Source organism: Netta rufina (assembly GCF_964035555.1).
Source record: "Netta rufina genome assembly, chromosome: 4".
Classification (NCBI taxonomy): domain Eukaryota; kingdom Metazoa; phylum Chordata; class Aves; order Anseriformes; family Anatidae; genus Netta; species Netta rufina.
In genome coordinates, this window is record NC_140127.1 from 29,701,148 (window position 1) to 29,936,141 (window position 234,994).

The 234,994-nt window shown below is 38.6% G+C and overlaps 1 protein-coding gene across 6 annotated transcripts; it reads right to left on the reverse strand.

Annotated features, from left to right (window-relative positions):
* Positions 1 to 43,308: 43,308 nt before the first annotated feature.
* On the reverse strand, positions 43,309 to 224,150 carry RAPGEF2 (Rap guanine nucleotide exchange factor 2). 6 transcript variants are annotated; one of them, XM_084286449.1, is made up of 29 exons: positions 223,748 to 224,150; positions 168,399 to 168,469; positions 163,493 to 163,549; positions 149,316 to 149,399; positions 130,160 to 130,235; positions 127,513 to 127,680; positions 89,173 to 89,304; positions 80,780 to 80,957; positions 78,862 to 78,998; positions 78,331 to 78,489; positions 76,895 to 77,047; positions 76,402 to 76,566; positions 73,286 to 73,393; positions 72,989 to 73,192; positions 72,792 to 72,900; positions 69,701 to 69,947; positions 66,175 to 66,332; positions 61,478 to 61,718; positions 60,828 to 61,211; positions 58,984 to 59,195; positions 58,770 to 58,893; positions 57,975 to 57,998; positions 56,735 to 56,958; positions 55,657 to 55,842; positions 54,153 to 54,305; positions 51,533 to 51,758; positions 49,506 to 50,065; positions 46,639 to 46,944; positions 43,309 to 44,049 (listed from the first exon to the last, which is right to left on the reverse strand). In XM_084286449.1, exons 1-29 carry the CDS (start codon positions 223,814 to 223,816, stop codon positions 44,003 to 44,005), a joined length of 4,962 nt encoding a protein of 1,653 aa, XP_084142575.1. In that variant the 5' UTR covers positions 223,817 to 224,150; the 3' UTR covers positions 43,309 to 44,002. The 6 variants fall into 6 exon arrangements, with proteins under 6 accessions (XP_084142575.1, XP_084142576.1, XP_084142578.1 ...); XM_084286450.1 differs by having other exon boundaries at positions 43,309 to 45,393; XM_084286452.1 differs by lacking the exon at positions 163,493 to 163,549.
* Positions 224,151 to 234,994: the final 10,844 nt, after the last annotated feature.

Here is a 234,994-nt window from a genome sequence, read left to right on the forward strand (position 1 = left end):
AGGCAGCCGACCAGAAGACACCTAGTTCTCTACGGACACACATGCAGTGTTTCTCTCTACCTGCTGCCTCTCCTCCTTCTTCACTGCATTCCCTTCACTCCCCAAGCCTCCTGCCTCTGCCACAGGCTCCAGGTGCCAAGGGCAGTTCGGAGCATCTCCTGCACTGAATGACCAGCACATGTACCCGGCTGGCTGGCTCCTGCATCTCTCAGCTGATTGTCATTGCTGCCACCATGGAATTGACACTGATTTGGATCTCACTCATCTATCCAGCCACCAATTTAGAGAAGCTTGAAGACATTTCGTACCTCTACTGTCCGTCAATGTGGCAATGAGTTCAAAAAGGTTTAGTGAGAAACTGACAGTAGCACAGCACGTAAGCCTCATTTCTTAAGAAACTGGGCTGATGCTTGTGCATTCAGTTATTCATCAGTGAAACTCCAGGAAATAATACAAAACTCTGAAGCTTCATACAGCAAAGAAAACAGAAGTAGTTACAGAGGTTCCTGAATTTCTAAAGTTTAACTAAAATGAAGATGGGAATTCAAATTATCAAAAACATTGAATCTCTACAGGAGGAGAAGTGCTGTGAACCTAGGTAAGATATGATGCTTTAGTTGCACAAAGCTAATAGATGGAATTAAAGTGAAAAATGGAAGTTAATGCGAACTAGTAGAGTAGCAACTGTAGCCCCATAATAAAATGAAAGTACCTAGAATTAAGGTATTATCTCCTATGTAATTGTACATCTGCGCTGCGTGATCACGCATCCTAACAAATGTGATTATCAGCCACCTGAGTGATAGGTATTTTGTCAATTCTGCACCAGTCCAGTAAGCACTAGTGCTAGGAGCAGCAAAATTAGGAAGATGCAATAAAATGAAATGGACTTAACAGAACAAATGGTTACCAGAATTACTGAACCTATTATTCACCTTACTAAATACTAGAGCAGAGTACCATGCATTGCATTATCTTTCTGTAACTACAGTTCTCTTTCCACATTAAAAAATATATTCTGACCTAGGACATAATATATGATTGTACGCTAGAATTTATGTTTCTAATCACAGTGACCACCTGTGATTAAGATGTCCAAATTAGGTATTTATGGGACGAAACAAAAGGCAATCTTTCCACCTTGAAATGAGTATGATGATGTACAAAACAGAAAAGAAGAAAGAAAAAAAAAAAAAAAAGATATTTGAGTGCCCTTGAAATTATCAAGAATGCTGAGTATTTTTACACTCTTTTGATGCAGTGCTGAGAGGAATATTTCAATGGGGAATTCTACAGCTGCATCTGCCAGTATTTCAGAAAGTAAATGAGTCAGGCAGTAACAGCTAATTCTTTAAGTCTGCCTTTCATATCCGTACACGAATGGTTTATAGACTATTAAGGGCTTCATGGAGATTTTTTTTCTCCCCATCATCATGGCTTCAAACATTAACATTTTTCATTTAAGCCCAAAGAAGGAAACACGTGCATCAGTATTAAGATCAAAACTGCAGACTCTTCCAGAAGCAGTGTTCTAGTCTAGGCCTATCATTTTCTCATCAGTTGTCTTAATTTTAAACCTATTTCTGATAGAGCCTTTGAGAACAACACTGCTTCTTCACTGCTGACACGATTACTCTTCAGATTGCTGCTAACATATTCACCAAGAGAAAACTGTGTTAGGTTTGAAACAACCCCTCATTTACAGCTCTGTATTAACCTTTAAATTGCTATTACAGTACTGCAAAATGCCCTCTGTGCTAAATAGACGCAGTAGTGCTCTAGTTAAACTCATTTTTTCAAGTTCTCTGCCTGCAAGCATTTGTTTTATTTAGAAGCTTCTGCATTCCCTGCTGTTTAACAAGCAGCCACAGCTGAGCAGCTCTCTCACCTTCTCCTTTATTCCTGCTGTGTAAACTAAGCAAAATACTGAGGGTTATTTTATCTAAAGTATGACCTGGATTCGTTAAGTCAAGCAGAGCAAGAATCAGCTGATCTAACACATATAGCAAGAGTTTCATTTATTTCCCCATAAAACCCAGTGAAATTGGTGGTAAGGTCTAGAAGAGAAATAGGGGAGGACCAGGTAAGTTATTTCCTGTACTCAACTATATTAATGCTAGTATGGCGAAGAATTTAAAACCCACCTTAACACTCAAAAGTCAGGAAATGCAAAGTTACGGTCCCCACAAGCACTGTAACTCAAGTTCTTGTCTACATGCATTATTTTGTATTGCATCCTGTTAAATTTATAGGAACCATGTGGATTGTTATAGTTGTTCTGTAAAGTATTGCTTCAAAATTCTTGACTGGAGAATATGAGGTCAAACAAGAAAAAGCCCTCAGTGAATTACACAGCCACAAGCCTGAACCTACCTAGTCTCTGCAAACAAGCAGAAATTGTATGTAAAACCTGGAATTCCTTTGTTGGAGCTTGACTATACCATAAATGATACCACATCTAACTAGCATAATGCCTTCTAAGTGTCAGCACTCCACAGAAAAAAATATTCTATATATTTATATATATGTATAGTATGAAGTGCATCAGCTGGACAGGAGTTACCCAGAAGACAAGGTATGAAAAGACAAGTTCTTAAACTTCTCTGTGTTGATATGTCATAAAAGCTAAAAAATTGCAGATTTCCACAGCAAGGGAAGGTGAGCACTGAAAAACTAGATCTCCAGTCTTTGACGGGATTGGAAAGGATACCAAAAAAGGAACTCATCTGAAAAACTATAGCCATCATTACACCTATAGTTCCATATAGGTGATCTCTTTTGAAGTGCATTTAGCTCTCAAGTATGCTAAATTCATGAAGTTGTGTGTGACTTTTTAAGTAAAGAAAAATGGTTTACTGAATTTTACAATGTATAGTCTGTTCACTTATTTGAAATTTAATTTAAGTGACTTGTCAGTAAGCTCAGGATACAACTTAGATTTCTAGTCATGGCCAAATAATATATCAAAGTTGTGCCACACCAATTTTTATTTTCGCCATCTTGGTTGGCAACCATTGGTTTCCAGACATGATTGACTTATGTTAACATGCTTCACAAACCACGGAATTGTGAAGTTTCTTTATAAATGCATTTGTTACCTGCCAAATATCAGATCTTTCTATGCTTAAAGTCATTTGCAGGAGAGAGAGATTAACATGAGTGGTTTATATTGTTTTAAAATGCTTTTTAAGTGCATTCTGACATAACTAGAATATCTAACAAGACTACAAGACAAACACTAATTTCATGTTAAAGCTTTTATAGCCGCAAGCATTTAAAATCATTGTTCTCATGCTGACATAAAAAAAAAAAAAAAAAAAAAAAAAAGAGAGAGAGAGATTGCAAATTACAGAACTTTTTGCTAGATTAAACACCACTCTTCTAATCCTGCTCCTCTTAGCTCAGCTGTTGCTTCAAGGAATGTCTCCGGAAGCAGGAGACGTTTGTTCCTACCATTCTGCCACAGCATTTGGTAATGCCCCAAATTTAAGCCATGTGGCACAGATTGTCCATTTTACACAGCTTGACAGGAGACTACTGTAACATGGGAAGGATACCTTCGGTCCAGAATGTCGGCACCATAATAGAAAAAGATTTGCTTCAAAAGGTTCTCTCCACGTGCAAGATGGAGAGAATCTTTCTCATTCCTGCTGAAAGGGATCAGCTACTGAAGAACCTCTGGCTCTTCTTCATGGTTTTCAGCAGTGCATTTCTAGTCCTTGTTACAGCACAGAGAAGCCTGGAAACCAGAACTGTTCAAGTTTCCCTAACAGAATGCACATTTAACAAACCTAATATGTGCATTTCACAACCTGGGTGTTTGATTTGTGAGGCTGGAGCTCCTGAGTTGGCAATAGTTCACAATGTTATGAAATGCTAATATTTTACCATGTGCATGTCAGCACTCAGAAAAGAGAATGACTTGTTTAAAATAGCACCAATTGCCTGTCAGCTCTGAAAAGAGAAAGGACAGAGCTGCCTCTGGCACTCAAAACCAGGACAGAGAATTCAGAAAGCCTCCAGCAGGCAATGCAGGTATAATCCTGCTACCAGCAAACAGCTTACTCTCTAGCTCACCCCTGAGAAATAACTTCAGTCCCAAAACAGCCTCTCTTCTAGATCAGAAACAACCCCTAAAGTCATTTTTGGATATTTGTCCTCAGCTCTGTATGTCTGGAATGACTGGAATATTTTGAGCAACCTCTGCTTCTGTGCTGTGGTCTCCAGCTTCCCTTACTGGACTGGTACATGAAGCAGCCAGGCTGTCCTGAGGCTCAGTGACCTTCAGATGACTTGACCAAACCCCAGACTCCTGACTTTGGCCTGACAGCAGCAGAAGAGTTCTTTCCTCTGATAAACACAGAAGAGGGGAGAGGAGCGCTTCAGTCTGAACCATCTAAAACATCATTTTTCTCTGCTGTCAATATAAGGAAGACATACCATTAATAACATCCCAAGTGACCTGAGGCAAAGTCATGAACTCTGGGATGGAAGAAAGGAAAAAAAAAAAGAAAAAAAAAAGAAAAAAAAAAAGCATCTATCAGAGGAAGGAGGGAGACAGTTTAAGTGACATAGATATGGTGAAAGAAGCCCAATTTATGTATAACCTTAGCAGTCTACACACATAGCTTGTTATCAGAGGAAACAACCTGATTTTCTGGAGGCGGTGCCTGCCTAGAATTATTTAAAGCATGAGAAAACTGTGTGTACTCAGCAACTCTGAAAATCAGTCTGGTAATCTACCCATAGTCATCTAAAGAAAGTAAATTTTAGAGACCAAGTTCAAAAACTTCTGTGAAGTACGACAGTGCATCACAGAAGCCACAGAACAAGCAAGCAGCAGAGTCAGAAACATTTCTGGCATCACCATTCTGTAAGTCTCCCCATAAGCACTAGACATTGCTGCTTGTTCAGTACCACAGGAACACAAGGCTGTTTAAAGTGAGAGAAGTATGAACCTCTAGGCTAATAGATGTCTCTTACAATTGATACCCATGCTTGTAAAGTAATCTAACTAGATTAAAAAAAATAAAATTAAAAAAAAAAAAAAGTGTTACAGGCTAAGAACTAGCAAACAAAAGGACGAAAAAATAAATTGTTTAGTATATTTCTATTCAATATGAAAATAAAAAATAAATACATTCATGTACTGGTTATTGGTTATGAAAGAACTTTGGGAATGAAGCAAAAAAATTACCTTCCAAGTAAAATTGAATGGAAAACTGAGGATTTCTCAGTAAGTCAACGTCTTGAAGAGATTTGACTCAAATCCTGAATGCACAAAAAATGGCCTGAATTTGCAAGAGGAAGGATTTGATTACAGATGGATAATGCCCTGAAACTTCAGAAAAAGTTTAAAACTGGTAAACAGCTGTGCTTAAGATTTTTCTGTTGCATTTGACTCTATACTTTGGTTTAGACTAACAAAGAATGCAAGATCATACTTTTGATGTGAAAGTGTGTTGCAGGAGATGGGGATTCGTTTTGTAACTCAGATATACATCTTCTGCCACTCAGCCTCGAGCATAAGCCTTACCCAATCACTCCCATTCACTTTTAGAAGACATTTCATCCATCTTTATCTTAGTCTCTCCCTGTGAATTTGGAATAATACTGGCTTGACTGGGACAGTGACAGTGCAAAGTACACCACCTTCTTCTGAAAAGGTCTGTTCTGAGACATCCTTTTGGACCACATTTTGACTGACATGTATTCAAACAGTCAAACATGTAGTCCTCTGTCTCCCTCCTCAAGCCATGTCCTTAACAACTTACCCATTCCCATTGCCACCTGAGAAAAGTAGGAGATAGTGGCATATGTGAATGGTTCTCACAGACTTTAAAGTCTATTTTTAAGCAAGTCAGTCACCTCATTTGTGTTTTGTCAGCCTTGTCTGTGAACTTACAAGCATTCTCTACTTGTCTGTCTGCATGTGGTGCATGCCCTGCCTCACTGTACTTGGGCTCCACTGAGAGCAAAGCCTCTAGGCACTACTACAGTGCATCCGACAACAAACTCAGCAGGATCCTAATAGGCTGTCTTCATTAACCTTTGTTGAGCGAACTGCGTTCCATCATATTTGCACTTTGCACATTGGTGATGTCTCAGAGATTCATAAGGAGAATTTTAATGGCAACAGAGCCTATACACTAAATTGCCTGTCCACTGAAAAGGAAGAACCTTTGTAGGTGACTGACTTTTTTATTTTTCCTCTCATCAAAGCAGTGGCAGCAGTTGAGAGGGCAAACAGAACAGAGGACTGGATCAATAGAGGAACTTCACAAAGGATAACTAATACAGGGAAATGGCTACAGAAACTGCATCCACTATGTATTCAAAATAAGGAGAGAAGTTCTGAGAGAAACGGCCATCAGATGGCATCAGCACTAGCTGGTGAGGCAGGGGCAGTCCAGTGCAACACATTTCTTCCCCAAAACATTCCCATTACAAATCCAAAGACACCATGGAAACCAGAGTCAGAAAGCTGAGTTGCAGAATTACTCTGACAGAGCTAACTTTTGAGGGTAAACAGCCTTTGCTGCCTTTGAATTACTTACGTAAACTCCATAAAATATTTAAAACTGACTTTTCAACTTACTGCTCTCAAAGATCGAAAAACTGAAATTCAAAGTAATGTTTAAGCTGTGCAGAGGATGATGACTGAGCAACTTAAAATTTTATACATCTTTTATGTACAAAACCTAAAATATCTCTTCCTGACTTCTTGAAGCAAATCTCCTACACATGTTAATCTTTAGTTTCTCACCTTCTCAGTGTGGTAATGAAACATCTGCAGGTTAGATGTAACTTAAATTAATTACTTGCATTTTATTAGTTTGGTCCAAAGGTAAGAAAAACAAGAGTTATGAATAACTAACAGTTCAAAGACATAGAAAACAGTAAGGAGTTACAGCTGAATGAGCATAAAAGCAAATTAGAGATAGCCATGTGAATAGAAATGAGAAAGATTTCCAGAGCCATCAAAAATATGTCCTGTAGGTCTCATAACATTATGATTTATTAGTGTTAGCTTATATTAAAAAAAAAAAAAAAAGGACAACAGAATGAATGTTGATGTTGCTGCTTTATAGTATTCAATGGGTACCTTTCTAGCTGACATTTCAAGGGAACTCAATAACTTCTCTTAGCTGGAAGAAGTGCCCTTGCCTCAGACCACGAGGAAAATTAAACCGTAATTCTCTGTCTTTCAGTTTAATCAAAGTCTGCAGAAGAAGCCCAACTGTACTGTCCAAGTAGAGGAGGAAAGGTGAAAACACATAAACTCGGCAACATCCAGCTTTTGTGTTTCCTATTTATATGTTGCTGAAACAAAGATTCAAAGCATTAACGATTCATGTCATGTTCCTGCACTGATTGCCACACCTTGTTAAATTGCAACTTATCTTCATGAGTACTCTTCAAAGCAAGAGAAAAAGCTTCATAGCTCATCAATAAACATGAAAGAGGAGTCTTACAGAAATTTAGCCACGACACATTCAATTATTTCAGTGGAACCAAGCAGGTCTTCACATTACCCTTTAAGAATGAAGTTAAATAAGGGGGAAACCTCTGTGAAGGGTCAAATGTTTGAAAAGCCTTACTCTACAGCATGGTGAGGAAACTTAAAAGATCAAGAAAAACGTACAATCTTTAGGTGGGTGTTTCTACAGTTTTTGTACATTAAATTAATAGTTAGGAAGAATTAATTTCATAGAACTGTACAATTGAGGAAAAAGGATGATACCTGCTGTTAATTACAGTTCTCCATAGATGAAAAAGATTATGATCATTTGTAACTAGCGATCTGGAATGTTGCTTCTCTTTCTTTTCAAAGACTCAGACAAGAATATTTAAGATCCAAATTACCACTTGGATGATACTTGGTATTTATTAGCTCTCCCCCCCTCCCCCTATGCTGCTAAAATGGATTCATTAATATTTAATCTAAAAACAATTAATGCAGGATGTGAAAGGTTAGGTTTGAAATAAGGTGTGATACAAAGGGGATGGCAGGCACCCTGATGAGCAGCAGATTGGCTCTGATCTTTCGCAAGCCAAGCGAGATGTTGTTGTTCTGCTATGGATGAAAGGGCTCATTATACCAAAGATAATTACCCAGATGCCACACCAGTGAGGTCACACGAAACACGGCTGTGGCTGCTGAACCAGTATTGCAGCTAATTAACAGTAAAGGCTGCAGGCAGCCATTTTGCCCAGACCTCTCCATAGATGCATAGCTTTCTCATCCCATTAAAGTTAACCATTTGCCCACCCTGCTTTTGCTGCTGAATGAAAACATCGTCTCACCTGTCAGAAGAGCAAACGCTTCAGTATTGTTTTCACAGCATTAAAATCCATCCTTTTGATCACCTTATTTATTTCAAAGGAGCATCAGGCATTTACGTCCCAATGTCACACAAAGATTTGTCACCTCTTCTTGTTTAATGCATAAAAAGGATGCATCAGAAATTAAGAGTACAACTGAAGTTCTCAAAAGAGCTAACTAATAGGAAGCACAACACAGCATTTTGACTTTCCATGATGACTATTTTTTCTGCTGTCTCTCATTCTGGATTATATGCCTTACTTAAGATGAAAGCATGAACTGAGAACTGCTGCTTCTGGTGCTTTCAGAGACCAATCTATTTTTTAGCCATACCTACTTAGAGGAGCAGTTTAGTCAATAATGCTGCAGCAAATTCTATACTTGAAAACTTCTGAGCCTCTACAGACTCCCTCTTGATTTTAATGGGCATTTCACATGAGTGCACACAGCCATCCAAGCGGAGTTTACTGAAGTATCTGAGGACTTGCCATGACAGCAGTAGGCACGCCAAAAAAGTAGTTTTTCAACAGTCTTTTTCAGATCCTATAATTTCTTCCAGTTTCTTTGACTGGCATCTGGTATGTTGTTATTGTTTTGAAAAGCAACAATCAAAACTTGATAGTTACACATTTGTGCAACAAAACTGACTGGAGATTCAACTCTATACCCTTGTGAATTCAGATCAAGTCTAGTATATATTTATAGCTAAGAAGCATTTTAATATCTTAAAAAGTCTGTGTTTTAAGGCTGCAAAAATGTCAGTTTCCCCTTTCAAATTTGATCACATTCTCCTAGAAAATTATTCTGACTCTTCTGATTGAAAGTAAATCATTCTCTTTTGAGTTAAATAAATTGTTTTGAATCTAATTTTTTTTTTTTTTTTGCCAAGAGGAAAAATTTGTGTTTGAGTTATTTTTGAAACGGTACCCCCCCACACACAGATTTTTATTTTATTATTATTATTTGAATAGAAAAAAAAATCTCAATCCCACAACTGTTAGTTTATTCTCTGGACCATTTAACAATTACAGGAGATCTTCCCCAAGATTTATGTAGAAAATGATGCCATTCCTACACAAGGCAAATGCAAAAGCCTCAATAGCCTCCAATGTTGAGAAGCCTGCTTTCATCTGACAACCAGCTTTGCCTGGCGTTACTCTTGCCTGCCACCTGCAGTGTTTTGCCACTGCATCTTCTAAGTACTCGTTTCAGAGGGCTGATGCTCCGCATAGCCTCATGCAAGATTTATTTTTGTTGTAGTCATCAAGGCTAAGCTTAAATAAGGTCATGGGTTTTTTGTTTATTTGTTTCCCAGCAGCTTCTTTCCAAAAACCTTTTTGTCAGGTTTGTTTGATTTATCATAAATGTATTATCAATGAGGCCATGTTTGCCTAGCTTTAAAATTTGGGCATGCACTTAAATATATTATACATACATATCTATGCACATATATTTGAGGGAGAGCCTTTGGATACTCTTTACAGCATTCTGCCAGGTTTTTCTGACCATATGAAGACACAACCTTTTTCAAGGTTTGGAAAAAAAAAGTCAACAGCAGGCAGTATAAATAGTCAGTGATAGAGCAAAATAAAAAGAAATCCAAGAATGAATCTCTGGGGAACTATAACAGCTGTCACAGAATGGCTGCAAATAGGTAAAACTTACACTGGAAAAAAGATATAGGGATTACTTTTTCAAGGTATGCAAGAGGATTCCATACAATGTAAATCTGCTTTGAGAGAACTTGCAAATAATAACTTTTTTTCAATATATATGATAGGTAATAGGGGCTTTTTCTGGCATATAAAACCATAAAAAATATAGCTTTCAAACAAACCTTAAATGTAAAATTATCGTCTTCTTTCACATACATGTATGTTTATGCCTATGCTTTTCCCAACTCAAAGAATGATTAATTAGCAGAGCACACCCTGTGAGAAAGAAAAGAAACTGTTAGGCAAATACAAGATTCATTCAGGCTCAGCCCTAGTCACAGTCTTGAGATCCACTACAACATTAAAATTATTCTCTACATCTGAGATTTAGTGAGTTTAGAGATTTTAACTTGGAACAGAGAAGAGATAGAGGAAGAAAACAGACAACTTAACACAGAAAACACTATGCTGATTTAAATTAGACTTTTAAAATGCTGCCAGATTCTGTGCTTTCCAGTCTAACCTATTAAATAATTTCTACTAAGAATCAAATTTGTATAAAGTCTGCTCTAAAAAAAAAAAAAAAAAAAAAATCATTTGTATTTTCTTAGGGAAGCATTCGTAATGTTTTAACCATTGAAGCAGGCATCTGAAAAGAAATCCAGTTTGGGTTTAGAGATATTGGTTCAGTTAAGTTCCAGGTTTTGTGTGTTTTCATGGCATTATGCATGACACTACACAACCATAATATTCTGTTATGGTGTCAAAACAGAAAAAAATCAGAGCAACCTGGTAACAGATCAGCAGGAACATAGGAAATGAAGACTTCGCAGCATACATACATAAGTAACATATATTGGAAATTGAAAATGGAGTCCTAGAATTTGCTTGAAAACAGGAATAAGCATTACATAAATGTCTCAGTCCAATGTATAGGTATAGAACTTCCAAAGAAAGCAAGCAAGGAAAACAAGACATTTTCAGTTTCGTATTAATGGGTCTTTAGTAGCAGACAGTTAAACTGGACAGAGCAGCAAGATGGAGCTAAAGGAAATATTTTTAATAGGAAATTTGAAGTGATTCATTCTTTGAGCAATAACAGAAATGAAAGTCACAGTGACCTGATGCTTGGAGACTAAATGCTGCTATCCAAGTTTATCAAGCACAGCATGTGCACATTTTTGAACACTGAAGAACAATAAAGATCTGAAACAAGCAATATTTAAAAAAAAAAAAGAGCAGAGCACCAAGCACATGCTTGACATTCTCATCTTCTAGTCACAGTTTTGCCTGCAATACAGATACTTATGTTTTTGACAAGTCACCTTTTAGCACCGTGATGGCTGAAATTTAGGGCTTCTGCAGATGGTGAGATAGACATTGCCTTTGAAATAACTTACTTTAACTAAATTTCTTAAACTACATCGACCAACACAACATACACAACTATTACCTGTCCCTTCTGAAGGCGAATGAGGCTATATAAACTAGAAAGACTAGAAAGACATCTTTTAAGTTTTGCACACTACCTTAGGACACCTGTTTTGAATACTTATGTGTAAGTTTCATAAAGTTGGCTTACTAATAAGTAAATAAAGAGGCATTCTGTTCCCTCCCAACAGTATAAATACCAATTTGACATTTCTGTCCATTATATTTTGGATTATTTATTCTCTCTTTCTCTAGGCTGTAAAATCTGATGTGGTTACCGGGTTGAAGTACATAAATAACACCCTGAGCAAATGCTGCACACAGTACCGAAACACAGTCTTGGATGTTTGAGGTATAAAAGTCTGTCCTGCTGCAATGTCTGAATTTAAGTTTTAGATTAGAATTAGTAAAGATAGTATCATTTGAGCACATTTTGCTTCACAAAAAGAGCAGCCAGAATCTGAAAATATAAGAAATTATACTGACTTTTAGACTGAAACAAATTTCAAGGGACTATCTAACTAGAATAGTACAATCATGGGAATGAAAGTCACTTTGTTGTCCTGATTGGCTGGTCTGTGAGGCAAACTGAACACCTGTATGTATGTATTTATTTTTATAGACACACATTGGGTGAAATCAGTGCCAAATGGAAGCTCACAGAAATTTGTAAGTAACAATGTGTTACTAATTTTACTGTGTACTTCTTTCAATATTGTTTTCTGTTTACTAGGGTTGCATAAAGTCACAAGATGTTACAAAACTATTTGAACTTAGTACATCAGGCTGCTCAGGAAAGATAATAGCTAGATCAAAAAAAAAAGTGAAAGTTTAAAATCAAGAACAACTTCTGGTATAATGGTGAGCATAATGGCAAGCCACCAGAGCACTCTGGGTCCAGGTGCTAAGGAAGCAACCAGTGCTTACTACACATTCTCTATAAATTGAATAGTAGGATAATAAGAGGCTCTGTGATTGCAATTGTGCATTATTTGGGCTATGATACAGATTTTTTTCCTTTTTTTTTTTTTTTTTTTTTTTTTTGTAGAGCATAACAAATATTCTTTCAAATATTTCTGAAATTCAGTCCCTCTCTGTCCTCTCAAAGTCATACAGCAAACCTTTTACCACCCTTCTCTTCCACCTTTGCCATACCTGTGGTGACCTGCCTCTCCCACCTTGCTTACAGAGCCATCCAGATCGGCAGAACATCTTACTTGATAGCAGTGAGACTCAGTGTACACCATCCATTCTTAAAATAATAAGAAAAATTAATTAGCTTTGGCTCAAGACAGCAATGTCTCTGAAGGTATCAGAACGTCACAGAACTGGAGTATTCTGAAATACTTTAGAGGAGCAATAAACCAATCTGGAAATACTATAGAGGAGCAATAAACCACACTGAGCAATTTTCTGAGTTTCCTCAGACACTGTTAATATTGTGGGGGAAGATGGAAATTGCATCTCTGTTTCTAAGCTGCTTCCATGGTGTCCTGAGACTGCTGTGACTGTTTGGTTCCAGGATACACATTTCTCAGTAAGAAATTGATGTATTTCTCTCTCAACCCATTTGACAGGTATGTACACTTATATAGAATAAAGGCCCTGGAGAGATTAAAAAGTCAGGAAACATGGAGTACTAAGGAAATCAATTACATTTCCATCCTCTGTGTTAACTAGATCCCTACCACTTTAAATAAATAAACAAACAAAATCCAGGCCCCTTGCTTAGGTCACCAGTGATAATGCAAACCATGAGACAAAAAGTGGGAGTCTTGTGGTGGTATTGCCTGCCTCTGACTGCCCTACTTTGGATTTCCAGAAACTCCTCTTTCTGCCATGCTCAGTTCAGAACAGCACAGTGTGTTGCTGTTCTCACTAGCCAGAAGAGAGGGAGGTCTAGGAAGGCTGCATGTGGCACCATGCAAACATTGACTGTTATATTCACAGCCTAATTAGAAAGAGGAAGAGAGCATCACCAAGTAAAATTACAGTATTTCCACTTGTGCAAGTGCCTACTGCCCAGGGTATGCTCCACTGCATGAATCACATTTTGCCCGTCCTTTTTTTGCTGCTAACAACTCTGATTAAAATCCCTTTCCAATTCTTCTTCACTCTTCCTCCAAATCAAAGTCACCACATAATAACCTACGCAAATGATACCACCACAATGTCGCTATTTTTTCTTCAAAGCTATTTGCCCATTTCATTCCAAGTAGTTTCACAGTAATGGAAACGCCATTCAGAGATGAATAACTTAATCCTTTCTCTTAATGGCCTTCCCTATCTCTTCTGCTTGATTTGGTGTCTTTGCTGGCTCAGAATCTGTTTAACTGGTATTTCTGGAAGCTTATTTTCTAAAATATTTGTACAGTGGCTAGGAAAACTTATGAATATGCTCTTATAACTGCTTTCATTTTAACAGAAGAACTGAAAAGAAGATGCTGGTTTAAGTCATTACAGCCTGTCAACAAAGATCAGTTAGCTTTGAATCTTCAGGTAATTACCCAACTTGAATAACTATAATGTAAAATATATAGAGAAGTAAATGGAATTAACAGCACAATGCAGTTACTGATTTTCTCTAGGTCTATACCAATAAGTATACATAACAGTGAGATTAGTTTATTTGAAAGACGACTGTCCAATTGCATTGTTTAAAATATAGTAAGTATATTGCAAGTTATTGGACAGCCTCATCTAAATCACATTAAGCCTTTATACAAAATCATTATTATGTTGGAATTTCGTCTTCCCTAAAGAGGGCTAACTGGCATAATATATCTATTAGTTGCATACGCATCTGTGTTATGCACACAGTAGATTTTAGAAATCCAAGGCAAGCAGAGATCAGCTGCATTTGGTGTCAGACTTCTAACACATCAACATTATGCAACGCAAGTAGTCACACAACAGTCAGCAGCTAATTCCAGAAACTTTTAAGGGGACAGTTCATCATGTCTTAACTTTCCATGCAAATATAGTGATTAACCACCAGCTAATATGCAATTCAACACCACAAATATGTATACATATATATATATATATATATATATATATATACACACACACACACATAAACTTAATAGCGATGTTTAAGGTATCTGTGTGAATCCTTTCATTTTCTTGTGACCTCTTCATCACATGGGCATCATAGTTATCAGGTGATAATTTACCCTACAAACTGCTCTGCATATTGCCTAGCACTTGGCTTCAGCACTCTTTTTTTTTTTCCTAAACTTTAGCCACAGATCTCTGTTCAACCAGGCTGGTCTTCTTCCACACCAGCTTGTCTTTGGGCACATGGGGACAGACCACTCCTGAGCCTTTAATATTTCCTTGTTGAAGAGTGCCAAGCCTTCCTGGACAACTCTGCCCTTCAGAACTGCCTCCCAAGGGACTCTGCCAAGCAGTGTCCTGAACAGCTCAAAGTCTGCCCTCCAGAAGTCCAAGATAGCAGTTTTACTGATCTCCCTCCTGTCTTCACCAAGAATAGAGAACTCTACCATTTTGTGGTCACTCTGCCCAGGACAGCTCCTGACCACCACATCTCTCACCGGTCCTTCTCTGTTTGTGAACAGAAGGTCAAGCAGGGCACCTCCCCTGGTAGGCTCACTAACCAGCTGCATCAGGAAGCTATCTTCCATGCTCTCCAGAAACCTCATATACTACTTCCTCTGAGCTGTATTGTATTTCCAGGATATGTCTGGGAAGTTGAAATCCCCCAAGAGAACAAGTGCTGGGAATTGCACAACTTCTGCCAGCTGCTTGTAGAATGCCTCCTCCATCTCCTCATCCTGGTTTGGTGGTCAGTAACAGACCCCCACCAGGATGCTTGCCTTGTTGGCCTTCCCGTCGATCCTAACCCATAGGGACTCAATCTTATAATTTCCAGCCTCAGCCTCGAGTTCCACAACATCAAAACACTCTCTAATACAGAGAGCCACACCACCACCCCTTCTGTGCTGCCTGTCCCTTCTGAAGAGCCTATAGCCAGTCATTGCAGCACTCCAGTCGTAGGAGTGGTCCCACCACATTTCAGTGATGTCAACCAAGTCATAGCTTGCCTGCTGCATGATGGCTTCCAGCTCCTCCTGTTTGTTGCCCGTGATGCATGTATTAGTGTAGATGCACTTCAACAGGGCCATTGCCTTCTCCCCTGGCCCTGACATTGTTCCCCCGGCACACCTCTAACAAGCCTTATTTCATCCCTGTCCCCCTTCTTACCTAGTTTAAAGCCCTCTCAATGAGCTCTGCCATCTCCTGGGCTAGTATCAGTTTTCCCCTTAGAGATAGGTGGACCCATCTGCAGCTATCAGGCCAGGTGCCGAGTAAAGCACCCAGTGGTCAAAAAATAAATAAAAATCTGTGTTGGCACCAAACGCTGAGCCACGTGTTTATCAGGTGGGCTTTCCGGTTCCTCTCTGTACCCCTCCCTGCCACTGTAGGGATGGAGGAAAACACCACCTGTACTCCCAATACATCTACTAATCATCCCAGTTCCCTAAAGTCCCATTTGATAACCTTCAGGCTTCTCTCAGCAATTTCATCACTGCCAGCCTGGACTATCAATAGAGGATAGTAATCAGAGGGGCACACCATGTTGGGAAGGTTTCTGGCAATGTCCCAGACCCAGGGAGGCAGCAGACTTCCCTATGGGTAGGGTCAGGCCAACATACAGAGCCCTCTGTTCCCCTGAGAAGGGAGTCACCTACAACAATTACCCAACTTTTTTTCTTAGTGGAGGCAGAATTGAGGCTTGGAGTCGACTTCCTTGCCCTAGGCAACCTCCTGGGTGGACTTTCCACCTCATCCTCACCCTCTCAAGCTCCACAGCCTCAAACCTGTTGTGTAAGGGCACCTGGGAAGGTGAGGCTAGTAGGGAGGGCAGCTCTCTGTGATGCCAAGCAGGGACCTGTTTCTATTCCTGTTCATCTCCTAGGTCCCCTTTATCTGCCTGACAGCAACATGGAAAAGGGTCCACCACTGTTTGGGGTGTCTCACCCCAGTGCCTTTCCTTCAAGCCTGGCAGGGAGTTGCTCCACCAATCTCCTCCTCACACTCCCTGATAGCCCTTAACCTCTCCACCTCCTCCTTGAGCTCAGCCGCCAGGCTGACCAGGTCATCCACCTGCTCACACACCTCACACACATGGTGTCTCTGCCGCCCTCAGAGGGCAGCAACAGGCTCAGGCACTCTGTGCATCCAGAGACCTCAAGGGTCATATTTTTGAGTGGGCACTCAGCCTGGGTCGCCACAGACTTTCTAGAAAGAGCTCTCCTCATAGTGCAGACCATGGTGGTTTAGCTATAGGTAGACAGCCGGTAGATGAACTGTTCTCCTGAGCAGGGAGGGATGCTCTGCCCTCTCTGAGCGCGCAGTGCCCATGCAAACTGCCACACCATGTCCTCTTTGCCCATCCTGGTCACCCCTTCCCCCTGGGGACTGCCTTTGAAGGGCAAGGAAAGAGGTGCTGCTGGCTCCACCTGCGCCTTGTCAGCCTCCCTCACGAGGGCTGCCTCGAGTGGCCTTGATACCAGAAGAAAAGGCTTGTTCCTCTCCACAGAAATCTTTAGTAAAAGGCGAAAGATTTGTACGATCTGAAGAGAAACCGGAGTCATTCCATATGAACTCCTAGATTACATATGCTACACCAGCGCTTCACTGGAACCCCACAGCCACCTGACTGGTGCATGCTCGGATATTACTGCAGCTATTTCCCATGAAGGGCCCTATTTTATGGAAATAACCTGCCAAGCTTTAAAAGCTTCCTCAAGCTGAACTGAAGTTCATTTAGCTGAAGAAAGCATATAGCATCTACGATCCTTCCCTTATATTTTTCAGTCTCAAGGGTCCTTCCAGCATCTCTTTTCACCTACTATTACCAGATTTAGCAGTTATGAATACATTTTCACATCAATGCATTTTTTGCTTTTTCCTTGCTTCTTTTAAACATTTCTGTCACGTGTTTCTTTTTATCATAGGGAAGCAGCTTCCACTAGCACATTTGTATAGCTATTACTGCCAGAGTACATCAAGTGCTCCAAAACTAGTCACATGTAAGACTATTGACAGACTTACTTTTTGTTGGATTATAGTGCTTGCAGACATGATAGAAAACAGAACACTGCTTAAACTTTGTCCTGATTGTTTTCCAGAGCTTCTACTCCGATTGGGGCTCTTCTTGCCATCAGTTTCCTTCTCAGATTATTTTCTTTGTTTTATCCCTTTACTGTATACGGGTGAATAACCAGTCAGAGGCTGGCAGAGGGGTTCTAGTTCATTCAGTGTTTGTTTTTTAACCTCTCAGCTTTCAACACTAGGGACTCTGTGCTTCAGAAGCCTGTCCAACTTGATGTCTTTATGATACAGCTCTCAGCCACCTCAGCCTGGTCTGCTAGCACCTGTCCCCTGCTATAGCAGGTCTATATGCACTGTTGTACCCAGTAGAAACAGAGTATTAGTACTACTTCTGGCGACTTTTGGATCAGTTTAATCAGACTAACCATCTGGGTCATTTCAGCTCTCTTTCCAAACCTGTAATAATTACAGCTTTTGAGTAGATCATTGACAACCAGCTGCACTGAACTAGAGTTCTCTGAGTGGCTCATAATTAATTCTCTTTAAAATAATTGTCATTTCTGAGTAAATAACAACCAGGATCAGATGGATGAAAAGAATTCTCCCTTCCACCCCCAACTGCCAGTATTAAAAAAAACATTGGATGTATCCTTGGCACATCTTGCTCAGAACAAATAAAGCTGGAACATATTACACCATCTATAATAAATGGCATTTGTTTATACAGATCAAAGCTTTCAGAATATGGGACTGTCTTGCTCTCCAGCAAAAGCTATCTCCAGCAAATAAATCAACACTGGGTAATTTAATCTATGTTTAGTCAAGTAACATGAGGTCTTCTTACAGAGAGGAGGAGAGCCAGAAGCAAAGGTACTCTGAAGGTAATGGCCTCTTGAGCCGGCAGATTTCAAGACATCTCTGTCTTACATCTTGCAACACATTGCTAGCTGGAAATAAATAAATTAATTAATAAATACGTAAAATAATAATAATAAAACAATAATACCCATCAGCCTTTAAGTTAGTCTATAAGCCTCCTAGCTGTTAGCTCCCAGCCACCCCCTGGAGCAGAACAGCTAGGCTGGGATGGGGCGGCAGCAGGGTGGCCCTGCAGCACCCCGGCCCTGAGGCACCCGTTGTTCCCTGGTTCTGGCCTGCACCTGGCATTGATATCCCTCTCTCACACCCTGTGTGTTAAATTAGTTTAAGGCAAAACACGGATTAGTTCCTTCCCCCGGCATAACACAAATCAATAATAAAAGGTTGTGAGTGTATATACATGAGCCAGATGCCCCCCTGCCCCAAAAACAGTGTGTGTGGGGGGGAAGTCTGCAGCTTCTCCCCCACGTCCTGCTACCTCACAGGCATCTGAGGCACCACAGCAAAGCCCCCTTCCCCGACCCTCCTTTCCTGAAGACACATTGCCACCTAGCAACGGCAAAACGTAATCTGCAGCTCACAGGCTGCCAGCTAAGGCTTGAGAAGATGCTTTACACAAAACAAACACACTGACACAAAAGCTGTCCAGTTCCTTTCTTGATTTCCTCCCTGTGCTGCTCACTGTGTGATGCCCTCCAGTCACTCCCTGAAGCAAGGTGGTGCCAGGGGTGGCTTCAGGGTGACATCCACCTTGCGCTAAAGGGAGAGCACTGGGGTGTTTGCACCCTGTCTGTCTGCAGTACATACAGCCAGGATGGTGCAAAGCCACAGACTTGTCTGGGAAATGGGATGAAAGAAGCAGCAGGAACACAGCAGGTTAAAAGAGACAAGAGTGATTCAGTATCTTAAAAGATGTCTTTGACATGGGAGTAGGAATACTTATGTTATTTGTACACTTCCAGAGCAAAAAGTTTTAAAGTGTCCTATCCAGTGTTTTTGTTTGTTTGTTTGTTTTGTTTTGTTTTTTATCTTCTGTCCCGTGAGTTTTTTTCCACCCCACATTTCACACTTATTTTTTAATAAGAAATGAGACTGGGGTAGACAGTACCAAATATGATACTGCCCAGAGTAACTTGGGTTTAAATGCTAAAAGTGCTACAAGTTTTTAGCATCAAAAAATGGATGTCATCAGTAATGGTGGCCTATCTTACTACAACAAAACATGAGATAAGGCAATGAAGTGTAACTCATTGAATCAATTGTATTTCTTCATAAAGCCCACTGAAATTGTTTGGATGTTTTCCATGGGGACACCAACCCAGTAAGTTACTCTACAGTACTTAAAAAGAAAGAAAAGAAACAAACAAATAAAAATGCAGTTATTTTAATCAATAGCACCCTCTGTTAGCAAGGCACCTGCATGTCCAAGAACAAAGGAATGTGAATGCATTCGTGAGGAGGCTAAAACATCTCACAGCCAACTTCTGAGACTGAAGTTAATGAATTCATCTGTGAACCTGAGCAAACCTGAAGTCAAAAGCACCTCTCATTGATTTAGTGCACAATACTGTACATTGACACTAGATATTGTTTGCTCTATAAACTGCCTTACAATAATATGCACTCTTACGGAAACCTTATACAACTGAAAATTCCAGCTTGCAAATATTTATTTCAATGTCTCATAAATGAATTGGAAAAAATGGTTCTATTTGGAATTGCATTGCACCTTCATTGTCCTCTCTAATATATTTCTAGAAAGTATGACACTGAGCTAAAAATACAATACCTTCAAATTGCAGCTGTGTTTTTGCCCCAAACCTGAAGATAAAGTCATCTCTTACAAACATAGAGACAGCTATTTCATACTCCACACAAATCCATTACAGGTAGTACTTCGGGCTTTTCTTTTTGTAATATCATCTCACATTTCAGTACCATTTCATAGTTCATTAAATGGCCCAGAAAGCCAGAGTAAAATGTATTAATAGGTTTGAGATTATTGCATGTCCATATGCAGATGGAAATGTGCAGCTATTCCAAAGAGAGCAATATATGATAAATAACTGTGAGGTTAAACACATCTATCAGTTTAAAAGGTAGCAGTGCTGATAGACAAACCTCAGTGGTACAAACCTACATCATAGCCATATCATTGCTTGAGATTAAATTAATTCTTGCTGAATGTGACCCTTCATTTAGCAGTCCTTCCACAGCAGTTTTCAAATTATCTGAGAGAGCCAAGTGCTATTAACATACCACACAGAAACCCAAACATACAGCAGGCTTGGCTGTCACAGCAGGGGCAGCTCCCCCACACCTTGGCTGCAGCATTCCCTGGCTCACTAACTGAACTGGCTTTAATCCATCCCTGTCAACACTGACCTGACAAAGGTGATGCTCTTTCAGGCAAATGCCCAAGTCTGACCTACTGATTTCTAGTCAATCTCAAGTTCAATAAATGCTGCTTATTTCTCCAAAATATATAGCTATTTGGGATGCCAAAGTTATAAGACTTTGAAGGTTATTTCTTTTGACAGCACTGGCATTTCTTTCCCAGCAGTTATACACAAGGCACATCAACGCTGCACAAAACAAAGCAGTGCCTGCATCCCTGAACCAGCCCCAGCATCAGAAGCGATACAGCAACATCTACCAAGCTCCCAGACCAATAGCTGCAGTGATAGCGAAGTAGCACAGAGACAGCCACCGAAACACAGGTATGTGTTTCAGAAACACATATCCAGAAATCCAGAAATCAAAGAGGAATTTTGTGTATTCAGATAGACACCAGTTTACTCAGATCTACTTTTAACCCTCTCCAAATCCAGTCTGGCTGCAGATAAGATGGGGGTGTAGACGTAGCTGCTAAGATAACTGCTCCTTTCTCAGGCAAAACTGAAGACTTATAACCTTTATTCTTACACCTCTCTGTGAGTAAGAGTAAAAACACTGTTTATTTCTCCATGGTAGATAGCTAAACTGGAGATGCAAGCTTTCATGATTATAGGAGGTTACCTACATGTATATACAACTGACCTGACAATTGTACAGTGCTTCAATGCACAATGGAGATAAATTCACACAATCATTTTCATGAAATGTGAAGAACTCTCTGCACCCTAAATTCTGTTAGCTTTAGAGGGTGTTTTTTTTCCTTATCCAGGTTTTCATACACCTGCAAATGCCAACTAGACTTTCAAACAAAATAGACGTTCTTCTAAGTAGCGACCAAATTATTAGCAATTAACAACTTATGCTTCATTAACATCACTCTGCAGTTTAACAATGTTAAATGTGATTCACGGTGATTCTGTTGTCTTTTCTAGCATGTGCTTAATTGATATCACTTCCCAATACACTGTTACATTAGGGATAATTGGCTCTAGCCATGTCAGGTCTAAACCTCCCCTCTTCTACAAACTTACTATGTTCAAATTCAGCATGCTCTGTCCCATTGTCATAGATTGCTACAGCTGAAAAATATGTAATACATGGCAATATATATATATATTTACCAAACATGATCACTTATTTAGTTGTAACACTCTCTAGTGAGTTTACCTCAAGGAAATTAGAACACTATCACAAGAAAGCATGTAAGTTATTTGTGGTCTTTTTTTCTGCCATGAAGGTAAAAAAAAAAAAAAAAAAAAAAAAAAAAAAAAGTCTACCATCTTGCTGGCAACATTTTTTCCTGAAGCATAAAATATGCTATAGAATATCACTACATTTTGTTTGCTTTTAGTACTTCATTTAGTCTCAAAGCCTTAAGAATTTTTGTACTGTCAGTACTAGCTGGAGCTTAATATAAGAAAATTCCCACCTTTCAATTAGAGTTCCCAGTCCCAAAATAACCTTTCCGTGGCAGTCACCACAGAGAATGGAAATACACCGTCTTTGGCAGGGGCAGGCAGTCTGTACAGATGCACAGCCACCCCCTGCCAATCATGCAAGAAGGAACATCTACTTTCAGCATTGCTTGATATGAAAATACTCACACTTATAAATATACACGTTCTTATGCTTCCTTAATCACTTTGTGTAATTTCTCTGCTATTGAGTTAACAGGCTGCATTGTGCCTAAAGACATATGGTTTTTATTTGCCAGATTATTGGGTACATAATCTAACTCTGAACCTTGTTCCAGTGACCTTTCATTAATTCCTTTCAACTATCTGTTTTCTCTAAGGCTCGAGTTCCCCCTTACAAATCACGTTCCTGCCCCAGAAAAAGAAAAACTTCTCTACCTTGGAGGAGGTAAATTTTACTCACACCTTAAACCTTTTTTATTTCTTTCATTTTAAGTAACAAACAGGACTTTGTAGCCTCTGTTATTTATTCACAGCTTCTTCTGATGAAGTTTGATTGTTATCTAATGGAAAGGCCTAAAATCAACCATTGTAAAAATTAAGCTTTTTTTTTCTTTTTTTTTCTTTTCTTCTTCTTTTTTTTTTTTTTTTGTAGCCACAACTGCTTACAATTAGAATCAAGTGCTTTCTAACTCTTCCTCCCCTTGTCCACCAAGTTCTAGAGCATCTCAGTGACAGCAGATGTTTTAGCTGCCCCATTTTCCCATCCTGGGGCTTTCCTAGTTTTCCTTCGTGTTCCAGCATCACTGAGATCCTGGTTAGTGGAGACCACCTTCCTTTAGTAATTTCAGAGGAATGATCTCTCTGTGCAGGGGAGGGAAATAAAGAGAAAAGTCTGTAAAAATCTTTTTACACATCTGTAAAAGTACAGCCTACTCCACACCACCAGCCTCATTGGTGGCACATACAGGGAACAGTTACTACCATGACTGTATTTTCACATTACGTGAGAGAACCAAAATGCATACACCCACTCTCTACTGATTTTCCAAGCACTGAAAGGTTGATAAAGACTCCAGGTGTGTTTCAGGTAGGCCCAGGGACCAGACACTAGCAGCAGCATTTAGGTACAGTGATTAATCATTGACTTGCCTACCCACATGCCAACATAGTATTGCTGCTCCCTGTCACATACTTTGAGGTCTGACAGCCAAATTTCACAGCAAATACAGACGCATTTGATCTCGTTGTCACCATTTTAACAGAATTTGACAGCAGTCACTACTGTACACACTTTCATCCTTATTTTTCTAGAATTGTAGCATGTTGGACATTTATTTTAGGCATCTGTGGAAATAAGTGTTATGTGCTTTGTAGAAACACTGCAGAAAACTTTATCATACTGCATGGGCATATATCCTTAATGTTGTTATTTTATGTGAACAACATCTACTAGCCAAGAAGAAACAAAAAAAGAATAGTCACACGCCTTTTTAAAATTGTCTTGTGAGCAGAAAATTTACACAACAGGGCTGTGAGGTCTCTTGTGATATTATTGCTATTTTTGATACTAGATTAAACTTTAATAAGAAGTGCAACACATCTCTCAGACATTCATTTTTAATATAACTAAACCCATAACAGACATATGTCTTTAGTCATACCTACAATTTCCAATTACAATAATGACATTCTTGCAAGTGAAACAGAAGACACAATTAATATATTGTAATTGTGTCACAAAATATCATTCATGCACAAATCAATTTGCTTGAATCCAGTAAAAATATATTTACAGTTAGACTCTCACTAATTTGATGTTAAATATATATATATATATAAGGTCTCTCAAAAAGGCCAATGTCTAATTTTCTTGTGGAAACAGCAGAGGCTATTAACTGCAGACACTTGTTTCCTGAAAGTACGTTTCTCTAGCTCAGAAGGAAGATTTCTTTTTTTTTCTTGAAGGCACTCCTTAATTTATTTATAAGCTCACGTTAGCAGTCATAAGCTCCCAAGGAAAAGGGTCTGTCCATCTTTGTGTATACACTGCTTTGAACCCATGACACTGCATTCACTTGGAAATGGGAGGTACTGCTAAATTAGAAAAGAGTTTTTGAAAAGGTTCCCCTCTCACTCACACTACATATACACCTCCCTAACTTCGGCTCCCACTTCAAGCTTCAGGCTACTTACCAGAAAGAAATTTCATGTCTTTCCAAGCACTGCAGCCGTTCCCTTATCAGCCATTAAAATATTTTATGGGGTGGCACACTACCTATGGAGCATGGCAGCATGTGGCAGCATGGCGTTGTAGACCACCAGGAGGTAATGTGGACAGATAGGAGCACATTTATAAGGAAAACTTCTTGGTCCTGAGGACCTGCCCTTCACCCTAGACATGGCTAAGGTCCATCTGCTTATTTGCTTTGGACTAGCTCTCATCTTTCCCCATGAACTGAACACCCATCTGTGGCTGGTGAACATCAGGTGGCTCCTGGAGCATTTTTCGGAGTGAGAATCCAGTTCTTTCACTCTGAGGCTGCTCCAGGACAAAAACTGAAGTAGGGTATGGGGGAACAGTCAGCAGGTCAACTTTAAAAGCTCACCCCCATACACTCTAATACACTAATGTCAGCTTAGCACTTGAACACTGAACTCTTCCCTACTCAAATGCATTTATGCTTCTGCTGAACTTTTGTTTAAATCAAGAACTTAGCATTAGACCCCCCCCTTTCAGGTAGGCATTGCCATTTTATATATATGTGTTTTTAGTAACAACACCAGCTGCAAAGTAATCCATTCTGAATCAGATCTTTTGGCTGCTGTCACACAATAAATACTAGATAATAATCATTTGACAGTTCCATGCCAGAGATCCTTTTTCAAAAGAAAAATGTAAGTTAAATTATTGACATTCAATGCTGATTCATGACAGCATAAGGGTACATATACCATTTTACATTGTAAATGCATTTCTCAGTGGAATGTTATGCTTGGATAACTCAGAAGAACGTGTCACTATATTAGGCCTGCATATGCAATCAACCCAGTCTCTGTCTACAGCAATGCCAGATGCCTGCAGTCAGTCATTTCTTCCAACACAGCAAGTCCTGAGCTCTTCAGATCAGCTTGCTCAGTTATCAGAGGCTTCTAGGTCACCTTGGGCAGTAAAGCCTGTGGAAACAAGGAACTGGAAATGCTGCAATATTACAACAACAAAGCTCAGCTGTTCTGTATCAATGCCTATTTTATTGTTTGGAGGGACATTTTCATTCTCTTGTATCCACACATGCACAAGCGCCAGGATGTGTCCCCTAGTGTTCTGACCCTGACAGCTTACAGTGACACAAAGGACAGGGCACACCAGGTACACAGTCTTCCTCATGTTTCCTGGGTATTAGCTTGGTAACAGCATGCAGGTCTTGGGTGTGCGCATTAGGAGCTGCAGGGATTTTGACCTTTTGCATCTCCATTCTATGTCCTGCTTTTTAGAGTCAATAATAGACAGAGCTGTTCAACCACTAATTTTCATCTCTCTCTTTGGGATTTGTATGGCTCCTTGCAATCAATAGCTTCAGGCAACCCCTCGTATTAGCCTAAGTATAGTCCATTTCAGACAATTTTTTGTTTTTAAACCCTACAGTCTGGTTGTCCTGAGAAATTGTGTTCAACATAAGCTGTGACACTGATAAGCTGCTGACTGAATGCCATCAAGGTCTGCCACTCTCTTTTCTCCTTCAATCATTCCTCCTGAAACTCCCACACTCACCTGTTCCTCTTTTTAGAGATTTTACTCTTATCAGTCTTCACATTTCTCTTTCAGACTTCTAAGGTACTAAAAGCATCATACATACACACAAAGAAAAAAAAAAATCCCCTATATCCCAGATATTTTGAATGTTCTATTTTAAAGAATAAAATGACCTTTGAAACTTTAGCCTTTTTTTAAAAAAAAAAAAAATTACTAAACTTAAAATATGTAACTGATATGTGATATTTCAAAAGTAGCTGAAGATGTATTTGAACAGAAAATTAGAATTCAGTAGCTTAAATCAAAATTTGATTTAGAGTATTAGAACAAATATAACAAATTCAGTCAGAAAAGTTTTCTCAACTGCTAGGAAGAATTTCAGGCAAGACTGGAAAAAGGCAGAAAGATGATTATGTCACAAAACAGCCAGTAAACAAGATATTTATTTTGGATGGAATATGCTTAGGAGCCAGCTAGTTGCCCCTAACTTTTGTCCAAGGATGGTCCACACATGTTCACAAAGAGCCAGGTACCAGTAACAGATCTGTGCCCTTTCGGAATCCCATTAGGAGACCAGATGGGGTGATACCCTATGGCACCTCCAGTAAATGCCCTTGTAAGGACAGCAGAACTGGGCTTCAAGAGTGAGATTGCTTCCAGACAAAGAGATCCTAAATGTAGGTATCTGAAAGTTACTTGTCTTAGCTTACATCACAGAAAGCAGTGGCTTGAACCAGCTGTCTGAATAGGAAACAGCTCCATGCAGTTATTCACTAAACAATAATGTTAGTATTGAATAACTTAATCTCACCAGGAAAGTGTTCTGAGTTCAGCTCTATCATTATTTCATAGTAAAACAGCGTAACACATAGAGCTCACCTCCGTGTAGGATTTGGACCTATAATACTATCACCTCGTTAGAGAATATAGATCACAGATAATCCAAAAGTACGAGATTAGTTTTGACCAAAATGCAGAAGTAGCTAGAGATGGTAGTAGCTGTCATAACATATGTTCCATGTTATCTAAAGTAATTTACAGGTGTAAGCTTTTTAAATACGTGACTTCTCCGTGACTAATTTTGCACTTGAAGTCTTACAGAAAAGGTAAAGTTTAGACTGCAAAAGTGGTAATCGATAAAACAGCGTGTTCCTGACCATGCATTCTTAAATATATCTGGATCATAGTTTACTTTACATTTCAATTTCTCATGTGTACCAGAGGAAGTGCTTATGCACGTAGCTAGTCTGCAGTTACCGCGAGTCACCACTCTGGGGAGACTGTTAACCACCAATAAGCTAAAGCCAAAGCAGCTGTTACCAGCAGATCAATTAGAGGGAAAATACATATACATGTATATGTAAAATATAAAGTCTAAAAGAAACAAAAACAAACAAGTTCTCAAAATTTTCATCACATCCCTATGACACACCATTATGTTTCAAATACTGAAAGTAAAAGCAATCACCAGAACCTTGGGATTATCAAATGCAACAGAAAAAAATGAGCCAGAACTGTTACCAAATAAAATTTACCCTCCAAAATTCAGACTTGAATTCTAGCTCTGTGTTTACACTACCAGTATTACTAAGCTCCATGTTCTAAGAATGGTTAACACTGTATTAACTAGTCTCAACAGTTAGCTTGTGTGCTGTGGCTCATTTGTGACGCAGTAAAATAAAGTCTCATTCTGCCTGAAAATATAGATATGTAAAGATAAAAGACAAACATCTTAGGGCTGAAGAGAATTATCTGTAATGTTATGGAAAGTGTGTTAAGATCAAATTTGGCACTCATAGGTATACATGGTGCTACATGTGCCTGTAGAGACATAAAGACGCAACTGTTTCTTCATCTTTTAAAAACTCCATGCCTTGTGAAGAATAAATTTCAGCTGTACACAAACCCAGTCCAAAAGTGTTAAATTCTATTTCACCCTTCCAAGTTCAGGCAACCACTATGTCACGTGTAGCCTGTTCTCACAGCAGCACTTCTGTGAGGTGCTAAAACCAGTCATCTGCCTCCTGCTAGCACAGCTAGCTGTAACAACATCCTCCAGCACAGCCTCTTCTGGTCCAAAACACAGATCCTCCACTGTGACTTCAAGGCACGTAGCTGGCTGTTGCTGCCACAGCTTTCTGCACAGGGTTAGACAGGCACTAAGAATTGCTGCATTTATATTCAGCCTCTTTGCAGAAGTGTTTTAATGCCTTCTGTAACACACAGGAACCACTGCCTCAGGGAGTATGAAGTTGCCTTTGCAACTAGCCTAATAAACACTCACTTCCAGACAGGCATTGTAAAGACCCCATCACCAGGTACCTACAGAGCAGTACCTGCTGAGTCTGCCCTAATACACTTCTTCTAAACTAGGGGCAAAAAGCAGGTGGTATGGCTGTTGTACCCTACCGGGCATTGCAGGCCCTAGGCAGACCCTCTCTGCAAACAGTTCAGTAAAGATAAGTAGTACTCATTTGTACTGGTATATTTGTTTAATGTGCCCATTTTGGTGAAAATTGTCATTTCAGGAGGCTGCAATGTCAAGAAGATTAGAAAGTCTGATGATGATAGAGAGCAAGGAACAAGCTTGAACACGAGCGTTCTCACATACACTTGAAGCATTCACTAAAGGTAACCTGCACATTCTTTGCAAACACCCATTTCCTTAGATTGTGCCTCAATTCTTTGCTTTACCTCAAAATATTTTGAGGAATAAAACTTGGGGGGTTGACATGATATGAGATGTGCTTGCCTACATTCTTTACCTCCTTGAAACCCAGAGCGTAGTTCCTAGAAGTTGAGAGCTTAAGTGAAATTAACCATTATGAAACTAGCTACCCAAAACTAAGAGTTGAGCTATGCTGTAAATGGCTCAGAGTTGAAAAGAGTCCTTACACTTATGATCAGCACACCTCAGTGTCTGTAAATGAAGGAAGAAACAGAAGTATTTTACAATGCATTTCCTGTGCTTAAAAATAAGACTGATCATTTTAATACACAGATCATGTAATTTAAACAAAACCTTATTTAGGCAAAGACTTTTTGTGTTTGATAGACTCAGGAATCACTGTGGTTTGGCTTTGGGTTTTTGTTTGTGTTGGGAGGGGGTGTAATGAAATTTGGCCTCTGTGTACGAGGAATATGAGGAAAAATAGTATAAGAAGTGAAGATGAAGCTAAAGTGAGAGATGAAAAAAATGGAAGTGTGTGTTCATCCCTGTCTGCATTGGTGCTGAATCATATTTTAGTGAGCTGAGAGTCACTTATTAGCCATTTGCTAACCCCCTTCAGATACTTACGTAAGTGGCATCAGGAATTCCTCTCTGCTGAAAGGAAGCTGAGCCACTTGTCCTTGTATCAACAATGCTGTTCCAGTTTACTCCTAGAACAAACACCATCATTGGAAGCACAGATGAGCGGAGCACAAATTTTGCTAAGCACATAGACAGAGCACAAATATCTTCTGCCACATGTGCACACAGGGCCAACTAAAATACAATGAAAAAGCACAAATAAAATATAAGGAAAAGAGGTTGACTGTTAGTATATCTCACCAAATTTTCATTTAATGTCTAAATGGAGAAAGTCAACATCACATTTAATCTACTGAAGTCTCCAGCACCAGATTTTCCTCTCTGTCTTCTTTGAAGACCTTTGAAGATCCACTTGCAGTGTCACATCATCTATAAAAAATACTACTGTAGTAAGTGGCTTAGCTGCAGTGTGAGCATTGCATCATGTAAAGCAGCGTTTTACAGGACTTAGGAGCAAACAGATTCTGTAGTACAGACAGAAATCCTGTGTTCTCCTGTACACTTAACCATTAGCTGCACTGACTGCCTAGGGGCAAGGCAGAAAACCACACAGAGTGGCAGGACCAGTGAAGTCCTGCACATTCCCATGCAACCAAGGAATCAGCCAGCATCACACAAAGCTAACAACGGTTGCGATGATAAGGAATTACAGAGCAAGTGAAGACCAGTGCCTCAGTTGCCAAAATGGGGTCACTGCTCTGCTCCATTCCCCTTCCTGGCCACATGTTGCCTTCTCTTCTTCTGCAACACCGCTCGTTATAGGAAAGTGATTCAGATTATTTTTTTTTTCCTTGAAGTTGCTTTCAGCTGTATCAGTTTCTGTATCTGGCATATCACGTGTCTGTGTTAACACAGAGTGGGAACATCTTGCCAGAGATGGGTCTGCCCATTTCCAAGGCAGCTGATGCTTGGATTGGCCTAAGTACCACTGAGAAGCTGCACATTGCAGGTGGGAGGGAAGGAGGGGGAAGAAGCAGAGAAAAACAGAATCAGAGAAAGATGATACTTCTAATGAAAGAAAAATTCAAAAATGTTTTCCATTTAAAACATCTAATAGCTCCGTGCAGAAAGAGCATGCTGCTATAAGTACTGTTTTGGATGTGTGAAACTTGCCACCCCAAAAAAAAAAAAAAAAAAAAAAAAAAAAAAAAAAAAGAAAGAGAGAAAAAGCTTTCTTAAAATAGAGCTGGTTCTTTTTTATTTAACACCTCATATTTGAGGGTTGAAAATGTATTATTACGTTATCCAGCATTAACATGATGATAATATGAGAAATATTGCTTGAAGGCAGAAATTTTCTCAGGCTTGCAAATGAACCTGCTGATGCATGCCAGTTTGAAACAGAAGTGCAACTTTTTTTAAACCTATCCATAGATTTCCAGCTGCACACATTCAGCTTCCACACATACGTCACAAGCTGTGCACATGGAGACATACAACACGCACTGAAGGCGCTTGAACTTGGCTGATGTTATTCCATAAATCTATTCCTTGGATTAATTATTAGTTCACAACACAAAGAAATTATATAACAATAATATTCTTGAATAAATCTGAGGAATATCAATGAAGAGAAAAACACAGATAAACCTCATTTGCTCAGAGCATTTTTTACTCTTTTCTTTTAGTGGCTAGCTATTCCACTAAATAGGCTGTTTTTCTACTCTTAAAGTAGGTTATAGTCAACTGATACAAGTACATGAAGTTTCCTATTATACACTGAATCTGTCGAGATAATAAGTACCAGCTGGATCTATCCCCAACAGCAATAACAGCATGTAGAGCATGATTATAATGTAACAGATTGTGAAACAGAAGAGATGGGTTCACTTGTAATAAGGCCCTTATGCTAATACATGAACAGAAGAGAGCTTTGCTTGTACACAGCGCTTGTGGCAAGGCCCTTATGTTAATACAGTAAATTATTTCAAAGGTAAAACCTCTGAAAATATTGCCTGTGAACATTTTTAGGAGTTTAATTACATATGCAAATATGGGGAAACATGGGCCCTGAACGGCTGAATAAAGTGGTGGCCCTGGGGATACAGGATAGGGAAGGCTGATGTACTGAATAGCTGCTTTGCCTCAGTGTTTACCAGAAAGAACAGTCTGCAGGAGCCCCAGGTCCCAAAAAACAGGTGAAAGATCTGGAACAAGGAGACATATTCTTGGTAGAAATGGATCAGGTTAGGGAATACTTGGGCAAACTGGACACTTGTAAGTCTATGTGCCCTGATAGACTTGGACATCAGTGCCAAGGAAGCTGGCAGATGTCATTCCAAGACCACCTTTGATGATCCTTGACCAATCATGCCATTTGGGAGAAGTGCCTGAAGACTGGAGGAAAGCACATGTTAGTCCTATTTTCAATAACAGGAAGAATGATCCAGAGGCCACAGGCCAGTCAGCCTCACCTCCATCCTTGGGAAGAAAGGTGATGGAGCAGTTAATCCTGGAAACCATTTCCAGGCACACGAAGGACACAAAAGTCATCAGATGTAGTCAGCATGGCTTCACCAAGGGGAAGTCAAGCTTGATCAACTTGACAAACTTCTATGACGAACTTCTTGATGAACTTCTAGATGGGGGGAGAGCAGTGGATGTTGTCCGCCTGGACATCAGTAAGGCCTTTGACACTGTCTCCCTTAAGATCCTCACAGAGAAAATGTTGGAGCATGAGCTGGATGTGAATGCACTGAAAACTGGCTGAGCAGCCAGGACCAAGGGGCAGAAATTAGTGGTTAAAAGTCCAGCTGAAGACCAGTAATTAATGGTATACCCTAGGGGTCAACACTGGCTCAAATCCTGTTTAACATCTTCATTAATGTTCTACAAGATGGGCAGAGGGCACCCTCAGCAGGTTTGCTGATGACACAAAACTGGAAGGAGTGGCTGAAATGACAGAGAGTCATGGTGCCATCCAGAGGGACATCAACAGGCTGCAAAACTGGCTGACAGGAATCTCATGAAGTGGAACCATCCCATGCACCAGTCTATGCTGTACCCAGCTGGAAAGCAGCTTGGCAGAAAAAGATATGGGAGTCCTGGTGGACATCAATTTCAGCATGATCCAGCAACGTGCCTTTGCCGCAAAAAAAAAGCTAATGGTGTCCTGTGCTACACAAGGAGGAGTGCTGCCAGCAAGTCAAGGGAAGATATGCTTCCCCTCTGCTCAGCACTTGTGAGGCCATACCTGGAATGCTATGTCCAGTTCCAAGCTCACAAGCACAAGAGAGATGACCCACAAAGACGATGTTGGGACTGGAGCATCTCCTATCAGGAAAGGCCAAGACTGACCTGGGACCGTTCAGCCTGGAGAAAAGAAGGCTCAAGGGGGATTTCATCCATGCATACAAATACTTGAAAAGTTGGTATAAAGAGGACAGAGACAGACCCTTTTCAGTGGTGCCCAGCACCAGAACAAGAGGCACTGGGCACAAACGGGAACAGAAGAGGTTCCCTCTGAACAAAAGGCAGCACTTTTGTACTGTGCGAGTGAGGGAGCACAGGCTGCCCAGAGAGCTGGTGGAGTCTCCTCCTTGCAGATCCTCAAAAGCCACCTGGACGCGGTGCTGGACACTCTGCTCTGGGTGGCCCTGCTTGATCTGGGGTTGGACCAGATAACCTCCAGAGGTCCCTTCCAGCCTCAGCCATTCTGTGACTCTGTGCAAACTTAGACAAACTATGCTTTGCAAGTACTGCATACTTCTAGGAGACAAACACATGCTCACAGACAAGGCGAAACATCCTTCACAAGGAATTGGCAAGCATAGCTATGAAACAACACTCCAAATGTCAAGAAGAAACTTGGAGGCAGATCTATGTTCAACTGAGTGTAAATGCAAGAAGTTCTAATTATCTGATGAGGCAATTTTCTCTTTAAATCCTTCATTAGCTGAATACTTTGGGTATTGAAAAGCCATTCTGCTGAGCAGCATTTACACTTGAGATCTTTACAGATCCTTTTTTTTTTTTCTTTTTTTTTTTTTGTCAGATTTTGAAGTTTCCTGTTTAACCATAACTGCTGGTCCTGTCCAGAACAACATTTTTTGCCTTGCTATTGGCAACACTTACCAGGTCGCTGTTACTATGCGTCTTCCACCATTGGAAAGTGTTTGCAAATTAAGTTTTTTCTTCTAAAGGCAGTGACTGAGTACTCAAGTGCAACACCAGCTTGGGAGAAAAGCTAGTGGGAACATTGGCCTGTTTGCCAAAAGTCTGCATACTAGCTCTCATCCAAGATGGCCTGCTGACCGCCAAGAAACATTCAGCGCCACACTTGTTGCTGACGGATCACGTTGAGAACAGCCACCTGCTGCCAGCTTTCATCATTTTGTTTTTCTAAACAAGGCTCACAGCATTTGGTGTGTGTTTTTTCCAAAAAGCTCCAGTGCCCAGATTTTTGCTTTCCAGTTCTGATATGATAATAAAGCAGCTTGAAAAACACTTCTCAATAGCATGCTTTGCAGAAGGCAGCCCATTATTACTGAAACAAATCCATAAGTTTCTATAACCCTCGTAAAGCATTTGAGACAGGCCCTTCATTCCTGAATAACCAGAGTTTGCTACACAATATTGCACTCTCATACAGCTCACACCTCTCTGAAATCTGAGAGCATCCTCACGATGCATAACTAGTGCTCCTATGGCACACAGAAATTGTAGGAGATAATGGCCTTCAAATCTCAGAGAAGTCCATGCAGGAAACAAAGATGAAAAGTCAAGTATTTTGTTTCTTACACTTCTTTTCAGTTGCTGACCCGTTTTTACATTGTCTTTCTTGATAGTGGTGCTGCAACAACACCCAACAGATCCTTAGCATGACCAAAATTTAAAACTGCATGTGACCTGCATGCATTATACATTAATGAATTTATAACAGAAAGTCAATATAACTGAAATAGGTTTGCAGACAGCAAAATTTCTTTCCAGAAAAAATACATGAGTTTCAGAGATTACTTTTTAGCTAGTGGCTATATTTTCCTGTGATAGTAGCTCGTTTTTGATGTAATAAGGTTTGAACATCCCATCCACCCTCACCCAAGTTTTCCATAAACCATTGGAGAAAGGAATTTCACTGATCTCAGGTCACAAGCTTCGTCTTCAGAGAAACAATCTCCAAGCACAGACAGGATACATGTGCTCCCAGAGCTTCTGTGGGCTTGAAAGCAGGCTGCTCAAAATGGAATAATAAAGATGTTGAAAAGTTGGACTCTATTTGTAACAGATTAAGTAAGGTTATAGTTTAGAGTATCATGCTCTTAACTCTTCCATTCTCCATGGATGTGATAACCATTGCCAACAACTCAGGGCTGGCCTAAGATCACCACATTTTTTAGTTTTTATTTAAAAAAAAAATCCACACACAAGGAAGAAAACAATTTAAACATCTCATTGCAAATGGTTCCTCTTCAGTGTACAGGAGGTTTTTGTCATCCACGTGTGGATAACACACTTTTCTAGAATGCCACCTCTTTTAGCTGTCTGTAGCCTGGTGAAGGATGAAATTCAGTTTTCTTTTGGAAAATATTGCTATAAAAATGAAAGGATTTTCCAGCAGCATCATTAGGAGGAAAAGAAGGATCTTTGGGGGGTAAATGAGAGACATGCAACACTTCCACAAACAGAAATCACAAAATGTGCTTTTTAGGTACCCCCAGAAGACGTGCAATACTGCGGAATCAGCACACGATGTCTCTAGTAGACACGGAGACTCAGCCCTCAGCCTTCCTTCCTAGATCACTGGAAACAGCATTACCCTCTTGGCTTTGACTTCTCCAGCTCCCCCTGAAACAGCTGGGTGACAGAAACAAGATGCCAAGCCCTAGCCCTTCAGCTTCAAATGTTGTAGAAATGAAATTAAGAGGTGGGGGTTTTTTGTTTGTTTTTGTTGCCCCTGCACTCTGCCCATCTGTAAATGCCATAAACATAGATGGCCTATAATCACTACCTCTTAGGTAGTAATATTATCTCAGCAAGACCTTAAAAGGGCTCAAAGTAATGATCAGCAGGCAAAATCACCCTGTCGACCTACAAACAAACATGATCTTTACAAACACAGGAATTCTGATTTTAAAGCACAAAGTTCCACAACTGTTCTCGTGGTGTTACTTCTCATGACACATTTTAAGGAGTAATTTTCTCATCATTTTTATACCCTGTTCCCTGAATTGTACTTTGTTCTGTATATTAGTTTGGGATTATTTTTATCACTAATTTATGGCAAGAAAAGACACCTAATCTTACCTGATTGACACTTATAACACTACTAGTGAAAGAATTACTGCCACACCTTCTTGTGAAAACTAAGTGCATTCGACATTTTTTTGTGTGTACTCTCTGTGGTCTGCGTGCTTGTGGTTTGGCCAGAACACAAACATACCCAGGTTACTGAGAGAAGGTGAGGTCTGTGTGATATCCACCTGATGCCTTGGGCTAATTACCTTCCTCATACACCTGTCTCCTTGAGATGAAACATGCCATTTGGTAATGAGAAGCTGGAAGTGCTAAAGTCATTGCTTGTAACAGGTAAAAGGTGAAGACTGAAATGAATATTATATCTGTACACGTTCTCCAGACCACTGTAACAACACAAGTTGCAGTCATTCCATCACTATTTTTCTTCCCTAAGTATAAGGTGAGGTAAGAGGTCAAAAAATTTAGCTGAACATTCATCTTCAAAAGCACAATTTGTTGTAACAGGAATAACTGCTATGTCATCAGCATGCAGCATCCTATTAAGTACATATTTTTAGCAGATTTGTGAAAGGTATTGATTGCGTACATCTGGCCAATTCCATGTTTCTAAAATCCCAGCACATTTCATTTACAAAATAATATTTCAGGTGAAAGAAGGTGACCTTCACTGAGCAAGCAGTGTTTTTTGTTTTGTTTTGGGTTTAACTGTTTAAGTGTGTATCTTTAATATAATAATTTATTTTTTAAACCTTTGCAATGCAGACCATGCTTCCAGAAAGAAAAAAAGTCATCTTTGTTAGGGAAATAAATAAAAGTTATCCACACGCATATTGCCTTTCTCAGAGGGCTTTCAGTCTAAATTAAGCACCCAGGTTAGATGTGGTAAGTGAAAGTGAATTGGGGAGGGGACTGAAGGGCACCTTGTGCTGACACTATGTACCAATATTTAATATGAGCTGTTGCTGCAGGCTAAATTCAAAAAGATCCTAAGAACTACAGCTAAAGGGAGAAGGAAAGCGGTAAAATAACATATAGAACATTAACATACGAGCCCCAAACAGTAGCAACAGCAATTTATATGATGAACCTAGACGAATAATCAAAAGATCGCCACTGATCACTGGGCTAAGTGAGCTCCGTGCCCTTGTCCTCAGCAAGGACACAGAGCTGGCAGGGATTCACGACGTGCTGGAAATGGGACAGCCCAGGAGAGATCCTGCAACCCCTCGTGCCACAGGAACCTGAACCACTGTCAAGCAGTTCATTCGGCATGCAGGGGGACACGACCGCTTTCAGCAGGCCTGCAATTTGTCTTCTTCCCCCGCCTTTTATTTATGTGCACTTTCAGGGCATCAGAAATCCTTAAAAGCTCACACTTTCAAGCACGATGCTGTTTGCTGGTGACCCACGTCAAGAGGCAACTTTTATAAATGCCCACAGGGGCTGAGGGCAGGACCCTCTCACTTACAGAGTGCCGATTGCTGCGGGGTGAGTTCAACTGGAGCTTTCTGCTCAGGGAAAAGTAGGTAGCGACTCACATAGTCCTCGGGAATGCTCACTAGAATGAAATACAACTCAGGTCTGCATCTTAATGAAACAGTCTGATACTTGGAACACTGGGTGATATAGCCGCAACGTCAGGGAGGGGGCGAAATAAAGGTAGATCACCAAACTGAATGGGCTATCTATAACCATTTCTTACAGAAATCTTGCTAAAAAAAACACAGCATGATCATTTTTCTATTGATTACAAAGGAGCGCATTTCTCCTTTCCATGATGTGAAGCCCAGAGAATGACAGCAACACATGCAGTTATGCATCCTCCATGTTGCAAAGACTGCAAATAGGGACTAAAGAAAGCGTGGGACCAGCTGCCATGAACAACAGTAAGTTATTCAGGCACCTATGAACTGTGTGAAGAATATTATAACCATACAAGCCAGGACTTCTCAAGATACAGGGGGGAAAAACAAAATCAGCATTTTATTTCATATCCATTTGCCTACATGCTGAGAAGCATCTTCAAGGGAAAATATCCTGCGTGTTGGCCAAAAGACACTGACTATTGCAAATGAGGGCATGCCCAAGATAAGCCCATTTAAGTGTTGAGTGTGTGGTGTGCTTATTGCATTAGTTTGCTTCAAAACGGGGGAAAAATGTTTGTGACACTTGGACTAGCACCAGATGCAGAGGAACAGAATACCAACACAACAGCTGGCAGCAAATGCATTCAGCTGTGCTGATTTCTTCAACAGCAGGCAAAAGAAAATGAAATTTCAACCACAGGTATTAAAATTACATGGACACACTCATGAGGACAACTTTAAAACCAAGGACAAATTCACAACCAAGAAGAGAAAAAAGGCTGACACTACAGGTATTACTACAACACATACTCCTGATTTCAGTTAAACCATGCAAATTCAGAAACATCAATGACCCTAAACCTGACAAATTATTAATATAATAGATGAGAAAAAAAATCAAAAACATATCAAGACCAAACATCGTATTGTGACACCCCAGCAGCTCAGAGGTTTGAAAAGATTGTAAAAGATGCAGAGAGCACAACACCTGCCTCAGGAAGAACTCACTGCACTCAAAGACAAACACCAGTCCTGGGAAACAAAGGCAAAATTGCTGCAATCAGGCACTTAACCCCAGGCCAGCAGTTGTAAAGACACCAAGGCAGTGTTTACATCCCATCCAGGCAATTTGCGCTAAAACTAAGCCAACCCATCCCAGTTAGCCATAATTACAGGTGATATCAACATGAATAAAGAGAGTAACTACACTCTACACGTGGAGAGAAATTTTGAAAACATTTGTCCTCAAGGTGCCAACCAGATGTAAAAGCAAGTCTTTAATAGAGCCTTGCCCACCAATGAGGACATTTTCATGTGCCTAATGCAAAGGTAATGTGAAAGGAACTACAGACATAACTTCAAATGCCTGCCAGAGATACCTGGGGAAATAAAATTGGCTGCAATATTGCTTTACAGGACACTTGCTGATGTTTGCAAGTCTTAGCCCAACCCCCTAAAGGAAGAACACCATACTAAATACCTAAAGGCATTCAGCTATTCAGCAGCTATTAGGATTTGCAAGCTGCTCCAAGCTGACTGCAATTGCTACATCACATCCCACTCAAGAAGAGAAGGAGGATGTATCCCGTTGGCTCCTTAACCCCATCAGGTTCACAGGCTTAAACATCCAGGAACAAGAAACAACCTCCAAGGAACTGCAGGAGACATGGGAAGAGTTCAGAAGCATTAAATAGGCCTGTCACATGTCAGGTCTGGCAAAGAGAGGGCAAAATACACAAGCAGAAAGCTTCAGCCCAACTGAGCACCACTGCCTGTCCCTCTGGAGGGACTACCACTTGTGGTACCAGTGTGAGAGCAGAGACCCCCCTTGCCTGATCCCCCCCAGCCCAGCAAATGCTGCAGTACCTGCAATGAGGGAACTGCAGTCCTGTACAAGTCTGGAACAGCACGAGTTCTCCAACACTAATTTGGAAGGAAACATGCTTTTCTAGAGATTATGGATATTGGTCAAACATAATTAAAAGCAGCAGAAATAAATATATCTATACTTTTTTTTTTATTTTTTAAGAGTCAGACTAGATCGTTTTAATTACACACCAGAGCTTTCTACATTTTAAGATCCCTGCTTGGGCTGGAGAAGCCGGGCCAGAACCATACCACCCCCAGGCCTCCCCTCCCTAGCTCCCTCCATGGGTCCCAAGCTTGTTGTTTCTGGTAGTCTTCAGTGAGTCGAAGCAGTTCTACATTCATCAGGTCGTAACTACTGCAAGTACAAAGCAAGTACAATGCTTTGGTTATCTATAGGGTGCTGAACAAACCAGCTTTGGGGAAACAATTGGGAAAAGGGCTATGTACACACAGACAAAGAAACAAAGCCTGAACTTGCCCTGCCTGGGTGCGCTCCTTTCAAGCTTTCTGAGCACCAAAGTGCTGCCTCCGTCCATTGTTTCTGAGGCCTGCACACAGGCCCCATTTGGGAAGGAAGGAAATGGGTGGTACAGTGTTCTGCAAGGAAGCACAGAGAAACTGGGAGCAGGCAGCTAATAAAGCAACAGGAAGAGGTCAACAAGGCAGGAGAACTGCATCTGAAGAACAACAAAAGAGGCAGGCGGAGAAGGAAAAGCACATTTGTGCTGGGAAGAGGAGAAGCAGCCAAAGATACCCAGCCTTAGTCAACAAAGCACTTAAAAAGAGCAGTTTGGGACATGTACAGTAAAAAAACTAAAAATGCACCAGATTCAGAAAGGCTTTTCCACTCCCCTAACTGTCCTACTGATGCTTAGCTAATTCTGATGAGAAAGCAAGAACAGAGGACAAGAGGTACTCTGGTTGAAGAACACTTGAGGCATTTGTAGAGGTGCACTTATGCTCTTGACCTTTTGACTAGGAGGCTGCAGAAGAGCCTTCCCCCTTCAGAAAAGCAACACCAGAGGCGTGCTCATCCCAACATCAAACATGTCTTGGGGGATTACACAAGGGTTCCCTTCATTATTGAATCAAAACACCCCTTCCTAGTTGTACATTGATTTTGAAAAGCAGGCCGAAGGATTGAAAATTTGCTTTATATCAATGCAATTCCCTACATTTCACTTGGGTACAGACCACAGACAAGAAGGAAGCAACGCCAAACTGGTGTCACACAAACTACCTCCTCTTAGACAAAGCCACAGCTCAGAAGATCTTGTTTACTATACAAAACTCAATAGAAACCAGTAAAAACAAAACAAAACAAAAAACCCTCATATTCCTCCAGTGATGAGATACGCCTCAAAAAAGATTGAGCACGACACCTAAGGCAATTTATCTGTGCCACAGCTACTGACCCTGGGGCAAGTAATGATATTTATTTATTTATTTATTTCCCCCCCCCCCTCAAACTGTATCAGTTTAGATTATGCAGTTTGAGGTTGCCAATAGTTGAATGCCGTCAAGGTTTATAGCTTCCTGGCTTGTTCCTGTAATATAATAGTGTCAGTTTAGAAATTTAAATACTAGCTGATATTCTCGTACCTAGGGCATACCTACTTATTCCGGGATAGTTGCTGTATATGAACACACAAAGCTTTAAAGATTTTCATATCCTAGTAAAAGCTAGAAGCTTTCATTTATCACATTTTCAATGGAAAACAAAGTAATTGACTTCCATTTCACATCAGTAATAAACCTACTTTCACTCTCAGCCTTCTCTCAAAGGATGCCTTTTTCACATGCAAGACTGTAAGAACTTACTCAAAGGATGACCTAAGGATAGGTGGCCAAAATACACTGATCATCTCAGATGGCTGCTTTCTCCTGAGTGGCTCAATTTTAAGAGTATTTTTAACAATATTCATATTTTCCACAGTAGATCTGTGTCATTTAATGGATGCTAAAGTGGCTGGTGGTACTACACAAGCTTTGTCCGCAGAAGTCTTCTTGAGGTTTCATCATGGATCAGGTAATACAGAAGTATCAAATACTTGTAATTACTTGGATTTCCCAGAGCTGATTTTATCTCGAGTATTGTACAGTCCATGAGACAGGAAGTCTTGAACTTGCTTCATTTCCCACCTCTTTTGAAGCAAACAAAGCGTTATCATTTTTTAAAATGCATTATTATTAAATAGAAAGCGCTCTGTACTTTAGGTGTACCCAGTACTTTAGGCCCAGATTTATAAAAATAAAGCGATCATACTTCAGGTGCCTACGGTTAGTCCAGTGAAGAAGTACATGTAATACCTCAGCTTTCATGACATTTACAGCTGACTCCAGTGTTTAATGTACAGCATAAAGATGTAGCCTTTACCTCAACAAGTTTCAGTTAAAAGTTATAAAAAGGTACAGATACTGAATGACACTTCTGCAGACAGAACATTTTTCTCAGATTTGGGTCTTTTGCAATTTCTTAATATAATACCAAGTCCTAGCCATCAGTGGTACACTTTTCCACATCTTCCTGCATCCACACAGTCAAGTACAAAATTCAGAGTGAATGCTCTTGAACAACTATAAAATCTATCTCATAAATCATACCTTCGCCTCTACTGAATTGGTTTCTGTGGTAAGCACTCTTCATCTCCCAGTCCACAGTGAATTAAGCCACGTGATTGGACGAGTGTTGAGGCTGCCTATACATAACGTGTTCTAAACACAGGATGAATTACAGTATTATGAAACAGTATGCATTACAGAAGGCAGGCATAAGCAGGAGGAGAGGGAATGCTGCCTAATTCAAAGTTACACAAAGTGCCCAGAAAAAAGTTGACACACGCAAACAGTTCACATACCTCAAAACTGATAAGAATTATTTCCCTAACAATGCACCTTTAGTATTACCAAAGGCAAAACTTGCAGATAAAACACGTGAAAGTGTACTTTCTTTCTATTAATGTCATAACCAACAACATTTCTCTAGATCATTGAAATTTACCCAATAAGCATTAACCACAGAGTAGCTGAGATTACTTCCACCCATGCACACCACACAAAGCTAATACTCTGTAACTTCCCCTTACAGCATGAGAGATTCCAGTGATGAAAAGAGAATATTTGCACGAGTCCTATATCTCTCAATCCTTTTTAACTAGCTTATCATTGCTTTAAGTGTGGAACATTTCTAGAGTAATGTTATAAGCAATTAAAATCTATACAGAGGATATTTTTTACTATCTAAAAATGTATTTATTGTATATAAATCTTTTTTCCCTCCAATAAATTATTTTAAAACTTGGAAACAATGCCTGTCAAACATTTTAAAGTTAAGTGAGATATAGCTGATAAAGGCTTTAGCAGTGACATTTTAAACCAGTCTCCTATACTACTGAAAATAATAAAACAATCTAACATCTGAGAAAACAACAACAACAAAAACTACAGATTTAACCTTGAATTGAGTTTAACATGAACTTTTATTACTGGGGAGACTACTGGGTGACCTTTATTACTTGAAATACCTTTTTTTCATCGTCCCCCTGTACTCAGCTCTGGTGAGGCCGCACCTCGAGTACTGTGTTCAGTTTTGGGCCCCTCGCTACAAGAAGGACATCAAGGTGCTTGAGCGAGTGCAGAGAAGGGCGACGAAGTTGGTGAGGGGCCAGGAGAACAAGTCCTACGAGGAGCGGCTGAGGGAGCTGGGCTTGTTCAGCCTGGAGAACAGGAGGCTCAGGGGCGACCTTATTGCTCTCTACAGGTACCTCAAGGGAGGCTGTAGCGAGGTGGGGGTTGGCCTGTTCTCCCACGTGCCTGGTGACAGGACGAGGGGGAATGGGCTTAAGTTGAGCCAGGGGAGTTTTAGGTTAGATGTTAGGAAGAACTTCTTCACTGAAAGGGTTGTGAGGCATTGGAACAGGCTGCCCAGGGAAGTGGTGGAGTCACCATCCCTGGAAGTCTTTAAAAGATGTTTAGATGTAGAGCTTAGGGATATGGTTGAGTGGGGACTGCTAGCGTTAGGTCAGAGGTTGGACTCGATGATCTTGAGGTCTCTTCCAACCTAGAAATTCTGTGATTCTGTGATTCTGTGATTCAGTAAAAACTGAAAGGGATCATTTTCCATACTTCTCCCTACCCACATTTTACAACATGCGTTCTTTACTTTCACACCATACAGAATGCCAAATCAACACGATCCTGCCTTTAAAACTGTTTACATGCTATGTGTACATAGGGCCATTGCTCTAGGAACTCCTCCTTTCAGCTTCTCAAATGTTTCTGGTGGGGACACACAACGTATCACTCACTCTCATTCAGCAGTACACATACCAACAGCAGCGTAACTACATGAAGAAAAACTCCACACCAATAGTTTGCCCACATCACTTGGCAATGTCCCTTTAATATTAATACACAGAGAAGTAAAATTTTTTCATAAATTTGTTCAAGTATGTGGAACATGTAAAATGCATAAGAATCAATATGGACTTCATTAATGTTATATTTATTTATTTTCCAGCTTCATACAAACTGGATGTAGAAGCATAAACATAGTACATTTCTACCATTTTCAACAAAAATATAACCAATATGTACAATTATTGTATTAAAAATACAAAAGGGATACAGACTCCACCAATGTCTTTCTAAAAGACATACAGGTACAAGTAGTATCAAAAGTATGAGGAAATCACCAGTAAATTGTACATTCTGCACTTGACATCACAGAGCGAACTGAGATTAGCAGTCCTATGGTCTACAATTACTTAATGCTTATATAACATTTGTGCAACTTGTGATAGAGCTAGGATTCTGTATTTCTATATGCACATGAGGTCCATAGCCTTGACAATAAAACTGGCAAATAATGCATATTACATGTAAAATTACAAATGCATAATTGACAATGTGATATATAAGCAAATAGACAAAAGCTATGATTACAGGAGAGAGAATTAAATAAAGCACTGACATTTGCTTGATACAGTGAAAAAACACTGCAATTTGATCTTTAAAAGTTGAAGCTATTTACGTTTATCTACTGATCAATATGATCAGCTGAGTTCAATGGAAAAAAAAATCCAAGACCAGCAGTTCCTCACATTTGAGTACTACTCGGATTGGCAGCCTTCACTTCTCCGGAGTCTGTGCAAAAACAACACAAAAATAGAGGGGAGGGTCATTTCAGTCATTATAGGGTTAATAGCAGCTGTGAGCAGGTGGTTGCTACACATTGGCCTTCTCTACACATGCAGTGTTCCACGAAGCCATTAACAGTTGTGACTACTTCTGCATTGCAAAGGCTGACATATCTAAACAGGTTATTTTTCTTTACTTAAAGGCTTGTTTATCCCCTAATGCCAAAGTCAAGGTGGAGGTTATTAAATCAGTATTAACAGCTGACAGGAGCTGTGACATCCCAGCTTGCCTTCACTGCAATGTTATCCAGTTAATTTCTCTTTCAATATAACTACTATATAGTAAAAAAAAAAAAATAAAATAAAAATAATATATAACTTAAAGGTGGGGTTGCCATCTGTCTCGTTAAAATGGGACGCTGTTTAGATCATGCCGTCCTGTATTCCACAAGGCACAGGTATGGGAGACACAGCGTCCTCTGGTCCTTCACTGGGTAGGTAGGTGCACGCACGTGGTGCTGCACTGACACTAGACCCGGCTGCTGGTGCCGTTCCTGCTAACAGACACACATTTTGGAGGTCCCAGGGTGGGGCACGCTATGGGTGAAGCGAGATGGTTGGGAAAGGCCATGTCCTGCAACCTCTGCCTTCCCTTCTGCCCTGCTCAGCCACGTGATAGCAATATCCTGTCCGGGAGCTCAGGCTGGCAACCCTACTTACAAGTACGAAATAATACTGTAGTTACTATGCAGACGCAGTATTTGATCTCAGAACACAAACATACAAAATTGTAACAAAGGCATTGTAAACAAGCAAATAAGCACTGCCTCCTTGAAGGATTTCAATGCATTTTCTCTTTGTAGGTTAAAGGCCAAATGTAAATCGACAACTAGCTCATCCCGTTATCCCAACGAGACTAAGTGCTAGGGTTGTGATTAAAATTGAAAAGGAAGATTTAAAAACCCTTCCAGGCATTGGGAAGTGCAGCCAGAGTTATCATCCTGATGTGATGATCTTGGAATTTGGAATGATACTGTGTGATGTGGCAGACAGCGACAGTGGTAGCTTGGAGATTGCTGCACTGTGCATTTCAAGCAACACAGTTTGAAAAGTGCCAGGGCGATTTCTTCACAGTATTTCACATGCAAGGGGAGGGGGGACAGAGGGGAGGGGCGGAGGAAGAAGCCCCATGCTGCTTTAAGGCAGGGAAGGAGGCAAACAGGTCCACCATCCTTTAACTATAGTTCCAAGGCTCCTATTCTAGGGACGTCTTCTTGTGCTCTCCTTTAAGGTGGCTCTCTCTGGATCCAGAAAAGCCCCAAGTCTTACACAGCAGAGACTTGCTCATCTTCTGCAAACACAATAGGATAGGGGAAAATATCATTTAGTTCACGCAGAACAAGACTGCTACTGAATGAAACAACCTGTACTATGTTCACGTGCTTTCCATTCCTTTCATTTAGGTATATATGTAAAAACAAATCTAAATAACTTTACATTTCAGGTCTCATGAAAAGTACCTCTTTGAAATTCTGTTCTCAAAAAAAATAAGACAATCGCTCTGAGCTAGGTGCAGTTCCTCAGCCTGAGAACACAACAGCTACCCCTAGATATCTAACAGCTTCATAAAGCTGTTCTTACTTTTTTCCCTGGAAATATCTGCCAGAGGTTACTATTTTCTACTGATTTATTTAAATTAAGATTGCATAAAAATTGAGCACAGCTTTAGTTGTTACTGATAAAAAAGATTAAAATTCCCAAACTACCATGGGAATTCTTAAAGTTTGAGGTAGTTCTGTTAAAGCAGCCTCATCTTTTTCATCATGCTCAATTGCAGAGTTCATCCTGCACATAAAGATTTAGTATCTAAGCAGTTAGGGAGGGAAGGGGAAGGTTAGCCTTTCTACCATTAAGCAAAACGAAGCATCAAAGATTCGGACACGTCATTTGGGCACTACCCTGCCTAAATTGTGAGCATCTAGCTCTGAAGATGTAATCCAGCTACACTTGCACTCCACAGAAAAACAGAAAGATTATGTCTGCAGAGCCTTTGTACCGCCATAGCCAAGCTAAAGCATAAAGATACAAACACACTTTGGCAAGCGAGATAGCAAAATCATAGTGGGCTGGTTATGTGTAGCAATTGGTGTGGAATACCCAGTGTCCACAACTGTAAGAGTTTCAGCTAGTGTGCTGAGTGACCATCCATCTAAACCTGACCAAGGACAGTCTCTGGGGCAAGTATTTCTGTAGACCAGAATAAGTCTTTTGACTATTAAATGCACGGCTAGCGCCAAGCATTATGTATTTTTATGGCAACCAGGATTTTACCTGGAACATAGGCGCCTCCAGAGAAGTTGTCTAAGTCAACTGCTAGGCTGTCCAAGAAGATTCAGGTGGACCTACATTCCAAATTTTAAACGTTTTAGATGAACTCATTTTCACCCCTTCCAAAAGTAAACAAACAGCAAGGTTTGAAAGATGGAAGAGCTCGAATTATGGCAAGAATTTCTACTGTGTAATCTGCATTGTGTCTGTGAAAAGACTGAACATTTCTGCATGCAGCATATTCAAAATCTAACAATTAAAAATTTACCATCTTCCTCTGCAGAAAACCCTTGAGACTGATAGTGAGCAAGACGTGGATCTGACTCATTTGGTTTGTGCCACTGAGGTTTGTTCACAGGCCTGCTAGTTGAATGGCCATGCGACTGCTGCTGTTGAGCTGATGTCCCATGGGTCTCACATGTCCGTGCCACCATTCTAGACCTCTGAAGTGCTATGTTGTAATCTGGAGGCTTTCTGGTTGGATGGGAAACACCTTCTGCAAACTCAGCAATAGGTATTCCTACATAACCAGGAGGAGTTGGAGGTGGTTCCCGATACCGACCCTCTTTTCGTGCTGCAGAAAAAAAAAAAGAAAAAAGAGCAAACATTAAGCAGTTTTCTTATTATCTCTTAAAATAAAGAAAAATAAACAGTGAGAATTAAACAGCAGCAAACTCAAGTTCCCAGAAAAAAAAATCTGTAAGAAGGATAAAGGTCAAATACTCTACAATAGATAAAGAGATCTTGAGAAGTAAACCACACAAGAAAGCATAGAATATACAACATACACAGGATATAGATATCCTTCCAGTAGTGAAGTATTAGTTCAATAAAATTCACCAAATTACAAGAGGAGTTTGTTTAAACTTGGTAGCTGAAGCTGTCCCACCAATTACATCAACTGATCACAGAGACCAGTGATGTAAACAACTCCAGGAGTCCACACAAGTGGCAGCCATCAGGAACACAGGCAGCTCCCCAAATGCACTACTATATTGATCCTGAAGATTGGCTTTGTCCCTAAATGTCTTGCTTTTAGCATCTTGCAGGGAAGGAAAAAAAAAAAAAAAAAAAAAAAAAAGGGACAAGGACCTGACATTATTTTATCATAAAAATCTTCCTAAATGAGACATAAGCTATATTTTCAAGAGATAACAGAAATGGATGTCCTTCTCATGCTTTCACTGTCCATATGGTTGTAATCTCTGCAAAATTAAACCATCAGAGCATTCCCATAAGAACAATGATTGTATTACATTTTGCACAGGAGAAGAGGAGACCATCAATTAGCGTGCGGATCTCACTGGGGCTTAAGTTTACCTGAATAAGACTTAACTCTGGACATGCTTAGAAGTTCACTCTTGCAAAGAATTTCAAGGGAAGAAAGAGAGGTTAAGAATTTTAAACACCTTTAGGAACAGAGCAGATAGACATTGCTTTTTATGACTCTGTATTTTGGAATTACATATTTAAACTAATTAATTTGGACTTTAATTCTTAACACTTTTAGAGGGTCTAGCTCTTTAACTTAACTTAACTTCCATTACAAAGGCAAACACTGCAGAAAAAAACCTCTAGCACAGCAAATTCACTTTCCCTGGCTTGTCACATCCTATATTCTTGCACAACTGATGAGGACAATATCACCCTGCATTATGCAGTATGAAATTGACTGAACAGGCACTACAAACTTAAAACTGACTGGTGCTATCAGGCTGGTGGGATTTTACAGATAAATGCCTTGCAATTAGCAAAAACAAATGGACATCCAAATGGAATCCAAATATATTTCTTGGACAAATTCTTTTAACCAAGCAGAGTAACATGAAAAAATTCTGAGAAATTTTATTCAAAGGGATTTCTGAAAAATAATTTTGATACAGCAGAAATTCTGTAGGAAAAAAAAATATCTGTTGAAGTATAGCAAGAGATCAGTGATACCCAGAGCAACATTTGCAAGATAGTGAATAGTACTGAAGTGCATGGAAGCATGCAGCTGCCATTTTCAGATTACTTTCACATTCTCTGAAGTCTAAAAATGTACTGCTAAGCACTGCCTCAAGAGGCAAATTTGGAAGCATGCTTGTTCCACATTCTGGTGGAAACCAAGTGCATCAAAGAGTAAAATTAGAGACTGGCACAAATCAGAACCTCAAGTACTGAACTGAAGAGCTTCCTTCTCTTCATAGTTCAGGGATTCAGATCTGCACCCAAGCTTTGAGGCAATGGGCCATTGCTAAGCAATATACTTTGGCTGAAAATGGAAAAGCAGTTTATCACAATGGTCTCAGCGTGACCTTAATCTGGCAGACTTTTTCATCTGTGTCGTGGTAAAATGGCTTTTAGATCGTTCTTCGTATTAAGGTGAGGAAAGGCACCCACAGCAAAGAGGAAGGAAAGGAATGAAAAAGCAAAAAAAAAAAAAAAAAACCAAAAAAACAAACAAACCCTGCAGAGGTCTCAGATGGCCCAAGGATATCTGAGATGTGTAGAAGGAACAATATGAGAAAAATGTGAAACTTTGCCAAAGCCCCCTTTATATTAATTTATACCTTATCTGATCTTTACTTTGTTGAATGACTATAAATGCATTTCAGCTCTAATTTCTTCGGAACCTCTTAAGTTTCATCAGCCTAAAGAAACATCTCAGCTGGTATTTAAGCACAAAGTGACCCCGTTTTCAGAAGTAAGGAACATTCAGAAGTCAGGAATCATCAGACAAGTCATACAAATGTATAAAGGAAAACACTTCTAAAAATATAAATCAGGCCACATTTATAGATACCTAAATATAGAATACAGAGCCTTACTGCAAAGCATAATTCTCATTTCAGAACAGACACCTAAATATATCAACTTTCTCAAAACACTGTCCAGCAGTTGAGCTAGTTTTTTTGATGTATGGCAGGCTCTTTTGAAACACAAAAGAGCTGCAAAAACTGAGAATTAACAATAAGTGATATTTTCTCCAGCAATAAAAGCACAGTTAAAGGGCAAAATTTGAGAGAAACTACAAAATGTTTAGTTTTGCTTTACAATCACACCAGACAATAGAAAAATAGTTTTAGAACAATAGAAACAAGTACTGTAGGCAAATGAATTAAAGTAATTCATGGCAAACAAAAATGAACTTACCAATAAGCCCCTTTGTACTGCTTGATGATGCCGGTATGTGTGTGGGCATGGGAGTTGGTTTTGACTCCTCTGCTGGTACAGACGTTATGCTACTGGTTTCAGCTTCAATGGAAACATCCTTCCCACCCCTCCGCTTTATGGTACCTGTGTCACCTTCTGAGTCCTCTCCCCAGTAGCCTGTCGAGGATGCCCAGCTTGCTCTGGACTGTGCTTGATCAAGGCCCTCCCTACCTTGACTTTGCCTGCCATACTTTGTGCCATGATCGGGGAACATCAGTTGGTCCATATGACTGCCTGAGGCCCAGAGTCCTGCCCCATCGCCTGAATTATCAAAATGAGCATGTCCAAAAGGCAGCGTCTCCCAGCTTCTCTGGTGCTGTATTGTTTGTATGTTGTCATGAGAACCACTCGAGCAAGAAGTCCAGCTACCACGGCCACTGTCAGCTGCATCGAGCGAAGCTCTGTCCCCCTGATCCTGTGACAGTTCTTCTGTACTAGGAGAAGACAGCACAGTTGCTCCAGCATACAGGCCTCTGTTCTCTGGCAGTGGTGCAAAAGAGCTAGGTGTACATTGAAGAGAAAAAAAAAAAATCCAGTGTTGAAAGTGAAGCTCACTTGCAAAACACAAAGAATCTGACAATCAACAAAAAAGCAAGCATATTGGAGGTTTTGATGCAATTTACATTCTATTTGCTTTAAAGACTAATTCAAAGCATAGAAAACTTTCCCTTCAAGCTCATCCTTAATAAAACCAAAAAGAAGAATTACTGGACAGATATCCTGATGAAACTTCAGTGCTTCAGTGAAGCCATTTCAAAAGGTAAAATCTTAACTTTGCAGCAGCCCTTTAAAGGCAAGCAAACAGCACTGATAGATAGGTTCCTAGTGCTTTTCCAGACAAGCAAAGCAAAGGATCATAAGTCAGAAACTGAGCCTTAGCAGTAGGTGGCTGCAGTTCAGGTTTAGGCTTCTGCTTTTCACATCCTTTACTGCTTAGGAAACTCTGAATGCCAACTTTACAGTATTTCTTGCAAAGGGAATTTATTTTAGCATTAGTTTTGGAAACATGTTACTTCCTAGAACAAGTATGCTCTCCGTAGCCTTTCAGTGATGGAGTAAGCCTGACACTACTAACTTGCACAGCAGCTGCAAAACTGACGAAGTGTCAGCTTTGTTTAGCAGCAATCAGGGCTTCTGGGATTTGTGGTTCCAGGGCAGCTTGCAACACAGACTGGGATCCTGGTCTTCCAAATATTTAAGACCTCTTATTAAAGAGCTTGCATAGCCTGGGATTCCCAGAGCTGAAGTATGCCCGTTTTGGAACAGGCCTGCCTTCCACAGACCCCACAGGACTAAAAGCCCCGAAACCATTCAGAGAACTGAAGCTTCCAAATAACAGCTCAGAAAAACAACTGGTGACTAAACCAGAGCCAGAGCTCCAATTATTTTCAGACCAAGACTTACACACAGAGATTCAGAGAACTCCTCACAGCACTAGCTTACCCACCATTACAGAAGTTAATTACCTAGAAAACCAGCAGCCTAGTGTGAATTTTAGCTTCCAATTATTGTTGACTAGTAGAGAGATTTAGGGTAAAATGTTTGAGTTAGAAAATCTGCACTTTTCTATAAAACAGACTTGCTATTACTAACTATTTCTCTTCTCAGCTTGGGCCCTGAATAATTGTATCAATAATTTGTCATCTAATTCAGGTAATTCTTCACCTAAAAAAAAAAAAACAGATTAGAATACCAGTCTGCCACAAAGAGAAGACAGTCTGCAGCAATACTAAATGCTCAGATAAGGTCTACTGCAAGTTAGGTCTTACTGCTGTAGACCTCATAATAGGCTCAGGAGGGCAAAACATTTTCTTGTCAGAAAATATAGCATTATCAAAAGATTCAGCATTTAAATAGCAGGATTTAAGAGCAGGTTAGAAAAGAATATTTGAGAGAGACATATAGACAAAAACATGCCATGCACACACTATATGCAAGTATAATGAAAGTAAGAATAAAGTTCGTACCCTAAGCTGTATTGATCTGGTTCAATCATGATCCTTCTATCAATCCTTCCCACACCAAGATTTGTCTCCACAATGCTGACAGAATGCCTTTGTCTCCTCTCATCATGCAGGGAGACTGGCATGGAGTCAAAAGAGGAATTGCTGACAATACTGGATCTAGAAGAAATTTCGCTGTGACCAGAATCTGAAAAGTTATCCACTGTGCCACTGGGAGCCAAAGTATAGCCTGCAAAGGGAACATGACGTTAATCAGACTCTTAGAAGCCTGCTCAGCTATCCCCAGGCAGCTGGCAATATTTACTACAGTAGCAGTAGTAAATCAGATGTATGATAACATTTTATTTACAGAAGCAGCACTGCAAGAGACAAAAAAACAAGCAGCCTAACTTTATAACATTGTATGCTCTATTTCTTAACAAGAGGTTTAAGACTGTGGAAATAGGAATTACTCATTTAGAAACCAGCTGCTCACCTTCTACTCTCTACTTTTCTCCCCAAAAATATTTTCAAATGCATTACATTTGTGCTCCTACATCATGAAATCTTACTTCTGATGAAAAAACAGCCTGTATTTAAACACTGCCACCAAGACTGGACCAGAAGAAGTTCACTGGACAATATTAACGCTTAAATGTAATCCAGAAGACTACATACATGTTCTCCAACGCTACAATTCAGAGATGAACAACAGATATAACATGAAGCATAGATGCCTGGGCTGACTGCTTATTACGTACCGTGGCTGAAGTGTTGTTTCAATTAAATTTAAGAAAGTAATAATAATTCAGGGTTTTCAAGTTTTCTTTGCAGTATTTGGCTAACGAATAATATTCCAAAAGACAATAATCATGTATTAACAGAATTACACCATAATTTGGAGGTAGCATTAACACAACCAAACTGCAATAAAATCTGCAAACTATGGAATGTCACACGGGCAAATTCAGCTGTTGTTTTAGTGTTGGAAAAAATTGTGCTGAATGCTCTTAAAAGTTAAACATCATTAAGCAACACACATCTACAAGCAACTGCAGTTCTCAATTTTTGCTTTTAGTCTATACTGACTGTCAAGATGACTTCAAGTAATCTATCCCAATTCACACTCACTGAGAATACAGAATTACTGCTGCCAGATTTTCTGAAAGAACATTCCATTTTGTTCATGTCACCACCTAGCTAAGGATTTTTTTTTATTTAAATTTAAATTCACCATTATGATTTTCTTTTTTTGAACAATAAAATATCTTCTCTCACTATGAGCCACAGACACAATCCCAATTCCTTTTTCAAGAAATGCACAAGGACTGACCAAAGTTATCTAAATTCATTCTTTGCTGATAAATCATTTGAGAGAAATCATGCTGAGACAAGGACTGAAGATGATAACCTAACTCTCCTCTACATAACATCCTCCTCCATCTGACCTTAGTAAAGATAACTTCAATAGAGACTTGGGATAGGTATTTATTTGTATTTTCTTCCCATATTAATCTCTCCCCTTTTTAGATCTCAGGTCTTATCCAATTGGACCTATCCCAGAGGTCTATGGTGACTTGTTAGTTGTTACTGCTCTCAATTCCAAGAAGAGAGAAGGAACTGGTTAAGTTCATTAGTCTGGAACCAGAGGGTCTCAGCTGACAAGTGCTACCACAAACTAGGTTAAGTAAAGGGTTTAACTATCCACTTGATAAGAAAGTGGTATACAAGGTTCCAATCCCTATCAACCCTGTGCAGTTTGTGAAAAGTTATTGCTACAGGAAAGTCTCCAAAACACTCATCTCTTTAGCAGTCTGAACTTCTATTATGTAGACTGAATCCCAATATATGTATTTTAACATAAAGTATTATATAACTTAAACGCAACGTTAATGATTTTCTGAAAAGAAAATAAACTAGAAGTTGTCTGCAATACAGCTAGGCTATGATACTTCCCAACTGACTTTTGCTTAAACAAAAAAAAATCTGTTTCTTCGATTTACTATCAGAACAAGCAAAATGAAATAGCAAACAGGCTAAAACAAAAAAACAAACAAAAAAAAAAAACCTTTTTGAACATCCTTAATTCATTTTTTAAATAATTTTGTGAAATCATTAAAACTGAACTCAGTCAAGAAAGTTCCAATGTGCAATACCATTCCTCAGGTACAAATACACATTGTTTGAATAATTAGTTATGCTGCTTGTAAAATGTTATTTATTAGTCATTCATATCCCAAATATCTGAAGCCTGCTTGTAATCCATAGGTTACACCCCATCTAGATGCATGACACAATAAATAATTCGTTTAATAGGTTAATGAACTCAATTAATGTTAGTATCTTGATACAGCGACTTGCATTTTACTGGCAGAAGACACTGATGATTGGAATATTTTTGTCAGAAGCAGCTGTAAAGTGACCTAATGCATCACCACCCTGTATCAGTTCAGGCTTTCTTTCCTGCTAACGAGTAGGTCTTCCAGTTATTACACTGGTGTACTACCTCCTCCTCTCTTGCTAACCACATGTAACATAAGTAGGAGCACTAGTAATTCATCCTGACCATAAAAATCCTCTCCCAGGAATTTCCAAAGTCTATAACCTTCAGGAAACAGAATGAGAAATGTTGCATGCCTAGTACCTTTCCTTGGAGAACTCTGGGGTGAGGTGGGAGGAGAAGACAGCTGTGAAGATGCACTTGATATTGTGTCTTCAGATTGTTTCTTGTGACGGTCCAGACTTCCTTCTTCAGATAATGAAAGAATTTTCTTTAAAGCTTGGGGGGAGTTAATGCCTTTAAGAATGAATGTAGGCAGATGTTAAGTCCAATATAAATACATCTTCCCATTTCACAATGCATTTATAGAGGGAACACCATATAGGAAAAAAACATTCTTTCCCCTCTCCTCCTCCCCCTTTGATTATTTGTGAGTTTTTGACACCAGTTTAAATGAAACAAATTTTAAGCCTACTCCTGCTCAAATATAGTGCTTTATTTTTGCATTTTAGTGAAGTCCGTGTTTCATTTTAGCCAACTAAAATAAATATTTTATGGCAGAAAACATAATCCAGAGTTGGTATTTCACAATGCAATGCCTATACGATCTACAAATCAGGAATACATATTGTAGTGGTTACTGGCAAACTTGAACTAAAATGGTGAGAACGCACAAGACCCTCAAATCTCACTGGTTAGTCAAGGTTTACATAGTACAATTTTTTTCCATTCACAAAGCAGTCTAGAAGGGCAAAGAAAGCCAGAAAGATTAATAAGATTAGGCTTACAAAACAAGGCCATCCTGCAGTTGTCTTTCTCCCTTTAGAGAACTATTTCTGCACCAGCTTATTTTGGCAAACTAAAGAGTAACAACATCCTGAAGATGATGTATGATGTAAAGATCTAGGACATAAAGAATTGCTTTTTTGAGGCAACAACTATCTTTCTCTTCCCCTCCCTGGCATAGTCTTAAAACTGAAGATGGAGCTTCTCTGACAGTTTTGCAAATTTTTGTGGTAGAGGTTATTTTAAAGCATTCCACAGATTTTGTCTTTGATCTGTTGGATCACAATATCAATAATTTACAGATCCTTCATCAGCATAACCCAGTCAGTTTTCAGAAACTTTGCCACCATGAGCAAAAATGCTTCAAAGTCCTTTTAACATTAAAATTTAACAGTAAAATCAAGAAGAACTAGATGAAGATTGAATTGTTTCTTGCCCATTTTGCTGCTTCTAATCTCTTCTCCAACAGTCTAAGCAGTGCACAAGTAAAATTAATACCAGGTATAAATCAGACTTCATTTATTGTTAAATTACCATCATGTAAGGGAAATGGAAGGGCTGATTATACTATTTATATTTATTAAAAGCTTTTAAAAGTCATTTAAGTGATATGTAGGAAGTTCTTAATGATTTACATGTTACATGCGTTAGAACACAGATTTGGAAGTTAAATCAGAAGGATGCTTTCCTAGCAGATTTCTTTCTTCCCATTTCCAGAGAAGAAATTTTTATATATACAACTGCATGAAACTGGCATAACTTGCAGGCACTACTACTAGAAATAAATGTCTGTATCTGATTTGATTAGAAGTACTTCCCTGACATGAACAAATCAAACCAAACACTTCTTTGTTTGACTTACCAAATGGTGGGAGGTCTTTAACGGGCACTTTCTTGCGAGAGGGATAAAGAGATACAGCAGGGACCTGCAATGCTTGGTTTACTTTATGTTGCTGCTGCTGCTGCACTTTCTGCTGGATTCCTGCCCGGGGAGCCACCGGTGATGTTTCGGATTTTCCAGATCGCTTGTCCCCTGTATTCTTTGGCACTTCGCAAGAAATAGGAGAAAGCAAAGAATGACTATGAGCTACAAATATAGTGTGAGTTTCAACCCGAGAAGTGTAAAGCCCTCCAATTAATAATTAAAATGTGCTCATATACTGAATCAATGAATGTAGTAGGATATATCTTGAGAGAACCAAAGAGGAGGAAAAGAGGGGGAGATTTAACTCAATTTAAAATACGTACTTTATCAAAGATTGTACATATGTTAAAATATGTAACTTTCTCAAAATAAAACACTTATACAATGACTATTGATGTAGTTATCAAAAACGTGACCAGAAGTTAAGCTGAGCTATCATAGGGATGACAATTTGTTTAAGATAAGCATAATTTCTATTATAAAGTTAGGGTATATAATCACATTATAATTAGCTTTTTTTTTTTTTTTTTTTGCTAACCTGAAGCAAGGACATAAGATACAGTATTCCCTCAATTTAAGTACAACTGATTTCCAGCTGCCACCAGGTACAGTCCTCCATGATGTCTCTGAAATATCTAGACATGAAGCCATGCCCTTTCCCTTCTCAAATTCAAGTCATCTGGGATGACCAGCCCTATTCACACCAATAGCCCAAGTACATCAGAATGGTAGAGGAACACTTGGCTTCTCCACATCCTTCACATACACAAATCAAAAGAACTGTTGTGCACTGCAGCATCACATTATTCCAAAAATCTTGTCTCCTACATAAATGCTATTTTAATATATTGTTAATCCATAAGATAATTTCCTTAAGATTTAGTACTTGCCAATAATTAGACATCATTTTCAATGGTAATATTGTCTAGTTACCATTCCCAATGATTTCCTTGCAGAAGAAACAGAAGTATATTTAACAGCATCCTTACAACCCATACCAAATGTCAATGCTCACATGTGTTGGTGGCTGGCTCACACTGCAGAGAGAGAGTCTGGAGGCTCTCTTCATCCATTTCCAGATCCAAGTTTGAGAGATACTGCTTTACTTTCCGTGCCATCTGAGCATCTTCATACAGTTTTTTAGCATTAAGGAAAGAGCTGCGACGGACACGCTTTTTATGACCCCCCGTTTGTGCAACATCCAGCACAGCTGCATTTGTACTGCCCTGGCTGAGAGACCTGGAGTAAAGGAATGGGGGAGAAAGAAAGGAAAAGCATGACTTAGTCCAAACACAGTATCACTTAACAAACATGAAACATGCAATAGATTGCATGAATGTCAGTCTATGGTCAAAGCTCACATGCCTCATTCCAGTAAGTCAAACAGATAGAAGGATGAGGGTCAGGAAATCTTTTTACTTGGTGACAGGCACTATTTAAATTACATAAATATTTTAACCTGTTCTGCTCCAACTAGGCAGTATCACTTCACACACTGAGAAAAGCATTCAGGCTAGTTATCTCACGTAAGCCAGTTACTCAGAAGATTGGAGCATTAGGAAAAGCTCATGCAGCAAGGCAATGCTGACAGAAGACTGTAGCTGAGATTCATATTTAAATACATATAACAGAAGGAGTTTTGAAAGCTCCCTAAATACTTCTAAAATCAGACCACATACAAAACATGTAGCCGAGCTTTATGGAATAAAACTTCCTTGAAACTTCATACATTGAAATAGCTTTTGGGTAAATAAAACAATCAGCTGGTTCATGATGAAATAAAAGTCATGCACATTTTCGTGTATGTATGTATATATGAAAGCTATGCATTGTTCCTGAATTGTTAAGTGTAAAAATGATGGCTACATTGTAGTGTGAAAAAAAGTTAGTTTAGCAGATTTGTGAGTTTTAACATTTGTACTTGTGCTAAGTGCTTATTAGGCATAATAAAGTCAACAGCAATTTTTCAGCTGTTGCAAACTTGCAATTCTATAATTTTCCTTTCAGTGAAAGTCATTTTCTTTGGCAATTGAAATTATAAATGTGGGGGGAGAACACCGTTTTTGTGTTTTAACCTCAAAAGCAAAAGCAATCCTGGCCTAAAACATATCATCAGTTAAAAAAAAAAAAAAAAAAGTGGGTTAATGAAAGAAAAAATGTCAAAGCACCAGAAAATTAAAGATAGCAAGTAGGAAACAATGCAAATGATAAAGGAAGAAAATGATAAGGGCTGTGTGTTGTCTCCAACCACTTACCCCAAACTCCTCCACTTCTTCTTCCTGCAAGTGAGAGCCAGGAAGAGTAAAGCATGGGTTTAAGAGACAGAGAAAGATCATAAGCTCAGAAAGAAAAAGACCAGACCCAAGGACAAGCAGTTCTGGAAGCCCACAAACATTAAAAAGAGCCTTGACTTGGGCAGTCAGATATTATAAACTCTTCTAGTTCAAATTAAGAAAAAGAATATGCAATAAGCTGGTCTAACATCAAGCCAAAGATCATTCACTCCACATTTTCTAACAACACTAGCTTAAACTATTTCAGATATAGTCCCATTTCTATTTAATCAAAGCAATAAGGCTTTCACACATGGACATTTCAAACAGACTAATAGATGTGTTCAGGAGTGTCTTCCTCTCCCTCGCAGTGTCGGAAGCTATTATTATTATTATTATTTATATATATATAAAATAACTAGCAGCTAAGAAATAATATAAAACATTTATTTATATGTATGTATTCATAAACTCAGAATTCCATGATTTCTCCAATTTTAGAACTGGCTTTGATATATACAATACACAATCTTGGTAATTTGTTAACAAGAAAAAAAATCCTCATAGTAATCCAATTCAACATGAAAGAGGTAGAGGCCAACCACGAAAGTGAAAAACTTTCTGTGCATACGGAGCTCACTGAACAACTACCGAGGGCCTGCTGATAGGAAAATAATATATTTTTCTTCCAAGTACACAGAGGGGCATTTGAAAAGCACCTTTTTCACCTAGCTTTCCCTCAGTTAAGAAAAGCTCTGCCTTAGACAACAAACTTACCTAGTTCTAAACATTAAAGCAGGATCCATGTTAACAGATGCCATACGACCAACATGGCGTATTTCCTTCGCAATCATCCTCAGCTTCTCAAAGTTGACCAAACCCTCCACTTTTGAATCATTTCCTAGAATCAACAACAATTAAGAACATTGCTTATTACATAGCAAAGTTGGTTCTCCTTAGCCAGTAAAAGATGATGTATTTCTGCTTTTACCTTCATGAAGGAATGTAAGGTCTTTTTTGATAACAGGAAACAAGGGAATAATAGGGGGCTGCAGGTTTTGGCTGTTAAGGACATTACGATATTTTGCCATATTCCTAGATGGATCAAACAAGTCCTGTAGATCTTGAAACAGTTTTTCATACTTGCTTGGAAGCTTTTCCCAAGTAGTTCGGAGCCTTGCAACTGGTGCCAAATTCAGGCCACTTGAAACAACAAAAAAAAAAGTGCAAGAAGTTCAAGAGGAATGGAAAGAAAAAAAAATAAATCCTAGAAAAGGCCATGTTAAATTTTGTATGGGAAAAATACCATCTATCCAGAATAGTACAGCACAGCAATATCAATAAAATAACAGAATTGAAAACTTCCTTTTGCCAGCATGTATTACAGAGCAATTAATTTCATTTTTATAAAAGCTGGAAAAACTGAAGGTATCTGCATGATGTAATCAAAAGCAGATAAAAGTTACACTTGTACAAATTCTCCACAAGATTTAATTGCCTGCACTTATTCTAACTGCTTTGGAATAGCATCTGAATTGGATAACAATATCAAAATACAGAAGTACCTCAGATTGGCAGGAAAAAAAATCTACCTACATACTATTTAGATAGTGATAGCACAGCAACCCAGCTTCTTGCTGCAATAATCCATCTGACTTTGTTGTATCTAGATCAAATTGTTATAACAGACTCTGTATATGAAGCTATTCTAAAGCTGTAGCTGCTACAAAAACGTTTTCCCCTCCCTTAATGACATCAGTAAAGGATGTATATTACACAGCGGCTAGCCTGTCTTGCTATTCATTTCTAACTATCAAGAAGCTTGCTATGTAGAACCTCTCCCTCATTCAAGTTCTTGCTAGTAGACAGGCTGCTTATTTGTTACTGACACCTGCTGAAATAACTGAGCTAAATCTTTAGATTTTTATGTCTGGCAAATGCTGACTGATTATTAACACGCATCCTTGACTTCGGAGTTTGCCATGTTTAATTGGATAGCATTCAAGCCCAATGATCTCCAGAACAAGTGTCACAGTCAGTCTGTTGATTCAGTGTGGCATGGGCTTTTGCCAGACACTCATAAAATCATCACTGATAATGCAGCTTGCCCAAGCTTTTTCGCAGAAGGCAGTATTTACTTTTTTAGGTTTCTTTTTCCTGCATAACTTGGGAGACTCCAAAGGAAATAAGAATGTTTTACAAATGCGTAAAACCACAAACATTAGAATTTCCTGCTTTTTTTTTATTTTACTACAGTACTACTAAGAAAAATTTCTGTTTCAGATTTTAGTACCTTTTTGGTTCTTATTAAAAGACCTTTATTTGCAGCTTATCATATAGCAATGTAATCTGTTATTGACTATTATCAGAGTTTCATCCAAGAAACTGCTGACACAAAGAAAACCACAGTTAACATATCATGTCTCAATGAATTCAAGGTACTGGGAACTATAAAATGAGCTTCCTTTTGGAAAATAACCCATTCATTTATGATAACATTATCATTCTTTTTCATATACCTGATTTTTTGGTCTTTGTTTTTAGGTAAGTTTAGCAGTTTCTCTACTGTCATGTTGACAGTGCCTCTAGCCTCGCCGTCTTGAGCAATAAGTACACAAACAGTAGCATTACTAATAATATTTTAGCAAGCATTTCCACATCAAGTTCAGATTTCTGGAGAATACTTTCCTTATTGCATTGTCAAGTGCTGAGGTTGGCAGTATGAATTAGTTTACTCTGTTTAATACGTTTTTAAAAACATTTCTAATTACATTTTTTTATTTATAAATAAAGCTTTGTTTTTTATTCAGAATTACAATTATTAAGGTGCAATACCTAATGATAGCAAACATCGAGTTGAAGTTCTTGCATTCTCTGCAGTGTAGTGCTATCTTAATGAAATGCTTGATGATTTTCATCCTTTTCAGCTGGTTGGTTTCTCTTAGAATCTCAGAAGCTACCCAGAATGTTTCTTGATTTATCACTTCTTCAAACTTCTTTAGATTAGTGCAACCTGTTTTTGATTTCAGTTTAAACAAGTCATCTATGTATTCTGTGGGTTCAATGTTACGGAATAGCTCAAAGTTTCTCATGGAGAGCTGAGTAGCCACCTCAACAGTACTGAGCTGTAGTAGAGAAATTTGACTTTCTCTTAGTAACTCTTGAGCATCCTCATCTGAACAAAGAGTTTCTGTTTCCATGTTGTTCTTCAGGTAATACCTATAAAAACAAAATTCCAAACCAGACTTTATCGAATATACTCAAATACTAGTGAAAATTAATGACCAGTTGGCATCATAGAATAAATTGAATTTCAAGACACATAGATCTTAATTAGAAGCATAGGAGGTGATTTCTTGTAAAGAAACAGAATTTCAGTAATGAAATAATAAGAGCATTATTATTTATTAAAAATATTAATAGGAGCATTAACATAATTTAATAAACTGGCATAGTCAACTTTAGCTCACAGTGTCTAATCTCACCTGCCACTTAGCTGTATCCTGTCAGCAAGCTTGGATAACTGATCAGGAAGCCTCCGTTGTTTGATTACACCCTCAGGCGTGACAGAGACTTCACATAGTGAATATGCATCAGGGGTTGCAGTGAGAGCAAATTCCCTGATGGCCTGGATGACCACTTCTTTCGCTGTTGTGTCCTTACTGATCATGATGTAGCGACTTTGCTGATCTGCCTTGAAAACCCTCAGAACTTGATCTGGTAAGTCTGAAAAAACAATTACATACAAGGTATGCAATTCAGTAATGCAGAAAAAAATTAACGGTATAAGAACAAACAAAAATATTGGTCACATTGAATCAAATTATAAATTATTACTCTTTATTTCAGTATCACTGTTTCACCTCTCCCATTCTAATGGAATACTTTGTTGTTGTTGTTGTCTGCGTGTTGTTTTGTTGTTGTAGTTGTTTTTTGTTGTTTTGAAATGAAGGACTGGTTCTATAAGCTACCAGGATAAGAAGAAGAAATTAGGCTATCAATGGACTATGAAAATATGTAAACATTTGCCAAGTATGGACAGATAAGCTAATATGCAGCCCAATTTTCACAGGTATTCAGTGCTGTTAAGTTTCATTCAAGCCTGAGAAAAATCAAGGACAATCACAACACTACCCTGTGCACTGACATATGATCAAATTAAGTGACAGGAGTGTCAGTCTTCCTAAGGATGCTTTTAAGACACTCAGCTACAAGTCTGACACTCAACTACAGTGCCATACACAAAGGGAAGACATACCCATACAAATAGCTGGAAGACACGGGTGTAACAGCCAGCTGTATACATAAATAAGCTGCAGTAGCATTAATGCATCCAAGTACCTAACTAGCAAAATGGACAATCCTTGATATGTTTAACGCATAATATTAAATGTAATGGATTCTTTACGTTCTTAATTACTAAAATATTGGCACAGAGAGCAAGTTTTTGGAGATAGAAAAATTTTCTAAATATTTGAGTTCCAAATACTGTTTCAAATGTTTGATGACAAACCCTAGAGTGAACACCTACAATGCAGCTGTTTTTAGGAAACCTAGAAAATTATCAGCCTAACAGCAAATGTTGTATTTGCTATCTCCATAATCTTGTTAATGGTTTGAAATCTAGATACATTATCAATTCAAGTTTTTTGATTATCATGGTATTATAAAGAGAAAACAAAGAGATAAAATTGTGCTAAAATTGTGCTGCTGTCCTCCACTGGACTTCAGTTTATTTTTAAAACTTTTAACTGACAAGATAAAGTATTTCTATTTATTTTAATTTCTTCCCTTTATTATGAATAACCTTTTCTTGGTTTTGGCATAATATCTGGTCATCTCTCCTTTCTCTGATTAAAATTTATTTTTAAAGATCATAAAGGTCATATGAACAAAAAAATAAAAAAAAAAAATAGAAAGCCTCCTGAATCTACAGACAGAAGTGATAATTATTTTTAAAGATACTGAAAAAATAACAGCTGCTAGATGAAAACATTCACGTTGATACAACCATAATCTTATTTGACAGCTTATGAGACCTGAATGTGCATAACATGTGCGGTAACATATTTAAGTTACTACAAAAAGATCTATTCAGGAACAGAAATCTTGTGACAAAAGAAGCAAAAATGTCATCCCTCTACTGCTCCATGTCTTCAACATCATCATTTGGAAAGCAGTAAGACAAATCTCTCTCACGTGACTTGGCTTACATGCCACAAGGGCCACTTAGGCTTAAACATTTCAGTTTACGAATTACATTATGCCTATAATTTTTCAGCTCACATGAGTATGTTTGCAACTTGAGAAGCACTAACATTCAAGCACATTAAAACTGTGTGGAGTGATTATATTATAATTTACACACAACATGCATCAGTGTAGACCAATGTTTAACCATTTCCAAGTACTTGAGTCAAATCTGTAAATCCTTTTTTTTTTTTTTTTTTTTTTAACCAATTTTGATTAACTGAAGAAGAATACAGAGTAGAGCCTGAAATCATTTCTACAGTTTTTGACATTGTGGGAATGGCAGATGCCAAAGATGCAGCCATTCGAGGAAGCTAATAAAAAGAGCATGCTCTCTAGATCCTGTTGAGTCTCGCTGTTACGGAAATACTTGCCACTCAAAGGAATGATGTAAAGATGGGAAACTTCTGTACACAATACTAAGGTGGGAACTCACTTAGTACTCAAAAGCAGCAAGTATTTTGTGCAAAGAGAAAACTTCAGTGATCCAGCAGAACAGGTTAATAAGAAGAAATGTAGAGGAAAACAGAGTACCATCATCCTTCTACTGTATTTTACCATCAAATTTCTCAGGGTGCAAACCTATCAGAGCTGGTAGCAAAAGCACTACACAGAATACAGAGAAGTTTACAAGCAACAGAAATTACTACAGACATAGTAATGTCAGCAAGTTATTCAGTACTTTTTTTTTTTTTTTTTTTAAATAAACCAGCACTTGAAGAGAATTGTAATCATCCCCTTCACTCCTTTTCAAAAAAGGAAACTGGAATAAAGAAAGCAATGTTTTATGATAGGAATCTAGTCACTTACATAGCTTGTATGGGGTAAAAAAAGTAACAATGACTGACAGCTCATCATTACTAAATTATTTTGACTTTCAATCAAACAGAAATCAAAGTGCTATTGACTATTTGAACATTAAAAAATAAACCTCTACAAGCATATTTGCAAAAGCCTGTGCAAATCAGAAGAGAAACTAAAATCACTCCTTGCAGATTTCAAGCTAAAAAAGTGTTCTTTCTTCCTCCTCAAAGACTATCCTTCTAGTTGTTTTATTCTCTGTCCTGAGGGATATCCCCCAAAGCCTCAAAGGATGGCCACTCTACTACTATTCTCTTTCTTCTCCAGTGCATTCAATTTAGCAGAAGCTGCCTCCATCTGCAGCTTTAATTTATGCTAACATAATAAAAGAAATTAAAATTGTAGGCTTTAATTTTTTTTCTCTGTCTTTAAGCAGTGATATAATTCAACTCTTGCAACCATCCCTAAAGCCATTATGTTTTTGATTGCATACTCCTCTTCCCCCCTGGCTTCCAAGCCAGGAAAAAAATAATTACACTTACAAAGTCCTTTAAAAATATTCAGTGCATGGCCGTGTGTGTGTTTTAAGAAAAAAAAAATCAGCAATTACTTACATTTTCTATAAAGACAATACAAAAGCTGCTATAATATTGAAGCAGGGGCATTACATCATTTTCTATCATTGCTTCCCCAAAGCAAAAGCCAAACAGTAGAACAATGTTTATTTATTAAAATTCTCTGAACACCATGTGCAACTGAAGGATATTCAGAACTGCAATGTTTTTTCTTCTTGATAAATGGGATTTGCTTGAATTCTGAGAAAACACTCCCCACAGCTCTGGTATTGAGACATTTGCTGTATTCAGTACATTATAAGAAGGTCCAGTCTAGGTAAGTGGCAAGCTGGAGAATTGACTTTCTACCCATTTATAGATAAAGTGCTGACTAAATAGTCACGCACTTACTGAAATATCTTCAGTGTTGGAAACTAGTTGTGAGATTAAAAATATGTAACAATCTTCCCACTCACAGAAGCAACCTTAGACACTCAAACAAATATGAAACAAAAACCACACACTACTTTCTTGTAGTCTTCTTCTCTAGTGCTCCCCTCAAATGAGGGGAAGTGATGCTCAGTACTGCAGTTTCAAGAGTGAAAACTGTACTGACTCGGATAGTATGTAAACTGATATTTAAGCACTGTCCTTTTAGGTAAGGTTTGAAATCTCTCAGACTTTGGAAGGCACTGAATTGTTGGTTCTGTTTTTGAGAAATACTCTTAAGTATTAAACTAAAACTTCGAAGTGTCTGCACAGCTATTGTTACTAAATCCTTCTCCAGCAGCTACCTTTTAACAACAAAAATTTGGATACCTGACACAGAGAAGGTTTCAAGTTAAGAACCTTCCTGCAGGCAGATTAAGAGCCCAAATCCCTCCCCATCCAGGATATCCAGCTAAACGCTTCTGATATGATAAGGCTCTCATTCTCCCCTTTTTCCACTCTCACTCCTCCCCCCACCAATACTTTGTTCCTCTCTGCTAAATACGGTGGTTGATTTTTTGTTTGTTTTGTTGTTGTTTTTTAGTATTTCACAATGGATTTTAAATCATTTTCTATATAAAGCATTCAGCATATAGCTCTAGACTCTTCTAGTGCAGGGGAATGCCAACTAAAAGGCAACTTGAAAACGCTGTCCTTTACAGATGTAGTACAAGATTATATAAGAAGTTAAGAAGCCTGTTCAGAAAAAGACTGAAAACACAATGTCCTTTCAATTTAATTTAAGCTTATGATCTCCCATGCTGTTTGAAAATACTGCAGTCTTTGTAAAAACTGTTCTACCAGGGCAGACTATAAAATACAAAGCAAAATAAAAAAGTCACTGGCCAAGAGTAAGACAGTAAGAGGCACTCTGTATACAGCATACTTCAAGAGCATTCATCTATACACATCTGGGTAAAGCATATTGGAGCAAGGTAACAAATCCTAATTCATATACGGCTACTCTGTGGGTGACAGCGTACAGTTAATAACAACTTTATAGATACTTCAAGATCTGGAAACGCAAGCAAAATAAATTGATTAAAAAAAAAAAAAAGGAAATTCTATGGTGTAGAACAGATCCTCACCTGGAGTTGTATTGAAGTCCAAGATGCGGTGATGGGACTGCAGTAGATCAGGATTACTGGATGACAGGGTTCCACTGACCGGTAAAGCAGGAGGAATGTGCTTTGTTTGCCTCAGTCCTACAATGCTGTCATCCTGAGACTGGCCAATTCCAATGTCACTGCATCCAGAAAGAAATAAAATCAGCACTTACAAACATTCAGATCTTGGACTATAGCAGTGGCACGTGGGGGTTTCTATAACACATTTTCCACACTTTGAGGAATTGCTGTTTAGAAGTTAATATTCTGCAGACAGCAGTGCTTTCTGTCTAGATTTGTCAACAGCACCCAAATGTCCACTCACCTTGATCAGACCTGCCTGTTCACAGTGACAGCAGATGCTCATGCTCACCACTAAGCTCTGAGCTGCTACACTTGTCATCTTTTCATTATTTTTATCTCAAGGGCCAAGATCTTTATTCAAAAGATACATCATCATTCCTGCATCACCCCAACTTTGACTAGTACTGCCATTCTCTCAAAATCGCTGACAACTAAATCTCACAGATCTTCCACCCCATCACAGATAGGATTTGCAATTGTATTTCGGGAGTTGCTGTAACCGTAGAGCAGCCTAAGATCTCTCAACAGCCACATAACGGAGGATTGTTGAGCTCACCCATTTCAGCCTTCCTACTCTGTATCACCCTTCTCAGAGTTCCTCTTCACTAAATGTAATTGAAATGACGCCAGCTGACTTGGAAGGCCACAGTACATATCCACAGTTGGGTGCTACTGGCATTCCCTCCAAAGTGCCTAACAGGTGCAAATAAAGCATTCTGTGATAAAGGTGAATGATTTCGTCTATTAAATTGTGAAAGGCTGCATCTCAAAGGTCAGTAGTGCTAGATAGATCAGATACAGAGCTATCATCCTACTATAGCAGGAATTAATCTGCTTATTGCTTGGAAGCTCATAATCAGCAAGTGAAGCAGAGTGACTGCTATAGGACATCGAGGAAGTAGGTGTTGAACTTTTCTACAAATTCAAACATCATGTTTTAAATTTTAAAAAAGTAATGTTTCTGAAGTTCTTAGCTTCCCCCCAAGTGTCCATATACTTAACTGGAATGTAGTTACTCGGTTTACTCTATTTTTAAAATTTAGAACTCTGACTCTGATTTCAGGTTACGCAAACCAGAAATTAACCCCAAAAATTCAGCACTAGAAGACTCCACACCCCATGAAGATACTTTGCCTAGTGATGAGGACAGTAATTTATTTTGTGGGTCAAAGGAAATTGCTTTTTTTTTAAAAAAAAAAATAATTTAAAAATTGCTTTTTTTAAAAAAAAAAAAAAAAAAAAAAAAAAAAAGGTGTTTCTGTTACTTTCTGTATACACTTGCCATACAGGGAGATAACATGAAGAAATTACTTTCCTGCTGAATAACAATGTGATAGAAGGGATAGCGGAATAGCAAGCGTCCAATTGCTTTAATATAAAGCATGCTCTGCATCCCACTGAAGGGCTGCAAATACAGAGGAGAGAGGATCATCTGGGATGCTCCACTCTGGGCCAGAAAGAGCTGGAGGTGAGAGCCATGTTTAATCCTTATTTGAAGCAAAAACCTTCTGAATCTGAAGGGGCAACAAGTACAGAAGCCAAGGAGCTTACGCAGTGGCTGCAGCCAGAGGCACACTTCTAGAGATGCCTCAGAGCTGGCAGAGAGAAGGAGATTTCACAGTAGCTCCAGAGGAAATTATGCTATTTGCTCAACTTGGAAAGTTACTTGACGTTATCAGACTAAAAAGCAAGACTGAAGGAAGGCATTATCTCCTGCTCATAATTTGTCTTTGTCACTACTTTAACATCTCATGAAGCTGACAAACTCTAAGAGTTAGCATATATTCTAGAGACACTGAGACACCTGCAGCATTCACCTTCAAGAAAAGGTGGACAGTTTCACCTCATAAGCTGGCCAGCTGACTCATGAAGTCTTTAAATACCTACTTTAATAAGTAAATCAGCTTTTCTATCCCACTTGATTTTTTTTTATTTTATTCTTTTGAAGATGTGAGAATAGGTAAAGTCCTTTAATAATGAATGGTATTGCATGTATTAGGAAGAACAAGACAGACGTGTCTACAGAACAGGAAGAAAAGCACAAATAGGTAAATCTACAGCTACACATCTATATGCAGAAACTGTGCAGACAAACAACTGAATGTCAACAAGCTTTGCAGACAAACTGCTATATATAAAATGCACGAAGTAAAGCTAGCAAAAGGAAAATAAAATAGGTCAAGTGTACTGTTTTTTCAACTCTTACCCAAAGAGGTCCCTGAACAGAAAAAGTGCACAAAAATGAAAGGCATCAAAGAAAAAAGTGAAACCAACATGAGATTTTATGCAAAAGCTATGAATAATGGTGAACAATGCAAAAATCACATCCAAGATGATGCACAGCTCATCACAGGAGCAAACATACAAGATCCATGAAATAAAAAGAAAGTTGTAAAGACAAACAGCATAAAATAAGGATTTACAGATTCTCCTCTACTGAAATACATCTGCATCAATTTGAGAAAGATTCATTACTTGTATATAATCATTTACACTCCTCTATCTTGACGTCAGTAACATCCTATTTATTCTGTTGCTAATAAGTTTTAGAAGAGTATTCATTTTTTGAGTGGGAATACCTAATAAACTTATTTTGTTTTAACGATAGCAGGAAAAAATCCTAGATTTTCATTTTAGGTGTTTTTTACGTGAGTTTACATAATATAGATATTCCTCAATGGTATGCAGAAAATGAAAATACAATAGAAAATATTTATTACACATCAGCAATTATGACACACTCTACAATTCATTGGCATTTTCATGTTCCTCCCATTGATGCCATCTGTCTTGGACAAGAACCAGATTCCCATAAAACCACATAAAGCTCATTGTTTCTGAGTTCCTCAGCAGAACTCCATTTCTAAAAGGTGTTCATAGAATAAAAGGTATCAGAAACCAGATTTAGCTTTATTCTATCAGAGAACCAAAGTTCGAATTTTAACCTCGGTCTCCTTTACAGCATCATGCATACATTCTTATAGACCACTGGACTGTGTATAAATTGAATTTACTACTTCTACCAGCAATTTGCAAGCAAAACTGCTTATGGAGTTAGTATGAAATTAACTGCCCAGGATGCTTCCAGTTAACAGTTATCTTAAAACAAACAAACAAACAAACAAACAAACAAAAGCCATCAAAAAGTATTTATGCCATTGCTGTATAAGAATATATTCCTATTGATGTCACAAATTGTATTATTATCAGTCCATGGTCATTCAAATATTTAGACTAGCATTTTCTTCTAGCATTTTAGAAGATACAAAAGTGTTTTGTAATAATTAAAGATTTAACAATTCTTTAACAAAATAAATTTTTGTTCTCTAACGAAAATAATTAAAGGATCACAACAAATTTTAAGTATCATTACAAGTTTTTAAAAACATAACACGATGCAAGTATTTAAGAAAAGAACACTCACTTGTATGGTTTCTGAGGCAGAATGCTGATTCGAGTCTTGTCAAGTATCTTCTTTAATTTATTTCTTCCACCAACTGTGTTGGCTTTACTTTTCTTATTTACTTTTTCTAGTCCTATTACCTGCTCCACATCAACAGCAAGGTCTGGGATGGAATAACGGCTTGCCTTTTTAATATCACCAATTTTAGGCAGGTGGGGAGCACCATTTCTTTTTTCCTCAGACAACCGTGTTAAAAGTTCTTTAAAAACTGCACAAGAGAAAAGAGTGGAAAGAAGAACAAAAATGTAAAAAAGACTGTGCACCTGACCAGTGTAATATTAATCGTTAGAAAAAAAATGTTTAGCACATTCTGTTAATTCACATATTACCGGAATTTATTTATTTATTTATTTATTTTTAAAAAGGACACTAATTTTCTGTAATAATCAGGAAATTGGCCCAGCTTGAAAAAGAAATACACTAGATGACCACATGGTTGCTTGGATGGTGTCAGCGGAAGGAATTTGACTTTTCAGTCTAAGGACATAGACTTTTGCAGACTAGTACCATGCATTAAAGAGTACACTAGACAAAAATGACGTAAGAAAATTAACCACCATAAAGGAAATTTTTAAACTGATGGCCAGCAAGGAAAGCTCACGGACAGGTAACAGCAACAGGATCAAAAGTCAGAAATCAGAATGGAAACTAACAAAGTCATAAAACAAACAAACAAAAAATGAGAAACTATGAGAATACTTAAGAGACATCTTGGATGTTCGATATGGCTGTTGTGTCCACCTGCCATGTGTACAAGAAAACTTGAAGTCTTAGAAGGCCAACAGACTTGGTATGGCAAAATTCTAACCTTGAAAGGCTGAACTTATTACTGCTCCCAGTTGTCTCCCACAGGTCTCTAACAAAGAGTCATCTAAGAAGCAGACACAACTGATGAATTTGTTAATCAGTTCTTCTACTACAACTTTGCACTTCACAAAAGTGACTATGTATTTATATACAAACAAAACCGATTTGGTGATCAAGTCAGACATTTGGAGCAAGAGAAAAGGTATTCATAGATAAATGTGGAAAATTATCTGATTTGTAATGAAATTGAAAATTATCTGGTTTGTAGTGATGAATGCACTTCTCAAAGATAATAAACCTGTGCTAGGACAGACTACAAGACTAATACTGGAGGCCACACAAAAAGTATGCACAAATGCCTCCTGAATTTCAGGAAGCAATAAGAAAGTGGTTTTTTTTGTTTTTTTTTTTGAATGTTTCTAAATGAAACAAGGCCACTGCTATGGGTCTAGTAGAGAACATACCAAGAAGTAGTGATACATATACCATCTTGTGTGTAGGATGTTGAGGTAAGGAAGAACTTAATTATTTACGTATTTTTGTAAAGAATAACTTGTTTGTACTGAAATAGTACAATGTGTTTTTGAAAAAATGAGAGTGATTTTCATTTTAGGAAGAAGAGAAGCCCTCTGTATTGTCAACAGCTCCCTCATTATAAGTGGAAAACCACCATAAAACAGGGATGCATATTAAGACGGGGGAGGAGTAAGAAAAAAAAGAATAATCAACTCAGGGATAGGGTTGGGGATACTAGGGGTTTTGAGAAGATAAGCTAAGAAATAAAATGTATGCCAGCCAGCTGGCACTTACTGAATAAGTCTATGCTAAATGTACAAAGCAATTTGCTTTGAAAACAAAACAAAACAAAATCATTGTTTCTTTGGTATTTTCTATGAAATTGATGATTAAAAATACAGAATTGTAGAAAAAGTGAGAACAATGGCAAGGAGCTTAGAATGAGTATTCAGGGCAAGGCTTTTACTCATGTGTATTCTTTTTGTCCTTAACATTCATCCATTCCTCCAGAAGTACACAACAAATTACTAAGAGTCCTTAAAAGCCTCAAATAACGGAGAGTTAAAGAAGAGCAAAGGAGAAACAATAACCATACTGTACAGAAAAGAAGTTTGGGGGCTAGAGAGAAGTTAAGTATAGGTGGGAAGATGCTGTTAAGAAATAGGAAACTGGTTTGGGGATTTGTTGATAAGGAATATTTCATGCAATGCACAGGAAGTAACAGTTCTGTTCCATTACTCTACTGTGATTTTGGTATTTGGAGCAGAGCAACAAGATTAAAAGCTGAGAAAGCACAATTTATGAAGAAATCATATTTAGTCTTAAGACTAAAGCAACACATGATACTAAAAAAAAACAAACAAGCGAGTTACAAAGAACACGTGCTTGTTTCTCTATGTATAACTGCTAAACAAGCAGATACAGATGAAACATTAGAATCTTTACTGCAAAGGAAAAAAAAAATCCCCAGGAAATAGATTTGACAAGTGTCTTTTGGAGATAACCTAAGCATATTTAACCATCAATTAGTTCAGTGACATCCTGTGGAAATATGCTGTCCTACTTATTTGCAATGAAGAACCTCATCATGAAAGAGGTATTTCGGGAACATATCATGGAATTATGTTAATAATCCAAGTGTCCGGTGGTAAAAATTAAATAAAACCCACAAATTGTTTATTTCTTATGATGGTAACTGAGGTTCTGAGCTGCTTAAAGACTCTTTCATGACTTTGTAAGTACTTGTAAGAGACAAACAAAAGATTCAGAGGGTTATTCAGAGATTATCATCGCCTAGCTGGTAAGAAAGTTTTTATTAACCTTGTTGCACTCACAAGGAACAGACTGAGAAAGTATGAGCATATGCTGTTGACAGATGAAAATCTCCAAACAACTGAACTTCCAAAAAAGGCTTCTTTCTTGAGGAAGGACTGTTATACATATGGACATGTTTTATAACTTCAAGCTAAACGGTCACTGCAGTTCCTCTTAATCCAAAAATATGCACTTGTGAGAGTCAAGTGACTTCATATAAGATTTTATTTGAAATTTTTTCTTTACAATTTTCAACTCTGACTCTTTAGAAGCTGCAAACCTCCTTCTCCTATTCTTCCCACCTCAGAAGTATTTCAAACAATCATTTAAAGTCATTTCCAAATGTTTTATGTATAAAACTAAAAATCCTATCTAAATTAGAACACAAGTTAGAACGAAGTGCACATAAACTTACCAAATAAATTGGTTTTCACAGTGATAGACAGATGAGTGTTATTTCTAAGGATTTCCATGGCTTTTGACAGCTGAATGTTTTCAAAGTTTTGACCATTCACTTCCAGTATCTAAAAATAAAAAGAGGTAGTTATTTTTATTTAGTGAAGAGAATGGGGGAAAAAGAGGAGAAAAATAAAACATTTTAAAATGACATACCTGGTCTCCACGTTTCAAGCCTGCTTCTGTAGCTTTGCTACCAAAATCAACACTGTCAACAAAGATGCCAAATCCCTTTTCTGACCCTCCCAGCAAGATAAAAGGCAAAGGGGCTTCTCGAGATGGCTTTGTTAAGGTTATCAATCTTCGTTTCGCTTTAGCAGCACAAGCGATATTTAACAGCCTCAAATGTCCACCCATTTTCTATAAAAAAAAAAGAGAAGCATAATGAGTTATGTGTAATAATAGACTGACTGCTCCCTGCTATCTAAAATTGTCAGAAAAAAACATTCTTACCTCCCTTTCCAAATTGTTCTCAAATTCTTCCAGAAATCGAGTCATAGCAGGATCTCCTTCAAAATCATTGAAGTGATTGTTCACCCACAACAATACTACCCGTGTAACCTGAAAATTAATCAATAATTTATTTCCCAAGAAAGCCCAGATCAGCACTATTGCTAAGTCCTTTAAAAATACTGCTGCTTAAAGCTGCTCTAAGCTTCCATCAGGATTCTAAATACTACATACCCAAACTTCACTGTTCAAGAGGAAAGAATGAAGTATTAAAATTGTTTAAGGGTTGTATTTCATACAGATTACTAAAAGTTAGAAAAGTAACACTGGCTGTACCAAAGTTGTTTGAGCAGGGAATAGAGCACACACAGGTATGAGGCACTGAATTAGATCCATTTCTCATTTGTAACAACAATTTCCTGTCCACATACATTTCCAAATCTGCTTAATTCTTCAAGCACATGATTACAAAGCTGCTTTTTTTTTTTTTTATTGGCTCTTGAAACTTACAAAAGTTGAGATAAGCCACCATTAACTTCACCAGGCATTTGCCTGTGTAAAAGAGTTATTGTATGTTTACAGAGGCAGGAAAAAGGAGCTATTGTGAGAAGCAGGAAAGAGGTCTTAACAGCAAATACATGTAATTCTCTTCCTTACATTCAATCTTTTGGTTTACACCTCCTCCCTTCTCTTCATCCCCGAGGTCTCCTATTGAACTATGATTATCAAGTTCAGAAGAATGTTAGCTGGTATTTTACAGTTTGTTAGGGAGGGGAAAAAATGATATTATCAATTAATATTCCTGTACAGTAAAGCCACATAACAAGAGCTTTTTTTTTTTTTTTTTTTTTTTTTTTTTTTTTAAATATATACTCCCACTAAAATTTGATCTTTAGATGTGATTTGACCTGGAACATCAGCAGCACTTGTCCTGACAAAATACAATATTTTTGACCTTTAGGGTTAAGATTGATTCACGCAATTTTCAAAAAGCTCCTTAATCAAAAATGGTTGTTCCACTCAATGTTCTCAGAAATACAGGTATATTTCTTTTGCTGAGGAAGCAAATCAATAGGGAGAAAAACTGAACGTTTCAAGAACTGGAGCTTAGAACAGAATCTCATACAAATTTTAATCACAAAGCTAGCCACTGTCAGTTCTTGGCCTCTGCACAAAACCTAAACCTCTTATTCTAAAGATCTGTGACAAAGCATCCAAAAGCAAACTCTGCTACCCTCATGGGAGCTGTATGGTTTATTGTGTTCATGCAGTTTCCAAGCGGGTTCCCTTTTGTGCTGAAAAACAAATGAATTCAGAAGAATTGCTGAAATTCACGACCAATCTAATCAACTACAATAGAAGTCCTAGAGAGATTAGATTTCTAAAAGGAGAAAACAGCATAGTTTCTGCACTACAGCTCTCAGCCACAGGAAATTAGGCTAGAGGTAGCATTTCTGGCGTATTTGAGACATTTTCATTTTTAAAACTGAAGATGAACTTCCTTTCTGTTAAACATCTGTGTTGAAAATCACACTGGAAGACCCAGATAATGTCTAGTGAAATTTGGGACAACTACAAATTTTTAAGCAAAACGGGAAGTTGCAAGCCATACCACATCATATATTTTAAAATACTTCAGTATCAATACTGCTTTCAAACTAGGGGCTTCTTGCTGCACCCAGCAGACACTGCACTGAAAAGAGTTGAACAGTGACTTCTAGAAGAATGCCACTACTTCTATTTCAACCAGGAGAGCAGCTCTAAAAAACAGTTTAAGATGTTATGTCAAGTACCCTGGTTGCACGGAAAATCATAAGCAAGATCAGATCTCAAATGTCCCAGTCTATCACTGGCTACTGATGGTGCTCCATAACTTTTTCTCACCCCTTTCCCTCTCCTTTGCCAGCCCCTAAACCAGACAGACAAAATCTTCCAGGTCCTGTGTTCCTCACTTACTTAACTTTGCTCCTCCCAAGCTATTCTGATTTTTGCCTTTCCTGCACGCGAACCAAGCAGCGCTTCTGTCAGGGCTGATCGATGACAGAAAGGGTTGGCTCTTAAGATGGCAGAACAAGAGCTGCTCTGTTTCCAGACCTGATACCAGCAGCTGTGGTTGCTCATGCTTTTAAAGGCTATGGAGATTATCCATGGGAGGACAAGCAAAGTAAGTCTAAAGATGGTATTATAGATCTGAAGCTCTAGCAGGTCTGTGCTAAACAGTATTAGCTGCAGCTTTCCAGTGTACATAGAAGTCAGATTTTCACAGGAACAGCGAGCACTTCCCTGAAGCAAAGCCTTGCCTCTCTGCCAAATATAAGATACTTTCTCCAATGTGCAGACAAACTAGCATTTCTAGTAGAAAAATACCCAAATGTAAATAAAAGTTGAAAACCAAAATTTTAATATTATTCCCCTAGCTTCAAATTTGAAAACAAACAAACAAAAAAAAACCACCTTTTTGTTAACTAGTGTTTTACATTTGACAAATACATACATTCAAAGTAAAGCATTACAGTGGGAAGCTCAGTATAGTCTCAATAGACAGCGTGCTGCTATCACTGTGCCAAAGCTGAATACACAGGGCCTCATTCTTATCTCTTGGTAGTTTTGACTGGGGAAGGGGCTGTTTGATTGTTGTCTTGTGTTTCTTTCTTTTTTCCCCTAACACTGCTCAATAGATTAGATTCTTAACAGTGGCTCTATTTTACAGTATCTTTATATAAGGATAAATTACCACCAAATGTTCGCCAAACTGTGTTAATTACTATTATATGTAGACAACAGGACTCAGTTACATGCTCAAATTTCAAGGCACAATAGAACTATGTTAAATGAGTTAAATAAAAATGTTCATTACTGAAAATAGCTTTCCCTATACTTACAAGCAACTCAGTTAAGTAGTAATAACACAGCAAGGTAAATTATGGCGAATTTACCTTGCATGAATAAGTTTGTACTTAAAGTACAGTAAGAAGGAATATTTCTATAGTTTTATCCATGCATTCTGTCACTAAAATTGTGTCTTATTCAGTTTAGTCGCTAAAAAAAAATAATTTTATTCTTAGTAGCTTATGTTTTTAATGCATATAATAAGTGTATAAATTTTAGGGGATTTTAACCTTATCCCTGAGGCTGGGGTCATTGAACCACTCCAACAACTTCTTCCCCACTTCCATTGGGCTGGAAAGAAAGGTCCGATACGTCAACAGGAAGTCTTCTATAAACGTTGGGTCTACCACAGAGTGCTCTTCCACCAAATGCATTGTTAACCTTTCAGCTGTTCCCTATATATATAAAAAAGAAAGAAAAAACACTTAAAAAATAAAATACATTTTCAATAAACAAAAATTTGTTTTCTTGTATCATATTGAAGAATTACACTATAAAGAACAATACTGGTATGACTGATGAGATAAGCAAAGCTTCTGTAATTAAGTTTTACAAAAATCACTTCGTTACTCACATGCATAATTTTTTAAAGTAGAAAAACTAGAAATTTTTACTTTCAAATAGATGTTATCATATATTTCATCTAATCCCAGGCCTTATTTGCCAAGTTCAAAAGTTTATAGAATACAGACCTTTGCAAGAATCTTTCCCTTTTGCTTTTACCTTGATGACAATGTGACCTTTTCTTGTTCCAGTGCGATCAAGCTCCCTGTGCTCCTTAACCATCACAATCTCCCCTTCCTCTTCTACCTTCTGCATGTTCTTTTCCACTTGATTGAGGATACGGCAATAATCTTGCTGGGCTATACAAACAAACTGGAAAGAATCATCACACACCAGTATTAAAAGGTAAAGTCTTCAGAAAACTGTTTAGACTTATGATGCAAGCACTCTATTAATAGAAAAGGTAAAGAAGGTCTTCAACCTGCGGATGACCAAATCTGTTATTCCAGCCATTCAGCTGGAGTAAGCAGAAGAATACACGGTATTTCCAATACAATCTTGTAATCAGAGGAGCCCAAGATTCATCAGAACAAAATGACGTGGCATTACCAGCCATTTTTGCTTATCTGCTTTCAGAATATGCCTAGTACCTACACTATCCAAATATAATTAAGACCACCCACTACAACTCGGAAAGAAATACACATACACTATGATTTGCAAATACTTGAGATTAAACTGTCTCCTTAAATTAATTTGGGCCATTAATTGAACAGAAAATAGTGGGTTTTTTTGATTGACAAGCTGCAAAATCATCATGCACATACTTAGGACAAAGGCACAAAATTCCCAGAGATAGAATTTTCTTCTGCATTCTTCATAATTTATTTACAGAATTTTTCTATTTCCAGCAGCTATTAGTAGCTGAAACAGATCTCCTACTGTTTGGATTTGTTGCAGAACATTATTCTAACAAGATACAATTTATGCACTTATTGGAAGTTAGACTCCATTAACACATTTTCACCCATTTCAAAGAGCATCTGATAGAAGCTAATTAGCCATCAGGACCAAGAAAAACACTTAAGTCACCCAGAGCTTGGCTATTGTCTTCTGGATAGGAAGAAGTAAGCAGCCATCCCATATCCAGATTAGGCTAGCTGTTTTATGCTATGAGAAGTGCTCCCTTACAACTGTTTGTGTTAAAGCAAAGGTCAAGACTGGCTGAAACTAAAACATCTTCTACTCTTCATCATGGGACAGATGTATTAGTCTAAGATTCAGTAGCTGAGCCTGCTAATGAAGAACGGCTCTTACCCACAGTAAGAGAGACTATAATAGCTAACAGATCTTGAGATCTTACTAAAGGAAACTTTGAAGCAATGGATATATGCAGCAGGCTGCTAGGCCTTAAGTTCCGCAGAAAGCACACAGACAAACCTCTTCATCCAAAACAATCCCTATCCGGATGTAGAGAATTCAATTTCCCAGCCCGTAAGTACAAACAGCAGGAACCGTATCTTCCAAGTACTGCACAGGGTTATGCACTACAGATTTTATACATACACCAAGTTTGAAATACAACTGTCTGGCTATTCAGTTGAATTATTTCTATATGTACCTAATTTTGCATGTGTTACAGTTGGACACTCTACCTGGCAGTCATCCACTTTGGTTCTCATCACCCCTTTCATGTACTCTTTGTCCATGGTAGGGGAAACACCAAAACTGTTTCCCATGCACAGTATCTCTGTTCTTCCATCAGGATAAGTCACTTCCACAGAGCCATTCAAAATGACTGACCAGGAATCCAGCTACAAATTAAATGTTGCAGGATACATGAAGACAAAATCATTTAACATCGTAATATCATGCTATACAGATAAAATCCCCACTTCTTCCCCCTCCCCTCCAACAGACAGGAAGTATGTATGTTATGCAGATTATTTTCTTATGCTTTTACTGAATAAGAAATGTTGTGAAAGGGCTTAAACAAAAGCTTTCAAAGGAAGAATGAGATGACACTTAATTTTGACGCTTAATTTACCTGCTCAAAGTTACTTTTTTTTTTTTTAAAGAAAAAAAAAAAAAAAAAAAAACAAACAGCACACAGGACCATAACACTGTGGACTCTGGGATGTCTGGTATAACAGGAGAGTCAGAAGTAACTTCTACTTTCTACTGACCTCTTCTCCATCGTTCAGTACAATAGTTCCTGCTCTCTCCACAACTGCAAACACCATTACAGCACAGAGCTCTCTCCTCACTGACATTGTCATGTTGGCAAAAGCAGGCAATTGATGCATGAATTCCAGTAGTTGTTCTGAAGGAGAAAAAGCCCACTGAGTCGTGCATGTCAAAACAACAAAGCACAGCAAAGACAGTTCTTCAGAAAGATGCCTAAGGCTACTTAAGCTAAAACGCTGCACAATCATTTCTGTATACTAATAAATCTCTTACAGTGGCCTGTTGTAATTACTGGGTATTTTGTAGGCACAGACTGGCTGGTCATACCATCAATAGAAACCCTGCAAAGTAAAAGTCAGCATAATAGACAAATTGTAACTTAATCGAGAGCTCTGAGCACAGCCAATGAAACTGTAATTCTCCATCCAGCCAGAGCAATAACTCCATTACGACTTAAATAAAACACAGTAAGACATTAGGCAGGGAAAATTGTCAAAACTGAGCATCTTCTTTGGTAAACCCATCCATTCCATGTCCAGTCTAGGCATGTTAACAACAAGAGTTGTCATCTGACACATTTACAAAGATCCCCTTGGATGGGCCAGGCAAAATAGGATTACTGTCTTACAGGTGACTACTGCTTTTCTGGCTTCTGTATGTATTGGAGTTGCACTTATACTCAACTATGTGCTTCTCCCATGTTTTGATGTTTTATATAGTCATAGCTATACAGAGCACATTTGTTCTTAATAGTCCTGCTGAGGACTTATATGCCCTAGACGTTAGATGTTTTTGCGTTTGTTTTCATCAAAACCTACCAGAAATAGTCAATACAATTCCATCTTTTTCCTAAAATGTTATTTATACAGAATCACAGAATGGTTGAGACTGGAAGGGACCGCTGGAGGTCATCATGTCCAATCCTGCTCAAGCACGGACACCCTAAGCAGGTTGCCCAGGATCATGTTCAGGCAGCTTTCGAAGATCTGCAAGGAGGAGACTCAACAGCCTCTCTGGCCTCTCAGTGTTTGCCAGTGCTTCATCACCTGAAGCACAGTTCAGAAGTGTTTCTTGACATTCAGAGGCAACCTCATCTGTTCCAACATGCACAATGCCTTTTGTCCTGTCGTTTGGTACCACTGAGAAGCGCCTGGCTCCATTGTCTTTACACCCTCCCTTCAAGTATTTGCACACATGGATGAGATTCCCCCTGAGCCTTTTTTTCTCTAGGCTTAACTGTCCCAACTCCCAGTTTTTACTCATAGAAGAGATACTCCAGTCCCTTTATCATGTCATAATCAACAAATCATCATTTAGGTATACTTTGATGAATGGAAAAAAAAAAAAAAACAAAAACAAAAACCACACAAACAAACAAAACAATCACACAAAAAAACACCTGAGACAGTGAAACAGATTAAATTAGAATTCTAGCTTTGCTTTCAATGTATAAGTCTGTACATCAACATAGCAAATTAGTTTTAGTAGATTTCCATTTATGTAAAGGTCTTATAGCTCCACTATTTATAACAAATGTTGTAAAAAAAAAATCACAACTTAAAACAAAAAAAAAACTTGATAAGAATCCAGTGATGACATGAACATAAACTTTGTCAAATTCCTAACAATTTCCAGTAAGCAACAATGCTTACTTCATAAATCAGTCTTCATTTAAATTAGAAGTTGAATGTTGAAACCTAAAAGGTCAGCACTGATAGCTTTCCCCCATATCTCGTGCATTTTCCGGTTCTTTGGCTGTACTCATTCATTGGCCTTTAGAGATCAGCTTACAGAATAAACACTAAACTTACCAACTATAAAAGCCAACAACTAAAATAAAACCCCAAGCTCAAAAATTACATTTTTCTGATGAAGAAGAACAAGTTTGATGGCATTTTGCTACTTTGTAATACTTACCAATATCATCATCTGTCCTGTCTATTGGGTCTTTCTCTAAGCAATCTCTAACAATATCTCTACTCATTAAAGGATCGGATGCTCTTTCAATGTCTTCTTCATCATCATCATCCTCAGAATCCACTGCTGTCTCTGGCAACCCACTGAGATCCATATCACCAGCTTCACTTTCTGTAGCCTAAATTAATGCATATAAACGATTAAAAAAAATGAAAGCATTCACATGCGTTCTTCACTGCTCTAGTTTCCTATTTAATATACATAAAAATGCTACCTAATCTGTCAAATGAATTTTTGTATTGCTTTTTTCTTCACATTTCTTTTTAAAACAACAAACCATTTATCAATGCCAAAACAATGTTAAACAAGGCATTTAACATGTTTCAATCAGCCATACATAAACAGGATTCAACATAAATTATTTAATTAGCAGGTCTTGGGGGAATTGTAGGCAGTTTATTCCAATAAATTGTTCCTTGAAATAGATCACTTATTTATTTTAATCAAAGTTAATTTAAAACATATTCTGTTCCCATCCCAACATTACATTTTCAGACACTTATGAATGCAATATTATCTTATGTTGGCAGTCTGGTGAAGTAAGCACTGCATCAAAGTGCTTCAAAAATTGTGTTCTCTCGGTAGCCTAAAACTGCCTGTTTTTTTTTGTTATAAAAAAATGAAACCATAATCCACATATAGCCTGAGGTTATTAGGACAACACCTAAAGGTACATTTTAATGATACTGTTTTAAGACTGAACATTTAGTAAATCCTACAAACACTTGTCTGTCATGGCTGATGAAGTTGCTCTTTCTTAGAACCTGATTTAATGCCACAGCAGCTGCCAAGGCTTAGCTATCATAAACTTTACGGAAATGCAAGATTCTAATGAAAGTTTTACAACATGGCTTGACAAATCAAGCTTCTCAGATGTTATATGAACACAAACAATGCATTCATGTCTACTTTAAATATCCTGAATAGGATAAACACAGCAACCAAAGCGTGTTCGATCGATCTGACTCACATAAATTGGTTTGAAAAAAAAAATAGGTCACCTTCCAAACACAGAGAAGGTAAGACAAATTATGTTTGTATTTCTATAGAATGATCTTCCCTACTTCTGCCTGACTAGATGTGGCTGACATCTGTTACTTTAATGCCATTATACATAGCCACCTTATGAATGACAGCATACAGCTGAAGATGGATCAGGTCAGCTAGTAGCATTCCTAAACACTTCTGCCCTACAGCACAACACAAGCTTTGTAATGGGGTCCTGTTAACATGAAAAGCATCCTACCAGCACCTACACAATATTCAAATTACTTTCACTTTGTTTTTAAAAAGAAAAAAGTGCCAAGCATTTCCTAAGCAGTGGAGAGAAGGCTGTTACTGTCACACAAACAATTCACAAAACATGAATACTGCTAGCAGTATTTTCATTAGTGGTCTTGCTGTGTTTAACATGCAAATTCCCTATGATATATGTGAAACAATTGCTCTAACTACTTGTACAAAATAGCTTTCATCAAATGAGACTGGTGGAAAAATTAGTGATGATGAGTCAGTAGACACATGGCTTATGACACTGTTCTGTCAGAATCATAAGTCTCCAACTGTGACAATTCCAGTGACTGTGTGACTAATTCATCAGTCCCTTCTGCAAACCTTCCTGTTATTAACGAACGCCCCTCCTACCTGCCCTGCAGAAGCCTTCTCAAAAGCCTGTTGGTAAGCTAAATGCACTTAGTCACACAGTGCCAACATAGAAGAAATATTTTGGAACCCAAGAAAATTCCACACACTGTGAAAAAACAAAACAAAACAAAACAAAAAAAACTGTTTTGTTTAAAAAAATTATTTGACTGTCTACTTTTAGTTTATTGCTTTAAGACAGAAACCCTCTCAAAAAAAATGACAACATTTTAAAAATAATTCCTATATAAACTAAATGCAATTTTGTGTTGTGTTTAGCAAACACCTTAAATATTGCAGCTAAAACCTACCAGTATTTCCTGAGAGACAATCACTGTTTACAGAGCTAGTTAGATCTTTTTGGCAACCATTGTCATTGATAGGAACAGTAATAGCTGCTTACTAGTTACAAAAAAAAAAAAAACAAAAACAAAAACAAACAAAAAAAAAAAAACCTGCAACACAAACTCAGAATTGAATGCAGTAATCCACAGAGCAGTAGTTACATTTATTAACTTTGGTCACCTTATCTTGTAAGAAAAAAAAAAATGTATTTCAAGCAACATGCAGTTATTACGTGAAAGTTAGCAAAAGAAGACTATGAAACCTTTCCATGTAGGCAATACACATTTTTAGTAAGAAAGAATAAAGCAGCTCATCTCACAAGGACATCTTCTCAGCTTATGCATGCAAAAAGTTTTGCACAAGTTTTGCTACATTCTGAAAAATAATTGGATGTGCCTTCACATTAGAAATGCACGCTAATTTATCTACAGAAACACTGGAAATGGCTTAGTTCTTTAGGCTTAATAGCATTAAATATGACATGAAGTGTTCAGGGTCCTAGTGCTGACTTCATTCCAAGCTAGGTCCACCTCTGTACTCTGCCATGGGTTAGAAAAATCAAGCACATCTGCACAGGAACCCTTATGGGAGCAATAGCCATGCATTTGTTTAAGACTACGGAAAAATCCTGATTAGCTCCTTTGAAGATAGGGGAATCTTTGTAAGCCTCAGCAGTAGAAAACCCAAAACATAGGATGAAAACCCTACAGGATTTGTCCATGGTCAATTACAAGGCTTAAAAATTTCCGAAGAATGTTTATCAAGGATACACCTCAGAAATTAGTGCTTTCATAAGTACATGCTGTGTTTGTTTCTTGGGTAATACTAGGTTTAGTTACATGTAATCTTTTTGGATTTATATGTGAAAAAGGCTAGTTGCAGCTTAAACTACAAGACACTGTCTCCCCAAAATCTGAATACCAGTTGTGAGGAAAATTTTCCTTCACAGTTGAAAAGATGCCATGAGAAATTTGCTGAAGCTTCAAATGAATCGCGTGACAGTGATAGCCTAGGATTTTATTTGTCACATCACCAACAAGAAAGTCAGGAAACTGACGTTTTCATTGAAGTGAAGAGTTAGTTGACATTCACAACCTAAGGAGACCTCCCCATTTTTAAGTAGTGTCTATAAGACTAATACTGAAGCAATATAAAAATGGTTGCTCCAATTGCTAATCGCCTCCAAGACCAAAATTACTTCCCAATTTGAGGGGTAGGAGCTAATTAAATAAATACAATGAAACAAGTACAAAAAGATGGAAAATAAAGGAGCACTGAGTACGTTTTCCTCAGTTAGCCATTAGCTCTGACTGATCCTTGAGGGGGAAAAAATCATAGTAAAAAAAGCAACTATTATTTTCATTAGACCACATCCTATCATTAGTAACCAGGGAGCAAAGACCAGAGTTGCAGAGCACAGGGAGGCCACGTCTCAGCCACCTCCTCTCCAGATGAGAGGACCCAAGTGCCCCACAGGACATGCCCTTTCATCTGCTTTGCCGCCTGGACACTTCCAAGGACCTTAACACTCTTTTCATATAGTGGAGCCCAGAATGACACACAGAATTCAAGGTGAGTCTGTACCCATGCTAAATACAGTGGGAGAATTGCCTCTTCTGACCACCTGGCTATGCTGTTTAACACACTCCCAAAGTGGGAAGATCTGGTCATTAGTATTTTCTTTTCTACACTGGTTTGGGGTGAAAGCTCCCAAATGATCCTGACAACACAGAAGAGAGGGAAGAAATAGGGGGAAAAAAGAGAGAAAAGAGAGAGAGAGAATTAATCACATTAAAATACTAGGAAATCAGTAGTTAAACAGAATTTTTAAAATACTTTTCCAACACCTTAGGAAACATTTTGAGGAAGAAATACATCCATTCTGAAGACTAAATGTCCCTCTGTGACTAAAACCACCACCTACAAAACAAAGAATCTACAAGCATGCAAGAGAAAATTACTGGAAAAAAAATTAAAGACAATTCTTGTGCAGATCAGAAATAGGTTCATCTGTGTTTGATGCAACTCTTCAAACTAGTTGATAAAACTGCCAAGCCCATCTCAAAAAAATCCACCTTTTTAAGGTTATCATCACTGTGGTTGAAGGCCAAAAAATAAACTGAAAAGGGGAAGTTAAGAATATTTATCAGCAAAAATCTTCTGTTTTTATTTCTTAAGCTGATATTGATAGAAAACACCAAGAACGCTGACACTGCGCCTTCAGTGAAGTCATTCGCAGAAATCCCACTAGTTTAAAAGTTTTTTTCCTGTCACTATATAGGCACAGTGGACCCAGCTTTTCCACAGCGAGAAATCACAGCTCAGGTTTTGTTTTACAGTATCTTTCAACTCACTGGGTAAAAGGTTACAATATCAATAAATTGCTACCAAATTGAAGCCATATAACTACTTATAATATGTATCTGTTTCTCATGTATTTATGATAATATATATTACATTCAATTACAACTATTGCAGACACAAATCTCACACAAATTTAAGTTTGTCAGATTTTTTTTTAACTGTACTGCAAATAGCGTGAATGCCCATGAAATCTCTAGAAGATGGACCTTTCTTTGAAGAGTTCTGCTATCAGACCCGTGAGAAAACAAAAGCTGACATCTTGAAAATTTCCCAGTGCTACCCGCATCCTGGGAGGGTCACTGAAAGGATGTTACCCACTTCCTTTACTGCTGGAAGCGTCTGGGGCAGACACGGGCGGGCATGTACGGCTGCCAGGAAGCCACCAGTCTAAGGACAGGATAAGGCAAAGAAAGGCTGGCAAAGGAAGGAGCTCAGGCAACACAATGCTTTCCCAAGAGAGGGAGGAGGAATAACACGCATTCAGAGACTTAAATCTCCCCACTCTCAAACCGGGCTCATCAGCTGGCAATAAACATGTCAGGGATAGGAAGCATTCAGGAGTGTATAGGAAGAGGTATATAACGAAACATGAGAAGCAGCAGTAAACGACTTGCTTTGCCAAGTCAACACAAGGCAGGAGCAAAGTATTGTTCTTGGCAGATACCAGCCCGCACGCAAGCAAACACTCAGCATCCCCTTCCTCTCCAGCCCCGTTACACAGTTAGCCAACGGTGAACTTATTCCCTAAAATAAAAGTTCTAACATTAACAACCTTACTGATGGGCACCTGACATTTATTTTTAGACTCGGGTGGATAACGACAAAGGATTATTTATTTTATCGCGGTAAATAATTCTTAGCCTAAAAGAAGTTCTTTCATGTGCAACATTTGACAAATTTAGTTACAGCATTAATATTTAAAAGGAAATATTCTCAGCTCAATGCTGAAAGCATCTGAAAATTCAGCTTCATGATTTATTCAAAAAATCTGAAAAGGCCATGAACATATTTTTCCTGCAAACAGCTGCTCTTACGGCTACAGGACTAAAACTTACTAGGATGCATAACATGACATATAATTTACTCTGACATTGACAGCAAAGATCCAGTTAATAGTATAATTTAAGAAATTTTTTTTTTTTTTTTTTTAATCTATCAAAAGGTAAGTTGGCAATTTTTCTGAATCATTCCTTTCCACTTAGACGTAATGAAGAGAAGTCCATTCTACTGAGTGGAAAGATGCCTTTAAATATGGAACAGAATTAGAACAACGATGATACTGAGCTTTGCCTAAGATCTATTAAAATTTAAGCAAAAAAAACAACGTAGGTGACTTTGTTATGGTTTATCATTTTTGAATAAACACTTGGGGGAGAATTAAAAGGTAAATAATTGTGAAAAGACTGATCCAAACTTTTTCAAAAAGTATTTCTGACTACTTAATCCCAGACTTGATCCTAGAACACTCAGATTACCGCTGTTTTATCTTGTCACTTTTTTCTTCTTGCAGTACAGCCTAACTTAACATTCCTACATTATATTGCTTTACAACTGAAACCGAAGTAAGAAATTAATGGTTTGTGACAATATGAGAAATTATAAAAAATGACAGCACTTGGTACTACAAAATTAATTTAGAATTAGAGAGTTTATGATTCCCAACTTTATAAATTCCTACAACTGAATTCATCAATTCAGGTGTGCTTTTGTTTTTTAAATAAAAACTTCAAGTATGGTCTAAAACAAAGCATTCTTCATTAAATGCTTGCAATACTTGATGTCTCTAGGGATACGGGTTATTTTAGTAATTACACTGACACTGTGCAATTACACAGATCTTAATACACCTGTGCCAAGAATTCTTTAAATGAGCAATTAACTGCAGATTAATTGAAGAAAGCAAAGTATTTTTTAAGCATGTGACATAGTATCCTAAATTTTTTTAATTAGACAAAAATTAAATTTTAAATATGAAAGTAAATATATTAAAGTAAATATTCCCCATGTAAATACTTCACAAAAATCACTAACTCTCTCTAAACACCAACCATACTGTTGATTTCATTACTGAAAAAAAAAAGAAAAAAAACACCTTACTACAGGAGATATACTCCAGATTGGTGACTCTAGAAGTATTTCTCTGAAGCTTCCCTATAGTATTTTTAATTTCCCAGGAACTCAGTGATCCTTCTTACAGTTATAAGGGTTTTCTACCAAAACTTTTTGTAAAAGTTTCAGCAACTTATCTAGAGATGAACTGTATGACTATAACCATCTAAATGCCACCTACAAGTGTCTCTCTAGAGGTACTTGGTATTTTTATGCTTAAGCATAAAATCTTTAGAATAAAAGGTATGAAAATCTATAGAAGACAAAGAACAAAGCTGATTTTACTTCTTCACCCTCACAGCATAAACATAAATCCTATCTCAAAGTAATCTTCTCTTCAGAAGAAATTTTGACAAATATACTTGACTGACATATGTTCTGCCTAAAGTGTTCAGTTACTTTGACATATTTTTTGCAAAAATAAGACTTTGCATTATTGCAATTATTATTTAAACTGAACGGAGACTTTTATTTCAAGCCTACCTCAGACTACAGGAAAGTCTCCAAGCTTATTCCTCTAAAACAGACTACATGTTACAAATATGCTCACAACTTAATTTGTATTTGTACAGATAATGCTTTTCCCATTATTTAAATGGATATATCTGTATTTTTTAAAGCATCTAAACCAAAATTTTTTCCTTTTCTAGTAAATAATACTTCAAGTAGAATTGTTCCTGTTAATTTTTTTTTTCAAAATCCTTTTGAGAAAAGAATGTTATTCTGAAAAAGTGAATCAAATCTAATTTAAATAAATTGCTATGGTTTCCTACCAGAGGACATTGCAAGAACTGAAAATACCAAGAGGAAGATCTAGACTTCCTCATATCATTATTTTTTATATATTCTTAAAATGTATTTAAAACAAGTACAACACCTCAAACGTTTTAGGCACCCCTGGGATATGTTTCACAGCAAGCTCTGCTCCAAATGAAGAGCACAGAACTTTGCAACAAGAAGCCCCCCAGCCGTGTGATAGCTTCCGAAATCTCACCAGTTCAAACTCCCCCATGTTTCCCAGGTAGCCAGGAGAAAAAGCACTACCAAGAGGCTAGTACCAGCTGTCTACAGGGTGAAGAAATCAGAATATACCCCTGAAGTCAGGCCAGCACAAGCTGCTCACTGAGTATTTTTTCTCCCAGACAGATGTGTGCCAGATTTGGAAGCCAATACATCTCAGAACTACAAAATACAGAACCAAGACAAACAAAAACAAAACAAAACAAAACAAAACAAAAAAAAAACACTCATTTGACAAAGTACTAAACCTATACTTTATACTTTTGAAAACCTGATCTCACTTTTTATCAGAATGCCCAGCTCAGGTCACTTATTGTCAACAGATCTCAAAGTCCTCTCAAAATAGCAGTAAACATCACAGCTGTTTCTCTGCAAATGAATGGCAAAGCACTCAGAAAGGTGAGGTGAGATGCTGGAGTCAGGGAACAAAGTCCCTTTGCCTCCTAAGTTCAGCCAGAAAGCTCTACTGAAGAGTCACACTGGCTTTCCATGCTTAAATTCAGGGCATTTTCTCTCCAAAAAGCCACAAAATACAAACAAAATACATGAAGTAGAAACCTGAAACGTTGCAAAAACACTACACCTCTGCACTGCTGACTTGTATGTGACAGACTAAGGAAACATATGTCATGTTACTGCACTGCAGATTACCTGCTGAGTTTTCAAACATCAGATCTAGTAAGAAGCAGATGCAACCCTGAAATTATCCTGATTCAAGCGAAAATTAGTTTTTTAAAATCTATCGATCACTTCTTCAGACAAGAAGTGACAATACACGGCAACACGGGCGTTGAGCTATTAACATCAGAACTGTTTGAAACGGCACCTCCCATCAGCATCCCTTGCAGTCTTACCTGGTAGATATCAGAAAGGCTGCTGCTTCCTGAATCACTAGTGATGCTACATCCTGAGTGACTAGATGAAACGTGGGTCACCTGTGGGTGGAGACTGTCAGTAAGGTGCAGCTTTGTGAAATCTGCAGGAAGCTATAGGTGGAGCAGAAAAAGCATCATTACAATTTGAGGTAGATACACAGCAAAATGAACTTAAATCATGTATGTCACTCTTTACTCTCTGCCAGCACCAACTACATCAAGAAAACCATTGGGGTTTGAGAATGCAGCATCAAAGTTTGAGTTTTCCAATTTTTTAGATTGGTGCAGAAGTCAGCAATATATCACTAAGTGTTGCAAATATAAGAAGAGATTAAAAAAAAAAACAACTGAGAACAAACACCAATGAAGCGATAACCCTTATGACAAATTCTTTAGTATCTTACTACACCGTTTGGGTAGAATTGAACTTCATATGAATATTGTGCTGCCTTCAATATCAATGGTTTCCTGTGGAGTAGGATTAACAGTGAGTAAAGTCACATAGTTACAGCAAATGCTGCTCTGGGTTTAGCTAACTCTTTTGCTTCTGAACTCAACAGGGTACTTTACAGACAAGTAAAACCCAAGGCACTGAACTATCCTTTATACTTTGAGCCAAATAACATGACGGCAAATAGGAAATGTGGGAAAACCGACACAACTGCAATGAACTGCAATCCTGAAATGAGTTTGCTCACGTGCTTCGCTGAGGAATGAAACAAGACACGACATTTGATCTTTTAACAATCATCCACCAAACATTTGTGACGTATTTTACTATTGCTTTATGCACTCAGGTCCCATCAAAATCTGTAAGAACTGTCAACGTTGCCAGGCTGTAGAAAGTGAACTTTGATAAAGGAAAATATTTGCTGTCTGAAACAATATTTAATTGCTATTTCAGGAGCAAAATACTCCTCTCCCCAAAAAGCTTGCATCCCACCACTATCTATCCTATATAAAAGGATGTTAAAGTATTGATTTTGGTGTGCAATAAATACTTCAATATTTGAAAAATTTTCTCCACTAATTTCTTTTTGCTTCAACTCAGACAAGGCAGATACAAACACACCTCAATTGAGAGTAAGAAGAATGCCATGTACAGGGTGTCCACCCACGTCAGTTTTTAATGCTACCTTGGTGCTACTACAATTTGCCCCGATGGAAATGAAAATAACTTTTTCAGCATTAAGACAGAATAGGTCAATCAGGATAAATGGTTAGACAAAAAGCCTGCTGAAGTCACAAATGCAACTGTGCTTGAGAAAACAACCAGCTCTACAGAGATGTACTGAATGATTTTGCTGCTGCTCGCCTGGCTTAAAGCTGCATATGGTACATGCCCTGGAAGAACCCTGACTTCAGCATTTGTGGTGAAAGTACAGCCAACTGGAAACCTCAGTCATATTTAGGCTGACTGGCATTTCCTATTCCAATACACCTAGAAAGGGTTTCTTCCTTACTGCAGTATGACTACAGAATTGACAGCAAATATGGCTACGCTTTGAAAAATTCTTACTTTTTTACCTGCAAGAGGAACTAAAACCAAGAACCAGACATTAAAAACCCTAAAAAGCTTCAGCTAGCCCAGAGCTAGATTTGATCTTCATATACCAATCAACAATGAAAGGGCAATTAACAAAAGCAATACTCTAATACTCTAAAATACTCTAATACTCTATATAAAGCCATTGATGCTGCCTCCAGAAAAAAATCTAATTATGTTCACCAGTGTTGTTGACCTATCAAAAGGAGAAAGCATAGGATGAAAAAAATGCATTAGTTATAATATCTGTTGACCTTGCTAGTTCCCTTTGCAATCTTTGAGTTTCAATCAGCACAAAACAGCAGAGTATTTAGTGATATCAGTATTTTTTTTTATTAGGATTCAAACCATTCTACAAATAAGTAGATTTCTAGTAGATTTTCTGCCTATAGGCAGAATGCATAGGAAGTAAATCATCACAGCTTTAGTAACGTGTTGATAAAAACTCCATTTACTTCTGAAAGTACAGTCTCCTAGAATTAAAGTAGTCTAGGGTTATTTCCGAGTAGAAATCTTATATATTATTTTAACATGCAGACAACAAGTCACCTATGATTTGCACGCCTAATGATAACTCACAGAGCAGATGCTGCCTAATATCCTGAAAGCTGTGTATTTTATCAAGTGGTAGCTGTTTCAGTCACAAATAAACATCACCTCCAAAGGGAGGTAACATGTCTACAGTCTTGAGCCCAGCCAAACACATTCATTTTTCACAGTGCCTTTCAAGTATCTCCAAGCCACTAACAATTGCATTTATTGTTAATCAATGCAATAACAATCCTTTAGAGCCTCACATCAAAGCAAACCCAGTTAGTATATTTAAAAAAAAAAAAAAGAAAAAAGAAAAAAGAAATCAAGCTATGTTTAATATAATGGTGGCACTTAGTGTTTTAAATGAACAGCAAGGATTTATATTTTGCTCCTACACAGGCGATTGGAAGAGGAGTTTCCACCACAAGTGATAATACACAAGGCAAATAAAAGCAAGCCTTCTGATTTTTATTTTTTTTTGGCTGTAGACAATCAGCTGAATGTCTGGTGACTACCAGTTTCAGAATAGCTCCTAAAGTCAAAGCCATGCTGCATGTGATGGGCTTGCCAAGTGGTGACAGCAGCAGATCAGAAGCAGGCATTTTACTTAGGGCAACCCAGCCAGTCACTTTGATCTTAATCAAATAGGACTATTCACAAGCAGGAAGCACATGCTCACATCTTTGCAGAATACTACATCTCTGTGCTATATGCCTGAAAGCGACATCCAACTCAACTGCCCTATCCTCAAATAAGTGAAGGTGAGAAGCTGTGAGACAAGAAATAAAACACAGTCAAAAGTTGAAACATCTAAATGGTGAGCTCGAGGAGCGCGTGAGAAATGCATGCATTTCTGTCTTGGCCGCATCCTGCTATTCAAAATATTTAATGCACATCATGGGAAAGAAGCAAAACACTGATGATAATGACAAATGCAGGCATCTAAATTTTCAACACAAGAGGCCACCCGTTTCCCTTGTGGAGGGCAATAATGTCAGGTAAACAGCTTCCAACAAGTTGTTCAAGAATAAAATGCAGCTTTCAACAGCCTGAGTAGTACCAGCAACCTGCACAAGGCTGTCTGGCTCAGACCAGGGTATTTGCACCTCATTTCTTACGTGCAGTGCGAAAAAGCACTGTTAGAAAATAACATCATGAAGCTCAGCTGTACATCCAGTGAAGAACTGGCTAGGAACATCAATCTGTGCTTTTGAAGACACAACATTTAACTGCACTACTATAGATCTATTTTCTGTGCTACCAAACATCACTTTATTGTGAAATTTGAGCACTCAGTGCTTGCATTCAACTCTCATTCCATTCAACAGCTTAAGACTGCCTTCAGCATTTAGTATCCCAGAAGAATAAAGGTTTTCTTGTAATGTTTTCAAGCACATAAAGGCTAGATAAAACATGTGCCTTATCCTCTGGATCACACGGTAATATTAGAAAATTTAAGGGCATACCGCTTCCCTCGGAGCATCAGCTGGGACAGACTGCAGACACCACTGATGGCACCAGAACCAAAGAGACAACTTTTTCTTCTGCATTTTTATGACCTGACAGCTAGGTTTACAGAGTCCTTCAGAGTAATAAAAGAAAATGCAACTTGTATGTTTTACGTAAAGAGCACCGTGATACCACAAAAGACTGAACTACAGCTTTGCCAAAGTCAGCAATATAGAGCATTTCTTAACTTTATTATTGAATACTCATAGTCACAGCATCAGAATGACCCAGCAGATGGAGTAAAAACATGGCAGGGTAATTTAGAAAAATAAACGCATGATTCATTCTTCAGTAAATGTAACTACAAAGCCTATTACATGGACACTATATTAAATAATTGAGAGTCATTAAAAGGACCAGATAACTGCCCTGATAACCTATTTCAAGGACAAACTGGGTAAATGAAAAACATTAAGGCTATATATGCCAAGACCTAAAAAGGTATAAGATAACAGGGGAAATAAATTCTTAGAACAGAGCATGAATCAATAAAATAGTTAACACCAAAGATCTAATCTTAATTTGGCAGAGGTCAAAACAGTATTTCGTGTGTGTACTTGTAGCTCTTGATAAGTGTGCACGTATACATGTACATGTTTAAACAGTTTATACACATGTAGAGGAATCTGGAGGAAAAACTGTGCATCTGGGAATTCCAAGCATTTACTTCTTGAAAGTCATAAAATAAATATAAACTTGAACCACTACATGAAACTTTCTTAAGCGCACAGAAGTACCTCCACTTTGAAAATACCTTATACCATATCATATATTCCTATATTAAAAGCAGCATTTTATTACTTCCACCCTCAAAGTGAGTCACCATTTTATGCATGCAAAGCTAACAATTATTTTGCTCTGAATATGTTCCTCCTATTTTAAGTACATCATGATTTTCTCCTACTCTCCAGCATGCCTTTCTGTATGACAGGAGGCAGTGACTACGTGCCACCGTGGGGACTGTGCTGGGCTCGTCCTCTTCCTCAGAGGATCACTTGAACTCCTTTGCATTCTGTCCAGCCTCTACTCAGGACGTCATTAGGTTTGCTCTACTAAACCAGTACATTAGAAAATGAGTATATCTTCAGAATATTTACTAGGGAGTATATCAAAGTCTTTAAGGTGTATATTAAGGGATATTTCTTTAATTTTTTTTTTTATATATATATATTTTTTTAGTGTGGTTACATGTGGAAAAAGTATACATGCAACAATGGGAAAGAAACATGAACGTATATATTTGAAGTACAAGAGGAACTCTGGTTAGAGAGTTCTACTACACCGCTCATTTTAGAGCAAACCCGTCAGTAAGCATTTTATAAGCAAGGTCTTCCACTGAATGCCATTCAGCACTTTATGAAAGATTTACAAAGCCTGCACAGTGGCTGGCTGAAGAACATCCACAGAAATATGAAATTTGAGAACAATGGCGTAACATTGTTTTAAGCAATTCCCAATGAACAGATCTATAGGCAATAATGTGCCACTGCATGGTAGACATAGGACTACACAAAATGCCACGTTTATGACATGCTTCCAATTTCTGAAATTGAAGAAACATAAACACTGATTCTTCAGCCTCTAAATATATGCCTCTCAGCACTTACTTGTAGAACCTGCTTTCTAATAATGTAATAAAAAATACTGTAATACTATGAAAGATGTTCTGTTTCTTGTAACCTCGTACTATTACTAGAAACATCTTGTACTTGCTTATTAATGAAAGAATGTAATAAATGTCATATTATGAAAATACAAGAAATACTATGCCTTAAATCTTCCCCATTTTTCCTTATTCAAGATTAAAATTTTGAAGTTATCTTGTACTAGAATAGCCTAGATTTCAAACCCTGCATACTTCAGTATCCCATCAAGTCATTAACATCTCATTTCACTACTTTATGTAACTGTTTATTTTTCTATTAAACATCTGTAAATTTGTTTATGGTTTTTAATGATATACTCAGATTTACAATATTTAATGACTAAAGGAAGAAATATTACTACTAATGGCGGGCATTCATCAGTGCGCTATTTATGTGCTATTTCAACATAATTCACTTCCTAACCAAGAGAGACATCAAGGAAAAGATTTTTATGGTTCAGTGATTTAAAACACAGCAGTCAATTTAAGTAATTACAGAATAATAAAGTAACTTCTATTGATTCTGCCTAAAGACATGATGCAGGCTGACATGGCCAGCACAGAGTTAAATTTAAAAGAAAAGTTTAAGCTATTCACAGCTGAAATTAGGATGCGATTCCCATGGAAGCAGGATTCCCTTTATGTAGAGGTGGGATGGCAAACATTTATTATTATATATATCAATATAGTATTGATGTTTTCTTTGTAAACTTCAGCAAGAGAAGAGTTAAGTGCTAAAAACAGATGAAAAAACCTTCCACCTTAAATTATGCATTCTGTACGTAATTACTTTATGCAAAAGTATCTCACATATTTTAAATCTACTTATTTTCCTCAATCAAATAGACACCTTCGTGTGAAACACTGACTCAAAGCTCACAAAGACCTACTCTTAAAAACATTTTTCATCTTGATTACAACACAAGACAAACCCCGTTCTGGAAATACTGCATTCGTGCAATCTGTTTAGCAGATTGTTTATATACAAAGCCCACAGTAGAATTTCTCTAACAACAACAAAAAGCAAAGCAGCGTAATGAGGATTTTTCAGGCAAGCTCCTCATACTTCTCCTGCACTCATAATTCATTACAGGTACTCCCCCATAAAACTATTTGGAGGCTTAAACCAATGCAATGTGACACACTGGTCTTGGGCAGAGAGAGCAAGCGAGACATAGCGTGTGGGTGAACTTCATTTTGTTCCCCTTACAAAACACACAATGCCTGCCACTTCATGTACATCTCATAGCTCTCGGCAGCTAATCCTATGAGCATTTAATGCATTGAACATAATTATCCTTTGCTTGAAGGACTATTGACTTCTGCACAGGGACAGAGGTGGTGAAATGTAAATGGGTATTTGGGGAACAGAGAAAAGCTGTCAGGGAAAACACTTTTCAAAGGAAAAGTATGAAATGCATCACTGACACACACCCATTCTTCTGTAACTTAACCTCATCTGTTGTAGAACTAACTCTGTTGCTCTGTTAGTATTTGCCTTTTTTTTTGTTTTGGACAGCATTTGTGCAACAGATCCAATATAGTGTTTTATATTCAAGCTTCTTTTTCAGGAAACTTGGCATAAGCATTGTTCCTTCAGCAAACACAAATGTATTGGCAACAACTCAATATTTTAAAAAAAAAAAAAAAAAAAAAAAAAAGTATCATCGATGTATTTAAAGTGAGAGTGAACCAAGAATACAAAAGAAAAATACAGAACGGATTTGAACTAAAATATAGTAAGCTTGAGGACATCATTTTCAAAAGCTTTTCTCAGGTTCTTGAGATTTGGAGCACAAAGCATCATTATGTATTTATAAGAAGCAGCAGCAGTTCTGCAAGATCAAATTATTTTTTTTTTATTTAGATCTTTATTCAGGAGTTTATTCACAAGTCTATCTCATTCAGAAAATACTTGGTAAAAGCGTAACTTCTTCAACAAAGGCTAATTGTGTACTTTTAAAATACCGACTCTGATGGTTGGAGTGGTCCTGCTGTGCAAGGATTCGATATCAAACGACTGTTTCCCAGCTGTTTTGACTGTGGATATACATTTAAGTACAGACAACTCTTTGAGCATGGAGAAACGTGTTCTGCAAAATGTTTCAGTTATGCTGCCTCACCTAGAGTTAAGAGCAAAGCTGATTTTGCCAAGAACACCACTGCTCAAGCACTGTGTGCGATTTTTAAATCCCCTTCATCGGGAAGATTTGCTGTTCTGTCTGCATCTTCAGCTTAATTCCTGCAAGATTTTTGCTCTACTGAAGTTGTCACCCAAACAGTGCAGCTGAAGGGAAGCCTTGCAGAACGGAGCAGGTAGGATTTTACAAGGCTTCCTCCCGCATTTTTCATTAACAGCACTGGGTATTTTATATTGGCCAGTTTGTGCTGTTTCATAAAGCTTCTAAGATTTACATCAGGTCCTATTTTTTTTTGTCACCTTGAACAAGTGCTCAAATAGTAAAATGCAGAAATTCTACTCTAGTCTTATGCCTGCAGACTTGCAGAGACATAGCACACATCTCATGGTGAGAGAACCCAACCCGCTGTCTCACCAAGCACTACTATTCCCAGAGTCTGTGCTGTGCAAAAATACTGAATAAAACTAGGAAGGGAATTCCTACCATGGAAATATTGAAAACTGACAGCCAAGAGGCCCTTGAGCTGCAATTACAGACCACTCTGAGGCACCTCAGTTTTCTTCTGAATTATCTCAGAGTGGCAGAGATGAAAACAACCCCAAAAAGTCACAAAACAGTGTTCTATTTCTCTCCTTTGGCACAGTGAAGAAATATGATGTTCTGACAGAAACCGTACTGCTCTGCAGGTAAAACTGAGGGGGAACCATACATTAGGCAAAATGCTCCAAATATTTCTCAGAACCCAAGCAGCCTAGCTAGGGGTTTAGCAGGAACATGTACACAGGTTGTACAGCAGTACATATACTATTCTCTGGAACTCATACAAATGTTTCTACTTCGCTGTGAACTCAGCTCAGCTACTGAATTGCAGCAAAAACTCCCTGTTAAATAGCAATAGATGTAGAGGACAAAATTAATAAACCCTAGCTTTGCAGAGATTTCCCTCCTGGGAATAATTGATTTCCATACTAATGTAATGCATGTTCCAGTTGATGATACTTCTAAATACTTGCTCTTGTGGCTGTTTTGATTTTTAATATATTAACTTCTGCTGCTAAAGTGGAAACAACATGGCCCACTTTCAGGAGTTTTGGAAATCTGTAATGGCAAATTCTGAACTCTTTGGCCTGTTACAAGTAATTATGGGAGAGGAAGGAATAGCAAACATGGTTACAAACTTTGCTTCCACAGGAAATCAGAAAAAGATTTATGTCTAAGGATGGAAAAGCATAAAAAGTTCAAGGACATTTTACGTGTACACATACGTTTACAGGAAACGTTAATTCAAACATTTTCAAAGAATATGTTTTAAATCCTGCAGAACATTTTAAATAAATGATAGTATGCTCAAGTACACCTTGTGTACAGACTCATTTCAGGTTTCCTATGCAGCATTCTAAAAAGCATGACGCGGATACAAAATTACACCAGCAGAGGTAAATAATGATGGCACCTGCTGCTGGATTTTATTTCCAGATTTAAAGCACCACTCAGGATTGTAAAACACTACAGACAAGCAAAGAGTCTAGCCCAAAGCTGAAAACATCTATCCTGGGTGCTTTTAAAATGGTTAAAGCAAAGACCTAGGATATGCGTGCAATGTCAAATGCTGAAGACTCCATCAGCAGGACTTTCTTACACCACATGTTGCTTTTCTGTTTTATACCCAATCACAGAGAAAACTTACAGATTAAGACCAAACAGTAAATCTTTCCAAGTAGGGGAAAAAAGGACAGGTCCCTGAGAGCAAGATGATGCCTACCTGGTGCATGAGAGTACTAGCAGAAGAAGATGTTAGACTTTGAGAACAAAACAATCTGTATTTGTCAGAAATTACTGTTAAAATAGTTCCAGTAGGTAGCTGCCCAGAGGGTGACTGAGCTGCCAAGGCGATGCAGCAGAAAAAGAACCTGATGAGATGAGTGCATGCAGCACCCAGAAATACAGGAGTTTGGGGCTCTTACCCATGCCCCCCCAGGAGACCTTAGCTGGAATACTGCACACATTCCCAGCTACATGTTTCCAACTTGAAGTCATATACTTGAAGAGATTCAGAGAACTATCAGGAAGAGGAAAAAGTAGTATTTGAGAAAGCGTAAGAGGAGCTTTTAGCATGCAGTTATTTAGCCTGAGCTGAGAAAGGAAATGATCACTATCTAGAAAGAGGAAGGACTCAAATGAAACATTTAAAGCAAGAGGCAATACAGGTGCAAAAACTAATGAGCAGAAAGTTGAAAGGTGCTGCCTATTGAACCTCAGACTCTCAAAACCATGCTCAACAGGAGCTGTGGCAGAGAAGGTTTTGAACTGAAGCTAGGCAAAGTTATGAATGCGCTGTGCAACAGCAGTGTGCAATGGCAGTGACCCAGAAAATCCCTTCCAGATCCATGTCACTCCTCCAAGCAGAAAAATCAGAGGCCAGCTTGATTTGTCACACTTTCATTCAGAAACTGCCTAACCAAAGGAAGAAGAAAACCACAGAAGTCAACACGATTAACATTATAACATTTTAGTTTTTTATTACTTGCAGCTTCTTAGTAAAGACAGCTGTATTCTGTATACTTGTAAGGAAAATATTTTTTATGTAAACATGCAAAAACTGGAGATTTCCATTTGTGCACAGCTTTATCTCTGTAAAATAATGAATTGAAATACATTTGACAAAGTTGACCTGAGAATTCAGAATTATTATCATTGTTTTTTAAAACTTAATGTCTGCAGACATATCAATGCCACACTGTGAGATTTAACTACATGCTTACGTTTGCCTTATAATATGGCTCACAAGAATATTTTTTTCCCAATATAATTTTGCTTTTCACTAACCTGTGCAATAGGAAAGAAACGTATAATTCGTCCACTAATGTCCATCTACAAATTAAAAACCATGTACCGAGACTACTTGTTTTGCATGTGCTTGCTCTACAATAAAATTTCCTGTTTTCCTCATCTGACAAAGATTCACAGTTTTGCTTCATCCCAAATTAACTGACAGATTGCAATACTGCAAGATATATATTCTCAATGCACAAGTGGTCAAGGTACACATTAAGCCTTTTGAAAATAAGAATATTATATTTAACTCTTTAATATAAAAGCAGAAATGTGTATTTTTAATATTCGCATCTTTAAAATTCCTAATCACACAACTGTGAACATTCTGAAATAATGATTGGAAAGAAAATTTTAAAATAGTCTGAAAAAATGAGACAATTTTGCTTATGGAGACATAATTTTTGCTCTTTTTATTTATACTTGCTTTTTTTTTATTTAATAATATATTAGTAATATTACAAGTTTATTTGCATATTTTTAAAATAAGATGATTTTTAAAAGAAAGGTTGCTTAAGAACATCTTAGAGACAATACCTCAGAGATTAATGTACAGAGTAAGGTTTCATATTTGTATTATGAAGGTAACACTTGTTACCCTCATAATGTGTCACTGTTTTTCTGATAATGTAAAAATAGCACAGAAGCAAGATAACTCAGATTATTTTTAAGTGGCAAGTTTTTCCCTTTATACATGGCCAATGCTGCAAAATCCTAATAATGTTTTTATTCTACCAATGCTTTTTTTTAATGCTGTGCTCACTAACTAGGCAAATAACTTTATTACTTATTTTATGAATCTTGAAATTGTAACAGTATTAATGCCATGGCAATACAATCGCAAAGAACGCTGCTCTAATACTCCCAGCCTTGCTTACATTTTCTCTCCTATGGTAGCCAAAGAAAATAATGCATTTTTTTCACCCTGACACAAACTTTTAAGACTGTATGTGGTATCATGCAATCCTAACAACCCTAGAGTTTCTGTTCTGTTGCACAGAACAAGATTCCAGCTCCTCTGAATGACAGTGAACATTTAGGAATTCGGACAAAAGAACTCCTCGTGGGTGATGATTGTAGGTAAAGGGAACCAAAAATAAAGGACTATTTTTCTTCTTTTCTGGAGAGTCTTTGGTGAGTGCAAATGTGTTCCCAAAGGTGTTCCACTCCATTCAGGAGCCCCGTGCAGCAGCAGCGCAGAGCCACTTGCATTTACTTACACAACTCGATAGAGACCCATCTTTCACATTAAGAGTACTTTCCACTGAATTTTGAAACAACTGGCTGAGCTTTTATTTATAGTCAAAGTGTTATTCAAAACAGTAATATCAAATGGTAAATTCAATTAGCCCAGCCTTGTTTTCACCCAATGCTTCCAATGTCCAAAACAACCCACTCACGAGATAATGGTTTCCCTACTGGCTTATACAAGTAAAACAAGAGGAGCTTTATGGTGCCTGCTAAAACCAAGCCTGCTTTACAGCAAGGAGACAGTCAATTTAAGCATCATGTTATTCCACTCAAAATGCTGACATTCAGATGTGGCTTCCAGGAATACATTTATTTGTGTCTGTACGGGCATGCATAGAAAGTTTAAATCAGCCCTTGTATTCCTTCCTTAGGTAAACAGTACACTAAAAAAAAACAATCCATGTAGAAACTTATTTCATGGAATCAGTTGAATATATATTTCATTGCTGCCTATTTAGGAAGAAACATTTTAAATCGGATTGCCAAGCTGCAGAAAAATAAGAGAACACACAAATCATCTGGAAATACTAGGACTGAAGGCCATTCTGCAAATACAGTTAGTAACTTTAATCTTTTTTCTCCCATTTATCAGAAGATAAGCTATAAAGATCCTGGATGTGTGCATGTACATCACCTGTTTCATTAGGTCACCTTGTAATAACCAGAGAATGGGGGAGTCAAATCCTAACCACTGATTTCTGATGGTGCCAGCATGGTCTTGGTTACAACACCTCGCATTACCAGAGATGAAGGAGGTTACTCTTTCATAACCATGGTAGATGTTTTAGTCATTTACTATATTTACCATGTTATCTTTGCATGCTTAACTGAATAAAACCCCAGCTGCAACACCAAACCACCACTTAAGAAAAAAAAAAAAACTATTACTCTAACTCAGGAATTCCTAAATTTAGTTTTCCCTGGGCACCATCATCACAGAAGGATTAGAAATGTGCAATACTAATGGAAGTGGCAGGTGTAGGACTGACATTTATCTGTCTAAACAACCTCTTCCTTCAACAGGAAGAGGCAGATAACTAGATTTTCTGTATACTACTGCTGACATGAGCTCCACAGTTCATGAAGCTATGTTTTAGTATCCATTTACTTAGGAATATCAGCTGTATTCAGGAACCTTGGAAACTCTGCTAAACTGAATTAGCTGAAATCTTTGCTCTGAAGTGCAAGTAATCTCTCAACTCCCCATAAAACTAGAAACGTAATAGAGTGAACATTAGTAACTAAAGGGACCTATTCTTTTGGAATTGAGCAAGACTGAACAGGGCAGAAACCCCCCAAGTCAGACAACAAAAATTGTTTATACAAGTTATACACCAGCAGGCAAGGAGATGTACGCATACCGTATGGATTTTTACGCTTATTAACAGAAACTAACACTGTTTTCATTTTAGCTTGTGTTTTATTCTGCTCCTACTGTTGTCAAAGCTTTACTTTTTAGCAAAAATTAAAAAAAAATAAATTCAGTGGACCATCATTTCGAAACAGAGTTAATTATTCAAATTACACTTCACGAACATTCCTAAATCCATACATTCATTTTCTTCTTCCTCATGGTTCCTTAAAAGTGAAGAAAACTTTATACATTATTCAACAATCTTGCAATGAAAGATCCTCTATATTCAACTTCTTATTCAAAGGCCAAAAAATCTGATGATAGTCCACTGGTGATGTGAGTCAAAACTGAAAATACAAGCACACCAGGAAGGCATCTGGCTCTCTCCTGAGCAACCTGCAATGGCAGGCATTAACTCTCTGCTAAGTATTTGGAAGGGTTTTTTTATTTCCTAGATCAGTATGAGGAGTAAATTAAGATTTAGAGATCAAGCTGCACCCTGATCAGGGAAAAAACAGTGGCAGACACAGTACGATGAAAGTTTTAAGGTACTTTTAGCTGCTTAAATGCAATTTTAAAATCATAGTAACAATCAAGAGCACACAAAACCTAGTTGGGTTGAAATGAGAAGAGGGCTGATGAGTCCACAAACCTACGATACAGTTAAGTAAGAAATAATTCCTAGAGCTTGGTTTACATTTCCCAAAATCTAGAATTATTATTACTTTCAACCACAACCAAATGCATCCAGCTTCCACATACGATGTTCTCCACCACCCCAATTTCAAACCATTAATTTCACTCCCAGGATTAAATTGACATTCCAGTGCCCCTGCCACGTTCTCCCCTTCTGCTCTGCCCTTGCAGAACATCCCACAGCAGCCCTTCCCGACACTCATGCAACTCCTACAGCATTCAGGAGGTTGTCAGGTACGCAGCAGTGGTAGGAATTTAGGAAACAATGCTGTGGATGGAGCCCTAAGAACACAATCCAGCTCCCGTTTTCTTGGCTCGGCAGGAGTAACAGCAGCACAGAACAGTAAAAGCCTATTTTTAACTATAAAGCAAGCCAACATGACTAAATACACAAAGGGAGCAGACCTGCAGAATAGCACGACGTCATTTTTTATGAAATCATTCTTCACAGAAGGGGGAAAAAAAAAAAAAAAAAAAAAGCTTTAATCCATTTTTCTTACTTGCAAAGTCACAGTTTGGAGTCAAGCTGTAAACTAATAAATCCTACCCAGTCAGTGTCCAAATGACCCAGTGCACAGCGCCTGTGCTTGTAAGAGAGCAAGCTGACAGACTCCTCAGATGAAACGAGGCAATATTTATAGAACAAGTGAAAGAAATCGCAGATTGAGAAGTGTGAGCACAAGCACTGCTTATGGTCTGGGCTTCCAACATGCTTCCCCTCCGGCTGTCTATACACTTGTGTAGATCAGGTGGCTGCAGTCACCGAGAAGATGCATTACTGCTACCAGACCTTGGCAATGGTTTCACCCGGACACCAGCACCAGAAGAGCTGCAATAAGATACCTACAGGTCACAAGTTAAAAGCACTACGTGCAGCTACATTTCATGACTGCAATAGCGCATTAACTTATTAGCGGATACTAAATGCAGCTATAATGGGATGCAAACAAGTGCAAAACATTGCAGCTTGTGAGCCTGTTTTTCCTCTGTAAGGAAAAGAAACTGGCTCCTGAATCATGTCAAAAAGCCTGGGCTGATGAGAAGGGTAGCATTAAACCCTTCTTCAGGTTCCCAGTCCAAATGAGAAGTGTCATCTCCATTATAAGCTGCAAATGCCATTCATGTATTTGAGCAGAGAGACATCTTCACATCATAGGGCAAATCTTTGCCTTTTGTCACATAGATCAGAGCTTTCCTTTGTCATTTACAGTGACTCGATAAACCGGCACTCCGAAGACATTCCCGACTCAAGGAGGGGCAACCACCCTCCCACCTGCCACCCGCCACAAGGACCAGAAAGCACAGCACCTGTTGAGCTCTGAAAGAGACCGAATTATTTGATACCTTTTTAAGGCACTCCAGACTGGCTTTGGGAGGAACAGCATATTACAGGAGAGATCAACTTGACTGCCTGTAACACAGGGGTCAGGAACAGCTGGAGAACTAGCCAGTCCAGCTGGTAGATTTAGCAGGCTGCTCTCTACTCAGGAAAATCCTCCTTCACTTTTCGTGAGAAGGGAGCTAAACGTGCCGGTGTTTTGTGCTTTAGTGTCTGCAGTGGAGACCCCAGATCACAAAAGACTCACGCCCTTACTTTTTTTTTTTTCCGGCTTAAAGTTTAGACCAAGCAGAGAGTCCCAGGTCAGCTGGTCACATTGTGCCCAGCACCATCCAGAAATATAGAAGCCACCTTTTGGCCAGAGGCTGAACCCCTGTTCTTGCACATCACTATACTGAACTAGTCTAGGAGCTGCGTCCAGCATCACAAGTGCAAGTCACAAACTACACCTACTCTAGATTTCATCCCATCTATGCAGTTATTTCACCAAATACCACTGTCATCATACTCGTCTTCTCCAAGCAAGAAATCAGACGAAAGCTCTTGTATCCAGTAAAACGTCTCAGCTATATTAGGAGCTATGCAGCAGCAGTATTTGGGTCAGGTGATATGTTAATATAAGGCTATTTACCTTCAACATCACCCACATAAAAGCTCTGCAATCTGTTGTCCTTCATCTACCCTCCTAATATCTCTCTATAAACACAGATTTAGGAAGGAATGACAAATGCTCCTATAAATTCCAGCTACTGGGCATAGGATCAGCTCTCCACAAACAACCCACTGAGCAGTGCTCAGATCAGATACCCCTTCGGTACAGTTTATTCTTCCTGCGGTTTTCTGCTGAATCATCACTGTCTCAAAATGAACAGCAGGGGAAAAAAAAGAAAGAAAAAAAAAAAAGACTGCTGGCAAGGTAACAGAATTGGAAGAACAACCAAGCATCCACTACTGGGGAAGTGTACAAGTGTCACTTACATTTCAGGGACAGATTGGCAGGTTAAGCACACCAAGGTTAGAATCCTAAAAAGCCTGCAGAGCTGCACAGGTCACCCCATGCTTTTCTTGCACTACAGCTAGCAGACATTTCTAAATACAACACTGAAAACGAGATGTGTCAGGTACAAGCAGCTTTGGTCAAGGGTAAATCTTGAGACATCTCATTTTTCTCAAACCCTTAACATTGCCTACACTTGTCGTGTAGGGCCTTCATAGCCAGCAGCACTGGCAATAAAGAATACCGAAAACATTGCTTCAGTATTACCCTCAATACTAGTTTACTCTTCAAATACCCTACCATGATTTTTTTTCCCTAATAGTATTAATTCTATTCATTTCTAAATTCAGGTAAAGCTAACAAGAATGTATCAGGTATAGTAACAGAAAAGTAAATGTTTAACAAATGTTAAGTAAATATTTAATAAATGTTAATGTTAAAATGTATCAACTGTTGCATCTAGGATAGCAAAAAATTAAAATCAGACTTTAAAATGATCCTGAAAATCCTGCATTTATTTCATATAAAAATCACACAAATGTGTATTCCTGAGAGGGCTAATAAAATTAGTTCAGCTTTTCAGACATCAAGGATGATGTTAAGGAGTAATTTGTAGCAATTTAAAGCCTAGAACACAACAAGGAATAAAAACTATCTAAAATAGGAATGTTGAAGAAAACCCAACTTCAAATAAACTGGAATTTTTATTTATTTATATATTACAAGTTTCCAGCATCAGCCTTATTTATTTTCCGAGAGTGCTGATGGTCAAAGCAGAGTTTCAATGTTTACCCAATTCCAGTTTACAAATTTGAGCATTAGGGAACTGTGCTTTCTAATTGCTAAATCATGTGCAGTGATCTTTTTGACACAGATAATTACTTCCCTGATCCTGCAGACAACCTGTAAAACCATCATGTACAGAAGGATTGTGCAGAAAAGCTTCAGGTCACCTTAGCAGCAGAGCACAGAACACAAGACACTTCCCCTCACTTGTGCATAATGGTACTACTGGCAATCACAACGCACAAACAAGTCACACTACCAATAGCAGTTTCCAATAACCCTTCAAGCCACATAGTTCTTTGTATATCACAATTTGAGATTTCCTGTCTTAGATAAAGAAAGATGAAGTTTCCAAAAATATAACTTACTCCATCTGGCTGGAATATTTTTACAGGTTAATTTGCTAAACTGTACAGACTACATCAACTGGAAATAGCTCAAATCCAAGCACAAGTATCGCTGAAAACTCTCCATCAAGCAAGGGAGCACCAATATTTTGGAGGTGGAAGATGCTTGAGATACTGAGGCACAGGATTTTCATAGCTGAATATGCTTATTTCTTGTTGCAATGGACTTGGTGCCACTCTATTAGCACATTGCCTAACTCCCTGATATTTTTAACCTACAATTCTTAACACAGCATTCCATTACCTCCTGCACTTCAGAGCTTCTATTATTCTGCTGAATTTATTAACTTGTAAAATCAGAAGCAAATCAATGGTACCTTCAGGGCTTTAAGGTCTTTCTGTTTTGTGTCTTTAGAGGTTTGGATTTTGTAATTATTTTTTAATTGCTGGGTATCATCAGCTCCCAATATTAGCTGGATTTTTAACATGCTCGAAGATACGGCAGGAGTGCCTACAACTCAGTAATAACATATAGAATTAGTCAGTTGGTCTAAAATAACATTTCAGAAGGAGCTGACTTTCCTTTCCAGGTTCACATCTGTATTCTAGCTATAAATGACACCTTTCAGTGTGCACCATCATAAATGCCACCTTATAAGCACTTTAACACAATCACTAGTTTTGGTCACTTTGGAATGTAAAATGAAGCTGGTAATATCGATAGTGCTAGTTTCCCCATGCTCTTTTTGAACTTTTACTACCTTAGAGATGCCCAGAGAAGTGGTGGATGCCCCATGCCTGGAAGTGTTCACGGGATGGTGCTTTGGGTGACCTGGGTGAGAGGTGTCCCTGCACATGGCAGAGGATTGGAACTGGATGGGCTTTAAGGTCACTTCCAACCTAAACCATTCCAAATTCTTTAAATTCTTTTCAAATTACAGATTTTCAATGCCAACCATCTATGATGAAATGAATAATTTCAGCTACTAGTTAAGAAGGCAAAGACAGATTTTTTATATATATATAAAAAGAAGTGGCTGGAGTTTTATATATGTCTACATACACACACACATATATATACACACATACTTTAAAAATAAAACGCATGTTGTACTGTCTCCAAGGCCTTGAAACAGCCACAGAAAGATGGCACAACATTTCATATGTGCCAAAGATGTTTTCATTGGCATCTCCATGGGTCACTAATGCATTCACTGTCATTCATACGAAATGACCCAAATTGTGCCAATTATAAGCTTTTGAGAAAATTTGCAGTTAAATGCTGTCCTGGAGAACAGGAATTTATCCAGACTCTACTGCAGATCTCTGGTACAATGCCAGGCAAGTCACTTAAAATCAACCTTTCAGACAATCATTAGACCATGGGTGCCTGAGCTGGGCCAAAACACAGAAAAGTCAGATAAAATCTGTAATTTGAGCACTAAGGCCAAGCTATACTGAGAAATAAGTATGTGAAGTTTTCTAAACTGTCCTTGCCAAAGATTTGCTTCAGCAGAACTATCTGAAAAATGAAGATAATGCCGCTCTGCACTGCTTCAATGAATCACATTAACACTGTTGTTACAAACACCCCAAAAAGCCAGAGAAGGAAAAAAATTAATGCTTTCATCTTCTGAGTAGGACTTGATCAGTATGCCATATAAACACAACCTGGCCACTTGAGCAATGAAGCTAATGCAAAATATCAAATAGAAACCAGAGCTATCTAATTTGAGATGAATCTTGTGGAAGAAAATTGTACGTGGCCATGTACAATTAAAGATAACACACCTATGAAGAGGCAAAATAATTATTCCTAATCACATGAAAAATCCACAACTCCGTTATTGGTCTGCAGAGAAAAAAATATTTTTATATTCCAATGTATTAAGAAAAGGGAAAGTAATAATCAGAAAGGTGCAAAATTGAAATCTTGTTTTTCAATAAGGAACCAAAATAGAGGTGCCTTAAAAAAAATGGTATCAATTCCCAGTGTGATGCAATTCACTAAGATGAATAAACTCGCAATCATCATCAGCTACAGCAGATAGCAGGTTTCTTCCAAGTTGAAGGTGTTTTTAGTTTGTTTGTTTTTTGTCATTGTTGTTTTTTTTTCATATACATGTGAAAAAAAATCATATAGTGTATTTTTCCAGGTATATTTAAAAAACATCCAGGTATGAGGTCAGCTCAGGTTGTTCAGCTTAGCAAGTGTAGCCACTTGATCACACCATTACACCCTTCTTCCCTGTGCTGTGATGCTCTCTGAAAGGACAAGCAACTATCCCGGGCTGCCTTTATTCTTTGAGTTCTAAGCCGATACTAATTATCTCTTCCAGAAACAAAAAGACATACTTCTGTAAAGTTTTACATTTCTTAAGCAAGCATCCCAATCAACACTCCTCCTGCACAACAAATTAAGATAGCCTTATTTGCACAATTACAACCCAAGACTTCGTCAAAACACCACTCATTTCCATCTCATTCCAGAGTGCAAGAGGGCCCCTAGCATGGGGTCACAAATCTTTGTGGACTAAAATACTGCAATAGCAAGCCAAAGACTTGACTTATTGCTTTCAATATCTTTCAGTAATTCAAGACAGGTCAAGGACATCAAAAGACTGAAGCGGCTACACGATCCCTAAAGGAGAGTCACTGGGCTGCCAGTAAAATATACCCTTTATTTGCAGACTTCATTTCTATAATACCCAAAGTCAAAAAGTAACTTACCCTTTCTTACAGACTGAGCATAAGTGACTCCAAGAGCTGTTAATCATTACACACTCTTGAAAGAACTGTGTGTCTCAAGTTATAATTTAAAAGCCATTATTCCTATCACTCTTTAATATTCTTTTTAATTGTGTTGAGTAAAGTTCCTACAGACAACACATACAAGGGGAAAGAAGGAATGAGATAGGAAGAACATTTTAGAAGGCCTGAGTCAACTGTGGGGACCTTCTCTGCCATCTTCCCCCCCAGCAAGCCTTCACTCCCTGTTCACAGACAGTGGTTGTCTATCACAGAATATCACCCACAGAGCAACCACCACCACCATACTGGCTGCTGCTTCAAACCTATCCGATTTATGAAAGACGAGGCATGTGGACCTGTACACTTGATGGATGCCACTGATTTTTACTTCTTACATTAAGTAATCTGGGAAGAGGAATGCTTTTTCCACTTTTCCTCCCTCCACTCCAAGCACAATGAACACAACAGGGCCATCCTGCATGCCATTTTCTACAGACCAGTAAACTTAACCCATATCCCGCACTGCCTACTAAACTAGTGTTAAATTAAGATTTAATAGCATTAGCTGAAATTGTTTCGCAGAATTTTATGTGAAACAGAGCACTGGAGATTTTGCATTCGTTTCCAGATTGTCCCAGCAAATCAAGCTGTGAGACCATAGGTGGGATGTCACAGAAGTAATTACAGCTCTTTTCTTGAAATCAGATCTGTCAGACATCAATAAGAGATTTAGGATTCTGGCAACATGCTAGCATGAAAATAACTTCTCAAAAATGATTAATTCAGTAAGTTTTCCTTTATGTCAAAGGAAGACAAATTCCATATACCTCAAAACTCTGAGCTTGCCTTCCCTATCTACAAAGAACTGCGATTTTTCAGTCCCATTTTCCGCACAAAAATCCTTTTTCTGGAGAACAAGCATAGAGAGTTTCATTGCCAAAGTAGAGTTTTTCACTGTATCCTAACAGTTTCATTTTAAACTTCTTATAAACCCTTCACCATGGCTTTTGTTAATGCAAAATCTGCAGTTGTGTGCCAGCCCCATGTCATAATACTATTTCTTTATCTTATATATATGTTGACATACGAAAATTAGTTTATTGTAAGAAAAAGTGATACTTTTATCTCTCCTCTTTCATTATTCTTATATGTTGGCCCACAGAGTGAAATATATCTGTGGATTAATCTGTAATTAATTCAGAGTAATGCATCTAAAACACGTCAGACCTTGGAATGTAAAGCCTCTAATATACCAAGTTATTTTTTCCCTCATTTATAAGCCATTATTTTGTATTAACCAGACTTTGTGTTAACCAGAATCAATCCAGAAACTTTCATCAACCTTCTCTGGAGAGTAAAAAGAACAGGGAAAACAATACATATGCAGCTTTCTCATTTTCTTTCAATTTGCAAATTTAGGGTATCCTATTCTATTTCAGCTTCTTCAGTACTTGAGTTTCAGGACGCAGGGAAGTGTGGGTTTTCTGTGTGCATTTTTTTTTTTTAGATTAAGTTCTAAATATTTCATGAACTCCCAATGATTTGGTAACATGAACTGCTTTATACTTAGAATGTAATTAAAAAGAAATGAGAAGAACAAAGTCTACAACAAGAAACTGCTGTATGCATAAAAAAATTCACTAGACACGTTCTGAAATATTTCTAGCTTATTTTCTGTATTTCTATACAAAATAAAAACTCAATTTGTAAAGAAAATGTTCCTCCTTGAAAAAGTTCCTGCTATCACATCTTTCCAATATTTACGATTGTTAGTTGTATATGCTGAACATACTGCCCACATTCCCATGCACACTCTAGTACATACCCTCTATGCACAGAATGTAGAAAGGTTTTCAAGAAACTGAAAATTATATCAAATCATATAAAATCTACCATGAAGATATATATGTGTTAACTAAGTGATAGGAATCTGTACTTCTAGAATCTTTTTATAAAGTAAAATGTAAATTTCTAATTTCTGACACCTGAGGCCTTGTTAAATAATGTTTGCTGTTCTGCTTATGAATGCATTTTTCACAAACAATAAACATGGACAGCCTATGGGATTAAAGCATGACAAAGGTGTAGCTGACTCATGGGATCAATTATAAAGCATCAGTACTTATGCCTTTTGTTCATGCAGTGTTTTACTAACAGTTTCTGCATTTTCAGCATAAGTCTATCACAGATGTTCAACGCCATGCTACAAGGCAACAGCACACCACCACCGTACATTATACAGAATAAATCTACTCTTATCACCAACTACAATTAAATCACTTGTTATACAGCTCAAATATTTCTTTAAAGTTTTAACAAATGCATACAGATTTTAACCGAACGCTCACAGCTTCTTGACCAAGGAAAGTATGTCAGTATTTTCCGAGTACATTTTTAACATTCAAAAAACCTAGAGAGTTGCCTTTTCTAAATTAAAAACAATCTTAAACACAGTCACAGATTCTAATGCCACCTCAGGTACTGCTTTCCCTCAAAACCCCACTATTAAATTTACAAATCAGGAGAAGTACACGAGGAGGATGACAAGCAGTTTCAATTTCCATGCAACTCGCCCGTGACAGGTTATTGATAGAACAAACAGAATTTGCAATACTTACTGAATGTTTCTCCTGCTGGCCCATAACTCCATGGTTAGCCGGGATTGCAAGTGGTTTCATAATGAAGAAACAGAAGCTGAACTGAATTTACACATCATGTACCAATTTCTTATGGATGGCAAGTCACCCTCTACAGCATTAAATTAAAAAGAGGCGGAGGGGGGGAAACCAAGCTGGAGCTAAAAGTGTCACTACTGGTAAGCTCAAAAACCCCCTCACACTTGTAGTGCAGAGAAGCAATCCAAACGACAGCGTTAGTCTCCATTTTTGTAACACTGAAAGTCTAAGCATGTCAGGGTGCACAGAGCCTGATGAAACCCTACATATCCAGCATTCATCCAAGGGAACAGAACCATTCCCCGAGACAGAGGAATAGGAAGAAAAGAAAAAGGAGGAAAAAAGCTAAAATGGCTGACTGCACAGAGACTCCCTCAAAAAGGCTTAATACAGTATTATATTAGTCAGGGTGCAGGAACCAGCCTCTAGCATTCAGCCAAGCATCGTTAATACTCCTGTTTCATTTGCAACCACACACACTCACACACGCAGCCTCCCCCCGCCACCGCCACCCTCCACTCCCCCAAAATCAGGGCAGCGCACGCGAACAGGGACCTCCTCCCCTGGCTGCTAATGATGCTGACAGAGTAGTGACCAGTGATCTCTGTTCCACTCAGCTAACCAAGTTTGCACAATTAATCTCAGCAGCGTGACATTGATGGACATTTAATTTTTATGACGCCCACTCCTCACAATCGAGACGAGCCCATCTACTGCCAAGAGAGTAAGAAACAGAAATACAACACAGTCACACACACACAGAAACCCAGAGAATCATGAGTCTGAATGCAATACGCCAATATAATTACGTTATTGTGCTTACTTTGGAAGACCATGGCTGCAGGCAGTTGGCATAGCAACGCACAAGGAAAGCCATTTCCTGGGTAGAAAGAATGCTTCCTTTTCTAAATAAAAAATTCCTCTTAGGATACAAACGGCATTGCTGCTTCCTGCAGAAAGCAAAGACACTGTAGTCTGTCTCTTAACCTGCACAGGCACACTCAATGCAGTCCTAGTGATGTAAGTGCATTTCTCACTCGCTCTCTCCCTCCCTCCCTCTCCCTTTATCCACCAAAATATTCAAGTCAAATGGAAGACATTCCTCAAGGCTCGCCCCCTCCGATACTTAACCATTTCACTCATTAAGGTAGAGGTGGACAATGCAGAGAAAACAACAAGCGCTTGCCTGTATCGTATCAGCCTCTGAAGATCGGATCAGCCCCAGAGGGGAGGGATGCACTCGTGGCTGGCTCCTGAGGGTACCGCCGGAGCCAGGGCAGGAGCAAGGACCAACATTTACCTCCACAAACCCTGTGCTGATCAGGACTTTCCATGAAGATGAGGGTAAAGCAGAAGGTTTGACATCACCTCCCCTTTTTCCCCCACCCAAAAGAGTGCCGCTGCAGAGCTGTAAACGCTGTTATCAAGTATTTATAAACAGTGCACTTGATGAGCGCTTGCAAATTGTCGGCTGCTTCACTGCTAGGCAGGCCACAGATATCCACAGGCTGTGGCCCGTAAATGTTTGGAACCTTTTAAAATGCCATTTAAAGTCTTTCCAAGTACGGATCTAGCTTCTCTGCACACACTGACTACACAAACCCCCCTAAAATAAAAAGGGGATGCAAGACCTGGAAGAGGCTGACATACATATGGCTTTTATAACACACACACACCCTGCCTGGAACCATATCTTAAACTGAGAAATTTCCCCGGTCCCTCCCATTTGCAGGGATGCACAGCATTTCAGTGGCAGCACCACACTGCAGAGGAGCTCAAAGGCAGCGGGGCTGAGCTCAGGAAGAGGCCGGCAGCCAGCTGTGGATGGCTGCACCTAATGGGCGCGGGGAGCCCACCGTGGCGGGCCTGAGCGGGCCTCCCACCCGCCAGGCCCCAGCATTAGATGGAGCCCTCCTCTCAGCAACTTCACCTCACGTTCTTTAAAATCAGAGACCATCTGTGCTAAAAACAACTTCAAAGTTTTGTTTTGTTTCTTTTTTTTTTTTTAAACAACAGCTGGGGGGGGACTTAATAGTTGTTACGTAGGCATAAACACGAACACTACGTAATGCAATCTGCAGCTGCCTTTCACCAAAATAACACGTCCGCTAATAATTAGTTTGTTACACAGCGATTTCTTTCTATACTGACAGTGATTGCTAGTAAATGAGGCTATAAAAATTAGTGAAACTGAATCTGGTCTTTTTTTTTGCGCAGTTATTCCAAGGACACCACTACACACACAGCACATATTAAACTAAACATATTTATGTTTATGAGGGTTTAATGACACTCGTGACCTTGGTTTTCTAATATATTCTAAAAAGTTTCCTTTAAAGATAAATTATTCTTTAAATGACTGAATTACAAAAATCAGAATCTTTAAAGTGTTTGTGATGTGCCAGTGTAACTAACAGGTGATTTTAAAACATTACATTATGCTAAAGCCTCATAAAACCATGAAATGCTGAGCACCATCAATTCTCTGACAAAGACCTGACCAGAAATAGAAGTTACTTGCTGCAACTAACTCAGACAAAACCTGTCTAGTACAAAATGAAAAATACTTGTAGTTAGAGTTAACAATTACGACCACCTTGATTTGGTGGCTTTACAGTTAACATCATGAGCAGAATTTGTGTTTGGCGTTTTAAGCTCAAGTCATGAAGAACTGAATTTGTGCCAAGGTGTGTCTTGCAGGCGTAGGAAGGAAACACACCACTTTCTGGACTCCGTCATGTCCTTAACTGAGCTACAAATGCTTATCTTACCCTGCATCAGTTGGTATTTCCAAGCAAAATCTAACCTACGTATCAGTGCCATAAGCCTTGAAGAATAACATGAAAGCAGGAACAAAAACCTAAAAACAGCATCAAAAAAAAAAAAAAAAAGAGAGAGAGAACGCTTCCAGGTGGCAATACCCTGACATGCTGCCTTACTACTTGTGCTGGTCACTACCATCTGTCTCTACTCTGCTGTCAGAAAACTAAGTGAATACTTCATATAACAAACACAAAACGTAGAACAACCTAACAGTCTGTTTGATGTTCACATGAATCAGACTGATGAAAACTTGGTGATTTTCCAGAATATAAAAACACAACTCTTTATTCAGAATGTGAAAAGTGATATTTATGTAATTAGGTATAGAAAGCACAACTCAAGCAATTTGTGAGTCAAAACAATTTCAAGAAATAAATGTTTGATTCTATTCCCCTATTACTTTCTCCTCAATTGTCACCACTTCCATTACTTTCCAGGTACAGTGGTGCAATATAATCAGGTGTACTTTCCATTATCAGTTCAAAAAATAATCACATATAAATTACACTTCATTAAAAAAATTAATAAAACAGAAGCTCAGTGAATCTTTGTACCTTCTGGAATGAATGAAGGCAACGTAAATCAGTCAGAGACACGAGAAAAAATATATCCTGGAAAGCTTGTCATAAACAAGTATGAATAGTTATTATAAAACCTAAATACAACCTTACGTTCATGTGTATTTCAAAACTCATGTATGAACTCCTTGCTTAGATTTAAAGTTTGAAAAGAGCAAAAAGTTTTTTGCAAATGATTTTAGGTGACTGAAGCGAGATGCTAATGAACCAGATCTGCAATAAATGGACATGACGAGCTATCCCCAACAGCTTTCAAATTATTCTATGTCTAGGAAAGATGGCATCTCCCCCTGAGCCTCCTAATAAATGCAAAATTAGTAAATAAATAAAATCCTGGCAAATAACTACAAATGTTGGATATCCTTGGACAGAATTCAGGATTCATAAACAACAGCTTCAAATTTAAGGTGGAAATAGATGCAGACCTCAACAGGATGTACCAGCTGACTAATGCCTCTAAACTATTTTACATTCCAGAATGTCACCTCTCACAGACATTATTCTCCTAAACAGTGACAACAGTGCTTGGAGTATTAAACCTGTTTAGGCTAATGAAAAATGCTGCAACAACAGATTAGCGCAAATCTTCAATTTCAAGTCGTTTTAAAGCACAACTATTTGCAAGAGTATTTAAAATTTTATACAGATTGCATACACATAAAACATTATTTTCCTGAAGTATCTCAAAACCAGAAGGTATTAGCATATTTTCCCCTTTCCTTTAAAGGCAACATAAAGTAACATAAATGAGTTTCCTTCAATATCCTTCTTCAAAATCTAAGGCAAAAGACAGCAAAATACTCTAGGGTCATCAAATTTACTGCCACATCATGACTTCAGTAGCTAGAAAAATGAAAATAAATATATTAATAAACGAAGAGCTACAAAATACAAAGAATAAGGCACAAAACCCACAATCACTATGTGTGCTTCCAAAACATTCTTAGCAAAAGGACTATTTCACAGATACTACACACGGGTGTAGGTAGACTACAAACACCTAAACCAAAGGGTGCAAAAGGATAATTTTGAAAAAGGTAAGGCAAAAGATGCCATCTTCACTATCCCCCCACCACCACCTCATTCTCACAGAAAGGAACAAACATTTGTAACTGTTCTTTAAGCTCACGGCTGCTGGACACAGGACTGTTTAGTTCCCAGGAGCATGCTTCTGAATTTTATAATGTCGGTGCTCTTTCCTTTCCACTATCCTGATGAGAGAGTTCACTAAATAACAATCTGAGGCTCCCATTGGATTTAAAGATACTAACAGAAACCAATAAACCCAAAACAATAGCTCACTCCAGGTGTCACAATACATTTCAATGCCCCATACAATACAAAAGTCTTATCCTAGTGTATTTAGACAAACTTACTGCCAGTAATTTAAATCGCCAGCCACATGACCCAGTTTCATGGGGCCGAGTTCCTGTTTATCAGCACGAGGCAGACATCTGATCATACAGACACACCTGACCTATTTGCATTCCCTCTAGAACTCCGAGAACTTTAAGTAAAACTCTGTTGCATAAAGGAAAATTACCACATTTATTGTACAAGGTGAATTATTATGACTAAAATACCACTTCACTGATAAACCAACAGCATTCATCAAACTTTTTAGTTGCTAAAACTGTGGCATCATCGTCATTACACTGATGTTCACCACACCACTGGCGACACCAAAGCAACAGTTACAGCGGACCGACGTGTGCTGTTTTGATAACACATTTACTCATGTTACAGACCATTTGAACAAATGCCCTTCTGTTGAGCTGTTGCTGCAGATGAACCTATAATCCGGATCTTTAAAATAATGACAAGCCCGGAGCAGGCAGGCTGGTGCCTCAGCTGGGTGGATGTGCCGCAGACTGCCACTCTTCCCTGTGACTGCAGACTGATTTGTCACCTTCTGTGCACAGCTCTGGTGGCAGAAAAGCAAAGTTTCTGTTCACTCCTGCTTTGAGATCGATGGCACGCAAAAATTGTTTTAAAGTACTTGCCATCAAATTGTCTCTTCCACTATGTGACAATTATATTAAAACAGACATGAAGAAAAACTGTAGCTGATGGATACTCATTCCAAATGTGGCAGTGGCCCATTTTCAGAGCATCAAAATCACCTTACAAAGCCTACTTGACCAAAGGCCCAGCACTGTAACAGAGCACAGAAAAACTTTTCTCTGGACACCATATTTAATTACTCTTTAATTCTCTCTATATATATTTAAAAAAAAAAAAAAACACACATTTTGTGTTCCTACAACATTATGGTCTCATGTGTTAAGTCTTATTTGTAAGATGGAAAATATTTTTACAATGCATCTTTACAAAGTAACTTTATAATGTGATGGTTAACTAATTTACCTGTTTTTCATAAAGCAAAGGGTTATCGGTTACATAAGCCTAAAGTTTAATGCAGTTAACACACCTTTAAAAGCACATGTTATCATTCCTTAATGCTAAGAATTAGACATTGAAATTTGAGGTATTAATGACTCCAGTTGGCAGAACTGTTACAGATTAGTTTCCTTAACCGTTTAAAGTATTTTAGGAGTGGAAAACGCAGTCTGATAGTACAGCTGAAGTTCTTCTCACCGCTCACAAAAATTTCTCACTTTGGTGTAAGAGTTTAAAATAATGTTAATCAAATCAAAGAACAAGAAAATGTGCCTTCTGCTTTTAAACTGTGAAAAAAAAAAAAAAAAAAAAAAAGCACAAAACCCAAAAAGCAAACACTCTTCCAAGGTCAAGAATGATGACACATCTGGCAAGGCCCCTTTTCCAGGTGTAAACAATACCATGACATCCGTACCTGCTTGGGCAGAGGGTCACTACTGAGATACGAATCTCCTTACTAGCTCGGTGAGGAGAAAGAAAAAAAAAAAAAAATCAGAGAAATACCTCGTATCATGTCCATACAAATTTCACAGCAGGAATTCCAGGGACATGGGTTCATTTATGTGGGGTGCGCCCAAAATTTCATACTGTTCTCTGTGCAGGAAAACTTTACTTAAGACAGATAATTGTATACCTCTTCCACATGTATCCTACCACTGCGTCATTAAAGGTAAGAACAAACCTCAGGTATTTTTCTGAGGTCAGTTAACTGCCCAAATTCTGGCCCATTATGTTCTTCACCAGTCCCACTGTGTCCTGTAACAGTTATTTACAACAAGCTGGCATGTTCGAACTGCAGTGATGCTTCTTCTGGCACATAATTCAAAGCATCAGAGACCACCAGGGCATGGGAACAATTATTTAATGTTCTGGTATTAGACACTAATGGATTAAAAACAAACAAAACCCAGATTTTTTCCCAATCTCCTCTAAATACTAGCTGTTTATTGTGGTGGGTTTATTTTGTTTCTTTGTTGTTGTTCGTTGCGAGATTTTGGCAGGTTATTCTTGCCAATAACTAGTAGAAGGTTATTTTTCCTTTAAGCAAACTGCTTTCTAACACTTATTCTTACATTTACTTCGAAGCTTTAAAAGAAAATCTGAAACTCTCATTACTGTGTTCTCAAAGTGCAAACACATACTGGAACTGGCAAAAAAAAAAAAAAAAAAAAAAAAAGCCTTTTCTACTAGGTTTCCAGATCCCCCAATAATGGAAATCGTGTGTCGTTTTTGCTGCCATATATGATGTCAAGTCCTTTCTGTCCATCCTCCTGTTTTTTGGACATCTCCTAAGGTAACTAACTATGTATTGTTGGCATTTTAAGGAAGTTGAACTTTGAAAGGGCTGGGTGCGGTAACAGAGGATTTCCACTCACTTCAATTATTTGGTAGAAGGAAATAAGTTTTGTTTTTCTCTCCAGCCACAGTTTTATCCAGGGAGAATCTCCCTGGAGCCTACTCCAGGGGTTCCCAATTAAAATCAGCACTACAAAAACAAACAAACAAACAAAAAAACACCACAGTTTAGCAGCATAAGATCATTTTCTTTTTGGAGAACTCTATCCTCATGTCCCTGCGTATCTTCCCTTGTGTAATATACACCATGCACTATCATATTCTGAGATCTCTGTACTCTAGCAACTGTATAGAAATATTTATCCAGATCTTTCACTTACATCAGTAACAAATACCATACAACTTCAACTGTCCCTTATTTTTAAGAAATAATTGTCAAAATGACCCAAATTATTTTGAGAGAAAAAGTCAAAAAACATTACACCTTTCAAAGAGAGACCTAAGTATAAATTTCTATGAAACATTCAGCATTATTTCCACATAGAGAAGTTGCAAGTTGTACAAAGTTTCAAACGCATGGAAGTCTAAACTACGTTAAACTCACTATACGCAACTTTCTTCTAATTTACTGTCACTATTCTGATTTACTTCTACAATTCAATGCTTAAGATTTGAGTCACTAAACCAGCAGCCAGGAGCTGCAGTTTACAGTTCCTGTTTGATAACTAAATTCTTGGATCGCTTTTAGTTTCTTCTTTTTCAAACTCATCTGATACACATCAAAACTCATGGTGGAAGGGGCACATCTGAATGTGCTGGAATAGGTTCCAACATTTGGTGGAGACATTAAGCATGACTATAATGTCAATATTTCAAAATGTGGAGAAACAGTCTTGTCCCCCTCCCCCACTTGAAAAATCACAAGACCAGTTAAGGAGCCAGTCAGTGGTCTAAGAAAGTGTTTGCAAATCTAAAATAGAAAGTGAAAGAACAACTCATCTGCTGGATTTGCAACAATCCATCTTTCCCATTTTCAATTCTATATATACTTTCTTAGTTGCTCAGGATACCTAAACTACTTTTACCAGCTTTGAATGCACTCAAAATAATAATTTTAAAAGATTCAAATCAAATTCAAAAGCACCTTTACTAGTTCTCAGAAACAGAGTCTTGTGTACAGATTGACACCAAACGCTAGTAAGTTTATCTTTAAGGCACTATGTCAAACACAGATGACATAACATACACTCAGTTACTTGGGAAAATGAACTGGCAGCTTCTTTCTATGCTTTAGTGAGCAAATATCCACGTTAGGAGCATCACTCATGATGCTCATCTGTAGATAGATGCCAATACTGAAAGGATTTGTGTTGGTATTACACAAATATGATACATATGTAGGTCCATTTCCCCGTATGCACTCTATATGCAGCAATTGTTTCTAAAACAATGTTATACTAATTAAGCTATTTAAGAAATATTTAAGACTACATAGGTTTTTTGTTTTGTTTTTAAATATTCTTCAACTCTAATCAAGTTTAAGTGGTAGAAATTCCATATGTGTGATTAGCTACATTATGCAATGATCAGTTTCAGAAAGCGTTACGAAACAATTATTTTTCTGCTGCATGAACAGCTTTCTGGTTTAATGACAAACCTCGCATTTAGTCCTATACTCTCCATATCAGAAAAGCAGTATTTTGTATAACAAAAAAGGCACATCACAACTCAGAAATACCAGAAAAACTTCACGTTATATGGGAAAATTATGCTATTATTAACCAACGCTTCACATGCCTGTGGTCATAAAGTACTGTCAGACTCTACAAGCTGTAAACAAGACCCAGTGTCAGTAATGTATCTGAAACAATCAAACTGTCAGTAAAATTACTGACACCTCAGTTGCATAAAATATTACATAAATTGAAGTGCACTACTCTTTGAATTTCCAAATCCAATCACAACTACAAATCCAGTTACAATATCAATGTAAGCCCTTCTAAAAGGAATGAAAGAACAGTAAATCCCAAAGGATGCATGAGCTCTGCAGCAGAGATGATGTAATATACAAAAATAGACATCCTTTGACAGAAGCTGCAAGTTGAGTAAATAACACTGCATGTCATTAATTTTGCATTAGTTTGCCAGTAGGCATTTCTAAAAGGAGGAAGATCTAACAATTTGGGTTTACTTTGGGTGCTACGCCACATAAAAAGTGTTGCTCATATACTAACAATAATACATAATATAATGAAGTACTTCAAACAGTAACATTTCCTTACAGCACAGATGAAGGAAGCAAGCAAGAGCCTGCATTTTGCCACAAAATACAGAATGTAGGGATGGGAATTATATATTGTCATGTAGCATTATCTGTGGATGTTCCCATAAAGAAATATGTAACCCTGGTACAAAAGATGTCAGCAGGCACTGTCCAAACTCTCTCAGGAATTTTGTATTTCGGGTACTACCCCACAATTTTCATATTTTCTAATGTGCCTCACTTCAAAATACCCTTTCATATATAATACAACCATATACTTCAGGAATTAGCATTACTGCACGTATTCAAAGTATTACATATACAGACTAAGTACACAATTAGTATTTTGTATTACTTCCTAGTGTGATGTACAGCTTTTCACCTCATTCCAAATCATGAGGATCACCATCATGGAATAACAAGAGGAGTTGCATCATTTGAAATCACATGCTGAATTTTGCATGCTGACAAAAGCAACTGAACAAATATCCCTCCTGGTAAAAAGGCAATAACATGTGACAGCATTAATCATTTAGCCACTTTCTTTTTCATTCCATTAAGGCACAATAAATAGAATTTATTTTAAATAAGTTATTTTAAACTGAAGATTGTATCAATACAAATTAATTCATGCAAACACGTATTGTTTGTGCAAACATGCAATTAAATCGTACTTGCATATCGTGCCTCCTTCTATAGATAATAAACTGTAAATTTAGTACAATTATGGTTTGACTATTTCTCTGCTTACATTACTGAAATGAATGTTTCAAAACCACAAACAGAACAAGTCTGGTTCTTGCTGGAACTGCTTATCTGGAACTTCTCATCTGAAAACTGTTCCAACTGATTCAAACTACAATGACTGAAATTCTATATTATTAAGACTAAGATATTAGCATCGACTTACTGTATAGGATACAATGCGTGAACAAGAATACATAGTAGCAAGGTATATCACAGTAACAGTCTACACCGTTGAGAAGCAAGCACATTACATTATTTCATGATCATTTGAAATGGTCCATGAAAAAGAACCAAAAATGTATATTATACAATATAAACAATAAACACACACACACAAAGAAGTAATTATAACATGCTGTTTTTTAACATCAAATCTTGCCCAAAATTACATTGGGCATTTCTCACGAAGTCCTGGAATAGAATCAGTACTTTCAAATTTGGACCTACTGTATTAACCACAAGAAAACACTGCTCATCATCTTATAATGCAATTTTTTGGGAATAAATGGCAATTCTGTTCCATAAAATAGAAACACCTGAACATATACTTTCAGTCCAGGACTTTTAGACTCTCACTAGATAATGTGAACAGAAATATCATTAGGAAAAAAGGCAAGTTTTTGCCAATGATTATTCATTACAAGGTAAGCTATAGCAAGAAGCAAGGTTCCTACAACTTGCTCATTTGCTCCTGACTTTCGAATGACCAAGTTCTAATACTTAAGAAAGCCCCCCAAAACCTCCCGCTCATCTCCTGCTCTCCTCATTCAAATTTTCAGGTGATTCAAAAAAAATAACCAGATGTCCCCTTGTGAATCTCAAGCTGAATGGGACAAGAAAGCCACCTGAAGGTAAAGGGACCTTGTGCAGGAACCTCTCTAGCTTCGATAAGCCTGGCTGAGGCTGCACTCACAGCAATTTTCCTAAATCTGGTAACTAATTCAAACCTGCACAGATTCTCAGACAGGAAAAGTCACACACTACCGTTTCTGTTCAGGACGGTTCACTGGTGCTTCAGCATTTTATCTACAGGCCTATCAGCACCTCTCTGAAAGTCCCCTGGTCAGCTCTGATGCTTTACCTGTAGCAAAGTGAAGACTATAGCACAGCCTTGGAGAAGCCCACAGCCTAGTTTTAGTATCAAAAAGCACAGGAGGGACAGATTATAACAAACCAAGGAGTTATAAATCACTACTTGCAACCTCTAGACCGCTAAAGAACAGCATCTCATCTTGAGCAAAGTTCTTTTTCTTTTATGAACTTCATTATCTTACACCAAATCTGTCATGCACTAGGCCTATAACCACCAGCTTGGCAACACTCGGATGTGGCAGGACCAAGTCTTCACAGAGCAGCCACAAAGCTTACTGCTGATAAGATAGTGCAAGAAAAGTCCACCCTGTTTTAAACTCATCCTATAATTGACCATGCTATCTTAAATTAAAAAAAAAAAAAAAAATCAACATAAAATAGGAAAGCTACAGTTTCTCAGGAGATCAGGCTCACCCCCTTTTCAGTCAAGTCCCTCAGAACCAAGGCTAAATCAAACAGGGTTAAATAGCCTTCAGTAAACGTACATGCAAACGACAATCCACGTTCAAAGTTAAAATACGATTCCTATTATTAAGTCAGAAGATGTTATTAAAAACAGTTTCTGAAATACAGTAAGAACAAGCAACAAAGTTATTTTCTATCAAAAAAGATCTCAACAAGGTTTTCCAGATTCAAGTAAAAACAGCTTGGCCTGAACTTATCAGAACAAATACATTTTACCAAAGTAAAAATGATGTCAAAAAGGACATCATGTTATTTCAATACATAATGAAGTTTGTATTTTCTTCTCCCTAGAAATCTCAATTTTCAGATTTCAATTTTCCAGTTTCCCCGCTAGAAATCTCATTATTTCAAACTTCAAGCTGTAGGGTAAATTATCAAAACATTATGAAGTACTTCAAATTCGTATCATAACTTGAGGAGTACATTATCACTACTAGCCATAATGTTTTATGGACTCACATTCCACTGAAAAACTGGTGAATGCTGATCTCAAGGAACTGAGTTCCTACACAGAAGGTACCATACTTACTGAACAACGAGTTTCAGCACAGAAGTCAATGCCTATGATACTGGAACCATATTGAAATCTAATCCTTTGAAGTCATTCAAAGGAATTAACTGAGCAACGTGATATGGAAGAAACTTTTGAAGTAAATATCTTTCCTAATTAAATACCAGAAAATTTGACCAAAGTGATATTTGAGGGAAAGGAAGAATTCTGGAGGTAAAGAAAACAGTTTTGTTTTCAGTTCTTTGCATCATAAGAAATTTCTCAATGCGTAACAGTGGAGACATTTAATAGCTTGACAAGACATATTCTTATCAAATGTTGGATTTGGTGGATGCTTAGTATTTATTTATTTTGGCATGGACAAATGCAATTTAAGTGCCAAAGATGAGATTCAGATCCTCAAATTTCTTTGATTGCATTTGAGATCTGATGTTAGTCAAAACTGTACTTTATGTGTTTTGGTGCCATTCCAAAATACTTTATTCACTCGGGCACAGTTTCCTCCCTTAACTTGGCAAGCCTGTGCCCAGTCCTTTAGCCTTTCAAAAAATGGTCACATTATACTTCGGTAGGAGTCTATAAAATCTGACTGCTTTTTACCACATCAGTACACATCACCAGAAAAAAAAAAAAAAAAGCACTAGTCACTTTTGCAAGCATGTATTTTTGTGCTCATGTTGTCACACTCCATTTCCCTGTTCTAGGGACAAAGGTACAAAACAGCTACGAGGGTCCTTATTTCTGGAAGCAGAAATCAAAGATTAAGTCCTCTATGTCATAGAAGAGATGCATAAGTAAAATGTCTGTCAATCACTATTTCATGTGTATCCTTTGCTTATTAATCTGTTTTTGCTAAATCACATGACAGCAAAGCAAGGAAGAAAGGTCAAACAGGCTAGGCAAGAGGTATTGTGCTGTCACCAAACTCCACACTTACTCCACGTTTTGAATATTATAGTGAAATTGCTCCAGCGTCAAAGCAAAGGCTAGGAGGCACTTTTAGCCAGAACATTGCATCAGCATCAACACATCACACTGCAAACCCACAAGTACATTGTTATTGGACCATACACAGTAAGTTACAATACCTGAGGTTTAGTGCATTCCTGTGAGCCAAAATGAAATGAATGCCATATAGGAGGAAAGGAAAAGATGAACATTATCAGACATGCCATAGTACATTCCACCACTATGAAGATAATGTTAAAATCATGTTAGTGAGGGCCCGCTGTCCCCTACGTGTTGGCTTCGTGTGCAGAAAGCCATGCCACAACCAAGAGCACTGCATTTAACTTCTTGAAAAGCACAGCCATGCATTTCCACTTAAGATAGTTTAATACTTCCCTCTGCATTTTCATAAAACTTTCCTCAGAAAACACTTTCTGAAGAAAAACATTCAGAAACTACTGGAAATAAAGTATTAATAATTTAATCAACAAAAAGTTCATACTACATAGTAACTAAAGATTAGAAAATAAAACAAAAAAAGAAAACTACACATTCGATGATAATTTTGAGAATGCTATCAAAGCAGCTGTATTGAGTCTCACGTATCTAACACCTAAACCAGAACCCATCCACAATGAAGAGCAAACCTGAACACAAATCCATTGTATTCATCCATTTTCAGTCTGCCCTTTGTCATTATTTACCGCAATACCTGTACATTTACATTTTTAATGCTGCTTAGATTATTCAGAAGTAGAACCGAAGATGAGACCTTGACAGATGCTGACCAATGGATAGATGGGTGACAAGACCTCAAGATCTGTTCTACAGCGTGCTTTGAATTCCTATGTGTTTCCAACACATCCACTTTCTTTAGTTGATTTTTCCAAAAATTAAGACTAAAAAAATATAACGTCAAGGGACAGGAAATAGGAAGGGAGAAAAGACAATGCAGTCTTTAACACATGTGGTTGAAGCAATAGAAAAGGAATTGGTAATAGAAGTGAATGGGAGAACAATGTATATAAGATCACCAAATACTGTAAAAATAGAAGGGAATGGGCCAGCATGGAGACAGTCTTTACTACACTGTAAAACTCATTTGAGTTTTGTTTGACTCAATATTTGCTTTGAAAAAAAAGCAGAGTGAGTCATATGCATCATATTACATTTTTAAAGCAACATTTGACTGAAATTATTGCAAATTTTACAGTTTATTTGGCAATCTCTTCCAACTCAATATGAAATCCCTCTGCAATGAACTTGCCAACACATACACAAAATCATTATGAACTCACACAACAAAATGGTACACAATGGGCTTTTGCTCTTAGTACTGAAGTTAAACTTGGAAAAACTCATTATGTATACCTAAAGTGAAATTTATACAACAGGCATGGACCTACCAATGCAAATGGCACTGTGTGTAATCTAAATATTACCCTTCGTATTAGATAAAAAAAAAAAAATCACACTAGAATGGCTTACTAAGCTCTTTACACATCTAACATCAACAGAAAAATTCTTCCTGTGCTTGTAACTCCTACAAAGCACAATTCCACATTTTTATTTTTTCAAAAAACAAATCAGTAGGATGTTTCATCTTCAAACCAAGTGAACTGGCTCAATCCATAATAAATTTAGAAGCAATTAAAACAGCACTGAAAATTAAACCATTAAAAGCTGTTGTATAAACAAAAAAACAAATTGTTGGCATAAGACGTAATCATTCAACTCATGAGGAAAAGCCTGTATAATTAACAGGAGATGTAATCAAACATCTACAGACTTACAGACACACATTGAATATACAGGGAACTGGCAAACAAATCAAGGAATAAGGATAAAGGAAAAATGGAAAAAGCCTACAACTCTGCATTGGATCAGAGAAGGTATTTTAGAAACTAAAGTTCTAATCCTGCAAATTTATATGCATGTGGCTTACATTGTGCAAAACTGAGCCAAATGAACTCACTGAGATTAAATATGCACAAAGTTATTTATGCCCATGCCTTTACAGTTCTTGCAGATTTGGGGGCTTAAGCAATCAAGTGCGAGTCAAAGACAAACAGCTTTTCCAGTACTTTGCTTACATCTGTAATCAATACCAAACATTAATCTAGGAGAGCTTTTCCCAATTTGAAAGTTATGTAACAAAACATTTTGTAGAGTAACAATTATTATTTTGATCCCAAGAGAAAGCCTGCAAGCCTTCAATATATAAGATTACTCAAAATACGTGTAAAAGAAAGCAAGTAAAATGACCAAGTGATCTCCCTGATGAAGGAGAGACTATGTAGCTCACTGAAACCAAGTATATAAAAGGCTCTTGAGGCAGACCATCAATAAAGGTTAATTTGACAATTAAGTTCTGGATTCCAAGAAGAAATAACAGAACTAATCCAAGAATTTGGTCTACTGCAACGCAGTACAGTCCTTTTCAGGCAACAACTGTTATCATATACATGAATGAGCACTTCATCAACTGACTAATAGCACTGTACACTATTTGTGCTGAAACCTATAATCAAAAAGAAATTAGAACACAGTTTCTTTCACAATTCCAAGTAGTGATTCGAATGCTAAGAAATAATGCATGACAATCACAGTCAAAAAAACCACTTTCAACTCAGAACTAAGACATAAGCCAATGGAGCCAAATTCACAATATTTTAAGGGGAAACTCCCCAGCAAAAACACCCATCTTCAAAAATACCAGCACTTATAGCCATTTTGACTTTTATTTTCAACAGTTTTACTGTTTATGTTGTGAAACAAATACAGGCAGCTTACCGTATGGTAGCCTCTAGGTAGAGGTGGCTTCCCCACAGGATAAGGATCAACAGTATCAATAATTGTTTGTCGCTCCCCTTTTTGGTTGATTTTCCTAAATCTCCTTCGAGATTGCCTATGAGAAGCTTGGCGCTGAAAATATTCTTCATTTTCATCCATATAATCAACCTATAATAGATGCAAGAAAGTGTCATTTCCCAAAAGAAATAAAACTGTTCCTCCATGTTAGAAACAAATCCTATTTCAAATGGAAAAAAAAAAAAAAAGGCAGTTCACTGTTTCTTGCATTTTCTGCATTGCAAAGAGCAAAGCCATTACTAAAACAAAAAAGAAAATCAAATGCCCAGAGGGACAAAAAAAAAAAAAAAAATTATTGCTACAAACAGAAGCACTGAGTATGACCATTTTTGGAAAAAATGTTTCCTCCCTCCCCTCTCAATTCTTCTCTTGCAGAGATATAAACACTTCACCACATTTTTGAAAAGAAAACTTGTATGGGACAGCACTTGGTAGTTTTCCTACTGACTTACGTTTGTCCCTTGGGATCTTTCCTAACCATCATATGGCAAAGGCTTTGCTCTTCAGTAGGCAGCACTGTTTAGTATTATTTACTTCAATATTTTGAGAGCATATAAAAAGCAAATCTAACAGACTGGATCTACATAAAACCAAATCATTTCAAAATAAGAGCAGGAAGAATAAAAATAACAATTAGGTATATGCTAATATAAAGCTAGGCTTCTAATTTTAAGATTCTTCAAAAGGCATAGTCCTAAGCTACTACACAGTAGCACACTGTAAAGGAAATTTTTGAACTGAGAATTCTGGTTTTCCTGAAAGAGAACAATCTTTTTGTAGTAATTTGGCTGATAGTGACCATCTCTTCTGTGTTCATCCTACTAACAGAAACCTTACTCTACACTAACAGGGAAATGAGAAAAAAAAAAAATCAGCACTGGCTATACATGGGATTCAGTTAACTCATTTTTCAGTTCCGATCTACTCTGCAGGGTTAAACTGTATTTCTGAAGATGCAGAGAAGAGTTTCAGGCACCTAGCAAGGGTCCTTGGTATATTTCAATACGGAAAAGAAATAGACAAAAACTCCCAAGATATTGCAACGAATCCACCAGAAGTGGATATTTGTCAGCTCATGTCACTAAACATAATTTTCAGCATAACAATGGGGGGGGGGGGGGGGACACAGACACGGACGGATGACGGGGACACACAAATACAGTTTCTGGTTTTCCAGGAGATGGTAACAGTGTCTGTCTGTACAGAAGCTTCCTACTTTTATCTTCCTCTTTAGTCAGCTTCTTTCCATGTGCCCCTTCTTTGTATCCCTCTTCCTCACAACTTATTGAGGTAGCAATGCACAAGATAGGCAGACGTGCATATAACTACACCAGCTAAGTAGTACCCCTCCATCCAGAAAACAAACCTGGGACAATACGACATTTCCTGGACCTGTGGTCAGATACCAGTTACACAAGCTGGCAAGGTAAATCAGGGGGCCAGTACAGGGTGATAATAATGGGCTGCTGTTGAATAATTTAGCCGCTTCTAAACAAAGTAGAATTGCCGACAGCTTTAGGGATAAGGAAAAAGTGATTTGCATTTCTCACACTTGCCTTCTATGTCTCTCACTGTATTGAATTAAATTCATAAGATAGTTTTCTGAGGTAGAATTGGAAGGAGGGATATGACCCAAACGTGACAAAAAGCTACCATTATACAAACAGCTTTATCTGTTTAAAGTGAGATCAAAGTGCTTAGAACCTACAAAATCATGCCTGCATTTACAAGAAGGGAAGTTAAAGTACTTTTTAAGAGTTAAAATTAAGTAACTTCTCTCTTCTGTAAGCCTAAAGCTATACTATAACTTCCTGGGCTTCTCCAAGATTTATAAAAACTGTCACTTTTTAGGAAAATGTTTAATGTCACAGTCTATATTTGAACTAAGATCTATATATGGCTTAGTAGTTGTCACACCAGTACTGTGAAATGATCACTATCTCAGCAACACAGCAAAAAGCATTCAGCTTACTGACTGTGCATTTGTTCACATGATGGACCCTCAAATGAGGACTAAAAAATCATGAGCCCATGAGCCTTCAAGGAAGGATGCTGTTCTGCCACTGGACTACAGCAGACACCACTAACAAAATAACTCATGTAGAGAAGTTGGCAGTACCTTAAAATATTCAAACTGTTTCCTAAAACCTCACACTTGAAAATAAATTTAATTCAGTCAAACAATTATTTAAACTAACTAGAGTTTAATACTGTAAAGCATTTACACTTACCAATGAGTGAGGCAGCATTAAAAACAAAAACAAAAAAAAAACTAATCCACTATTCTGCTAGCAAAAAGCAAACTACAGTTTTACAAGGAAACTGCAAAAGCAAATGTAACAACAGTATAAAAAAAGATGCCTTTATCACTCCATTGAAGTATACGTGCAAGAAAAGGCAAGAAAGTTATGTACGATATCTTAGATTTATAAAGCTCATATGGCAAAATAAAAGACTGTAAGTTTTATTGTAAACTGAAGTGTTACCAAAGCTGGTCTGTAAAATTACATCCTACTCTGAAAAAAAAAAAAAAAAAAAAAGAAAGAAACTGGATAAAAAATATTCTTACCACAATCATTTCAGATGGCTCTAAAACAATGCATTCACAGCCACGCCTGAAGCTTCCTGCAGAACGCTTGCCAAAACTGAAGAATAAAAACACCTCCATCAGAACAGAAATCAGATCCACAATGCAATCCATGGGCATATTTATATTTTAAACAAATGATAAAGCATAGAAAGAATATACATACCTCTGTACAATGCAGTTCCATGTGCATGTCCTCCTACACAACTGTTACCCACGGACACCAGTGTATTTTTGATTTACATAGTTTACTAAGAGCAACTGCTAAATAATTCCATTAGCACTAAAGCAAGTGTCAGTCAAGTACTGGGTGCTTAAGATGCATGGATGATTCTGAACTACATTAGACAGTTTGGTCTAGTGTCTTCTTCTGGCATTACAGTATTAAGTTACCTAAGCCATCTCCATTTCTACAAAGAAAGCTAACTAGCACACCAAGGGAAGAATAAAAAGACTGATCAACTAAAAGACCTGATCAATAGGTCCTTTTTACTCAAAATAAATTAAGAAAATAAATATGCTGAATGTAAGAATATTCCCAAATTGATTAGATGAGGGCAAAAGTATGTTCTGCCTTTCATTATATATTCCCACCTTACTGCAACAATTAGGCATGATAATGTTTTTGCTTCCAATAAGATAAAATAGCTATTTTAGTTTCTAGTTCTGAAGTGCTTGCCTCTATTAAATGAACGTCTCTCTCTCTGCAGGCTCAACCGCAAAGAATCCATTAAATGCAGCAGCAGAGGTGCAGCGCAGAGCCAGTACATAATTCAGTGAAATACAAGCCCTCCTGTGCTAGATATGCAGTCAGGGTGGAGGAAAAGATAACCAGCTGAAGTTTGTTTCTAGAGTGTGTGCTTTTCCCTATCCCTCTGCACCTGGCTAACTCAGACCTCTCCTGTTGCAGCCAAGACGATAGGCAACATGGTAATTCAGTTGTAGACTGCCCTTACAAACCTGCTCTGAAATTTTCTAAGAGCCAGCTTAACTACTTAGCCTCTCCCTTTCTTCAACCCGGCACTGCAGCAGGCATGGGAAACCTTCCCATGTACAGCTCTCTGGGCACGACTTCAGCTCATCCCTACGTTCAGGGCAGATAGTGAGCTATTTGCTATGTATTGAACTTCTGAAAGTTTCCCAGGCTTTTCAAAAGCCAACTTTATTTCCTCTTATTCTCCCATATCCATACTCCTTTCCACATTGGGTAAGTGTGTGTGGGTACCCGTCTTTTCATACAAAAATAAATGAGAATGCAAGGATAAAAGACATAGGAAAAGGGTTTGAAGAACTTCAGGAGACAGTTATTACAAACCAGACTCAAAGATTTTACAATCTGAATTTTAACCAATTATGTAACGCACAGGCACAATGACGTACTTAAACTGTCAGTGAGTAACTTTTATATATATATGTATATAAATTATATGTATATATAATATTTATATGTATATATATACATATATATATATATACATATATATATACACATATATATATATATCTCTCACAATAAGCAAAACAGAAGAAGCTCATACACCATTCAGATGAGCATGTCTAACCAGTTGCATGTCTGTCCCGTCTGACGATTAGTGGAAATGAACAATTTAACTCACTACCCCAAAGGCTAATCTCTTGACAACAGCACGTTTATAGCTCAAAAATAAGGCAGTCAGATATTGAAAAGAAATTCCAGCTGTGCTTATTCATCAAAATAATAATCGTATTTAATGGTACATGGGACTTCTACAATAGAAAAAAAAATCAGAATACTAAGCCTCTTGAAAAGAAACAGTCAATAAAGAAGTCTCTCAACAAAATGCATATTTTCCTAGAGGCAAACACATGCTTCCTTCTACAGTCCAGCAACAAAACGCAGGGTGCTCTACTCTACAATGACATCTTGAATTTTATAGAATTTCAACTACTTTTAAAGATAGCAGAAAATGAAGCCATTATCTTGATTCATTAGACCACTGAAAAAGTGACAAACTTATTTTCTTGGTCATTAACCTGATCCATAGGCACAGTTTTTCCTTAAAATCTCATGGGGAAGGGAGGGAAGAGAAAAGGGAAAGTAAATCATCTCATTGATTGAAAAACAGAATAAAAAGTAAAATAAAAGTGGAGATTAGGAAGTCACTTTTTTTTTTTTTGATTTTGTAACTAAAACCATAGAAATACTTTTTTTTTTTTCTTGCGGATGCTCACTCCCTCTTTGCTTGCAGCCATTAATTTTAGTCTAGAACATGCTACTACATTGTTTCTGCCAGCACATTTTCTAGCCTCACAGAAAACACCAATTTCAGCTGAAAACACATATACACCTTCCCCCCTGACAGTTTCCTCTTCTCCTATTGTTGTCTGTAAGCATCAACTTTAAACTTCTGCACTTTGCTAATCACTGCTACCATCCAAAAGTTTCAGGCTTTAGCAAAAAGAGTAGGAAGAAAAAGTAGCATTTTGGGACATCCTGTTCTACTCTTCCCAACAACTTGTTTGAATTTTAACCCTCTGCACAATGTAACAGGTAACCAACATATTATGACAGAAGGCACACATTGAATTACTGCATCAGAGAAAACTCTCCTGTTCCAGAAGCACACAAAGTCTTGCAGCAAATAACCACGTCATTGCTGTTTCACTCAGATTCCTACAACACCACAACACTTGTCAGAGCACACAGTGCACCACACATCCATACTACCTTTGACCAAAGACCACAAAGCCCTTCATACTATAAACAAACCATAAACTTTACTAAGTATTGCGTGCAAGAAGACAAGTAAATCAAGGCCAGAGAACATTTTAAGTGTTGCAGGTCTCTGCCCAGACACAACATACCAGCTAAACACCATGACTTTCAACCTACTACTGAAAATACATTATCAGCGTGGAACTCACGTAACCAGTGAAAAGGAGGAATCAATCTCTTGTGGCTGCCCACTACTTTATACACTCCACGAGTGTCCAGCTCTGTCTGTGGCAGGGCATCCATCCCAGTGTTTACACACTACCTGTTACAGAGCACTACTTGGGTAACTACACGTAGTCACACAAACGTGCGATGACATGCAACTTCGAGGATACTGGATCCTGCTGGGATACTACAGCACTGCCAATCCCACTGTTTCAGTTCATAAGACTGATATCAAAGTAAGTTTTTATCAAAATTATTCTGTCAGAGCTTGGCACAAAAGCAAAAATCAAAGAGCAGTGACGCTCCTTTGCTCAAAACCCCCAGGCGCAGTAACCAGCCACTGCATGGACCACGACCTACACAGGTTGAACAGCCTGCAACCATGTGGGTAAGCACATCTTCATGGTTCTGCACCCAAACTAACAGGTTTTGCAGTCAGAACCTCTTTGAAAGTGAGAAGCAGATCCAGCCAGCTCAGTGGCAGAGCCACACAAAGCCGGTCACTGCTCTGTATCTGCGCGTCAGCCAGCCAGCTCGAGGGGTGCTGGATATGGCAAAGAAAGAGCAGCAAACAAAGCTTGTGGAAGGGCTGATGTTATCTTCACAATAGCAGCTCTGTTTTAGTAACTGCTGCTAGGTACTGTTCTCTCCAGATTTTGATGCTAGACCAGACTTACCATATAAAATCAATTAGACTGCATGTTTGGTGATAAACCTAAGTAGTCAACAGGAACACTCGCTAGGTGAAGTAAAATGTAGAAAGCCCTCATTAGCTGATTTCAAAGGACTACAGATTTGACAAATTTACTTCTTTCCTTACTGTAGTGTGAACTACGATTATGAATATTTAATTTCATTAGGAAACTTAAGGTTAAACCACATTTTTTGTGTTTAAAATGCACTATATCATTTTACATCATAGGCACTTCACATCTGGCTGTATCATATTCCTTAAATCATTTCAAATCAAAATTGTCTTATTACATAAAGATAAAATCATCCTACCTAAGCCTTATTAATTTCAACTCCTAAGAACAGCTAGCTGATTTGTAGCTAAATAAGTGATGAACCTGACAGAACCCCAGTGATGTTCATAATAATTTCACCAAAGAAAGTTAAAGCAGTTTAAAGTTACCTTTGTGATGGTGGATGTCATTAGGGGATGCAGAGGTTAACAGTAATTTAGACAGCCAGAAGGCTGTTGAGTTAGGATATTGCTGCCCCACCTAAATTCCCCAAAGAACGTTGTTTTGCAGCAGTTCTTCCAACACTTCTTTCCTGCTACCACGTAAGTTCTGACTTGAGGCCCCCTGAGTGCTAAACTTCACAGATGCTCTCCTCAGTACCTGTCCTGGAGGCAATTTCACTTCTGGAGTCCTTTTATATCACAGTTACTTTTATTTCCCATAAAGCTACTGGATGCATGATGTGAATATAAATCTGCATAAAAAAAAAAACTTAAAGACATACCAACCAATTTTATTTACAGGCTTCTATAATAAATCTCAGCACAGCAATTTTGAAAGTGGGTGATAAAAAAGGCTCTTAAAAAGGTAAATATTCTCCCCAAGCAACTACTCCCTAACTATAATTGCCAAAAGCCAAAACAACTGACAAAACATAAGTCTAATTTGCTGCTTGACTATTCAAAAGCATGATCTCTGAATAAATTCATTATCATTAAAATTTATATATATATATATATATATATATTGAAAGCAGGTGCCTTAATCCACAGAATTTCCATTTCAATGGAAGTTTCATTTCCATTCTCATGCTTTCTAAAATAAAACTTACACTGACTGTGCGTGCCAGTTCCTTTCTCCATAAGTATACCTTACTATGTACATTTGTTATATTGAAGACATACGCCTCAACAAAGGACTGATGTGTACACACAGTTCACAGTGTGCTGGTTAACAGAAGACAAATTTCAAGCAAAAGCTAAGGCTTTCTGTGCTTCCCAAGTTTACATTTTAATTTTTCATTAAAAAGCCTTTACAATTATGAAACTACAATTAATACAAATTCCAGTGGCTAACAGCAAAATAAGAATAATTTAAGATCAACCTTCAAATTTATTAGGTTTACTAATTCAAAAATAAAAAGCACTTCCATTAACTGAAACATCCAAAGCTAAACATACCACATTAGTTTTCATAAGGACTTACATGTACAGACAGCCAAGAACCCGTCGGTATTTAAGGTGACTTGTTCTGCCTGCCCGTCCTTTTTACTGCTATCATGACAATGGATAACAAAGCAGTTTTCTCCAGACCTGACCCCTCCATTCCCCAGGTCCCCAGATGGCCTCGCATGCACACCGATGCTCCTTCTGATGTTCTTGGGAAGGGTGGCAGCTACCAGGCAGGATGTAATCCTGCAGCCAGCACCGTCGTCCCCTCATACTGGGCCTCCACATTTCTGGTTTCACATCAGCCTAGTTCCCAAATGGAAAAGTATTTCTTGGCACTGGAATGTAAACACGTTCATCAAAAGCGACATAAAATCCGAAGACAACTCCACTGACTACAAACACCAAGAGAAGGATTCTGAGCTACAAACCCTTCTTCCCTTTATTTTTGAGACCAAAGACTGGTCAGAGGAAAAACCCAGTTTGACTAGTGACAACTATTCTTGAAAAAGGATACATAAAACTTTCATTTCTTTCCCCATCATATAAGCTTTTTTACATATATATATATATATATATATATATTCACCCTGTATCAACTTACAGTAATAATTAATTCATGTATGAATTACCTGTGTTAGTGAAACAATATCTAAATTTCACAAAGAAAACTCCACAAATTATGGTGGTCATCTATACGGTCCACTACATCAACTTCAGCCATGATGTGCTCCAGCACATTTTTAAGTGCAAAACACTGTTATAGTTTCATGTTTTCCCTCCTGCCAGCGCCGCAACCTCACCAGGACCAGCAGCTGCTCGCTGCCACCTGTCAGCTGCTCTCCGGTGATGCAGACACCAACACGGACAGGGTGGCTGAGCTGACAAATCCCAAGGTCAAAGCCTGATGTAATAACATTGGACTCACAAAGCCAAGAGGTTCGATTTGGTTCTAAATTCACACTAAATTCCTGGATGAAATATCATAAGCAGCATTTATTTGATGTCTAGACAGGGGAAAAAAATGGGGACTCCATTTTCTACCTGTCACGTAGCAAGACAGTAAGGGATTCAGACAAGTTCTCCCACCTTCCCCTCCTCCCCCCCAAATTAAAACCACTACTGGTTTTTATTTGTCCAGAATTTAAAAATCAGCACCCTTTTAATAGCTTATTCAAACCTTCCTAGGTTTAGCTGGGTTTCACACATCAGCATGTTAGATGAGATGAAACCCAGTCCGGTTCCTCCACTCAATTCTCCCTTGCCAGGGATGAAGAGGGGAAAAAAAAAAAGTTATGATTTAGAAGGGCACATACATGCACAAGTCATCCCTAGGGGAGCACTTAAGTGTTCTGAAGGAAACTAAATTTGGCATGGCCAGCTTCTGACCCCTTGGAAAAGAGGCAGAGCCTTTCATGCATGCAGAGCAGCTCTGGGAGCAGCACTCTGCTGGCAGGGAAGGCAGCGCTGGGCTTCCCCACAGTTACAGCTGCACACTGGAAGCCATGAAAGCACAGATTTGTCAACTGAAAGACAGATACGATCATTATCTTATCATTTGAACTCCTGTATAATATAGGCTGACTTCTCTGATTATCACTGCAATTAGAGCCCATCTTTTATAAGCAAGCAAGTATGTAAAAGTGAAGCCCCAAGTTGCTCCTGTGTTAAATATTATTTTAAAGTGTGATGGTCATTTGCATATCAAAACCAACAGATTCTCAGATTAATAACAGATTCAGTTATTATTACATTTATGGCTCTTTTTCAGTAGGTTCAAATACCTTCTTTACAGAAATGCTTTCCAGATGAAAGGAAAATTGAGATGTTGGCAACTGCAATGAGCTGAAAAGGCATTTGCAGACCTGTCACCGTTTTCAAATCCTGCAGACATGAGCTCACTACACAGTACGGATAACGATGATTAGACTTCTCCAGTGTCATGTGATAACTCCGATGTTTACAGTCTCAGATACCACAGCTCCTGTATCAGTGAAGGGACTCGCTACGCCAGAGCTAAGTACATGCCACTTCAGTGTCTGGGGTACTCAGAAGAAAGGAAAAAAGCCTCAAGCATCACTGCAGCTCTTTGCTCTGTCTGAGACACAGATTACCAGCTGTCTGTGGTGGCAGAGGAATCGTGGTATCAAGGTAAGCAACCCTGGTGCTGCAGCAGCGAGGTGTCAAGCAGGGATGAACCCAGCCAGTCCTACAGAGGGTGCCAAGCAGTGTGAAGTAGCTGATGTAGGACATTTAAAGCATATTAATGCTCTAAACAATTCCCACTGAAACTGAGTGAAGTTTAATTTGAACAAGCTGAAAATTTTACTGACTTTTAGTATTCTGAATATGTTTAGTCAACATCCTTGCAGATGACAGACTTTACCTACATAATAGAGTAACATTTATTTATTTATTATGCACATACAACCCAGATCAGAGGTAGCATTAACCTGGTAAAGTACAGCTGACTACTGAGAGCACTTCAAAAGAAGTTCCTGAAAACCCACAGGGAATAAGTGGAAATTAGATAGATTCTGAATGTTTGCTTCCAGGGAAAACCCCTTTAGTCAATCCCCAAACATACGCCTTAGGATGAATTTCATATAATTTAGTACAGATTACTATTTTTAAAAGCATGCCTAGTTTTAAAATCCTACCCAGTTATTAGATTGAGCATGGTTGTGATTTCAAATCACAAATTTTGAATTTGTTGCTTTTCACTTTAGGTTTCTATAATGCTACCTTAAAACTAAAGTTAAGCTGAAATGGTTAAAAATCCAATCTGAAATTCCCTGAAGTGCTGCAAAGAATCCTATATTGTTTCACAGGTTTGCTGTAGATGATGGTAGATGTTTAGGGTCTTTATAGCAGCAGGTGATCACAAACACTTCTCAGACCGGAATACCACTTAGCATTTGTTTTTGTTTTTTTTTATGACCCTTTCATATACACACTAACAAGAGAAGGGCATTTATGTATCTGTACTTGCTGTAGCAGTTCAACTTTGCGGCATCTGTAATACAGAAAGTGAGAAGGCTGTTACCTCATCAGAGCAGTTAACAGAAAAGTTCTCCCTTTGGAAAAAAAAAAAAAAATCCTTATTTTATTTTTAGATTAGAAGACCTCGTATTACTTTGTCCTGGAAAACATTCAAAGATTAGAGTGTTGTTTTTTTTTAACCTGATTTTTTTTTTAATTCTGTAATTTAAAAATATATATATTTTAATGAATGGTTTGAACAAAGGCTGCTTTGTTTATACTTCATCTTAATGACGTCTGTGTTGCCATGAAGACAGCTGTGACATCACAAGATCTATATAATAGTCTCAAAGAATGAGAAGCTATAGGAGAACACTACTTAAGAGGCAAGACCTTGTCAGAACAGTTTGGCTAATTAACATTCATGAAATTCATTAAAACAGAGAAGTATTTTTCCAGCCTCATACAAAGCCTTTAGATGTTCTATACTACAAGAATAGATTTTTTTTTTTCCTTACCTTGTAAAATATTTAGTAAGCCATTTATGTCTCCTTATAGATTTCACAATTAAGGTGCTAGAAACTGTCATCTTTAAAAAAAAAATAAAAAATGAGCAACTTGACATGCCATTTGGTTCTTCAGTAGTAAAAATAAGACCATACATAGTGACACTTTTCACCCTCACTTATATGCCTAATTCATTCAATACAATCAATTCATTCACATGGAGAGCTAAATTCATGACCTCAATAACTAGTTCCCATAAATCTTACTAGTACAACGCAGATGCATTCAAGATATCTTTGTAATAGGCGACCTATAACTTTAAATGAATAAACAAGCTAAAAAAAATAAAACAAAAGTGACAATTTTGTTTTAGTTATTTAGATTACAATTCGAAAATAAGTTATTGCTCATTTAGCACTTTATATTATGTCTAGTGTGCCTGGATTTATTTTTGGCAGCATTTGAAACTTAGCATTACCTTGGAATGAAAACTCTCATGCATTTATGAAGTCTTCTATGGTACTAAATAACATTTTGTTAAAATCACTATTTGTAGAAGAATTACAGTAGAAGGATCATGCTAATAATCTAAATACTCCTATTGATTACTTTCAGCTTTCTGTTGCTTCAGTCCTGCAAGTATTTAAGTCACTACTTCATCTTATCAAGTTTATTCTCCTCCAACGACAAATATATAGAATTATAGATCACATATTCGAGCTCCAAATGAATCAAAGTAAAGGCTCTTACCCATACACACCCCAACAGCCACAGCCATCCCGTAACACAAACATGTTGGACTTCCATCAAGAGTTTTCTTGGATATTTCATAAAATATACTTGGGTATATTTATCTATATATTATATCTGTGTATACATAAAAATATACACAAGTATGTCTAAAAATATAACTAACTTGTGAGTCTTGCACTTGTAAGCACAACAGGAATTCCAAGGTACCCCTTGACTTTCCACAGAGTACACAACGTATAGTCTTCAATTCTGTAGGTGGTGCTTTTTTTTTTTTTTTTTTTTTAATATATAGCAACAGTTCAATAGTAATAAATTATGTCTAATTTCAGGATTTAAAAAAGACCTCTCTAGTTTGTGAATGTTGCTGTGAAAACTTCACTGTGCTGCTGAAGACAGTCTTTTTCCCACCATAGCATACCTAGGCCAGCATCATTGCCTTCCTGCTCTCCAGTACACTTAGCTCTCTCTCTCCAAGCAGTATCCTTCTCACTCTTTGGCATTTTTCATGTTATTTCTATACAGTTCACTTTGTCTTTCCTTTTGGGCAAGCAATGACCAGACAACTTCTCAGTTCATTATACTCTTTGATCTTGCCCAGAGACCCTGATAGCACATAAAAAACATCAGGTCTCTTTTACCCGCAAAATGCAGGTTTCTCAAGCAACTGAATGCTTTGATATTTTGAAGGTTTGTATTTCAACTCAATTTTTTAAGCAGTAGTTATCATTAGGAAAGGATTGCAAAGTATGTCACCTCACCAGCTGCAATAGAAGTTATGAAAAAGCACGAGTTTTCTTCTGAAAGATCCAATTAGAAACATACACAGTAGCAAAAACCCAGGTATGGCAGTCTACATTTTAACACATTTTAGAGAACAGGCATCAACCAAAGTCCACCTAAATTTTTCTACAATATGTCCGTCTTCAAGAAAAACAAGTTCTCAGTGGAATGAACGTTTCCCCCATTTATCCTACAGAGCATTCTAAATGTTCCCAACAAAAAAAGCAAAAATCACAATTTCCACATAGTTTTCAAACAGTGAATAGCCAAAATTTTAACTGCAACTTTTCAACATTTAACAAATGGGATGTGTGTGTTGGTATCATTCACAAAGGAAATATATCTGTGATATCTGCTATCAGATATCTTCAGGATTCTCTCCTTTCCTATGCTTTCCTCCTGCCAAAAGACTATCTCCAGTCTGTTAAACACCTCTGTTTCTTTCATTTATTTTTTTCCTTAAAATCCATTCACTTACCAAATACACTTATACAGAAAAATTCTATTATCCATCTAGTCTTAGATCATTTTTCTTCATCTTTGACTATAACCCATACTGAACACTTAGACTGTGCTTATTCTATACAGACAGTCCAAAAATAACTTCTATTTGTTCACTGACAGGGGACTCACTATGTTTAAATTTACACTATTATATAATTTGCTTTTATGCTCCATGTTACAAATTCCTAAGCGTCTTATTACTAGCATTGATACATTTAACTTTTTAGTAATTTTACAGTTGAGGTCTCACCAAGGAAGACTGACATAATTGACATGAAAAAAAAAAAAAAAAAGCACAATATAAGGAAAGTCTACTTTGATTTATTTTTTTTTTTAAATGCAGGAACAGTGGCAAGAAATGCCATCTTGACTTATCTTACGATTATAGTGTGCGAAGCAATGAAAAATTGGACCAGAACAAGGACTCTTGAATCTACAAGTTGTAGATCATCATCAGTTAATGGTCTCTTTCCGACAGAAAGTACTTGAAGTTGTTCTGATCATTCCACTAATGCATGTGAGCATCAGCAGATGATCCGGAACCTCTCAAGTCCATCATTCAGGTCTTTTGTATGGAAAGAGACATGTGGCTATAGGATATACACCCAGAAACTAGTAAAAAGCCAGCATCTGTCAGCTTGTGAGGGCTTCTGAAGTTTCCTTCTCTCCTAGCTCTACTTCCACCCATGAAAACCCACTGCACCTTAACAGGAATTAGAAGTAGTCAGGCTCCCTTAAAAGTTATTCAGGTCATTTGACTCTTTCTGCTTTTGTTACCTTCTCCTCTCCTTATTAGAAACTTGGAAGAAAGCCTGGTAGCACTAACCCCACTGCACTGACTTTCTATTTTTATTTTCAAAGGATGCCAACGTAATAGATTAAGTCCCTTAACATTTTTATCAGTTGTGCGAGAACAGAACTCCAGTAGCATTGAAATAATTGTTTTGACAGGAACAAGGCCAGACACCACCCAATCTCATCATTTTGGAACTGTCTCCTCTGCTATTTCCCAACACCTCAGATACCAGCAGCACACTTGGAAAGTGACCAATTTCAAGCCTCAATGAGCTCTAAATTATTCAGCAGAACAGGAGACGGGTGGGATAAAGCAAAACGTACGTAATACCAAACTCATTTAGCTGTAAAAAACATTCAGTATTCACAATTTTAAAATCTGCAAACAGGAAGGATAGTTTTAAATGACATTGCTGGTACAAGTAGCACATGCCCTGCATTACAACTTTGCTGAAGCAGCATATGACAGGAGAATACAAGACCCAGCGAAGTTCATGGCTCAGCTAATTCAGATATGACCAGAGTTGACTGTAGCTTGGTCTAAAGGAGGAGGCCAGACTGAGACAGATTGACAGCCTCCCCAAATATCCTCCCTGCTAGCTGGCCCTGAGGGAGCTGAGCTCAGGGACAGACCCTTGGCAGCTCCAGCCCCTCCAGCACCACAGGGTGAAGACAGCAATGCCACCCATTAGCGAGCTCCAGGCTTTACTGGCAACACGATACCAACCGGAGACAAACATCCAGTGTAGATGGCCAGCCCAGGCACTCCCAATGAAGTGTTTCTTCTTGCACCCAAACTTCATTATTCTCCAGGACTTTTGAGTCCCAAAGTAATTACAGTCACATGAGCTGCGATTTAATCCTGTGTTTTCAACAATAAACATCATCATCCAAAAGGACATACACAGACTTTTAGATTGATGCAGATTGCACAAAACAGTTGTCGATATAAAATCCATTGTGAGTAATTCACGGTAGATATACACTCATCCATAAATAGACATCTCCACTACGACTTCCAACTTTTCTTCAGCTTATGAGCTCAGTCTGCCCTGGATGAAACCATGAGATCAATCTCCTCCACATCCTAATTTCAGTTGATGGACTGAAATGCTGAACCTAGTCATTCAAACCAGGCAGAAAACACAGCACTGGCTGTCAGCCCACACCAATACCTTTCCCCCAGCCTTTCAGGTAAGTCATGAACATGGCTTCAGAGCAGCATTAGCTGGATACAGAAATAACAACGCAACAATCAGGTTACAGGAAAATCTAGCAGCACAAACTAACAAAAATTATACTTTATATAAATCAAACTAAATCCAAATCATTCATTTTCAAGTAATTTCCTAAACAGATTCAAAAGCATAACCTGGACTACGATCTTTCGTTATAAAGTTCCAATGCATGCTCTTTGTGTTTTCACCATGATGCTGTAAAATGCTTAGCCATAAGCAAAACTCGGAAACAGGAAAAAGTTCAACAAGCTCCACACAGCTCTGTATCAATTCCCTGAGTAGGTTAGATTACTGAAACAGCAGTTGCCAAAAGTACAACTCCCTCAAATCTTTTTATTTCCTTCCTTCAAAAACTGTCTCCTTCTCAGGGCAAAATCATCTCTTCAGTTAAATGCAAAAAGTATCTTGGTTTAAGTATTTGTATACGCTGCTCACTGTCTTTCAGACAAATCACGAGTTTCATTCCAAGTTCTCATAAGCCGCAGCAATTATTAATAAACAACGACTTGCAAATTTGTTAGTACAAAGATATTAGTATAAAGATATTAGCATACACATACTACCAAAGTGTCAATCTTTATTATTTGGGCAAGAGTACTTTAATATTAAAGTTGCGCTCTTCCCAATTAACTTTTTCTTCCATTTGAAAGATGGTTACAAACAAAACAGAAGGCTAAAATGCTACCTTATCATTCTTGAAAGAATGACAAGAAAGTTATATTCTCTACCTAAGAAAGGAGAGATGCAGACAAAAAATACCAACATTTTTAGTTATTTTTTTGTAATGGAAAAAAACATTTCCAGGTCCATGCCCTTTTGTTGTCAAGTAAGTTTTATAAATACTATAGCCTCCAATAGTTGTATTTCCACTGACTAATAAAGCTATTTAACAAGTCATGAAGCTCATATTTGATTTTTTGTTTTTTAAATAAACCTATCAAGTGCAATAAAGTTAAAACCATGTTTCACTACCACCAGCCTGAATTAGAAGAAACCTGAAGTAGAAGAGGTAAGCTAGCATGCATCACGAACCATTCATAATGTAAACTGATAAGCACTTCTGCACAAATTGAATTTTCCTATTGCTTTAAACAGATTCGAAGCAAGTCCATAATTTCTTCTTCGGCTCTCCAGTAGAACTTGATACTATATTCCATTTATAAGTTGTTTTACTATAGGAAAGACTAGAGGGCTAAATCATCCATATTCAAATAGATACATCCTTTTTAATTTTGGAGAGAGAAAAAAAAAAAAATGTTTTCTCAACTTGAAAACTTAATATTTTAGTCAGAAGAAAAAGCTTAAATGATTGTTCATATGTAGGACTGGTAAGCTTGCAAAAAGGAGCACAGCTTCCTATTGCCTTATGTTAAAGTGTGAGAGAACGGGGTAGCTGTGGCAGTAAGGAAAGAAAAGAAGAAGCTGCAGCAACTGAAGAGTGGGGACTTCAGTCTCTGAAGACTTCTGGGAGAGAGGCATAAAAACCCAAGCACCAGAGCAAATTTCCCTGAGAAAAATCTGTCCAGCAATTCTGTGGGTTTTTTAGCTGCTAAGAGTCAGCTACGTCCTCCAGCTGTGGAGGCCATGTGGAAGCATGAGGCTAGTTTTGGGAAATCTAGGAAATACGTTTGTTCCAAATCAAAAAGATGAAGGACTGTGGTAAAAACTTCCACTAGAAGCAAAGTCCTGGAACAAAAACTACACAGGAAGTGTGAACAGCTGAGCAAGTGTGATGAGAGCATGGAGCTGACCTAGAGATGCTGGAGGCAATTCCAAAGATATTTTGAGGGACTGTCACGTTACTGCTGACAGTGACCATGTGAAGACACAGGAAAGCCAGGACAACCTTCAGAGAACTGTAATTTCTGCTCATTTATTTTTTGGACTTAATACATAAACCTTGTTCTACCATGTGAAATGCTTCAGGGCACAGAAGCTCAGAGAAAGTGGTGAGAGGAAAAAGTGCCAATTCATTCTAGTTTGGTGGTCATGGTGGGAGGGGGCAGTTAAGGAACGTTTAATTTAATTAATATTTGCTTGGTATGTTTAATTTAAAAAATTAATAAAAGTGGTATGAAAAATTGTAAAAGCAAAATATGCAGGGAATGTCTTCCTCACATGAAGCTGTCAGAATAAAATTCACTGTTGCAATGTACAGAAGTTAAATACGAGAACAAGATTAAGCTTTACTTTATTTAACCACAAGTATGGCAGCTTAACTGTTAAGGTCAGAATTCTTTAGAACTCCGAATTGTATGTTTTCCCAAAATAAGACATTAACTGAATGAAATCCAGCCCTTATGAACACGATTTGCTAGCTTGGCATTGGAACAAATACAGCTAAAGCTATATTACAATAGGCAAATAAAGCGATTTACTTGGAACTATTTTCACGAAACAGACATTGTTTAGACGTGAAAATTCCCCAAACAAATTACTCAGTTCAGGACATCATGTATTCTATCCTGAACAACTTAAAAAGAAAGAAAAAAACACTCTAAATTAAAGACTTGTCAAGAAGCTAGTTGCAAGTAGTTTTATAAGTCACCCAGTAAATTATATAACTTCAGCAAAATTGGCAGCTGTGCTGCTCTTTTTAAACTGTTTCAACTAGCAGCTATTTGACTGCATAAAGTACATTACAGAGCTGGTTATTTTTGGAGTGCTGTATTATTCTTTGTGCCGTGAATGGGAAAGCAAAGGGACGGTCATTTCGTATGATTTTAGGCTGTTTGAATTTTCTTCTATTTATTTTTTTTTAAGATACTCTTCTTCACAGCTGTAAGTTATCTGTTTGCAAGCCCTAGTCATCGCCTCCCTCTCCCCGAAGAATTCTGTGTGCTGTTTACAGAGGATTTGGAAACAACAACATCAAAAAAAAAAAAAATAAGGTCAACTGACACAAAATGCATGAAAAATACACAAAACAGTATTACCAGCGTTATCTACCAATGAGCCTCGGGATGCTATATCTGAAGCTAATGCAGCTATATTAGCTAACAGAGGCCCCAAATGTAAATAATGTGCTGAGCATGTGCAGTTCAATGCACTGAAGTACTTCAAAGTTTCAGCTATAGATCTGAAGACAGCACTTCATCCTCTTCCTTAAAGGCTGAAATGCCAACAGCCTTGAAGTTAACAGCAGGATGGGATTCAGCATAGGACTGAGAAAACACCTCTGTGATTTTAGGCTGATGTATTTGCTAGGGCTATTTGAATTACCCTAACCAGGCACTACTTTCACTCTGGCTCGTACAGACACATGTTAAGAGTGAAATCCAACCAAACATGGCATGTTCTCTCGATACATTACTCATTGAAGATGGGGCAGGGACCACTTTTTATTTATTTTAAATTTCACCAGCTACTGCCCACCCATCATTCAGCAAAGACTAAGCTTGACCAAACCATCAGAATGGGTCCTGCTGGTGTAGGGCTGCTGTACATCTTCAGGCTTCTGACCTCGGCACTCCCTGAGTAAGTTATTAGCAGCAAAGCTTTTTCTTCAGAAAACAGCCTCCTATCAAGGCTTAAATGCTTCTTCTGAGGAGGAAGGAAAGGTATCTGTGGCTGGTACTTAAGAGACGGGATTAAAGGATGCCAGCACAGCCTAAGATGGGCTATGGCAGGGGCAGGTAAGGGGGATACCTGCCGTCTGAACAAGCCCTTGGCACCCCACGAGGTCCTTCCTGGGCAGGCAGGACATGACCTGAGGAACGCAGGCAAAGGGATTTACTGCAGGAGTGCAGGGCAGGCTGCAGAGATGAGAGGATAGTTCTGAAGTAGGAAAAAATTATGGGTTTTGGATGGTAAGAGGCTTGGAGATGGGAGGGGCTGGGGGAGAGGGTGTACCAATTAAACTGATATCTTGGAAAAGTAGTTTAAGGAACAAGAGTTTTCTGAGTCACTCGGATTTAGTGGAGAAGAACATGCTTTCTGCTCCTACACAGCCTCTCCTCAGCTCCATCCTCCTCTCTTACTCACAGCTGCACATGTTGCAAAATTATTTCCTAGCAGCTTTCTCAGCTGACAAAGATGAAAGAGATGAAAAAAATGTTAAGTCTAAATAAGAATTTACAGTAAGCTTATTCAAGTGACATTGCTTTGGCCAAACAACACAATATTTATGTCCCTTCCTATTACCTGAGGTCAATAACTCATGAGAATTTGATGCATTTAGCAGAATGCAGCAAATTCATGGGTTTGTTTTTTGTTATTGTAGAGTTTTTGCTTTGTTTTGAAAGAGCAGAAAAACACATCAAGACTCCCAAATGACACAATAATCAAAAAGGCTCTTCAGTTATTCCTGTGTATGTGTAGAAGGTCAGTTTAAGTAAACTGTTATCCAGTAACTGCCTTTTGCCTACTTTTGACCCTACTCTTTAGATTTCAAAGTATTTCCCTACTAGTTCTTTCTCATCAGCAACCTTTTGAGAAGGTCTCACCCCCTTTTTACTACAGCACCATAAAAATTTGATGTTAGCGCCTTCCGCTGTGTACAAACCCCTTTAGGTTATCTCATACATCATTGTTAATCTGTCTTCTGTACCCAATCCCAATAACTGAGCAGCTTACTATTTCCTTAAGAGCAATTCACTACACACGTAAGTAAAGCTGAACAGTTGTTTTCTTCTCAAGCCTTTGCTTTAGAAACTAAAAATCATTTATGACCCACCAATATTCCAAGTCAGAAATTTAACCTGATTTAAGCCCTCTCTCACTTTCCCCAATTTTCTTCTTCATGGATAGGTCCAAGGCCCAGATACTGCAGCTTACCCATTCACAATGTAAAAAATCCTGACAAGCTTTGTACTGAATTTAAATAAGGCCCTCATCTATCCTCTTAATAACCATAACCTCTCTGCTGAGTGAATCCTCTTACTAGAACGACTGTTTTTGCTCTCCAGTCATACTTTATCTCACATCATTAAATTCAAGATCCTTAATTTTCCTTTCATGGACTTGTTATGCTATCTTTGTTAATTAACAAATCATCTCTCTTGGATTTGCTTCCCAAGATACCGGCTTTGGCAGCTACTTGACTCCATCCACAATTATAGAACTCTGTAAAGCCACATTCTATACTTGAAATTCACCAATATGAAATCTCTGATTTAGACTGAGACACTGTCCCAGATAACGTTTCTCCATTTGTCCAGGCAAACAATCCTTGAATGCTTTTCTTAGACAGGATCTGCACTTTTCTGTTCATTCTCCCAGGAAGAATCACAAGCTCATTGTTTATCTTATAAAATTTCACCTCTTATCGAATGTCAAAAAACGCCTGAAGCACAACTACTGCTGCATTTCAAAGGAACAGAGGATTCCTGTGACAGACTATATGCAACCACCCTAAATTAATTCAGATATCATGTATCCCTTCTCCTGGCATCTAAAGGTAGCACTTTCTGCCAGCTTTTTTTTTTTTCCTTTAGAGATGACATATGGGACAATTTTCTTCCATCTGCCAACAGCAGGGATCCTATAATCTGTTGTTGTGCTATTTTTTACAATAACCAATTTTGCACCTTTAGCATATACTGTGCTGTTTGATGGCACATCAAATATGCCTTTTTATCTGCAATGCCTGTCCTCTTAAATATGCAAGATATTTGCTTACACCAAAAACATACCAATCATCGTCAAATGGAAGTCCCAAGACCAGTGTCCTTCTCCCAGTGAGAGGCAGATTTGAATATTTAATTGTTCGTATACCAACCAATGATAGCTTTCAATTGGCTTCCCACTGTTTAAAAGCTGTAAGGAAGTTTCCAGGGGTCATTTGCTCATTCTGCCTTTCACAAATTTTACTACGTGTTATTTACTTTAAAGGAACCTTTTATACTAGTTTGAATGAATATGCACATAACCAGCATTTTGAAGTGATTCTGTTCTGCTTCCACTAAAATCTTTGTAGTTTTTCTGCATTTTTTCCATAGCTCATAATATTTTATTTTATTTTTTTTTTACAGAAGTGATATAGGTTTTGACAGTCTCACACTTAAACTTTTCTTTTTCCCCACATAAAATATCACTTTTTATTGCAAATTCATTTACACAAAGCATAACATTAAAGAAAAGTAGCAAAACTGGCAGTAACATGATCTAAGCATATGTTAAAACATGCACGAAGTCTTGTGCAAAGTAAAGCCTCAGAAAAGCAACATAAATCATAGGATGCACTACAGCTTCACATTTGATTACTCACAGGAACAGTCTACCCAGTACTTCATTCTGTTTTGGGGGTTTAGGGATAAAGTGTTTTTTGTTGTTCTTGTATTGGTTTTGTGTTTATTTTTTATATTAGCAGTCTTTGATGATGCTTTGGGTGTTTGTACAGTGTAGAAAATGATGGGCTTTCAACTCTAGCTGCAGACATAAAACTACTACAAGCCAGCAAAGGTAGGAAAAGCACGTGTATACTTCTGCACTTCTATTAAGCATAAAGGTTGCCTTTTAATTCTACAAATTCTCTACATCTAACACGAGTTTTGTTTAAATGCAGATTATTCATAGCTGACATACCTGCTCCTTGGAAGAAACATGGATTCTTTAATGAAGACTGAACCAGACAGCAGGATATACCAACAGGTACCAATATCATCAGGGCTGCAATAAAGAAAATGACAAAATAAGACACTTGATTTAAGCAACTGATAGCACTACCAAATTGCCAGTAGAAAGAACATCACAAAGAGCCAAAAATGCTCAAAATTCCAAAAGAAGATCTTAGTTCAATCATTTACAGAACAAATTCATCAAAGTAGTCAATTTCTACCTGCAAACATATACATTATTAGAATGTCTCATCCCACATATTTCACTTTTTAAAATGTGTATCTATCCATTTGGTAACAGCATAAAAATCTAGTGAAATCTAATTGAAAGCTAACAAAAGGAAATCAAGCTATAGTAAATACATGACACTGTATTCTGTTGAATCCATTACTTTCCTCTTACATCTTTCACTCTATAAATAAGGCCTCCTTTCACAGTTCTAGAAATCTTCCCTCCTTTTCTCAAGAAATCTGCCCCTCAGCATCATTCTGCCTTTCCACACAGTAAGAGAGTTCTGGAAACATTTGCAGAGGTAAACCTATGTAAGATTTGTAGTCAACCTTATCTACTGCTACTCCTTACTGGCCAATTTGTGCTTCTTTGCAGCCCAAGAATAAATTGCTAATAAAAGTTTGTCCCTCCTCTCACCAACAAGGGACACAAATGAAGATGTTGTCATGCAGTCCCAGTTCATTCTATCGTAGATTGAGAACTTGCTACTTGAGTAATACTTTTTTTTTCTTATAGGTTTAAATTCTTGGATAAGTTCAGGTAATGTTTAGTTAGGAAAACAAAGTAGTTCCTTAAGGTTACTAGAAATAGCTGCAGTAGAAATCTTGTGCCGTTTCAACAGCCTGTACTCAGAATGCCTGTACTTTACTTTGTTTTTTGCCACTCCCACTGCTTCTTCCAAAGCAGCTCAGTAATGGCATACTTGAATCCCATTAGTAACTGTGTTAGTGTTCTTAGCCGAAAACTATGTCCCCAGTGACACTCTAAGAGATGCAGATTACTTAATTAATCTGTAGCACCTTCATTTTTTAAAATTACATGTCTCAAGTCTTCAGCAACAATTAGTTCTAACTTCAAGCAAGAACAGCCCACATCCTTTAATGACGATGACAGCATAGTATTAAAACCCAACCTCAAATGTAAGTTGGCTATGTGCAGTTAGCAGCATGTTTTTTTATGTGATGAAACAAGATTTTAAAAGCACCTGCATTGGCAGGGTCGAAAGAGAAAGGGAGCTGGCTTAAAACAGCTAAGAGCAAAATGGCAAACTCCAAAATTCAGAAAGTTACTCTATTCCCATTTTACACTGTGCAATACAACGATGAGTTAAGGAACAAACAGCAGAAACATGGAGAATTAACAGAGGAAAATGAGGACATCGTCTATGTCCAAAAACCCTTCAATTAACAAAGATAATGCAGCCAATATTTCTTTTTCTATCAGCCTATGACCAAGCTGGCAAAACAAGTCTGGCATTTAGGACTGTGTGGTGCAGCAGTTTGTACCATATCAATGCATTTGCTCTAAAAAGAAGCAAGCAGAGTAAATACAAGCACAACAATAAATTTTAAAAGCTCTTCAGACAGTGTATCACTCTTACTACTAATTTAATAACATTAATGAACTTGGGTTCAGCAACCAAGTCTTCAAAGTTTTTGTTTTTACTGATCAAGAAGTTTACATCAGTAGCTTCTGGCAAGTGAAGCTACACCAGTATTCCTCTACAGACCTTGTGCATGCACATGCCCCACCCATACTTCCCTAGAAATGCAACCATACGTTCCACCCTGGGTTTGTCCACAGGAAAGCTTCAGCAAAAAGTTGCAGGGCTTTTTACTTGTTTGATACACAAGTTTATCAAATGGTAAGTCTGTAAGCAGTTCTACAGGCCAGTCAAAAATAAATTGGCAAAACACCTCAGCTGAGAGCAAGTACCATAGCAAGTCATAGAAGATAGCCTCTGATGTACCTTGTTCACAGATGACTTCACAGCTCACAGTCAAGAAGCCAATTTAAAAAGAAAAATAGGCACAAAAGCTCTCTGGGAGGCAATGTGTTTTGTTGCTGAATTTACACAAAAGCTTACTGCATAAAAAGATGCAGTACCTAGACTGAAAACACCTGCACTTGACAAGGGCAGAAACTCATCTAGGTTAAAGAGAGGGAAAGTCTTCTCTAGGGAGTGAACACTTAGTATCTTCAAAATGAAGACTTCAGGAAATACTACTGTATACTGATGCACAATAGGAAATTAAGCACTCGCATGCCATCACAGTTAAGACAACAAACAGTTTTGATTTCCATAATTGAAGTGTTTCAGCCTGACTTTTTAGAAACGTGCTTCTCGTGCTTGTTTCTCATATGGATCTATACTGACCTCAAACTTGTTACTCCAGAAAAAAATCAACATTGCACATAGATACAGAGAGGCAGATTAATGCAGAGAAAAGCAGCACTTCAAAAGACAACAGAGCTCTTAAAAGCATAAACAAACACCTCAGTAAAATCACACATCTATATGCACACTTCCTACTCCCCCCCCCCCCAAAAAAAAAAAAAAAAAAAAAAAACACATCCTAAGCTGACACGTGTATAACCAGCACTGCTGCTGAACTGCACATCTGCTGGGTTGTTTCGTTGTTTGTTTTTTAATGGATGCCATTCTAAATACTAATAATCTACACCAATCAGCATACTTGAAAGTTTCTAAGATAGTCATTTTCAGCAAAGGCTGCTAGACTGATTTGTTAAACTGATTTCCCAAGTTCCTGGGAAGTAACTCCATTAGGATTTCAATGATAATTTTTCCACACATATTACAGTGCATTATATTATCACTTAAGTTGGTGGAAGTGTTTTGTGGTTTTTTGTTTGTTTGTTTGTTTGTTTTGTTTTGTTTTTCCTCCTTTTCCTAAAAATTATTTGACTAAGTATAAATGTGTAGTCTGACAAAAAAATAAAAAATAAACTCAGCTGGGGTCAGAGACTTTATGACACTAAGGCAAAAAAATCTAGAAGATTTGTTTATACTTTTACAGAATGCCATTTCCAAGAATTGAAACAAAATTAAAAGATGCCTTTAAACCAACAGTCAAATATTTCAAATTGTGCAAAATCTTGTACTACACAAGCTTTTCTTTTTCCTTCAAAGGCCAATGATCGATTTAAATCCCTCTGCCAAACTATCTATTCATAAGGGGCTTTAGCTACCTTTTCTCATTGGGCATCTTTAACTCCAAAGAGAAAGACAGACACTGGTTTTCACAAGCATCAGTCAATATGTTCAATATCCAAATCCATCCTTATGCTTCTTTTGAGTTTAACTTCCAGTTATTTAACAAATAGCTATAATGAGTATACATTTAACTGCAGTAGTTTAAGTTTTTCTTACTGAACAGAGCATGACTTTTCACTCAGTTAAATCATTCAACTTTTTTAAAAAAAAGGAGAAAAAAAAATTTTTGTTTTTCGAAATTTTTTTTTCGTTTATCCGTCACTAGCACCATACTTTGTCCACTACATATAATCAAAAAAACATACATTCATTTGACAGCTGAGAGTGATACTACTATCTCCTCAAGTCTGATTTTGGTTACCTGATTGTTTTTGCTTTCCTTTTGCTTTATGTGCACTTTGATAGCCACTTTTATACTCATATTTGTGAATCTCCAAGCTCTCCTAAGGTACCTGCATCATGTTATGAAGAACATACAAAACCCTCTGTATTAAACTCTTTAATTATCTGAACAAACATGTATACACATCTTTAATACTGGTGCACCATAATTGTGGAAGCTTACTACAGAAGATAAATGCATTCAAGATACCTTCCTCAAAAGATACTGTGTGTTCTTATAAGCTTTCAGTTCCAGCCAACAAAACATCATAAATATCTCCAAGACAGTCTTCAAGAGCAAGAACACTGATGTATTTTCATTCTCTTCATCCTTACAGTTACTTGTGTCTTAATATAGTCTTGAACAAAACATTTCTTAAGAAAACACACATGCTGAAAACACTCTCTTTTCCCCAGAACACACATTCCCCTCCAAATTAAGGCACAGACAAATTTGAGACTGATATACTCCTTTTATATGAAAATATATTTAACTCCTGTGCCCCTCAACACTTGCTGCACTTCACTTGTTTTGAATTAAACCTTAACAAAGCTATTTTGGCAGCCAGCTAGAAAGTTTTTGCTAGAAAGTGCTGTTACACAAACCATATACAATCTTTTCATTTTAAGGATCCTGTGCTTTTCACTACACTATTCAAACATGAAGTGGCTTTCCATTGAGTTTCCACATTTTCTGTGCTGTGCTTGACACATTGTTCAGCAATAACGCATCCTACATTCCTCAGGACTTCTCTGCCTACAAGGAACTACACAAGAAACTGCAGAGGAGCTACAGTATTGATCTACAAAAGCTCTTTTTCAAGCCACAGGAGGACTCATGCAGATGTCATTTTAGCCTTTAAATGAGTGTTCTGCATCTGCTTTCTCTGAGATCACATTTTACATTTTGTTTTAAAACAAAATAATAATTATTATAGAGAAGAAACCTAAGCCTAATTACTGAGTTTTCTTTAACTGCTAGAATACTGCCTACCACTGACAGTGCACAGAGAAACTGTCTTCATGAAGATGGCATCAAAGGGTTGGCAACAAACTATGGTTAAAAGGATTTTGTAGAAAGGACATCTCTGACTGGGTTTGCAAGCCTGTGTTTAACTGCACTTAGGCACTTCATCCAGCATTGACCAAAGCAGATCTTTTCAACATTGAGTTTTCTAAGGGTGCCAGTGCTGGCTAACACAACTACCTTTGATGACACAGCAGCAGTCTGGCACTATAAGACTAGAAGTGCAGTGCAGCCTGAAAACAAAGCCCTCACAGCCTGAAAACAAAGCCCTCACAACCTGGACAGGCAGCACTTCCACGTAGCTTTGAGTTCCTCCCTTCCTCCCTGCTAGTGAGCAGAAACACCTGAAATCAGGACAGTTATTGGCACATACTGTACATTTCCCAGCAGGTATTCACTGATCTTCTTTGCAGGCCAGAAGTGGCTTCACTTCTTGGCCTTAGAACAATGGCATAAATTGCTTCAAATATGTACAACTGTGGGGGTTTCTTTCTTTTGGTGCATGTGTGTGTGTGTGGTTTCTCTTGTTTTGCCTTCCAGCTTACCTACTGTTCTGGGTATTTATCTGGATGAAACTGAGAACTGTTCAAGTTATAGTACCTACCAAACGGAGTACAGCTATCCTCCTCCCCAAGTTACAGAAAACACGATTTGTTACTAAGAAAGATGTCACAGGCAATTTATCCTGCTGAGAATCAGCAGGATACTATATCAACCCAAAAGTCAAATCTTAAGAGGCAGTTGGAGAAAATTAACACACGTAGTCATTCTGTCCTACCTATGTTAAAGCCAACAAGAACACAATTAAACCTTGGGGATTCCCATCCAAGCTTTACAGAACCAGCAGGGCTATAAGCAGGATACCAGTCACACTACAATTACACTTGTGTTACCACACTAGGATTACATTACTGCTCATGGGCCTACATCCTTTAAGAGCACTCAGCTGCAGTGCAGAGGAAAATCTGAAACTCAAGAACAAGAAGTGGTCTTTAGCAGAAGACAGGGTTTTTATTCCATGAAGACAACAAAAGGACTCAGGTGCCACAATTTAATGGTCTTTCAACCTGAAAGTGGTGCAAAACAAAGCCAATACCAGAACAGTTACCACTATGCAGACTTTCTTTTTTCATAATCTACGTTTAAATCAGCTGTATAAAACCCAAAGAAAGCTACTTTAAACCTTGACCCTAATATTACAGCGCTTGAGGGCAGGAGATTTCCTGGAGAATCTATATTTAATTTTCCGGAATGAAGAAGAGCATGACTTACGTGAATTCAGGAACTAGAAAAGGAAATCCAGACACTGGATTGTAATATCTTTCCCTTAAATTTTCCTCCCTAGCTTCCTTGACGTAGTCCTTTTTACGCAACTACAACCTGCAGCCAGACAACGTACTTCTCAACTTCAAAACTGACAGGAAAAAAAGCCGAAGACAGAACTTTGCAAAGTAAATTCATAGTTGTCACTCAAACCATCCAGTTTGGAAACTTCATGTTTCCAAAACATTAAAAAAATGCACAAAAAGTAACTTGTTTCAATACACATTCCCCACACATACCAATTCTGAAGGGCATTATTATACAGTAGCGGAGTTTTTCCAATGTTAGCTTTTGGATTTCCTGATCAAATAAGGTAGTGAAAAAACTTCCAAAATGCTCAGAAACAATGAAGATTTGACTCAACCTATTGAAAGACCCAGTAAATCCCAATCTCCACGCTGTCTGTAGTAAAACCTCTCCTATCCTACACCTAACAAATCCTGATGCATGACTTTTCTTTAAGTCTTTAGCAATAGCTACAAATTAGGGCCATTGCAATACCTTTAATTCTCTCATCTCAAGTTGGGGTGTTGCACTCCAAAACCTCTGGAACAATGAATCATGCTCAGCACATGACTACTTGAGTGCGTGTGGTTTCACTGGGACAATGAATGTCACACACACGTACTAGGGTGAGAACTTGCAGTTCTTTGTGATGGTTGCTGTCAAACATACTTTATTTCTGTCAAATGAGACTTCACTTCAGTGGCAATGTTCAGCATCTGGACTTGAAAGCATATGCTAAACAGAAGTCTTTGCTGCCTCGACCACTTTCTCATCATATTTCTCAGTTGACACATTTAAAACAGCAAAGAAGTTGAAGAGTACACAGGACTCAATGGAAGCAAGCACGGAAACTGATTGCATGTAACTACTGCTGAGCTCTGACAACAGAAGCGTCATTCTCCCTTCAACATTGGGTATTCAATCCAGTGCTCAGCAACACCACTGCATCAAATAACACCCAACAAAGTTACTTTCCAATTCAGAGGTACAATCTGTATTTTCCAAGCTACTTCACAGAAAACATCAAGAAATTGGCAAGAACATTTTCTTGGTTGTGGAAGACCTACTTTGTTGGTTTTTTGTTTGTTTGTTTGTTTGTTTTTTTGTTTTGTTTTTTTTTTTTTGTTTTGTTTTTTGTTTTTTGTTTTTGTGGTTTTTTTGTTTGTTTGTTTTTTGGTGGATCATTAAATTTTCAACTACTAAACGATTCAGAATTTGTTTAAACTGTATATAGTACTGCTCTTACAGCTACAACTTTTGTAGTTATTTTGATGAAAGAAATTATATCTCAAACCAAGATGTACCTAGCAGATTACACTTCTATGAACTCATACTCAATATGAGTTGAATACATTTCAGAGCACAAACACAGAATAATTCAGAACAGACACTGTTCATACTCCCAGGTCTCCACTTGAGGAACAAAGGAAATTTGACATGTCAGAACTGGGACCTCCTTCAGGCATTTAATGCTACACAAGAAGAAATTAGAAGGAACATTGCTCTGCAGGCTTATGTTCCATAGGATATTGTTTCAGCAGATTAATCTGTCTGTTTCTCTTTGCTCATTTGAACTATCCTCTGTATGCTGAGAGCTATACATAGTGGAGCATTTGTTTAATTGAATAACCATTTCCACAATTAGACTTTCAGCCCTGAAGTGGCTTGGTATGTCAAACGTCTTCCAGTTAAACAGTTCTCTCAGGTAGACATCTCTTTGCCCAAAAAGCCTACCCACTAGCACTCCTTCATTGCAATACTCAGAATAATCAAAAAATCATTTACTCATTGTCAGAATTGTCTGTAATCTTAGTTAGTTAGTTATGCAGATATCTGGTATCTGCAACAGCATTTTAAATATGCTTCGTGACATTAAGAAGTATATCCCAAACACAGAAATAAAACGTTGGATACTGAATGTCTGCAACATAAAATTTCCATATTTTTTTTTAAATGAACACATTCAAGCTATGTTTATTCTTATCTTTAAATAAAAGAAAGTCAAACTATATCCAGTGATAAAACTTAACTCAAATTAGAGCTTCTAATTTTCATTAAATATCTTAGCACGGACATTTCAACTTATGCCTGTGGTTATATTTTATTAATGGACATCTGATGAAAACTGGTGTCTTATCTCCTGGTAGCAAGACTGGGAAACAAAGAATAAATGAAGCATTCAGTCCCAGAAACAATTCTTCAGTGTATATGAAAGCATATCATGAGGAGCATGGTTTTCTTCAGAGTATTTCATTTATTTGTAATCTCTCCATTTTAAAATAGAATGTCAGTAAAAGCAAACAAAATTCAATCAAATTGATTATTGCAGTTTCGTTAGCAAGTACCAGTCTGTTAGACTTAGCTGATTAAATAGATGATTATTAAATACATAATGCAACTTTGTATGTTTAAATATATTTAATCTAGCTGGTATATTGTCATTGAAATTTTGATGTCAAACTTGGACCGTGAATTACTGCTCCTTGATGTCAGAGAAGAGAAATTCAGTACAAAAAAAATATAGTCTCCTAAATCATACGAAAAAGGATGACAGTTGTAGTAAAAATAGTATGATCTTGCAACCAAAATATTCTGTGGTCATTATAGTCAGACAACTCTGCTATTAAATTTTATTCCATTACAATATTTCTCCAAAAATCAAGGCTTTTATTCTCAAAATTACAGCAGTGATAAAAACTTGATAGCCTTTAGTAAAACATGAGGAAGCTGCAAATTAAAATCCCTTCAAAAACTTCATTTTAGTCTTAATGTCTCAAAATCAGGTCAAACAATAACACAAATTTTGAACTGACTATGCAAAGCCAACAGACTGTAACATCGATCACTGACACTATTAAGAAGCCTTGATTCCTGTGTCTGCTTACAGAGACCTAACTGCCAAGTCCTTGAATTTATTTGTTTTAATGATATACATTGCCTAAGATATTCCTCATTGAAAACGTATCCACAAGAAGATGTATAAATTCAGGATGCTGATTTACTGCAGTGCAGAACTGGCAATATCCCAACACTACTTGGGCAACCGCCCAACTATAAGCAGATATAATGCACCTTTAGGAATACTTTAGGGGGTAGGGGGAAAAAAAAAGAAAAAATAGACCAGTCATGCTGTGGCAATTCTTTGCATTATTAAACTACTGTATGACTTCCACAGAAATCTACGAACGCATAAGCAGAATTAATACTTATTGCCTGATGATGTCTACCTGAAAATTAGGATGCCGATACAGAGAGATTCCTCAAACAGATGTATTCTGAGTTTACTGTTCGTTCAAAGCATTTTAAATCATTTTCAAAATGCCTCATATTCCTAAGAGGATCAAGGAAGATACCTTTTGTAGGGATTTTCTGAAGTCAATAACATTCATGAAAAAAAAAAAAAAAAAAAAAGCAGTAACTGCAGAAATGTGACCTAGAGTCTCTAAAACAAGGTACTTCCTGGTCAAAATCAAAAAGTCTGGTTACATGCAAAGCATTAAGCATACAAGAGAATAAATACTACTGATCACCAAGAATATCACTAATTGAAATGTTAGCTTGATCCTTACACACTCCTCAGTTATTTCTGTAACATTGTAGGCTTTAAGCTTAATATTTAAAAAACATAACTGTATATATAGAGGTCATATCTATACAGAATAACTTGTCTTTAAGAGATCACCATTGTAAGTCTTTGTAAACATGTTCAGAACATACAAGCACACCTCCCTAACACAAGTGTCAGAAAACAATTTCAGTGAGGTGGGCTCTGCAGAGCTGTTCTGCTTCAAGAACCCGCAGCAATAGCTAACCAGCAACGTTTTAGCTCATCTTTCTTATGCTTCATTGCACAGTTAAGTAAGTCTATGCATAACTGGCGAGCCACTTTGTGGGGTTTTTTGGTTGGTTGTTTTTTTTGCTGCTTCTATCCTTTTGAAAGTCTTCAGGCAATATTCAAGTGTGAGTGTTCCACGAACTTGCTCAACATCACTCTTATTGTAGGGCTTCAAAAATCAACTCTCAGTTTCCCATTCTTAAAGAATCCAGCAGATCCATTTCTCACCTGACCGTCTCTCACAGAGCAACTGTGTGTTAATGACATCGACCTACAGCTGCAAACAAAACTCCGTTTTAGCAGTCTGGCTAAGATACAGGGACGCTTTACAAACTACATCTAGAATCCTTCCTCAGCTGTATGCGCAATGCACGACCCACGGGCAGATCTCAGCCTGTCTCCTCTCCAGAAGAGCAGCCTGTCAAGGATGTCCCCAGCCATCTCTGCTCTGCAGCCTGATTGCACAACTGAATGCAAGGTTGCACAACTGAATGGCATCAGAGTACACAGAAACATTGGTGTTAAATGGGAGATACTTCCAACCACAGACCTTAACATTACAATTCAAGATGCACAGGAGACAAGTACAGTTCTTTTAATACTTGTTCTTTTCTAACAATCAACACAATCAAAACAAGTGGCATATTACTAAATTGCTACAGACGGAGAAATTTGTTACTGATACCAGCTTAAATCCAAACTAAGAATCTCACAATCTCCTCAGAAGGGACACATAGTAGGTAGAAGCTTATCCCTATCAGGTTGAAAAATTCTCTAAAAATATAAAACACTTCCCAACAACCTGGGTTGAGTTTTTGTTTCTTTGCTTGTTTTTAAAACAACATAAACAGCAGCTGAGTGAGCTCCAGGCTCAACTGCACAGAAGCCAAAGAGAAGACAAGCACAAAAACATGCTGTGCTGTAACATGGCAATTCCAAAACACTGAAGATATTATTACTGAGTGACTTCGGAAAGCAGGTCATCAAAACTTAAATATTTTCTGCCAGTCAGATGTCTGCAGTAACGAAAACAGGGAAGCTTAAAGATATACAAGACTTCCTTACACAAAGAATAAGCCAAAGAGCATTGAGATGCACTGATCTAGATACCAAGGAACATCTCTGCTACAGTCAGTCTAATCCTCCTGTACCACAAACAAGAAAATTTTTGCACGATATTAAAACACAGCTTTAGATAGGGCAATGACTTTGTTCCATCTAAAACAGAAGACGGCAAGTTCTGTTTCAAATGTGCACGCTTTTTAATTACAGCAACAGTAAAAATTACAGGAAGAGAACCCAGGTGTGTACTTGGGACACCTCACACAGGACTTGGGAGGCTCGTGCAACTGAGACACTTTCAAATACATACAGAAATATGGAACAGCATGGCTGAAAACCAAATCCAGCCACTGTATGACTAATGGGGGGGGGGGGGGGGGGGGGGGAGAAAAAAAAATCAAAAGCTTAGAAGTAAAATCTTTATTGCCAAAGATCTCTTTCTGCTACCATAGCAAATATTTAAATTTTGATCTGAAAAATTCTGTTCTACCCTCCAGAGATACATGCACCATCTATCTAAAAATCTCCTAAAACTTTGGTTTCCAAGAAAAATGTTAATTAGAAACTTACTTTTGGATATGACAACTGTGACTATTACACAGTTATGAAAAACATATTTTTTTCTTTGAACTACCCACAAAATCAAGTGACCAAACTAAATATGGGATTTTTAGGGAGATTTGAATAAAGGAAGCAGGTTAAAAAAGCCAGGTATGTGTGTCAAGTAAAATCTCAGTTCTGTAACTTTGCCTTGAAGGTTTTAAGCCCTTTTATCATTAACCTCCCATCAAATTAAAGTAGTAGGATGACTGGCAAATGAAGAATAACTCGACCTGAACTGCCACTCTTAATAACCCAGTTTCCATTTAAACAGGGATATTGCCGTAGGGTTTGAGAATTTGTCACTACCATGCACACCCGCTGATAGTAAAGTAAATGCAGATAAGCCAATTTTAAACAACATGCTCCATTTTATCCCTTTGGCCAATAAAAAAGGATCTACAGAGATACTTAGAACATTAACAACTTCTTAAAAAACAGAGGATAAAAAGTTTACTGTGTTTATACCGAATGCAGACAAGTATTTTCAGCATTGCCTATATGCAACAGAAATTTTATGCAACAGAAATTTACCATTTTTATAAATGCAGCTGACCACGCAGGTACAAACAGAATTTTAACAATGACTGAAATTCAATAAAATAAACAAAGCAAGTATATCTGTTTTCATGTTAGCATCCACAGATAAGAATTTAGCTTATTCTCACCGAGACATTAAGCTGTGCCTCAGGGAGGTCACACACACAGGGCAATTAACAGCTCCAACAGTTGCAGCTATTTTAATAGATTTTTTCTAATGAACACAGAAGATTAGCACCCGATTTCAAATTTCCATGCAAGTCATATCATTGCCGGGAAAAAAAAGCTGACTTAGACTTCCCGTTTAATTTAAAAACAAATAAAAAAGCCCTTAGCCTTCATGAATGAAAGAAGAATTTTGAGTGAAGAATTCTGGCACGTTCAATGCAAACGACCAGGTTGTGTGCTCCAAGTTCATTTCCTGAATCTTATAACCAAGGGCATTGATTCTAACCTTCATCATATTGCTTATCCCCTGCAGTACTCTAAGAGTTTCTCACAATGTGTACTTTATAAATTTGGAGTTCTGCTTAGAAGAATGCCATTCCCTGTATGTATGCTGAATTTATGCAGCAAAAAAAAGGTATCCCTCCAGGTTTATTGTGCTAAAAATAGAAGGCTGAAATTAGATTTTAGGGTCTAAGGGATTTTCTCACCACACAGATGTCAAACTGCCCATTAAAATAAAATATAAACCTACAACTCAGATTGACATAATATACACTCATGACTTCAAAACATTGATCTAATATTTAATAGTCTGAACCCAAAAGATAACACTGAATGATTTTATCAATTTTTTTTCAGAGATGTGAAATGCTAGAGCAAGTACATTTTGTATTAGCATCTATATATAGAAACTGCCAAACTGCCTATTAAATCTACCGAATAAATCAAGGAGAAAAAAAAATGTCAAGAAGTGAGTAAATAGGAATGACAGGCAAACAACCAAGGTGAAGATGAAGTCACAAGAAGGAGTGACAAAGTAAATCAGTGCAAAGGATTGGCAAAAAGCACTTCAGGTTAACCCTGATTTCACAATTTTGTTTGCAGATTTTATTTTCTTAGACATGTATTCCCTGATAACTTTCCCTGCCTTGCTTTTATGTGTAAGTAGTAGCCTTGATTAATTCTCCATATAATTGGAATGGTTAGAACGAGCCAAGATATTACAACTAAACAAAAACTCTGGGAAATATAATGGACACAAAACCCAACTGCCTACAGAAGGACAAAACACCAGCACAATAGCCACTAGCAAATTAATCTGTAAAATTAATTGCAAAGATTATATTGATCTGATTACAAAATAATCTACCCATCTACAGACTTTGACCTTGTGCATTTCCCATACATAAATGATTAATATGTTTCAGTAGACATTAATTTAACCTTGTGGAATAGTCAAGGCTTAGCATTGAAGTTTGTTCAATCACATCTTCCTTACAATGGTCAGTGCAGGAAAAAAATACATATGCATAAAAGAGGCACACAGGTGCATTCTTTGCATGCATTAATATTCAAATAATACCAGACAACCCAGCAAATCTTCATTTAGAGCCTGGACTAGCTGCAATGAATGAAAATCTGATGAACCTATTTAGCCATTTATACAATCAACCAGTAAGTTGACTGTATAAATGTTGATTGTATAAATCAACCAGTAAGTTGATTGTATAAATGAAGAAACTGCAGTTCTCGGATGTTTATCGTAAATCTGAGATGACATTAGATCACATCCCAGTTAATTACAAGCCACGTTAGATTTGTCAATTTGGCACCTCTGGCATGAGACGCTGATCACTACTACTTTGACAAAACTGATGCGAAACCAAATGACAACTTATTGTAATGAGAAGACATCCCACTTACTAATTCTGTATAATCTCACTGAATAAAAAAATGTAATACACTTCAGCAAGTAAGTCACTAGAAGCTCTCCCCCCAGAACCAGTAAATTTCTCCATTGTTTCATGATGAAAATGGAGTAGCTTACTGATGTTTACAGACTCTGCACTGGGGGAGGGTGATGGCATGAAATGCTGTTCTTAACACACTTCAGAATGAATTACTCAGAATATAATTAGAATTAACACCATATGAAGGGAAGAAGAAACACTTACTAGTACAGGACTTCATTTGCTTCATGCCTTTCATATCTAACAGTTTCACACATCAGTCTGAAAGAGAAAGAAGTCATTTTTAATTATGATTTGTATCAGTGTCACAAAAGACTTCACTTTCTGAAGTTAGTCAGCATTTTCACATTTGCCTCTAGCCCTTACAGAAATTAACCATCAATTTAAACCTTAGCTAATTTCTTAATTTAAGACCATAAATCGTTAAGTCTAAGCATTAGAGCTATTAGTTTATCCAAAATCAGATTTGATTTAGGACATTACATGTAATTGCTCCCATAAAAAAATTATAAAGTGGGTAAAATGATACTGATCTCATTTTATAAAGTTATCTGATAAAAGTATGTTGCTTTATGAAGAAACAATGCAACCTTTAAAAAAAACAGACCATCACATTGCATTAGCTCACATTCAAGCTCAATAGATAATACAAGAAGTTATGCTGCATGGTAAATCAATGTAAAAAATCATGGTAAATCAATTCTAACAATCTTTTCGTTAGAATTCAGCAACTTAACTTAAAAAATTACCAACAGATTTTAATGCTTAAATCCCAGAGGGCTCAAAGAGGAGAGAATTTCCTGTAGGAAAATCCTCTGTCTAGAGAGGAGGATTAAAACACTTACGCCACATTTGTCAGGCATATAGTGAATGCATAACATAAAGCAACTATAACAGACCTTTCCACATACTAGGAAACACAACATTAACTTGGTGGGAAGGAAAAAACACATTTCTGTCTATTGTCTTAAGGAAATGGGCGCAGTAATTTACTGAGGGTGGGAAAGAAACAAAACCCACTGCCTCCCTTAGACATCCCAGGGCACTGAAGCAGACCACAAACACATGGGCTGTTTGACAGAATCATCCAGAGATTTGCCTAAGAGGCTCATATGAACATTCAAATAAGAAACTGTATTTAAATTTAGGAAAGAAATTCTCATCCCTTGCAGGATTTGTCATCAGTGTGGCAATGATCGGCTATCCATGGAAGTATTATAAAAGCATACAAAAGTGCCTGAGCAAGAAGACTCAAGGAAGTTGATATGAGGTCGAGAAGAGCTGATTTGGGTTTGGTGTGCTATTTAAAAGGCTTCTTGTTGTTTACGCTAACTTCCTAATTTATTGATTTCAATAGCCAGTAGACTGCTAAAAGTTTCCCTTGCCCTCCTCTCTTTCAGAATTTTACTTACGTCTGCACACTAAAAACCAATGCTTTTTCTGTCCATAAGTGACAGGCTTGTAGTGGTAATTGATAATTTATCAATTTTTCATAAAGAATTTAGATCTTAATTCCATTTTCTCAAGAATCAAGCTTAATCACCTTCACCCACACACACACAGTATTTTGGATTTAGTCTTTGGACCATCTCCGAGAACTCCTCTTATAAGCAATTTCTGTGTTGTATATAATTAAGTCTTGTGTATTATATACAACTTTCTGCTAATGAAAAATCTGTCGTCCTTGCACAGCAAGGAGCTTTTTGAACCACAGAGCTTCCTCTTTTTCAGACACTGTTTCCCACCATAGAATCAAATCTTGCCAAAACTATACAGAAACCAAAAAGCTACTGTCTGCTTCCAGTGCCTGGGTCCTCGCCTTCTCTCACCAGTCCTCTGCTTTGAGAGGTTCGTTACGAGTGGATGTGAGGTTATTGGTGACAACATACCAGAAGAAAATGAAAAGTCATTGTTAGCTATCAAACTTTAAAATGAAAATACTGCTTATAAAACATGCTGGATAGTCTGTACCCTACTGGTCTGAAAAGATTCTGGGCACCAGGCCATCCAAGAGTAGGAGTTATAGGAAACAGAATCACTTTAACAAGCAAGTTTTGTTCCCATATGAATTTGAAGCAGAGGAAGTACATTCTTGATAAAGTCACAAAAGTTCACCACTGGCTCTGAGTTTTATAGCATTTTGGTACCATTATTATGATGGTAATAGCGGAGAAAATGCCTTGCACAGAAGGTAGACAAGCATTTCAATTCTTGTGTTAAACTGGAACAGTTAGAGATTGCTGTTACTGTAAGTTACAGTAAAAAATAGACTATTTCTTCAAGTATTTTGAAAACTGATTTAGTTCCGGTCAGTACTGCTGTTGAATTTTCACTCAGATGTGATCTTTGTCCACCTCCTAAACACACGTAATAAATTCAAGATGAGCTCATCAGAAAACCACAAGGTAAATTATTCACTACTGAAGGCTGTATTTACTACAATAGTTTTAATGCATCTCAGAAGTCTTTGAGGCATCCCACAGCCACAAGAAATGCTGTTTCTTAAAGGATGCTATAAAAGCTTTTTGTCCCACATCTGCAGGTAATCCAGCCTTTTCCATGTATGGCACTGCAAACAGAAGCTCTCTTCTAGGAACGTACTGTGCTGGGAGAGCTAGCCCAAGTTCCACACATTCCTCAGCAAGAACCTCATTCCGAACAGGAAGCCAAAAAGTACAAATCAACATACCATGTAACCATATGTGCATGCTTTGATCTTTGTAAACAAGTTAACATCAGTTCAACTCCAGCTATGTATATCTTGATATTCTGAAACTCTTGCATATAATAGCAAAACAGAAAATACTTTGGAAGGAGGGCATGATTAAATTCAAAGGAGAAGTAATTACACAGTCTACTTTGAAGTCAACATTCCTATTGCAGAATGTGTCGTGAGCACATTGGGACAAAGTCCACCTTTTATTTTCTCACAATTACAGGACATTGGCTTGGGAATGAAGACTCCAACAGAATGACGAAGCAAGAAACCAGAAATTAGAACTTTTAAGAGCATTAATCAAGCCAAATTTGCTTCAGCATCTTCAGATGCGGTAAATGTTGGCAAGCCCCAGGATGCAAAATAATAGTAGTTCAATCTCTTTCCTTGTAGAGCATACAGGAGATGTGCAGACCTCCTTTTTGTATCTGCCAGAAACATACTGATGTCCAAATACTCTTAGAAGACTCAGCTGGTAGTAAGATATTTGTGTGAAGACAACTGAAACAATGACTTAAAATCAAATAAACGCAAGTCTTTAAAAAATAATATAAAGTACATCTGGAATTTTTTTATTTAAATTACTTTATTAAAGTGCTTTATGGGGAAAAGAAATCTGATGATGACATTTATTAGTTTGTTGTTTTTGTTTGTATGTTTTGTTTATTTTACTAAGTATCATTTGCATGTGTAGCACATAATTTTTCTCAAACTTCTGCACAAAAGGAAGCACAAACTGAAACAGAACCCAAATAATAGACTGCTTCCATGATTATTGCATTACTTAAGTGATTTAGACTATGTGCAGACTTTCCTTCAGGACCAGAAGTTGTACATTGTACATAAAGCATTTACTTTAGGTCTCAGCCTGAAAAGAAAACACACCCACCCATAACAGAAAGCAGGAGGAGCATACAGGGATACATACATGCACCCATACAAGAAGAAAGTGTTAGGACAATAAAGTAATAAATGGATGCAGTGATAGCCAGCTTTTGAATTCAAGGTATGGTACACAAGTGCAATGTATAGTTACCAAGCCTCCTATTTCTTTACTTTGTTAATGCATTAACATATACTCTTTTAGTGCCTTAAATATTTCAAAAATAATGAAATAAAAGTGACTGTTTCAAAAAAAAAAAAAAAGTTGTTTCACTTATGGCAGATAAATTCAAACCTCTTTTCCTGACAGCTGAATTCCTGACAGTTCCTGGAAGAAATTTTATGGCCAAAGCAATATCCTTATATATCCTTATACTTGTTTTAACTGAATTTTTGTTTTCTAAATGTCATGTCTGCCATCATGAACATGTTGATGCAACAATGAAGTATCTAACTTAGAATTCAACAGGCCTTTGAGTGCCACTGAGGATTAAGCTTATGTTTTTTAAATCAATAATGATGAGGATTTACTGTGAATTATGCATCGTCTGGATAGGAAATTGATAAAAAGTGTAAAAAAAAAAAAAAAAAAAAAAAACACTCCTATGGCAATAGAAAAATTCAGCTTCAAATTTTGGTATCAAAGTCAAACCCAAAGTAAATTGTGCTTGTCCTCTGCCCAGCTCTACTTTCTCTCTTTCAGGGAGAAGACTATCCTCTTTACTTTTCCATACAGCTCCTCAAACAATCTTCCAGACTACCATATATTTATCTTTGATTTGCTTCTCTATAGGAAACCTTCCAGTATGAAGTCCTATTAAGAAACAAGAAGAATAACCACAGTAGCAGGTCTGTCAAAGACACCATCTAAAGTATAGTGAGAGTCTCCAATACAAAATCCTTAGCTGTCCAGACACTCAAGGTGTCACAAGATCTGGAGACTGAGGTACATAGTGAATTTCAGTAGGCCTTTTTCAATGGAGAGATGAAAACAAGAGGCAGCAAGACACTACGCACTCACCTAGCTATCAGAAGCAATTGAAAATTATTTCTACGTAGTCCTCCCAAAGGCATTCAGGGCTCGTTCATACCCATGATAGAAGAAGCTTCAGTGAGAAGAGTTTAAAGCATTGACAAAACTATTTTCAGCTGAAAGTGTTCTGAAGTAGAAACATTACCACTTTCTTTATTGTATTCAACTTTGATTATACCTACTACCACGCAAGTTCAAAACTTCTGTAAAAAGTCTGTAATAAAAATTATGCACTCCTTCATATAAATCATTGAATTCCATTTCAATAAAATGAAAGGATAATAAAAATTCTGGCAGCCAACTTCTTGCTTTTTGATGGGAGCATCAAATGCAAGTGACAAACACCTATTAAAATATTATTTCCATGCTTTCTATGAAATACAGCTTAAATAGAAGATTGTGTAAGAAATGTTTATTTCTACACAATTGTGTAAACCTTTTTTCTACACATAAGCAGTAGCTCTTATAAAGCATCATACCTTAGCTGATGTTCTCTCAGATTAGACAAGGCTTCCATTCCATGTAAATAGGAATACACAATCTCCAAATCCTGCAGACATATGGAAAACATTATTAGGATTTTCAATTTGGTACAAGCTGTTAAAATTCTGCTTTTATAAAGCATTTAAAGCTTTCCTGCTATGGGCAGCAGAAATATTGGAAATAACACATTTACAGGCGATCAAATGCAATCTGCATGAATACCTTTGATTCTACTTCGGAAACTAACACAGGGAAGGATGGTGCTAATGACCACATCATAAAATTCAAACACAGAAAACCTTTTGGCTTTTGCCATCATTGCTCATGTTCAGTAAACAAGCCTGGTCCAGAATTCCAGTGAGCTACGGTGCAACTACCCTGCTTCCCAATGCCAGTGTACCCAAAAACTTCCGTTTATTCCATAAAGCAAGCTCACAAGAAAATAGTCTTTTTAAGTTCAAGGGAAAAGAAAAAAGTGCATAAATAGTCTGCAAAATAACCCAGTGTAAACGTTTAAAAAATTGTACCTTCGTCAAATGGAAGCAAAACCACAAGCTTAAGGGAGAAAAAAAGATGACATGAACAATTATTGGCATGAAATAAATAATAATAAATACTAATTACATGACAAATTTTCATTCAGTTTTACATTTACTGTGAAACTCTGATACCCAGCCAAAAAAAACAAAAAACATTAATACAGAGATGAAAACATCACCCAAGTCTAAAACTTCCCACAGTGCAATTGTGGAAGAATTAACATCAATCTAGGGGGTTTGCTGATGTTAGATCACTACTACACTTAAGAAAGCTTGATTACAGCCCACAACATCTATGATGATTTAACTTTGGCTCATGGATTTAATACTGTTTCACCATCCATTTTTTAAACTGCTTCATTGAAAAACAAAGCAGTAGCTCACAACAACTAGCTGAGGCTGACAGAAAGCTGAGAATAAACTAACGCCCTTATAACTCACTATAAGAATATGTTATCAAGTAATGCAGAATCTCAAAACTATTTTGTGAAATATTTTGTCCCTGGGAAAACTTTATTTAAATTTGAATGTGAGTACAGAGATACTTCAGTATCCAGACACAGTGAAAGAATGCCATGTGAGATGCTCAGGAGGAGACTTGAGTGCTGAATTCCCCCAGGAGAAGTTAATGTTAATTAAGAAAAATAAAAATAAGATCTAGTTTAGTATATTATTGTGTAAGTGTTACTGTACTTGTTTAAACCATTCTACATATAAGAAAAGACACCAGGAGCTGCAGCCAGTGGTTGAGACCAAATAAATGTCTTTCATTCAATACCTAAAAGAATTATTTTTGCCTCACACTGAAAATAAAAGGAAAAAACTCAGTTCACAAAAGCAGAAAAAATGCACAAGTGAAAACTTTGATTTCACTTCTGTTATGGTCCTTCTGTTCCCTGGAGGCTTTGGTCCTCCTGCAAGGAGCAGAGGACAAAGTGAAGGACAAAGACAATTATGCATGATCTGGGATGGAGGGACCTTGTACATGAGACTTTGAGAAGGAAAAAAAACAAAACAAAACAAAACAAAACAAAACAAAACAAAAAAAAAAAAAAAACAGCTACTTGCAGGTTTGTTCTACGCCTTCCCTCACACCCCCATTTTATACTAATAAGAACATATAAAAGCTCATGCCTGCTGCTGCCTTGCAGGGACCCCCAGGAGCCACAAGCCTGTCTGTCCTAGTGGCACTGCAGTGCCTCAGCTGCCCAAGCCACCAGCTGCCCCAGGGAACTGGGAATGGATCACTGGGAATCAGACTTCCACGTAACCCATCACTACTAGCAAGAGCCTGGTCAGAAGGTGCTGCTGTAAGTTGTTTACCACAAGTCTGTGCAACAACAGGCAGGCACTGAAAAGGAGAATAACCCTTTGCCCTCAGGGCTGGCACTGAGGTTTCTCCAGGGTGGCGTGGGTTTTACATGCAGCGAAGGATTCACTAACAGATGAACCAATGAAGATGCCTGGTTACATGGACCCACAGCTGTAAAAGCATAAGTGCATGGTAAAAGGGATCCACAGACCTTTTGTTCTCCTGTCAAAACCAACAGGCATTTCAGCATTGCAGGTGATGTGCACCAGCACTGGCTCAGACAACAGCTCCTGACAAGACCTGCAGCCCATTCTTCAGGCAGAGCTTTTCCACAGGGTGTCTAACAGGAAACAGCTCCCTCTAGCACCGAAAGCTTAGCACTGAAATTTAAGCAACAAATTCAAGTCTCAACCCTGTCATTAAATTCTGCATAACTGTGCAAGATTTAAAAAAAAAAAAAAAAAAAAAAAAAGCCATCCAAAAGCACTGAATATATTTTCATATACAGTCAGTAGGCACTGCACACTCCCATTCTGCAGCATTAAAAAGTAGGAAAGCAATTTGAAAAAAATAAACCGAAGATTAATAAATTATCCCCATTAGTCACCTCAGTTTTCAATTTATCTCTGGAAAAGCTATGCTTTGTTTACTTAGCAAACATTTTTATCGAACATGGATGTTTTAGTGTTGTTTGAACGTCTTGATTAAAAGTGAGTTAATGGAATGCAAGAGTCCTTCAGAAATATTTGCACCACGTCTTTTAAAATCCTAAGTAAATTCAGAATGTTTGAAACAGTGGCAAAATAAAAGCCAACTTTCCTCTACCCCCAAAAAAATTCCACACGTACATACAAGCTTCGGCTACAAAATTTTTCAATTTTGGTATTATAGACAATTGCCAGAAAGCTAAAAGTTCAAAATTCTCAGGAAAAGAACTTTGTCTTTCATGGACGCAATCTGTCTTTATATTTAAGCAGAATAGTTGAGAAAATCTTTAAAAGATGCAATTAAATTCAGCAACATTGGGACTTAAACATCTTTTGAGATAAGTAGTTTTCAGGACCACAGCATGTTAACAGTAATCCCCAGAATGTATAAAAGCATACAAATGGCAGCAGCAATCTGATGTTTTTTGTTTTTACAATAGATGTACTTAAATTACCACAAGGTGGCAGACTGAGCCATCGAAAGCTCAGAGAAAGTAGTTCTTTACACAGTTTCTCTTATTTAAAAAAGGAATCCAATACTTTATAACTGCTTGTAAGTCAGAAGGAGCAAAGCTCACCATAACCAATATAACTGGTTAAATGCTCTGCCACAGCAAGGAAGATTTATACAAAAAGTACTGAGAAACCACCAGCTTTCTGCTTTCTGACTTTATCCATTGAAAAAAGATGATTGCAATGACAACATAAAGACTTGGCTGATCTTGCTGCAAGAATTGAGATCTACATAAAGATCTTGGCAACAGTTTGAAAAAATATGTCAATGGAATCTCCAAGAGCAAAAAAAGTTAATGCAATGTTCAAATTAGCACAGTTTTAAAAGCATTTTTTTCTTCTTTAAATGAAGAAGCAGGCTAGAAGACTGAAATCTAATATACACAAGCTTGTAGTACAGCCAAAGTCAAATGTTTAGTTGCTGTATGTGGAGCAGTCTGAAATTTAATTCGCTGTTATTTCTTACTATGTTTCAGTGGTGTCAGCTGGCTCAGTTTAAAGTTCCGACTATGCTTCAAAACAACACAGGGAGACTTGAGCTTTAACACTGCTCAGCTTCAATTAGGTCTGTAGAAAAACAGCCTGAAACCTTACCTGTGTTCTCATTTCTCATAAAAATCTGCCTTTTTTTTTTTTAATGTACAGATGTTGCATTTGTTTCAAACATGCTGGTAGTGTCAGTTACACAAGCCAAAGCCAGAAAGTTGGCCCCAGATTCACAGCAGCTTAAGAAACATTCACTTCACTGAAGTGATAGATACACCTCGGAATTCACTACTTTTGACTGAAAAATTTAAGCCTCCCTAGAAGTTTTGTACTTTTTCCATCCTGTTTTGTAGTAAGATGTGGAAATGCCAGCCTAACTCAACCCATCCATCATCCTTGCCACAGTTGAAAAACAAAATGCTTGTCTGAGAAATTCGTTCCTCTGATAGCGAGAAATTCACTCATTTCTGTGCAGGCATGGCAAGAAAGCGCAGAGAAGCTTTCATCCTACCTTTACAATAGCTTGTTTCATTTTGAATCAAAGGGTAAGAAAAAAAAAATACAAGCTAATTCCCTAATTTACTTCCTTGGAAGGGAAAAAGAGCTTCTCAAAGCACCTGATATTCACCTCCGGCTCCGAACAACCTGCCTGCTGACTATACAACAGTTTGAGAGACCAGCCCTTGTCAGAATACACAATAACCCAGCTTAGACTGAGGTACCTAAGAGCAAACCCCCAGGGAGGACAAAAGCTGTGAGCAGAGGCCATGGCACAGGCAGTCCCAGCCTGCTCACACCTCTCAGGCCAAGCACGGCGTCAACACTGCCTGGTTGCACTGCTGGGAAAATGGTGGCTCCCTGCCTGCCGTCCCCAGCAGGCTCAGCACTGGCACCGCTCGAGACATCGCCACGAGGACCACGATGTCAAGCTCAGGGAGATGAAGGCAGAGAGAATGTGGGACCTCAAAGCCTTCTGCTGGTTTACGTGCATTACGAAACTGCTAGCAGGGAAGGGGCATGTGTAGTTTTAATGTGGCTGCCTGAATGGTAATTTTTTGCTTCAAGTAGAACCTTCCTTTCCAAGTGTTTTAATGCTTTTTTACCCCATCAAATCATATACTAACAAGCACAGTTTTTCTTCCCAGTGAGGAATAGTGAGTCACAATCAAAACCAACATTGCTGAAGTCTTGTTTTGTCTCTTTCCTTGCAGCTGTAGGATCCTGTCCTTTTCCCTTTTTTTATTGCATCCAGCACCTGAAATCATTTGACCCTCAGCAATTCAGGTACCTATACCAAGCATTTATTTCTCTAGCATTCATTTAGCACCTGCCTGTACTGCTCCCTAAGGCCAAAGCAGTGCCAGCATTGCCAAAAGAAACAGGCCAGACTACTGCAGCAACTCATCTGGCTTAAACAGAAAAGTCCGTGTCCACAGCAGACATCTGCTCCTGAGCAGTTTTGTGTACACAAGGCAGTCCACACGAACGTGCCAGGCTCTCACAAAGAGCAACTCCGGAGGACATACACGGCCCTGCCTTCAGAGACCACAGCCTCTGAAGGAAAGCCAGGGCAGACAGGACGGCAGCAACTTCAGCTATCCCAGACAAACCCAAAGGCAAGACAAAACCAAAGGCAGGGCAAAACCTTACTCTGAGAGTGAGCTCACACCTTGCAAATATTAAACTGTCAAAGTCAGGAGCAAAGCCAGGTACAGACTGAACAGACTTACAGCATGACACAAAAATCCAGTCCTGCTGATACCAAAATCCCTGCTGTACACAAATGAAGATGAAGTACTCTACCTTCAGCTTCCCGGCAGCAGAAAAAATAAACTTTCTCACAGTTGCTGTGCAGGAGCATGCCCAGGTATGCATGGATTTATCAGTGAGCCATACCAGCAGTAATTTGCTGAGGAGATTAAAATGAAGGATTTGTCATGTAGGACAGAGTTTTGACATTGTTTCCCTCACATCAGGACCTTCGTATTCAGGTCTGGGGTGCTGACACACGGGAAGCCAGCCAGAATACAAACTAATACACTGAAATTTAAGATAAATTATTCTTTTCAACTTCACGGCAAGCTACAGCAGCATTTTTCTGCTAGTTATTCCAACTACTGCACAGCATGCTACATAGAGATCTGTGGCATTCAAAAATAGAGGCACAATAATAGAAAAAAAATTACCAATTCAATACAGAATTAAGTGACTGAATTGGCAGCTACATAGATACTATTTTGAACTGGGGGGGGGGGGGGGGAAGTAACCAATCAACTAATAAGTTGTCTGAACATAAAATAAAATTTCTAATTTTTAATATACTCAGTTTCCAAGTGTCATCTAGGATAACAAGAACACCAACCAGCCCAACACAGACCTCCCCTTCCAAAGGAGCAGCACCACCACCTCCCAGCCAAGCTGCTCATCAGGAAATTCAAAATTCCTGACACAGATGCACAGGGAGTCAGCTCAGCAGAGCTGCTCCACCAAACACCATCACCCCACGGTGCCATCATAGTTTCTCCCTTTTCTTCTGTCTGACACAGGAAAAACGTAGAAAGTGGAGGGGTGGGAAGCAAGAACAAGTGGCACTGGAGACAGGTGGAGTGCAAAGCCACATACAGAGGGTAGGAAGACACCTGCTGGTTAGCAAAGCAGCTTTGCTGTCCCTAGTTTGTCACCCATCTGCCTATTTATTCTGCCTCTTCCTGAACTGCCTGCTCCAGGTGCTGGACAAACAAACAAAACAAACAAACAAACAAACCTTACCTCATCCATACTCATACTTGGGTGACTGAGTTTGAAAGGCAACTTTTGAATTTAAAGGTCCGCTAGAGACACCAAATGCTAAATAATTTAAAACCTGTGGCCAGAGCTCTGAAAAAATTTACCATCCTCAACCTGCAGGAATTTGTCTCAACTAGCACATACTGTATTTCAGGAAACCGATGACAAAACATTACTCCACAGTAATCAGGCATGACTAAGCTTGGGAATCAGCCTCTACCAGAAAGGCAGCAACCCAGCACAAGCCTTCACTTCCTCTGCTTCAACCAGGCAGTGGGAAAGAACTCTAGAAACTGTATTGATCCTGTTTAGACTTGTTGACACACAAAAAAATTGTTATTATTAGTTCCACTAAAGGCAGGCACATTTGTTCTGGGTTAAGAAAAGAATTTTCAAACCCAATTGGAAACAGAAGGAGCAGGCAAATTCAATCTGCAATTGAAGCACCCACACGTGAAGCTCATCAGGAACAACTCCAAAACCTCCTAAAGAAAAAGGAAAATTCTTATTTTCCCGGTCTGTCTTGACTGGGAATTGTTCCAATACAGAACAAAAACGTGCTTCTCAAAAATCTTTAGCTGCATTACTGCCTCTAAAATTCAGAGGCTGGAGAAACACAATAGGATCATGTTAAAATAGATGTGGAGAAACAAGATGTATCAATGGGACACTTCAGTCAGCCTTCCTGTCTTTCAAATATGTTGTATTTAAACAAGCTCCCCTGAAAATAAAATCTCATTTATCTTTATTTTTGCACTATACTTTTTTTTTTTTTCTTAATGCAAACTGGATTAAAAACCTCTACTTCCATGTAATGCCTCACAGATTCACATATGATATAAACAGTTCCTGGTTTTCAATCTTGCCAGCAGAACCAGCTCAAATATATAAGACTGAACTAGAAGGTTCAATGACCCACCCCACAAGAACAGACTTTTAACACCAGCTCAAAATTAATACAATCGATTTAACATATCCTGCTGGTCATCAAGCTTTTAGCTGAATAAAGTAAAGAAATTAAGACAGTCATGATTATAACCATCCTATACGATGGGGTTAAACGTAGAAAGGGTACACGGGAAATTAAAGCCTGCCATCTCATAGAAGTCAGTGCACAAACTAATAAGCATAGGAAATTACAGGGTAGTGCTGTGCATTTCTGTCCTGCTTTCCAGACTCATAGAAGTCAGACAATTAAATGCTTAACACAAAAGCTAAGTTCTGTAGTCCAAAATTCAGTCTTTGGTCGCATGTCCAAATGCAAACAAAACGGTTTCACCACAAAAGCTCTCTCCTACTCACTGCACAGTCCATAATTATGAAAGGCACTTAAAGTTATTCACCATTTCAAATATATATAATTGCCTTTCTGCGCCTTTTCAATATTTATAGCCAACAGTTGGAAGCTGCTCTATCCGTTTTCACATTCATCACAAAAACATTCACATTTTTTGTTGTAGTTACACCAGTTCCTAGGGATGGGTATTTTTGTTTTGTTTGCTGTTGCTTTTTTAATCATGATAAGGAGGGCCTCAAACTGTTTTGAGACAATGTTATTTGTCCCATGTTTTCCATTAGTTATATGCAATAAGATTCAATAACCTACTAGAGGAAATTCAATCTTGTAACAAATATAAGCTACTACATACAGTGGAACTTGTTTTTAAACAATGACTTGTAGCAGAAATGTGTTTTCTATAAATGTATCTACATAGATAGGACTATAAGACAGGCAACTTTGGGACAACAGATTTTATATTAAAAAAAAAAAAAAAAAAAAAACAGGGAAAATAAACTGAATGTACAAGAATACTAGAGTAAACCACCAGAAAGTAGCTCCTAGGTGGTTCCTGGTTGTGACAGAAACTTCTGAAGGATCTCAGCCTGGAGAATGAGATCACTAAGAGTAGCTAGGGTGGTGGCCAGGAAAAGGAGACCGAAGCATATCTAGTAGGATTGCCCACTTAAAACAGGGTTAGCTTAAAACAGTTAGCTGTGCTTAAAGGATTCCCCAGGAGCTGTCAGGGAAAGATTAAGATATATCAATGTATTTATTTTTTTTTAAAGGGTACTTCATTTAATCTACAGGTTTCAAAGCAGCCAGAGATGATACCTATGATACCAGTTTACCCACAAGCACTAGAGTCCAGACAACCTATAACCAAAGCAAACAAATCACCACATAGGAAACACATCGCTCCAGACTTGGTCTTTATGAGATCCTGATACAATTTTTCTTGCAGTGGGCAAGAACAACCCATTTTCTGAGAAACTGAATTTCTGTAAAGCTTAGGTCACAGTACTTCAGCATCAGGTCTATACAGTTGTCTTTCTTCATATGCATCTCTACAACTGTTTGAAAGATAAACATCACAACTTGTATTTTCTTGTATACTGGTACTCACAGTGCATCCCATTTGTTGGAAGGGACAACCATTCCAAGCCACAAGCAAATAAACTACAGTGACCTTACAGCGCAGTCATTTGCCAGCTGATCTGTGATAACCATTTGTGTGAACATTTTATACGTATCGTTGCAAACAACCTTTGTAAATTTATTAAGAGCCTAAGAAGGCAACACTGTTCAGCTGACGAACGGATAACCTGGTAAGCCATCTCAGCACAATCACTTGCTATCATCTGTCTGCATCTGAAGCCACAATTGTCTCAACTGCTTGTTCTGCCTAATTTCTCTAGAATAGTAGCATTTTACCCTTGTTTTTTAAACCAAAACTTTTGCATAGCTTAATTGTGCTGTAGCCGCTCAGAATTCTGGCTGTGAATCACAGCCTTTTTTTTTCCAGCACTGTCCTGAGTGCTGAAAGCCAGCAAACTCCACCCTTAACTTTTTGTATTTTTTCCTTGCCAAGCAAAAAACAAAAACAAAACCAGCCCAGAGACACAAACCTCACATACTCCTTGAGAAAAACAGTTCCCAAAAACAATTAATTGCCAACCCAGTCAGCAGCACACCAACTCCAACATCACCCAGTGCGTAACAGCATCCCTGCTTTGTAGAATCAGGTTTTCTAGAGATCCCCCGGGGAGGCCCTGGTAACCCCAAAAGCCTCTCCTGGGGTTATTTGTTGCAGACTGACATCAGCATCCTCAGGGGCTGAGCTGGTGAGCTCGCTGGCTGATACCATGACAACTCACATGCAGAAACAAAAGAAACCAATGCACGTTGGAAGCAGCACGCTGCCAGAACTTACAACAGAAATATCTCGGCAGTACTATAATCAACAGAAAATAGTGAGTTTACATCGCTGGCCTACAAGCATTTTATATTGCTGGCTTACAACCAACCAAAGCAAAAACACACAACAAAACAAAAATAAAGTTCTCCTTTACAACGGCTGAGGCAATCGTCGGTACTCGCAGAAGTAAAACTGCACAGCTCCTTTGTGGCTTGGACAGTTTGGGTTTTACTTGAGAAAAATCATATTTCTCAGTTTCTTTACATTTAGAAATAAAAAAAAAAAAAAGTGCAGATACAATAAAAGCACGAGGAAAGGGAGAGAAAGGATTATACCATAGCTAATTTCAAGAATGTTTATACCCCAATATACAACTTTGATATCATGTTTAAACAAAGCTTTAAAATTCATTTAGGCTGACATTTTTTCCAACATACAACTCCTTTTAGTTCAGCTTATACTTTAAACAAAGGCTTTCTCATTTGATTTCCTGTTTTAAAAGGAGATAGCAAAGAATCAGGGTTGTTGTAGGTTTGTTGTTTTTTTTTTTTTTTTTTTTTTTTTTTTTTTTTTTTTTAGTAGTAGCTGAACTTACAGCAGCATATTTCAGAGCATTTCTTCCAATCTACTAATATTTTTTGAAGCATCAACAGTAGATCACATGAAAATAATTCCCAAACTGTCAGGCAAACGATCATACTAAAGTATGTATTTGCATGCCAAATCAATTCACACCCAAAAATTCCCCTCAAAAGCTGCTAGTGGTCACATCCTCCCAGAGCTGGGATTACCCCTCTGTGCAAATGAGGTGAACATTAGCAAAACGCTAAAGTACTTTCCACAGAACAATCTCCAAGCCTAAATGTATTTGCCAGCTCAGATATACTCTGAAACACAGGCGGCATTTAATAACTCCATATTTTTATCTTTTGGGCTTGGGGCTAGTTTCCCCAACTCCCTTCATATAAGGAATGGTAGGATTCTGAAAGGATTTGTTTTATTTTTAATACAACTTGGGGATGTATCAGCTTCCATATCTCTGATGGTCTTACTGAAGACATGCTCTGATCCAGCCTGGGCAGGTTTATTCAACACTTAGAAGAAGAACGCCAAAAGCCTAAGACATTTTCAAGTCAAATTTTACAAAAAACAGATTTGTGGCACCTGTAGGGTTACAGTGGTGAAGCATGGCTACTCATAGGTCAGCACTCTGCACCTAAATGCAGCTCTGAATACCATAAAAAAAAGACACAAACATACACACACACAAAAAAAAAAAAAAAAAAAAACTTCCACTGCCAAAACCTGGACCTTATTCTGGCAAGCGTCTGAGTCTTCAGTGAGCCAACCCCCATCTTAAAAGGTCAGGTGTGCCGACCCTTTCATCGTCTAAGTCCGGTGAGCAGAGGTCACGCACACAGGCACGTCCAGACCCACAGGAGGCTGCCCGCGGCACGAAGAGCAGACAGGACCCCCCTTGCCCAGCAGCCGGCCAGCCGGATGAGCCCATCTGCTCTGCCTGTGCCCATTAAGATGAAATGACACCAAGAAGCTTCAGCCGATAAAACGGATCACCGCCCTTAAGGGGAAGGACTTAGCTCCCTTGGTTCAGTCTAACCCGGAGCTGCATCCAGAAGGGAAAACCATCAGGAATAGCACAGAAGCTTAAAGAACATAAGAGCGAAGTCACGTGGTGTAACTTCGCTGGAACACTCTGTCAGACCAGCAAAATTGCCTTGTAGAGGGAACAAGCCATCCGAGCTTGTTTAGCTGTGCAGTCAAATTCTGAGGGAATTTGGAAACCCCTTTCTCTTTAGCATTCCTCATTAGCAGCTCTAGATTGCTCTTTCACAGCATTCTGAAATCCCTCTCATCTCATCACACCAACAGATCCAAATCCAATTCTTGCAGCAGACAGCTCAAAACCCAGACTCAGCACCTATATTTTTTGAACCTCAAATCCCATGCCTTAAACCACTGCACCGGTACCATGGGTTACAGAGCCACACAGACATTATTTTCACACTCACAAGATCCTGAAAAGACTAGGAGCTATGAAAAAAAGCTGATCTATTACTTACCCCGTTACCTGACTTGGCTGGCTCTAGATTTTTTGTTCACTAACTTCACCAACAGTTAAAGCCCAACAGCTCCAGCTCTCACTTAGCCATGCCACCAGGTGTTTCTCTGTGACAAGGGATTCTCAGTTAAAAACCCAATGCAGTCCAACAGCAGCGACTGTTTACATCTAGTCTATGAGCTGTCTACTGAACTAGCGTTTAATTTCTAATAACTGCTAACGATGCCTGGCTGTCATGTCACAATGGATTTTTTTTTAATTTACGTTTCCCAAGTACATCCCTCCATTTGCTACACTAACTTCTCCCATAATCTGCAGTTCTCCAGCTCCAACAAATACCGACGTCTACAAGTGGAGCTTCCAAAGGACCAGCAGCAACTTTTGTGGAGAGGAGGAACCCAACACACCACCCTCTGAAAACCTCAGGCAGGACAGCAGCAGGCAATCTCTCAGGATCTTAATCCACCCCATACTAAAGGGAAACAGGTTTTGAAACTCCATAGTCTTCTCAGAGTGGAACCAGATGTTATATTCTTAGCATAAATTAACAAAGCAAAGAGTTTAAGAGAAAACACTGAACTCCTTGTGTATAATAAAATACATACCCTTGGTTTCGTAACAGAGTATTTCTCAACGACCTCAAGTGTCATTGTTTATGAACTTTTAACCAGTCTTGATACAAAAAAGCTTACCGGTTGTTTTGCAGACTGATTTAGACTGGGCATATGACAGCCGTCAATTTTGTAAATCTTAAGATACTGCTTATCAACTGATGAACAAATGACATTTGTTCTTAAACACTGAGTACATACCTTTACAGCAGCTTAAGTTCATGCATTTGAACTACAAAATTGCATGTTGAAGTATGCACATTCCTTATTCGAGACTACTGATCTCCTGAGTTAGCAGATTACTGATAACAACTCCCTTTTTCAACACTGAAAGCATCTCCAAGCAGAGCTCAGCACCCCAGTGAAACATCACTCCCATCCCCTAAACAGGCTGATGGAGGGTAGGCCAGCTCTTTCCCACCAGTGCCCCCCATCACCCCTTGAAATGCCACAAGAAACCCAACAGGTTCAAGCATCACATCAGTATGTAAACACATTCCTAAGAGCGTACTAAGAAATGTGACTAATATTAATCACCTGCTTGCACAGGCCCAGAATGTTCTAAAATGAGGAAGAGACAAAGATCTTTCCACTTATTTTCCTGAGTCTGACACATGAACACAGGAGTGACAAACACGATCCCAAATAGCACTGAACTTTTCCCGATGATACCACAGCTCAGGACAAGGGCAGCCTGCAAGAAACAGAGAGGAATCGGGCAGTAGCCGAGGAGGCTCATTCCAGGAGCAGCTGGTGGGACCCACGGCTGCACGGCACTCACCATCACTCCTGAGCTTTGGGCACGCAGGAAGGGGGATCGCTGTTGACCGTAATTAAAAGCAGAGGCTTCCTACAAAGACTGGACACAGTGGACAAGTTACTCAGTCTCCTGGGCTGCAGAGCACTGGGACAACGAGACATGGTCCTGTGGTATCGGCATGAGGAGCTGAGATGCAGGCAGGCCTGTCATTAGCTGTGGCCTCCATCGGCACCAGCAGAGCTAATTACTGCCTCTGCTCCTCCACCTCCAACCCCACTGCACAGGGCTCATAAGGTGAGGAACCTGACAATACCCAGAACAGCTTCCACACATTTAGACAGCACTTCCCTGCTGGTGAAATAAGCCAGAGAGACCTTGGATAGCAAGGTACAGGAGGTGGATCCAAAGGGAATCAACTCAGGAGCAACTGAGCTGGATAGAAACTCACCCTGTAGAAACCCAGGGTGTCTCTGTATTCCTGCTCACTGCCCCCAGGTCTAGAAACTTGGCTCAGGAGTAACTCATCCAGTACCTACATCATCACAAGCTTTCCTCAGAGCACTCCTTGTGCCTCCACACAGTGTCACTCCGGCATCTGGCAGGACCTGACCTCTCTGAAAGATCATCACAGCATGGGTAATCCAGATAGCAACCAACAGGGGAGCCTTTTAGGGTTGAGACTTTCTCCCTTTTAAAACAACCTCCTCCTGTGACACTGAACACAGATTATTATTATGTCTAGTGACCAGCATATCCAAAGGGTGGTTTGTCTGTCTGATTTGATCCATCTAATCTGCAAATGATTAATAGCCTCAGGCAAGCTGGTTCAAGAAACAGCAGCCAAACCGCCAACTTCTCATTCACAACAGGTAGTACAACTGCAGTACTTCCAGCCTTTGCTTCTACATGCAGGGCCCATGCATTACATACAAGCACTTCTGTCAAAGTTTCTACCCTCTGCCTTCCCTCCCTCACCAACATTTTTACACTATTCCACAAGTCCCACTTTTTAATAAAGACCTGAAGGTTTTTTTGCTCCTCCATGAACTTGGCAATTGCTGTAGATTGGCAAGCATGTCTATTTTCTGTTTCTTAATCCTTAATTCAAATAAATTAGTTCAGTAAAATTTCTACTATGCTCTCTTCCACAGCTTCAGTAATGCTAGCATTTAGCCAGAGCAGGCAGAAACATGGTTGATGGCCAGCATAAAAATGAATTAGTGGCCTTGAAGTAGCTGCTACAGGGCAAACACACAGCTTAAATAACTACCAGCGGAGGAAAGAAATTGTCACCTCTTTTGGCAGTCTCAGATGCTAGAAGAAGACCGAATGAATGCAGCAGCAGCTCCAAGGCCCCACACATTTTATGGCCAGCCAAATCCTGCAAAATCTGGTAAAAGTTCTACGTAGGTTTCAGCTGTACTGCTAACTAAAGCCTTTTGGCACTTGTGGAGGTGCAGAAGGCAGCTGGGAATTCTAGGACAAGCACATCAGCTGGATGTTTCTGTGAAAACCATCAGCAATGCAGTGATTTTCTTGAAAACTTTGTTTATGGCTGTCCGCAGACATAGGGGACCCCACAGGTTCTTTTCCCTCCTTACTTGGAGTGTAGAACACCATGACTGCACTGCTTGTTCTTGACAGCAAGTTATTCTTCTACAACTGAACAAATGAGCAAAAGCAAAACTTGGTTGCTGATCGCCTTCACAAGCAGCAGATTTCAGCTGCCTGCAGTTCACATCACACCTCAGCTCCACCTCTGCAGGCCTGGCCTGATGCTGACACCCCTGCTGAATGGCTGCAGGGCTCAGACACACTGCAGCACTTTGCCACCACTCACTTTGCTACCTGCCTTTAGCCAAACCCTATCTCACCACTTCCACTTCAGATTTGCAGTGGCCCCAAATCTGCTACTTGCCTTGAAAAAGCATGCAGTTTCAAGGGAACCTGCACCCACTGGTGTCCTTACCCCACCAACACCACCAGATTGAAATTCCATAATTGAGAACTGAGAATGCCTTTCTGCAGCCTTACAGAGACCGCTTCACAGGCTTAGACTACGTACTGATGCAGCACAACATGTGCCCATCTGCCAACTCTGCTCAGCTGGTACTGTACAGATAAAGGACAGCCTGAAGGACAGACAGAGACAGTTGCTCCTCAAGTTTCCTTCAGTTTTGCCAGAGGACATTCCCCAGTGTCACAGCTGTGATTTAGCTGACTGTACAGTTGTCTGACCCAGAGAGGATGGTTCTGCACTTTCTTTTTTTTTGCACCACTGACTGACACTCCTGTGTGCTTCTTGTTTTTGTTGGAAGACTTCTGAATGAAGTCAGAAGTCAAGAACAACAAATGCCTTGGGGTTGTGTTGTTGGCTGGGGGGACAGAGAAGGGAGTCAAGCAATGAAATGCGACATTTTCATTTTAGTACACCAAGAAATCATGGATTTCCACACAAAGAAACTGAAATTGTAGAGCAGTTCCCACCCAAGGATATCTTGATTTTGTTTTCAATGTCATGTGAAAAAAAGTTTGAACTCGAGACTGAATGCAAGAACACATACTCTCTGAAATTATTAACTTGCACTGTGAACTTACAGAACATACAAGCTGAGTAAGAAGTAAGATGTTGCCTATTAGAGGTTAGCTATTTACTAGGTTAAGGTTGCAGTCACACAGAGTACAAGTACAGAGCACAGCTGGCCACGGAAGTATACGCAAGGACATTTGTCCTTCTGTGAACTAGCTGATAACTCCAGGGAGCTTAGGGACAACGATGTAGGCTCAACTATAACATGGGGTGGGGGAAAGCAGGGGGCTCCTTCAGTGTTTGTGGGAATGGTCACAATGGTGAGGGTGCAGGGATGCACACCAGCCTTCAGTCAGGTAAGACTGAAACCAGCCTCTCCTTTAGATTCTCCTACAGAGGCTTATAAGCAGTGCAAGGATGAAAACCAACTGCTGACAGCAGCACGGACTTGAAAAAGGATATCATTGAGATTTTTCAGAACCTTTCCCCACTCCGTTATAAAATTAAAAAAGTTAAAAAAAAAAATCACAAGGATAGAATTGCTTCTCAACCATGCTCCAGGAAACCCTGGAAATGTTTCAGTGCCCGTAAGTGACAAGACAACACTTTATCCAAGATACTGCAAGAAAAGAATCTACACGTCAGTTTTGTACTATGCTATGTATAAAGCTTTCTGGATTTACTTTGAAAATAGTAAGTGCTTTGGGAATTATACTATTTTTATATTTTAAGCAGTGGAATAGAATAAGTAATTTTCGGAGCTACAACGTTGTAGAGAAAATCCTTGGGAACTTCTCCTTTTTAGGCTTTGGCAAGCTGAACACCTCCTGTTGTCGACAGGTTCTTTCTTGTTAACAATGGAAGTTTATTTAAGGCCAGGCAGCCTCATTTTTGCTTTTAGTGATTTAGAATTCTCTCAGGACAGGGAAAGGGGAGTAAACAGTCACCGCTGATCAAGAGACAGAGCCCAAGAAGAAAGCGTAGCTTCCAGTGATAAACTGAGTTGCACAAGGTTTGACTGCACACACGCTTTTCAAAAGCTACCCATAATTCTTTTTTCATTAAATTAAATCTAGGAAAGTCTTTAAAGAAATCACTTTACAGAAGTAATTTGAGTGGAATGATAATGATTTGTCAGCAAAGAAAGCCTGTTTTTAAGCTTGATTTTATACTCTGGCAGAAAACTCAATACTGCACTAACAGCTTTACAGGAACTGGTGAAATTTGCCGACCTGATCTATAAGAGTCAACAGATAATTCAGAAACATCTGGGGTTGACCCAAAGGACTATTTTTTTTCAGAAAGTACATAATCAAACAACTGAATCAAGGATCCCATCTTTTGTTTCAATGTATTTATTCTTCTGATTTAAAAAAGAAGGCTTTTGCGCACGATGTATATTTCTCTCAATTTTCATCACTTACAAGCCTGCTAGCTAGTCTTAACCCAATTTGACGGCCTGGGAGAGATTTACAGCAGGCAAGAAAGAAGAAGAATCAAGAAACTTGAAGAAAATGGAAGCAACAAGCTTTCAGAAGGGTTAGGAAGCACAGAGGGCACAAGCTGGGAACATCAAACACTTGAAAACACAAATATTTACACATATTGTTATGCTCACAGAATAACCTCGTTTTAAAAAATTAAACAAAATCTGTCAAGTACTTCATACCAAAACAACTGACCTGAATCCAAAGTTCAGCTTTTCCAGGCTTTCTAAATTAAAGTTAATATTTAATATTGAACTCTCTTCAGTTTAGTTACTGAAAGCAAGATACGTGTTAGAAAATAGAAATATGCTATTCACTTTCAAGTTATAATATACTTTTATATCATCTTCAAATAAAACATGACTACAAGAAAAACACAGCGTGGTTGTTTTTTAATTAAAAATGGCCTACACAAATTCTCAGATCGTATAAATTAAAAGTAATGCTTAGATCTTTGATAGGTAACATTCCGTTCAACAAAGCAATGAATAGCCCAAGCTTTCCTTCTTGGCTCTTGCACTGAGCTGGCAGAGGAATGGAGAAGCTTGATCATTTGGCAATGAAAGACCAAGAAGTCAATATCTGGCTGGCTGACAAGACAATTTTCTGGCTGTAATCTCATTCTCTTAAGCAAATTAAAACCAAGAAGCGCTCCTATTGCCCTTCTGGTTAATGGCATTTCATTCACTGGAACAGCCTGCTGTTTGAGTGCTTAATATGACTATTACCAAGAATAAGTTTTATTTCTGACCTCAAGCCAGCAGAGGAAAGTCCAAGAGGCCTGGAATGCATTCACAGCACAGACATTGCTCACATATCTCCAGATTACTTCTGGGAGTGTGTTTTGCTGGTGAGCACATGCATTACTAAACAACAACATACATCACATATGGAAAAAGGTTTATGGGTAAGGCTACTTACCCAAAAAGAAAAAAAAAAAAACTAACCAACAAGTAGCACTGTGCAAAGCAAACAAAGGATTCTTGTATTCACTATTTGCTTAATACTGAAAAAAAGCTTAAGACAGTTTGTGAAGCAACAGTAAATTGTGAAAATTAAGTAATTGGAAGAAGTATACCAAAGCAGAGCTGCAACATAACTCAGAAGCTTTAATTTCTTTAATTTCTTCCCAGGACATATTCCACTGCCTCTTAGTACCTGCCTCTGGTGTCAAAATCTTTATCCAGAATGTTTTATTAACAAAGGCATTAGGGGGCAAATCAAACAAGCTCATTTGGTAAGTATAGATTTTTACGGTAAGAAATCACACCATGTCTAAAATCCCAGATGCAATTAAAGAAGAATCCTGTTACTGCATAAACACATTTTGGCATTATTAAGGTACTTCATTTGACCTAGTAGTAGTCCACAGTTTACAAGCACAAATAGTGAAGTATCAGAAGATGCAACAAAGGACCTGCACTTTAAAACAAGTATTTTTTCCCCCTTTTAACTTCTCTTCTCTATGAGCATACCAATACAGCCACTGTGCCCCATAGTTAGGATGATTTTAGAAGGTTCTGTTTCAGGTCAGTATCTTACAAAAACTACTCAAATATTTATAAGCTTTTTACACAACACTGCAAGCAAAATTAACCAAACAACCTCTTACTGCTACAATATATTTGGCTGTCTGCACTGTTTCCTACTTCACCATTTGAACCCCAGGACACACAGTAAGTGTTTTGAGAAGTAGCACAAAGATGCCCTAATTATTAGAAATCCCTCAACAAACCTAAGCAGCAGAGCAAGATTAATAGAGTCACAAGACCCAGAGATTAATCTATTTACCAAAGAATCTGTGCAACAAAGCAGTCTAATACCAAAAGATTACTGAAGCTAGATTTTCAACGCGATAAGAAGGGTCAAGAGACCTGAACGCTGCAAAACATCTCCCTAATAATGACTTCTTCTAAAAATAAAGACATGTTCCAGAGTTTACCTTGCTAAAGTCTCATTTAGAAAAACAGTCTAGATGAGTTAAATCAAAAGCCAAAGTTACACTAAAACACAACATAAGCCAAGTAACACATTGACGAGTTTTTTTTGTTGTTGTTGTTGTTTTTGTTTGTTTGTTTTTTGTTTTTTTTTTTTAAAAACATTACATCTAAAGATCAAGAAAGAATGCCAAAGTAATACCATCACAAAAAAAGATTCCGTATCTTGGAGCAGCATAATGTTTTAAATCAGTAAACTGAAGCCAAATTGAAATTAGAAAAAGAAATCCTCAACTGTAATTGTAAAAACACAACTTATTTAGTGTATTTCACAGTTCGGATATGGGATTCTTCCCCGAAAGCTATTGTAACCACTTTGTAAGGGAAAGAAAAATAACCCATCAGATCTAGAACACAAGCTTTTTACTGAGCTTAAAAGAAAAAAAAAAAAAAAAGAAAAAAAAAAAAGCTCATCTGCTCAAGCTAGCTGAACCAAAGGAAGGCTCCAAGGTACTGAGACTTGATAATCATCTACAAGCAAGTGCCATGTGACAGATTTCCAAATCATAGTTTAACAGAAGGCAGTAGAATGAAATTCAATAACCCAGAACCTGGAACAAGGCAATTCAAACTAGGAATTTAGGGGGCTATTGGAGTCTGTTTTTCTTGTTGACTGTTTAAATGTTCAGCCAGCTTACCTAAAGAATCCAGCAAATCCAATCGCTTTACAGCACGACCAGATACCTTTCAGAAGATGCATTCGCAATAAATTATAGGTATGGTGCAGAAGACGCCAGAGGCATTTCTGCATGTTGTACAGAAACTCAGATTGATCTTAATACATTCTTGATCATTTAGTCAGAGACTTCGACTTGTACATACTTTAAAGGTATGTTCTTGAAAATAATTGTATTTCACAAGAGGAGTCTTAAACCAGCCTCGAACTGTTATCACTTGAGCTTGCAATGTAAAAATGCTCACCCTTGCTGCTCCTATCATCCAGTATTTTCCACTTAGCGCTATTTTTATTTTTACATTCATACAGCAAGAAGTAGACTAGAAACACTAGAAACACCTTCCAGGTAAGTGCATGTGATGCACAAAGAGTGCATGCTGGACTGGGCTCCTTCCTTCTTCCCATGCTCTGGTTTACACGCTGCCATCACTGAGTATGTGATTGAACCAGGAAAGGGAAACATGTCCTGGCTGCTCATCCACAGACTTCCATGGACCCGTAAAGAAGCTCAAGATGCTCTTAAGCCTGTGAGAGCATGCACAAGAAGAGAAAACCTTCCTTCCACCTAGGACATCCAACAGAGAGAAAAAACAAGGATGACAACAAAGGGATTAGCAAACTATTATAGCTCCCAAAGTCGGTGCTCCAGATTCAAAAGCTGGCCAGCTGGTCACACCAAACAGTGCCAAGCACTCCCTGCTGCATCCTCAGCAATCCCCTGCCCCGACAGCACCATCAGAACAGCCTGACATTACCTGCTGCTAAACCACACTGTGCTTAGGGGCACCCCAGGCACACAACCCACCTGAGGGGAGCCCAAGAGCAGAAGGCACTTGGGGTAGGAGAGTGTAAGTATAAGACTTTTCCCTGCATATTGAACTTGTTATTTAGAGTTTAGCTGTCAGTCAAGAGAAACTGCAGAGCTGTGGAAGTTGATGCTTTCAGCACAGCCGAACTGAAGAGTGACACAAGAACCCCTGGGAACCTAAGGGCGTGTTATACCTTCAGTTGTCGGTGCTGATAACTTCTACATCTACACCACACCTAGCTCAGTTTTAGGAGCACATCATTCCAGCCACATCCTCCCTTCCTTTTTGTGCTAAATAATTACCTTTAATAATACCATTATAGTATGCCTTTGTTTTCCCACATTCTCATTAACCTGGTGACTTGAAAACAATAGGGTTTCTTGCATGCAAAGACAGAGGATGCAGCTGTTTCCATCTATAAATAAGATGTTGTTGTATCAGATGTGACTGCTATTGTTTCAGCAGTCAATCAGTTACATGAGAAGATTACAAGCAAGGGTCAAGGTGTAATTTTTTTCCTCCTTTCTTTGAATTGAGAGGTCCTCCATCCTAAGAATACATAAATAAAAGGACAAAAAGGCAAACAAGAAAAATGCAATAGTTTATGTAAGTGACCTCTCATCACTCTAGCTTCTTTAGGTAAAAGAAACTTCAACAATAATTACAAACTACTGAATGGTGGATATGGTTTTGGATTTTAATATGTCTTGAAACATGGAGCTGTCATTCACTCTGTACATCCAGCAACTGTAGGAAAGAGTAAAAAAATCTGAGTTTTCATTAATATTTTTGTCCTGACAGATCTCCCAAGTACATATTTACCTGTACTGTAATCACACCCTAAATTTTTAAGGACATAGAAGAAGCTAGTATAAAAGCCTGTATTGCTGGCCAACCAAGAAAAGAGCTATACTGTATTTGGAGAACGAGTTCAGGAAGCATTTATTGCATACAACCCTCCAAACCAAGCAGCAGGTACCAAGTACGTTGAGCTAACCCCCAGCTGACGAGCAAAGACACAAGAAGGGAGAGACAAGGAAATCCAAGTGCCTTTAGCACCATGTTATGGATGGATCCCCACGTCCTAAGTAGTAAGGGAGCCACGATGAGGGGGGAAAAAGGAGAAAGCTGCTCCCTCCCCTCATAACAGATTTGTAAATTTTGTTGACCCACGTCAGAGATTTCCTCTCTGATGTACTACTTTTTGGTTTCCCGATAGCACCAATTACAGTAAGTTACTCTAAACACTGGCCCGAATTAGTACTATTACCCGTTAAATTCCTTTGGGAATACCTAGGTATTTCATCAGTGTCCTTAGTTCAGAAGAGCATAAATTTACATTTCTCATTGAGAAAGCATATTACAACAACAGTACTGCACTTGCCGCATGGCAGGCTGCTCTGCGGTCACTGGGGGCAGCCTTTGTGCCAAGCTGCTCTCCAGCTTGCCCCTCTCAGGGGCTCCTGGCAGCCTCCAGCATGGCCAAGCACCAAGAAACCAGGCCCTGCAGAATAACACTTCTGCATCTCCCAACACACATTTGCAAGACGTAGTCTGCCAGGTAGGTAAATATAACCCGGCAGGCTCTTAATTCAGGAATATCCGAGTTGATCAAGTCTGCACCTGCCCTACACAGCTTAAAAATAACTATATATATATATATCTTCCTGACAAGCTGTATACAACCTTTGGCAGTTTGTCTGCGCTGAGCTTCACACCACTGTAGCAAATCTGGAGTTAAGTTTCAGTTGTCTACATAGACATGAAAGGTAGGCATGCCCACAAGGAAAAAAAAAAAAAAAAAAAAAAAAAAAAGATAACTAAAAATAGGGGTAGACAGAAGAAGCACTAAGGAAACAAGTTACAATCAGAATTAAAACCATAAGCATAGCTAACAGAGTAAAAGCACAACCCAACAGAAAGTACAACATGCTTTAAAATTAGTGAAGTTGCTATAAGTGAAGGAACAACAATGAAGAATAACTGTCTTGCTTTTTAATCTCAGAAGTTGTCATGCATTATGTGGAAGGAAGCTTGCTCTTTTGTGCTTGCTAGCAGGAAAACCCTATTTCTACACCGAGTGCTGCCACAGGCTTCCAGCACCAATTAGTGACTCCTCCTTTGTGTCCCACAGAAGAATGCTATTTCCATCAGGAATAACAAAGTGAAACTCTATTCATCAAGTGCATTATTCTTTAGCTAACTACCTTGCATGTTTATATTAAGGAAAACCACTCGAGATTGTTTACAGCAAATTGTGCTGCCACACATTCAGCCCTCTGACAAATATTCAGATTAAGAAACAAGCCTAGGTTCAAAATTAAATCAACTCTGCATCAATTCAATCTTAGCATATTGATGATCCAGTTCCCTTGTAGTCACTGCCAGAACCATTTCAAAATAACCTTTTGTTGAATCACACAAGTCTACAGACATCTGGAACTACAATAAAACCCCATCTGAAAACATGCTAACTCACTTATTAGCTTGTAAGGAGACACTACACGCATGATGCAACATGGAATTAAGTTTTTACATCATTTTTCAGAAAGGACTAATTTTTTCCAACTCTTCTTTAAAAATTAACATTTAAGTATCAAAGGATTTCATTAATTCAGATAGCTTCCATATATTAAAAACATAGCATACAGTAGCATGTAACAAACTCATCGAATAGACAACTGTGTAGTCAAAAACACATTAACTTTTACAGCAATGTGTCAAAGTCTTGATGTTACAAAGTTACCTTATTGTAGTAAGTCTCTGTTGCTTACCTTTTTTTTTCCTGAAAAATGCATTGCCTTACTTGCAAAGTAAGTAACACTGCAAAGCTTATGAAGCATCGTATAGCATAAGATAGCTAAGAGGTAGTTTTCTAGTTTCAGCTCAAGTTAACAAATTGCATTAGACCAAATGAGAAAGCATCATTTCTTTAGCACAAGTTAAAGGCAGGTAATGGTATACTAGATCTACTTAAACTGAATACTACGTAAGTTACAGCAGCTCTTGGTTTATTATCTGCAATAAGTACCACACATGACTGAGCCAAGTATCTAGAAGTCTTTCCCTATGCCTGTTCCCTGTATCAAGGCCCTGCACAAAGTTCTTATTTGGAAGAAGCATTTCCAGCTATCCAAGTCTAAATGTGCCAGGTAATCTCCACCTGACTTCTGGACAGAAGATTTTAACGTAGACATTTCTTGTGCCCTAATACAAAGCAACTCCTCTTTCTCTGGTTTTGATTTTTTTCCTACTCCAACATACATTTAAAGTAGGCAGACCGTATACCATATCCATTAAGGTTGTACTATTGTGTACACAACACTGACAGCAGAAAGCATCACCAGATTAACAAAGGAAAAAGCAACAACAAAAAGAGTTGCTCAAAACTGAGGAGGAGAATTTGAGCAAGCCAGCTGCAGCAGGAACACCACGTGTGGGGGTACTGCAGAAGGAAACATCCCCTCCTGCCCAGCAAAACAAACATTGAGGAAGAACAGCGACAGCGGTACCGCTCATCTGAACGCTTCCGCCACAGCAGAGGTATGATCAGGAAAGAACATGACCTATACTGTTCTCTCTCCTCTTTATTTCTCAAGGGTATCCCAGCAGCAGCAAGTGAAGGGAGCCACAGCTTTCCTTCCTCCCCTCCTCTGCAGGTCTCTCCACCGCAGGCACTTGCTACACAAGCAGCCCGTTGATATACAGCCAGCCTATTACAGTTGTGTTTTTATCAGTCCTGCCTTCCCAAACAAAAACAGACCACTGCCTCTTCTTTCAAACAGCACCAACATTAATATCAGATCTGCTCTGTACTTGTGTTTGAGATTTGCATGCTGACACTGTGCACAAAACACAGAGGTGATCACTAGTTCTACATTTCACTGGGTTTATGGCAAATAAGCATTTGCACTTTCTATATTTCTGTACAGTTATCACTTAAATAGACATTGAATAATTTTGACCTATTAAGATAAACAGAAAACTTTGTATTCCTGAAGGGCAAAACTTCCTTCCTTCATTCTTTTTCTATGAAAATAATTCTCTCTTTTTTTTTTTTTTTTTTTTTTTTCTTTTGAGCACAAGAGACATTATCTCCTGAATATGGTTTTGCAGATCTTCAAATATTACTCTTCCCATTCTTCTTCTGGAGTACAGACTGCAAGAGCATAACATTAAGATAACATAATTGTCATTATTTTAAAGGAGTGCACTTTGAAGAAAGGTGGCTTGACAAAGGTGATCAATAACTTACATGGAAAGGAGATCTGCCTACACAACTAACTCTGTTTTGAGCCTGGAACCATGGAAATTACAGATGCATGGCATTCACCTTGTTAATTCCAGTTACCTGTTTTCAACAAATTGTATGATTTCTATTTTTTTCCATTTTCTCCAAGTACAACCATAATTTTAACAAGCAACTCACATATGGTTGTTCTCTTTACCTATCCAGCCAAAGGTTGGACAGCTACTAGATTGCAAAACAAAGAAAAAAAAAGTCACAAATAATTTTACTTCAAATTGAACATTTGTGTGAACAGGTCTACACTATTCTTATGTGGCATCACCAGTGCTGACACTTTTTTTACGTGACACTGGCAACAATAATTTGTCTATAGTAGATCCTAGATAACAGTGGCTTTGTAAAACTCACTGAAAACAATCAATGTGCCTTGTTCAGAAAGGTGCAGTGATTTATCTACAATCAGCCATGGCATACAGAGATGCAGCTGAACCATTTCTGTAGCTTCTAATGAAAGGAACAAGTTTGCTGGATACCAAGAACAACACAAGAAACACTGCTCTCCCTCCCCTCCTTTGGAGGGATCGCTCTACTTTCAGGCTGCACGTGTTGACATCCATTTGCAGTAGTTTCGCTACTCTGATGTTACCAAGGCACTTTAAGGACTCCTGCTCTTTATAGCAACGGTTGGTAACAATGACAACAAATCTCGACGGGTATTTTTTCTAAACTATGCCTCTTTACCATCTCAGCACGCTCCCAAGAGCTCGTCTCCCTTCTCTTTGCTGAGCAGCAGCCTGCGTTTGTTCTGACCGCGGTGTTTGTTGCTCGCTCCATGACAGCAGCCACAGTTTGGCACCAGGACGTGCAGCGATATAAAGTGGGATCGGTACCAAACGGAGCCAACGCTTGCCAGGCAACTCAAATATCCAAAGTTGCTTCAAGCACTTTAATAGAGAGCAGCAAAAGAAGAAACAGGCTTGTTCTGTAACATTTGTGATTGGAGATAAAATACAGGCATCTTCAGAATTAACTGCATCCTTATAAATAGCAAAGAATAAAATAGCACAGGATGTAAGAGGGAAAATGACATTCATTAATGAAAAAAAGGATATGGGAGTGTAAAATATCTTTTGTTTGCATTTTGTATATGGGATAAAGGTTGATGTACTAAAATCAGAAGGTTGGATCATTTTCATTCCATAATACTGAAACACCAGGATTTTCAGTGCATCTGTCAAGTGATAGACAAATACACTCAGAACAAAACAACACCTGTAATAGGTTCATTTAAACCTGTTTTCATTAAATAGGTTCAGGAAATAAGAAGCCAGGCTCTTTAACTGTTACTCTCATCTCCAAGCATACAAGGTTTTTGAATGAATTTTAAGGTCAGAGAGAAAAATAGAAGCCATTACAACAAATAGTCAACAATACAACCAAAACCAGATTTTTAGTTACATTTTGGTTATATTTGGGTGGATTTTTTTTTTTTTTTGCTTTCTTAAGACAAGATCCAGAAAGATTAGATGTTTTTAATGAACACCATATTGAATACAGTGCCACGTAGAAACCTAGTAAAGCTGGAGAACATAACCATTTATAGAGAAACACAAAACCTGAGGATTTAGATAAAGGGAATGCAGCAAAGTATTACAGATAGTACTACAGAAAGGAATTACTGGACTACCTTTCTGGGATGATATTAAATCTAATCTTTTCATTACTGAATGTTTTTACAAATTTATGCCTGTGGCAAAAAGAAGTCTGTTAGAGGTATGAAATTGAGAAGGCACAGTCAGAAGACAAACAAAGCATATCTAAACTAATGGACTTTAATCGCATTTTAAAAAAATCAGTCATCCATGATGCAAAAGCATTTCTGTACTAATAAAAAATAACTTGCATATTACTTGATAACATTAACAGCTGTGAGGGCCCATAACGTAGCCAAGAGAGAAGTCAAATCTAAGATAAGAGCAGAACTATTTCTACCATTCAACAAACTCCTCTTAAGACTATCTGCTCATTTTGTTCAAATTATTCCTATATCACTGAGTATATGTGAGTGAATATATAACAGAGCTTTCCTCAAGAAACAACTCCCCAGAAGCTGGCTATGTTAGCACAACAGGAGAGGCCAAAGGCAACTGCAGCTCTCTAGAAACAAAGCAAAATATAACATACAGAAGACAATTAAAAGACAAAGCTGGCTTAATAACACGAGCACCACTGCCATGGGAATTTGGAAAGGAACACAAACAGTTTAGGAGACGCTCTGCTGCATAATAGCCTGCAACTGCAAAAGATGGATTCACTCACCCAGGGGTGTCTCCTATTTCAGTCCTAAAACAAGGCTCAAGTGTATTATATTGGAAAAACAAAACAAACTCTCTCCTCCCCTTTCATTAATAATCCAGTTTCATAGTCCAAGAAGCCTGTCACGCTATTTTTGATTGCTTAGATTCGGTACTACTTATGGCTTGTATTATTGCTTAATATTTAATAAAAAATAAATAAAACTTTTCAAGTTTCTAGCAAGGATAGAAATAAGGAGAAGCCTTTAAGAGAATGAGATTGCACCGACTTCAATTTATTTTCTAGAAGCAACAAGCTACATTGGCCTTTCCCTACCTTGCCATCCCTAACGAGCCAGTAACATTTCAGCCTCCTGCCCTTTATCAGAAAGCACCTGTTGGAGAAGGTACAAAGACTCTGCCCCATGGGGCTGTGGCTACTTCAACCATTTGCCTTGCTACCTAGGATGCTTAGCTTTCAAGGTGCAGGTTATTCTCACCATAAAATGAAAAGGAATGGAGACCATACCTGCATTTTATCAAGTATGCCAAAGCACAGTAAGCACAGTGGGTCCAATCCTTACTGTTCCCAAGAAGTCTATTTAGTCATTTATAATGCTGGGGAGAGCTATTTAAAAACTTAAAGACAAAAAAGAAAACAACACCTGGAGTGAAATAAGTGTGAGGGCTGCTTCGTTCAAGCCTCATGCTGCAGCCCACCTCAGAATAGCAATGTGTGCAAAAGAAATCTATTCATTCCATTTATACTATTAAAAGACAGGCCAGCATCCTTCTTTGCACAGGGCACTTTAACAGGTGAGGCTTTATAGTCACATACATTCCTGTTTGGAACGGTACCCATAATTTGGTAGACACGTGAGGCAGCTTGTGCAACTCCACCAGGGCGATACCGACTGCGGGCTCGCCGAGCCGTGTTTCGGAGCCCTCCCCTTCCCACAGGCTGCGGCCCACCCTTCCACCTCCCTGCCCACTGCCTGCCCCGAGCTATTCCGACTGGCTTCAGCTTACGAAAGGGGATGTGCAGAGGAATGAACAAGTGGTAAACATTTTTGGGGTTACACTCAAGTGTCAATCTGACCCTTAAGTTAATACCAAGGAGAGCTATACCCCTGGTTCCTCGTTCTTAAGGACCAGACCAGGTATTTAATTCGGTTTCAGGACTCTTGAACCTTTCTTTGATACCCATCTCAGCTCTGGCGCTCATCCTTCCCTTCCTACCTGACAGCATCTGAATATGGAGGAGGAACAAGACAGGATTAACCTTGCATCATTTCTCTCCACAAGCTGAATCAGAGAAACTGTGGTTTTTGTGTACCTCTGAGACGGAGTCCCTTTTCAGCCTTTACCTACACAGAGAGCACCACAAGTTACAAATGGGTGAATGCTTCTTGCCATTAAAGCTTTCTGTATTTTAAATAAACTGTGTCTACCTGGTGCTGCCAACAAAAATAAAGTTGTATACTCTACACTAACCACTGAATTAGTAGTTTGAAAAGTAAAAATGTCTCTGTATGACCTAAAGCTACCCACACTGAGCAAGGTAAGGCCTACAAATCTTTTTTCACTTCACAATACCTATTAAAAGGTTATTCTAATGAGCAGGATTTTAAGATTAAAATGTTGGGTTGTTCCCCGACCACCATCACTACTCATCAGCTGCCAGACCCAAGATGCACTCTGTCTGGGTGCCAAGCATTTTTATCTCCTTTCCCTGTGACTTTGAATGTGCACCAATGCCATAAAACAATGAACATAAAAATACACTTGCATTTGTGAAAGGAGAACCTGCTCTCTTAGTTCAGAAGTTGGAGTAATGCTGGAGAGGAAAGTTTATCTAAAAAAGCAAGACCAAGATAAAAAAGAACATGCAAAGCTGTAGAGGGTATAATTCAAGCTCCATGTTTGGAAGACCAACACAATTAGTATTTCTCAAACTGCATGCAATCATAATCTGCTGCTCAATTTGGATCGCAGGAGAGAAAAGAAAAAAAAAAAAAAAACAAAAAAAAACACACTTTCTCCTCTTTCTCTCCTCCTCCCACCAGCACTGGGCTTACTTAAGGTACCTCAGAAGAATACAGAAATGGTTATGGTTTTATTAAACCCATGTGTCCTAGCTTAATATACCCATATTCCTGAAGATACTCGGCTATGTTTAAAAAAAAAAAAAAAAAAAAAAAAAAAAAAAAAAAAAAAGCTAAGTATCCAGGCCTCCACTACTGAGGAAAAAAAATAAGATGCCCACAATCAACTTTCTGAACAGAGATGCAGAAGAATAGTATTTAATATCAAGTTCTTCATAAACTTTAGTTCAAGCATTACTTAGCAACATTTGTTCATGCAGAAACAAAACACAGCTCGTATCCTTAACTGTATCCTGACCAGCACTTGAGGTGACAGTGGAAATAGGGTTCCTTCACTAACAACTATATTGCAGTTCATCATTCAAGGAACTCACCACAGTCAATCAGAAAGCAAAACCCTCAAAATTTCTTTGAGGATGAAAAGTTACTTCCCTGATTTACCCTTTATTTTTCCCTATCGAATGTATTTATTGTAAATGAAAAGTTCGTTTACTTCCCTCATTCATAAGTAGTGAGTGAGAAGGGCAGAACTAAAGCTAGTACAACAGCAACTCTGAATATTTACTTAACTCTTCAGTTTTCATGCTTCACAGCAGTTGTACAGCTCAAAAAAATTACGCTGGCTGGTTATTTGCTTTGTTGAATTATAAACAGATTCCTTTCAAAGAAGGGAGGAGGGAAGATGAAGCTGCAAATTCATAGTTCTGCACTTACAAGCGAGAGCAGGCACACAATAAACTTAGAAAAGCTAGTGTAGCTAAACAAATTTATATTTAAAATACTACGCTGCTAAGTGTTGTTGCAAGCACTGAGTCCATCAATCCAAAGCGAGTTTAGAAGGAGTATAATTCAGAGTCAGTCACTAAATCCAGACCCCAGCTAATACAAACCTTGCTGGTTTATGAGATTCTTTAGAGAACATCAAGATAACATACACCAAGTACAGTCATCCATCTCCATTAAACACTTCTGCGGCATAAAGCTGGACTGCAACCAAGTCATGCCAAATGCCTCAGGACATTCCAGAAGTAGCAAGAGCTGGAACCCACAGCATGCTGCTTACCAGTGAGTACAGCACCAGCAGTCTGATCGCCCCTGCACAGCAGACCGCATACAGCACCCACAGCAGCACACCTATGTTATACCCACTTATTTTCAAAACTGTAGCCAGTTTATGATTTCAAGCATTAGGAACTGCTCAGACCTCAACAGTCCCCTTCCTCAAGCGCTGACCACAACACTTTTTTTTAATTATTTAGATTCTGAATTTATTACGTCTATCTTGTAATCTAGTAGCACTACAACCAAGGAGACCACTGGCTTCTGCTAATCTGTTATCTCCCCACAAAAGTAGAAGTTTGTGGAAAGGGAAGCAAAATCCCCAAACCTTTGCTTTTACCCCAAATCTAAGTCTCCAACAGCTCAAATCATTCAGGTAGCTCCCTGAATGCCTTCTGGGTCGTCCATCCTTAGATGCATACATCAGACACGCAGTACTCCAGCATCATTCCAACAGAACTTTGGCCTTCCCCATATGTTTCCTTCACACGCCCCAATTAACACACACAACAGTCGCACACTGGCATGAGAAACGAAAGGAAAACAGCAACGCAAAATTGTAAGATGACATTTTCGTTGCGCAGGAGTCTGTGATCTGGATTGCAGGGGGGTAATTACATAATTGTGCCACTGGGTACTGATCGAAAATGGCATTCAGAAAGAAAAGCACTACAAAAAAAAAAAGGTAACAGGAAAATCGCAGCCACAACATTAACACAAAAAAAACAGACAGTCAGAGCTATCAAAATGCCTGCCAGCGGGGCTCAAAACCAGCTGTTGGCTCTGCCAAATAAGTCCATTTCTGAAACGCATTCCTTTGTCATCCTCCCAGTGGCACCCAAACAGGATTTCCTGTATTAATAATTTTTCAGCATTAAGTAGCATTCACAGTGTATGCAGTGCTCTAAAAGCACTGATGGTAAGAGCATTTTGTTTATCCTTTGCATAGCTATGGAGTGGCAAATCCCACTACCCAGAATTAGCAATTCTAACAAACACATTATCCCATTTTTTCCACATTTCAGTAAAATCTGAAAGGCACCAACTGTTTTGGTTTGGCTTATTTGAAAACAACAAGTCCTACAGCAGGCAAAAGCTTCAAGAGGCTCAGGGGGAGAGCAAAATACGCCACAGCATGATCGGGGTAGACAGGGGTCTAGTATCATACTTCTAAACTTCTTAGCTGCTGCTTTAGGTAAGGACAAAGTTGCCTTAAGAAACCGAATGAGATCATACTTCAACAGATTTATTCGGTGTTAGGATAATTTCTGCACACCATCTTTTTCTGTTATGTAAAAGTTGTCATTTGCTATTGCAAACAAAAGACTGCAATTGCCTAAAAGAGAACCATAGTTTAAGCTCATTTGCAAAGTGACATCTCTCTCATTACCAAACAATTATCATTTATTATCTCTAACCTGCCTTGCTGCAAACAAAGAAGACTCCCATTCATTTGCACTTCATAAATACTGCAGCAGTTATGCACAGTAGCTAGTCCCACACAGCAGCTGTGCTGTAACACTGAATCAGAGGAATGAAGAGCCAAAAACATTACTACCAAATCAACGGGCACATCTCCTGCTAGTTCATGCACACAAATCTCCTCTACAATAAATACATCCTCAGCTACTTTGTGCAACCAAGTCATAAGTGACTCAGTGTGGTTTCTGATGACCTTCTCCAGGAAACTTCCTCTGTGTAATATCTCGTTATTAGAAACATGTTTTCTGAATATTCTGATTCCATTCTATTCTGCCTTCCTCCCCCTTCTCATCAATGCCACAAACACCTTGTTTTCCACCACTCCCCTCCCTAGGATTTTCTGAACTCAAGGCCTGGAAGCATTTGCAAGTCATCATAACCATCTTTCCTTCTCCCCTTCCTCCCCACCCTAGTTACACAAATGTTTTAAAAGCTAAGCATCCAAAAATTAATCTTTCCCATATCTACCTCCTTTAACTTCAAGCCCAAAAGAAGGAACCTGGGGACACTTTACAAGGACTATCAGCTAGGTCACAGAAAATATAAGTTAGAGTCCAAGCAGCTAAAAGGTCCTGATGAGATGGTGAGAAGTAAAATAATGATAACAGCTAGACAAACCCTTGAAGACCACCATTAGGAGGGTTATAGATCAGCAGAACTGTCATTGGCAGCAACGTTTTCAGGTGAGATGAGATTCAGTGGTCTTTGTTTTGCTCCATAGAAGTTCAATTTCTGTGCATATTCTTACTGCACCTGTGTCATAAACGCACCTACTTCAACAGTGAGGCCTTGATATACTGAAATATATTTCCAGAACTGTTTGTTTCCTCTTCCTCACTAGCCTATATCATATACCAACAGTTTTTCTATACTTTGAGATTCCAGAGAGTTGCTAACACTTCTTCACAACTATGTGTTTATCCTGACTCATGGTCATCACACTCAGCCTTCCAGCAACCTTTCATTAAACAGAAAAAAAATGGGTCCTCCTCCTTGAAAGATAAGTCTTTGTTTCAAAAAATAAATAAATAAATAAATAAATAATAAAATCAGAGTTCCTGTCCACAAACAAGGTCTCTTCCTGATGGGTGACCATACCTCTTATCTTCAAGAAAACTGCCTTTTTTTTTTTTGAAGTAGATATCCATTGGATATATTTACACAATCAACAGGATGCATTTTTGTTTAGAACTGCAAAAAATATGGAAATACTGTGAAAATATTTTCATGACAAGTATAGCCATGAAGTTGGACATTTGACTGATGACCTTTAGATTTACAAGGCGAACTCCAAGTTCTCTCAGACAATATGAATAGCTTACATATTTTGTTTGGGGTAAGATCTCACTTTCTCTTTTGATATACCTAAAATCTTTATGTTTACATCATTTTGTATAAAACAAGGCCATGAAATCATGCTACAGGCTTTAAAGCACCTTATTATAAATTCTTGCAGGTCATGGCCCACAGTATCCACGATGAACTACAGAATCAGAGGTAAAACACTCTCCTCAACAGACAAGTATTTGGCAGTTTTTGTGAAAAGAGGAGCTCAGAGATCAGGGTGATAGAGGGCAGATACCAACCAAGAATTTGTAATTTCTATACTCAGAACTACAAGTCTACTGTTGAAAAGGATCCAAGCAAGCCATGCAGATACCATGAAGTCAAAGCATTACAGAAGTCTCTTAACTAAAAGAGTAAGATTGCAAAAGCTAAAACAATCAAGACTTAAGAGGGTTATCTTTTTAGCTCTTATTTAATTACATTATAAAAACTGATCACATCCTTTTTCCTTAAGAACACTGTGCTTAATAGATCAGTGCAATCACACTGTAGAGTGGAAGAATACTTATTACAAGTGATTACAAGAAAACCTCATCTCCTTTCAAAGGAATTGGCCAGGAATTTCAAAGGTGTTCAGTCAACTTGAAACATGCGTATAGAGAAATTGTCAGGGAGCCTGTTTTATATACTGTGATACATTTAAAATATTTCTTACAAGTGGGCTCAGAAATAAATATCAGTATCATGCACATCAGAAATGCACTTTGTGGAACACAGCACAGCCTTTATCGTAGAGACTGCCATAGGCCTTTCAAGAGCTCTGCTTCCAGCCCATTCACTCTGAGCACTTGTGCAGTTCACCTTAGGAAGCTCTGCACTTGGGAGACGGAAGGAAAGGAGACGCACATTCAATGAACAGTTTCAACTGAGACTTCAATCTGAAGTACAGAAACTTCAGCTAAGCCTCCTAAAACTACTAAATATATGGAAGTTACCATAAGAAAGGCCTTCATCATCAGGTCAATATCAGCAAGGACAGTGCTAAGCCTTTGAACTTGGCAAGCACAAAGACACAAGACTATATCTGCATACTTATTTTATTATGTTTACTTCCTTCCTATTTGCTACATAAGTGAACTGGCATTACTTCTTTTAATTGAATCCTGCATTTTAAATAACAGCATAAAATTGCATATATTCCACCCAACACAATGCAGGCCTCCTTCAAAGCCACAAAGGCTGTTTTGTTCCAGTCATTCACTTGTCCAATATGCAAAGTATAGCTGTCAATCAGCTAGCATCCTTGACAGCATAATTGCTAAACAGAATGTGAAAAACATGAGAAGGGTCAGAACTAAAAAGAGATACCAGCAACATTCCTCACTGCACACTTCGGTACTAATTTAAGATTCTTCTTCATTAAGATTCCCCTCCAGACACTGTTGCAGCAAAACAAGGAATCGGCAAAAGAAGGTTGAGAATGCCTGAAAGGCTATTACTCTGAAATAAGTTGCTTTTGTACCACTCGTAGCTATTTCCAAATAAAGCTGTGGTTCCATTCACTAACGGTAGCCTTTTCTTGCAGAAACAGGTTTAGCTTTTCCCCTAGTTCCAAGATCCCTTTCCCTAGCTTCTTACGTGGTGAACCATCCCCTCCTCAGTCTGAAAGTACATAAGTATATACCTCTGTGGACATTTAATGAAGTTACATCTAATTGAAGGTATGGCATTCTTCTTCTAATTTCACTACTGCCAAGTCATTTGTCTCTCACAGTATTAAAAAAAAAAAAAAAAAAAAATCTGCTACATGCAGCAGCAGAAATGCTGAGGCTTCATCTTGTCAAATGTGTCCAGTTATCTTCACAAACTGGAGACGTATTACTTTTTTGTAAGAATCTTTTAAGTTACTATGGTAGCAACTGGGAAACTGATTTGTTCCCTTTCAAGTTGACAGAAATATAAGTATACCTGTAATAAGATGTATTTTCATATTGAGAACAAATTTTAGAACAAGTTTAGAAATTTAAAGGCTTATCCTATGCAAAACAATACTCCTTGTAGCATTAAGCAAATAGTTCATGTAAGTGATTCAGCAGCTACATACCACTGCAGAACAGGTATTTTTCCAGAGTTTTAATCTACAGTAGAAGATTGAGGTTTTCTTTCTGAGGTTTTTATTTTTAAATCACTCTGCAACAGAAGTGACATTTTGACAATGGACAGACAGCCATTCCTTACATGACCCAAGAGTAGCTTTAATTTTCAGCTTAAAAAGAACAGTTTTATAAGACAAGTTCAGCTTTTACATGATTCAAATATACATGAAAAAAATGGTGCATATTAAGTCATCTATTTTTAATAGCTCTATCTCCTGTTCCAACCCCCTACTTCAAAATTTTAGACAAGTGAATCAAATTGAACACTCATTTTAGCTGTACCCATCCCCAATCTCTGCAACTACTTTGGCATTAGTGATAGAGAAAAAACATGAAAAAAAAACATTTAAAGCCAGCACAACTACTACTGGGTCACACTTGATTAATTCTTGGCCTTGAAAGTATCAAATTTTTCCTATTAAAATTTGAAGAACTAGATAATATTTAGTCTTCTCACAGAAGGTTGTTTATATTCCATTTCCTGAAGCGGAACATTCAAAGTTTCCTGAGAGAAGAGTGTTTGTGACTCACTGTGGGGGTTTTGCTGGATACATCTCTTTACAGCTAAAGAACTTAAGCAGTATGAGTAGCTTATATAAATCCGAAAGAAAGATTCCCTTCAAGTTACACAAATATACCAATTTCTGGGTTTCTACCTTCAACTCAGCACAACTTTCGATTTGTTAGAAACAGCACACAAGTGAAGGGCATCTCAGTCATTTTTGCTGTTGTACGGTTTATAACTTAGGAATATGACAGTCATATCTTCTTGGCCCTCAAAAAAGATTTCAGACAGGAACATAGGAAAAGTGAACTAGCAAGACCTGTCAAAAGCATCAGAACCAATTCTGGTTCGTGTCCTCTTTTCTCCATCCTGTGAAAACACACTTACAGACAGAGAATTTAATAGACAAAGTCTTTGCAGCCATTTAAAAGCTGATCAGCATCTGATAGCCTCAGCAGAGTGTTCAGAGATGCCTTTTATTAACACACTTGCAAAAAATGAATTTCGCTCAAGTAAAACAGTTTAAAGGCAATTCTGCTAGTTCAGGCAACTTAAGAAGCCCCTGCATGACTACATAAAGTGTATTTTTCCTGTTTGTAGAGTGAAGGAATTTCCCCTCCCAATGCCCTAAAGGCTTTTGATACATTTTTTTCCTGTTCATAGCAGAACTGATTAATAGCTATGGCTTAAATCCAGTGTACGCTCTTGGCAGCTGCTGACGGACCACTCATCTACTTGCTGCTGTCTCTTTGCTACGCATGACACGTGCTGTTAAATGCAGGCTGTCAGAAGTGCTAAAATGAGTCACTTCTAAGTCTGGTAAATCTAGGTTATGACTACTTAAAGAAGTTGCTCCTTAACTTCAGATGTGAAAAAAACAAGCCGACATGTAAAAAAGAGTCAGTTTTACTGTCAAGTTTGGCATGCCAGTTCTCAAAGGATATAAAAAGACTCAGCAAATAGAAAAAAATAACTTTTTCCATTGTTTACGGAGCAAGGTTGAATTAAATTATGAATCTTCCTATGAGCAACAATGCAGCCATGAAAAACAAGTCAGTCTTAGACTACTGGAAGTCTATTTTTTGCCTCTACAGTTTACCCAACCAGTACTGTCTCTAAAATTACTGTTTAGCTACGACAGCAACAGCTCTGTTTTCAGATTACCAAAATACGATGTCTGTCTCCAGTGGTTTCACACTAGAAATGAAGAAAGAAAACTTTTTAAACATTACTTATGCTATGTTTTTTATTTCACACACCCTGCATACAACACAGACTTTAAGAGAACAACAGCATCCCAAACACAAATACGGATCCTACTCTTAATGCTTCTAGACCATTTAAAGCTACATAAGTTGCTTGGCTATCTTAAATATCAAGCAGTGCATACAAACCACTTCCGATGATGACAAAATGCTGACAGTATTTGTGAGATTTTATTTGTATGCAGAAGCATAACCTACAAGAGAATAAGCTTTACTTTAAGAAGAAGAAATTGAGAGAGACCTAACAGTCTTATTTACTTTCTTCCTTCTTGCTTGAGAGTTGAGTTTTTTATCCATCCATTATTTTTAGATGTTGCTTCTATTCTGAACTCTTTTATATGCCAATGCTGGCATTGGTGTGCTCACCAGCGCCAGCATGGATAACTTCCTTCAGTTTCCTTCTGATCTGCCTGCTTTTAAATAAAGACGGAATGTAGACATTTCACGCAAGTATGCTTCTCCAGACATTTGAAGCTCTTTCCCATTTTAATTTATATTAGCAGGGTAGCTTTCAACTTCAAATTGTCACAATCAGTTTTTCAAGCAACAAGAACTTAAAGCAACAGATCTGTATTTAAAGATATCGTATTGTAAAAGAAAGATGGACAATCATTTAGCCAGCTCCCCAGGTTACCCACCCCTGTAAAAGCACCACTTTGGAGCCAAGCAGAAAACTACTGAAAGGTTGTTTTTGTTACTCATTCCACTAGAACTATATTCACTCTTCCCACAGGAAAATTTTGCTTACACACATGAAATAGCTATACAATGGTGAGTCTATGCAACCTGCAATTTTTCCCCCTCTTTACAATAGTAGTACTTTCCCTTTGTATGACATGCCAGACTAGTAAGATCGGAAATAATATTACAAAACACCTAATCATCCTGTGCCCCTGCACATCCTCCTGAAATATGAAATACAGTCAGTAGTCTAAAACCTACTTTCAAGTCAGCCTGCCTAGTGGTTTCACATTTCATACGGCAATATTCATCATCTCAGCATTCTTCACTCCCCCTTTTTGCTCTCAAAAGGGGCTTTCTAACAAGTTGTACCATATTTTTGTAATTTATTAGAAAAAGACAGAGGACTGTTTCCAGCTTCTCTTGGTACTTTTTATACATAGAAGCACAGTGAGATGAGACACATCCATCAACATCACAGATGTCCAAAAATGCAGGAACACCTGCAGATCAGTTAGCTTAACAGTCATTTAATTCATTGGTGAAGTAATACTTATACAGGAAGATATCAAGGAGACTGCAAACACTTCACTAAATTTCATGAAAATGAAAGCTGCTATTAGCACTCCTACACTCTCTCTCCAGACAGTTTTATAAAAAGAACAGCCTACGAAGGCACTCAAACCTAGCTGACAGTAGGGGAGACATCTGCAAAAACTGCTCTGCTTGTACCGCATGTGTCGCTTCTCAGAACAAAATGAGTATTTGGTGATATAAAATGATCAAAAGCATTTTTTGCTGGTGGAAAAAAAAACTGATCAGAGCATCAGTTACAGCAGTACTACTGTACAGGAAAACATCACAGACATAACTTTCTTGAGAATCCCAGTTGAAATATAAAAAATCTCCTGCAGCTGTAGCACTGCATGCAATTTATTATGGCATTGTATTGTCTTATGTCAGTGTAGGAACAGCTTTGCAGATACATTTTACTTAGATCAAGGAGCTGCTAGATTCTGAGTGCATTTCAAGCACGCTTCTACCTAGATTTGAGTGAAAGCCACAAATATGGGTGGAGGGAAACAGAAATAAGTAAAAAAAAAAAAAAAAAAAAAGCTGGTCATATTGAAAAAGCCCTTCACCCTTGCAATAAGATATTCACAGACCTTCTTCTGTAAGTTAGAATTAATTAGGTTATCTTAAAACTCAAGTCAGATGTATTCAAGCAAAAATTGGGCTCAGGCACTATGACCTCAAAGTCCACCACGCTTTCCTTACTTAACCTTTCTCTGAAAGTTATTTTCTTCTGCGACTACGGTAAATGAAACAATATGGCTTTTTAAAGAACTACAAACCAAATAACAAGTCGCTGGAGGAGACAGTTAACAGAGGGGGGAAAAAGAAGCTACCTGGAAATGTATGTCACGTACTCTGACCTACTATGCTTTTATATTTTATTCTTTTTCCTACACTATGCATTCAGGGTTTAACCTTCGAAAACCACTAAGCTCTTAGAAAGACATGGTTCTGGTACAGTAGCTAATGTTCATCTGCATGTTAAAATAGTTATACACAGTATCTACTTGGCTGTTGATTACTTCTGTTGAACCTCATTACACGTCATTATTTAGCATCTTCTGCAACCTTGAGAAAGGTTTGTCCTGGTCTGGACTTGTAGGCTGAAGGTTATTTGTTTTAAAATTACACTTAGAGCTACAATTTCCAAGTTCTACAAGAACAATTATTGCCTGTATAATTCTCAAATAATTTGCACCTTCTCATAAGAAACGACCCAATGCACACTGTCAAGTTGGCCATTGCATTTCTTCTGCACAAAAACAGGGTTACGCACTCCTCCTTCTCTAAGAGGGTCAAAGAGGGTCAGTCACCCAAAACCATAGCAGGCTCTCTAACAAAAGTCCACTTAATTCTGACCAACTGCAAAGATAATGTAATTAATAATCATTGTTGGTGCTACTAAGTTTGTCTGGTGAAACCTTTTCTCTCATCATCACAATTTGAAGTCTTTTCATGGGCTAACCATAGGGACCAAAGAACCCCGTATGTGCCTGGTATAACTGCCCTAGCTACTGAGGACCGTGATGGTTACACCGTCACCTACCAAGTTACGCTGCAAGGCATCAGAACCAGCTTTTGCCATCCTTGAGCTGGAGGACACACAACATTATTTTCTCATGGGAGTGTTAAAAGTACAGGCACGTGGGTGGCAAAAAGACAGAGGAGGTCAGTTAAAGAGCCTGTGGTGATTCAGAATCAACTTTAATAACTCCCCCTCATTTACGTGGCTCTACAGTTGTTAGCAAGTCCCCACAAATAGCAGCCTACTCCAGTCCAATCAACAGAGAAGAGACAAGCCTGAAGATACACCTTGTTAAACAGGCAATGTCCTTCAGCTGTCCACAGGGTAACAATTACAGAAGAGCAGCGCAGTTGTAAGGCAGAACCAACAAAAAGCCTTCCTTCCAGATTGCGATCATTGGCAGTAGAAGCAACTTCCAGTGATGCTCGAAGGAGCTGGACACAGAAATACACCCCAGAGGGTTCATTTACAAGAAATCAAATTGGCTGGAAGAAAGTGCTCTGCCCGCTCTTCCAGCAGTAATGACAACAGAGAACAAAGCAGTTTACCACTAAAATATTTGCTTTCTTATATGAAAATACCTTTTTACCCTCACTCTAGCCTTACACTCAATACAAAAACATTTCTTCAGATCCAGATCCATAACTCTTCCCACCACTACTGTGTGAAGTGCCAAATGAGAAGCAACTAACAGAAAAAAAAACATGAGAAAAAGCTTATTTCTCAAAACTGCACAGAAAAACAACTAAACATTTCCACACACACACAAAAAAAATATTCATTTGTACTTAAGTTTGCACACAAAGTATGTTTTAAAGCAGGCATCAAATGTTTGAATAATTTACTTGCCAGCTGATTTTATAGATTACATCCTTAATAAAACAAAGGAAAGACTGCTAAAACTGCTGCCCTTATTCAATCCTTCGTCCCAAATATGAAATACCAGTTTGAAAAGTATGTCTTTGTTATACTCATTTATGGTATTTTACAGTCCTAAACAACACGTAGAAGTTTTGTTTCGTTTCTTTAAAGAACACATTATTTGTTGAAATTGAGGATAATTATGAAGCATTGTATCTATATTAGAAGCAAATGTAACTAACTAGAAGAAGACATCACGGTAAGAAAATAACAACTCTTCCACAATTGAACATTTAAAGCACATTCCTGTTTCAAACACTTTGTACTATCAATCAATAAAATCTAAGTGTAGCTAAGTTTCAATTGCAATAATTTATTCCTAATGCAAAAAAAAAAAAAAAGTAACCACACATACTGCACAGGACAGCAAATACATTTTCTTGATTTTATACAAGTGTAAGCAGATGTTTGAATAGATTTTTTTTAATTTATTTATTTTAATATAAGCAGTCAGAAACCATTTCTAATGTGTGCCATTTCAGTATCATGTTTTTATTACCAGGAACTTTATTTTTTTTAATAAAAAGCAAATGTAAACCACAGACTACTGATTGAACAGAGACTTCCTAAGTAACAAGCCAAAAAAATAGCTGGTGTGTTTTTTTTTTTCTTTAAAAATAATTCGTCATACAAGTAGATGTCAGTGCAATCACCATCTCATCCTTCAGATTTTGACACTGTATGGGATTTATAAGAGCAGCATTTTTTGAGGCTGGAAAAGGAATCTCCATAAGCAGCAAGTACAATTTAGTGATTATGACAGACTAAATTCCTACTTATCCCTAAAGCATTTTTCTTGCATTGTTCATTACCAAAGTGAATAGTTTCAGAATTTTAGAAAGCTGAATCCTGGCAGCACAAAGGGGAAATAAAGATCCCCAGAAAGAAAAGCCGATGGCTGAAGAGAATGAGAAGAACAGAGAACAAACAGCAGAAAGAGCAGACAAACTCCCAGTTGGTACTAACCTGGAGATTCTCAATTAGAGAATGGAAAAAAGCCTCCTGCTCATCCAGGAAACAGAATTAGGTGATGATAGTATGCAAGCTGACATGCACGCACAAAAGACCCACTATACGGGTGATGCTTTTAATAGCAAAGCATTTTTTCTGTACCTGGCTTTTTATTAGGTCACTATCTTAGCCCCTGCCTGGGAGCTTTTCACCCCATTTTCTGTATCTATCTTGCATAGGAAGACAATCTTCTGGCCAGCAGGTGGTCTTACTTTATTTTTTAAATAAATTAGAGGTAAAATCAAGTTCTTCACAGATCTTCTGAGAAGCTGAAATGGTGAATTAATTCCCTAGAAATTTCCTTTTAATAATCTTAAAGAATTTATGAGTGAATTAACTCAGAATCTGTTTGAAAAGCTACGCTACATGAATTTATTTTCCTTAATGGTAGGCTCCTAACTAAAACTTTCTCAATGACTCATGACTGCAGCACCACCGAGTTTTGCAGGTGTGCTCTAAACAGGCTATTCGCATCCTTCCACCAAACCAGCTGCAATGCAGATATCTCACGGGCCATACCATTACACCTGGAGTTTGCTGAAATGCCTCAGCAGGTCATTGCTGAACACTGTTGTGGTGTCCACAGTCTACCCACCATGTTCAGTGGTCTGTCACTGGATGCAGTAATAGCTCACCTACGGACCAGCTAGGTCTTGTTTTTAGTCACTTATATATGGTCACTACTTCATCATCATCTTCTGAAAAAAAAAAAAAATCCATCTTTAAAGATAAGTGCTCCTTCTGACATTTTGGAGAGCATTTAGACACAAAACTATAAAACAAAGTAGTGGACACCCAACACATGGGGTCTTACCTTACTTTACAGCTATCAGTTCTGCTTTTAAATACACAATAGCTTGTTTCTACAGGCACCCTGACTCCAGTGTCTGCAAGGCCAAGTTTCAACAGACATCAGAGCACCTGAAAAGATGCTTACCAGCCTTCTACCTTTTACAGCTGGAAAATAAGGCACAGGAGCTAGCAGATAGTAAGATATATTTTTCTTTTGGCCCTAAGTGTAGTCCCCTATTATTTTACAGGGCTAGCAATTAGGAATACAAGACAAACATGAAAGCAGCTTAGTTGCTGTAGTGAAGATTTAAGAATGGGAACTATAAAGTAAATTTGTGAAAACACATAAGGTACTCTCTCTCCCTCTGCTGATTGTATGGGAACTTTTGCCCAAGAAAAGAGGAGCAGGACCAGTCATAAGCCTTCTGAGCACTGGAGTTCATATCTGAAGGACACTTGTTTTTTTATCTCACCTTTTATTTAAATACCGAATTAAAATTGAAATCACAACCAACAGGGCATCAAAACGGTTAGAATGTATAAAATTTTGCTCATAAGCGTTTCTTAACAAATGCTGTAACAACTTTTTGAATAAATTCAAGTCAGTCTGTCCAGTACTTAGGATTAGCAGCTAAGAAAAGTTTCAGACACGCAAAGCTGGTTTCATAAACCTCTTTCAAATGGCACTGCACACTGAGAATGAAGTTGTTAAGCGGTGACAATTAAACTCACAATTTGTTTTCTTGAAACCAGTTCAAGGCAACAGATTGCAAAGTCTCTTTAAAAGTAAACACAAAGTGCTAAACACAAATCACATCCGTTATACAAAGTTATACAACAGCCAGATACAGGAACCTGAAATTAACAAAGACATTCAGCTACTGTTGACAGCTCTGATTTTAAACAGTTTACTGCATATGGAAGCAGAAAACAAAATAAAACAAAGTCAAGCGGTCAAACAGTCATTACAGGGTACAAATAATTCAATATAACACAGTCATGTGTATGACAAAAAGAAGGAGTTGTTGGTCATCAGCACTCTCAGTAAGTCCACAGGTTTGGATGAAAAAGAAAAAAGCAACCATCACAGGAAGACTTGGTGGCAGGGTCCTTTAGTTAAAGACTGTAATGTTGTTTTCAATTATAGCTTACTTTTAAATTCCTTATTGCAATACCTATTCCTCAAGAGTACTTTAAGGTCCTTCTTGCTGTAAGCAGTCATGCCAGGATCATACAAGTTCAGTCACTTTCCTGCATAAACAGAACAGCTCAAACGTGAGTGACTAAGCAGTGCTGCTGGTGAGAAATCAGGCCAGAATTTAAGACCTTGCACTGAACCCCAGCCACCACAAAAGCAGTTATTTCATCAAAAGCATTCATTGAACTTCTATCCCACATCTTTACTGCCCTCAGAATTGCCACACTCTCTCAGAAGGCCAGTTGAAGAAATTGCCTTTTGTTTCCAAGTTGGGGAAAAACCTCTTCCTACACCAGAATTAGCAAAAGGCTTCATGCATTTCATGACCTTGGGCTTTTTATTCTCCTCTCCTTCAAGACAGGAGAGACAAAGTGATGTTGGCACCAAGACCATGCCCCTAAACAGCTGGTGGAAGCATAGGCTGAGCATCCTCAGGTGTGTGTGTGTGTGTATATATTTTTTTTTTCCAAGTCTAAAACAAAGTAATTAGTCATCTGAAACTCTACATGGGAAATTAGCCCTGCTAAATAGGATACAGCCCATGTACCTCTGCCCCCACATCCCAACGCACACGTGGACACTGCTCAAAGTAGTAACACTTCCCAATAAAGTGGTTAATGTCTTTTGCATTTTAATCAGATGTACAACTGACGTGGACATCAAGGGATGATTAAAAGACAGGACAGCTCTGGGTCTGGAGGTGAAGCAGTATATGCCACTGTCAACAAAGCCTGAAGTCTGCAGGGCTGAGGATCCATGCTTTGTTGTGGAAAAATACTGTCTGCACAGTTCCTTTTGGGAAGGAGAGGGGAGAGGACATGCCAGAAACCCACAACAAGTAGCATTTTTGAAGGACTGTACTTCCTGACCCTGGCTTTCAGATAAATCCAAAACAAGACATCTATAAATAGAAGAAACAGGAAAGAAATCAAGGAAGAGATCAGATGTCATTTGTACAACGTAGGATTTTCATTTTTCCTTTAAAAGCCTGACAGCAGTTTCCTAAAGCAATGCAGCATGTAAGAAGTCGTGTCTTACCAGCCCAGGCACTGCCACTGCTACTTCTTCACCACCTCCTATCCCTATTCACAACAAACTGATTTAGAAGCCTGTTTCACTGCTGTTAATAAATAAAATCCAAGTCTTTCAACATGCTCAGGCATCTCACCAGATACCTTCACACCCATTCCACCACATTAATTGCATTTAGTGTGTTGTGGTATAGTCGCAATATTTAATAAGACTATTTTTTTTCTACCATTTCATAGGTTTGGCAGAGCTGGCAAGCTCAAGCTGCATATTTCCTAGTGAAAATAAGACTACCCTGGAACAATCAGGGTAGGTATTAATTCGTTATATGAGGTTTACAAAGTCGTCCCAGAAACTGCATTTTAGCAGCTGTTTAACAGCAGAGGTGACGGGCCAGCATGTGGCTGACAAATTGTGACAAGTACCTTCTAAAAATAAACAGCCATGTAAGAGGGAGTAAGCATCATGAAGCTATTGCCACGATGGCCCTTTTGAGAAAATACGTGCAATAAGCCAAGACGCCTTATGAAGTTACCCACAGTCAGCTGAAGTAATACTTCACCAAAAAACTATTTGTAAAGGCCAGGGTAACCATTAGAACACCTGCTTCAAACAAACCTCCTTTGTTCAAGAGACGTGTAAGGTAACTCCTATGCTGAAACGTGGGCCAATGTCAATAGAAAACCTGACTGGATTTATTTAGGTTGTGTCACTACGAACTGTGCTACTTTCGTCACAGCCACACGTTCACTTACTGTCCAGCTAAGACAGACGGTATGAAAAGTCCATTAGTTTGTCTTTATTTTTACACTCACATAGAATATCCATTCACATAAGAAAGTTAGACCTTAAACAGCCACATTAGTTTGTCAGCCCAATGAAGTTAAAGGTTTGGCATATTCCAGCTCAAACGAGGATATACTGTAATTCTATTTTTTCTTCTACAAGTCAACAATAATTTCTGTAATATACATTGTATTGTATTTTGCAAATTAAGAGGAATTTACTTCCCACTCTGAAATTAATAGACATTTTTAAGTGCTCTCCTCCTACGAAGAGAAATACCTGAGGTAAATACCTTAAAGCACAAAAACAAAAACTACCAACCCAGGTTTAGAAAAGAAGAAACTACAAGACATCAAATTAACAGGACAGAGACAAAACCATAGTACGGGGCTAGGTACAAAGAGTAAGAGAAGGGAGAAATGAAAAAAGGATTGATGTTTCACCTGGGCATTCAGAAATACACCGTCTCCCCATGCGGACCAATAACACGTGCTACAGCAAAGCTCAGGTTTCTTTGCTCCAGTTCCTTACAACTGCTTTATAAAGCTAACAAAGCATTTGTGCACCACATCACGTACGTAATCGTTCTCCAGCAGTACCCAGTTGTCTACACATTTTTCAACAGCTGAGGAGAGATTCTTCTAAGAGTCACCCTAAATAAAAGCCCTACAAGCTTCTCCAGGAGGATTTAGGAGTAGTGGAGACCCGCTATCCATCAATGTTCTGTCTAGTAAAATAAGAGCTCGTGGCACTAAAATAGATGGCTGCCTCAGATACAGCAGAGATGCAATAAACTCTTCTCCTCCACCTCTGAAAACCTCTGCACCAATTATTCTTTCCTTGACGTTGTTACTTCAAATCATTTTTAATAGCTAGTCTTGAATTGTGTTGCCATCTGATAGTCATTTGGTGGCCTGTGACCAAGGAGCTGGCGTCTTCCCACTAAATCATCATGTATTAAAACAAGGCATCAGCCCTAATTAGCAGCTTCCAGCAGGCACAGAGAAGCCATAATAAGGATGGAAACACAATTACCCTCCTTCCTACAAGTGCCTGGTCTTGGTCAGCATGTGGCTCACAGAGCCACGTGTATTTCCACACCTGCGTCACACAGAAGTGCTCAGTCTTCAGAGAAGACCCCTCTGGGCAGCTTCCAGGCAGGATTTCTGGGTGCTTTGTGTAATGGATTCATCACAGGCCCCCAACACTCAGGGCACCACGTAGAAGCGTATACAGCAGATCAACAGAGAACGTGAAGTGCTACTCAAACCGAGACCCTCAAAATTGCCTTTCCATAACTCAGAGTGAAAACTGCTTTACTCGGAGTGCTTGCTGTCTGCTCACTACCTCTGTAGCAGGCAATATATTCCAGAAATTACTTAGCTACTGCACCAATAAAAAAGAGTTTAATAAATCAGGCCATGTAACCAGCACTCATAGCACACACCGGCGCAAGATCTTATTTCTTGTTTCACACAGCATCCTCCACAAGCCATTCCTCTCATTTTTTAAGATGCATTTGCTACTTACTCCTTTGAGACTACAGCCAGAAAGGAAGCGATGCAATAAACCAACATGCATTTTATCCACAAGCTAAATTAATATTTTACAAAGGCATAGTACTAATGTAATTTCAATCAATGGGCCATTTACTGCTTTCACTGGGGAAGCAGCCAATCGTTAACTGTCTTCAACAGGAAATCACAACTTGTGTCAAGACCGATGGATAGCATCTCTGCAGCTTTCAGCATCTTGTTAGGGCTCCAACAGCAAGCCCAGCAGCACAAAGCATCTTGGCCACATGTCCTGTTTCAGCAGCACCAGGCACCTGCATCGCTCTTAACACTCTCTTCAGTACAGAATCTCTGTAAATCTCACATCCAGAAATTGTGGAGTTTGGCCTAGGGGGGGTGTCTGTCTTTTCTTTTAATAAAGCTTTTTAATCAACTGCCATAGAATCCAGTAATACCTCAACAACACCATCTTGTCTGCTCAGCATGTCGTGCTCCTCCTTGGTGATACAATCACATCTTAACACCTTTTAAAACAGATTTTGATTTTGTACTTGCTAACCTGGAAAGACCAGAGCTATCTCTACACTCAGTGCCACCATAAATCAATACAGCAAAACACCAGGATTTCAAACTATTGACATGGCTATATAAACAAAATCGCTGCTTCTTCATAACCATAGCCACGCCACCTTCGCAGCAAGCCAGTGGACAGCACACGGTCAGCCATCAGGCACTGTGCCTACGGCAGTGGCTCCTGCCTGCACAGACCAGGGAGGGTACTTCTGATCCCCACATACAAAGAAATCTGTAATACTGCACGGCCAAGGCACACTCTCTCCATTCAAAGCACACTTAAATACTCACTGCTGTGTATCCTGATACTTCTTTGACAAAGCCAAAATACACACAGCCAGTCAAGTTCATGCTGGCTACATACACAACTGCAACGTGCTACTGAGTTCAGCTCGGTCAAGTATTTTGACAAAGTCTTCTGCTCAGGTGAAGGGAAGGTTTCCTAACAAGATTAAGCACTCACCTCAAAATCGAAACAAAAACATTGTAGAGTATGTATTGTAGATACGTCCCAACAGATAACAAATGGAAAAGGCGTGCGCGCCTCTTAACTTGCATACCAACAAAATTAAGTTTCCCTTTACATCTTTGTTTTCCTTATGAAGAAAGCACACAAGCACCCATTTCTCATACCCCGTACAACAAAGCAACACAAATACAGACAAGAGTCAATATTGAGCACACAGAAACATATCAGGCGTTAGCATCTCTTACCCACCCAGCTCAGTGCATGCAAAGATAGTGTCGCTACCCAGTTTTCCTGCTGTTGCTGTATTTTAGTGGGGAAAAAGAAACTAGAAATAGGGAGTTATTACAAAAGTTTCCTCTGATGTTAATCCCTAGTAAAAAAAAAAAAAAAAAAAAAAAAAAAAAAGACCTCTCTCTCAACAAGTATCTTGCACATATGCATCATTGGTTAAAAACATTCTCATGTTAGAAAATGCATCAAGAGTAAATACTCTTGTAACGTCTCATCCATTTCTTTTTTTATACTGCAAGAAAGTGTTTGATAACACAGCACCACATGCTCTCTGTAGAGGTCAAGCTGTTCAGAAGATCCTATGCACAATGTAAGCGTTTATTCTCCACCTTATACAAGTCTTCGCGCTTTCAGATGCGCCAAGACTTCCATTTGGAGCCATAATCTAAAGTAGACCATTGCACCACCCAGATTTCAGAAAGAAGAAACCTCACACCCTACGTCTCAAAAGTCATTTTCTTTTGTTCAGCTAACAAGATTGTATCACTTATCCTGTTTATGTTGTAGCTTCACAAACAGTTGGATCAGCACAAGTGAGGCAGCAGAAGACATCAGCATGGGAAACAAAGCTCTTAAACAAGCTTTGCTGCTAGAAAAATACAATGTGCCATAAAAGATTTAGTCTTCTGTTTAAACAAGCCAAATCTCAATCAGAAGCTTCTTCCAGCTGTATTGGTGGTACTGCCTTATTTTTCCATTATCTGCTTACAGACCACATTTGCGTAACATCCTATCTTACCCCGCTAAGTTTGTATTTATTTTTTGGTTAATATGATAAGACGTCTGAATGACTAATTTCAAACAGAAAATACTGCACTGCTATTTCTCCCTCCAAATGCAGAAAAAGTAAGACAGATGGGAGACAAAAGTACCCTTGAAAAAGAAAAAGCAAAACTGCAATTACAAACCACAAAAAAAAAAAAAAATATCCAAAATTTAAGAGCATCATCCCAAGGAGAACGGGATGCATCTCCCCTTTTGCAAACCACAAATAATTATTAGATAAGCATTTTCATTTATTAAGCCAAGTTTATTTTCACTTTAAGACACTCACAAACAAGCAAACAAAAACAATCAGCCCAGTAAAGACAGGCAACAGACATGCCTGGCCAACATGTCTTCCATGAAACTCAATCCCTTTTCTCAGGTAATTCACACTGATAGCAGATTTTCATTGTGTCCTTTTAAGGGTTTATCAGAGTACCTGCAACGAAGATAAAAATGTGGAAATTTTGCTGTATTGGTATTTTTATGGATAGCAAAACACCTTTGTTTTATTAGTGACTGAGAATAAAGATCCTTCTCCCCCTCCCTCTCCCAGAACACTTAAATTATTTTAACTTTATCCTTTTCCTTCACTGTTTTAATCAGGTAATGATATACATACTGGCCATCATTGTTAACCAGAACTCTCTGGGACTGCTGAAAATGGGATATAAATCACTTTTATTCAGGTCAGACAATACAGAGACGCACAAAGAAATCCATCCACAGATACGCGTGCAGAACAGAGCTGCACAGAGAATAAACAGCCAGTTTCAGCCCCAAAACAAAGCTGTAAGAGAAGCGCTGCAGCAGGCTTCCTCTCTTCTGTACTTCACAAAGTTCAGAACAAGCAAACTGGAACACTACTTCCATTTCGAGACTTACTAAAATACATCCTTTCATGCAAAATATATCCAGCAAATTAAATCTGCCACACTGGCTGCAGCAAACAGCGCGCGCAGGCTGGGCCGCCCTTCACAAAGGCTCTTTGTGGAGCTATCTTTCTGCCAGCGCTCCTTTTCAATTCCCAAACAATACCTTGCAAAAATTAGATCTCCTACTGTGGGAAAATTCCCAAAACACAAGCCAAAATATATTTTCTCATGAGGATACAAAAAGCCCTCCATAAGGAAGTCAAAGTTCTTGCAATCTGTTCGGTATACATACGGTTATTCTCAAAATGCGCTAACAGATCAAGTGGCAGCATCTTGATTTAGGAAAAAAGCTATCAAAATCAAATCAGTAATTCATCAGAATGAATCAGAGCTACCACTCAATAATTTGCGTAAGCACACAGACTTTTAAAGTCTTGGAATTTGAAAAACAATAACTCCTTCCACAAAAACTTACCTAACCTCTCCTGCACTTGGTATAAACTAAATAGAGCATCTCCTGAGATTATGTTTAAATCTTTCTCTCCTCCCCTCAGCTCTCCCCCCGGGTGTGAAGTGTTTTCCACAAACGCCCTGAGCACGCAGCAAACAGCGTGCCTCCCTGCGAAGGGGAAACGTGACTTCAGGGGAAACGCTTGTGCACCGCTTACTGCTCTAGCTCTGCTCCCACGGCAAGCAAGAACTACAAGTCCTTTTTGCCTCAGTGGTTCAGCTGATGGCTTCGCCTCCGACTCGGTGCGGCGGAGCAGCACAGACCGCAAGAAAGGCAGGGTGTGGGTGGGGGAGGACGGGGCTCTGAGCGAGTGGCACCGGGGGAGGCGAGCAGGTGAGAGCAGCGTGGGCTGAGGGGTGGGTGCCCAGGCTTCAGGCCCAGCAAGCACAAGCTGCTCGCTTCAGGAGCTTCACTGTGCAAGTGTGCCACAGAAAGGAAAGGCAGCACCAATGCTCACAGCTTTACGGGCAGGAGCGTGTGCCCACAGGGCTGTCACAAGCATGCCTGCAACTCACAGGGACGGGACCAGCCCCAAGCAGCTCCAGATGCTCCTGCAGGTACAGCAGTGCGGGGTTCAAAAGCAAACTCTATCAAACAGGCGATTAATGAAGTAGGAAATTACACTGAGCTTATCACTGCTACAGTTAAACCGGCAGTTTCCAAGTTACCGAGTTTCCAATTAGCTTGGATTTGTACAGCTAACCCAGCTGCAACCTCCTGATGCAATGAGAAAGCAGGCACGTGTTGAGGATAAGGCTTCAAACCAGCTATTTCTGCTCTATAGGTGGAGGCTCCCTCGTCACACCCGGGTGTTTGCAAGCATCGGTGAAACTCACTCCTACAGGATAGGGAAACCTGCTAACGCACAGAGTACTCACCCTGTTACAGGGAGGAGTAATGCAAAAAGAAAAAAGAAAAGCAACAACTTCACTCCTCTGTGTTCTCACCATTCCCAAGGCCCTTATCAACAGAGATGTGAAGGGCTATGGGAAAACGCACCCTCCTTCAGAAAAGCTTGGAAATAAACCTGTTTTCTTTCAGAACAAGAGAAACACCGAACAGCTTGTTAAAGTGCAAGTCCTCAGCCTCAGGAAGCACATGAAAATTTATGGTGGAAGCTTTGAATCAGACATTCCTGAACTTTTTCTGACAGACTGCGATGAGAGGTCGCAAGAAAGAATCCGAGCTACGCAAGGGTTCTCAGATTGGGTTATCGGCACAAAGCAGCCTACTCTACAGCTGAGTTTGTTGAAGCTATGCTGTGTACCAACACTAGCTAAAGAGTAAACATTAAGAGGAAAAAATGTATCCTTACTTCAAAGATATATTCTGTAGCTATTTCTGTGCTAAACACACACATTACTTGCTTTGTCAGGTAAAGGTCTCACTTTTTCCGCAGTAGTTACTTTGTTTTTTATTCTCCCAGTTAAATGCTGAAACATGGCAAGAAAAACCTCTATGGCAGAGGTACAAATTTACCGTAACTTCATTCATCTTGCCTGCAGCCATCTGTCCCAGCTACAACCTAAGAGCCACCAAAAGACAGCACTGGTTCACCAGACACTGGATTTTCATTCTCTGGGGGTGTTAACAACTAACTTCTAGTTTATTAGTTATATTCACAATAAACCTGAATGTATTCCCTTACCCTGGATTCACCTGTGAAACACTTCTTTCCTATGGCTGTTAAATTAAAGTGCCTCCCTTTTATTTTCTAAGAGATCACTATAGCAAGAAGGAAACGCTCATTTCTGGCTTATCTTAAGCTTGCACACAATCACACTATCAGTGGCTATGAGTTAAAAATAACACAACTGGAGAACAAGCTGAAAGTTTATTTGGAAAAAGCATAGGTACATCCTATAATTAAACCATTGTTCCTCTCAAGTACTCGAGAAGGGAATATCTGCCCAGCAGTAGCATCCTGTTTAGATGTCTCGGGCCTTGCAGTGACACACCAGCACCCAACCAAGGGGAGCGGTGCAGTGCTCCCCTCTCCTGCTAGGTGCCCGCTGATGCTGTGACTTCTCAGCCACTACCATGCTGAGATGGCTGTTTCCAGAAGAAAACCTTCGGCACCCAACACATTTAAGGCATACGTTAAAAATTCTTCCTGCAAACTTCACTATGTGGCATGAACACAGTGAGCTAGTATGTGGAGTTTCTGAAGTACCCAGCAAGTCACATACCATGCCATGCAAATGAGCTGTTCAGATAAAGAGGGAGATTAGGTTTTCTCTTAGTGGAAAACAAAAGCAGCCGTATTTATTTTATTTGATCAAACTACACCAGAAAAAAACATCGTGCTCTCTAAGGTGGCCCATGAAGCTGATAAGAAATGGTTTTGATAAGACATAAAGCTATAAAACTTCATACAAGATGACATTTGGGAGAAAAAAAGTAGACTGCTATTACTCACAGCTTAAGGGCATAAAATCATTTGTAATTTATGAACATTTAAAAGTCAGATTCCCCAAAGTAGTTAAATTAACTTCCCAGTTCAAGTCTTTAAAGAGAAAATGAATAGTTTAATAAAGCAATTACAGAGGAGAGCTGTTACACAACAGACATGTTCTAGTACAGGCTACATATATGTATTTTATTTTTTTTTTTTAGTTTTGGCAACGGAGTGTTAAGCTGTAATTCACAAAACTCAGAAAAAAAAAAAAGTTTAAACAAGGACACATGGAAGAGGTATGACACTAAGAGCTTCCCGAAGCAGTCATAGAATAGTTTGACTTCCCCCCATAAAAACAGCCCTGTTCAAAATTACCAAGAGACTTTTGCATTACATATGCTCATGCAAAGCTAAGTTTGCTTTCTCCAATGGTTTCTATCAGAGATAACAGACATTAGCACTGTACACGTGCCTGAGAGCTTCCTATGTTGCTGTCACTCCTCTCATCTGAGCCTGCAGTGAAGTCACTTCACTAAATTTGCACCGTGACAATCCAGGCCAAAATAGTAATGTCAAACACAAGTTTACACCTCCCTCATCTGGGAGAAGCTGAGTCCCACTGAGTTTGTTAATGCAAGTAAGCAGTAAATATGCTAACACTCCTCTTGTGTTATTTCCTGTACTGACATGAGTATGATAAACATATATATTTTCTTTCCAACCCTCTACTGACTCTAAATGATTTCACCTAATGAGTTCTCAAAAGCCAAAAATAAGTAACTACCTTTACCAGGTCCCGTAGTAAAGAAAGAAAACACATGGAAAGGAAAATAAGGATGGTAAAAAGTTGCTTTTGGGGAGGACGGAAAAACAAGGTCTAGGTATCTTTATATAAAAACTTTTTTTTTTCACTTGATAACTGCATTACAGAGCTATCATGCATAGCTACATATCTTTCAAATTCCAATACCTCTGTAAGATAAAACTGAGACAACTTCCAGAGTGGAAAGCAAGCACTAGAAAACTCTACGCAGCATAGCTCGGGACAAGCCGCTCAGGGAGGGCATGGGGACTGCTCCTCTGGCAGCCCTGCTCCCACCAGCAGCGACAGGAGGGCACGCCTGATCACCAGCTTCAAGCATTCCCAGCACTAATGACATGTTACATTTCCCACCAATCTGGTTGTATTTGCGGCTTATTTTGGCCAGCGTCAGCTCCGTGGATTTCAGGGTGGGTTTCTTTTCCTGTGGCGACTGCCACAGCAGGCTTTCAGTCTGCTGATTTTTTAAGTTTTGGTGCATTAATGCAGCCCCAGCGTTCCCGATTTAGCTCTCTGCTCTGTGCCCTTCACACCAGCTTTGTCCCTGCATTCAAGCTGACTTTTTTTTTCACTGCGTCACTTCTTACTCCCAGTTATTTTTTTTGGTTACCCCTTGCAGAGAGAAGGGCTGGCTGGCAGGGACACAAGTTGGCCAGCTCGCTTCACCTGGCGCGGACCTACACAGCTGTCACGGGGAAGTTTCGGCTCCTGAGCCCAGCCCGGTGGCCCCACGACCTGACTGACTGGTTCCTGAGCAACTGCCGGTGTCACTCCCCGCAGACAGCCGGCCGTCCCTCGACAGCCGGCTGCCCAGGTCGGGCACGGCCACCACGGCTCCCCGTGCTGGGCTGCGTGCTTCTCCCAGCGCGAGGGCTCTCGCCGCGGCTTCGTCAACCGCGCTCTCCCCAGGACAGGGCGCTCGGCCTCCTGCAGCTTCCACAAGGCGCTGAAGGACCAGCTTCAACACTCGGGAACAGACATTTGGAAAGGTCAAACAAGGACAAAGAAACAACTTTAGCACCACAAAAACACATTCCAGAAGCTTAAAAAAAATAAAATAAGACGGGGGGACCAGAAGGTTTGTAAAGGAGACATGCTAAGTATGATGCCTATGCAGCCAGCGTGTTTTTCCATGGAAGCTTTTATTTTCTCACACATATTCCACGCAGATAAAAATAACATTACCACAATGACGTCTCTCTAGTAGGAGGAATGACTTCTGGGTGCAGCCCGAAAGTCAAGGTTTCCTCTTTGCCCCCAATTTGAAAGCGCCACCGGCCAATCAGCGTCGTGCCAAAATAATCTGCGAAAACATCTCTTCCTAAAAACCCAGAGCACGCCGAGCTCCCAGGACGCAAGGGGTGTGTGTGTGGGGGGGGGAAGCCCCTGGAAAACGGGGCGGACGGCAGCGCAGCCCCCCGCAGGGCCAGCCGGGGGGCGCGGCGAAAAGCTCCTCAGCCGCGGGCAGCGGGCGGTGACCGCCCCGGGCGCCGCTCACCCCGCCGCGCCCCGCGGGCACGGCCCCGGTCCCCAGCGGCTTCGGGACCTCCGCGACCCCCGGTGCGCCCCCGCCGCTGGCCGGGAGCAGTCGGCGCGACCCCCCCCGGGGCGAAAGGGGGGCAAGGAGGAAAGTTGGCGGCTGTGGCCGCCCCGTCCCTGCCTCCTCCCCACGGTGCCCCCCGGTTCCCTCCCCTCGCGGGGTCCCGGTGCCGCTTACCTGGGGGCTGCGCTCCGCCGGGTTCTTCATCACCGCCTGGCGGAAGCTGTTATCCACGTAGGACGCCATCGCGCCCCTCTCCGCCGGCAAGGCGGCGGGGAAGGAGGGAGGGGAGGAGAAGAAGGAGGTGGAGGAGGAGGAGGAGGGAGGGCCGGCCGCGGCCTGGCGCTGCGGGCCGGGGCGACGAGGAGGAGGAGGAGGAGGAGGAGGAGGCGGCGGCGGCGAGGGGGGGGGGCACCGCGGGCTCAGCAGCGCCGCCGCCCGGAGCAGGCCGAGACCGAGACCGAGCCCCGGCGGCGAAGGGGGCGCGGGGGCGCCCGGCGGGCTGGGGGCGCCTGGCGGCGGCGGCTGGGCGCTCCCGCTCTATCCGGCCCTGCGCCTGCCGCCGGCCCGCTGCCGCTCCGCCGCATCCCCCCGGGCGCCTCCGCCTCCCATCCGGGCTGCTGGGGGGCTCCGCGCCCGTCTCGGCCACGGGGAAGTTGCTGGCTCCGGGAGGCGGAGCGCCGGGGCGGGACGGGGCGGGACGGGGCGGGCCGAGGGGGGCGCTTTGTGCCCGGCTCCCCCCCGCTGGGGTCCCGGTGGGGCCCCCGCTGCCGCCCCGGTGCCCCCAGGTGGGCTCTCGGGCTCGGTGGTCGAGCTCGGCTCTGCTGCAAGCCGTCCCGGGAAGCTTGCCCTGCCCCGAGAGCCGCCGCCTGTCGTTTGGGGGATTTTCGCCCCAAAAAGATGGGGTGTGAGAGTCCCGAGGGTGCCGTCAAGCGTCTGGGACCCCACCTGTTGGGTGGCGTGGCTGGGGGCCTCGGGCAGGCCACCTGCTGCCATCCCTCCCAAAACCCACCCAGGCCGGCCGCCCTCACCGCAGCATGGGGGGACAGGCTGAACGTTTGGGGGCTCCCCTTGGCTCTGTCCTCTCACCTGAGCACAGCCTTTAGAGCACAAAGGTCTCATCTCATGGCTGGTCATGTTTGTTTGCCACGACACCGAACACGGCACAGCAGCAGCTTAAGAAATGCTAAGCAGGGAGCTGTTATTAATGTGTCATTAGCGGCAATGTAGAACTGTTACTGTATTTCCTTTTGTAAACAATGTGTACCCTTTGCTGCTACGTATTGTGCAGTGTAAATAATACTGACACAAAGAAATCTGATAGAATTGATTTTCAGTCACTAATAAGGGTTTGCACATTTTTATTGTAAGGTAGCACGTTTGTTTTTATTTTTATTTGTGAAAAACAATGAACATTCATAGGGAGAACAGTTTTCGTCTTGCATGACATACACTTCTTGTCTCAGGAGACAAAGCCGTATGCTTTTAGACATGGATGACTCTCAAGCAGGCCGTGTCCTCAAATAGTAGTCTACTAAACCTCTTGAATGAAACCTGCTTTTGGTTCGTTAACAAAGATAACTCTCTGGGCTAAGCCCACTCATATGCGGGGTATAATTCTGGGCAGACCACGGGAAACAGGGAGAGCTCCACATCCCAGCTATATTTTGCTTCTGGTTGCTTATTAGTAGTCCTTATGGGGAATAATTTTATTTTTAACTAGCATTGGACATACAATGTCCTTTGCCCTGAAAAATAAGTTTTAAATATGCCTCACATTCATCATCCAGAGAGTATCATTTCTTCAAATTAATCAAGCCTGCAGCTACATGGAAGTACCAGCTTTTCTGAAGATCAGCATACCAACCCGGAGTGCTAAGATTTTCTTTTTTTTGTGGGGCATATGTACACGCCGAGTGCCACAGGAATGCAAGGAATGCTCTCTTGGGCTCTTCTCTTCCATCACTTCAGGGCACTGAATCTCTCCTGTTGCAGATGAGCTTGCCTGACATGTTCATATCTCTAAATCAAAACAGAGCTACCCACTCTATTTTAATATGTAATTATCTTTAATTTCAGACCTGTTAGATTTAACAGCATAAAGTGAAGGGTTTCACTCTGATTCATTTTTGTTGTTATCTGTTAACAGAATACCTGTGATTCACAATGATACTTAACTTCAGCTGATGGGAGTTGGGGAGATCTGTTTATACGCTGATCAGAGTAACAAATCTTGGTGGCTATAGATGTATGTCAGAGGCCCATCACACACCACAATGGAGATGGCAATGGATGAAAGCTAGAGAATTACATAAAAATACATTCAACAATTTCTCAACAGTATTTAAGAATATGTTGCACTTACACCTTCTTTAGTTGTCTGTAAGCAATATGTTTGTATTATGCAGATGCTTCTGATTTTTTTATTATCTCCATGGTGGATACAAGTCTGTCATCTATGTTGTCTTTTCTTCCTGATATTAGAATAGCTCTTACATCTGAATTGGGAATATATAATCATCAAAAATAATCATCAAAATAATCATCAAGATACACAGAAAAATATTTTTAAAGGACACAATTGTTAATCACTGGGAAAAAAAAAAAAAAAGGAAACTATTTTCATGCAAATGTTCAGTGAAGTATAATATACAATATCAAATGCAGCCTTTTTGTCTTTCCTGTTTTCTGACTTCAGCAGTAGATCAATACATTTTAGAATATACACATATATCAGGATCTGCCATTCATTCTGCATTTCCTTTTTGGTTGTTCCTTAGTCTATCTACATTAAGCAGCCTGATTTACAATGTTTTGTTGTGTTTTGGTGTTTTTTTTTTCTGGGGACTGGTCACGTCATTACTCTCCATAGGTTTCCTACCCCACTGAACAATAGAAAATCAAGAGTTAACCATGTACAGTGCATATGGTACATACATTGCTGGTAGTTCAGCCATATGAAGAAGATGCAACTCAAAATGTGATAGCTTGATATAATATTGCTTAGTAGTGTTATGTTAACAAAGAAATAAAAATATTATCCTATTTTAAAACCCATTTTAAAACATTTTTAACACATTTTAAAACATTTAAGGAAATGTATTTTTCTTATAAATAGCAGGATTTTTGTCTTCCCGAATATCTTCATTTACTTTAAAGGACAAATTGAAATGGTTAAGTCAAAGTTACTAAAATGCCAAGGAAAAAATTCAGCGGTTCTATGAGCTGACCCTCATGTTAAAAAAAGACACTCATGTTTTCAAAGGCTTGCACTTGACTGAGCCACACAGCTTTTAGTTTGTGGCACCAGTTATTGGTCACCAAGAGTTTAATACCTGGATTGTTCAGCAGAGGCCAGCCTGCTCTCATAGGGAAATAGAACATTGTGTCTTTGGGGATTTCAGTAAATTATAACATTTTCAGAAAAGTATATAGTCAGTGCAGATAAAAACTCATTGATCTCCTTTCTTTGGGTAAATTGTCACTTTCATATATCTTCTGAAGATTGGGTGGCAGCTGAAACAAATTCACACAGATGAGTTTCAGTATGCAGAACTGCCTGTCAAGTTCTTCCCAGCTGTCTTCTGGCCACTTCCCCGAAAGCATAAAAAGTTACTTTCATAACTGTGTTGGTGGAACATAAAGGGGAGCCAATCTGATGAACCACTCCGTAGCTGACCTTGAGAATAGGAGTCATTCCCATTGGGCTGGGAAGAATCCAATTTAATTGGATTTTAAGACAAGGATGAATGTTTTCTGGTACAAGTAAGGCTACTGCCATCTCCTTCGAACAAGCTTAGCCTCTATGCTCAGTTTTTGGGGATGACAACATTTCCAAGAATGTTGTTCTTTTGGAATTTATACATGGATGTGATTATTACCATTTGCAACTCCATTTTTTATTGTCTTTTACAACATGAAGAACATGTTTTTGTTTTTAATGCATTCTCTAGCTACATGGCTATTTTTCAACTAGAGATCTCCAGTGTACAAGCACAGTATATAACCACCACTCTCTATCCCTGAACTAGAAGGGTAGGTTAAAAGGATATCAGTGAGTTGATACAGTCCATGCTAAAATAATTCTTTGAATGTTTACTGTTGCTTTGTGGTCCTTTTGTACCTGTAAGGCAGCACAAAATTCAAAATGCTGTGAAAAAGAGACTGGCATGTGCCACTAAACAAAATTTGTCTTTTGCTTTTTCTTACAAGGAACAAGAGAAGAGTTTGTGACTACTATGATGCATCTCATACATTTATTCAGAATTTGTCACTGCATGTAGAATATGTCACTGCATTTGGGAATATTTGTCGCTTAACTTATGCTGTACCTGCAAACATATCCATCTAAACCAGCTTTAACTAGTGAGTTTAATACTAGCAGTGGCAGCTCAGGGACCAGCATGAACCAGCTGTCCAAGTATTTATAGGGTCATCTGTGAAGAACTCACGGCACACACAGTGTTCCCTTCAGCCATGCTGATAGAAGTAACTATACAAAGGGAAGAGTAGCCAAAATCTGTATTGTGGGAGCACCTTGGAAGCACAATAACAGACTGCTGACTCTGCTAGGTACTGTATGAACACCAAATTATGAACTTTCAAGAGGTCAAGCCTGAGTTTCTGAAGAAAGCACAAGTAGGTCCAACACAAGCTTCATTAATGCTTGTGACCATCATACACATGTGCCCATTATCACTCAGTCATGGAAATGCTAATTGTGGAAGCAGAGCAGTGTCAATTCCACTTCCGTTGTAAGGTGGAACTGTCAAGTAGCATCTTTTTGCCATTTTTCAAGATGTGTAGTGAAAGAGGTCATTTCCATGGGATGACAAAAAGTACAGAAGAGTAAGTCTGTGCTTCATTGCTGGTAGGCTCCAGAACAGGCTGCCACAAAGAGAGAGAGGGGTCCCATTTTTTTTCTTGGATTGTACCCACTACACAGCAACAAAACTATCAGATTAAAAACAGGTTCCTTTTGGATAGATGACACTTTCTGATTGATATAGGTAAAAAATGCAGTCTACTCCTTCCCAAATAGTCATCCACAATCTAATATAAGCAGGATATACATAGGAGCAATTTCAGCTGTTGAAGTATATTATATCACAGTTTTGTGAACTATATATTCAGTGCCACATATATTTCAAATGCTATATTTAAGTAGCATCCAAAATAAGGAAAGAAATACCTCATTTTTATTCATGTTTTCATGACTGGACAAGTTAGAGCCCAAACTTACATTTCTGTGTTTTGTTTTTAAACCAATATATTTCCTGAAAGAAAACACAAACTTACTCTTTCTAAAATAACTGTAATTGAATTGTTTAAAATAATCTTTTGAAGTTTCTACAACCTAAACATTACATGATTGTGCTGAAATATGAAAAAGGGAAATTGTCTAGAAGCCAATCTAGACAGGATTACTATTTATTCAAAGCTGGCCAAGTCTTTAAAAGAATTTAACTCATAAGTATTAACAATGGGTAGCCAGATAATCATTAATATCTAATGATACTGCTTTTCATAAACCCTAGAAGCTGACAAAGTTAAATCTGTTCTGATAATAGATCGCGTAGAATGATAAATAAAGCATGCAATTCTCTGCAAGGAAACTGAAACACAAAAGAAGTGGGAATTTTATTTCTGCACAAAGATGTGAAATATTCATAAGAGAAAAATGTATTGTTAACTCTGTTATTAAGACCTTTCACTGCAAATGTGCTATTTTCATTATTAGGATTCTATACTGATTGCCTAATTTTCACTGTCTACCATCAGAAAAAATATTTAAGATAATCAGTTTTATTATATACGATTGACATATTTGGCTTCAGTCTATACTAGCCCTTTCAAAAAACATGAATATATTTATAATTTTTGGCATTTCTGCGGGGCATTATTCTATAAATTAAGTTTACAGCTGGTAGCATTCTTCTGTAATGAATTATTGATTAATTATTCCACATATTGCCTTTCCTCGGTCAGCCACCAAGCATTGTTTACTGCACTGCTCGATGAGCTTGCGCTGGAAATGTTTCTTGGAACGAATCCCCGAATGCCGCATTCCCGTCATGTTTCACCTCTTTACTCTTGTCATCATGTTCTATAGGAATCGGCTGCACTCTTCCCTGCGCACTACATTGCATCGTGAATGCGCTCCAACATGATACTACCAGCACTCATTAGAAGAGCATTTGCATCTCCATTGCTTCCTAGTGACCTTTATAAATCATTCCACTGCTTCAAAAATAATAGTCGTTGTGTAGCGTGTTTGTGTTGTTCAGCCTTCTTCATCCTTCAGTCACCACTTAGATCTGTTCAAAGCATATGGGGATGTGTGGGTGTGAGCTTAAATGAATGTTTCCATGCCGTTCATACATATCCTGGCAAAGCATATTCACACCTTTATCATAATGTGACAAGTACTAGGTACCAATTTAAGTAGATAAAATCAGCTTTAAGTTCAGTAAAATCTAGAAAAGTTAATATTTTTGCTACTTACAATCAGTGATATCACACTCCATCAACTTACGTTCCATTTGTTTTTCCAGGAAGAAACCATCTAGTACCTGGAATAAAACAGCATTAAAATCTAATTTTTCCTTGTCCCAGGAAAGCATATTCCAGTTAGACCAACACTGAGGTAAACTATCAAAGCAGTCTAAGCCTATCCTGGAATTGTCCTGATTGGTCCTGACAGTTTAATGATGATATGCCTAACCTTGTGTATGCAGAGTGCCCCGCTGCATCCATCAAACAAGAATATTTGTATTAGATCATGTGTACAAAAGGTTGTTATGACCAAGTGTGTTTTCCACAGAATCTATGATTATCAGTAATGCCAGTGGAGAAAAATAAGGGTTTCTATGTCTTTCTTGTAGGGAACTTGGAGAGATTCCTGTTTCCACCTCCAGCTAACTCTGTGAAAATACATAGTGATCAATCCAAGTATGAATTCATCTGACATGAAGAAACTGACAAAAATAAGCAACACTGCAGAGGTGAGCTGTTACTAACCATGGTATAGAAGTATACCTGATGCGTTATTTGTACTACCTGGATCTATTTCTAAGACACACTCCAATAACCACTTTCCCTCCATTTGTGTGTGTGTGTGTGTGTGTAAACTTCACTGTTTGTTCTATGTATTAAGCAGATGCTTATAATACTCTTTAAACATTCACCAGCAAGCTATGATAAATCTTCCTACTTCTCTAACAACTGGCTTGTGCCTGGAACATCCACTATCAGCCTCTTATACCATTGCTGCAAGAACATGGGAACATCCTTCTGGCTTCCAGAACAAGTTTACAGAAAATAAAAATAGAAGATTGCCCCCCTCATTGCTGCTACAGTTAGAGGAAGTTGTCAACGGGAGGTCTGCAGCCAAGCAAGTTTATCTTGTAAGTGTTTTCTAAGTCAGGAATAGAAACTGAAATGTGGGAAGCAATTGTACAGAAAGAGGTACTAGGGATGGAGATTACGATCTTGTGGGAAACCAAGTGACTCTTTGGAAGACATTCATTTCAAAAGACACGTGAACCCTTAAAGATTTTGTCACAGGGAAGTTATTTGCTCAGAATTTTCCCCTTTTTTCAATGCACTAACAACTTGAAATACTGCTGACATATGCTGGCATCTGACTGACAGGACAAAAGCACTGTGCACTGCTGCAATAAAAACACCCTTGTGTTACCCATATTTAGCTTTTGTTTCTCTTTCTTCAGCTCAAGCTAGCTGGAATGGAGACAGCCAAATGTATTTAGTCCTTGGGACAAGGAAGTCCTGGCATACTTCAGGAATATCCTCCTTCAAATATGCTGGAGGGTGGAGACTGGAATCCACACGCTCCGGTGCATGTGCAATTAGCATCCACGTGAGGCAGGGCTCAGGTGGATCATTTCTCCTGCTTCTGTGTACCTTCGTATTACAGCCCAGGTCCTCGTCTAACAAAAACCTTTGTGTTTCAAGGAGATGAGCTGGCTTCTGCCTGCTGAAAACAGCTAAGGATCTGCTCCTTGGCTCTGGTCCCTGCTGGGGCTGCTGGGAATTCCCATGGTGTTGCAACAGAGGACAGACATGCTCCTTTTCATCTCCAGCTAAAAAAAATAATTTAAAAAAATAATGATTTTAACTCCCAGATAGAGCGACCTCTCTGAGTTGTGCTCGGCAGTGCCGCCAGGAAGGGGTGCATAACGAACAACAAAACAATCTTGTGCCTGTCTGTCCAGTGGCAACATCTGTATCGTGTTAGCAATGCTCAGACTCTTGAAATGATAAGTCTCTCAGGTTGAACTTAGCTGTGTAACTTCATTCCATGCATGCAAGTAGCTTATAATTCTGCCTCAAGCCTTCTCATTACTCTTGCCTTCAGGATGAAGTTAGATTCTTCTTGTCGTGGAGGAAAAGAGCTGAAGTACAAGAGAAAATTTCATCTTTAATTAATTTGTCTTGGTCCCTTATGCTTCTGAAATAATACCAGTGCTCCTGAAGTTAAGTATTCACACGGATATTTGTTATATGCAAATAGACTTTCTGAAGTTTTATTTGAAGTACCTGTAATTCTTAACCCATACTCCTCACTAATACATTTTTATTAAAGATCCCACTCACCACATATATGAGCCAGACAGCAGGTTGATACTCCTGGGCAATGTAAATAAAATTGATTAAAACACACATCAGCACATCTTCAAAGTGTGAAGAGGGCTCTTTCAAGCAATAGCATCACACTTTCTTTGAAACTAGTGGTAGCGGTGTAGATACTCGGCTGGTTTGAACTTGGAGAGCAGCACTGAACCAAGGGGAATTATTTCCCTACCATGGTTAAATCTTAAAAAAAAAAAAAAAAACTTGTGGGAGTCAAGTTGCACCTCATTTTGTGAGAGCTTCAAACCTGATGCTTCCAAGGGCAGTCTTGTGGGAAATAAGAAAGGTATTTGTAGAGGGATGGAGATGTGAAGGCATCTGTTACAGACCAGTCCACAGGTTGCCTGAACCCATACCGCAGTCCTTGCAATTCTTTGTTCTCATAAGATTTAAAGAGAAATACAAGTGCTGAACACATCCAGAGCATTACATAGCTTTAAGGCAGTAACTTACACCTCGTGGTTTTGCAATGAGCATACATGTGTTTTGTCATCAAAACCATGCAGGTATCGCATAGCCCTGGTAGAGCATCTCTTTCCCCCAGATGTTAAAGGTTAAATCATGCAGTGTCTTCCAACTCTTAAAGGCAAATGAAAGTGCTTAATTGGCCCAGATGTAGTCACTTACACAATTATAAAGCAAAATAAGGTAGCTGACATTAAAGGCCATGGATGTGGAATCCATAAAAATGTGATAACTTGTTCCAGCTGTGATTTCCCAAACAGCAATTTTCATGACTTTTTCTGCACATCGTTCCCATGAATTCATCTGAAACACTGTATGGCGGTCAGAAAACCAGAAAAGAGCTGACGTTTCCCATTTCTCCAGAGTAGTTTCTGGGGCCAGATACCCTTCCAAGAGCAGCTAGAGGGAGATAAGATCTGAATATAGAATTTTCAAGGAAAAAAAATATCCTTTTGTAGGATTAAAAAAGCATGACTAGCTTATTCACTTCCACTCCTTCACCCTACTTTTTTGCAGCATGAGAAGATGGGCATCTCTGCCATGCCAGAGAGCTCAGTAACTAATTCTCAACATCTTTCCCAAGATGCTGCAGAGCCCTATTTTCACCAGACATAGCTATGTGGTTACTTACCCAGTTGAAGAAAAAAAAAAAATAATGACAAAAACAAGGCTTAATCAAAAGAAGGAAGCTGGAGCAGAACTAAAATAAATACTTGCTTTAACCTGTCTAGTTTTATCCTTTTCATGACTTGGACTAGACAGGTTATTCTCAACCTATTTGCCCAGGGAGCATGAAGTAGGTGTGTGTCTATAAAGTAGACCCTTCCCCTTGAAATCTTCTGATGGTTTATTCAGGACAAGCAACTCTCCATCTCTTAAGAATTCCTTATTGGGCTAAGGTGACTACTGATTTCTTAGCCAGTTTTTGCCACCAGCTACCTATGCATGTACAGAGGCCCACAGAGGGTACAAAGACCCCTAATGCTGATAGACACCCCCCCAGGGCTTACTGACCTGGTTTAGAAACCACATCTCACAGAATGATCTTGGCCCTAGCCAGATCATGTCTGCTGGTCAACACTTGAAACTTTTATTGGCTTGCTTGTGCGAGGTAAAGCATGCCAAGGCAGTCATGCCAGTAAAAGCTCAGCAAGAATACATAATTATAAAGATGCCTTTCACAGCTACAGCTTATTTCAGCCCCCTCACTGAAATGAGATGCAATATTACAAGAACTTTGGGTAGAGCTGAGTTCATACTGGGGCTGTTGCTGTTACTGTAGCTGTTTTAATCATAATAATGCAGTTAAAGCAGAAAAAAAAATCTTGCGCTATTCTTTCAACTGAGAAGACAGACATTTTTCATCACTCCTTCTAAAATCATTTCCCTCTGTTTTGAAGTATGGTTTGAGGCAAGCGCTCCAGATCCTCTGTCAAGCTTGGGTCTCTTTGATGATCCCTATCAGCTCCTGTTCCACTTTATTTGAAGCTTAATGCAGTAGGAAATTTGGCCTCATAAATTTTAGAAATGCTGTGTATTTATCTAGTATTACTATAACCTGAGATGCATTTTAATTTTTGATGTCACTAATCACTTCTTTCATACAGAAAAACATGCTGCCATGGTGAAACTATGATTTTTTGACAGGAAAACATCAGAGAGGAACACCAGGGAAGTGTAAAGATTTCCTTTTTATAATGCTTGCTGAGTGATACATCTTTGAACAAGTCACTGACATGTGTCCCTCCTTGTTATAGAGTATATAACAAAATGAACGCACCTCACAGGAGCTTTCTGAGGACTCGTGCTTGTAAAGCCCTTTTGAGGATGAAAAGCATTATATAAGTATTGAGCGCTAATCTCAGGCATGTGGACAAGTCGTGCACATTCAAAGTAAAAACCTTTCTAATAACATCCATCTGCATCTTGAATACAAGAAAGAAATTGTAAGACAGCCTGTCAATGATCAAGGCTTTTGCATGCAGCTCACCCTACTGTTTGGCTGCTGGCTAGCCTCGAGAGTCCACAGAGGAAAATGGCTCTGAAGGAAGGAATGCGCATGTTAAGCAGAGGGCAGCTTTTGTGAAGGGTGAGAAAAATAAGGCAAACACCCTCAGCTGCCAAAGTGCTCCCTGGTACCCAGAGGAATGAAGCGAGATGGAAGGGGAGGAAGAAATGGCAGTAGGCAGGAGCCCTCTCTTCTCTCTAAGAATGCTAGCCTGTATGCCCTAAACACTGAAATAAAACACATTTCTACTTCGGGACCAGCCTGCTTTGCATTAAGGACATTTCTCTGTGGAGAGGCTG

Coding starts and splice junctions, on each gene's coding strand:
- RAPGEF2 (XM_084286449.1), bottom strand. CDS start 223,816: ATGGCGTCCTACGTGGATAACAGCTTCCGCCAGGCGGTGATGAAGAAC. Junction 77,048..78,330: donor CCAAAGTGGATGACTGCCAG/GTAGAGTGTCCA, acceptor GATTCTTTCCAG/TTTGTTTGTATAGCCCAGCA. Junction 76,567..76,894: donor AAGGTCACATTGTCATCAAG/GTAAAAGCAAAA, acceptor TTATATATATAG/GGAACAGCTGAAAGGTTAAC.